This window comes from Halichoerus grypus, chromosome 1 (genome assembly GCF_964656455.1).
Source record: "Halichoerus grypus chromosome 1, mHalGry1.hap1.1, whole genome shotgun sequence".
NCBI lineage: Eukaryota > Metazoa > Chordata > Mammalia > Carnivora > Phocidae > Halichoerus > Halichoerus grypus.
In genome coordinates this window covers 214,935,099-215,206,358 of record NC_135712.1, presented here as the reverse complement: position 1 = coordinate 215,206,358, position 271,260 = coordinate 214,935,099, and the positions used below count along the sequence as shown (strand labels likewise).

General features: G+C 59.7%; 13 protein-coding genes and 2 long non-coding RNA genes across 33 annotated transcripts; 6 read left to right on the top strand and 9 right to left on the bottom strand.

Annotated features, from left to right (window-relative positions):
* Nucleotides 1-1,058: 1,058 nt before the first annotated feature.
* On the bottom strand, nucleotides 1,059-17,805 carry MOB3A (MOB kinase activator 3A). Its single transcript, XM_036069964.2, has 4 exons — nucleotides 17,666-17,805; nucleotides 8,359-8,905; nucleotides 4,827-5,029; nucleotides 1,059-2,191 (listed from the first exon to the last, which is right to left on the bottom strand). Exons 2-4 carry the CDS (start codon nucleotides 8,777-8,779, stop codon nucleotides 2,162-2,164), a joined length of 654 nt encoding a protein of 217 aa, XP_035925857.1. The 5' UTR covers nucleotides 8,780-8,905; nucleotides 17,666-17,805; the 3' UTR covers nucleotides 1,059-2,161.
* Nucleotides 17,806-18,185: 380 nt separating this feature from the next.
* Nucleotides 18,186-20,864, top strand: IZUMO4 (IZUMO family member 4). Of its 3 annotated transcripts, none has more exons than XM_036069950.2 (10): nucleotides 18,186-18,427; nucleotides 18,731-18,811; nucleotides 18,904-18,975; nucleotides 19,256-19,282; nucleotides 19,379-19,454; nucleotides 19,605-19,652; nucleotides 19,737-19,751; nucleotides 20,000-20,017; nucleotides 20,227-20,241; nucleotides 20,558-20,864. In XM_036069950.2, the coding sequence occupies exons 1-10, from the start codon at nucleotides 18,214-18,216 to the stop codon at nucleotides 20,646-20,648; spliced, it is 657 nt and encodes a 218-aa protein (XP_035925843.1). In that variant the 5' UTR covers nucleotides 18,186-18,213; the 3' UTR covers nucleotides 20,649-20,864. The 3 variants fall into 3 exon arrangements, with proteins under 3 accessions (XP_035925843.1, XP_035925840.1, XP_035925845.1); XM_036069947.2 differs by having other exon boundaries at nucleotides 19,895-20,017; XM_036069952.2 differs by having other exon boundaries at nucleotides 19,737-19,800.
* A 1,179-nt stretch (nucleotides 20,865-22,043) lies between these two features.
* Nucleotides 22,044-60,119, bottom strand: AP3D1 (adaptor related protein complex 3 subunit delta 1). Of its 2 annotated transcripts, XM_036069946.2 has the most exons (32): nucleotides 59,770-60,119; nucleotides 45,547-45,642; nucleotides 44,827-44,907; nucleotides 43,750-43,830; nucleotides 41,314-41,421; nucleotides 39,643-39,772; nucleotides 38,670-38,809; nucleotides 38,450-38,523; nucleotides 38,095-38,144; nucleotides 36,951-37,000; nucleotides 36,487-36,535; nucleotides 35,802-35,947; nucleotides 35,573-35,721; nucleotides 35,272-35,502; nucleotides 34,590-34,821; nucleotides 33,499-33,644; nucleotides 33,115-33,256; nucleotides 32,353-32,424; nucleotides 31,612-31,687; nucleotides 30,972-31,174; nucleotides 30,634-30,707; nucleotides 30,368-30,539; nucleotides 29,960-30,019; nucleotides 29,383-29,499; nucleotides 28,319-28,468; nucleotides 27,902-27,949; nucleotides 27,338-27,527; nucleotides 26,986-27,074; nucleotides 26,820-26,905; nucleotides 26,288-26,409; nucleotides 26,116-26,195; nucleotides 22,044-23,097 (listed from the first exon to the last, which is right to left on the bottom strand). In XM_036069946.2, the coding sequence occupies exons 1-32, from the start codon at nucleotides 59,863-59,865 to the stop codon at nucleotides 23,002-23,004; spliced, it is 3,636 nt and encodes a 1,211-aa protein (XP_035925839.1). In that variant the 5' UTR covers nucleotides 59,866-60,119; the 3' UTR covers nucleotides 22,044-23,001. The 2 variants fall into 2 exon arrangements, with proteins under 2 accessions (XP_035925839.1, XP_077914059.1); XM_078057933.1 differs by lacking the exons at nucleotides 41,314-41,421; nucleotides 43,750-43,830; nucleotides 44,827-44,907; nucleotides 45,547-45,642; nucleotides 59,770-60,119 and adding an exon at nucleotides 40,118-41,286.
* Nucleotides 60,120-81,316: 21,197 nt separating this feature from the next.
* LOC118521424 (uncharacterized) lies at nucleotides 81,317-88,405 on the bottom strand. The gene is made up of 2 exons (XR_004910135.2): nucleotides 88,029-88,405; nucleotides 81,317-81,514 (listed from the first exon to the last, which is right to left on the bottom strand). It is a non-coding gene; the product is annotated as an uncharacterized LOC118521424 (long non-coding RNA).
* A 169-nt stretch (nucleotides 88,406-88,574) lies between these two features.
* Nucleotides 88,575-155,357, top strand: DOT1L (DOT1 like histone lysine methyltransferase). 8 transcript variants are annotated; one of them, XM_078057868.1, is made up of 29 exons: nucleotides 88,575-88,906; nucleotides 105,784-105,827; nucleotides 113,545-113,619; nucleotides 116,594-116,657; nucleotides 118,083-118,311; nucleotides 120,216-120,310; nucleotides 120,785-120,847; nucleotides 127,397-127,452; nucleotides 129,789-129,868; nucleotides 133,414-133,482; nucleotides 134,226-134,332; nucleotides 134,761-134,802; nucleotides 135,629-135,739; nucleotides 135,835-136,069; nucleotides 136,557-136,670; nucleotides 137,377-137,468; nucleotides 137,886-137,987; nucleotides 138,961-139,098; nucleotides 139,815-139,940; nucleotides 141,214-141,698; nucleotides 141,889-142,024; nucleotides 142,327-142,473; nucleotides 143,525-143,639; nucleotides 144,596-145,170; nucleotides 145,562-145,683; nucleotides 148,482-148,546; nucleotides 148,900-149,829; nucleotides 150,594-151,167; nucleotides 152,688-155,357. In XM_078057868.1, the coding sequence occupies exons 1-28, from the start codon at nucleotides 88,826-88,828 to the stop codon at nucleotides 151,130-151,132; spliced, it is 5,037 nt and encodes a 1,678-aa protein (XP_077913994.1). In that variant the 5' UTR covers nucleotides 88,575-88,825; the 3' UTR covers nucleotides 151,133-151,167; nucleotides 152,688-155,357. The 8 variants fall into 8 exon arrangements, with proteins under 8 accessions (XP_077913994.1, XP_077913993.1, XP_077914012.1 ...); XM_078057867.1 differs by having other exon boundaries at nucleotides 88,576-88,906; nucleotides 145,481-145,683; XM_078057886.1 differs by lacking the exon at nucleotides 152,688-155,357 and adding an exon at nucleotides 149,928-150,058 and having other exon boundaries at nucleotides 88,577-88,906; nucleotides 145,481-145,683; nucleotides 150,594-150,701.
* On the bottom strand, nucleotides 153,121-158,372 carry PLEKHJ1 (pleckstrin homology domain containing J1). 2 transcript variants are annotated; one of them, XM_036069953.2, is made up of 6 exons: nucleotides 158,128-158,262; nucleotides 157,971-158,038; nucleotides 157,689-157,755; nucleotides 156,777-156,867; nucleotides 156,631-156,694; nucleotides 153,121-153,564 (listed from the first exon to the last, which is right to left on the bottom strand). In XM_036069953.2, the coding sequence occupies exons 1-6, from the start codon at nucleotides 158,219-158,221 to the stop codon at nucleotides 153,259-153,261; spliced, it is 690 nt and encodes a 229-aa protein (XP_035925846.1). In that variant the 5' UTR covers nucleotides 158,222-158,262; the 3' UTR covers nucleotides 153,121-153,258. The 2 variants fall into 2 exon arrangements, with proteins under 2 accessions (XP_035925846.1, XP_035925847.1); XM_036069954.2 differs by lacking the exon at nucleotides 153,121-153,564 and adding an exon at nucleotides 155,972-156,543 and having other exon boundaries at nucleotides 158,128-158,372.
* Nucleotides 158,373-158,423: 51 nt separating this feature from the next.
* On the top strand, nucleotides 158,424-169,134 carry SF3A2 (splicing factor 3a subunit 2). 3 transcript variants are annotated; one of them, XM_078057899.1, is made up of 9 exons: nucleotides 158,424-158,560; nucleotides 163,233-163,397; nucleotides 164,640-164,711; nucleotides 165,682-165,728; nucleotides 166,195-166,304; nucleotides 167,394-167,443; nucleotides 167,522-167,662; nucleotides 168,001-168,069; nucleotides 168,184-169,134. In XM_078057899.1, exons 2-9 carry the CDS (start codon nucleotides 163,272-163,274, stop codon nucleotides 169,003-169,005), a joined length of 1,437 nt encoding a protein of 478 aa, XP_077914025.1. In that variant the 5' UTR covers nucleotides 158,424-158,560; nucleotides 163,233-163,271; the 3' UTR covers nucleotides 169,006-169,134. The 3 variants fall into 3 exon arrangements, with proteins under 3 accessions (XP_077914025.1, XP_077914022.1, XP_077914027.1); XM_078057896.1 differs by lacking the exon at nucleotides 158,424-158,560 and adding an exon at nucleotides 158,728-158,826; XM_078057901.1 differs by lacking the exon at nucleotides 158,424-158,560 and adding an exon at nucleotides 158,818-158,924.
* Nucleotides 165,940-171,978, bottom strand: LOC144379411 (uncharacterized). The gene is made up of 3 exons (XR_013442309.1): nucleotides 171,875-171,978; nucleotides 166,660-166,750; nucleotides 165,940-165,967 (listed from the first exon to the last, which is right to left on the bottom strand). It is a non-coding gene; the product is annotated as an uncharacterized LOC144379411 (long non-coding RNA).
* On the top strand, nucleotides 169,287-172,647 carry AMH (anti-Mullerian hormone). 2 transcript variants are annotated; one of them, XM_036100986.2, is made up of 5 exons: nucleotides 169,287-170,256; nucleotides 170,775-170,917; nucleotides 171,237-171,345; nucleotides 171,427-171,595; nucleotides 171,679-172,647. In XM_036100986.2, exons 1-5 carry the CDS (start codon nucleotides 169,818-169,820, stop codon nucleotides 172,562-172,564), a joined length of 1,746 nt encoding a protein of 581 aa, XP_035956879.2. In that variant the 5' UTR covers nucleotides 169,287-169,817; the 3' UTR covers nucleotides 172,565-172,647. The 2 variants fall into 2 exon arrangements, with proteins under 2 accessions (XP_035956879.2, XP_077914018.1); XM_078057892.1 differs by having other exon boundaries at nucleotides 171,237-171,595.
* A 209-nt stretch (nucleotides 172,648-172,856) lies between these two features.
* JSRP1 (junctional sarcoplasmic reticulum protein 1) lies at nucleotides 172,857-180,130 on the bottom strand. Its single transcript, XM_036100991.2, has 9 exons — nucleotides 179,920-180,130; nucleotides 177,726-177,985; nucleotides 176,549-177,412; nucleotides 175,441-175,603; nucleotides 175,005-175,042; nucleotides 174,725-174,845; nucleotides 174,219-174,374; nucleotides 173,469-173,557; nucleotides 172,857-173,362 (listed from the first exon to the last, which is right to left on the bottom strand). Exons 3-9 carry the CDS (start codon nucleotides 176,762-176,764, stop codon nucleotides 172,943-172,945), a joined length of 1,203 nt encoding a protein of 400 aa, XP_035956884.1. The 5' UTR covers nucleotides 176,765-177,412; nucleotides 177,726-177,985; nucleotides 179,920-180,130; the 3' UTR covers nucleotides 172,857-172,942.
* Nucleotides 180,131-186,136: 6,006 nt separating this feature from the next.
* Nucleotides 186,137-188,890, top strand: OAZ1 (ornithine decarboxylase antizyme 1). The gene is given in 6 exon segments (XM_036100993.2): nucleotides 186,137-186,379; nucleotides 187,419-187,476; nucleotides 187,478-187,564; nucleotides 187,805-187,977; nucleotides 188,125-188,210; nucleotides 188,325-188,890. Coding segments are annotated over 6 exon segments (684 nt in total). The 5' UTR covers nucleotides 186,137-186,233; the 3' UTR covers nucleotides 188,459-188,890.
* Nucleotides 188,891-189,496: 606 nt separating this feature from the next.
* PEAK3 (PEAK family member 3) lies at nucleotides 189,497-194,648 on the bottom strand. Its single transcript, XM_036100988.2, has 4 exons — nucleotides 194,550-194,648; nucleotides 193,995-194,077; nucleotides 193,084-193,622; nucleotides 189,497-191,879 (listed from the first exon to the last, which is right to left on the bottom strand). Exons 2-4 carry the CDS (start codon nucleotides 194,074-194,076, stop codon nucleotides 191,097-191,099), a joined length of 1,404 nt encoding a protein of 467 aa, XP_035956881.1. The 5' UTR covers nucleotide 194,077; nucleotides 194,550-194,648; the 3' UTR covers nucleotides 189,497-191,096.
* Nucleotides 194,649-198,480: 3,832 nt separating this feature from the next.
* Nucleotides 198,481-213,570, bottom strand: LINGO3 (leucine rich repeat and Ig domain containing 3). Its single transcript, XM_078057851.1, has 2 exons — nucleotides 213,474-213,570; nucleotides 198,481-202,760 (listed from the first exon to the last, which is right to left on the bottom strand). The coding sequence occupies exon 2, from the start codon at nucleotides 202,712-202,714 to the stop codon at nucleotides 200,936-200,938; it is 1,779 nt and encodes a 592-aa protein (XP_077913977.1). The 5' UTR covers nucleotides 202,715-202,760; nucleotides 213,474-213,570; the 3' UTR covers nucleotides 198,481-200,935.
* Nucleotides 213,571-227,890: 14,320 nt separating this feature from the next.
* Nucleotides 227,891-233,064, bottom strand: LSM7 (LSM7 homolog, U6 small nuclear RNA and mRNA degradation associated). The gene is made up of 4 exons (XM_036100995.2): nucleotides 233,016-233,064; nucleotides 232,842-232,932; nucleotides 229,468-229,539; nucleotides 227,891-228,166 (listed from the first exon to the last, which is right to left on the bottom strand). Exons 1-4 carry the CDS (start codon nucleotides 233,019-233,021, stop codon nucleotides 228,024-228,026), a joined length of 312 nt encoding a protein of 103 aa, XP_035956888.1. The 5' UTR covers nucleotides 233,022-233,064; the 3' UTR covers nucleotides 227,891-228,023.
* A 40-nt stretch (nucleotides 233,065-233,104) lies between these two features.
* On the top strand, nucleotides 233,105-250,591 carry SPPL2B (signal peptide peptidase like 2B). 5 transcript variants are annotated; one of them, XR_013442288.1, is made up of 16 exons: nucleotides 233,113-233,252; nucleotides 238,508-238,627; nucleotides 240,613-240,795; nucleotides 241,170-241,259; nucleotides 241,950-242,089; nucleotides 242,411-242,553; nucleotides 242,807-242,903; nucleotides 243,680-243,796; nucleotides 244,858-244,939; nucleotides 245,574-245,648; nucleotides 245,730-245,792; nucleotides 245,878-245,977; nucleotides 246,252-246,329; nucleotides 247,657-247,817; nucleotides 248,855-249,869; nucleotides 249,961-250,591. XR_013442288.1 is itself a non-coding variant. In XM_036100985.2 (15 exons), the coding sequence occupies exons 1-14, from the start codon at nucleotides 233,178-233,180 to the stop codon at nucleotides 247,836-247,838; spliced, it is 1,545 nt and encodes a 514-aa protein (XP_035956878.2). In that variant the 5' UTR covers nucleotides 233,111-233,177; the 3' UTR covers nucleotides 247,839-247,884; nucleotides 248,855-248,994. The 5 variants fall into 5 exon arrangements, 4 of the variants coding, with proteins under 4 accessions (XP_077913948.1, XP_077913947.1, XP_035956878.2 ...); XM_036100985.2 differs by lacking the exon at nucleotides 249,961-250,591 and having other exon boundaries at nucleotides 233,111-233,252; nucleotides 247,657-247,884; nucleotides 248,855-248,994; XM_036100984.2 differs by having other exon boundaries at nucleotides 248,855-250,591.
* The last annotated feature ends 20,669 nt before the right edge of the window (nucleotides 250,592-271,260 follow it).

Here is a 271,260-nt window from a genome sequence, read left to right as displayed (position 1 = left end):
GTCACTGCCAACTTAGGGCTTAAAACCACATGGACTGATTCTCAGTTCTGGGCTCAGAAGTCCTAAAACCCCAGAGTGGGCAGGGCTGTTCCCCCCAGGGACCCCTGCTCCAGCCTCTTCCTGGCCTGCGGCGCCCCCTCCATCCTCACCGCCCGCAGCGCGGGGTCTGCCCATCTCCGGGACTCCCACCCTCTGCCTCCCTCTCGTGAGGGCCTCCTGAGGACGCCGGGCCCCCCAGGAACCCAGGGTCACCCCCACCTCGGGGGCCGTGACAAGGTCCCTTCTGCCACGTGAGGGGATACGTCCCAGGTTCCGGGGGGGGGGGCCAGGATGGGGACATCCTTGGGGGACATTACAAATAATAACAGCTCCCAAATTCTTAGTGGGTTCTGGAAACTGTTGTGGTGCATTTGCAAAATCAGCGGGTAAGGAAACAATGGCTTCTTGAGGTCTTTCCAAATAACGTAATTGCTGAGAGGCGGCTCCCCTCGCGTGGAGACGGTGCGCCCTCTAGGGGCAAGCAGCCAGCCCTGGCCCCAGGCCCCCGCCCCACCTGCTCCCATTTTGCCAGAGACCCCAGCCTGGACCCCTGAGAGGACGCAATCCGATCCCACTTCCCACACAGAAGAAAGGGTTCTCAGGGTGCACGAATCAGGTGCCCCCAGCCAGAGCTCGTTGGCAGGAAACCCCTCTCTGGTTTCGCTCTCCTAATCTACTCCGCACAAGGGTCGTTTTCTGGCTCCCTCTCGTGCACAGCAGAAAGGCACGAGTTAAAATCGTGTTTAAGGGCCGGGAAAAACGCTCAGACAGAACAGAAATGGGAGAGGGAGCATGTGCCTGCCTCAGTTTCTCAGTTCTGACCTCCCCACCCAGGCTGTACCCCATGGAATCCTAACCCCACCGATTCTGTGCATCTGTTTAGCCATTTGGGGGCACTTTGGCGAGCCACGAGCCCTCAGCTGGTGGGGACAAGGGCACCCCGGGGACAAGGGCAGGGACATGGCCCAACACCAGGCCCTGAGGCCAGGGAAGTGGAAATGACAAGCGGCAGACGCGGGTACAAAGATGGCACAGTGTATTCTGATGCTTGTGCGGGAAGAGCCGTGGGCAGGGAGGGTGGAGAGGAGTCCCTGCCACCTTCCCTGACCTGGCTGCGCTGTGGGGACAGCCCACAGCCCTGGGGGACACAGTGGTCATGGTGCTTGGCCGAGGTTTTGCACTTAAAGGGAGCTACATTCGATTGGAAGGGGCCTCCTCGAGCTGGACCCCGGGGGTTTCCAGAAGGACCGAGGCCAAGGTCGTGTTAATTGCACTTGCTGGCGTGGGTGATGGTGCTCCTCACTCCTGCGAGCACCCAACACCCAGAGGTACTCCGAGCCGGTGCGGTCCACGCTGGAAGGGTGCCACGGAGAAGGCCACTGAGGACGCTGCGCGCGGGCGGGGCGCAGGCACAGGCAGAACGGGCTCCGGGGGTCACTTCAGCGTGGCCCCAACGGGGCCATGGCCACCCTCCCAAGGTCCACGGGAGACAGCGCTGGGATTTGGGTCTCGTAGCCACGCAGGGCCACGCAAACACAGGGCTTCCACGTAAAGCTGGCAGGCATCTGCAGAAGGCTAAGTCCAGCTCATCATTTGGCGAAATTCAAAAGGTTCCAGCCCGGGAGGGGGTTCCACGGGACAGTCATCCTGTGATATTCATGAGGGAGAGGGCTCACACGGAGAAAACTCCAATCTCCCACGATCCATGAAGGGGCCCGGGAAAGCTGGGGAGCAGGTGTGGGGTCCCCGTCGTGCGAGTCGTGAAGCGGACACGGGGCCCCCGGGCGCTGGCTGCACGCGGCGGCTGGTCTGGGCCGAACCACAGAGCAAATGCTAGTGGTTCACAAAGTGCATGTGCCCAGGTGCTCAACACGCAGAACCACGGAGTTCAAGTTCGCCGCCTGTCGAGGAGACGGGCTCAGGATGGCTGCGTGCAGTCCCACGGCGCTGCCCACCGGGATCGGGGAGGACTCCACCCCGGCGTTCAGTGCAGCCTCCACGGCACCGAGCTCGCCCGCTGGCTGGGCTCTCTATAAAGCACGGGTCCGTGTTCTGGAGCCGTGGCCCTTGAGCGCGGGTGTCCCCTGGGCGCGGCCTCGGTGGCTGCGGGCCCGAGGGGCTCTCAGTGGCACATCCGTGCGGTCATTTCTCTCTGTTAGGAACAAGCAGGATGTCATGTATCGACACAAGAGGGACGGAAACCACACACAGATGGAAAAGCAGGGGGTCCGGTCTCCAGGGGCCCGCGGGCCTCACTTAACGCCAAACCTTACAAACAATGCGACAGTAACAGTGCGCTGTGGGCCCGGGGCGGCACGCCTCCTGGGAAGGGCCAGAGAGGCAGTGTCCCGGCCCGTCGAGGGAGCGTGGCCCCAGCAACGCAGAAACGACTAACTGCCTGCATGCCAATAAAACTTTATTCACAAAACCAGGCGGTCAGCCCGGGGCCACAGTGTACTGATCCGTGCCTTCTACAGTCGACTGGACACTGCAAGGAAACTTCCGGAAAGCAGCCTTGAAGTAAAGGTGAATACTATGATACACTTTAGACCCGGTGATGGCAGCCTCGAGAGTCTGGTGCCAGAAAGAACTCGAAGCACTGGGCGTCTGGGGGGCTCCGTCAGTTACGCGTCTGCCTTCAGCTCAGGTCATGACCCCAGGGCCCCGGGATGGAGTCCCACATCGGGCTCCCTGCTCAGCGGGGAGTCTGCTTCTCCCTCTGGCCCTCCCCTGCTCTGGTGCGCACGTGCGCTCTCTCTCTCAAATAAATAAAATCTTTTTTTTTTTTAATTTTTTAATTTTTATTTATTTTTTATTTATTTTTTTAAGATTTTATTTATTTGAGAGAGAGAGAATGAGAGAGAGAGCACATGAGAGGGGGGAGGGTCGGGAGGGTCAGAGGGAGAAGCAGACTCCCTGCTGAGCAGGGAGCCCGATGCGGGACTCGATCCCGGGACTCCAGGATCATGACCTGAGCCGAAGGCAGTCGCTTAACCAACTGAGCCACCCAGGCGCCCATGACATGTCTTTATTTTCTTTTTTTAAGATTTTACTTATTTATTTGAAAGAGAGAGACACAGCGAGAGAGGGAACACAAGCAGGGGGAGTGGGAGAGGAAGAAGCAGGCTCCCCGCCAAGCAGGGAGCCCGATGTGGGACTCGATCCCAGGACCCTGGGATCATGACCTGAGCTGAAGGCAGACACTTAACGACTGAGCCACCCAGGCGCCCCAAATAAATAAAATCTTAAAAAAAAAAAAGAAAGAACTCTAAGCATTGATGTGGAAGAAATGACAAGGAGATCAAGGCACTAAGTTAAAACAAAAAGAGAAAAGCAAGCAGATCACAAAACTGCAGGTTCCAATTTGCAGTATTTTGTAAGTAATACATGGATGGAGGTGACCGTCCCATAAGAGTACCCATCGTAAGGCGAACAATTCACCAGCATTCACAGCCACAAGGGCGTGTACCCTTCGTCTATCCAGTTCCAGAACATTCCACCGGCTCAGAGTAACCTCCTCCCCATTAGACATGCCTGCAGTAACTTCAGCTCTGGGAAGGTCCACTGATGGGCAGAGCCTGCGAGGACCCAGAGAAACTGGGAAAGGCTGTGTGAAGAGTAATTCAACAACTGTTGAAAACTGGGCAAGAATAGAGTTCAAAGACCTGACTCAGTGGAGAAATCCACAAAAAACAAGAAGAAGAAAAAAAGCCCACATGGGAGTCCTGGGGTCACGCAAAGGAAGCCGTGGGGACCCCCAGAGTGATGATCTCAGTCCCCTAGCAGCCAACCCGCAAGCCCAGGGCCCACTGGCCCTGGAACATTCTAGCATTTCTGTGCTTGGGGAGATCCCCACCCCTGGAATGGCCCTGGGGGGCTCTGAGCACCGGCCTCACCGGGACCTCCTGGGGGGGGGTGTTCTCCACCCTTGTCACCAGTGGTGGTGGCAGCTGGTGGGTACTTGGAGAGCAGCCACCTGCTGCCTCTGACCTCACAGGTCCCGCTAAAAGCCCACAGCAGTTTGGGAGAGCGGTGGGGGAGGGGCCCCAGGGAGCCACTCTCGCTGCCTGAATCGCCCCATCTCTGGGCTGGGGTCGACACGGCTCCCGCTGCAAACCCACAGCCGGAGGGCGGGTTCGAGGGTGCCGTGGGCTGGGGCGGGGGCTGGGGCGTGCCTGCCAATGGGGATGGGGCTTCGTCTGGGGCGATGGAATGTTCTGGAACTAGAAGGCATGGTGATGGTTGTAGCACTTTGTGAATGTATTAAGTGCCACTGAATCATTCAGTTCACAACGGATGATTTTAACTTATGTGGAGTTTACCACAATTAGAAATAAATCATTGCTTGCTCTCCGGCCAGGCAGTGAGGACGCGGGCAGGGGAGACGGGGATGCCCCGGGCCAGCCCCCCAGGCCGCTGCTGTTTACGGCACTGGAGACCCCCCCAGTGTCTCCCACAGGGCAAGGGGGGCAGCCGCAGGAACCTCCCCGGGGAGCCCCCCAGGATTCAGGGCCTCTGCCTCTTGCAGGGGCCGGGGTGTTCACATGGGCAGCCACATCCCCACCGGGCCCGCCAGCAGGAGCAGGGAGCAAAAGGAACCCAAAACCACCCCAGCGGGTGGGTCCCACGTGCCGGGAATCCGAGCGGCACCCCCTCCATCTGCGGCCACGCCCAGGGTCGCAGTGTCACAAACTTGGGCCCAAATCCGAGGAACCCACCTGGGCTCACTCTGTCCGCTCCGGGCTGCCCGGACCCAACGCCCCCCGCTGCCCCGCCGCCCCGCTCACCAGCGGCTCCAGCTCCTTGGTGTCGATGAGGCCGAACTCCTTGACGAAGTAGTAGAAGTGCTTGTAGCAGGTGTTGACGTGAGCCTCGGAGCCCATCTGCGCGATGCGGTCGAAGTGGTGGATGTAGACGTGCACGAACACGCGGAACAGCCGTGACAGGATCTTCTTCACCACCTGCAGGAAGTTCTTGGGGAACGGCGTGCCTACACACAGGGCGAGGGGCTCAGGCAGGCTGGCAAGCACCCCCACCCCGGGCCCCGGCCTGCGGCCCTCGCGGACCGGGGACGCCCTCCCACCGCGGAGCCAGGACCGCAGGGGACACGCCGGTCACACGCCTCCCCATGGGACCCGGGCCCGCGTCAGAGCGGGCAGCGCCCCCTCCCTCCCCTTCCCTCCGCGTCCACGGGCCGGGGATCTGCGAGCCCCACCGCGGGTTCTGGGCCCTGGGCGTGTATTTCTGGTTAGGCTTATTTCTCCTAATAAAATGGGGCAACCCGTAAAAACGTATTTTTGCCGTCTGACATCTTTCACTTGGTGTATTTCTCCCCACCTCGAGCGCGTCTTTGTAACGTCACCTACGTTCGAGCGACGACACAACTTAACTGCGAACGTGCACACGTTGTAACTCCTACTGTGGGTTTAATGCTCCGTTTTTCCTGACTGTGGTGAAATGCCCCTATGGGGGGTCCCCGTGCCGGCCCCCCCGGGCGCAGTCTGCGTGTTAGGCGCCCCCCCGGCCCGAGCACGTGTCTGTCCCACGGCACAGCCAGGCGCAGCGAGCACCAGCAGGTGCCGCGGGCTAACAGCCGGGGGTGCACACGGAGATGCCGCGGGAGGCTGTGTGCCCCAGGCGCTCGCTCACGGCACCTGGACGGCAGCGAGCATCGGGGCGCACGGGCCAGTCCCCGACACGGCGGAGCCCGCGCGGCTGCTCTCCAACCGGGGCAGGCCTGCCGGGTGTGGAGCCGAGGGCAAGCGGGAAAGAAAAGGCTCTCCGTGAGCTGTGCGGGACGGGTCTGCCGGACCCCTCCTCGGTGTCTGGGCCCAGGTGGCCTCTCGGCCCAGAACAGGGGCACTTGTCTTCAGTCGGTGCTAAGCATCTCTGAATGGTGACCAGGGCCCAGTTCCTGGGCCGCTAACCCCGTGGAAGGTTTGCTCGGCATCACTGAGACCTCTGAGTTTTCCCTGTCACTCGACTCTGCAGAGATGAACCCCAACGGTCGTCCATGAACCCACATTTGTGGGAACCTGAGGAGCAGCTACTGTCCTTGCAGACCCCTGAAGGCCACGTGGTGGGAGGTCCCCTCGGGGGGTGGGAATCCCTATGCACTCGGGTCCACGACTGGTGGATAAAACGGTATAAGCTCAGAAAGAGGGTCAAGCCCACGGGAAGCAGAGAAAGGCGGGATGGAATGCCTGGGTCAGCTCCAAGCCTACACGGGGCCCGGGTCCGACGCTGACGCTGCCCCCTCTGTGTCCCCCTCCCAGCCGGGCAGCCACCAAGGGCAAGCCTGGGTGAAGGGGGAGCCCGGCTGGGACAGGCTCAGAAACGGCCGCTGCCCGGGCTTGCAACGATACTCACACAGGGCGCGCCTGGCCCACCGCTTGCTTTTATAAATGAAGTTTAATGGGGGCACAGAGCCACCTGTTTGTTTACAAATTGCTTCTGGGGTCTTTTGGCCTACGGTGCAGATCCGAGTGGTCAAGACACAGACTGGCCTGTGAAGCCGGAGAGGTTCACCATCTGGTCCCCATGAGGACAGGTGTGCCCGCCGGTCTAACATTAAGAGCACAGGCCAGTGGCTGGAGGCCTAAGTGGGTGTACCGGTGTGAGCAGAACCAACACGGGGGCCGGCATGTGACGTGACCCGTCCCCTCTGCCAAGCCACACATCTGACCCTGAGGCGTACCCAGCCACGATTCTCAGAAGCACCACAGACAGGAAGCAGAGAGACACGGCCGCCTGTGGGAAGCACGTCCTTCTGGCCACCTGGCTGGGGTCCTGAAACAGGGCCGGCAGGTATGGCCCAGGCCAGGCCGGCCCCCCGATGTGAGCATGTAGGAGAGGCCAGGGGTGCTGAGAGCCCGAAGAACGGCGGCCTGGCCTCAGAGTCCCGCTGGACGGCCGTGTGGCACCTGCCCAATTCCTTTTCTCTGCCTCTCACCAGCATCCAGTTTGGTAAACTAGGGATTCACCTTCCATGGGCGAGGGGCAGGCGCGGCGTCTCACGTTCTGGGGTGCTGACCCCTGAGGAGCTGGTGGGACTTGAGGGGATTCTAACGAGGCGGGGAGTCACACGACGTGGACTCCGGGCTGCCCCACGGACCCGGCAACCTGATGGAAGGGCCACTGGGAATCCCAAGTTTGGGAAAGGACGAGTCTGGGGTGGCTTCTCCCCAGATGGTCCCTGAAAGCCCTCTGCCAGTGTCAGCCCTTTTCCGGTGCAGGCGGCGAGGGGGCGCCCCAGGGGAGAAGCTGGAGCGGGTGCAGAATGGGCCGGAAACCTGTTTGCCTGACTGGTGTTCCGGGACGCCACGTCAACGCCGATGGTGGCAGTGAAAGCCACTGAGGGGAGTCTCCCAGTGCCACCGTCACAGACTACCACCAGCTCAGCGGCTTAAACAACTCATGCATCTCTCACAGTCTGAGTCCGTGTCACCGGGCCGGGGTCGAGGTGCCGGCAGGACCGTTCCTCTGGAGGCTCCGGGGAGAATCCGTCTCCTTGCTTCCTCTGGAAGCTGCCAGCATTCCTAAGCTCACGGCCCCTTCCTCCTTTCCCTGCTGTCAAACCACCTTCTCCTCTCGCGTGTCCAATCTCCCCCGCCTCCCTCTTATGAGGACCTTGTAATGACATTCAGGGCTCAGCAGGATGATCCAGGGGCATCTCCCATCTCAGGGTCCTTAACTTAAAGCAGAATGTGTCCCCCACACGCAGGCACGTCCCTTGGCCAGGAACAGGAGTGAGGCGCCCACACGTGCGGCCCCGGGGACGGACCCCGAGCCCACGACGCTCAGGGATGGAACCAGACAGAGAAGGCCACACGGGGTGTGAGTCCACGTGGGTGACACGCACAGAACAGGCTCATCCACGGACAGGAAGGGGGCTCATGGGGGCCGGGGCTGGGGGGGTATGGGGAGGGACTACTCTGGGGAAAGGGATTCCCTGCAGGTGATGGAATGTTCTGGAATTAGATAGTAGTGAGTTGCACAACTCAGTGAATGTACTAACAACCAGAGTGAATGGACCCCGAGGACACTGGGCTCAGTGAGAGGAGCCAGACCCCGAAGGACACATCCCGCAGGACCCCACTCCCAGGAGGTCCCCAGAGGAGTCCTGTCCACGCAGACAGAGAGGAGAGGGTGGGAGCCGGGACTGGGGTGGGGGGTGGGGATGACGGCTGATGGGGACCAGGTTGCTTTCGCGGTGGTGGAATGTTCTGGAAGTCTGCGAACGTATTCCTAAACGCCACTAAACCACACACTTTAAATGCCCTGGCGCCCCCCATGGCCCTGCCCGGCCCCCCGACTCACCGACGTGGGTGGGGAAGAGCTCCTCGTTGTTGATCTGCACCTCGATCCAGTCCATGAGCAGGTCCATGTAGCGGGGGGCCGACAGCGCTGTGGGCTTGCGGAACTGGTGCTCGTCCTGCCAGCGATACTCGTACTTGGGGCCGCCCGACATGACCGGGCAGGACTGCTCCGTGCAGCCGTCACCGATGGTGCCGTAGATGAGGTTGACGCGGTTGAAGAAGTCCACCACGTGCACGGCCACCCAGTCACTGAGCTCCTCGCCGGGGGGCAGCTGCACGGCCACCTTCAGGTCCAGCCCCGCGTTCAGCGACGCCTGGGCCTTCTTGTGCAGCTCGAACCGCTGGGTGCCCGGCTCGAACTTGCGCTTGGGGCGGAAGGTCTTGTCCTTGTTGAAAACTTGCTTCAGGAAGGGGTTGGACATCTCGGCGCCCTGCCCGGTCAGCGCGCTCCCTGGCGACGCCTCTGCAGAGGGGCCCGGGCAGGATGTTCGCGTCAGGCAGCAGCCGAGGCGACGGAGATTCGCTGGGCCCCAGGCCCTCGCTGAGACCTGCAACACAGAAAGGGGAGGACCTGTCAGCTGTTTCTGGAGACCCCGCTCTGGAAGCACCAGGGGGCCGGACCGGGAGGCTCCCAGGACTCGCGGTTTTCAGTTTCACCAAGACGGCACCAGTTCCTCCGTGGACAAAATGGTCCATGGCAGGTCCCAACTGCCTCAGAGCAGAAGACACAGAGACAGCTCCCGACAAGCCAGAGCTGGAGGCATCTCTCCCGTGCCCGGAGGCTTTCTCGTACAGCGGGACGGAGTGTGGAAATCCGCACAGAGGCTAAGGGGGCCGCGGCGGGTTCGTGGTGGCCTCCGTGCAGAGAGGCCCACGTCCCTGGGACCTACAAACGGGACCTCATTTGGAGGAAGGTTCTTTGCAGACGTGATTAAGGATCTTGGGCTGTGCTCCTTCTGGATCATCCAGGTGCCCCTAGTGTGATGACAACTGTCCTGGTAAGAGGAGACACAGACACGCGGGAGAAGGCTGCATGAGGGCGGAGGCAGGAGCGCCGTCCCCACGGCCTCTGAAGGAGCCAGCCCTGCCCACGCTCTGGCTGGGGCACTGGCCTCCAGAGCCGAGAAAGGATAATTTCTGTGTTCCCGCATTGCACCCAAATCTCCTCGTTGCATCGGGGCCCACCCTAATCCAGGACGCCCTCGTCTTGCTGCCCGATGACGTGTGCAAAGACCCCATTCCCAAAGGGCGGACATGAATTCTGGGGGGACACCCTCCACCGCATTGCCCGTCTCAGAAGCCTGGACGAGCCCGTCTGGGTCTGGCCTGTCCAACACGGGACCACGGCTCCCGGGAGCGTGGGCAGGGCTGGGACAGCGGCGGCTGGGACAGGGGAGGCCGGGCGCCGAGGGGCCGGCGGGGTGGGGGTCTTGGCAGTTCACCAGGCACAAGGCACTGAAGGGGAAGTCTGCAGACAACGGAGAAGTGGAAGGACCCGCCGGTGGCCCCACTCCCCATCGCACGCCCTGCGCCCAAGTCACCGTCTACGTTACAGCAAATGCCTGCCTGGTTTCTCTCTGCTTAAACTGTGGGGTTCATCCCTCTGATTCGGGACTGGCTGGTTGTCAGGCGGCCCGCCCCTCCAGCCCCAGCACGCTGCTGCAGCAACCCACCAGACCCCGGGCTCCTCGCAGCCTGACTGCAGAGAGTTCTGCAGGTTCCACATCTGGAATGGGACTCCTGGGGGCTCCTGCCTCTCCCGGCTTCTGGAAGCCCCCGACCTCTGCTTCTATGGGACGCCCCTCACCCCCTGGACCCAGGGTGGCCTCCGCAGAGAGTGCCCGGCTCGATGTCAGCACCTCGGCCAACGGCGGAGCCGAGCGAGCGTACACGGGGTCCCCGGGACGAAGCTGTCAGGCTGACAACAGGGGCACCCGGCTGCCAGCAAGCGTGCGGTAAGAGCTTCGTCCCGACTGCCACAGGCGCGGCTCCCGAGAGCCGGTGCCCCTCCACGCGGGAAGCAGCGGCAGTGTGCCCGTGCTCCTTCGCCTACTCGGCCGACACCCTGTGGCCAAAGGCCAGGCTGGCCCCCCATGCCGGCGATGGCGTTCCAGACGCCACACTAAATGTGCCAATGGCTTAAACCGGTGCTGGGGCCGGACGACTGCCCCCGCGGCTGTGCAGACCCACGGGGTGCTTGGGGCTGAGGGACCGCAACACTCGTGCAGGGCCTCGAGAGCTGGTCCTCCTGGGGTCACCGAGGGGTGTGGGGGCCGGATGGGAGGCGGCAGCAGAGATGGAGCGACCCCCCCCCGCCCCGCCATGGCTGCCCAACCTGGCCAGCGTCGGCCTCGCCCTCGGTGTGTCCCCGGGACCCCTGCTCACAGGGCTCAAGATGGCCCGATGTGCCCTGGTCAGGGGAGAGGACGTGGTAGGAAGAATAAAGGCCCCAGAGACCTCCCCATTGTGGTCCCGGGACCTGGGACGTGTCCCCTCACGCGGCAGAGGGGACCTTGTCACGGCCCCGAGGTGGGGGTGACCCTGGGTTTCCAGGGGGCCCGGCGTCCTCACGAGGGGGAGGCAGAGGGTGGGAGTCCCAGAGATGGGCAGACCCTGTGCAGCTGGCAGTGAGGATGGAGGGGGGGCCGCGGGCCAAGAAAAGGCCGGAGCCGGGTCTCCCTGGAGCCCCAGGGGGACCAGCCCTGCCTGTGCCATTTTGACTGTGACCTCCAGAACCGTGAGATGACAGATCCGTTTTGCTTTAGGCCATGAAATTTGTGATCACTTGTTACAGCAGCCCCGGGAACCCTGAGGAGCCAACAGTCCCAGGCTACGCAGGGCATCCTAATGAGCACTGGCTAGAGCAGCTGTGAGCGACATCAGCCAGGCCCTGGGTACACGTGGGCCCGAGGCCTCCCCTTCTCTGCGCTGACCGGCGAAGCCCGACCACCTTCTGGGCCCAGCTGTGCAGCAAGGGTGCTGGGAGGTCCGCTCGAGGCAGCATAAACCATGCAGAACACCGGAGGTGAGCATCAGGGACGGAAGAGCTGGCCAAGGACAATGGGGCCAGAGGGACGGGAGAGACCCCAGCGAGAAGGGGAGGGAACCACCACTCTCCATGAGAACGGCTGTCACCACGAAGGACAATCACCAGGGCCCATGAGGACACGCAGAAATCGGACCCCTCGTGTGTGGCCGGGCGGAGCCTAAGACGGGGCAGCCGCTGGGGAAACAGCCCAGCAGTTAGACGGGGCCGCCTCCCGGGTGCACCCCCAAGACAAGTGACAACAAACATCCACACAGAAACTTACACACTTCGCAGCAGCACAATTCGTGATCATCACCCCAGGGTGGAAACAACCCAAACGTCCATAGCAGGTGACGTGTGAACAAGCTGTGTCCCCCACGCACCGGAGCATCCTGCGGCCGCGAGCAGGAGCCAGGCGCCCACACGCGCAGCCCTGGGGACGGACCCCGAGCCCACGACGCTCAGGGAGGGAGCCAGACACGGAAGGCCACGCGGGGTGTGAGTCCACGTGGGTGACTCCAGGCAAGGCCCACTCTGAAGCAAGAGGGACGTGGGGCCGTGAACACAGGTGCTTTCACCTGCTTCCCCACGGCCGCTCCTGTCACTTCCTGCTGCGCCCGCTCCCGGCCGGGCACTTCCTGGCCACCCTCCGAGGACGCGGCAGCCACACCGAGCAGAAGGGAACACGGGCCCGGACCGGGTCTGCCCCCTGGGCCCTGCTAACATCGGGTGTCCCAGGCGCTGTGGGGGGTGAGCAGCACCCCCAGTCGTGAGGACACTGCCCAGTGCCCCGTGGGGGCAGAGTCAAAGACCCTGCATTAAAGACAGTGACTCGGCGCTACCGGTTAAGGATTAGCTCCGACACCGGACAGGGAGGACCTGGAGCTCGAACCCGGGGCTACGTGGGTGGAGCCACCACCCTTTCTGCCAGGACACACGCCACCATGGCAAAGCAGCTGTCCATGAGCCAGGTGTCCATCGGTCTCACCCCAAAGTCAGGGCCAGCTACCCCCCGGGCCGGGGCCGCTCCCCTATTGCACCCCTGCACACACGGGTGGGGGTGCTTTCCAGGTCCCAGGCCCGGACACAGGCCCAGGCACTCAGGGCCTGGGCGGTGGGAAGGTGGCACCTCGGAGCACAGGGCGCAGCCACACTCGCCCCCCTGCAGCCCAGGGCCCCTCCGCACCGTGGGCGGGTGCGCTGGACAGGCCGGTGGGGACCCCGGGCCCACCTGTGACCGATCACGCCCAAGCAGCCTGCCTACCTGCCCCGGTGGTTAATCCGTGAACTTGGCCACCCTCAGGCCACCCTGGGTGCAGGTCAAGGGGCAGCAACCCCCTGCGGGCCGACGGGAAGAGCAAGTCACCTGTGCCCCTGCCGCCTGACAGCAGGGCTCGCGTACTTCCTCACTCACGGTCTCATTTCAACCTGCAAACACCCCTCTGCTTGAGAAGACGAGGTGGGGGTTGCGTCCTTCGTCCGGCCGGGCTGGGGCCACCGCGGCTCCTGCCGAGCGCCGCCTGATCCCCGGGCTCCTCACGTACCCCGCAGCTAAGCTGCACCCAGGCAGCAATCCCAGGACAGGGGAAAGGCACCCGCCACTGCCCCGCTGTTGGGGCCTCTCGGGGTGGCTCTGGGAGCTTGGCCTGCCACCACGTCACCTGGGGACCCGCGACCCGCACAGAAGCGGGCCGTGTGGGATGGGAGGGGGCCTCAGGGGCACGACAGGGTCCGCGTGCCTCCATGCCAGGGACCAGACGCGCACCAGGCCAGTTCTGGAAGATGGGGGGAGGGCTCACAGGCCTCATGCTCGCTCTCTGTCTCCTCCCAGAATGTGTGAGGATTTTCTGCAAAACTCCCCTGATGGGTAGAATTCCCCTCACATGCAAAGGGCTTTCTATGGGGACACACGCGCCCCATGGCTGAGGGCTGGCCAGCCACCTCAGCGTGCCTTTGCCTTGAGAGGCGCCGAAGGAGGCGACCCCCCATCGCCAGCCCCCAGCCCTGGTTCCTGGCTCTTCCCAGACACATCCGAGGACGGCGCAGGGGAAGGTGGGACGGGCTTCTGGGGGTTCAACGCTAAGGGCTCCGCTGGTGGCCCAGGTTCTTCCCTCAGACGAAAGTGGGCGGTACTTAGAAACTTCTAGACCGATGAAGGTAAGATGACAAAACTCCCCAGCCCCAACACACAGCCTCTTCCCCCTCTCTTTTTCTGAAAACCAAACAAAACACAGTTCCTCCAAGCAGCTGCCTTGCATGACCCTCCCGGGGAGGTGCAGCGCGGCCCCTGCCACTTCCTTCCGGTGCGTCCACATCCTGCCTCAGCCGCGGCCGCGCCCCCGCTCCGGGGACACTGTGCTGGAGCGGGGGGTCTAGACGGACAGGCCCCAACTGCACAGGTCGGCCCCATGTGTTCTAGACCAGCATGCAGACCCTGGCTCCCGGCCGGGCAGCCGAGTGTTTGGCTAGAAGATGCTCGAAGCCCAAGGATCAGTCCTGCCCAAGAAGGCCGCACCCCAGAGCTGTCTTCCACCATCTCAACGTTGATTTTTAAATATCAGCACTGCTCCCTGGGCGGGAAGCCACCTGCCGTCCTGCAGGACTCACAGGAAGGTGGCTCCAGCCCCCCACCACGGGGTGCGGCATTCTGTTGGCACTTGGCCCTCATGTCTTTGCTTCTGGGGTGAAGTTCCCCAATTTGTTTTGTAGGAAGGCAGGAAGTGGTTTGCTGAGACCACACCAGGCCAGGTGCTATCAAGGGGTTCTGCGTACTTCAGCCCTCATGACAACCCTTTTATTTTATAATCAGTTGTGACATAATTCACGTACTGTAAATAGTATACAATTTTAAAGTATACAATTCAGTGGCTTTTAGTAAAATCAGAGTAGAGCAAACATCACTACAATTCTAGAACATTCTCATCACCTCAAAAAAAACCCTGTGCCCATCAGCAGTCACTCCCCATCCGCCCGTTATGGGTTGAATCGTGTCCCCCAAAACATACCACTGGCACCTGTGAATGGGACCCTCTTTGGAAATAGGGTCTTTGCAGATATAAAGATGAGGTCACACTGGATAGGGTGGCCCCAGCCCGATGACAAGCATCCTTGTAAGAACAGGGAAATCTGGACGCGGACACATGGAGAAGTGGGCCATGCGACCACAGCGGCAGAGAGGGGGTGACAGGTCTACAAGCTGAGGGGCGCCTAGGATTACCTGGGACCCCCAGAAGCCGGGAGAGGCAGGAAGGACGTCAGAGTCAGAGCGTACAGCAAATAGGAGGGGGGCCTGGATGCGAGCCCAGGCGTCCTGTGCCTCCCCCCTGTGCCGCACCAGGGCGGAGGGAGCGCTGGGTGCACACGGGCCCGCACAGACTCTACGCCTCCCCCTGTGCCTCCTCCACCACGGGGACAAATATTGAAATATGTTTGACAAAACCACGTCACCTGGGGGACAGCCAGCGAGCTGGCAGGGATGCCGGTGTCAGCTCGGGAGCTGCGCCTCTTCGCGAGGCCCCCCGCCTGTTTCACCGAGCAGAGGCCTGCACGTCAGGAAGGGCAGGGCATGAGAAGCAGAGCCCCTCACTGCCGTCCTAACACGGACTCCCCCACCGGCTGTCCAAACTTCCTTTTAGCATCAGGATACTCAGGACCTGCACTTGACTCTGCGAAGACCCTTGTCTGAAGGGGACACTGCGCGTCCACAGCAGGCCAGGCCCGTCCACTCACGGACTGCACTCTCTCCAGGGTGCTGTGCCCAGTGCCCAGCTCCGCTGGAGGTCTCCCTGGGGCCACTCTGCCCCCGGAGAAGCTGGGCCACGTCTGGGGACCCCTGGGGTGCTCCTGGCATCGAGCACACGGGGCCGGGGAGGCTGCTCATCCCCCACAGTGCCCGGGACGCCCCCGCACAGAGTGACCCCGTCACAGATGTCTTATTTTGGACTCAGGAGACGCAGAAGTGCCTGTCTCCTTCCCAGAATCTGGTTTCTGAAGTTGGATTTGCCTTTTCTGCTTAAGCAATCTGAACCTCAAAATTCTAGGAAATCAGGAACAGGGCTCTCCAGCTGGGGCACATCTAAAACTTCCCCGAGTAAAAGCCCAAGCTCTGAGCCAGCCGCTTGGGGAATTTTTGTTAAAGCTCCATTTTACGAAGCACTGGAGAAGGGAGAACAGCTCCCGGAAATATGATTAATAGCTGACTTTTCACTGAGCTGTCTTGGCTTGGGAGCGTCTGTACATACGAAACAAACGGACTAAAATTGTTTAGAAAAAAAAGTTCAGGAACTGGACTAGCATTTCTGAGAACTCCCTGAGGAAGTAAAATAACCACTTTTGCTTCTGCTGAAAGAGAGAGAGAGAGAGAGAGAAGGGAGGTGTACCTAGAATTCAACTCGCCAGGTTACTCGGGGCGCCTGGTACACAAACACTGTGCTCATCAGCTTTTGAGAGATGTAAGGATGAAAAGGATGTGCTCTCCCTGGAGGGAGGTTCAAATAAAAACTATCGAGCCAGGCAGAGACACGGAGGAACCTCAGCGGCACATCCCTGGGTGAGAGCAGCTGGGCTGAGAAGGCCGCACACCGTGTGGTTCCGGGTCTAGGACGTTCTGGAAACCGCAGAACCGCGGAGGCGGAAGGAGGATCTGCGGTGGCCGGGGTGGGGGAGGGTGATTGGGCAGAGCACGGAGGGTCAGGAGGGCCAGGAACTGCTCTGTGCCACGCTATGATGGTGGATCGCTGTCCGTGACATTCGTCCAAACCCACAGGGTGTGCGGCACCGACAGTGAGCCCTGGTGTCACCTGCGGCCTGTCGTTCATAATGTCCCAGTGTTGGTCCGTCAGCTGTCACAAACATCGGGCTCTGGCGGGGATGCTGGTCATGGGGGAGGCTGTGCATTTACAGAGAGAGGGGGTCTGGGGGAACTCCACCTTCCACTCTGTTTTGCTCTGAACCTCAATTTTAACAAAATTATAACCAACCCTAATTCAATTACAATACACCAAGCATTTGGTTAAATCCTTGAGTAGCTTACCCCGTTTAAGAATTAACTAAAGCCACAGAAAACAATGAATCCTGTGAAATCAGGAACTGGACTGACATTTGTGGAAAGAACGTCACAGAAAACACTAGGAATATAACATGCGCCATGGGCAAGATCTCAAACTTTCCAGTAGCTTTGCTAAAAAGCGAAGAAGTGCAAAGAAACAGGTGAGGTTACTACTAATACTGTACCTATTTTACCCAGGAACCCCAAAATATCATTTCAACACCTAGCGGATACAGAAAACGTTATAGACATTTTGCCTTTTTTTTTTTTTGGAAAAAGAGACACGCTCTGTGTCTGGGACTTGGTGTGTATGTGGTGCCCCCAGCACACCCCAATTTGGACAAGGCCCGTTTTAAAGGGCTCTCGCCGCACGTGGCCTTCGGCTGCGGCACCCGCCAACTCAGCTCTGCTGGGGTGAGCGAGAGGGGCGCCACGGGGGGAGATGGCCCGAGCAGGGTGCTGCAGGAGGTGGGTGCCTGCAGGGGGGAGTGGAGGGGCAAGCAGGACATCCACTTGCTCTGTTCTCACCCGTAACCAGTAGACTGGTTCAGTGCGTTCTGACAACGGACCCCGACAGGTGGCCACAAACACGCGGGGACACAATTAGTCCTTAGCATGTCAACTGGGGACCTCCGGGGAGGCTGCAGTGCACTGCCCTGGTGTTGGCCGGGGGTGCGACCTTTGCTATCACTCCAGGCTGAGCCTGTAAAATGGGCTAAGAGCCCCAAACTTTATGTGTGGTGGAGGCGGGAAGAAGGAAGCGGCTGGATGGGGCCATGTGTCACAGAACCAAGTCCAAAACCAGCAAGCGCATCTGCCCCTTGGGAGAGATCCGGCCTCCCCGCCGCCCGCGGTCGCCCCTCCCGAGCGACCCGGCCTCCCCGCCGCCCGCGTTCGCCCCTCCCGAGCGACCCGGCCTCCCCGCCGCCCGCGGTCGCCCCTCCCGAGCGACCCGGCCTCCCCGCCGCCCGCGTTCGCCCCTCCCGAGGGACCCGGCCTCCCCGCCGCCCGCGTTCGCCCCTCCCGAGCGACCCGGCCTCCCCGCCGCCCGCGGTCGCCCCTCAGAGGGACCCGGCCTCCCCGCCGCCCGCGGTCGCCCCTCCCGAGGGACCCGGCCTCCCCGCCGCCCGCGTTCGCCCCTCCCGAGGGACCCGGCCTCCCCGCCGCCCGCGGTCGCCCCTCCCGAACGACCCGGCCTCCCCGCCGCCCGCGGTCGCCCCTCAGAGGACCCACCTGCGGTCTCACGCCCAACTGGCCGGGCGGCGCTCGCGGCTGTCCGGCTGTCCGGCTGTCCGGCGTCCGGCGTCCACCGCCCGCTCCCCTCCGCAGCCGTGGAGCAACAGAGCGCACCGCCCGCCCCCGCCACCCCGCCCAGACAGATGTACTTCCGCTACCGGCCTGGGCCTCCCCGGAAGCGGAGCCGGGGCGGGGGGGCGAGGTCTAGAACGGGGGGGCGGTCCCTCAGCCGCGCTCTCTGTTGCCTGGTAACCGGAAACGGGCCGGGACACCATTGGCTGGTGCCGGCGGCTCCAGGCCTAGGGCGGAGCTTGCGCAGTGCCGGCAACGCGGAGCCCGTCCTCCAGCCCGGGCCAGCCCAGAAGGAGGAGCTAGCGCGTGCCGTGGGCGCATGCGTGGGGCGCGGCCTGAGGGCGGGGCCGAAGCCTCCCCTGGGAGGGGTGGCTCGTGGGCGGGGCCAGCAGTTGTCCGTTGAGGGGGCGGGGCCTGCGCCGGGGGCGTGGCACGGGAGGCGCCGTTGGTTGGCGGGCGGCGGGCGGCGGGCCATGGCCCTGCTACTGTGCCTGGGCCTGACGGCGGCGCTGGCCCGCGGCTGCCTGCACTGCCACAGCAACTTCTCGGAGAAGTTCTCCTTCTACCGCCATCACGTGAACCTCAAGTCCTGGTGGGTGGGCGACATCCCCGTGTCGGGCTCGCTGCTCACCGACTGGAGCCAGGACACGATGAAGGAGCTGCACCTGGCCATCCCCGCGGAGATCAGTGAGTGCGGGAGAGGAGGGGGGCCCGCCCGACCCCCGCCGCCAGACCCCCCCGGGCCCGCCCGACCCCCACCGCCAGGACCCCGGCCCCGCCGGACGCCCCCGGGCCCCGCCGCCAGGCCCCCCGGGCCTGCCCGACCCCCGCCAGACCCCCCGGGCCCGCCGGACCCCCGCCGCCAGGCCCCCCGGGCCCGCCGGACCCCCGCCGCCAGGCCCCCCAGACCCCCGCCGCCAGGCCCCCCGGGCCCGCCGGACCCCGCCCCCGCCCCGCCCCAGGCGCTCACCTGCCTCCTCCCGCCCCCAGCCCAGGAGAAGCTGGACCAAGTGGCGAATGCCGTGTACCGGAAGATGGATCAGCTGTACCAGGGCAAGATGTATTTCCCCGGTAAGCGGGCGGCAGCCACGCGCGGGGAAACGGAGACTGCCCCCCTCTGCCCACCGCCCGAGCCTGACTTCCCTCCTGCCCACCCCCTTCAGGGTATTTCCCCAATGAGCTGCGAGCCATCTTTCGGGAGCAGGTGCACCTCATCCAGAATGCCATCATCGAAAGTGAGCAAATGAAAGGCCTGGGGGTGGGTGGAGGAGGGCCACAAAGGGGAGAAGGGCCCCTTCCATCCCGTGCGCAGCGGCAAGGCTTCGTGGATAAACCCCACCCCTCCCTGCCCCCTGGCCCTGCCGGACCCTGGAGGCCTGGGTGAATACGCTGCTGCCCTCCCACAGCAGTTTGCTCCCTCCCAGGCTGGAGTGCCACCTGGGTGGGTCTTGGGCAGGGCAGGAAGGGTGGGCCGGAGCAGGGGACAGACAGGTTGGTCCTCTTGTCCCCACACAGGCCGTATTGACTGTCAGCGTCACTGTGGTGAGTGAGCCCCCGTGCAGCGCGTGGGGCCCAGCGGTGGCCGCCGCCCCGGAGGCTGAGGCGGGGGAGCCTGCGGCCGTCCCTCCTGTGTTGCAGGCATCTTCCAGTACGAGACCGTCTCTTGCACCAACTGCACCGACTCGCACGTCGTCTGCTTTGGCTACAACTGCGAGTAGGGCTCAGGCTGGGGTGGGGAGGGGTGGGGGCCCCAAGCCCGAGGCAGCCTGGGACCCTCCTCCGCCCCTCCCTGGCCTTCCAGCACCCGGGGAGGGCAGGGTTCTGGCCCCGGGGCCTCCCCATCTCCACGCCCGTGTGCCCGCAGGTCGTCGGCACAGTGGGAAACAGCCGTACGGGGCCTCCTCCTGTACATGTGAGTTGGGGCAGCTGGGCTCCGGGAGGGCACCCCGACCCCCAGCCCTGCCAGCCCCTGAGTCCAGCCCTGCTGTCGTTCTAGAAATAAGTGGCACAAGTACGTGAGTTTCATCCGAGGCAGTGAGTGTGCTCGCGAGCCCTTGTGGGTGAGTGTGAGCCGGCGCAGCTACAGGAGCGGAGCCTGGCTCGAGTGCCCGCGACCCCGGCCGCTCCTTCCGCGAGCGTCTCTGGGTTCAGCAGGCACAAGGGGGGCAGGACAGTGGTCAGAGCTGGGGAGGGCCCCCGTGACGATCTGCCCCAGTGGAGGGACCTGAGGGCCAAGTGGGACCCTGTCGTGTCTTTCAGACAGGACACGAACACAAGGTAAGCCACCCCCTCACCCCCCGCCTGTCCTCGCCAAGCCCTGACCAGGCCTTCTGAAAGGGAGGTGGGGACGAACAGGGAGGGGTTGGAGGGCAGACACAGCCGGCAGGGATCTGTGCACCTGGGGCAAGCCAGATGTCACCTCCGCAACCACAACCAAGTGACCACTTCGTGAATAAACATCAGCTCCTCCTCCCCTGGATGCACAGAACCACTCCAGCCTTGTGAGTGGCCCAGAGGAGGGAGGCTGGGAGCCCCGGCGGCTCCGTACACAGGGGTTGAGCCTAAGCCAGAGACCAAAGTCCAATGGCCAATTTGCCCAAGCCCCCCCCCCCCCAGTTTTTGCAGCCTGTTGTGGGAGTGTTGGGCGTGACCCCAGTGCTGTCTAGAGGATTCGAACAAGCCAGGGCCTCCAAGCTGAGCTTTGAGGGTCTTGTCTGCAGCCCTGTCACAGGCCCCAGGGCCCCAGCAAAGACTCTGGGGGGGGGGTGAGGTGGAGCAGGGACAGAAGGGCTGAGGGCACCCATGTCTCCCCAACAGTCTGATATCACCAAGCTTCACGTGTCTGGAGCCCCCACACCTGGCCAACCTGACTCTGGAAAACGCTTCCGAGTGCTTGACACAGCACTGACAGCCACCCGGTTTGCCAGACCGGCCCTTGCCCGGAGGTGGAGCCAGGACTCCGCTGGACTGTCCCAGCCTGACCCCACGGAGCAGGCCTGCTGCTGCCTTGAGTCCCTCCACTCTCATCAGAGCCTGGGGCCCCCGGGAGGGGTATGCGGCTTTGCTGGGCAGGGTCACAGAGCTATTAGATGCAATGATTAAATGTCCCTGACATTTCTCATCACAGAGCGGTCCTTCTCAGGGCAACGGGGGCAGGACTGAGGGCCCAGGGACGTCCACGCCCATTTTAGTGCAATCCATCTAAACACATCCGGGCAGACTTGGATGGAAAGGAGTTTGTGGGCGGATGGGTGCTCCTGAGGACTCAAAGTGAGACTGCAGTTTGGTGAAAACCAGGGCCAGCTTGGGTATCTCTCGGGGTTCACACCACGCTGAACTAAACCTGAGCCACAGGAGCACGGGAACTGTCCCCTGGCGTCGTTTCCTTCTGCAAAGCCTCCACGTGGCTTACGAGAGGCTCCAAGTGCTTGATGTGCACGGTAGACAAGCAGGGGCTTGGGCACCAGAGTGCTGCTGGGAGGTGGCCTCGTGCCGGGAAGTGCTGCTGGCAGCGGTCTGTCCAGGTCAGGAAAAGCCTGTGGGGAGTGACATGCTGGCGGGCTGTGGAGAACAGCGGTCTCATGGGCCGAGCGCCCATCCAAGGGGATGGGTGTTGGGGGCACAGGCTGGTAGCCAGGCCAGCGCTGCCCACGCTGCGTCAGCGTCGGGTCCGACACGGTACAGGACACGCTGCTTTTTCCACTGAGAAGACTGAGAACGCCTTGTGGCTGGTGCTTCTGGACGGATGACCATCAAGCAGGGACGCTGGTGGCAGGTGGGTCTGGCCAAGGCTTGGCTCTCACGGGGCCTCGTCTGTGCTCGGGCTCCGCACTCCCCGCCTGCGATTCCAGCTAGGGCTGATCTGGCTTTCTGTCTGCTGACCCAGCCTTACTCATCCCGAATTGTCCCTTGTCCACGTGGGGTCAGTAAAGCCAGGGGAAACATGGCCAATTAGACCGTGAGCAGGGCCTGCCTCGCAGCACCTGTTCCCGCCGCTCACCCACACGCCCCCCACTAGTGGGGTGCCCTGGGGAAGGCAGGGAGGGCACATCCACTGTGCATCGCTGGTGGACCTCTGGAGCCCATGGGTCAGGCGGCTCCTTGGCACACCGCCCAAGCTCGGACGCCTGGACGGCGTATGGGGGTGACATCATCTCCATCATGAGGGGAAGGGCGCATGGGCAGGAGGGTCAGGGACCCCCAGACTCCGGCCAGCCCCCTGGCAGTTCGAGGACTGTCCAGAGTCCCCGTTATACCGCCAGGCGCGCTCACCGGCACGGGCAGCACACCCAACGGGTAAGTGTCTGTTTTACAAGTTTATTGGATCATCTTGACACAAAATCATTACAGCAGCGTGATATGTCTCTCCTTTATCTGGGAATGTCGATAGCAAATCAATTCTTATAGAACACATCATACAATTCTGAGGTTCTAGAATCACCACACAGGATTCTGTGATAGATTACTCTACATGCTAAAGTGACAGTGTTCGTCAAAAGGAAGTTACGTCATTGAGGACCATCACCTCTGAGGCAGCGCATCTCACGGGCGTGGTCCGGGGTTCCCGGGACCCACTCCGTGGGCTACATTCCAGAGGCCAGTGCCACCCCAGGAGTGCGCCTTCCCAGCAGCTGCGGGCATCATGTGGGACAGACCCTGTGGAGCATCCAGCGACAGGAAGGGCCTGGAATCCCAAGCAGTCCCACCGCTCACCAAACAATGCTGACGGACACACATCTCACTGAACAGGAAAAAAACCGTAAACCAACAGGGTCCAGGTCCTGCTCCATCAGGGATCCCAACTGGACCCCCACTGTGGGTGGCAGCCCCCCGTCCGACACATGAACACGCAAGTGGGACGCAGAGAACATGACAGACAGCAGCCCGCACAACCCTCTGGCCACCAGATGTCCTGGCCCACGGCTGGGAGGGGGAAGGGGAACGTCTCTGCAATGAGCTCGTGCCTGCGGGCAGGGCATCTGGGGGACGCGTGGGACTCGGACGGCCTCACGGAAGCAGGACACACCACTCTGCGCCGTCCACGTCCACGGAGCGCCCACAGCCCGAGGGCGGGGATGCCTGCTCCTCAGGTGGCCGGCCTCGCTAGCGGGGGCCCTGCCGGTGGGGACGGCGTCAGGGCTTCTCGCCAAATGGAGTGGCAGAGAGTCAAAGTAAAAACAACGACAGGATACATCAACGCAACGCGTCACCTCGCCACGTCAACAATGGGCGCCCTGTGTTGGCGAGGCCTCAGGCCAGGCTCAGCACTTGGCCAGCGTGGCTTTCAGCTCCTCCAGCAAGTTGCTCAGCAGCGTCGAGTCACTGCATTTCCCATCGACAGATACAGACTTCTCCCCCTGAAAAAGAGAAAACCACCACAGAATTTTGAAATAGTACATGAAAACACTGCCTTGTGACGATATGTTCATTCTTTAACTTCACAGCACCTTCCTCGGTATTCTGAGAACCAAAAGGAGGGAGGGGCCCCGGGTCAGATGGAGTGTCTGCCTGGGATGAGCGAGGAGACCGGCCGAGGCAGACTGAGGACTGAGACCAGAACTGGAGAACCCTTATCCCATGCCGTGTGAGGGCTGGGCAGAGCGGGGTAATCCGGCAAAGCCCCACATCCTCACTGGGGACCTCGGGGGGAGCATCCAGAGCCTCGAAGATCCCAGAGAGGCCAGTGGGGAAAGCAACCTGTAAAGTTATCCAAGAGCTGCTGGGGTGGTTCCCTGACAATAAGGACACACGAATGTCCCCCTCACGTGTGCACGCACCGTGGGACTGCGGCTGGGCCACCCTGACAAGACAGATGTACGCTGGAACGAGACGTCCAGCACCTGCAGCCTGTGCTCACATCTGCACAGACATTAACACGGCCCCAGTTACTCCGCATCCAAAGACCCGGGAAACCCCAGCTCAGCCCAGCAGAAAAGACCGCAAAGGCCAGGCCAGGACGAGGCAGCTGTGGGACCATCCAACACAGGTCTGCAAGCACCTACTAGGAGGATCCCCAGTCAGCAGTCCCAAACGTTGTTGAAACAAACAGGAAAACAGAACATCTCAGCAAAAAAATGCAAGATCTTCCCCCATGGAAATTCTAAGATTTTTTTTTTTTAATTTAATTGACAAGGAGAGACACAGCGAGAGAGGGAACACAAGCAGGGGGAGTGGGAGAGGGAGAAGCAGGCTTCCCGCCAAGCAGGGAGCCCGATGCGGGGCTCGATCCCAGGATCCTGGGATCATGACCTGAGCCAAAGGCAGACGCTTAACGACTGAGCCACCCAGGCGCCCCTCCCCCCGCCCATGGAAATTCTAGATCCAAACACACAACCCTCAACATGAAACACGCACCGGGTAGGTGGCATGATGGCTACGACAGCCCCACCGGGACAGACAGAGGGTGGGGGCGGGCAGGGATGGGAACACACGTCCCAGACGCCTGTTGTTGGGACACCACAGGGACAAGAAGAACCCAGTGCTGAGAAAGGGTTTTTAAAAAAATGACTGATTTGAGAGAGAGAGAGAGGGAGGAAGGGAGAGCGTGCATGCGTGCGAGAATCTTCAAGCAGACTCCCTGTTGAGTGTGGAGCCCCATGCAGGGCTTGATCTCACGACCCTGAGATTGTGACCTGAGCCAAAACCAAGAGTCGGACACTCAACCGACTGAGCCACCGAGAAAGGATTTAAATAATAGCTAAAAACTTCCAAAATTTTGCAAAACATGTGAAAATGCAAACATTCAAGAAGTGAGCAGACTCCCAATGGCTAGACAGCCCCAGAGCAGTCCTGCCCAGACGCTGCGGCTGCCGGCACAGAGAAACCTGCAGGGCGGCAAACGGCGCCCTCCCACCAGGAAGGGTTGAGGGCCGGGGCTCTTAGCAAGAATACTCGGCTGCAAAAGGAAGGGGCATGACTTTAAATTTGTTTTTGGAAAGACTGTATTTTTAAGCCATCTCTACCCCTAACGTGGGGCTCGAACTCATGACCCCGAGATCAAGCGTCAGATGCTCCGATGGAGGCAGCCGAGCGCCCTGGAAGTGGTAGGATTTGAAAGCACCGAGAGAAGGTCCAGGAAAACTAGTCCGGGGAAGGACCCGCGGGGCCCACGGACGGCCGGCGTGTGGAGGGTGACCGCGGGGCCGGGGCGGGGGCGCAAACACTGAGCCCAAGACGCAGGAGAGAGAGGCCGGTGCAGAACTGGAAGGCACAGACGGGGAAGGCGGCAGGAGGAATCCCGGGCATGGGCTAAGTGCCCGCAGCCCCAAGAACATGCGGCTCCCGAGGACAGCACTCCCGCCAGCAAGAGACAGACACACCACGTCAACACCGATCACAAGACAGCAAGAGGGGCTTTTTGTCTGACATCAAAGGACTGGATGGCACAGTAAACCCCGTGAGAGGAAGAGGGACCTTTGAGGGTCAAGACGCCATGACGCTCGTCGACGCACCCACCAGCAGACACGGACTGAGCCCCACGGCACGGGGAATGGGCAGCCTGCACGCCGCTCACTCGGGGGTGCAGGGGCCCAGAGGAGTCGGGACCGCCGCCAGCGGGGCCTGGTGACTGCCACGGGGCGGTCCGCTCTACGGGCAGAGCACTCAACCGTCTCCACGCACCCACAGGACGCCACCCGCCACAAGTGACCACGTCCGCAGCCAGGACACAAACCTCAACGCTTTCAAAAACCTGAAAACAGAAGCAGCGCGTCCTCCAACCAGAGGGAGTAGAAAACCATCCAAACACACCACACTTCTCAATAACCTGTGGCTCACAGAACTGGGGACAGACATCAGGAAATGTGAACTCTACAGAAATATGAAAATGGGACGTATGAAAATTTGTGGGGATCAGCTAACGGGCTGCTTCGAGGGAAATGTGTAAGATTAAACACCACGTGAGAGAAGCAAAGTCTCAGCTCCCACCTCAACCAACATACAAGAGAGCAAAATAAATCCAAAGTGGGCAGAAAGGAGAAAAAGAACAGAACTCCACAAAATTTACTTATTGCTTATAAAAACAGCAAAGTTTCTAAAAAAGTAGTTTTATTTTGAAGTAGGTTGCACACCCAGCGTGGAGCCCAACGTGGGGCTTGAACTCACGACCCCGAGATCGAGACCTGAGCCGAGATCAAGAGTCAGACACTCTACTGATTAAGCCCCCCAGGTGCCCCTAAAAAGGTCATTAAAAAAAAAATTGAGGAAACTGATAAACCTTTTGCCAGGATGACCAAGAAAAATGAGGAAACACACACTGCCCACGTCAGGAACGAGGGAAGGCATGGCCACGGAGCCCATGGACATGAAAGGAGAGAAGCAGCAGACTTCCCACGTGGACCCGGCAGCTCGGCGGAGGCGCACGCGCCCCGGCTCACCTTCTTCATCAGGAGGCAGACGTGGTGGCCCTGGATGGAGCGGCTGTACATGGAGGCGCAGGAGTCGACTCTCTCCACCACTGCAACGGAGGGGGCGCGTGAGGCCGGAGCCGGCTCGCACGGAGCAGGGGCACCACCACACAGGCGCTAAAGGCCACATCCCATCTCTTACCAGAAAAATGGTGGTGAAAACAGATCTTTGCCAGAAGGTTCTGGAAGGACATACTAATGCCATCGACTTTGATCGAGCTCATGCTCAGGTCCCCAGACTCCAACAACTTGGCAAAGGCGTCACTGCGGGAAGGACACAGCACAGGGAGGCTGAGGACAGGCAGGCTCCCCAGCCCCCTCCAGGTGGTACCTTCCTTTGGGTGTCTGCAGCGCCAGGTCTCTGAGGGTCCTAGGAGAGGTCATGGGCTAACCCATACCCCCCCCAAATGCCCACGTTGAATCCTGACCCCTAGACCTCAGAATGTGACTGTTTTTGGAGACAGGACCCTAATCCAATATGACCAGTGTCCTAAAAAGAGCAGATCAGGACACAGACACACACGGAGGGACGGTGGGATAAGGCGGGGTCCACGCCAGCCTCCGGCGCTGGGAGAGAACGAGCGTCTGGCCCGAGCCGGCCTTGTGCACCCGCACCGCCTGTGCTCGCTGCACAGCGGGCAGGACGGGGGGCAGGTGGGCGGGGGGGCGCACACCTATAGCAGGGCGTCGTGACCAAGTACGAGGTGCAGCGGAAGTGCAGCTTGAAGTCCAGCTTCTCATGGGTCGAGCCCTCGTCGTTCTGCGGGAGCAGGTGCACAGAATGAGCGGGGAGCAGGGCACCGTCCCAGGGGCTCCTGACCCCGCCTTGAGCCCTGCTACCTTGGCAATGAAGGACAGGGTCCCCTTGAGCTTCTGGGCCATGACGATACTCTGGATGGTGAACACAAACTGGGCCTCGTTGGAGATGCCTGGGGAGGGGAGAAGGAGCGGGGCCCGAGAGTGGCGTGGGGCAGTGTCCAGCTGCCGTCCCACACCCTGGCGGGTGGCAGGGACACAACCCCACCCGGGGCCTGTCCTCAGTGCTGTCCACCTTGGGTCAGAAAGGAGGGCTCAGCCCCTGAGGGACGCCAGGTGACGGGGGTGGGGGGTCCCGGGACCGGGTGGAGGGGCTACAAGAGCAGGAGCCCCCGGCCTCCCCCAGCCCCGGGCGTCCTGCTGGCGGCCCACACACCTGGGGGCAACTGGAAAGGCACGGGGACGCCGTCGTGGACGGAGGAGCCCTCCGGCCGGGCCAGCTTGGTGTTGAGCGAGTCCAGCACGTTGAGCTCCATGTTCTTGAGGAAGCTGCAGCTCTGATTCTCCAGGACGACAGACACAGTGACCTGGCTGTCCTTCTGCAGGCTGCCCTGGATGTCGTACGTCTGCGGGGCAAGGTCAGGGTCAGCCCACCTGCACGAGGGGTCTGGGGAATGCCAGCACCACTTGCGGTGCAAACGCAGATCATCTCCGAGAAGAAGTGCCCAACTCCCTATACAAGGAACAGCATTCCGTGCGGCCTGTGCTTCCAGCCACTCCGGCCCTTTCTCTGACGGCCACTGGCCGACCCACCGGCCCTTTGCCCCACCCACCAGAAAGTACCCCTAGGCCCCCTCCCCCCAGAAAGCCTCCAATGGGGGAGGCTCTAGGAGCAGGAGCCCTGGGACGCACTCACAGCCTCCACTGTCCCTCCACACACCCAGAGAAAGGACCCCACCTACCCCAGCTGCTGGTGCCCTAAAACACCCACGCCACTCACCATTCTGATGTAGGAATTCTCGGCCAGGAGGCAGTAGCTGGACATGGGCTGGAAACAGAGAAGAACAGTCAGCTTGGGCCAGTGAGAACCCGAAGGTGGCAGCTGCCGACACGACAGGGCCTGTCACGACCCGCCAAGCACTCCAGGCGGAAAACACTGGGACCTCAGAACTGGGGGCGGGGGGGCAGGGTGGGCAAGGAGCCGCCCCGGGTCCCGGACAACACAAGCCTGCACCTTAGGAACTCCTGTCACGTGACAGCGCCGCCTCCCTGATGCCTGGAGCCCCCGGGGCTCACCCGCCCGCGCCGAGGCCCCACTGCCCGCCGGCCCGGGGACGCAGCTCCTAGACTCGGCTGGGCTCTCTCCCCGCGCCGAGGCCTTGGCAGGCCCGCGGGAGGCGAGTGAAGTACCCCTCACCGGGAGAGGCTCCTCATCAAGCGCGCCGTTCTCGACAGGCTCTGCCGCCTCATCGCTGGGAGGCTTCTTCTTCTTGGATTTCTTCTTCTTGTCTTTAGATCTCTCCTCCTTCTCCTTCTTGTGCTTCTTCTTCTTACGTTTAGAAGATTTCTGGAACCAAAAGAGCAGATCAGGGTTAACTCTGACTTCTCCGGCTGGCGGTGCCCAGCAAGGAAGGCACAGGCCGTGGTGGCTCAGGCGGCCGCGGACACACGTGACACTCTCCTGCGTGGCAGAGCGGACGGAGCGGCAAGCCCCAGGCCCGTGGGGAAGAGGCGAGCACCTGGGAACCCACCGCTCAGTGGGACAGTTGCTGCCCATAGGTACAAACCCATGGGGAGACCGGCAAGAACCCAGACACCAGCTCCTCGCGGCACCCAAGACAGATGAGAACACACGGCCACAAAGAAACCTGCCCACCCATGTTCACGGGAGCACGATTCACGACAACCGAAAGGGAGAAACTTTAGTGGGTGAGCGGATACACACAGTGTGTCCCCCACACGTGGGGAGCATCCCTCGGCCGCAGACGGGAGCGAGGTGCCCACACGTGCTGCTCCGGGGACGGACCCCGAGCCCACGACGCTCAGGGAGGGAGCCAGACACGGAAGGCCACACGGGGTGTGGTTCCACATTGGTGACCTGTCTGGAACAGGCTCAACCATGGATGGGAAGGGGGCTCGTGGGGGCCGGGGGCTGGGGGGGAGACAGGGAGTGAGGGCTAATGGGATGGGATTGCCTTTTAAGTTGATGGAATGTTCTGGAAGTAAGTAGAGAGAGAATGGCCGCACAACCCTGTGGGCGTAGTCACTACCACTGGACCGTGATCCCTAAAGAGACGACCTTTACAGCATGCGAGTGACAGCACAGCTGTGTGAAAACTAGAAGCCCAGCAGCACACAACCGGACCCCCACCCCCCCGCGGGATTCGGGAAGCAGGCAACCAGCCTCCTTCCCCCAGTCCTCAGTGCGGCCACGCAGCCAGCTCCCTGACAGCCAGGGCGGGCACCCTCACGCGCCCTCACCTTCTCGGGGTCCCGCTCGCTGTCGTCGTCCTCCTCCTCGTCACCCTGCTCCTCTCTCCTGGGTTCCTCACCCTCTTCCTTAGGGGCAGTGATGACGGCATTCACTTCAGGCTCTTCCTGCAGGGGGCCGGGTGGTGGGGCTCAAGGGGGCGCCAGGGCCTAGGTGTCCTCCACCCCCCCCCCATCCTGACCCGGCCTCTTTGGTCAGCACCAAGGCGTGTGGCCACCACACAGCGCAAGCGGCCGGCAGAGGGGCAGTCAGTCTGGGGGCCCTGAGTGCGGTCAGTGCCCAGGCCACATCCTTAACAGGAAGCAACGGCTCCAGGCTGCGCCCAGCTCAGGAGCCGCAGGCTGTCCTGAGGGCTGTTCTGACAGCCACCGACTGGGCCAGACCACAGGCAGGGGACCGGGCTGGCCCACAGCTGGCTGGTCTGTGCAAGGGCGCCCCAACATCCACACACCCCTGGGGCAGGCAGACCCCAGAGGAGGTGTCCCTGGACGCCTCGGAGAGGCAGATCGATCGAGGCCCCGTGGAGGACCGTGCAGAGCCGGCACAGGCCGCCCCCCAGGCTCTTACCAGGGCTGGGGCTGCAGCAGGCAGCGGCGTGGTGGACAGCCAGAAGTCTAGGTCCTCGCCCTGAAACCACAGGAAGACAGGCCTTTGGCTTAAGTAGCAGGACAGGCTCCAGACGGGCACGGGCGGCCCCCACCCCCAACCAGACAGGCGGCTTCAGCTCTGCAGGACCCAAGTGCGCAGGGAGCGTCTGACCACAACGTCAGGGCTGGGGCCCGGGGTGGCGCTTCTAGCTCTCTCACGGTCAGAACAAGCAGCCTCAGACGTCCCGTGAACACCAGCCCGTGAGAAAGCAGCACGACCCATGGTCCACACTTCTTTAAAACCCCCAGCCCTTCCCCCAGTGTGACCAACGGGTGGACACAGAGGACCGTGAAGTTCAGCGTGGGGGTGTCTGTGGGGCCCCCGTACCTCCTTCTCCTTCCCCTTCTCCTCTCGTTCTTTCTCTCTGTGCTTCTTCTCCTTCTTCTTGGGCTTCTTGATTTTCTTTTCCACGACAGGGACGTCCTCTTTGTCAGCAGACTTGGAATTGTCCACGTTTCTGTGTTTCTGGACAGGCAGCTTCTCGCTGTCAGCCAGGGGCCTGGGGGCAGGCAGGCGGGTCACAGAGTGAGGGGACAGGGACACGGAGGACACGGAGAGCCGTGGGGCAGGCCTGGCCCCGCCCCCAGGCTTACTTGTCCAGGTCGATATCCAGGGCCCTGTAGGGGTCATTGGGATCCTTGTCGTCCTCATCACTAGGAAGAGCGTTCTGAGGAAGAGAGGAGCTCTGTGTCCAGTCCATCCAGCCCCAAGCCAACAAGTCTGTGGAGCCCCTCACCCCCTTCTCAGAAAAGGACAACCAGGCCCACACTCGAAAGGGGACCTCATCTGGGGCAGGAAGCGAGGTCGGGATGTGCCAGGGTCTCCCGCTCACAGCTCAAGACCCCTCTCCGGGGCCTGGGGCACAGTGCGTGCTGGCTCCAAGCCTCCCTGTGCCCCGGGCGTGAGAGCGGGGGCGCCCCAGGGGGCTGACCTCGGGCATCTCCTCGGTGACGATGTCCACCTGCTGCGCCGGGGTGATGTCCTCGTCACTCTCTGTGTGCAGCGAGCCGTGGCGCCGCGGCTTGCCCTTCTTCTCCTTGTCCTTCTTCTTCTTCTTCTTCCTGTCCTTCTCCAGCCTCTGCCGGTGTCTCCGCTCCTCCTCCAGCTTCACGTACTGGTCCGACATGGGCATCCCTGTGGGTGCGCGCACGACCCGGTGCTCAGCCGCTGCCCTGCCATCCCAGCCCCTGCCCCAGCCCTGAGAACCATGTGTGTGCGGGGGGCCCCCCAGGGGCTCAGCACGGAGAGCCCACCGTGGTCTGTGCTAGAGGGCGCCGAGCAGAGGCTTTCTGAATGCCGACAGGCAGGCCCAGAGCAGCTGCGGTAGGTGGGGGAGCTAGGACTAGGGGAAGGGGAAGGAATGACGTGGCACCAGCATTAAGACGCGTGGGCCCTTGGCCTGTGCCCCCCATTCACCCTCCAAGCTAGGACCCACCACAGCCAAGGAGGCAGCAGGGGTGCGGCAGAGAGCGCGCACGGCAGGCTGGAGGCTTTCAAGGCCAGGCCTGACAGCATCTGGGAGCCAGGCCCGGCCCCCCCACCTCGCTTACACTGCCCGTGCAAATACTTGCCTGGCACCTTCAGGGGCACCGAGAGGTCTATCTGCACCACGGGTATGTGCTCCACCCCCGGCATGTCCTGGTACCGCTGGAGAAGCAAGGACCAAGGCGTTACTGGGCAGAGTGCACGACCGAGGGGGATGCCGAGGAGGGGCCGCGTCCCAGCACGAAACATGCAGACGGCCTGGGGTGTGTGGGATCCTGCTGGGGGGCGGGGGGCGTGGCTCCCTACAGACTGGGGGACTGGTCCGTTAGTGTACAAGCACAGGTCAGAAAGCTTCCGCCCACTTTTTCTGTCTCGACTGCCTACTTAGTTTAGAAAAGCAGTGCAGGCTGGAACCTAACGAGCACTTGGCGCCCACCAGGACGGCCGGAGTCAGAAAGCCAGACGTGACAGGAGCTGGTGAGGGTGCGTGCGGCAGGCGGGGGCCGTCTGCGGGCCCTGAGAGGGCCGAGCAGAGTCATGAGGTGACCTGGCAATCCCAAGAGAAGCGAACCAAGAGAGCACCCATGTGCAGCTGTGTCCGCCTGGCGGAGCCTAGTGGGTGGAGGACACGGATGAGGGCAGCGGGCACCACCTGGATCAGAGCTGGAACGTGAAGCTGCCTGTACTCGGTGTTGTGGGCGGGACCCACCTGGCAGCTGGGCCACATGGACCTACTGTGACAACGAAGTGCCGTCCTGCAGATGGGACCTCTAGGGGGTTGTGGGGGAGGACAGCATCTGTGGAGGATGACCTGGAACCAGCCTTACCTTCTGGGGGGACGGCGAACTTTTGATGTAGAACGGGTTGTTGGCCTGTTCCTGCTTCCGCGCTTCTCGACGCTGCAGGGACAGGATTCAGGTCCATGAATGCACGTGCGTCACACACCCACCCTGCTAGGCCGCAGAACTTTACTGCCAGCCCTCAGCCAAGAGAAAGACCACAGCAGGAGCAGGAATGGGGTCACGAACGACCCAAAGAGGTGGGGATGACCATCTCTGTTTCAAGGATGGGAGCTCAGATAGGCTGGATGAGCTGTCTGAGGCCTTTCAGCTCCAAAGAAGAGCTGAGCTGGGAATCAGCTCCCATTGCCTGAAGATTCAGCCTGCACAGGGGTGGGAGGAAGGGCTCCTGGGGGGCACCTCTTATTTCAGAAAGGAAGGAGCCAGACACAGTGGGGTGGGGAGCTGGGGTAACACAGTGTCTGTTCTTCTCCAGGCTTTCTGGATGTTGCACGTTGTAAATCCTGCACCCAGGAGGCAGGAGCAGAAGCCCCCGGAAACCAGGTCAGGCCCCCCTGGCTCTTCCTGAGGAGCTCTGGGCTCCAGAGAAGCCGCTTCTCGTTTCAACGAAACCCAACCCAGACTTCAAAGGGCAGCTGAGTGCTCCCTGGAGGACCACAGGGCTGAGCCCAGACCTGCTAGGACCACGCACAGCACGTGTGGGCTCAGGGTTCAGCGTGCTCGAGCGAGGCCATCTGCCCCGGAGGCCCCGGTGGGCAGGAACCCTGCCTCCGCACAGCCGGTGCTCACCCGGGCTAGCTCCTCCTCATCAGCCTCCGGCAGCTGCTGCTTGGCATGGCGCTGCTCCTCCTCATGGAAGATGCCCTTGGGCTTCTCGTCCTCAGACTCGCTGTCTGAGGGCGGCTCATTGATCCAAGCATCCAGGTCCAGGCTGTAAGACACAGTGAGGTCACAGGGCAGCTCCAGCATGAGTGCTCAGCCCTGGACGCTCACGGCAGCACACGAAGCAGGAACACCCCTGTCCTCTTGCAGGTAAGGACATGAAGGCTAAGCCGCCACTTGAGATCACAGCTACCCACGACAGAGACATCAATCAATGCCCTGCTGCACTTCTGCTCTCACGGTCCCACCTGCCATTCCAGCCCATGTCGTCTGACCCGCTGCGCAGCTCACCCTTCAGGAACCGGAACTTTCTTCTGTGCCTTGGGGGCCACTGGATTCAGCTCCCCAGCAAAGAGGGCGCTCACTTCTTCTGCCACTGGCACGTCCTTGGCCTGAAGCTTCTGGATGTGCTTGACCAGCTGCAAGATGCAGGACGCCTGAGGGGACCACAGGGGAGTCACAGGGAGTCACAGAGGACTAGCCCTGAAGGCCATTAGGCAACGCAGCTCATTGCTCGGACCACGTGGATGCCCAGCCTAAGGAAGGCGAGCATGGAAGCCCCTTGCCTGAACCCTACTGAGAACATCCAAAAGCTCCCAGAAGCCATGGGCTCTGTGGAAGAAGCATCCAGCGAGGAAGAAACCAGCTCACAAATAAGACGTGGGGGTCACGAGCAGAGGGGGCACTGTTGTCCAAGAGAACCGCTTGGACAGGCCTGGGCGGCCCCAATGACCCGCAGCTCCTGCTTCCAGGAGACACACAGGCACCTCTGGATGCTGTCGTCTGCGAGCTCCGACTTAGGGCTCTGCCCAAGCGTGGCTCCCAGAGTGACTCACGGCTAGGGGACCACGGCCACCAGCCGCGCTAATGTCATGCAGATGCTCTCAACCGTGGAGGACCAGGGCCCAGCGAGTGACATTCAATGCTCATGTGCAGTCTGGAAACCTGAGGGCCCTGTGTCACCCACAGGGCACCAGAAGCGGCCTGGCCTCTGATGCCCACAAACTCCCACCCAGCTGCTGTCACACAGGACATGTCAAACCAGCTCTCACCATGGCGGGAACCCCGGTCCTCACCCACCGAGAAACCCGCTGCCAAAAGGATGCTTCCCTCAAAGGCCAATGACACACCCTTACAGCGGCTCCCATTTGTTTGCTGTCTTGTGTCCCCTCCCCTCCCAGGCCCCCCCTGTGGGCCAGCACCCCCTGCCTCCCCCACCACGGGTGGCCCAGATCTGCCCACACCCCCGGCTGGGGCAGAGCCCTGGAAAACAGATTTCTCCAAGTTCCCCTTGGGGAAAGGCAAAGCTGGCTGCTATTGGGAAGACACAAGCACAAGATACAGGCTCTTCCAAAGGTGGGAGCCCCCCGAGAAACACTGACCCGCTCCTGGACCTCCAGGTCCGCGCTCTGCACGAACTGCGGCAGCCGGTCCACCATGAGCTGGGTAACGTCCTGGGCCGCCTCTGGCTCCGCAGCCTGCTCCTTCTGCTGCAGGATGGACGCGTACAGCTTGACCACGTTCTGCACGTACACGGCCTGGATGTGGCCGGGCAGGGTAGTGACCTTGGGCCGCAGCATGGCCTCGAGGGTCTGGTGGGGCTCCTGCAGGTGCCTGCGGACAGCGAGGGCCTGATGAGCACGCCACCCCTGTGGCTCCCAGCCCCAGGACCGCTCTGCTACGGGGGTCACATGGCGCACTCCCCTATCCGGAGGAGGAGGGAGAGGACCCTAAGGAAGAAAGCAGTGACCGAGGGACAATCGCACAGTAGCCGCAGGCAAAAGCATCGAGAAGAGCAAACAAAAGCAAAGCGACAGCACCATTTGGGTGACGGAGCGTCCACAGCTGCAACGGGCAAGGAAAAGAGAAGAGCTGGGGACAGATGCAGCTGTCCTGGGCCACGCTGGGACCGGCTTCTCGCTTGTTCTGGGGGTGGGAAACACGTGTGCTTAAAGGAGCTCTTTCGGCAGAGAGAAACCCCAGGAAGGAGAAACCAGGGCGGCCAGCAGGGGCCCGGGGACACAGGTCTGCCAGCAGCCCTCTCCCCCCCGGGGAGCCACTCACTCGGAGAACTCCCCGCAGATCCAGGCGGCTGCGTAGAGCACCTCGCAGATGCCGTTGCGCTGGGTGCTGCTGGCCACCAGGTGTGCGCTGTCGAGCAGTGCGGACATCTGCGACACGGCGAACTTCCGGATGGCCTTCACGCGGATGGCCACGTCCAGCATCTGGGCAGCGATAAGGTGGCCGTGGCGGGTGCCCTCCAGCCGGGTCAGCTCCACCAGGACACTGATGTACCTGCGGGAGGGAGCCCTTGAGGCGTGCCCCAGGCGCCAGCACCCGCCCCCCCGGGCTGTGGGGCACGGACCACTGGAAGTTCGTGATGTGCTGGTAGTTGCACTGGCTGCAGATGTCGATGATCTTTGTCAGCAGCTCGTCGCGGTAGGTCGTGCCCTCGGCCTTGTCCACGTGGCTCATCAGCTTCTTGACAATCTCCACCAGGTTCTTCTTGGACACCTGGGGCCGGAGAGGAGTTGGTGAGGGCAGGGCAGGGCCAGCGTGGGGCGGGGCGAGCAGGCCTGGGGCGGGGCACACACCATTCCGTACAGGAGGTCGAGGGCCCGCAGGCGGATGGACTCGTCCTTGTCGTCCAGACACTGCAGGACCAGGTCCTTGTGAGCCTGCACGGACTTGGGGTGTGTTCTCAGGATCTTGGACATGGCCAGCAGGCCCAGGTACTTCACTGCGGAGATGGCGAGATGCAGTTAACCTGGACACGCCCTCACAGGCTTTGGGGCCTGCACAGAAAGAGCGAGGCCGGGTCTGCAGCCCGAGCCCGACCACCTAGACGCGGTCAGAATCGGCCGCACGCAGGCCCCCGGGGTCCTAAGCGGCACGCCGGGTGCCGGGTGCCCCAGTCTGCCCCTGACCGACCCAAACGCACAAGCCTCTAAAGCTGGGGTGGTGAACGGCAGGCCACGGGCCACGTCCAACACGAAGCCCCGTTCTGTGAACGCCCCCGGCACAGGCACGGGCCGTGCCCCGCACCGCCACAGCGGCAGATGCTCCTGGGCCCGCAGAGCTGGACAAAGTCACTGTCCGGCCCTGCACAGGCCAGGCCCGGGAGCACTTCCCTGCCCCAGACAGACCCGGCGTCAGATGCGCGCGGGCCGCACGGCAGAGGAGCGCGAGCGCCTGGTTGCTTACGAGGCCGACAGCCCCGGCGCCGCAAAGGCTTCGGGCGCAGGACCTATGGGGTGTGCAGGGCGAGGAGAAACTCACAGTTCTGATCGGAGTCTTCTATCAATATCCTCAACTTCTGAACGCAAAGCTGCGAAGGGGAAGGTGACAGTAGTCACGCCTCCTGAGGCAAGAGTGCAGGCCCAGCCTCAGCCCCTGATCCAGCCCGGAGGCCCAGCGACCAGGGAGGGTGGAGGACGCCGGGCCCCACTTGGCGCAGCACCCATCGCACAAGAGGACAGCTGCCTGCGAGCACCCATAGGGACACGTTTGGGGAACGCCCACCGACGCACACACTGACACCCCGGTGGCTTCCAGGGGCGCTAACATTTGTGTCCTCCCCCCCCAACTGTCAACTGCACAGACCAGGCTGGCCAGGGCCCAGTGCCGGGCGCCATGCATGAGTGACGGCTGCAGATGTGGGGTGGGCGGCATATCCCCCGCCCCCCGCCCCTCCCCAGGCTGCTCCCGACTGCAGCGCAGGGCAGTCTGCACCCAGGACGCACCTGGATGCTAGCGCTGTGGTTAGGCATGCCAGAGGACAGGGAGATGAGAACTGAAACAGAAAACCTCGCCTCAGGAACTCGCCAAGCCTCACCCATGTGCAGAGGCCCACCCACCCACGTCCACCCTGGGTACTGGGACGCCACACCGGGCACTGTTGGCCCAACTGCTCTCCCGGGGAGGCTGGCTCGCGAGATGGCATCTGGCTGCTGGGGCTCTATGGCCAGAAGCACAGACCACAACCCCATGGCAGGCTCCCCCATCCAGGGCAGGTCCGCAGAGCCTGGGCCAACCCCACCTGCCGGCTCTTAGAACCACCTGAGACCCACCAGCCCTGCCGTGTACCAGGCCTGCTGCCTCGCCCTATGCCCTCAAGCCCCCTGCCCATCACCGTGGGCAGCTCTGACCCTACTATATCCTGGGTCCCCCACCGACCACTCCAGACACAGAGACTTGCCCTCCAGGTCCTGCATGTGCTGCCTCTGGCATTAGCCGGCCCCAAAGGCCCACGCTTCCTCTCTGCCAGCGTCACTGAGCCTCAGGGACCACATGGCTCTAATCATGGAGTGTGGACCCTGGGCCAGCTTCCTGCGAACTGCTGAATTTCAGGCTGCCCACAGGGCCTTGAGGAGGGACCACAAAGCTGGCTTCCCAACAGCTTCAGGCAGACAGACAAGCAATGAGGAGGTGAACCCCGTGGGTCACGACTCTGGCTCCAACAAATAACGTGGGTAGGGGGGCTCAACTTGTCAAGCGTGCAGAAACACATCAGCCAGTGCTCTGTGTGGTCCTTGGCTGGAGACTGACCGAAACAGGCGGGACTCCAAGCAGACTTTGAGGAGTGCCTTCTGGTCCCAGCTCACGAAACCTTTTTGTAGTAGGTTCCTATGCTTAGGACCCACAGGGGATGGCATGGTGCCTGAGACCTGCCCTAAAACTCTCAGGGAAGAAGGTCTTGCTGACAGGTGTGCCACGAGCCGTCCCCGCCTCCCAAGGGGATCCAGAGGGGGGTGGCAGGGACACGGGGCGAAGGATCTTGGGGTCTTCCCTGCACTGTGGGGCCCCACCTCGGTGCCCAGGGTGGGAGCAGGGAGGGCTTTCCACGTGCCACAGCCGCCTGCCCTCGCCCAGGTGGCTGGCCCTCACCTGCGATGACTGTGTTCACGCACTCGTAGAGAAGGGACATGGCGGACGTGCTGGAGGGAGAAGAGCAGAGGCGTGAGGAGCAGGACGCCTGAGAAATGCAGGGAGAGCACACGTCTGCCGGCCCCCCGTGCACACGGCTGTCACCCGGGTCGGTGGCATTCCCCAAGGGACACGAGCCTCCCTTCCTAACTGCCGGTGGGGGCCTCTGACACTCCCACACACTGAACCCATTCCCGGAACGTTTCTGCTTCTCCACCATAAGACTCTCCCCAGGGTCCCCGTGCCCAGAGGGAGTGCAGGCCTGCACGTGCCAGACGGCGGGGGTCACGCGAGGGCCAAGGGCTCCAGGGCTCACCTGTGGATCAGGTTGGTGAGAGGCTCAATCAGCTTCTTGCCCAACCTTGGCTCCAAGGGGGTCAGAGCACCAAACTAGGGATGACAGAGGCCAGTGGGTCACTCGGGGCAGGAACAGACTGCACCGACTGCAACCCCCACCCACACGCCCAGGGCGCTCCCAGGACACGCCGGGGCCTTTTCACTCGGTAAGAAAAGGGAAGTTCGGGAGGGATACTTGCCAGTTTGATAATTTTAATGAGGACCCAATTGTTGGTTGAGGAGGTCATCAGCTTGAAGAACAGTGGGGCGAGGGAAAGGTAGTTTTTAGGGTTGCGCCTGGCCAGCTCACAGATGACGTTGACCGCTGCTGACTGCACCCCTTTGAAGTAAAAGGGGGACCTCCTCATCAGTAAGAGTATCATCAAAATGGAGTTGCACCCTTATCCAGGAGGACTGTCCTCCTCAGTAGCCTCGTCACCCCTGCTTTGTGCCTGGCACTGTGCCCATCACCTGAGGACATGGTTCAAACTTCTTAGAGCCAGGCATCGCCTGAGTTTGTGGGGCTGGTCCCCTGAAGGATCAAAGTAACCCCAGTGCAGGACATCCACCGCACCTGCCACCTTGGCTCCTACTTCCCCTACCAGAACTTTCCACACCCTGCCATTCTCCCTGATATAAGGCAGGTTCCCCCGAGACAAGCTGAACTTGCCTCACGCTTAGAGAAGCTGTGTGAGCTCAGCCTAGAGAGTCTTTGATGAGGGAAGGACTGACCGAGAACAGGAGGAAGGTTGGCATGAGCCCTGCGGTGTGGGACCACAGTCAAGGCATCAGAATACTCGTGAATGCCAACAGGCAGACAGACGGCCACAGCCAGGCACTCCCCCGTGCGCGGATGGCGGGTGTCTACTGAGTGAGCGCCTGGAAGAGGGGACGCCCAGCGCCCGGAGCTTGGGGTCTACATCCCACACCAACAAATGGGACCAGCTCCCTGGAGACGGGGTGGATTCCAGGGCCGGAGCGGGGAAAGCAGAAGGTAAACCTGGTATCTCATGGTGCCAAGAAGTAAGGAGATGCCGTCTGTGGTGGGACACCAGGATGGAAATCCCAGGACCTAGCAGCCCTACTCTTCCCTTGCAACACCCTCTACCAGGTCCTCACAGATGCTGGCGGAGCCCTGCGCCCCCCACACCGTCCCACCGTGAATCAACAAACCGGGGTCAGGGTCCTCCAGTTTCTCTTTCAGGCGGGGGAAGGCGGGGCGCAGCGACTCGGGGTATTTCAGGAACACCTTGTACATGATCAGCACAGCCTTCTTCCGGATATACGGCTTGGTGTGCGACATCTGCAGGAGTAGAGGGCCGGTCAGCCTCCCCTCCACACTGCTACTATTCCCCGCACTTGCCCTGCTCCCCTCCCCCACCACCCAGGTCTCCCCATCTCCACTGGCCACGCCTCACCTCCCCACACCCGCCCTGCTCACCTTCCTACACCCACCCGTCTCCCCTCCGTCACCAGGAGGGACACCCTCTCTCCAGCCCATCTGGTTTCTGGCCTTCGAGCCGGGCCTGCGCCACTGCCCCGAGCGCAGGGACCACACAACAGGGTCTTGTGTGGAACTGAAACCAGCTTCCCCATGTCCATGACCCTAGACCTGCCCTCCCGAAGCCGACACCCTTCTCAGACTCACTGGAACCCAATGAAGGACAAACAGAGGGAGGGGACTTGAACTGGAAGAAGAGCCTTCGCCAGTCAACGCTGGTCTCCGACTCCTCTGGCGTCCAAGGCCTGTCCCCAGAGCAGGGCGCCAAGGGGTGTCCAGGGCTCCCCTCCACACTGGACCATCCCGGAGCTCTTGTCCTTCTGGAACTCTACTCTGGCCAGGAAGGCCGCTGGCCCTCAGGTGGGCAGACTTACCACCTGTCCGGGCCCCGGGGAGCCACACCCCGAGAAAGCTCCCAGCCCCCACGACTCACTAGCGTCCTCCCACACTCGCAGCTGCCTTCACCACATCGGCAGCTTTCTGGGCCAGAAGGGCAGTATCTGGGGTCCTGCGGTGGCGGCTCGAAAGCCACCAGGGAGACCACGTGAGCAAAAGAGCAGGGCCACGTGTGGGCAAAGCGACTTACAGTGGGGGGCAGCTGCAGGAAGCAGGGCTGTGGTGTACGGGCCCCCCATCTAGAAGCTGCTAGCACACACGGTCTGAAACCACAAGCCCGGACCTATGCATCCACACAACAAACAGGCTGACCTATATGGAAAGAACTCTCCAGAGAGGAAAGCAGCCACCCTTCTGCTCTGCCCAGATAAAACCGATGGGAAACGGCCTCCCAATCAGTTGCAGATTTGGGTGAACGACTGATGCCTCTGAGGACCAGGGCTTGTAAGAGGACATCCGCATTTTAGAAAAATGCTCTGGACACCTTGGAGGTGAGCAGCGGCTGGGGTTTTTGCCCTTCAAATGGACTGAAGCACAGGAAGTCACTCCATGGCCGGAGAAAGACACATGGCGTCAGGGATGGGGCAGGAAGGAGCAGGCTCACCGAGCTCACTGCCTGCTGGGAACCAGTGAGGTGGGAGCTGGTGGGACGCGCGCTGGATGGCATGGGCGCTTGCCCAGGCGCCACCCGCCTCTGGCCCCAAGCAGGGCTATTGGAAAGGAGGTGAAGAAAGAACGTGAGGGTGACAATGGCCCGAGGCCGGGTCCCACGGGGGGGGGGGGGCACAGCAACTCAGTCTCCCGTCTCATCCGGGGGAACCCCGCCCGTTTCTGCACACCCGAGGGTTTTTGGTGTGACGTTTAACCTCGGTTTTCCAGGCCCCTTGGCAGACCAAGTCACGTCACAGAGCGAAGGCCAAGAGGCTTGGGCACACTCACAAACTCACCAGTGTCATGATGTCGTTGGCCAAGTCTCTGGCAAGATCTGGGGTAACAAAACAGGACAGGCCAGTCAGCGCAACGCCAGTGTCGTACTGGCTGGGGCTGCTCAGGTCCTGCAAAGGAGGGCGAAGAGTGAGCAGGCAGGTGCCGACGGGCAGCACCGGCTCCTGGCTGGGGGTCTGGGCCTGGGCCTGCATGAGGGGCACCAAGCAGCCACCAGTTCCAGGGAGCACGGCCCGCAGTCCGGCCCAGCCCAGTGTCCCAGCACTCGGGGGGCCGCGTGCGTGAGAGCCCCGGGGCTGAGAGGCCAGCGCGGAAGCCAGGAACCTCTGCCGCTCCTGGGGTTCCTCCTCCACGACAGCCAGGACGGCTCCTCTGGGCCCCTCCCGGAGGCAGGCCAGCTCTGGCCCGACTTTCCTCTCTCAGGTGAGCAGGAAAACCGGCCATGAGAGCGGCACATGCCCGGCCCCGACCCCCGGTCACTCAGTGCGGCTCCCACTGAGACGGCCTCACCTCGACACCAGAAAAACGTGCGGACCACACGCTTGCTCTGCAGAGGCTGCCCTTTTTTTTTTTTTAAGATTTTATTTATTTATTTGACAGAAAGAGGCACAGCGAGAGAGGGAACACAAGCAGGGGGAGTGGGAGAGGGAGAAGCAGACTCCCCGTAGAGCAGAGAGCCCGATGCGGGGCTCGATTCCAGGACCCTGGGATCATGACCTGAGCCGAAGGCAGACGCTTAACGACTGAGCCACCCAGGCACCCTGGGGAGACTTTCCTAAGGAACTCCCCAAACTTCATACAGCGTGGTAAAAACATACCAAGGCGCGTTTTAAGAGGTCACCTTCTGGACTGCAATAATAACCCGAAAACACCGACTCCTAAAACCCATTCCGGCCTGAGCTGACACAGTAAAACTGCATCGGACCCACGGTACAGAACCTGGGCCCTAGATGACCACTCCTAATTCACCATGATTTACAAAGGGCCAGTGAAGGGCCACCACAGGGCTTTTCAGAAATGGAGGTCTGTGGAGAGGACACGGGTCACCATTAAACAGGGAGCGCCCCACTCGAGGGGCTCCATGGGGAGTGGGGGACAGGGACGGTGTGCAGAAGTTGTTCCAGAAGTCGTGGGTTTATTTAAAATGACACACACGCAGACTACAGACATTGGGGACAAGAATGGAGGAGAACGTTTTACGACAGAGCAGGCCTATCCTCTGCTCCGTTATGGGGACAGCTCACGCTCAGGCGGTCTCCCCAGCAGAGCAGATCTAGGGGACCTGCCTCTGGCATGTCTCTGTGCAAAGTGGTGACCATCTAGGCCTCAACAGAGGCTGCTACGGAAGGGTGGGTAGGGAGTGTCCTGTGCCCAGCCGGCTGGCAGGAAAACCCAAGCTGGGCCAGAGCCCCTCCACCCCCCTCCTTCGGCTGCCCCCCGTGACACACCCCCACGGGCTGCTCCCAGCTGAGCTTGCCCCTCACAGCCACGGGGCACCCAAGACACCCAGCGCTGCCGCACAACCTGACCCGTGGCTGGCTGCCTCAGAACCACAGGCTCCGTGCTCGGCCCAGCAGCCCGTCCTGTGCCAACATGTACCCTGGCCAGTGCTATGCTGGAGTGCCGCAGGGTATGCCCAGGAGCCCAGCCCAGGTTCCCAGGCCCCCCTGTGGGGGCAAGCACACCTCATGGGGTCTGGCCTATACATCCAACCGTCGCCGAGCCTGATTCGCCCTGACACCCCCCCTTACTACTCCACAAAAGATGCTCAAAGCTCTAGGACCAAGGAAGAAATTTATTACTCAGGAATCTTCAAGACCATCTCCAAACACAAACATTATACATGACTAAGACATGCACTCAATGTGACTCAGAAGAGCTGGTGGGCAGGGGTGCCTGGGGGGCGCAGTCGGCTAAGCATCCAACTCTTGGTTTTGGCTCAGGTCATGATCTCAGGGTCATGAGATCGAGCCCCTAGTCTGGCTCTGCGCTCAGCACGGAGTCTGCTTGTCCCTCTCCCTCTGACCCAGTGGGCAGAAGGGCCCCCATGCGGAAGGGTGTGCACCTCAGCGAGCACTCCCGCCCGAAGGAGAAGGGCATGAGAGGAGGACAGCGGCCGGGAGCCAGCCTTCCAACACCCAGAGGCACCAGTGAGGGAAGACGGAAGTCTGGCAACACTCTGGCCTCACCCGCCGCCCGAGAGCAGACAGACCCGCTACACCACCTCTGGGTGTCTTCGGACAATAGCGCGGCCGTGTTTGGAAGCCACGGGCTTACGATGGGGTCACAACAGCGAGAGCTTGCTGACCTCAGCGCTTTCTAGTCGCCGCTCGCTCGGAGCACCAGAGAGGCTGGCATGGAGAACATGGTGGGGACGGGGGACAGGAGGGCACCCGGTGAGGGCCCATGACAGCCACGGGTGCAGGAGGGCCGCCTACCTTGCGGATCTGGTTCGTTGTCAGCATGATGACGTCGGTCCCCTCGTGAAAGCACTGGGAAGCAGCAAGGTAGCCGATCCGCTGTGAGTCAGACATGAGGGCATCAGACACGAGACAAGGGAGCCCCCGGGCCAGGGAGCGACAGCCTGCGGCCAGCCTCGGGGCCTCCAGAAGTCATTCGAGGAGGAGGAGGAGGAGGAACCGGCCGCAGAGCTCCAAGGATGCAGGCTTTGAAACACAAAGTTCTCGTAAGGTCGGCCACACCATCCGGTCCTCTGCGAGCACGTGCCCTGACCACCTCCTTGGCAGCCCAGAACTGCCTTTGTGACAGGGTATGGAAGCCAGCCCACGCACTAGCTCTCCTTAGCTCTCAGATCTCCCTGCCAGGCTGACGCAGACGCCTCCATCACTCTTGCACGTGATGCTTTCATGCCCAGGCCTAGCACCTCCTGTGTGCTGCTTCAGCGAGAGGGGCCCGCGGGCAGGACGACCGTGTCCATCAGAGGGGAGCCCAAGACTGACCCAGCCAGTGACCCACCGGCGGGTGCTGGGGCCCAGGGACCTGGAGATGGTCTCGCCGCCCTGCTGGCACGCGTTCCCGTCGGAACCTGCCCCAGCCCCGGAGAACTACGCAAGGCCCTCCGGCGGGTCGTGAGTGTTGACAATCACTCTGCAGAATATTCACTAAAGTGGGAGCCACGCTCACGTTATGATACCAAGTGAGGAGGTAGGCCCCAGACCACTCTCAGGCAGGGCCTCCGTGAGGTGCAGGGAAACGCTCAGAAACACTACGAGGCCCTGGGGCTGGGGGCACATGGGGACCTCCAAGTAAGACGGTCAGTGCTTGCTCGTTTTGGGGGAAAGAATTACAAGTTTGTTTTAACTAGTATTACAAAATGTACAACCAACCCTACGAACCCATTTCACAGACATCCCTTAAAGTTGAAAGAGAAACACCATGCAGGTTACAGTTAATAAAGAAGATGACAAATGCCGAGGTGGCGTCTAAGGGGCCAGAGCACGCCCTCCCCCCGTGAGCACGAGGTTCGGGGCAAACCGCAAGCTCATCCGCCTCACCTTGAACGTGAACTTGGAGGCGCTCATCACTTCCACGATGTTGAAGGCGGCCCAGCTGATGTCATAGCCCAACATCTGTAACTGTTGGAAAGACAGGCCCAGCGATTGCCACCCACACGCCAAGGCTTGAACCCCAACATGCAGCACCGTCTGAGCTGGTGGAGGAGCAAACACGGCGCACACGCCCAGTGGGGGGGCCTCGCCGCACACACACCCTGGAGGATCTTGTTCCTTCTGGCGCTAGTCCCCGCGTTTAGAACCCCAGGGACGGGCTCACCACAAAGGCGGAGGGTAAGCGTCTGCAGCTGACATGCCAGCGTCCACGAGCGCTGCTGCAGACTCCCCGCCAGTGAGAGTGAACCGGCTCCCCCTAAAAGCTCCAAGGTGACAGGATGCCCCCCGCAAGCCTTCCCCCTCCCTTCTGACCAGAGACGAGGCCAGATGAGCGGAGTCTGCCCCAGGCCAGGTGGGGTCCGCCGTGCCCTGGGCCACAGGATCATCACGACACGCCCCCCCAACTCTGAGAAATTAGTCCTGCGCGCCAAGGCCAGCACCTGGAGCTCATGTTGTTGATCCCTGTTTGGCAGGTGGGTAGAAATGGGCGGTGAGTGGACAGAGGAGCGATGGAGGGATGGCTAAGCAGCCTGACCGCAGCAGGGGTGTGGGAGGGGGCGGCCCTGTGAAGGGCTGTCGCCTGAGCAAACAGTCCTTGGTACTTACGTAGGTCAGCTTGCAGACTGCATTTGCTTTTACTGCAATGTTGTCCTGCTTTAGCTCTTGCTTGATTTCATCAATGCACTGAGAGATATATTTTGCCTGAAAGGAAAAAAAAAAATGAAAAATTACAAGTGCCTGACTAAAACAGTTAAGAATAATTACTGCAGAAAGAAGCCAAACACCAAAGGCCACACAGTGTGATTCTGTTTACATGAAACATCCAGAGCAGGCCCATCCACAGACACAGGAGGCGGGTTTGTGGGTGTCAGGGGCTGGGGCTTCTTCCTGGGGTGACAGAATGTTCTAAAACGGACCATGGTGCCGGCTGCACGACTCTGTGAATGCACGACTAACTAAAAACCACCAAACGGTACTCTTTAAATAGGTGAGTTGTACGGTATGTGAACATCTAATAAAGCTGTTATTTAAAAAGGCGATTTCAGGGGCGCCTGGGTCGCTATCAGTCGGTTGATAGTCTGATTCTTGATTGCGGCTCAGGTCATGAGATCGAGCCCCATGCTGAGCTCTGCGCTTAGCAGGGAGTCTGCTTGAGATTCTCGATTCTCCCTCTCCCCCACTCCCCCCCCCCCACCGGCTTGCACATATGCTCTCCCTCACACTTTTTCTCTAAAATAAATAAGTCTTTATAAAAAAGCCATTTCAGTGTGGTAAGATGCCCAGGATTCCCTCACAGTTCTCCTGGAGAAGAAAGGAGGGTGAGAGAGCAAGTGCCTCAACATCTATTTATTCGATTTTCCCAACTTGTGTGCATAGCTGTTTCTTTCTTCCTTTTTAAAGATTCTATTTTTAAGTAATCTCTACACCCAACATGACTGAAATCAGGGTCCCCAAGATCAAGAGTTGCATGCTCCTCTCAGCCAGCCAGGTACCCCTAGCTCATGTTTTCTACATGGAAAAGTTCTAAAAGTTAAAAGAATTTCAACACAAAAAGTTAAGACACAGAAATCTTCCTGATTCTCTAGTGTAGCCTTTTAACAATTTGCTCCTGAGACTTGCACAAAGCTGGGAAGCAACCCCCAGGTCCCATCACCTGGTGTCCCTGTCCACCATCCACCTCACGGGCCCCTCTGAGGATGACGCCCAGCTAGGTGCTCAACACCGAGCCCTCCCCATCCCCAGCCGCTCCTGGAAGCCGGTATGGGTGTCTCTGTGGCTCCTGCGGGCTTCTCTCAAGGAGCAGCGTGTCAGGGCTCACGCACGCTGCAGAAAGGGGTCCCAACCCCACCACATGCATACAGACCACCTGGTGTTTATCTAGTTGCTGGAGGACGGACATCTGCATCTTTCCCACTTCTCCACCCTTGTGAGTTGAGCTGCAGTGTTTGTGGCAACATATGTGTTAGGATTCCCTTGGGTTTCCTCTCGAATTCAGCATGTCTACCACTCAGACAGGTTTGACCTGAAGCAGTTCTGACACATGAGGACCAGAGCCACTGATGTGCCTTCTGGGAGCAGCGGGGCCCAAGGCTCCCATCACCCCTGCCCCGGAGAGACACAGCCCCAAAGAGAACCCATGAGGTGAGTGGCCACTGCAGGGCTCACAATGAGTTTGTCTAGCCAATGCCCCAGCCCCACACATGCCCAGCACTTCACGAAGCACAAGGAGCCTCCTGTCTGTCATCTGACCAATACCAACAACCGCTAGAACATCCCCAGCCGTCCACCAGGTGGCAAGATTCGATGGTTGGCCCCTGTGGCGCCATCCCAGGAGTGACCACTTCCCAAGAGACCCGGATGGCAGGCACAGACGGCAGACTCCTGCTCTGAGTGCCCTGTACCCTGACCTCACACGCTCCGGTCACGTCCCCCCAGACCACAGCCCGTTCTGGCCTGAAACGCAGGCTCACGGGGAAAGGAGCTACTCGAGCCGTCTCTCCGCCACAGATGTTTTATGAATATTTGATGATTCAGAGCCATGGAACAAGCGTCACTATAGCTTTCCAACAGGCTTCGAATTACTGAATCCCACTCGGGGAGCTGCAGTCCCGCCTGGCGCACAGACGGCCCCTCCCGCGTCCCTGATCACGACTGTGAACAACAAAAGGGAGAGAACAAAAAGATGGTCACAGGCGTTGGAGAAACCGGCCCTCACACACAGAGGACAGGGCTGGGAGACGGCGCAGCGCCATGGGAGACAGCCCGGCAGCTCCTGAAAGGGCAAACACAGAGTCCCGCTCCTGGGTGTACACCCAAGAACACCAAAAACAGGGATGCAAACAAAACTACCCCCTGAACGTACAGAGCAGCATGGCTTGCGACAGCCCCAGAGAAGAAACTCGAATGTTCTGCTGCTGCTGGATCAATACAATGCGGTCTACCTGCACACAGCCATCTTCCAGACGGTCTAGGGGCCTCCCCACCCAGCTTTCGGGAGCAGCACACAGTCCACGGCTGCTGGTGTCCAAGGGGCTCCCATCAGACCAAGCCTCCCACAAAGACAGCTTGAAAACGGTGGGAGGCACTAGAGAACAAACACAAAGGCACTGGGCCTCACGCTGATCCTGGCTTTCATCTCCAGCACCGGGTCGCTGCGGCCTTCAAGAACCAGAAAGCAGAGACTAGGGTTGACACAGCGGCTGCCAAGCGAGGAAGGAAATCCCAGACAGAGGGGGGTGGGGGGTGCCCACACTCTGCACACAAACTCAGCCCAAAGCCCGGCTGACCCGGAGCCAGGCATGCACGATGCATGGTTCACTCCACACAGCCGGATAAAGCTAGAAGTGAGCACATTTCACCTGCCTCCTGCCCACGACAAGGGAGGCAGAGCTGGAGTTCCAGCCCAGACAAGCTAACTGCCCCCAAACAATACTTCTCACAGAACAGAACAGAATCTAGGGCCTCTACGACAGACCAGTCACAACATTCAGAATATGATCCGAAGGTCTTCAAAATAAGAAACAGGAAAACACTACCTAGACTCAAGAAAAAAAGACAATCATGGTGCACTGGCCCTGAGCTAGCCCCAATGATGGAATTAACACCCAAAGATTTCAACTTCACAACTGTAACTATGATCTCACAGACCAGAAAAAAATATGCCCATAAAGAATAAAAAGAGGGGAAATCTCAGCAGAGAAAGTCAACTGATATAAAACAAGCAAATGGAAAGTCTAGAATCGAAAAACAATTTCTGAAATAAAAGAGTCACTGAATGGGCTGAAGAGCAAACTGGAGATGAGAGAGAAAGTCAGCAAATTTGAAGATGGAACAATAGAAACCAGCCAGTCGGACAGAAAAATTTGAGAAAAGATGAGCTGAGCCTCAGGGTCTGTGGAATACCACCACAAGGTGTAACATATGTGTAACTGGTGTCCCAGAAAGGTAAGGGCGGGACAGAGAATATATTTGAAAAACAAATGGCTACAGCATCCCCAAATTTGGTGATAGACATAAATTTACATGTTCAAGAAGCTCAGCACCCAGGAACAGAAAACGAAAAGAAAACCACACCCAGACAAATCAAAGTCAAACTACCAAAAATTGAAAATTAGGAGAAAATCTTTTTTTTTTTTTTAAGTTAATTTATTTACATAATCTCTACCCCAGTGCGGGGCTCGAACTCATGGCCCCGAGAGCAAGAGTCACATGCTCTTCCGACAGAGCCAGCCAGGCGCCCTGGGAGAAAATCCTGAAAGCAGCCAGAGTAAAAGGACGTGCTACATACAGGGGAGAAAGGATCCACGCTGTCGTCAGAAACCATGGAAGCCACGTGATGGTGGGGAAACTGCTGACCTGAATTCTCTACCAAATACAACATCCCCCGGGAAATAAAGGTGGACACACGGAGCCCGGTGATATCCATCCCTGCACCTCAGAGCACTCACTGGGGAGGACAGATGAGCCTCACAGAAGCGGGGCTGACTTTCAGGAAGGTCCTGCCTGAACATTAGTTTTTAGGTGGAAAAGAGGCGCACGGCTCGTGGCTCCTGCAGACAGGAAAAGGGGACTCATAAGGACAGAGAAGAATCTGTCTCCTGCTCACTCAGGAGGACTTAAATATTACCTTACGCAGAGTCATGGGAAAGTAAAGGAAGGAAAGTGCAACACAGACATGACATTCATCTCTCATCCACACACAACGCTGCTAACAAAAACGCAGAGTACCTATTCTCCTTTTACAACAAGAAAACAAAATTGGTCAGGGCATGAGGACATGATCTAGATCCAGAAAATTATAATAAAAACGTAAATTAGAAAGATTTTAAAGCCTAAGGTATAAGTGACTACATAGCATTGAGATTTATTTATTTTTTAAATTTTATTTATTTATTTGACAGAGAGAGACACAGCGAGAGAGGGAACACAAGCAGGGGGAGTGGGAGAGGGAGAAGCAGGCTTCCCACGGAGCAGGGAGCCCGGTGGGGGCCTCGATCCCAGGACCCTGGGACCATGCCCTGAGCCGAAGGCAGACGCTCAACGACTGAGCCACCCAGGCATCCCGCACTGACATTTATTTATTTATTTGTTTTAAATAGACTCCGTGCCCAGCGTGGAGCCCAACGTGGGGCTTGAACCCACAAGTCCCTGATGAGATCAAGACCTGGGCAGAGATAAAGAATTGGATGTTTAACAGACTGAGCCACCCAGGAGCCCTGACATGAAGGGAAGGGAAGGGAAGGGAAAAGAAAAGGGGGGGGGGGGGGAGCCTGGGTGGCTCAGGCAGTTGGGCATCTGCCTTCGGCTCAGGTCATAATCCCAGGGTCCTGGGTTGGAGCCCCATAGTGGGCTCCTTACTCAGCAGGGAGCCTGCTTTTTCCTTTGCCCCCCACCCCGTGTTCTTTCTTGCTCTCTGATAAATAAAATCTTAAAAAAAGAAAGAAAGCAAAGAAAGTGAGAGGTATAAGCATGACTCAATTTCTCAAATACCTTAGCCTGCTCTGTGCAAATTCACACTTCAGCACAGAGCAAACCAACGACTGGAATGCGTGCCCTTTCCACATCATCTTCTTTATTAGAGAATTTAACTTAAAACAAAGGACACAAACTTCCCTTACACAGGAACTCCTCAGGTCTAATATGAAATAACCATCTCGACCCTGGCCACTTTGCAGAGTTCTCTGAAGCACTTTATTTAAATCTAACAATCAAAAGTCAAACAAAAACCCACAACAGATTCCAAGGCCCTCCCCGGACTAGTGGTGTCAGGATCTCCAGGGTGAGGCCCAGAGTGGGTTTCGCAAAGCCCCGCAGTTGGTTCTGAGGAGCGCAGCTCCATCCAAGGCTGGACCCTGGACTTGTTTTAAGAGCAATTTTAGGTTCAGAGCAAAATGGAGTGGAAGGTGGAGTTCCCCCAGACCCCCTCTCTCTGTAAATGCACAGCCTCCCCCATGAGCAGCATCCCCGCCAGAGCCCGATGTTTGTGACAGCTGACGGACCAACACTGGGACATTACGAATGACAGGCCGCAGGTGACACCAGGGCTGTCGGTGCCGCACACCCTGTGGGTTTGGACGAATGTCACGGACAGCGATCCACCATCATAGCGTGGCACAGAGCAGTTCCTGGCCCTCCTGACCCTCCGTGCTCCGCCCAATCACCCTCCCCCACCCCGGCCACCGCAGATCCTTATACCGACCCCCAGTTCTGCCATTTCCAGAACGTCCTAGACCCGGAACCACACGGTGTGCGGCCTTCTCAGCCCAGCTGCTCTCACCCAGGGATGTGCTCCTGAGGTTCCTCCGTGTCTCTGCCTGGCTCGATGGCTCATGTTCAGGGCTGGATGGACCAGCCCAGCTACCTGCTCACCTGTTGAAGGGCATCTCACTTGCTTCATCCCTTGACATTTTCGAGAGGTTCTCTGGACTGTCCCAAACAGGCCAGTTCTGTCACTGCCCACAGTTGGCTGTGGGCCCCACCGGCTCCCCAGCTCAGGGACTTGGGAGCCCACACCACTCACTTCATGAGCATGTGCCCCAGGAGTCCTGTGACCTCCGGGCCCCGTAGGTGGTTGAGACCACCAGAGCCCAGTGTGCATGCAATGTCCTAGTGAGAAATCTAATTAAATCAGTGTTCCAAGCCTTTCAAATTTCTCAGATCAGAAAAATTTCAAGTCATCACAACTGGGACAGGGTGGGGACAATTTTATCCACCTTCGGACAACAACCTGGTTGCGGTCTGCCATCAGCATCACTTCAATACATTTTAACCCAAAAATGTAGGAACGTCAGTGAGGAAATGAAAAGATGTCCTCCTGACTATATTCAAGCGTAAGCAACAGCGGAGGCTGCTGTCCTCGTTTTCACTTGGCCGTGGCTGGGCTCCTCTACGACCGAGCAAGCCTCGGCGACCCTGGACAAGCACAGACCCAAAGGCCCTACGCCAACACACAAAGCCACCACAGTTCCAGCAACTGAAGAGAGGGAGGCTGGAGCAACACAGCAGGCAGAGAGCCTTACCCCCGCCCTGCCCCTCTCCCCAACTCAGCCCCCAGACCCCGTGCACAGTCAGTCGTGACTCTCCCATCACCCTCCTGGCCCACGTCACCCTCGGCCCAAGGGGTGGCGAGGCCCACCTAGGGGGCGGGAACGCCATTCAAACGCCTTTGGTGCAGGGCCGCCGGGGTGGCTTAGTCCGTTAAGTGTTGACTCGTGGTTTCCACTCAGGTCGTGATCTCAGGGTCACGGGATGGAGCCCTGAGTCGGGCTCTGTGCTCAGTGGGGAGTCTGCTTGAGATTCTCTCTCTCCCTTTGCTCCTTCCCGTGCTCAGGCGCCCCCCCAAAATACATAAATAAAATCTTTTTAAAAATAATAAACAAAAGCCTTTGCTGCAAATACATAAAAACAGAAGTAGAGGGTCGCCTGGGTGGCTCAGTCAGTTGGGCGTCTGCCTTCGGCTCAGGTCATGATCCCAGGGTCCTGGGATTGAGCCCCGCATCAGGCTCCCTGCTCCTCCCTCTGCCTCTGTGGTTCCCCCTGCTTGTGCTTGCTCTCTCTCTCAAGTGGATAATTAAAATCTTAAAAAAAACAAAAACCAAAAAACAGAAATAGACTAAGGGAGTTGGGGACTAGGGGAGGTGGAGCGTCTGTAAATGGGCATGGGTTTCTCTCGGGGGTGATGGAAATGTTCTAACGTGACATTGTGCTGACGGCTGTCCACTTCTGTAAACACTAAAATTCACTGAACCTGGGGGCGCCCGGCTGGCTCAGTCGCAAGAGCATGTGACTCTTGATCTCAGCGTCAGGAGTTCAAGCTCCACATTGGGTATAGAGATAACTTTAAGTAAATGACATTTTTATTTTTATTTTTTTTTAAAGATTTTATCTTGAGAGAGAGAAGAGTGCTTGCGCGCATGAGCAGGGGGCAAGGCAGGGGGAGAGAGAATCTCAAGCAGACTCCATGCTGAGTGAGGAACCCCATGCAGGGCTCTATCTCACAACCGACCCTGAAATCATGACCTGAGCCGAAATCAAGAGTTGGATGCTTAACCCACTGAGCCACCCAGGCGCCCCATAAATGAGATGTTTAAAAACTTTCACTGAACTTCGAGCTAAAGCAGGTGAACACTATGGTATGTAAATCACACCTCAGTAAGACTGTGCAGAGGAAAAACCACTGTGGATCATCCAGAATCCCCACGTTAGTCCACACGGGACCTGGACAGACCTGCTTCCAGTTTTGCAGACGCTCACAGGGCTTCTGCTGTGCCCGCTCCTCTGTGTCCTACAGCAGCAGCCCCTCCTCCCTGCAGCAGGTGCCACCCCCTCCCCCAGACCCGGCTGGACTGATGGAGCTGCCCAGTCAGGTCAAAGGTCCAAGTCCTTCTGCTGAAAGAACATCTGTCCTGTGGACTCCAAGCAGAGGCAGGAGGTGACCCTACACACCAGGGTCCCACCGTAGGGGACAGTGGTGCCAGCACCCACCTGTGAGCCTGGGTGCTGCCTGCCTAACAAGGATAGGATCACAACATGTGGCCCAATTTGTGGCCCACGTAAGCAGCATTGGGGAAGCCAAGACTAGGGAGGGATGGTGAGGCAGGGAGCGCCTGCCATCTCCGTGCCCTCCACAGTCCCTGGGCAAAGCAGGGGAGGGGTCCATGGCTTGGGGGTGGGGGAGGAAGCCCATAGGCAAGCCTCAGACCTCCTAACCTTCAACCTCCCACCCCCACTCCCTAACCAGCAGATCTCCTAGAGCAGAGGGGTGTGTGTGTGCGGGGGGGTGACCGTGCCCCCAGGGGTGCTCCTGGCATCGAGTGCCCAGGGTGGCCCCCACAGTACTGAGGTAAGAGCTGGCTTCCAGCGTACCTAGGTCACCCTGCCCTCCTTTTACCACTGCTCCCAGGTGCTCCAAACTGTAGCGCACACGAGAACCACGTGGAGGCTGGTTCGAATGCAGACACAACCCCAACGCCAGCCTTGGTCCTCCCAGCCACCCCACCCACGGCCTGGCTACACACCATGCCTCCGGCCTAGAGCAGGCCCTTTACAAAGCCCCTACAAATGGGCAGCCACACAAACAGGAAAAGCGACAAATGCCCCTAAGAGGCAATGTCACAAGGAATGCAAACGGCCACACACTGAGGAAAGCACACCTAGCCGTGTTCTCAGTCAGGGAAGTGAGAACTGCCGTCTGTCCTGCCCATTCCAGATGCACTCCGGAGCACTCACCGCCTGCTGCTGGGACCTGCGCGGGGAAAAGCGCTCCGGCAGGTGGGCAGCGCCCCCCAGCAGCTGGACAGCAATCCCACCCCAGAGAGTCGTTCATAAGAGGCCCCAGACTGGAAACCACCCAGATGTCCAGAACAGCCAAACAGGTAAATAAAGTGCTGCACACAGAGCCAGGTCACCCTAACCCGGCAGTGGCGAGCATCAGGAAGGAGCCGGACCCAGAGAATTACGTTTTAGGCAACAGTCTGCCAGACCGTGTAGAGACACAAATTTCAGTGATAAGATTATAAGCAAAGCAAGGAAATTACACTCAGAGAATTTAAGCTAATTATATATATATTTTTTTAAAGATTTATTTACTTATTTGTCAGAAAGAGAGAGAGAGAACAAGCAGGGGGAGTAGCAGGCAGAGGGAGAAGCAGGCAGAGGGAGAGGGAGAAGCAGGCTCCCCGCCGAGCAAGGAACCCGACGCAGGACTCGATCCCAGGACCCTGGGATCATGACCTGAGCCGAAGGCAGACACTTAACCACCTGAGCCACCCAGGCATCCCAAGCTAATTATATTAATTAAACTACATATAACAGGGACGCCTGGGTGGCTCAGTGGGTTAAGGCTCTGCCTTTGGCTCAGGTCCTGGGATCCAGTCCCGCATCGGGCTCCTCGCTCAGCGGGGAGTCTGCTTCTCCCTCTGCCTGCCACTCCCCCTGCTTGTGTGCGTGTGCGCTCCCTCTCTCTGGCAGATAGATAAAACCTTCAAAAAATAAAATAAAATAAAATAAACTACATAACATCCCATGCACCACAACTTCACAATGAATAAGGATTAGGAAAGAAGCAAATCTAGAAAACACTCTGCATGTCTGTCTGGGACCAGTTTTCCTTGGCTCCCATGCCTGGGAGGGACGCCGGCAGGCTCAGCGCTTGGTCTCTTGAGACTGCCCCCCACCTCTGACCCCGGCCCCCAGCCCAGGAATGGCTGTCACCTGTGCTCTGACCGACCAGCTATGAACTGGAGTTCACATGACCCCCTCCTCTCAGGTTCGATTAATGTGCCAAAGCAGCTCAGAGATCTCAGGAGAGCACCTGTTCACCTTTTAGCAGTTGAGTACAGAATAAATGGCATGGCAGACAATATGATCAACAGCCAGATGAGGAAGTACACAGGGAGGCGTCCAGAACAGTCCCAAGTGTAGGGGCTCCTGTCCTTGTGGAGTGGCTTTGCACCCTGCCATCCTCCCAACACACGATCCTTTCGCCAACCAAGACTCTCCCCCAACCCCGCAGTTTAGGGACGTGCCTGACAGATCATTAATTCCATCCCTAGCCCTCTCCCCTCCCCCGAAGATGGGGGTGGGGCTGAGAGTTCCAAGCTTCTAATCATGGTCTCTCTGGTGCCTCGCTCCCATCCAGGAGCCCACCAGGTCATCTCATTAGAATGAAACAGTTCTGTTGCCCAGGAAATGCCAACAGATCTAGGAGCTCAGGGTCAGGAACTGGGGGCAGAGAACAAATACGTAAACAAGGATGTTCCTAATACCTTTGTTGTTTAGGAAATGACAAAGACTTTAGGAGCTCTGTGCCTACAGCGAGGAACAAAGACCAAAATATATATTTCTCACATCACAATATCACAGGGTCCAACAACATGGTGACAATGTAGGAGACACAGGGTGCGTGGATGAAGGGAAGAGCATTAGGGAATTTGGGGAGATTTTTCTTATCAATGTGGGTCAGCGGTTCCCCTGGGCAATGTCTGGGGATGTCTGTGGTTATCACGATGAGATGCTCCTGGCAGCGAGTGGGTGGGGCCAGGGATGCTGCTCAGCTCCCACAGTGCCAGGGACAGACCCCACCCCCAAGATGATCCAGTCCTGAATGTCAGCAATGCCGAGGGGGGAGACCCTGATTTAGGGTAATGACCCGTGTTATTAAAGAAAAAAAAATAACTCAGTTCAAATTTAGTATCGGATTCTCCTCAGAAGTTGTTAAAATAAAAGGAACCTCTCACAAACAGCCACAAAGCGCTGAGTGCCTGACCCAGGCCAGACATGACCTGCGCTTCAGTAACCGTCCCTGGAGCGGACTCTGGTCCTGCGTGCGCCTCCATGGCCTGACAGGCCCCACCACCAACCTCCTGGGTTGAGCCTCAGGAAACTGCGATTTTTGAGATCAGAAACAACAGAGTATCAGCAATTCCATACAGTTCAATCTTAATCCCAGATTACATGTCATTTCAAACTACTACTCTACGCAAACTGAATGAAGTTCTGAAACACCAGTTAAATGGGCTGGAAGTGTTTATACCCAAGCAAATCCAAGCGGACATTATTCAGATACTTGGGGCCCGTGCCTAAGGAAGTGAAGCCACTTAAATGCTGGGAAATAAACTAGGGCACATCCAGACCAGGGAGTGGGACATGTTAAAGATCCGTGGGAGGTCTTCATATGCTGTACCCTGGAAAGCAGTAAGGACCACTACACTAACCGGCCAGGTGCAGAACAGAATCTTTTCTAAGTAAACTCTACGCCCAACATGAGGCCTGAACTCATAACCCCGAGATCAAGAGTCGCAGGCTCCACGGACTGAGCCGGCTGGGAACCCCAGGATGCAGAACAGAATCTTAACAGACACTCAGAATTGCCCACGATTTCTATGCACAGAAAAAACACTCAAAGCATATACCCCAAACTGAGTTACAGGGAGGGAGCTTTTCCCTTTTTCTTTAATAAACACCGAGCAGGGGCACCTGGGTGACTCAGTCAACTGTCTGCCTTCGACTCAGGTCATGATCCCAGAGCGCTGGGATAGAATCCAGCATCGGGCTCCCCACTGAGCGGGGAGTCTGCTTCTCCCTCTCCCTTCACTCCACTCATGCTCTTTCTCACTCTCAAATAAGTAATTAAAATCTTAAAAAAAAAGGAGGGAATGCCTGGGTGGCTCAGTCGGTTGGGCATCTGCCTTCAGCTCCGGTCATGATTCCAGTGTCCTAGGATCGAGCCCCAAGTAGGGCTCTCTGCTCGGAGGAAGCCTGCTTCTCCCTCTCCCTGCTGCTCCCCCTGCTTATACTCTTTGTGTCAAATAAATAAAATCTTAAAAAAAAAAAATCTCTTAAAAGACAAACAAACCACCCAGCATATTTTTAAAACTATGGGTATGACTCTACAGCTTAAAAAGACTGAAAAAACAGCTTTCTCCCAAATATGAAGAGTACCCAGAAGAATAAATTTAGAAGTCATTTGGGTATTTCCCCCTGATCATATCCAAAGTTTAGAAGCAAGGAATTCATAAGTGGATTTCCCCCTACCTGCCAACATTGTTTGTGCTCTATCTTAAGGATACCTTAAGGATTAAAAATAAGCACTCTAGAAACGTATGAATTAGACCAGTTTTTCAAACTTTTTGGACTCATTTTAAGAAATATGTTTCCACAGTAACCCAATATGCATGCATGCACGCAGCTGAAATAAGTTTCAATAACCAGCAGTTACTCTGCATGCGTGAGGGACTGGGATTTTCTAGTTTCTTTTCTAACATAACCCATTAAATTGAATTCACAACCCACTAAGGGGTTGCAGGCTGAGATTTGGAATAGCCAGGCAGACAGCTTCGTGGGGTGGTCTGGTGCTCACAGAAGCCCACATTCCAGCGCCACTGTATCCTCAGAAGCGCACAGTGAGGTGGGGAGGTGGCTGTCACCCCCACCGAATAGGGGAGGCTCTCCCCATCTCACCCAGTCAAATAGGCCCAAGAGCCTGGACGCAGGTCTCCCAACATCACACAACACGAGTAAATTCCTGTGAATCATGCTGCGTTTCCACGTGGCTTTCAAGGCCCAGTTGAGCCTATTTGTAGGATGCCCCACAGAAGTTTTAAGCTAAAATCTACCGTAAGCAGTACACCTTGAGGGCACTAGAGCGCTGCAGAAAACGCACGTCCTTGCTGGGGTGCAGTGGGTAGAAGGGGAGGCCTACTGGAGCCACAGAGTGGGGAGCTGGAAGAGTAGCAAGTCACCCGCTGCGTGTGTAGGGGCGTGGAGACCATCCGGGGTCAGAACGGGGTTCTCAGTAACCAGCCTCCGGATCACCGCGATCTCCTGGCGAGGAGACCACGGCACCAAGACGGCGCGTCCTCTGAGAGTCGCCCGCACAGAACCCTGGCCTTGATGACCTCCCACAGCGGCCTCCCCCACCACCAACACCCCCGTTCAAAGGGCCCCGAGCGTGGAGATGGTGCCCGTGATTCTCGCTGAACCAAGCACGGCCCGGGGAACGGCCCAGGCACAGTGGGCATCCCCGAACGCGAGCTGCCCTGCCTGCAGCGGGCCAGGGCCCCTCCCGGGAACCCCGGAACAGGCTGCTCACCAACGCCGCTGACACAGACGGAACAACCCGGAGATCAGCCCGCGCACCGGGGCACCCGAGGGTGTGAGCCCGCGCACATCCGGATGCCCGGCCCCTCCGGGTAAGCACAATCCAGCCCGGCCGCCGCCTCCAAGTCAGACGCGGAGGTCCAGGCCCGAGACACGCAATGCCACCAACACCGCCGGCCCGAGCTGCTAACTCCAGGCAAAACCCAGGCGCCGCTGGGGAAGGAGGAGGATGGAAATGACCTAAAGTAACCCCATGACTGTCGGGGGCGGTCACGCCCCTCCTGAAGACGTGCGACGGCGCGGCAGGAACTCGGGCCCAGCAGGTGCACCTGGGCTGAGGGTGCCTCCCAACAAACCCCCGGCTTCTCCGCACCTCCCAGCCGGCACTGCCGGGTTCCCGCCGCCATTGTGAGCGGGGCGGGAGAGCCTGGCGCTGGGACCGGCTCCTCAGGGCAGCCGCTCGCTCCCGACCCCTCGAGTGCGTGGGGCTCCAGGAAGCCAGCGGCCGCACGGCCACCAACTGTCCCCATTCCTCTCAATCTAGGTCACGGGCTGGGGGGAGGGGCGGAGAAGGAAGCGCCGCCGCGGTTACGGTTCTACTTCTGGAAAACCTGCCCCGCGCCCTGCCTTCAGGGCTTCTAGCTGAACGCGGCTTCCCCATTCCAGGATCCCGCGGCGGCTTCCGTATCTTGGATCAGGGCTCCCGCTGCCTCCCTCCCGCCCTCGGAGGGGCGGCCCACCTTCCCGGGGACACGGGCCCAGCAGGCAAGGCCCGACTCGGGACGGGGCCCCAGACAGCGGCCTGGACGCGCACTAACGGGGCGGCCCCCGGAGAGGAGCCCAGAGCCCTGGACAGGAGCTGGGCCCTTCCCAGTCTCCCGCGGACACGGGCGGGACGGAGGGAGGCGGCGTCCCACACCCAGCGGGTGCACTGAAGCCTCGGGGGGCCACCCGGCGGCGGAGCCCCCCGGGGACCCGACACACACGGGAGGCGAGCAAGGTCCTGAGGACGGCGGCTCGGGTCCCGCCAGGGGCCGTCTTCGGCCCTCGGGGGTAAACTGAGGCTCGGGGAGAAAGGGGGCGTGGGGCGGCCCGGGTCGCAAGCAGACAGGGCTCGAGTCGGGAGCGGGGCTTCGGGGACGAGCTGGAGGCCGGCGTCGGGGTCCAGGTCGGGACCGGGGCCGAGGTCGGGCAGAGGCGGGCCGGCCCCGCGCGGCGCGCCGGGCTCACCTCGTCCTCTTTGTGGTTGCGGATGCCGCGCACCAGGTCCTGCAGGTTCTTGTCGAACATGCGGTCGATGCTGCCCTTGACCATCTTGAGGGCCATCGCGGCGGACGCCGCCGGACTCGAGCCCCGAGAGGCCCGCGCCGGGGCACCGTGCGGGGGCCCGGGGGCCGCGCTTGCCGCCCGCGGAGCGCTGCGTTGCCGGCTGCCGCGGCGGGGCGTACTCCCAGGCCAGGTCGGCGGCTGTCCGCGGGGCGGCGGCGGCTACGACCTGCTCCGCAGGCCGCGCTCGCACTCCCGCTTCCCTCAGGCTCCGCGCCGCGCCGCGCCGCTTGCAAATGGCGGACAAGATGGCGGCGGGTCAGCTGACGACGGGCGCTCCGGCTCGGCGGCCCGCCCCCGGAAGCCCCGCCTCCCGGGAAAGCCCCGCCCCGCCCCCTCCGGGCCACCACGTTTCCCTGGCGACGCCGGCCGCCCAATGGAAACGCGGACAACGCCCTCGCCGTCCGCTCAGCCGCGCCCCCTCGGCTCAGGGCTCTTCCCTCTCACTGGTCAGGACCTCCATAACTCCACCCACTTCCTCATTTCGGGTTCTAACCACGCCCCCCAGGAGCGCCTTCCCTGCCCCGCCCCTCAACGAAGTGACAGCTGTGGGTGGGGTCTGCTGTGGGCGGGGCTCCCACGTGGAGCTTCTCAGGCAAGTTCCTGGGAAGGAATCCCGCTCCGCCTTTTCTGAATCGCAACGCGGACACTGCTCGAGAATTTCCGCAGCCGGCGCTGCGGTGAGCGGATGCTGGGTCTCCTGCGTGTCTCACACACAAAACCCTGTGATATGGGCAGGACAGGAATTAGCATGCCCACATGGAGAAACGGAGGCCCGGAGCTGGACCTGCAACGTGGTCTTCATTCCACGGACGGTTGTGGGGGCCTGCTGGGCGCCAGGCACGTCGGGGGCGCGGGCTGCAGGCAGGGAGTGGGACGCGTGGCGCCCTCCGCAGGCACCGCCGCGAGAGGGAAGACGCAAGCCGCAAACGGGGGTGAGCTAGAGGCGGTATGCGTATCTGCGCAAGGACTGCCATCCACGATGTAGTTAAGCAGAAAAAAGCAGAACAAAACAGAAATTCCAGCAAATCGTGGAGAGAAAACCAACCCGGTTCAAGTCCGGCAAAAGGCGAACATGCACTTCACAAAAGAAAACACCCCCGTGGCCAAAAGATATAAAGGGGAAGGGCACTGGTCAGCAGGGAGATGCCCATTTAAACGACAGTGAGACGCCTCTCTGCCTCTATGAGGGTGGCTGAAACGAGAAAGTATGACGACACCAAGTGTCGGAATGACGTGGAGCAATTAGAATTCTTTACTCTCCAGGTAGCAATGCACAACTACACGGCTGCACTGGAAGTCTGGCTGGCTGTGTGCTGCGGGGCGGTCTGTTTCTTTGGTTTTTATTTTTTATTTTTTTTTTAAGATTTTATTTATTTATTTGACAGAGAGAGACACAGCGACAGAGGGAACACAAGCAGGGGGAGTGGGAGAGGGAGAAGCAGGCCTCCCGCAGAGCAGGGAGCCCGATGCGGGACTCGATCCCAGGACCCTGGGATCATGACCTCAGCCGAAGGCAGACAGTTAACGACTGAGCCACCCAGGCGCCCCTGTTACTTTGTTTTTTTAAGGTAAACTCTACCCCCAATGTGGGACACGAACTCGTGAGCCCAAGGTCAAAATTCGCATGCTCAGGGGCGCCTGGGTGGCTCAGTCGTTAGGCGTCTGCCTTAGGCTCGGGTCAGGGTTCCAGGGTCCTGGGATCGAGCCCCGCATCGGACTCCCTGCTCAACGGGAAGCCTGCTTCTCCCTCTCCCACTCCCCCTGCTTGTGTTCCCTCTGTCGCTGTCTCTCTCTCTGTCAAATAAATTTTTAAAATCTTAAAAAAAAAAATCGCATGCTCTACCGACTGAGCCAGTCAGACACTCCTGGCTGCATTCTTTCTTTCTCTCTCTCTCTGACAAATAAATAAATAAAACAGTGAGACACAGCCAGAGAGGGAACACAAGCAGGGGGAGTGGGAGAGGGAGAAGCAGGCTTCCCGCCAAGCAGGAGCAGGTGCCCCTAAATACAATCTTTTTTAATAAAGGATTAAGTGACTCATTATAGGTTACACAACTGTACGGAGGAGAGCTGGAGACTGGATGGGTAAGGTCTGGCATGTCCATGCAATAGATCCCTGACCAGCTGATAAAAAGACTGTAGTGGGTAACTGCTGTGGGAATTGTCCTCCCACCCTAAACAGCTGGAGAACTGGACAAAACATATGAAACAATGGGCTTCAGACAGCTTACGATAGGCAGCGCAGGACTACGACCCCTGAGAGAAGGGAAAAAAACAAGAGGAGCTCTACCGTTGCTCCTGGACTCTGCCTGTAGGTGAGATCCAGGCTGTGGTCAGGGGGGGAAACCCCAAACACGACACAATGGTTTCACAAAGTGAGGGGACAAAGATGGGAGATGAGTGAGGTCAAGGTGGCTAGAATTCTCAGGGCAATGTACCAGACAGCAGGGAACTGTCTTGAGAAAAAGCTCATAAATTTTCACAGGGGCCCACATGAGTCTTTGGAGGACTATCACTGCGTGTGCACACGGTGAAGCTTCACCAGGCCAGGCAAAAAACAATGGCTGAGAAACAGGGGGAATAAAAATAAACTTCTAGAGGCGCCTGGGTGGCTCAGTCAGTTGAGCGGCTGCCTTCGGCTCAGGTCATGATCCCAGGGTCCTGGGATCGAGCCCCGCATCGGGCTCCCTGCTCCGCGGGAAGCCTGCGTCTCCCTCTCCCTCTGCCTGTCGCTCCCCCTGCTTGTACTCTCTCTCTCTCTCTGACATATAAATAAAATCTTTAATAAAAAAAAAAGTTAAAAAAAATTTTGAAAAAAATAAAATAAAATAAACTTCTAGTCCAAAAAAGTACAGTGTGAAAAATGCTTACTGCATGGAATTAGCAAGAGTAGACATTGGGGAAGAAATGATTGTGAAATTAAAGATTTTAAAATAAAAACTATCTAAAATGAGGGGAGCCTGGGTGGCTCAGTCGTTAAGCATCTGCCTTCGGCTCAGGTCATGATCCCAGGGTCCTGGGATCGAGCCCCGTCAAATCTTTAAAAAAAAAAAAAAAACCTATCTAAAATGAAACACACAGAGGACAAAAATGCTTTCAAGATGAACAGAACCTCAGTGATCTGCAAGATAATGTCAGGTAATCTAACATACATATAATTGGAGTCCTAGAAAAGAAGGAAAAAAGCACACCCAGGCACATTATAATTAAAGTATCAGAGGAGTGCCCGGCTGGCTTAGGCAGGGGAGTGAGCGACTCTTGATCTCAGGGTCATGGGTTCGAGCCCCATGTGGGGCAGGGAGATTACCTTAAAAAAATAAAAATAGGGCGCCTGGGTGGCTCAGTTGGTTAAGTGACTGCCTTCGGCTCAGGTCATGATCCCGGAGTCCCAGGATTGAGTCCCACATCGGGCTCCATGCTCGGCAAGGAGTCTGCTTCGCCCTCTGACCCTCCCCCCTCTCATGTGCTCTCTCTCTCATTCTCTCTCTCTCAAATAAATAAAATCTTAAAAAAATAAATAAAAATAAAGTATTCGAAACCAGAGATAAAGAAAAAAACGTTTTTTGAACACCAGAGGAAAAAGACACATTATATACATGCGAACAAAAATAAGAATGACTGAAATTTTTAACAAAAACAATTCACCCCAGAAGACAATGGACTAATATCTTTCATGTACCCAAAGAAACAAAACAACCAAAACAAAACCCTAAAATTCTTTACCCAGCAGCAATATCTTTCAAAGCAAAGACAACACATGTTTTCAGACGAATAACAGCCAAGGTAATTGGTGACCAGTAGATTTACATTGAAAGAAAAGTCAAAGGACGTTCTTTGGACTTCTAGAAGGAAAATGACACTGAACAGAAATGGGGATTTACAGAAAGAAATGAAGAGCACACAAAATGGTTTTGTTGTTGTTGTTGTTTTATTGGGGGGGGTACCAAATTATTTTGGGTTTTGTTGTTATTGTTTTTTTTAAAGATTTTATTTGTTTTTTGACAGAGAGAGACACAGTGAGAGAGGGAACACAAGCAGAGGGAGAGGGAGAAGCAGGTTTCCCGCTGAGCAGGGAGCCCGATGCAGGGCTCGATCCCAGGACCCTGGGATCATGACCCGAGCCGAAGGCAGACACTTCACCAACTGAGCCACCCAGGCGTCCCCCCCTTTTTTTTTTTTAAAGAAGTACCAAATTATTTTGAAGGAATGGTACAAATGAAAGAAGTTAAGTCGATGTTTTGGTACAACTTATAGAAACCCCAACATGTATGCACTGCCTGGGTGACCAGGGCAGTCGCCCTGGAGGCTATGGGAAGACAGCCTATGGCTTAGCTCTCACTATCACTGCTTCCCAAGGTGTGTTCATCCAAGAGATACTCTACCATGCCAGATTCGGGAGCCCCCATCTTGTGCGGGTTGGTTACGTGGTCACCCAATTCTTTGATGGATTTCACCTGCTCACTCAGGTAATGAGTCTCAATGAAGTCCCACAAATGGGGTCGTTTTCTATCAGTGACCAGTGTGTGCAGTTCCAGTAGTGACCGATTCATGCTCCTTTCCAAGTTTAATGCACACACCATTGCCTTCAGCCTGTTCTCCCAATCTTCAGTCTGGTTTCTTGATATCCTGAAGGAAGATCCAGCCACCTCATTGGTTCTGCAGCTTCATCAGTTTCTCAGCATGTTCCCTCTCCTCATGAGATTGGTGAAGAAAATATTTGGCAAAGTTCTTCAAAACCACGTCACCACGGTCAAAGTAGTAAGTCATGTAAAGGTAGACATAGGAGGTGTAGAGCTCCAGGTTGGTAGTTGATGGCAGCCTCCGAGTCCTGAGGACACCAAGAGCCCAAGAAATGTTAAAATGTGGTAAATAGAATTTTTTCTTAATTTCTTTAAATGACAATTGACTCTTTTTTAAAATTTTTTAAAAAGATTCATTTATTTATTTTAGGAAGAGTGAGAGAGAGAGAATGCTCATGAGTAGGAGGGGCAGAGGGAGAGGGAGAGAGAGTCTGAAGCAGACCCCACGCTGAGCACAGAGCCCAGTATGGGCTCAATCTTACCACCCTGAGATCACGACCTGAGCCAAAACCAAGAGTCAGACGCCAAACCTACTGCACCACCCAGGTGCCCCGATAATTGACTCTTTTTTTTAAAAAAAATATTTTATTTATTTATTTGAGGGAGAGAGAGCACAAGAAGGGGGAGCAGCAGAGGGAGAGGGAGAAGCAGGCTCCCTGCTGAGCAGGGAGCCAGATGCAGGACTCGATCCCAGGACCCTGGATCATGACCTGAGCTGAAGGCAGACGCTTCACCAACTGAGCCACTCAGGCGCCCCAATAATTGACTCTCTATTTTTTTCTTTTTTCTTTCTTTCTTTATTTTTATTATTTTTATTTTTTAAAGATTTTATTTATTTATTTGTTGGAGAGAGACACAGTGAAAGAGGGAACACAAGCAGGGGGAGTGGGAGAGGGAGAAGCGGGCCTCCTGCTGAGCAGGGAGCCCGATGTGGGGCTCGATCCCAGGACCCTGGGATCATGACCCAAGCTGAAGGCAGATGCCCAACGACTGAGCCACCCAGGTGCCCCAATAATTGAGTCTTTAAATAAAAATAATAATAACAATGTATTGTGAGGTTTATTTTAGAGCATATTTAAAGTAATATAATAGTATATAATGGGAAGCAGAAATATAAATGTACTGTGGTGAGGGGCTTACATAAAGTGTGAAGCAGTATGTTGCAACCCTAGAAAAATCACTTAAAATAAAGAGGAATCATAAATGTAATAAAACAATTATAGGTAAAAATGGAACAATCTTTAAAATAGTCAATCCAAAACAAGGCAATGAAGAGGAAAAGGATTACAAAGAACAAAAGAGACAAATAGCAAATAGCAAGGTGGTAGATTTAAACCCAGCTATAACCCTCCTTCTACTAAATGTAAATGTCTAAACACTAATCAAGAGGCAGAAACTGTTAGCATGGCCCCAACTCTAGGTTGTCCTTTAAATATAAAGGCATAGATTGTATAAAAGTAAAAAGATGTAATCAAAACAATTTTTAAAAGAACAAGATTGAAGGACTACCTGGAGGTTTTTTTAAGTTTTTTTTTTTTTTTTAGTAATCTCTCCACCCAACGCGGGGCTCAAATTCACGACCCCGAGTCGCATGCGCTACCAACTGAGCCAGCCAGGTGCCCCTGAAGGGCTACCTGCCTTTAAGATTTATTATAAACTGGGATGCCTGGGTGGATCAGTTAGTTAAAGCGTCTGCCTTCGGCTTATGTCATGATCTCAGGGTCCTGGAATCCAGTCCTGCATTGGGGTCCCTGCTCAGTGGGGAGTCTGCTTCTCCCTCTGCCTCTGCTGCTCCCCCTGTCTGCACTCTCTCTCTCTCTGACAAATAAATACATAAAATATTTTTAAAAAAGATTTATTATAAACTTATAGTAATTGAAACAATAAGAAGACAAAAGAGAGTCCAAAGAGTAGATTCATGCTTATATTGTCAATTGATTTACAACAAAACTGCCAAATAACTCAATGGGGGAGTGAATAGCCTTTTCAGCAAATGGTGCTGTAACACCTGAATATCAAAATAGAAAAAAAGTTGTCCTTACTTTTTTTTTTTTTTAAAGATTTTTTAAAAGTAGTCTCTACACCCAGCATGGGGCTTGAACTCATGACCCTGAGATTGAGTTTCATGCTCTACTGACTAAGCCAGCCAGCCACCCCGTCCTTACTCTTAATATACATACACAAATATAATTGAGAATAGATCATAGACCTAAATATAAAGGCTAAAAGTTTAAAACTTCTGGAGGAAAACATAGGAGAAAGTTTTTATGACTTTTGTTAGGAACAGATTTTTTTTTTTTTTTGATAGGATACAAAAACCATGAACCATTTTTTTGAAAGCAATAAGACAGACTTTACCAAAATTAAAAAAAAAAATGCTCTTCAAGCAAATGTTTAAAAAATGATAAGGCAAGGGGCGCCTGGGTGGCTCAGTCGTTAAGCGTCTGCCTTCGGCTCAGGTCATGGTCCCAGGGTCCTGGGATCGAGCCCCGCATCGGGCTCCTGCTCAGCGGGAAGCCTGCTTCTCCCTCCCCCACTCCTCCTGCTTGTGTTCCCTCTCTCACTGTGTCTCTCTCTGTCAAATAAATAAAATCTTTAAAAAAAAAAAATGATAAGGCAAGCACCAACTGGAGAAAGTACCCACAATACATATATGTGACAAATAAAAAGAAAATACTAAGAAACAATAGGAAAATAAGCCAACCAATTTCTTAAATAGGTAAGTAGATTTGAACAGCAGATACTTTACCAAAGAAGATTATGGATATCCAATAAGCACATGAAAAGATACTTGCCATAATTAGTCATTAAGGAAATGCTCCCCAATGGGATATCACAATATATCTATTAGAAAGATCAAATTTAAAGGTCTGTTAACACCAAGTATTGGCAAAGATGCACAGCAATTGGAACTTATATGCATGACTGGAGTAAACACAAAATGGCACAACCACTTTGGAAAATGGTTTAGCAGTTTCCTACAAAGTTAAAGGTACATTTACCATGTGTGCCAGCAATCCCACTCTTGGGTATTTACCCAAGAGAAATTAAAACATATTTCCAAACACTGACTTGTATGCAAATGATCACGGCATCTTTATTTGTAATAGCCCAAAAGTGGAAACAATTTAAATATCCGTCAATAGATGGATGGACTAAAAAAACCAAAACACGGTGGCATGTCCATCCAATGGAATACGTCTCAACAATGACATGAACTACTGATGCACACAACAACTTGGATGAATTTCAAAAACATTTTACCACATAAGAGAAGCCAGACCCAAAACACTACACACTGTATGCTTCCATTCTATGGAATTCAAAAAACACTGGAAAACAATATTGACAGAAAACATATCAGTGAAGGCCTGAGGGCAGCGGAGGAGGGTTCACTGTAAAGGAGAGAGAACTTTGGGGTGATGGAAATGTGCTATATTGTGATTGTGATATAGTTATGCAACCATAAACAACTGACAAAACTAGGGGTGCCTGGGTGGCTCAGTCGATTAAGCATTTGACTCTTTTTTTTTTCTTAATTTTTTTTTTAAAGATTTTTATTTATTTGACAGAGAGAGACACAGCGAGAGAGGGAACACAAGCAGGGGGAGTGAGAGAGGGAGAAGCAGGCTTCCCGCTAAGCAGGGAGCCCAACGTGGGGCTCGATCCCAGGACCCTGGGATTATGGCCTGAGCCGAAGGCAGACGCTTAACGACTGAGCCACCCAGGTGCCCCAGCATTTGACTCTTGATTACAGCTTAGGTCATGATCCTAGTGAGATCGAGTCCTGCATCAGGCTCTGCACTCAGCACAAGTCTACTTGGGATTCTCATTCTCTCTCTCTCTGCCCCTTTCCCCACCGCTCTCTCTCTCCCTCTGTAATAAATAAATAAATAAATAAATAAATAAATAAATAAATAAATAAATAAAATCTTTAAAAAAACCTGTCAAAACTTATCAAACTGTAATATAACAGTAAGTGAATTTAATTGTATGTAAAGTATGCTTCAATAAAACTGAGGGGGAAATGCTACAAGTGGGGGGGAAAACGTTACATTGTCAGGAAAAAAATGTAAAAGATGGAAAAAGATACATCATCCCAACACTAATCATAAGAAATCTGGAGTAGCTGTATTTTTATCAGAAAAAAAAGAATTCAAAACAGAGAATATTACCAGAGATAAAGAAGGACATTACAAAATGTTGTAGGGGTGAATTCATCAAGAGGACATAACAATCCTAGGGGGGCCTGGATGGTTCAGCCATTAAGCGTCTGCCTTCGGCTCAGGTCATGATCCCAGGGTCCTGGGATCGAGCCTCGCATTGGGCTCCCTGCTCCACGGGAAGCCTGCTTCTCCCTCTCCCACTCCCCCTGCTTGTGTTCCCTCTTTCGCTGTGTCTCTCCCTGTCAAATAAATAAAAATCTTAAAAAAAAAAAAAAAGAGGACATAACAATCCTAAACATGTATGCCCCTAATAACTATGTTCAAAATACACGAAGCAAAACTTGACTAGAATGAAAAGAAAAAATAGTCAAATCCACAATCATGGCAAGAGATTTCAATATCCCTCTCTCAGTAATTAGTAGAGTAAGTAGAAAATCAGTTAAGATATAGAAGACTCGAACACCACTATCAACCAATAAGAGTAGTATATACATTCTCTTCAAAAGCACATGGAATATTCATCAAGATGATTGGATAATGAGTTGGGTCATGAAATATGTCTCAATATGTACAAAATATTTCATGACTACAATGTGACTGAATTGGAAATTAATAATAGATACCTGGAAAACCCCAAAGTATCCCTCTAAAATCAATAAATATCTTAGGGAAGATATTTTGAGACTATGTAATATCTTGCTTCTCATCCTATTTTTCCTCTGATATTTTAGAATTTATTGCATCTATTGATTTCAGATTTGCTGGGACACTGCATACCTTTTGGCTTTTCTAATTCATGGCCTTCCTCAAAAGCCCTCCTCGTCATGCCCCAATATCCTCTCCCCAGGCGAAAACCACTGTTAGCAGTTGGGGATGTCTCCTTCCAGACCCTTCTCTCTACATTTATGCATGTTGGTATCTACCTGTTCCAACTGGGAGTGAATGGACTTTCATACAGAGCATGCTGATCTGTTGCTTGCCTTCCCTTACCAATATGTCTTGGATGCTGTTGTTAGCAGAAAAATGGCCCATAAAGATGTCCACATCCTAATCTCTGGGACCCGTGGATATGTCACCTCACATGGCTAAAGGGATTTTATTAATAAGAACTCTGAGATGGGGATGACCCTGGACTACCAGTGGGGAGGGAGGGCAGTGCCCTTACAAGGACCACACAAGAGGGAGGCAGAGGGTGGGAGTCCAAGAGATGGGAAGAGCCCGCACTGCTGACTGTGAGGATGGAGGAGGGGTTGTGGGCCAAGGATGCGGCACCTCTGGAAGCTGAATAAGGCAGGAGATGGGTCTCCCTGGGGACCCCAGAAGGAACCAGCCCTGCCCATGCCTGGGTATAGCCAAGTGAACCCCTAGTCGGATTTGTGACCCCCAGAGTGTAGTGAAGAATGGTTTTGACAAGGGCCAATTTTTGGCAAGGGTTATGGTGGGCTGCCTGCAATATCAGGGACAGCCAGCAGAGAGCAGTGCTAGCCAGGCTCAGAGAAGGCACCACTCTTCTCTGAAATGTTCTTGTGTTGGAGCCCTGAGCATGCATCCTGGCCAGAGGTTTGGGCATCCGTGATCAATTCCAGCTCCAGCCCTAAATCAGTTCTCTCATCTATAAATGACCCATCCATCCATGCATCATCCATCCATCAATCATCCATGCATCCATCATCCTTCCCCCATCCATTATCCATCCATTCATCCATCCATCCATCCATCCATCCAATCCATCCTCCCATCTGTCCATCCTTCTTTCTACTCATCCATTCATTCAACAACAACATACTGAGTGTCTACCGTGTACTGACTTTGGCAATGAAAAGAGATGGAGGACAAAGTCATAACCAAGGGAAGTTTTGGGGAAGTGACCAGGCAGGTGTCAGAACAAAGTGAAAGGTTAGAACAAACTTAGCATGGTGGAAGAACAGAGAGAAAGCTGGTGTAATTGGAGGGTAAGTGAGGAGGGGAGTAGAAGGTGAGCGCTCATAGAGTGCCTGTGCTATACCCCACATATGTTCTTCTATTTTGATCCTCAATACAATGGGTGAGGCTTATCTCAATTTGCTCTTGATAGCAGAGGCTTAGAGAAGTGAGGTCAATTAATCAAAACCCCACAGCTACTAAGTTGCCAGATTTGGACCCAGGTGTCACATTTGTCTCCTGCTCCCAGCTACCTTTGGACTCTTTTGTAACTGTGTCACCATTAACAGACTCTTTCTTCTGCACTTGGTTTCACTGCTTTGAAGCTCTTTTGGTCCAATAATGGGGACACCTGTATCAGTCAGCAAGGGTTGTGATAATACTGTGTAACAAACTACACCAAAACTCAGTAGCTTTGACAATAATCATCTATTCTCATCTTTAGGTTCGTTGGGCATCTGTAGAGCTAACCTTATCTTAGCTGGTCTTGGTTCCAAGGTTCATGCTGCCCTACATGTCTTCCTCGCAGGGTGTGCTTAAATGTTTAATAGCATTTTGGGGGTGGGGGGGGTGTTTGTCACCTTTGCCAATATCTGTGGTATAAATACTCCCACTGGGGCTGATCTCAGTTGACCATTATGACATCACTGAGTGCAGAGTTGGAAAGAGGTGCACAGTGCTGGACCATTATACACTTAGTCCATTTGGGCTGCTATAAAAAAAATACCATAGATTGGGGGGGGGCTGACCTATAGACAAGAGACATTTATTTCTCACAGTTTTGGAGGATGGGAAGTCCAAGTTCAAGTGGCTGGCAGATTTGGTGATTTGGTGTCTGGTGAGGACCTGCTTCTTGATTCACAGATAGCTGTCTCTTCTCTGTGTCCACATGTGGTAGAAGGGATTAGAGAGCTGTCTGGGGTCATTTTTTATAAGCACACCAATCCCACTCATGAGGACTCCACCTTCATGACTTAATCACCCCCCAAAGGCCCCACCCCCAAATTTCAACACACTGGGGGTTAGGTTTCAAGATACAAATCTGTAGGGGACAGTACTGATGCAATTCACATAAATAGCCTGAAAATATAACCTATTTATATCTATATAATCTGAGACATGTGCAAAATGTGATCAATAACACCAAGAGAATGGTAAAACAAATGGGAATAGTAAGTTTTGAGTATTGATCACCTTTGTTTTAAATATAACTTATTTAAGTGTATATTCATATAATTTAACTCCTAACACTGGCTGTGTCTGAAACCCAGGTCACCAAATCCTAAATGTTTAACAGTTGGTCTTTATGAGCCGGTGCGAGCTGACTTGAGCACATTGCTGGCTCCATGTGTGATGGTTCAAACCCTCCTGGGGCCAGGCTACACCCAGGGGTCGTGTTCCACCCCGGGCCACTGGTGAGCACCTGCTCTCATCCTATTGGCCAGAGCAAGTCAGGGGCATCTCACCCCATGGGGCAGGGACATACTTCCTACAGTTAGAAAACTTTCAGCCTCACCTGACAGTGTTGACACAGGGAGGGGTTAGGAATATGGAAGAATAAAACAAGGAACCACATCTGCCATTGTGTCTCCCTCCCCACCTTTTAAAATAATAGCAGTAATGGAGATGTGCCTAGGAAAGCTCACCCTCCTCCTGTGGGTGTCTCCTCTGCTCTCACACCATCACGTTGACAACACTCTGACACCAGATGTGACATCAGCTGGGAGCCCTACAATCTAACTCAATTCTGACATTATCTTCCCGGAGACACATCGAGCCCTGCAAGTTCAGGGCTCTCTTCCACATGGATGCCCCTCACTTCAGACACCAATCCCCAGTCCAGCCTGTCAGCTGTGCTGCTCACCGACTGGCTATAAATCAGAGGTTCTCACAACCCCCTTCTTGGGTACAATTAATTTGTTGGAGCAGCTCATAGAACTCAGGAACTCAGTTTGACTTACTGTTTATTGGCTTATTATAAAAGGATATGATAAAGGATACAGACAAACATCCACATGGAAGAGATGCATAGGGAAAGGCAGGTGGGAGAGGCACAGAGCTTCGTGTCCTCCCGGGGCACACCACCCTCCCAGCACCTCCACATGCTCACCGACCTGGAAGTTTCCCAAACCTGGTAACTTTGGGGTTTTATGGAGGTTTCGTCATGTAGCCATGATTGATCATTAACTCAATTTCCAGCCCTTCTCCATCCTCCAGGGAGGATGAGAGCCGGGCTGAGAGTTCCAAGCTTCTGGTTTTTTTTGTTTTTTTTTTTAAGGTTTTATTTTTAAAGCAATCTCCACACCCAATGAGAGGCTCAAACTTACAATCCCAAGATCAAGAGTCACATGGTCCACGGACTGAGCCAGCCAGGGGCTTCTGAAAGTTCCAAGCTTCTAATCATGGTCTCTCTGGTGACCCGCTCCCATCCAGGAGCCCACCAGTTCATCTCATTAGAACAAAAGATACTTCTATCACCCAGGAAATGCCAAGGGATCTAGGAGCTCAGGGTCAGGAACTGGGGACAGAGACCCAATGGTAGAACAAAAGATATTCCTAGTGCTCCTATCACTTAGGAAATTCAAGAGTTTTAGGAGCTCTAGACAGGAACTGGGGGACAGAGGCCTATATATATATTTGTTATTATTTCACAAGACATGATTTACATACCATAAAAGGCACCCCTTTAAATGTACAACTCAGTGGTTTTTAGTATATTCCAAAAGTTATGCAAAACATTGCTACTCTAATTTTAAGACAGTTTCAGCACAAAACAAACAAAAACAGAACACCCCCGTCCGCATCAGCAGTCACTCCCCACCCCCTGCCCAGCTCCCAGCCCCTACGAGCCCACTTCCCGTCCGTGGATGAGCCTGTTCTGGACGTGTCACCCACATGGACTCACACCCCATGTGGCCTTCCGTGTCTGGTTCCCTCCCTGAGTGTCGTGGGCCCGGGGTCCGTCCCGGGGCAGCGCGTGTGGGCGCCTCGCTCCTGTTCTCGGCCGAGTGACATTCCTGTGTGCGAATGCCTCCTCATCTGCTCATGGATATTTCGATTGTTTCCATTTTGGGGCACTTATGAAAAATGCTGCTGTGAACATCCACGTACAAGTTTTTGTGTGGACACATTTTCATTTCTCTTAGGCATATGCATAGGAGTGGAACCGTGAGGTCATATGATAACTTTATGCTTAATCTTTGAGGAATTGCCGGATTGCGTCAAAAAGCAGCTGCTCTGTTTTATGTCCCACCTGCAGTGTATCAGTGTCCCAGTTTCTGCACATCCTCTCCAACACTTGATATTATCTGTCTTTTTTATTCTAGACATCCTAGTAGGTATGAAGCAATAGCTTATTGTGGTTTGGATTTGCATTCCCCTGAAGGCTAATGACATTGAACATCTTCTCATGAGCTCATTGACCATTTGTATATCTTCTTTGGAGAAATGCCTATCAGATCCTTTGCCTATTTTTCAATTGGATTATTTTTAAGTTGTTGAGTTATAAGAGTTCTTTATATATACTAGATACAAGTCCCTTATCAGATACCTGATACGTAGATACTATTTTTTCCCACTCTGTGAGTTGTCTTTTCAGTTTCTTGATGGTGTCCTACTAAGCACAAAAGGTTTTCATCCTGATGATGTGTAATTTATCTAAGTTATGTGCATGCTTGTGCACATTTTTTAGTGGGTATATGCTCTCATTTCTCCTGGCCACACATCCAGGAGTGGAATCTCTGGGCCATGGATTAAGTGTATGTTTAGTTTCAGTAGATGATGGAAAACAGTTTTCCAAAGTATTGTATGAATTTACAATCCCTGAAGCAGTGGCTGAGATTTCCAGGGCTACCTATTCCTGCCAACGCTTGGTTTTGTCAATAATGTTTGTTCACTGAGCACGTATGCGATGTTACACGCCCGGGTGGCAGACCCGGGACCTGGATACCACAGAGGGAGGTGGCAGGGCATGAGTCCTCTGGTCCGCAGTGAGAAATCACCTTTCCTTTCTGCCTGTGAGGGGTGGAGTCCCTGGGGCTAGGCCTGGTTCCTGGGTGAACAATTTGGTACCTCCACCCCCCCAGAGACACCAATTAGGCTGTTTCAGTCCCCTGGTAGCTGAGGAGGAGGTCCCAGCAGTGAGGCCATCATCTTGCATCACCTGTGGTCCTGGTAACCACAGGCACCAGGTTTGCTGGGAGGATGCGGAGGTGAGGAGGCAAGAGAAGTACGAGCCAGGCTTCCAGGGAGGTGGCTAGGGACCCTGGAGGGGCCTGGTCCCAGCCAACGCTCCACCAGGAGCTCAGCCCGACAGCTTGATCCCAGTCCTTGGTTTCCTCAGCTGTGAAGTGGGGTTATGATACTCCCCATTGGCCTAATCTCATGGGAAGAAGGCAGGGCAAAGATGTTAATTATATTGACATCGGTAATCACGATAATGGACATAATTATGAGCATTTACTCTAAGCTTTGTCAGAGGTATCTCACTTAATGCCCATACGTGGTTCATATAAAAATCAGAGGCTGGGCGCCTGGGTGGGTCAGTCGGTTAAACATCTGCTCAGCTCAGGTCATGATCTCAGGGTCCTGGGATCGAGCCCCAAATTGGCCTCCCTACTCAGCGGGGAGCCTGCTTCACCCTCTCCCTCTGCCTCTCCCCCTGTTTGTGCTCTCTCCCTCTCTCTCTCAAATAAATGAATAAAATCTTTAAAAAAAACATCAGAGGCCGATGACCCTCCTCTAAAACACAAACAACTGCTAAGGGACAGAGGCAGGATTTGAACTCACATTTCAACCTAGGTGTCCCACCTTCAATAATCCCACAGAGGGAAGCTCCGATTAGGCCATTAAGTCACCGTCTAAAGCCTCTATTGGCTAGAACTCCCACCCACCCTATTGGCTGCTTCCCCAACCTACTTCGACAATCCCTGTGGAGAACTATGACCACATGACAGCATCGCATGACGATAAATAGGGCTGCTTAGGCTCCAGGAAGTAACTGGGGCCATTTGCCCAAAAGGCTGCTGTATGTTGGACAGGTGTTTGGGTTTCTGGGGAGGAATCCCGCTTAAGATACAGGACTGACCATTAAATTTGAATTTATGGTGAACAGTGAATTTTGTTTAGTTATAAGCATGTCCCATTAAATATTTGGGGCATGCTTACATTACAGAAATTATTTGCTGTTTATCTGAAATTCAAGTCTAATTTGGAATCCCGTATATTTAATTGCTAGATCTGGCAAACCTAATTCCAGAGACTCTCTACCGCAGACAGTTCACAGGGAGGAGAGGGGGAAATGACAGAAGGGAGAAAAAGTTCGTGAGGACTTTTATCCCTGCATGGGGGCTAAATCTCTGGGTTGTCGATCCTGGCCTTACCTGCTCCCACCCATGTTGCAGCCCCACTCCCCCTCAAGATCCTTCCCTTCTTTCCTCCCACGAAGAGGACAGTTGAAATACGTCTCACACCTCTCTTCTCTTTGATTATCACAACATCCACTGGAAGTTTGAACAATGAACAGACTTCCTGACCTCATTATGCTCATGCTAGAGCTGTGTGGCTCAGAGCTACTAAATGGCTCATCTGACATTAGCAACAACTAATCCCAGCTTCTTTCTCTGTGTTTCAGAACTAACCCTTTCCCCACCACCATCCCCTTCACTGCTTAAAGCCCATCTGATAAAGACCTCCAGGGACACAACTGTGGTCCCAGAAAGTTAGGTTTATTAACTTGCCACACCATGAGACCACATAATAGAGGATGTATGGAGTGTCTCGCCAAAAAAGGAAACAGATGATAGGATTTGAGGGAAAAGTAGAGTTTAGGTAATATTTACATGAAGTGGAGTTTGATGGGCTCAAAGCTAAGCAGAGCTATGAGTGAAGAGGTTGATGTTAAGCTGGCTAAGATGTGGATGTAGGGTCTTGTTTCCTTGGAAACTGTCATGTGAAATGTGTCTAGACAGCCTAGAAGCTCCACACCTGGATTGGAAATCCAGATTACTTCTCTGGGTCAAAGTGCCCTAGAGGGTTCAGACCCTCCAGACAAGAGCAAGATGTTGCATTCCCACCAATGAGACTGGAAATAGCAAAGATTCTGACTATGATTTTAGAGAACAACATTGTCCTGCACTATATCTTTTTTTTTTAAAGATTTTATTTATTTATTTATTTGACACACACACACACACAGAAAGAGCACAAACAGGGGGAGCAGCAGGCAGAGGGAGAGGGAGAAGCAGTCTCCCCGCTGAGCAGGGAGCCTGACTGACAGCGTGGAGCTCAATCCCAGGACCTTAGGATCAAGACTCGAGCCGAAGGCAGACGTTTAACTGATTGAGCCACCCAGGTGCCCTACCCCCGCCCCTGCACTATATCTTTAATGTGATTAACAGAAGCCATTTGCACAGACTCACATCATGTATCTCTGTCCCAACACGTGGAACACATAAAAGTCCATGACACCCAGCACCCAGACCTTGATTTCTAATACCATTCTCCAACAAAAGGAACCAGGGTCCAGGGAGAGACGGCTGATTCTAGACTGAGGATGTATACAAGATGGGCCTGGAGCATCTTGTGGTACCAGGAAGTAAGTGTTTAAAAAAAAATCCACCACAAAGATGGGGTTATGTCAACAGGACACAGGAACCAGTTGAAAGAGCTCCCAGTGCCCAAAGCTGAAACAAATTTTGCAGTGAAATAAAGCAATATTTGATTAAACCCCAAATATAACATAAATATCTATGACTCCATACAGATGTAAATAAGTGATTAAAGAAGTAAGTGGGGAGATAGATAGACCTCCCAGGCAGAAAAATTAAAAAAAATCCCATAAACACTCAACCCTCGAGGAGAGGGAGCATAACTTCCAACTTATAAATGTGAACTATACATAACAGCTTCCTGGATGAAAATAGGATGGAAAAGGGGGAAGGAAAAGTAATTTATAGCAGAGACACCTGACATACATACCTCAACCAGGTGATGAAGATCAACAGTGATGTCATATTGAGAGCATGGACCCTTGATATGGGATGACCCTTCACCTCTGTGATCTTCTTCCCTAAAACCCATAACTCCAGTTTAATCATAAGAAGAACATCAGACAAGAACCAATTGAGAAACGTTCTGTAAAATGCCTGATCACTACTCAGAACTGTTAAGGTCATAAAGAATGAGAAAATCTGAGCAACTGTCTCAGCCAAGAAGAGATCAAGAAGAAGTGACCACTAAATATCATGCAGTCCCCTGGATGGGATCCTGGAACATAAAAATAGCATAGAATTGGGAAAGTCCTGGAGACAGGAAGTAGATGGTGGGAGCCAGGGGTGGGTGGGGGGGAGTAGAAGGGGAGTTAAGTGTTTAATGGAGACAGAATTTCTACTTGGGAAGATGAAAAGTTTTGGAGATAGATGATGGTGATGGTTACACAACATGGTGAATGTACTTAATGCCCCCAAAGTGTACACTTAAAAATGGTAAATTTTGTTATGTGTATTTTGCCACAATTAAAAACAACAACAAAACACAACTCCAGGAGCCCTGTGTGCTTGACCAGATGGCTTCTGGAGGCTGCCATGTGGTTAAAAAAAAAACCAGAAGAGCGTTTCTTTTTTGTTTGTCCTTTGTTTTTAATCACCATGCTCAAAACAACTGGTATAATTTGAAGCCAAAGCTTGGACACTTGAGGTTGTCCAGGAGTGACTTTTCATAATTCCTAAGAGATATGTCAGTAAAGGGAGAGCTTTCTTCAATCAAAGATCTGCTTACTACACACCCTCTGGGACTCTCCAAATGTGAAAATATTTAGAGATTCCAGGAAAGCTCTAAGCTCTTGGCCTGCCCTAGAACTCCCCACCAACTGGAGGCCCAGTAAGGACCTGGGGGGAAAAAGGAGTCCTGGGGTGTAGTTAGCAAAAGAAAGCCGAAGTTAGAACACCAGAGACCCAAACCCCCTGGCCGTGAAAGGCAAGCAGTGGTGGGGAGTGGGGGTGGGTATGGGGGGGGGGTGTTTCAGTACCACGGAGAGCTCTGAGCTGCCCAGAAAAATATCAATGTCCAGATCCTGCCAAAGTGTGTGTGTGGAGGGGCGGGGGCGAGGACGCAGCAGCCTGGACCAAGGGGATGAGAGACATGTAATCTCAGACCCCAGGGACTTTATTGTGGTGGGGGGGCGTGGAGTGCCCTCCAATAGATCTACCTACTTTACTTAGTGAGAGACTGGGTTTCTGCTTTTCTAAATCCTATATTCAGGGACGCCTGGGTGGCTCAGTCGGTTAAGCATCTGCCTTCGGGTCAGGTCATGATTCCAGGGTCCTGGGATCGAATCCCACATTGGGCTCCCTGCTCTGCGGGAAGCCTGTTACTCCCTCTGCCTGCAACTTCCCCTGCTTGTGTTCCCTCTCTCTCTCTGACAAATAAAATTTTTATTTTTTATTTCTTTTTTAATTTTTTTAAAGATTTTATTTCTTTATTTGACACAGAGAGAGACACAGCGAGAGAGGGAACACAAGCAGGGGGAGTGGGAGAGGGAGAAGCAGGCTTCCCGCTGAGCAGGGAGCCCGATGCGGGGCTCGATCCCAGGACCCTGGGATCATGACCTGAGCCGAAGGCAGATGCTTAACGACTGAGCCACCCAGGCGCCCCTGACAAATAAAATTTTTAAACAAAAATAAATCCTATATTCAGCTCTGCATTACCTTCCCCCTGCCCCCAGGCACTTGGCATCCTGCATGTCGCAGCACTGCTTAATAGGCTGGGCTCTGGAGTTAGATCAACCCAGCTGGACCACTGACTAGCCGCTTGTGACTCAGGTAATCACTAAACCCATCTAAGCCTGAGTGTTTTTTTTTTTTCACCTGCAAAATGGGATGTTTATAGAGTATGGTAGGTAGATAGATGCTCCTCAAAGACGTCCACCTCCTAATCACTGGAACTTATGGACATGTTAGGTCAGGTGACAAAAGGGAATTAAGGTTGTAGATGGAGTTGAAGTTTGAATGAACTGACCTTAAAATGAGGAGTTTATCCTGGATTATTTGGGTGGACCCAAGGTACTCATAAGACTCCTTAAAAGTGGAAGATGGTCAGGGAGGTAACAGCTTGAGATGCTGCTGGCCCTGAGGATGGAGGAAGGGCCATGAGCCAAGGAATGCAGGCAACTTTTAGAAGCTGCAAAAGGCAAGGGAATGAATCCTCTCCTAGAGCTTCCAGAAGGGAGTGAAGCCCAGTGTATTAGTCAGGGAGCTCCAGAGATACAATGTATGTATGAGAGTACATTTGTCTTGTTTTAATTTGTGGTCCTTGGTTACAGAAGCCATAGGAAACTGATACAGGAAGAATATCCCTCCTGGGGTCCTTGCAGGATGAAGTGAGATTGTGTATCAAGTGCTTGGCTTAGCCCAGGCCTACAGACAGCACTCAATAACTGGAAATGGTTGAGTTGCCAAATAGCCCCATTGCAGGGAACTCGGAAAACCCTGGGCTTCACAGGTGACAGTGGCCTGGATCCCGGAGCAGAAGAAACCTGTGGTTTCTCGGTTCTCTTCTGTTACTGCTGTCACTTCTGAGACTTTAAAGTGGACCCCCAAGTGCTGGAAGCACCACCATGTCCCTGCTGGGGAAGATTTGGTGAATTCACTGAGCTTTCCAGAGCATCTGGCAATCAGACGTTATCCTGTGCTTGTTGGTCTTCACCATGAAAAAAATTCCTATTTGTGGGCCTTGTGGGGGGTGTCATAAAAGCCATCAGCGCAGTCGAAATGGTCACGAGCTCCATTTCCACTAGGAGAAAATACTTGTGTTGTGGAGACGTGGGACTGGGGAGTGGAAGGGTCTGCGATTCTGTGTGGGGTGAAGGACAGAGAGGCAATCCACTGCGTCCTGTGCTTTGAGCTCCTATAACCTTAATCAGGGGGTCAGCAAACCACAGCCCCGGGGGGCCAAAGCCAGCAGGGGAGGTTTGTGTTCCGTGCTTTGCCCCAGCCCCCCCGCAAGCATGGTAGGCGTGCCAAGTCAGCTGATAAAAGAGGCAAGTGTTCTTCTGTCTCCTATCAGGGGCTGGCACTCTTTCTGTAAGGGACCGGGGAGTAAATATGTTGGCTCTGCTATAACAGCTCAACTGTGCAGTGGTGGTGGAAAAGCAGTCGTGGATGATGTGGAAATGAATGCATATGGTTTTGTTCCAATAAAACTTTATTTACTAAAGTAAGAGGTGGTCTGGATTAGACCCTGTCCTAAACCAACCCTCCTTAAAAGAGAAAGTATGGGCCCTTAAAGCCACCCAAAATAGCTTCAAGAGGTCTGGAAGCTTCCATTCTTTTTTTAAGATTTATTTATTTATTTTGGGGGGGGAGGGGCAGAGGCAGAGGGAGAGAGTCTGAAGCAGACTCCCCGCTGAGCGCAGAGCCTGACTCAGGGCTTGACCTCATGACCCTGAGATCATGACCTGAGCCAAAACCAAGAGTCAGATGCCCAACGAACTGAGCCACCCAGGAGCCCTTGGAAACTTCTGTTCTTATGCTCTTACTGACATTAGAACACCATGAGGCTGGTCTACTGGAGGATGAGACCAGAAAGTAGAGGCGAGCCTCCCAGCTGAAGCCCTTTAGACCAACCAGCCTACCACCGACCCACTGTTGGAAAGACTCCAACAATCTACTATTCATCCCTTCCAGCTACAACCACTGTAATGTGTTTCTTGTGAGCCAGAAAGAGCCTACTTATATGCAAGCATGTTTATGTACCTATATACATATATATATTTAAATACAAATATGAGCTTTCTTAGCACGCTAATCTGCACCTTGCTCTTTTTAATACAACATATCGTGTACATCTTTCTCCATGAGGACATCTTTCCACAGTTTCATCTGCTGGATGACCTTTAACTTGGCATACAGATTTGTAATCCTCCTTCCCTGTGACACAGATGCATCCGTCCATCCAGTCTTGCCAAGAATGATCTCATTGACCCTAGGACAAAGCAAATGACACAACAGGAATGCAGAAAGAGGACTCTCAGAGGGTTCCATATTTCTGGGGCAGAAGCCTACCCTTGTCTGCAAAGCAGGTCATTATGATTATATTTGCTATCACTTTTTTAAAAAGTGTGATAAAATACACTTAAAGTTTTTATTTTTATTTATTTTTTAAAAGATTTTATTTATTTATTTGACAGAGAGAGACCCAGCGAGAGAAGGAACACAAGCAGGGGGAGTGGGAGAGGGAGAAGCAGGCTCCCCGCGGAGCAGGGAGCCCGATGCGGGGCTCGATCCCAGGACCTTGGGACCATGACCTGAGCCGAAGGCAGACGCTTAACGACTGAGCCACCCAGGCACCCCCACTTAAAGTTTTTAAATGGTTAAGATGGTAAATGTTATTTTTTCTTGAATCATAGTTAACATACAATATAATGTTAGTTTCAGGTGTACAGGTGATTTGAAAATTATATACATCATGAAATGCTCACCACCGTAAGTGTAGTTACCATGTTAGCCATTCCTAAGTGCACAGCTCAGGGGCATGAAGCACACTCACACCATTCTGCAGCCACCCCCACCCTCCGTCTCTAGAACTTTCCATCTCCCCACACGGAGACTCTGTCCCCATTAGCGCGGACTCCCCACCCCCTGCCCCAGCCCCGGCTCCCACCCTCTCCTCTCTGTCTCTGTGGACGGGACTCCTCTGGGGACCTCCTGGGAGTGGAATCATGTGGGATGTGTCTTACTGGTTTATTTCCAAGCACAAGGTCTTCAAAATCCATCCATATTGTAGCAGGTGTCAGGATTTTTTTTTCCTTTCTAAGGCTGAATAATATCCTATCGTATGGGTGGATCACATTTTGTTTGTCTATTCATCCACCAATGGACACTTGGGTTGTTTCTACCTTTTGGCTATCATAAATAATGCTGCTGTGAACATGGGTGTGCAAAAATCTGTCTCAATTCTTTGAGTGTATAACTAGGAATGAAATGACTGGGTCACACGTAACTCTATGTTTAATTTTTTTTTTTAAAGATTCTATTTATTTGACACAGAGGGACACAGTGAGAGAGGGAACACAAGCGGGGGAGTGGGAGAGGGAGAAGCAGACTCCCTGCTGAGCAGGGAGCCCAATGTGGAGCTCGATCCCAGGACCCTGGGATCATGACCTGAGCCGAAAGCAGATGTTTAACGACTGAGCCACCCAGGCGCCCCTATTCTTTCTTCTTTAATGTGAGGGATAGCACACATGCAAAAGGACACAAGTGCACTAATCTCAAGTGACTGGCTTAATAAATTCTCCCCCCACCCCTTTACCTCCATCTCCACATAATCACCACTCAGACTACAATGTAAAACACATCCAGACCCTTCTTAGTCAATGCCTCAACCCCCAGAGACAACCCGTATCCAACTTCTAACGCCATTCATTCATTTTCCTGGTTTTGCACTTCATATAAATGGAGTTAAGAAGTAGATCCCTTTTGTGGGTGGGTAACGGGCGAAACCATCGAAGAGTACGAGTATGATGAGCACTGAGAAAGGCATAGAATTGTTGAATCACTATATCGTACACCTGAAACTAACACTGCATGCTAACTATACTGGAATTAAAATTAAAAATGAAATAAAAAGAAACAAAAAGCCCCCAAAGAACAAACTGCTCTAAAAGAAAGAAAGAAAGAAAGAAAGAAAGAAAGAAAGAAAGAAAGAAAGAAAGAAAGAAAGAAAGAGAGGGACGCCTGGGTGGCTTAGTCGGTTACGCGTCTGCCTTCGGCTCAGGTCATAATCTCAGGGTCCTGGGATCGAGTCCCACATCGGGCTCCTTCCTCAGCGGGGAGCCTGCTTCTCCCTCTCCCTCTACCTGCCGCTCTGCCTACTTGTGTTCTCTCACTATCTTTGTCAAAGAAAGAAAGGAAGGAAGAGAAAGAGTCTCTTTGGTGTTGCTTCACTGCCCTTCCCTGACGGCTGCGTGAGATCCACCCACACCGGCGCGCATACCGGTTCTTTCCTTTTCGGTGCTGTGTGGCATCCCCTTTTCTGAGTATACCACAATTTCTTCACCTGCTCTCTTCTGGAAGGACATTGAAACCATTTCCAGTTGTTGGCTATTGTAAATAAAGCCCCTGCGAACGTTCCAGGGCATGTCTTTTAGTGGGGACTCAGACACTTATTTCTCTTGGGCGAGCACCGAGGAGGGGGATCACTGAGACCTGGGGTGGGTGTAGTTAGCTTTTGGGGGTCCAGCCAACAGCTTTCCAAAGTGATTGCTCCAATCTGCGCTACCAGCAACGCATGGGAGTTCTAGTGGCTTGCCATCCTCACCAACATTAGATATCGTCAGTCTCTTTAACTGTGGTTACCTGGGGAAGGGAGATGTCCACCATAATTTAAAGGATAATAGTAGCCAGGCGATCAAAGTTAACAGCTCGGTCATAAATCCTGTTGGCAGCAGGTGTGTTGATGTTATCTGATGAGAATGGCATTTTATCTCTGGGTCTTCCTCCCCCAAACCCCATAGTCCCATACTAACCACAAGAAAAACATCACAAAAACAAATTAAGAGACAAAATGCCTGATTGGTCCTCCTCAAAACTTTCAAGGTACCAAACCTGTCACATCCAGAGAACACTGGGACAGAAAAAAGATGTTAGGTAAGGAAATGCAAATAAAGTTTGGACTTTAGTTAGTAATAATGTATCAATGTTGGTTCTTTAGCTGCAACAAATGTATCATACTAATGTAACATGTAAAAAAGGGGGGGCACTGGGTATAGGGTGGCAGGCATAGGAACATTCTGTACCATCTTTGCAACTTTTTGGGTAAATCTTAACTATTAAAATTAAGCACTTTTACAAAGATAATAGTGTATTTCCTTGATTTAAACATGCCTGAGTCTCCTTTCGTCTTTACGATTTTGGTGTCTAGATGCATCTTGATTTAAGAAAGAACGGCTGCTGGCCCCCGAGAAGGGGGTGGCTTGTCAGCAGGTGGTTCACTCCAGACCTGAAGGTGAAAATCCTGGGTGGAAGTCTGAAGGCTCCACAAGCATGTAGAACCATAGGAGAGGATGAACCTGGTCGCTTAGGGACCAGATTCGACTCTGCTGGTGCCCTGGCCTCTTCTGTTGGACACGACCGTTTTGAGACTCCAACAGCCAGTATCTGCATCTGGAGGACTGTGGCAGGCTAGAAGTGCTGGGGAATTCACATCCTCCCAACCCCTCCCACCCCTCCACTGATAACAGGAGTTAGTGCGTAAGTACCCCAGCTCCTTCGTCCCCCCGGGTGGGCTCATGCCAAGGTATGTGTTTGCATATCCCCAGAGTCTCTGTGATGGTGGAGGTCCCACTAAGACAGCTGGTATCAGAGCGCACCTGTCTCTTCCTGTCCCCCCCCCCCCCAGGCAGTTCTCTGCACCTCTCAAATCATCAACCTGCACTCATGTCCTTGTTCTCAGAGTCAACTCAACCCAGGACAGGGACCAGAACAGTGGCCAGAGGAGGTGATTCTGGAAAGAGCTAGCTGCACAAGGTGGGTGGGTGATAGAGGCCATCGTGTGTGGGGGCCAGCCCCACCTCTCCAGCTCTGAGCGCCAGGTGGATGGGCATACACGCTTGCCATTTCATCCCCAAGGCTTGTCTCAGCCCTGCCTGGCTGCCTCACTCTGTGTCACCTCTGAGGGTGTACAAGTGGCTGGGATGGAGTCCCTGCCCTTGCAGGATTCTGGGGGAACCAGATCATCAGAATAATGTTGGAGCAGGGTCTCTGCCCCTTGGCGCTGCTGACGTTGGGGCCGGTTCATTCTCTGTGGGGGGTCTCGATGCTAGCCTCACCCCTGGTCGTTATAAGCACAGATGTCTCCAGACACGGCCCAGTGTCCCCTGGGGGCCGGATTGCTCCGGGTGAGACCAGTGGGCCCCTTCCATTTCAAGGGCCTGCATTTAAAGCTGCGCCCTCTCCCTTTCTTCCCTTACTTTAGTGATCTCCCTGACACCATTCCTGTATAATAAATTACATCTTATCAGCTTATTGTTTGCTGCCCTTCCTGGAACGTAAGTTCTATGAGGACACGGGTTTCCATCCACTGTCCTGGCTACTAGGTTCCCAGCACCTGGAAGAGGGTCTGCTATGTGGTAGCTGCTTATGAAATACTTGTGGAATAAAGGAGTTGAGCAAAGACACGAGTGGATGAATGAAGGGTTAGCAGGAAGGAAGGCAGGTGCAGGGAGATTTCCTTTCTGGCTGCGTGGGGATGGGAGATAAATCCTAAATAGAGTGACCAACCATCCCTGTGTGCCCAGAACAGAGGGGTTCCCTGGGTCTCCAGTGCCGAGACTGGGACAGTCCTGGGCAAACCAGACGGCTGGTCACCCTACAAACTACCATAACAGTACCAACAGCAATGCTGGTGGCAAATAACTTCTATGTAGCAGGCACTGTTCTAGCACTTTCTATGGTAACTGACTTGACCCTCTCAAACATCCTGGGGCAGGGACTGGGGGCATCGGCTGCTCAAATGAGGAAACAGCAGAGGTGGAGACACTCACCCGGCAGGGAAGGGAGGGCTGGGGTCGGAATTCTGTGGGTACAGGGCAGGTGTAAAGCATACTCTGGGGCCACACCTTGTCTGTGGAGTCCAGGAAGGTTCTGGAGGAAGTGAGCAGAGAACAAGACTGATGGCAGAGGGAGGAGTCTCGGGGAAGCACGTTCCAAGCAGGGGAACGGCACGTGCTGAGGGCCTGGGGCCAAGGTCACCCTCCTCCAGGGCTTGTCTTGACATCCCTCAGATGGTGGGGGACAACGGGCAGGGGAGGGGAGGGATGGGAAGCTGCTGTCTGCAGCCACTCTCCGGTTGGCTGCCCGAGCCAGGGTCTGAGAGGTCCCTGGGGGTCTCTCTGCAGGAAGGAGAGAATAGATAGAGGGAGGGGGGAAGGAGGGAGGGGAAGGGATGGAGGAGGAGGCGGGAGGGAGAGAGGGAGGGAGGGTGTTTCCTGAGACACATGCTCTGGCTGCCTCTGCGTCCTATGGGATGGAAGCTGACAATAGCCTGAGAGCCCGAGAGCCCGAGGTGGCTGACTGGCTCTCTTCACTGGGAGGATGAAGGGTGGCTCTGGGCTTTGGGTTCCTCAGGCTGGGGACCCTAACCCTTGTCCCAGGCTGTCCTTAGCTCACAAAGTCCAGTCTAGCTAAGTTATCCATGGGGGGGTTTGTCCCTCTTCGGAGCCTTCCTTCCTTGTCACCTGGGTGACTGTCTGGCCCCCTCACTCCTCTTCCTTTACCACCCCCCCAACCTCCCAATGTGTTCCCTGCATAGCAACCAGGGGAATCTGTTTTTAGAAAGCTTTTTATTGATAGACATACAAAAAGTGCATGATGGATACTTTTTCACAGGTGAATGTCCCTGTGTCACCCCTCTGATTCCTGAGCTAACCACTGTCCTGACTTTTTAAAGATTTATTTATTTATTTGACAGAGAGAGACACAACGAGAGAGGGAACACAAGCAGGGGGAGTGGGAGAGGGAGAAGCAGGTTTCCCGTGGAGCAGGGAGCCCGATGTGGGGCTCGATCCCAGGACCCTGGGACCATGACCTGAGCAGAAGACAGATGCCCAATGACTGAGCCACCCAGGCGCCCCCGCTGTCCTGACTTCTGACGCCCTTGGTTAGTTGGCCTTGGTCTCGAGCTTCCAACAATCCAGACCCCGCGTCTTTCCCTCCCCATCCCCGGGAGGAAGCACCCACGGGGACGTGGACACTGCTGCCAGGACTCCACCTTCCACCTGCGTGACTTGAGCGGGTCACTGCCCGTCAGGCTCCTCACCTGGCAAGAGCAGAAACCACCACCTGCCCTCCCGGGAGCTGTGACACTTAAGGGAGGTGCTGAAGAGGCAGGTGGTTGGCTCCCTCGCTGACACATGCAGGGGCTCAGTGAGCACAGGTGTCTGCATTCGTGAGTGTTCTCCAGGCCAGCAGAATCCACAGGATGTGTGTGTATTAATATACATATGCAGAGACGCACGGGTGTGTGTACTGCATACATATGGGACACACCTGCACGTGTATGACGTGCACCACGCATGTGTACACACGTACAGCACACACGTATGCCCATCCACACACACAGACATATAACATCCACATGCACCTGTGTGTACGTGGACACACCTGTACGTAGACATACTCACACATACACTACGTATATGCGCACACACGTGAGTGTACACGCGTGTATATACACATATATCCACACCCACTTTTATTTTAGGGACCTGGGTCATGTGACCGTGGGGGCCGGCAAGCCAGAGATCCGTCAGGCAGGACCCCACGGAAGAGCTGACGTTGCAGCCAGTGGCCGACAGAGGTCCCTCCTTGGAGGGAAACTTACTTTAAGACCTTCCGCGGACCGGACGGGGCCCACCCCAGCACGCCGGGTAACAACGGCCCTCGCCTCGAGTGAACCGCTTTAGACGCGGTCTCATGTGAACACCAGCCCCCGGACACACCTCAAGTAATGTCTGCGGGCCCCAGTGGACACCCGGCATTACGAACCCTCTCGGCTTCCCCGGCACCGGCCCGACCCCCCCTGCGGCAGGGTAGCCCCTTCGACACTCGGGTGCGCAGGGCCTGGCGCCGAGCAGCTGCTCAGCAAGCGGCGTTCTCGCGGGGCGAGTCGCGTACCCCGAGCGGTAGCGCAGGCCCCCCGGACCGCGGGCGTCCTATTTCACGAGGAATTACGGCTTTACTGGGCGTGGGCAGGGTGGGCCCCCACTCCTCCGGGGGCGGGGCTCGAACCTGTCATCCCAGACCGGCGGGGTCTCCCCGGGTCCCCGCGTCGGGCCGGCGGCGGCGGCCGAGGGCAGCCGAGGACGTGCGTGCGTGCGTGCGTGCGTGTGGGCGAGTCCACGGGGAGGGGCGGCGGGGGGGCCGCGCGCGGCGCGGCGGGCGGGGCAGCGGGCGCGCGCCGAGTCCTCGCGCCGAGCCCCCCCGCGCGCGCGCGGAGAATGGTTCGGCCCGGCCCCCGGCTCATTGTGCTCTCCTCACGCCGGCCCAAGATGGCGGCGGCGCTGGAGGCCCCGGGCCTGTGACCACAAAGAGGAGCCGGGGGCCGGACGGGAGCGCGGCGGCGGCGGCGGCGGCGGCGGCGGCGGCGGCGGCCGAGGCCCAGGCCAGGCCCCCCCCCTTCTCAGCCTCCCGCCCTCCCGCCCGCCCTCCTCCGCCCGCCGCCCCGCCCCCCGCCGGCGGCGCCGCGCCCCTCCCCCAACCGCCCGACTAGCATGGTGCGGCGGACGCGCGCGCCGACATGGGGGAGAAGCTGGAGCTGAGGCTCAAGTCGCCCGTGGGGGCCGAGCCCGCCGTCTACCCGTGGCCGCTGCCGGTCTACGTGAGTGCCGCCCCCGCGCCCCGCAGTCCCCCGCTCCCTCGGCCCCGCGGCGCGCCGCGCCCGCCCGGACGGGGCCGCCGGGGTCCCGAGAAGCCCCCCTCCGGGGTCGCCCTGCCGCTCGCGGCGCTGCCCGCGGCCGTTTGCGGGGCGGCGGGGCGCGGGGCTGCCGTTGCCCGGGCCGGGGGCGGGGGGCGTCTCGGGGCGGTGTGTGTTGACATTCGGTCTTGCCCTGCGTGGGGTCGTCTGGGTCTGGCGCTGTCAGTGTGCTCGGCTTTCGAGTCCCCGCGCTGCTTTCCGTCCCCCCTGAGGTCGAGGGGGTGGGCGGGCTGGCCGGACCCGGGGCCCGGGACCGCTCTGTCCCCCGCTCTCGAGTGACCCTCGGAAAATGACCGGCCGAGCGGAAATTTACCGGGGCGGCCCCGGGGCGCTGCGGAGCCGCGGGGGCGCGGGTGGGCGGCGCGGCGCGGGTGTCCGCGTCCCCGGGGCCGCTCGGACCCGGCAGGGTGCCGTTGGGAGCGGGAGCGCGGCGGGCGCCGTGGGCGGGCGTCTTCGGGGCGCCCTTCGGCGCGGACGCCCGGCGGGGGGACGGGGGCCTCCGGGGGACCCGGCGGGGAAGCCCGCGCGCCCCGCCCCTCACGCGCGCTCCGTGTGTGTCAGTTTTTGGAAACGTCGCGGCCGGGGGCGGGGTCGGGGCGCGGCGACCGCCCGGGAGCGGGTGTTGGCTGCCGGCCCTGGCTTCTCCGCGGTCGGAGGGTTTCGCGGTTTCCAGCCCGCCGCGCGCACCGGAGCTTTCTATTTTTGCTCATCCTGCGGCCGGAGGCGAGGTCGAGCCCGGGCCCTGGCTTTTCCGGCTGGCAAAGCGTGTGTGTATGTACGTGTGTGTCCGGCCGCCGGGGCAGTGGGCAGGGCGGGAAGACCGACGTCCAAGGTGACGAAAGTGGGGAGAACCTTCAAAACTCCAACCGTTCCACCAGCCTCCGCCTCTCCGCCCCTGTGACAGCGCTCCGCATGCACCAGTTGGCTGGCCAGCGCATTCTTTAAAATTGAGTTATTTTTTATCCTTAGCTCGCACGCAGTACGATCACTGTTTTTGGCACGGTGCAGCTCCAGGGGTTTTGACAGGTCCATCCTAATCAGGCCACTGTCAGCCCTCCGGGTGCCCTTCCACCAGCTCAGCTCTTTTCTCTCTGCTCCTAAGTCTTGTCTTTTCCAGAAAGTCAGATAAATGGAATCAACAGCAGGCAGCTTTCTGGCCCAGTAGGGCATTTCTGAGACTCATGCGTGTTGCTGTGGGTATCAGAAGTCCGTCCTTTTCATTGCTCTGTCCTATTCCATCTTTTCATTTCCCTGTTTCACTGCCCGGTGGTGGCCTTGTGGGATGTTTCTAGTTAGGAATAAAGCTGCTATGAGCATGTGGGGGCAATTTTCTACGCAAACTTGACTTCTCACCTTGGGAGGCGTTCAGGGGGAGGACGGTGGGGCCTGTGCCGCTGTGTGTGACACTTGTGCATCTCCCAGATTGGCACTGTCGGGTATTGGAAGACTGAGGGAATGCACTGTGACCCACTGTCCAGGCCCTGGACACCAAGGTGAAAGTTCATCCAGAGACAGCCACAGTGTCCCCCTCACCACCATCTTTTATTTGGAGCAGAGCAAGGCCCACAGTGATTTGTACCTGGTGTAAACAAGGCCTTCCGTGTTGGGCCTGGCTTTCTAGTGGCCGCTGGTTCTGAACTGCAGAGCGTCTTTCCCTCACTGGCCGGGACCTCGCTTGGCAGGGGGATGGGATTGTGCTGCCCGCCTGGCCAGGCGCTCTGCCTGACGTCAGCAGGCCCTTTCCTGGTGTGGTTGTCCCACTGCCAGGCCCGTGGGCAGGCGGGCCCCGTGAAATCCTCTGCTAGTGCAGTGACAATCGACGCTCCTGCTACAGCTTTGTGGTGATGTCTGTTAACTTCCCGTATCCCTGCTGACGAAGTTTGCTTTCTCGTGCGAAGCGAGGGCCAGTACTTTCAGAAGGGTTCATATTTTGTGATGATTCGATGATGACTGTGTTAAGAAAACGGATGACTTCATAAGTTAACTTTTCAGAAGGTCAGACTGTCATTTGACTACGTGTGCGAGATGACTGGGCCCATTTGTTCATGGATCCATTCATTCTGCCAGCACCTACTGGTTGCTTCCGGTGCTCCTGGGGCCGCAGAGGACAGTGGACAGTATTCGCATGCTCAGGAAACGTGTAAGCGTAGGGAGGTGGGAGATCTATAAACCCACAAGTTCAGCAGTTATGTGGCCACATAGATAGCTGCCGGCTGAGGTGGTCCTGGAGGGAGGGGCTGCTGGTTTTGTCCTGGGGGAGGTGTGGGTGGCTTCTTGGAGGTGGGGCCATCTGCAGGAGGAAGTACCAACAGTCACAACCACCCACACTGGGAAGTGTCCAGGGTCAGAAACAGGCTTTTTGGGAAATTAACAAATGGGAGGGAAGGTGGGGGCGGTGGCGGCTGAGTTTTGTTGCTTCCATGACTTAAGAGTTCTCAGATACTCACCTACAGCTCAGGGTGGCTCTTGTCTTAGTGGGAAAACCAGGTCCCAGCTGGAAGGGGGGTAGTAGTATTTTTGGCTGCCTGGCTGCGGGGCAAGAACCTTCGAGGGCGTGGAGTGGTCCAGCTCCTCCATGACTTATTAAGCCTGTGGGCGGGGGAGCAGCCCCATCGTGACTGTCCCCGCCTTCAGCTTCCTCCCGGGGAGCCCACGATCTGATGAATGCCCTCTGAGCAGTCATGCCCTTTATGCAGGAGGATGAGTGGGTGGGCAGAGTGAGCCATCCCTCCCTGTGACTCAGAAAATATTTTCTGATGCTGACCTAGGCTTGTGTGAGCCTTCGGTCTAATCTGCACTCAGGTGGAAGGCAGATTAACCCTTAGACAACCTTGTGTGGGCGGAGTAGCTCCTTCACAGGGGGGAGGGATAATCGGAAAAGCCTGTCTGTCCTATATGGCTGTTAGTTTTCATAGTCGGGTCCCTAGGATCCAAATGCCTGCCGGTACTCTGTTCTGGATGGGTAGGGGACGGAGGGAGCAGGAACTTCGGGTGTTCCCTAGGGAGGCAGGGGCAGAGCTGCAGGGCACCTGCCTGCCCAGTCTCCCTCTGGGAGCTCTGCCTTTTTTTCCCTTAAGCTATTAATTTCGAGATAATCGTATATTCACTTGAAGCCATAAGAAGTAACAGGGGCGCCCAGATGGCTCAGTTGGTTAAGTGTCTAACTTTTGGTTTCAGCTCAGGTCATGATCTCACAGTTGTGAGATTGAGCCCCGAGTTGGACTCTGCACTCAGCCGGGAGTCTGCTTCTCTCCCTTTCCCTCTGCCCCGTGCTGTCTCTCTCTCTCAGATAAGTAAATCTTATAAAAAAGAAAGAAGGAGAGAAAGAAAGAGCAGAGACATCCTGTGTTCTCCTTATCCAGCTCCCCCAGTGGTGACATCTTACAACCAGAGCGCAAGATGAGCATATTGTTGGTATTGGTGCACTCAAGATACAGAGCATTTTGGGGTCCTCTCGTGAATGTGGGACCGGTGCTGCCAGGGTTCTGCATTTGGGAGCAACTGGGTCCTGGGCCCCATGCCTCTCTCGGGAAAGTTCTTACTCTGCCTGACTTCCCCTGCAGAGTGTGCCTGGGTCCCTAGCTGTGGGAATAATGTTCCTGTTTCCTTCCTCTTGCTCAGGGTTGTACTTCCTGAAGCCTCTCTCTGCTTTCTCTGTCCCCTTGAGGTGTCCCTACAGTTCCCACCAGTGGGGGCTCCTGCTAGCCCAGGCCACGGTATTGATTCTGCAGGTATTTGCCGAGGACCTGCCGCTTTTTGGGGGGTGCCGGGTGTCGCTCTGCCACACAGCCCACACGTGGCTCCGGCCTGCCCCTCAGTGCCTCGCCATTCCCTTGCTCCATGCTCTCCCAGCTCCTGCTCTTCCTGAACGCAGTCTTCCTTCTCCCCGACCCGCATCCCGCTTCCAGTTCCGAGCCCGTGGGCCCTCTCCCCTGCGCTGTACCAGCCCTTCTTCCTGTTTGTTGTGTGGCACCTGGGGTGCTGCCAGTGGAGGTTGGGAGGTCAAGGGCTCTGGGCTTTACCATGCAACCGCCCTAAGCCTCAGTTTCCCCTCTCTAGAGAGACTTGGGCTTGAGTTCCCCTCAGCTAGTCATGGGGGTGTGGGAGCTAGCGTGCCGAAAGCATTAGCTTCACTCCACGTGCTGGGGGGTGGGGGTGTGAGTGATGGATACTCACTCTGATAACACTTCTGTCGTTTAAAAACCCAACCCTTCTCTTTAGGAGTTGGGGGACAGGGCTTTCTGGGCTTTGTGGTAGGGCTAGGGATAGAGGAGGACACAGGTGCCGGTGGGGGGTAGTGTGGCCTGTGGGACCACAGGAGCCCCCATGGGGCTCAGGTTTCTGCCCTGGATGGCTGTTTTGCTGTGATCTGTTTAAACGGGTGAACAGGGTTGTTTCCCCTGGTCTGCATGTGGCTCACTGCGGCTGGGCTGCATCCCTGGTCTGGCAGTTCGGGTTGTCTGCCCCAGATGTGCCGGGTACGGGAGGCCAGGCGCAGGGGCCTGGGCACAGGGAGGGTTCAGGAGGACAATCAACAGGAGGGGGCAGTGCTGGGGCTTGTGGGTTTTGTTTACAAGTAACAGCTTTATTGCAAGGTAATTCACACACCACTCCGTCTATCCATCTAGAGTACGTTGCCACAGACCAGTCCATTCACAGGGTTGTACAACTGCCACCTTTAGTCTCAGAACGTTCCATCACCCTAGAAGGAAACTCGTCCCCATTAGCTATCACCTCCCCCCCCAGCCCCCGAGAGCCCCCTTCCCGTCCGCAGATGAGCCTGTTCTGGGCGTGTCACCCACGTGGACTCACACCCCGTGTGGCCTTCTGTGTCTGGTTCCCTCCCTGAGCGTCGTGGGCTCGGGGTCCGCCCCCGGGGCCGCGCGTGTGGGCGACTCTCCTGCTCACGGCTGAGTGATGTTCCTCTCCATGTATGGACCAGGTGGCCACGGCTGCTGCTAGGATGCCACAGCTCCAGACTCCTTCCTCGTGGGGGCTCCTTCCTCTGGACCCCCTGGTCGTTGGATTGCACGGAGCACGGCGTCCGGGGCTGTGTGGGACCGAGTTTGCGCCCGAGTGAGGTCTGACGGGCCCTGCTGCTCCGGCCTTCTGGACAGCTCGTGCGGGAGGCTTCCCATCAGCGCTGCCAGGCCTGCCCGGGTGTGGCTCCTCAGACCACCCTCGGGTGCTCCTTAGCACGCCCTCCCGTTTTCCCTCTCCCCTCCCCCAGCTGTATTTATGGCCGCGGGGGATCCCTGTGGCCCACCCTGCTTCCCACGGCGACCCGGGGGGCTTGCGTGTCGATTCTTTCGTTGGAGCGCCTCTTCGAGATCATTGGCCACGGCCACACCGCAGGCCCGGTGTGCTGCTGGGATGGCGTTGCGCGGGACTCCCTTGCCCTGGAGACTTGGGGGCTGTGGGTCTGGTGGGCCGGGTGCTTTTAGATGTGGCCCAGTCCTCTGAGCAGCCTTGTTTGTCAGGGTTGGCGCTGGGCAGCGTGGCCCCGTGGAGAGGGGTGCGGTGGGGGTGGTGGCAGGAGCCAAGGCCTCCTTCCCGGTGAGTCACTGCTGGCTGTCGTCACAGAGCTGAAACATTCCCTGAGAGCCAGGGTGCGTCACAGGTGAGCGGTTGGCTCGGCCCCCCCTCCCCCGAGAGAAGTTATCTGAGCAGCATAAGCTGCCCTCCTTCTGGCCCCTTTGCAGCGTGACATTGTTTCGGGGGCCACGCAAGTTTAGTCCTTAAAACTAGTGAAGCTCAAAAGCAGTGGCTGGGTGACTTGACTTTTTCTACAGCTTGGGGGAGTGAATTTGCTGCTCTCACAGATCCTATGCTTCATCGTGGGGTAGTGACTGGCTTCTGTCACTCAGCCCAAGCAGGTGCCCCCAGTGTGACCACAGTCACTGTGTGGGTCTTTAAGTAACTGTCCCCTTCTCTCCCTGTGCCGCCTCCTACCATGGACAGCAGGCCCAGAGCCCCTGGGGTACCCATTGCTGCGTAGACACCAGGGCTGTGAGCTGGGAGATTGTCTCCCCTGCGCAGATCTCTCATTGTGTGGGTACGTGGAGTCTGAAGACCCAGCCAGTTGAGAGCGGAGGTCTGGGAGAAGGACCAGCACAAACAGGAGGGCTTTCCAGCGTAGGTGTGTCCCCACAGGGTCCGGTTTACAGACGAGGGAGCCACGCACAGAGATGACAAGACCTGTGCCAAGTCCTGTCCCTTCCGGATGGCAAGCCTTCCTGCAGAAGGGCCCCACGCTTGGTTGAATGCTGTGGGGTGGTTAACCACGTTTGAACGGGAGCGCCCTGGGCCCTCCCTAGCCGCCGTCTTTGCCAGGTCTCTGGCCTCTCGCCCTGCCCCACTCTGCACCCTATCCTGAGGGCTAAGTGTGAACCGCAGACCTGAGCCCTCGTTCACCTCCCAGAGCACCATCAGTAGCTGCCCTCGGCCTTGGGGGAGCTCCCAGACTCTGCCTGCTCTGGGCACCGCACATCGACCTTCCTCCCCTCTAGGCTGACCTCCAGAGTGATTAATACCCTCCCATCCCAGCCTTCTTACCATTGTTTTGTGCTCTTTACTTATTTGTACACATGGCCTGTCTTTCTTGGTTCTTGCTTATTTGAACTGGAAAAGGTGCTATCGCTATAAATACTTGAATTGGTCATGTTAAGAACAAACCATAAATTAACTGCTTTTGCTCCCCCTGCTTAGCTTAACCATGAACTCAGCCCGAAGTGGCGCTGTTTTAAAGTGATTAGGAATTAGTGTTTATTTTGTCAAAGGGCCACGTAGTAATATCTGTGAAAGGGCAGCTTCTGGATGAAATTTAAGGTGATTATTAAGATAGCAGATTGACCACGTTGAGTGTTGAGATGTTTAAACAGATTCAGACTGTAATGTATTACATTTCTCAATGTGGGTGTTATGTTACACATTTTCCTTATTTCTGAGTTGAGGAATACAAAATTTTAGCAGGGGAAAGGTACTGTAAAATTTATGGAATTACTAATATATTCAGAAGCCTTCAAGTATGCTCTTTTTTTTCTTTGTTTTTGTTTTTGTTTTTTTTTTTTTAAAGTAAGCTCTAGGCCCAATGTGGGGCTTGAACTCACGACCCTGAGATCAAGGGTTGCGTGCTTTCCGACTGAGCCAGCCGGGCGCCTCTAAGTGTGTTGTGTTTATCATTACAGTGCTCCTGCCAAGTAAGAAGGCAGCAGGCAATGTCTCCGTCTGGTGGATAGAAGGCCTTCTCTGGGTGGGGTGGGGGTGGGCTGAGAGACTGCGTGTGCCCGGAGCACCTGCAGACCCCGAGAGCGCCTTTCTCGTTTGTCTGCATTTGGAGAACCTTCTGTGTCTCACTTTCCTGTGCGACATTTTTGCACTTGGAAAGGATTTTATTTTTACTTTTACTCTTTTTTTAAGATTTTATTTGTTTATTTGAGAAAGAGAGATAGAGAGCAAAGGAGAGCTCAAGCAGGGGAGGAGAGGGAGAAGCAGACTCCCCACGGAGCAGAGAGCCCGATGCGGGGCTCCATCCCAGGACCCTGAGGTCATGACCTGAGCCAAAGGCAGACATTCAACCGACTGAGCCACCAGGTGCCCCTGGAAAGGATTTTTTTTTTTTAATTTAATTTTTTAATTTATTTATTTTTGAGAGAGAGAGAATGACAGAGAGAGAGAATGAGAGGGGTGAGGGTCAGAGGGACAAGCAGACTCCCCCGGAGCAGGGAACCCGATGCGGGACTCGATCCCGGGACTCCAGGATCATGACCTGAGGTGAAGGCAGTCACTCAACCAACTGAGCCACCCAGACGACCCTGGAAAGGATTTTAGACAGAAGAGCGTGTTGTACAAATAGAACAGAGTTGCTGTAACCCTCACTCAGCTGCCCGTGGCACCAGGATCCAGGCCGGGGCTCAGCGCTGAGGAGACTCAGGACTCCGTCTCCCCGTGTCCCTTTCTGCTCAGGCCCAGCCCAGGGTCCCCTTAGTGTTTAGTTGTTGTGTGTCCTCAGCTCTAACCTGGGGCAGTCCCTCATGTCTATGGAAAGGCCAGCACCTGTCATGACCTGCCCACCCTGCAGGGGCCTTAGTGTGGGGTTGGAAGTGCATTCTTTTTTTTTTTTTTTTTTTAAAGATTTTATTTATTTATTCATGAGAGACAGAGGCAGAGGGAGAAGCAGGCTCGCCGTGGAGCAGAGAGCCTGATGCGGGACTCGATCCCAGGACTCTGGGATCATGACCTGAGCCGAAGGCAGACGCTTAACCGACTGAGCCACCCAGGTGTCCCGGAAGTGCATTCTTGGTAGGAGTCCCACAGGCCGACGCTGTGTCTCCTCGGGCATCACCTCCAAGGCTGCTGAGGCTGTGCATCTTCCTGTGGACGGTGCTCACCTTGAGCCCTGGTTGTGGCGGCAGCGCCAGGTCCCTCTCCCGTCCACGGTCAGGTTGCTGCTTCGTTCCCCTCATCCCCGGGGGGCAGGGTGCCTCGAGGCTGTCTGGGACCCTGAGGGGCCTTGCCTACAGCAGTCGCCGCAGCCCCCGCACCGTGGGGCTTTCTCCTTTCCTCCACCGCACTCCCGCGTTGCCTGCAGTTCCTGTCTGGGAGAGCTGCGGCTGTCCTCCACTTACTCACACGTTTCTAGCCTCTGCGTGGACTGCATTCTCCGGGTGATGGTCCAGTCTCTGAGGAGCTTGTTGCTCAACGTTCTGGAGCCGGCCCCCCGGGAGCGCCTCCGGGCTTTCTCCTGGGCCCTGGGCCTGCCCATGCCCCTTTGGGGACACGTCTTTGCTGCCTGGTGCACAGGATGTCGAGGCTCATCTTGTGTTTTCCCTGCCCCAGCCCTGGAATCAGCCATTCCTCCAAGGAGCCTGGTTCCTTTTCAGAGTCCTGTGGAGGAGAGTACCAGTGCTGGGCACGGTCGTGCAAACCTGGATTTAAAACCGTGAAGGAGCTGTGGCCTGCCCAGCCCTCGCCACCGCTCTGAGGGCCCGTCCCTCCACGTGGGTTCTCAGGGGCGCAGACGCCTCCTGGCTGCACGCGGTTTTCCGCTGGGCGTGGGCAGCTGCCGCGGAGGGTGCCCGGCACCTCGGGTCAGAGCGGGCTGTCTTTCCTGCTCCAGGATTCCTGGGCCAGCCGCAAAAGTGCATTTTGTCAGGAGCCACTGTTTGCGGCCATTTTTGGCGGAAATTCCACCTTCCCAGCTGCCACTTCTGGTTGGATTTCTGCTTTTCCACCTGTGTCCTCCTCCCTGCCTTCGGCCCGGAGGCCTGCTCCTTCTTGGCCAGCTCCTCGTCCCCTCCTTTGGTCCTGGGCCACCCTGTGAATGCTGGCTGTGTACCGCCTGTGCCCTGGGGATCATTATCTTCGTTTGCTTGGGCTGCGCTGATGGGATACCGTGGGGGGCAGCTTGAAACACAGACACTGATTTCTCATGGCCCCGGGGGCTGGCAGTCCGAGGCCATGGTGCCGGCAGGGCTGGTACCTGGGGAGGGTCCACTTCCTGGCCGGCAGCCCCGCCTTCTCGCTGTGTCCTCACGTGACCAAGAGAGAGTGCTCTGTCCCTTCATCCCCTTACATGGGCACTGATCGCACAGGGGTCCCCACCTTCGTAACCTCCCTTAACGCTATCACCTCCCAAAGGCCCTGTCTCCTAATACCATTCCGCGGGGGGTCAGGGCTCTAGCGTGTGCATCTGGGGGACCCAAACATTCTGTTCTTCACAGTGTCCCTGTGTCTCACCATCTGGCCCCTCCAGCAGCTCCGAGAGTACTTCCATGTTGGTGTCTTTGTTCAGCTTCTTCTTTTTTGGAGTGTGTTGGCTGGAGACCCAGCTCACTTGGCTGGGCCTGGCTCCCCGCCTGTGACAGCCCTGGCTGGGGGCAGTGCTCTGTATTTGCGTTCCTTTATGAGGCCTGTGTCCGTCGCGCACACCTCGGCCGTGGCCTGGCCTGTCCTCAGGTATGGTTGGCGGGGCTCGCTTCCACCGCCTTCCTGGAGCCCATAGGGCAGGCACTCCATTGCTGCCACCCTGCTCTGCCCTTGCTGGGGGTGTGTAGGCATCTGGGACTGGCTGTGGACGCGGCTGGCATGATTCTGTGCAGCCTGGGATCTCTGCTGCCGTGCACGAATTTGCTCATCTTCACATGAAAGCCTGTCCCTTCTCGATGCTCAGGCCCTGCAGGTGCCACACTGTGCTGGTCTGCTGTCCTCACTGCTGCTCCCTGCCCCCGGTCCCAGGTGCACGGGCACACAGGCGGAGAGATGAGGCTGAGCACCCCAGCCAGGCCCCTAGGCCCTGTGCTCTCCACCCTGCTGGGCTTTGTAGCTGCGGCCCTCTGGTCTTCCTCCCGGACCGAGTGTTCTGGATGCCTGCTGATTTTGCACTGTGTCCTTCTTCACTCCCACCAGATCTCTGCCGTCAAAGCCCTGCCACTGATAGAGACAGACAGCAGGCCTCCCGCCATGTCCCATCAGCCCACCTTCATTCTCTGCCCTTCTCCGCGCCTTAGAGCTCTGTCTGCACGTCACCATCCCATCCACGGCAATTCCCACGTCAGCTTACTCAGGGCCGTGGCTCTCAGAGTGGGGTCCCGGAGCCGGCAGCCTTCGCATCACCTGGGAACTTGTTAGGAATGCAGATTCCTGGACCCCCAGATTTGCTGAATCTGAGACTTCGTGGGTGGGCCCCATCTGTGCTCAGGAGCCTTCCAGGGGATTCTGACGCTTGGCACAGTGTGAGACCCCTGCTTCAGAGGACAGCTTGGGTTCTGCCCTCCGCCTGTGAATCCTGATGGGAGCCGAGGGCACTCCCTGGATGTTCTTGTTGCAAACGGGAGTCAGGAGAATGGAGCTGGCGGGCGGGTTCCCCGGGCACGCACCCCTCTGTGCACCTCTTGGTCTTCCCTCTGCAGCCCGCCTCTCACCGACACCCCTCCAGTCGTGCAGAGGAGGTCTGAGTGCTCGGGAGCCTGGGCTCATGCCCTTGCGGAGGGCATCTCAAAGACCCTCCTGTGCACACTTCTTGTGCTGAGACTACAGACCTGCCAGGGACAGGCTGGTGGCGGAGCCACACCTTGAGTTCTTGTCCTGGGCGCTTGTTCTCAGGTTTGTCCTCAGGGTACAAGAGGGGGCCGGGCCTGGGCTAGTGAGGCAGCTGGGGCTCCCCGCACGCTCTGTCCCTCTGTGCGTTTGCCGTCCACACACCGTCTGTGCTGGGCAGTGCTGAGGACACAGGGCCAGTGGCCTCACACTGCCACCGGAGTTGGGGAGGCGAGTTTCATGGCAGGGACAGAGTTTCGTGTCACCTCCGGGTGTGACGACTGCCCCCTGGGTGGTGTGCAGCGTAAGACAGGGACAGATTGTACTTGTCATGGACGTTTTCACGTGCTCGCCGTGGTGGAGGGCCTAGTGCAGCCTGGTGCCCGGTGCCTGCTCTCCCAGTTAGCTGCGTTCGCTAAGCAGGGTTCGTATGGAAGAACCTCTCTCAGCTGCTCCGTGTGGACGCTCCAGTGCAACTCATGGTAAGAGAGTGGGCCAGTCCCCACTCTGCAAACAGACGTTCATGCTGTGGCCAGTGCCAGGCTGGGGACACGGGCTGTGTGTGTGCGTGGAGGGGTCCCTGTGAGGACCCCAGGGTTGGGGCACAGGAGGAGGAGGAAAGGGGGGTATCCCTGGGTCACAAGACAAGGGCTGCTCATGAATGCAGGCTTCCTCGGGGCTGTTCTCAGTCTAACCTTTCCGGGTGGCTTCTGGCCTCTTTCTCCTGAAGGCCGCATCCACAAGTCGGAGTTTCTGAATCATTTATGGTGACCAGTGCATCTTAAATTACACACCTCAGGGCCGCCAGTGGCAGCTGGCCAGTCCCTGAAAGGATCATTCTGAGACCTTTGGAGGCCCTGTCATAAACTTTTTTCTTCCTTTTCTCTGCTTTTAAAGCATTGAGAAAGCTGGATTTCATTTTCTCACAAGAAGAGATCAAATTCCAGGCACCTCTGCCTTTCCAGGTCTGTGGGTCTCGTGTGAGGCGAGTCAGCCTGGCAGGCTGTGCGGGTTCCTGGGAGGACGGGGCGAGGGGTGCGAGCCCCGCATCTGCACGGGCCTGCCGCACGGCAGCTGCTCAGGCTCCTGTCGGCAGTGCTTGCCCCTGCCCTGCTGTGCGCGGGGCTAGGCAGCTCGTCCTGTAACTGTGGTGCTGCCCTGACCCAGACCCTTGTGGTCAGGGGCGTTTCTAGAGTCACCTGTGCTCCCGGGCTGGCTCAGCAGCCTTAACACAGAATCTGTATCGGTTAGCTGTGGCTGCATAACAAATTAATCCAGAGTAGCAGCTTAATGCAACACACGTTTATTTTCTCAGGGTTTCCATGGTCAGCAATCCAGGAGCAGACGTAACTGGGTGGTCCTGGCTCGGGGTCTCTCATGAGATTGTGGTCAGCACATAGGCCAGCTGGGGCTGCCTCATCTGAAGGCTGGACCGGGGCGGGAGGAGCTGTTCCTCCCGGCTCCCTCGTGGGGCTGCTGGTGGGAGGGAGGCCTCAGCTCCTCACCACGTGGGCCTCTCCGTGGGGCTGCTCATGACCTGGCAGCTGGCTTCCCTGTGACCCAAAGGAGGAGTGGGGGAGGGACAGAGAGAGAGAGAGAGAGAGAGGGCGCTTTGGTGGAAAGTTCCAGACTAACCACCTTCATCACCTCTGTAGCTGCTTGTCCTGGTGCTGGGTGAGTCTGATGGTCTTTTCTGTAGATCCTGTGACATGGTGCCTTGGCTTTTTCAGGGTCAGTCAGTACAGGAGTCAGGTGAGGTCCTGCCAAAACTCTGAATCTGGGTTCCATTAACTGTGTGGACAGCAGCACAGTAGGGTCATCATGTGAGTGTCTTACAAACTCAGTATTTTCCTACTGGGGTGGGGGGTGCTTTTAATGCTAGGCAGCATTACTTCTGCAGATGTTTTTGTTGTTAACAGCTTTTTTTTTTTTTTAAGATTTTATTTGACAGAGAGACACAGCGAGAGAGGGAACACAAGCAGGGGGATTGGGAGAGGGAGAAGCAGGCTTCCCGCTGAGCAGGGAGCCCAACACGGGGCTCGATCCCAGGACCCTGGGATCATGACCTGAGCCAAAGGCAGACGCTTAACGACTGAGCCACCCAGGCGCCCCTGTTAACAGCTTTTTTGAAGTATAATTCACATACGAAATAACTCACCCATTTAGAGTGTGCAATATTCACAGAGTTGTGCGGTCATCACTACTATCAATTCCAGAAACTTCCATTACCGCAAGGAAACCCCATCCCCATTAGCGGTCACCCCCACTCCCCTCCTCAGCCCCCTGCCCCCACGAGCCCCCTTCCCGTCCGTGGATGAGCCTGCTCCGGATGTGTCACCCACGTGGACTCACACCCCGTGTGGCCTTCTGTGTCTGGTTCCCTCCCTGAGCGTCGTGGGCTCGGGGTCCGTCCCCGGGGCCGCGCATGTGGGCGCCTGGCTCCTGTCCGCGGCCCAGTGTTGTGCCTGTGTGTGGGGGACAGGTTGTGCTTGTCTGTTCATCTGTTGATGGACACTTGGGGTGTTTCCACTTTTTGGCTATTAGGAATGCTGCTACTGTGACCGTGCATGCACAGATTTTCGTGTGGATGTATGTTTCCTTTGGGTGTATACTTAGGGGTAGGATTGCTGGACCGTATGGAAATTCCACTTAAGCATTTGAGGAACGGCCAGACTGCTTTCCCAGAGCAGCTGCGCCATTTTACGTGCCCACCAGGCAGGTGTGAAGGCTCTTACTTCCCCATCCCCATCCCAGCACTCGGTGTCCATAGTTTGGACTCTGGCCATCCTTGTGGTTTTGATTTGTGTCCCTTCATGGCTCAGGAGGTGGAGTATCTTTTCATGTCCTTATTGGTCTTATTGGCCGGCCACTGGAGTATTTTCTTTGTAGCAGTGACCATGTCAATTCATGTTTTAATGGCCTTGTCTTTTTATTTTGAGTTATTCGAGTTACAGGCACGCATTAGGGGTCCTGTGGGTTTGGTTCCAGACCAGACCACTGCAGGAAAGCAAGTGTCTCAGTAAGACGACTCACGTGAATTATTTGGTTTCCCAGTTAACATAAAAGTTATGTTTACGCTGTACCGTAGTCTGTTAAGTGTGCAATAGCGTGATGTCTAAAAACATCAATGTACTTTGCTAAAAATGTTAACTGTCATCTGAGCTTTCAGTGAGACAGAATCACTGATCACAGATCACTGTAGCAAATATAGTAATGAGTTTGAAATATCGTCAGAATGACCAAAATGGGACACACAGACACCAAGGGAGCCAACGCCGTGGGAGACGTGGTGCTGGTAGACGCGCTCATCCCAGGGTGGCCGCAGCCCTCAGCTTGGAAAAGCAGCCTGTCTGCACAGTGCAGCCCGGTGAGGTGTGTCTGTGACAGATGCTGACGCTGTTCCGGAGAGATGACTTGCAGAATTTTTCTCTCACTCTGTGGTCTTTTCAGCTTTCTTGATGCCGTCCTTGGAAGCATCATTATTTCATTCTGATGAAGTGCAGCTTACCTGTCTTCTTCCCCGCCCCTCCGCCCGGGGAGGATTATGTGATCATTCCGGGAAAGGGCGGCTCGCCGCCAGGCAGGGACTCTGATTGCCCGCCCCTCCGCCCTGCAGGCTCCTCACCAAAGCAGTGGGTGCTGCCGTGTCTCCTGCCTCGTGAGAGGCGCTGGGGGCAAGTTGGTGCTCAGCGTCTCCATCTGCACAAGGGACCGCTGGCTGTGCACGTGGAGGGCTTGGCACCCCCTGAGCTCAGTGGTTGTGTCACACGCTCACCTGCGTGTGTCATGCAGTCCCCCGAGCTCCGCGGATGCCACCCACCACTGTCGCTGTCAGATCTCCCACCTCGCTGGTGCCCACATGGTGGGTGTGGACCTAGAGGGCCAAGGGCTGAGCGGACAGGCCCGCTCGGTGATGGGCCTGGAAGCCTCCGGTCGAGCCACGTGGAAGGATGGCACTGCACGCGGGCACAGTGGTGTTTCACAGCGTGGGCTCCTAGGCGAGCGGTCCAGCAGCAGGAATTGTGGCTTCCTCCTTGTTTCCGACACTCTCACAAAGTAACAGGGAAGTGCCCACGAGGAGTTTGTGGGGATTCTGAAGGTAGCAGTCTGGGTTCCTCTGGTTAGAGGAGCTCCGTGTTTGATGGGCCAGGAGGTGTGAAGACGAGGCTGAGATGAGCAGAGAAGCTGTTTCCTTATGGATGTCACCCAGCTCCTCACTCCTGCCCACCCTCCTGGTGCATCGGAGCTCCTGGGTGTGTTCCCGCTTACTTGGGACCCAGAGGGCAGTGCACAGGCTGGCATGTGGCTCACCGACAAAGCTGGGGCTCCCGTGTCAGAGGCCGGGGGTGTCTGCCGGCTCCGTGTTCCTTCCCCAGAACGTGGGGGGCAGGCAGTGCTGGGCCTTGGGACTGCTGTGCCCGTGGCCCGCGAGGAGGCTCTCCTTGCGGCCAGTTCCCATCATTCCTTTAAGGCCTTTTGAGGTTGGGCTAAAGCTGTCTTCATGTGCCCAGCAGAGCTGCCCCAGTTGTCTTCTGACATTTACCAGGAGGTCTTGGGGCCACTAGTTCCCATCAGTGGTCCCCGCCCCAAGTTTCTGAGTCGGCAGTGTGCCGATGCTGCGGGTCAGTCAGGTTCCCCACGGTTGGGACCGCTGGGCTGCCTGCCTTCCATCTTGCCCCCCTGCCCCCGCCATACCCGAAGAACAGGACTGCAAGTGACGTGTGTCATTTGATCCTTCGTCAGTTGGAGGATATTATTAAGTACATGGAAAGGTTGGCTCTTCATTTGCCTTAAAAAAAATAAGGCTTAGCACAAAATGCCACACAAGGTGTGATTCCATTCACGTGAAATGCCCAGAAACAGGCAAGTCCACAGAGACAGAGAGTAGATTAGTGATTGCCAGGGGCGGGGGAGTGACGGCTCATGGGGACGGGGTCTTTCTGGGGTGACGAGAGTGTTCTGGAATTAGTGCATTGCTTGCACAACGCTGGAAGGACTGAGAAGCCACTGAGTTGTGTACATGAAGCAGGTGAGCTCCAATCTGTGAGAATCCCATCGGCGTGGCGCTGTCGCTCCGGAGGCAAGGGTAGGGCCCACGGGTACTTGAGTCATGCTGACCCTTACCCCGGGCCCTTGCCCCCAGGCGTCTGCTGTGGATACGCCCTCTCCGTGGTGCAGCGGCTGCAGCGCTCACGTCAGACAGGGCGCGTCTGGTCCTGGTTTCTGCGAGGTCTGGGCTCACTTGGCTGCCCAGACCCCACTGAGAGGCCTGGAGGGAGCCCTCAGTCTCCTCTTTGAGGAGGGAGTGGCAGTGAGCCCCCATGCTGCGGGCACTGTGGGGCTAGGGGGTGTCTGTGCTCTGGCGGGAGGGCGGCCCCGTGAGTTTTCCCCATGGTTGTGGTACTGGTGTTTCCCCATTTTACAGATGGGAAAACAGAGGCCTGGAGAGGTTCAGTAAGTCAGAGCCAGGCCTGTGGCTTCCAGGCTGCAGCAGCACCTGGTTGGGGGGGGGGGGCGGGTGAGGAGTCAGCAGAGCGGTGGGTGCGGGGGGCCGGGAGAGGAGGGTCGGGGCGAAGACTCCATCCCAGGCCCCTGCCCCACTGCGTGCTGCGGAGGGACAGGTCTTCCCCAAGAGTGGCGTGTCCAGCGTGGGCAGGGGTCCCAGAGCAGCAGCTCTTGCCCCGGGCCGGGTCCCCGCACCCTGCATCACCGGAGGGTGTAAATCCTGTCCCTTTGTCTTTCAGGACAAACACCATGATGCTGCTCATGAAATCATCGAGACCATCCGGTGAGTGCGGCACCTGCCGGGGTGGGCGGGCCCCCGTGCAGGCCACCCCAGCTGTGCTTTCTGGGCTTACAGCCTGCCCTTTGACCCCCTTTGCCCTGTGTGGCTCCTCTTGGTGAGCACCTCAGGAGGACTTGAGAAGCGACAGCTTGGTCAGAGGCGGCCAGGTCGTCCGCGTGTGGCCCTGAGCAAGTCTCCGTGCTTCTCGGAGCCTTGGATCCTCCTGTGGAAGGGGAGGGAGATGCCGAGCAGGCAGGGGGCTCCCCCACCTCTCCTCACCCCCTTGCTTCCTGCTCCTCCCCTTGGGTTTGGTGCTGACTCAGCCTTCCCGCGGGGCTGCTCCGCTCAGTACCCCGCACAGCCTTTCGCCCGCTTGTTCCCTGAATGTGCGGAGAAGAGCGCCGCCCCTCCCCTACCCCAGGCGGGCGACCTTGACAGAACCCACAGAAGGCTTTCTGGGTGCTGGCCTGGGGTCTGGAAGGACCTCCAGAGTGCGGGCCGTGGCCGCTGGGCGCAATTCTGTAACTGCTTCGTGCTCTGTGGTCAGGGACCCTGTTCTTCTCTGAGCATCTGCAGTAAAGCCGGGGGGTCGTGTGTCTGCGTGGCTTTGGCCTTTCTTGCCGTGTTGTTCCTCAGAATTCTCACCTGCGTAGCCACCCCCGGGCCCTGCCGTGATGTCTGCAGGAAGCTGCCGCGGCTGGAGACAGAGCTGGGCTGGTGGTGCCCTGTGCATCAGCCAGGAGGGCAGGGCCAGCTGTGGTGGGCCCCTTTCCCTGCCGCGTGGTAGCTGGGCCACCAGCCCAGGCCACTGCAGCTGCCCGAGCCTGTCGGGTTGGCTCTGGGGGCCAAGCAACGCCTCCTCGCAAGATCGTTTTCAGTTTTAAGTGAAATAATGTGAGCAAATGTTGCAGGGTGGGCCTGAAAGCAATCAGTGGTGTTAACTAGTTGTCTTAGTTTGATTTATGTTATTTTTAAAGAAGGCTGCTGGTTAGGAAGTGGGAGAGTCGAGGTTAACAGGGAGGGCTCTGAGTCAGGTGGCCTGGCGTGCGCCCCAGTGGCCTCTGCGCCTGTTTCTCATCTGTGGAGTAGGGTGCTTCTCCCTGCACAGCTGGGGGTCAGCATCCGTGCTCCAGCTGCTGAGCCAGCCCTTTGTCTGCTGTGGCCTCGTCCTCTCCCCGGGCTGGCCAGAGCTGCCCATCTACAGGCCTGATCCTCATGTCCTGGGTCTCAAAACCACGTTACCTTCTTCCTCTTTGTCCCTGCAGACAAGTTCTGTTCACTGGCAAGATGGTCAGTACCTCGTTTTGTTCTTTCTTTTATTTTACTTTCTATAATGGAGAATTTCCAGCAGATACAGTGGTAGACAGAGGGTGTCATGAACCCATGTACCTGCCACCCAGCCTAACAGTGACCAGCTCATCACCACTCACGTGTCGTCTGTACCTCCATCCACTTTAGTCTTTGCTATATTTGTATTTCTTAAAAAAGCAATTGAGATACAATGGTGGTACAAGAAACCACACGCGGGTAAGGTGCACGCTCCAGCCGATGTGGACGTGTGCACTGGTCTCCATGTGTCCTCTGTGATCTGCTTGCCCTCCACCACTGTCCCCAGGCAGCCCCAACCCGCTTTCTGCCACGACAGGTTACCTCGCCTGTTCTAGAATTTTACCTGCAAGGACTTGTTCAGGATGTCCTTTTCTTTTTCCTGACTTCTTCCAGTCAGCACAAGACTTTGAGATTCTCCCTCCATTTTTCCTCTTTGTTACTGAGGAGTGTTCCGTTGTAGGATAGACTATAGTTTGTTCATCCTACCAGATGATGGCCATGTTTGGGCTGTTTTCGACTTCGGCGATTATAAATAAAGCTGTTACGAATATTCATGTGGGGGTTTTTTGTAGACATGTCTTTTGTTTCTTTTGGGTAAATACCCAGGAGTGGGATTGCTGGGTTTTATGGCAGCTTACTTTAAGAGGAACTACCAAGGTGTTTTCCAGAGGGATCATCCTGTTTTGTACCCCACAAACAGTGCAGGAACATCCCTGTAGCTCTCCAATGCACCAGCATGTGGTGTTGACATGGTTTGGTTTTGCTGGCCTAATTTGAGCTGTGTAGTGGTATCTCACTGTGGTTGTAATTTGCTTTTCCTAATAATTAATGACATTCATCATCTTTTGCCTGTTTTTAAGAATTGATTTTACTATTGAATTTTAACTGTTCTTTACATGGTCTCGTTACCAGTCCTGTATCAGATGTGGATTTTGCAAATGTTTTCTTCCTGTCTGTGGCTTACCTCTTCATATTCTTTTTTTTTTCTTTTTTTTTTTTTTTAGATTTTATTTATTTGGGCGCCTGAGTGGCTCAGTCATTAAGCGTCTGCCTTCAGCTCAGGTCATGATCCTGGGGTCCTGGGATCGAGCCCCACATCGGGCTCCCTGCTCAGCAGGGGTCTGCTTCTCCCTCTGCCTCTGCCCCTCCCCCTGCTTGTGCGTGCTCTCTCTCTCTCTCTCTCTCTGACATATTAATAAATAAAATCTTTTTAAAGAGTTTATTTATTTATTTGACGGAGACAGAGGTAGCGAGAGCAGGAACACAAGCAGGGGGAGAGGGAGAGGGAGAAGCAGACCCCCGCTGAGCAGGGAGCCTGAGGCCGGGCTCGATCCCAGGACCCCAGGATCATGACCTGAGCCGAAGGCAGACTCTTCACCAACTGAGGCGCCCAGGTGTCCCTCCCTTTTCATATTCTTAACAGTGTCTTTGGAAGAGTAGATAGCTTAAATTTTAATAAAAGTCCAATTTGTCCACATTTTTCTTTTATAATTTGTGTGTTTCGCCTCCTAAGAAATATTTGCCTAATCTGAGGCCACAAGGGTTTTCTCCTATGCTTTCTAGAAGTTTTATGGTTTAGGTTTTCTATTTAAGTTTTTTCATCCATTCTGAGTAAGTTTTTATATATGGTACAAGGGATGAGTTGAAATTGATTGTTTTGCATGTGGATGTCCACTAGTTCCAGCACTGTTTGTTAATGAGACTGTCCTTTCTGTCTGGAATTTCCATGGCACCTTCGTCAGAAGTCAGTGGACGGTGTGGGAGTTGGTTTATTTCTAGGCTTGGTTCTGTGCCACTGACCCGAAGAAAACCTTGATTCCTTTATCTGTAGAGTTGTGTTGCGATTGAGCAGAGTAAGTTCTCCACCTTTGTTCTTCTTTAAAATATTGCTTTGGTGGAGCACCCGGGGGGCTCCGTCAGTTCAGCGTCCGACTCTTGGTCTCAGTGCAGGTCTTGATCTCGGGGTTGTGAGTTCAGGCCCCATGTTGGGCTCCATGGTGGGGGTGGAGCCTCCTTAAAAAAAGTAATAAAAAAATATTGCTCTGGTTATTTCACCTCCTTTGCATTTCCATGTAAATTTTAGAATCAGCTTATTGATTTTTGCATAATTTTGTTAGGAATTGCATTGAATCAATAGGTCATTTGGAGAGATTGGCCCTTGAGGCTTCCAATACTGGGTCTTTCAATCCATGAACATGGTATATGTCTGTCTACAGTTCGCTCAGCAGTGCTCTGTTATCTAAGTGTGGGGTCTTGGACACCTTCTGTTAGATTTATTCCCAGATAGTTGAGCTTTTGGCACTACTGTAGATGGGATTCCATGTTAAATTTTATTTTCCAGTTGCCTGCTGCTAATAAATAAGAACACAGTTGATTTTCATATATTAACTATGACTTGTTGCTAAATTTATTGATTCTAGTACTTGGTTTGTAGATTTTTTAGGACTTGCTGTAGAAATGAATATACCTGTGAATAGGGACAGTTTTACTTCTTTGTTTCGGTCTTCATGATTTTATTTCTTTTCCTTCTCCTTACTGAATTGGCTAGGACCTTCAATACAATTTAGCGTAGAAGTGGTAAAAGCTACGGGGTTTTCATAGATTCCCTGTGTGAGTTGAGGGAATTCCCTGCCATCCCTGATGTTGTTTTTCCTAGGTGTGACCGTGGCATTGTAGTTGTATTAAAAGAAGTCTGTAACTTTCACAGATGAATGCTGAGGTATTTATGAATGAAATAATATAGTGTCTGTCGTCTGCTTCTGAATGATAGGGAATGGGTGCAGAAAAAGCGTTTGACAAAAGTGTCTGCTTGTGAGAATAGCTGTCAATGTGGCTAGAGGCACGTGGCCTGCGATTTTGTCATACTGTGGTGACATTAACCTTGCTCACCTGCTCCACCATGTCTCTCTGATGTGTAGTCACTGCTTTTCCCCTTTTAATTAAGACCTTGGGGGAGATCCTTGGAGACCATGCAAATATCCTGTTTCTCCTTGGACTTTCGCCCCCTGATTTTAGCGTCCGGAGGTGGCTCTCACATGTCACGACTGGTTACTGTTGCTTCTGAAGGCGATTTCTCTTTTCTCATTCTCTCCATAGTTATTGACTGGAATTCTTCTATGAGGAAGAGCTGTTCTCTCATACGTATTTATTTCATTCCATGAGCTATAACCCACTACTGCTGTTTCGTCACTCACATTGTTCCTGTGCTGGCCATTTGGGGCTCTCTCAGTGTGCGCCCTGTCCCTTTGGCATGCCCCCTGCCTTCCCGAGCCCGTCCTCACTTTCTAGAACCACAGATGCTCCAGAGTCACCTTGAAGTTCCCCTGTTCCAGACCTGCGAATCAGCCACATCTCTGAGGAGCTCTGGTTTCTTTTATTGGAGAATAGTTTGTGCTATTTTTTGAGATTGAGTTGTCTTCTCCTTGCCGAGTTGTGAGAATTCTTGACATACTCTGGCTGCGAGTGCCCCATGAGCTACTGTATTACGTGCCCCTGATTGTGGTTTAATGGCACCTTCACTAGTGCAAGTCTTGAGTGTATCCCTTCATTTTTGGTGGTTACTCCTCTGGGTCATGTCCAGGCAATCTTTGCCTGCCTGAGTCACAAAGGTATTCTCTTTTGTTTTCTTCAAGAAGCTTTGTGGTTTCAGCTTTTGTGTTCAGGTTTCAGATCAGTTGTGAATGGATGTTTGCGTATGTCGGCTGGGGGTTTATATTTGTGGGGATCAAGAATAATTAAAGAGACTTTGTTTCCCCATCAAGTTGTCTTGGTGCTTTTATCCAAAAGCCATTTAAATGTTAGCCTGAGTCTGTTCTGTGTGCTGGGTCATTGATCTAGCTCTTCGTCCCTCTGCCAGCACCACGTTCTCCCGGTTACTGTAGACTTACAATGGGTCTCAAAGTAAGGCGGTTAAATCTTTTAACAGTGTTCTTTTTAAAGATTATTTAGGCTAGGTTCTCAGTCTTTGTATGTCAGCTTTAGAATCAGCTTGTCTGTTCCTCAGAAAGCCTACTGGGCTTGTTCTAGGAATTACTTCCAGTTAGCAGTTCAGTCCAGGGAGAAGGGCCATTTTAACAACGTTGAGTCTTCTGTTCTGTGAACATAGTTTCCCTTGCTTTCTTTCGTCTTTGATTTTTCTCAGCAGTGTTTTACAGTTTTCAACATAGAGGTCTTGCAAATCTTTCATTAAAATTATCACTAAAGGGCGCCTGGGTGGCTCAGTCAGTTAAGCGTCTGACTCTTGATTTTGACTCAGGTCGTGATCTCAGGGTCATGACGTTGTGCCCTGGGTTGGGCTCCACGCTGGGCATAGAGCCTATTTAAGATTCCCTTGCTCCCTCTCCCTCTGCCCCGCCCCCATGCACAAGTGCTATCTCTTTCAAGTAAGTAAATCTTTTTTTTTTTTAAGTAAGTAAATCTTAAAAAAAAATTATCCCTAGGTATTTGTGTTTTACTGATATTTTAAATGGTATTTAAGAAATTCATTTAAAAATTCTTTGTTGCTGGTATATGCAAACATAGCTCATTTTTGCTCATTGACCTCATGTCTTGTGACCTTGCTCAATTCATGTAAGTTCTAGAAGCTTCTATGTAAATTCTTCAGGGTAGCGTATTAATTTGTGTATTAAATTGTGTGTCTGTGAATGGAGACGTTTTGCTTCTTCTTTTCTAGTCTTTATGCTGTTCACTTATTTTTCTTGCCACGTGGTGCTGGCCAGGGCCTGTCGCGGAGCGTTGAAGGGAAGTGTGGGGGCCGGCATCCTCACCTGTCCCCACCCTTCTGGGAGCGCTCAGTCTTGCGCCAGTGCTCTGGCGGTGTCTGCGGGACCGGCACCTTCCTGTCCGTGGGGTCTCCTGACCTACGCCCTGTGTGCTGCTGAGCAGAGTTTGCTGTACAGAAGTGCTTGTGAGGAGGGAAGGTGGGACCCCTGGGCAGGTTGGTGCTTGGAGGTGGGCACTGCCCAGCTGGCCCCGGTCACTGAGGCTGGGGAGGGGTCTCGTGAGGAGGGGCCGCAGAGTCTGGGGCTGGAGGGCCGCTGTGTGTGTGTGTGTGTGTGTGTTGGGGCTGGCGGGGCACGATGAAGGAAACTGCTAACTGGACTCAGCAGCTGCTTCCTGCTCCGGCGAGGGAGTCTGGCTTGAGGACACAGGGACACAGGGACAGGGCGGCCCTCCCTCCTCCAGGAGACCTCCTGTCCCCACAGAGCAGAGCCGGCCGGGAGCCCGCAGGGAGCCGGCAGGCAGAGCAGAGACAGTGGGCGCATGGGCAGCACTCCCCTCACACCTCTTTCCACCTCTTGCTTCCTCGGGGGTTTTTATCCTGTGTGGGGCTTGGGTTTGGCTTGGGTGTTTTCTGTATCTGTTGAGATGATCCTACTACTTTCTATCCTTTATTCTGTTAATGAGGTGAAGGACAATGATTTCATTCCTGCAATAAACTCCACCTGATTAACATGTATTGCTGACTTTAGTTTACTAGTATTTTTAGAGGATTTTTGTGTCTGTATTCATGGGGGATATTAGTGGATAGATTTCCTGTTTGATACCGACTTTGTGTTTCCAAGGCTTTATCTCCCTCTGGTTTTGGCATCAGGGTAACACTGGCCTCCTAAAACTGAAAGCGATTAGTGTCATTCCTCCTTAAGTGTCTGGATTCCCCAGCGAGGCCAGCTAGACCTGGAGGTCTGTTTGTGGGAAGGTGCTTGATCAGGGAATCGAGGTCTTTCGTAGGGTCGAGGCTGTTGAGATGTTTCCTTTCTTCTAGTGTCGGTTTCGCCTGCTTGTGTTTTTCCAGGAATTAGTTCATTTCATCTAAGGTGTCAGATCTCTTGGCGGGACGTTTTCCGTAATGGCCTGGGTTTTCTCTGGAAGATCTGTAGTGTCGACTCCTCTCCCCTGGCCCTTTGTCAGGGTTGCATCAGGATCCAACGAGGGTTACGCCTTGGGATTGGCTGGTGTGTTTTTCTGTCTCTTTACTCTGTCGGCTCCCCTCCATCTCTCTGTTTCTTGCAGCGTGTTTGTTGAAGCAGCTTCTTGTCTTGGGCTCGGGTAACTCGTGGCGCGGCACTTGCTGCTAACTCCCGGGGCACACAGTGCGTGCCGAGCTCTCTGCCTGGAGTGGGTTGGTTTCCTCGGCTCCGTCCCATGTGGGCCCATTGGCACCCAGGAGCCGACCCTGGCGGGGGCTCCACAGACCATGTGAGTCCCAGCGTCAGCCACAGCCTCACGCGGTTTGTTCTGAAGTAATGCCGCCCTTTTCTCTTGCGCATTTTGAGTTGAATAATGAGGATTTTTTTTAATGTTTGGGAGTTAACAGTGTTTAAGACAGCTGAGAGTAAAAACTAGAGCATGGAGAATAGTTTTCACTGTAGGTTCTGCTTTTGTGTTTCAGATGGGTCTGTGAAGAGATCCCAGACCTCAAGCTTGCTATGGAGAATTACGTTCTGATCGACTACGACACCAAAAGGTGAGCAGAGCTCTGTCCACGCTTGCTGGGGACGCGGCCTCCCGTCAGCTCTTCTTCGACGGCACAAGCTGGTCTGCAATTTCCTTTGAGAGTTGGCTGTCGCCTCCATGAAGTTATTTTGGTAGGAAATGTTTATCAAATATTGGCAGAGGCTGTCAGAGCGAGGACGGAATTGGAAATGCCACACTGCGGAAACGGCGCCTGGTATGTGTGAAGTCGGCCCCAGCTAGCTGCCGAGGGGCTGTGTTCCCTGCGGGCGGCCGTCAGCACCCAGTGCTCCTGCCTGGGGCCAGCGCCTCTGCACGGGCCTCCCGGGGCTCGGGCTCTGGCCAGCCCTGCCTGGGTCTCAGTGGGTTTGGTCCGTCACTGTGCGTCCAGCCCTTTGGCCGCTTCTCGCAGTTTCCTGCAGGCACGTCCTGGATCTCAGAGGAGAGTCCTGTGGGTGGAGAAGGGTGAGGCCGTCTCTGGAATGCCTGCCTGGAGTTTTTTTGTTTCTCTTTGAGAAGGAAGGCTGACATTCCAGGCTCCTGCCGCTTTAGCTCTTGGCAGGCTTAGCAGGGGCGCTGCGGTCTTTACGGTCTTTACGGAAGGATCGTGTCCTCTGTGGGCTTTGCTAGCTCGCTCTCCATAAGGTGCACAGTCCAGGGGCCCCTAACAGGACCCGGCACCCAGGTGGTGTTGACCTGGTCTCACTCTTGTGTTTGGAGGGCCTCTTGGTCTGCTCGTCAGCCCTGATCCCATTCCCCTGGCCTCCTGCCTTGTTCCCCATTTAATAATTGGCTCAGCATTTGAGAAAGAAGAGAACTGTGCTCACTCCTCATGCAGAGCATCCAGGCCCCTGGGCCGTAGGGTGGCCCCATGGACTCGGGTGGTGCACGTGCATCTGGCAGCGTGGGCACACACCGAGGAGTGGGGTAGACCTCTCTTACTCCCAGGGTGAGGGTGCATACGGGTGCTGACCCTTGGACCTTAGTCGTTTGGCCAGTGAAACAATGGGTTGATTGCTCTGTGCCTGGCCGAGAGCAGCCAGCATTTTTCAGGATAGTATTGCTACAAGATGTTTGCAGGGGGGTGTTTGAGGTTCTTCCCCTCCAAACTCAGTTGGCTTAGAAAAGACTGGGAGTGGGCAGCGGGGGGCCAGTCTGGAGGTATCCACCTGAGGGACCGGTGCAGCCGCGGGGTCAGGTTCGTGGTAGGGGATCCTCATTTCTCTCTCGAGCAAGGTGGTGGCAGGGCCAGCCCACAGCGTTTGTGCATCGTCCAGGGACAGGCCTCCTCCGGGGTGGGCTGAGGCCTGGTGGCTCACAGCTGTCCAGGCGGAGGGGAAGCACAAGGAAATAAAATGACAAAGTGGTGCCTTCGTTTTTGCCTGAGGGCTGCACGAGAAACTAGGAGCCAGAGGTCTTGGATCTTTAATTTGGCCAATTAGGAGGGCGAAGGAGTGTCACTCAGACGCTGGGCATTGCCGGGGCCGCGGACTGCCAGGTCCTGGTTCTTGTGACCTTGCCTGGCCCCGTGCTGAGCGGGGGCGGGGGCTAGGGCAGCTGCACCGGTGGCACTGCCCATGTCCGTGGCCCGCTCCTCCGGAAGAGTGGCACAGCCCATTGTTGCGCTTGGGTTCCTGAGGTCACCACATTAGCCCGGGGCGGCTCCGTCACTGTCCTGTGTGAGGACCCATCACGCTTTGGTAGTGACTGCTCTTCCTGCCCGCTCTCCACTTCTCTCGCTTTTCCACCGCGGCTGTCCTACGGGGACCTCGGACTTGCTGTCGGGGGAGCCAGCTTAGTTGAATCCTTTTATTTCTGTTGTAAAGGAAGGGTGCGCGTGAGCTGTTGGGGTAAATCTGGGGCCGAGGATGAGGGGCAGGCTGTCAGTGAAGATGCAGGGGACAGTGGGGCGGGCGGCTTGGGGTGCACACAGCATGGTCATTGCTTCCCGTGTCCCGTGTGGAGGGACCTCTCCCAGGCTCCTGACGTCGGGCTCGGGGAGGAAGCCTCCCTGCTGCGGTGTGTGCACGTAGGTAGACAGGGGCCCCCAGCTGACGTGGTGTCCTCCGTTACCGCGTGGACATCCGAGCACGTCCCCCCGGCACTGCTCATAGCAGGCAGGTCGTCCTCTGCGGGGCGTCCCGGGCACTGTCACAGGCTGAGCAGCATCCTTGGCCCCAACCCTTTGATGCCACCCCTTCGACCCCAGAATGTCCCCAGATGTCCCCAGACAACGCGCAGTGTCCCCTGGAGGCAGAGTCAGTCCTGGGGGGACCTCCTAGGTTGGATTTCGTTGAAAGTCATACCTGGAGTAAGCGTGGTGGGGTCTGGGAGAGTCCTGTCTCGTGAACAACTCCCAGGCAGGCACTCATTCGGTATCTGACGTGTACTGCTTGCGTCTGTGGAAGAGTTGGAATCTGTAGGGCAGGTGTTGGGCGGTGTCCTCTTCTGCCAGGAGAATCAGCGGGCCCTTTCTGCCGCTGGGTGGACCCCATGCCCATCAAGCTGGGGCTGAGATGGAGGCTCTTTCCGGCCCGGGGAAGGAGGTAGGGCCCATGCACACTGCCCTGGGGCAGTGGGTCCGGCTTGGGGAGCAGGTGGGATTTCTGTCCATCTCCTGGGTGGGGAGTCTGGGCCGGCCGGGTCCCAGCCGCAGTGCTTTATGAAGGCTGTGCGGAGCCCTTTCTCTTACCTAACACTTGCTGGGCACACCATTCACCTTGGGTTTGACCCGTGAGCCGTGACCTCCGCAGGCTGCCCTGAGGTACACGATTTGGCCACGTAGCCGAAGACCGCCTCAGCCCCAGACGCTGGGCTCAGCCTTGTTGCCCACCCGTGGTTCTCCTCGGTGCCCTGTGACCTCTGCCTTCTCACCAGGGGAGAGCTGGCTCTGCATGTCCAGGAGCTGTCCCTCCCGAAAGGCCTGCTAGGCCCCTGTGGCTTGTTCTGAGCTCCGCAGCGACCAGCGCCTTCCCTTGCCTTTTCAGCTTCGAAAGCATGCAGAGGCTCTGTGACAAATACAACCGTGCCATCGACAGCATCCACCAGCTGGTAGGTGGCCTCTGCCCTCCCTCACGTGCGTCTGCTTGTCGGGGAGCCGTGCGGGGGTGCTGCCCCCAGCTGCCGTCATGTTTCCTGGGTAGTTTCAATGACACGCCTCACAGACCCCCTCAGACCACACGTGCGGCATGGGGCCGGCCACTGCTGACCCCCAGTGGGAGGTGTCTCGGGAGCTGCTCTTGGGACCGGGCTGGGGGTGGGGTGCGTCCTCAGCCCCTGTCCCCGGCATGCTGAATGCTCATCCCCGGGGTCTCCAGTGCATATGGACCTTCACGTCGGTGCCCCGTCCCCACGGGCTGAGGCAGGCAGGTGCGGTCAGGAGCCTGCCCGGGGCTTCTCCTGTCCCTCAGCCAGCTGTGTTGTGAGTGTTTTCCTGCCATCCCTTTGGGATATTCTGATTATGGAGAGGCCTGGGGCTCTGTCCTCACCTCCCTCTGCCACCATGCTGGGGTCTGGGGAGCCTTCGCCTGGTGAAGAACAGACGACAGCCAGGCCGGGCCAGGCTGCAAAAGCAGTTCCAGAGAGCGGGTCACTCCTGTTTCTAAGGAAGTTTCACTGTCTAGGCAGGGTGGGCTCCTGCCGGGGGTGGGGGTTCTCCGGCAGGAGCCTTGCCGTCAGGGGAGGCTATGGCGGGGTGTCGGGCCATGCAGCCCCGAGGGCCTAGCACGGGCTGGCCTGGGCTCTCTGGGCAGTCATCCCCGTCACTGTTGCTGACGGGAGGGGAGGGGGATGCTGAGTCAGATGAGTATGTTCTGGCCTCCTGTGTGAGGGACCGGGGTTCAGAGAAGTCCTTCTGGGTGTCAGCTGTGTGGGCCCCCCCGACCCACTGCCTCGGCCCAGAGCCCTCCCCTTGGTTTTGTCCTGGGCAGGAGGTGGGGCCTGAGGCTTGGGGCTGACCTGGGCCGCTCGTGGTGGCCAGGCCACGCGGCCTCCAGTGCCCTGCACGGCGGTGGCCTGGGCCCAGGCTGGGAAGGCCCTTGGGAGCTGCCAGGGCCGCAGGAGGCTGAAGGGCAGCCGACATGAGTCAGAAGGGGGTGGACCGTGAGGGGTTAGGGCACTAGGCCTCAGTGGCGCCCCAGGGCTGGGAGCCTGAGGACTCCCTCCTCGGGCCAGCATGAGCTGGACGGGTCCCGGCCTGGTTCTGGCCCCTGAGGCCCCTGACAAGGACCCACGAGGCGCTGGCTCGCTCCGTGGCTCTTGGCCCATTTCTTTTCCCAGACAGGCTTTCGGGTGAAGGTGCAGCTCCCCACTCAGTGGGGAGTGTGCTTGAGGCCAGGATTGCAGGGTGGCCTCTGCTGTCTGGGGAGGCGGCGTGGCCGGCCGCCCGCGAGCACGCACACCGTTGTCTGGCGTGGGCAGGCGCCGGGGCGCACCACTGCCCGTGTGACGTGTGCGGGGCTTCCTCTGCCGTCCTAGTGGAAGGGGACCACGCAGCCCATGAAGCTGAACACGCGGCCGTCCAACGGGCTCCTGCGGCACATCCTACAGCAGGTCTACAACCACTCGGTGACGGACCCCGAGAAGCTCAACAACTACGAGCCCTTCTCCCCCGAGGTGTACGGGGAGACCTCCTTCGACCTGGTCGCACAGATGATCGACGAGATCAAGATGACCGAGGACGACCTGTTTGTGGACCTGGGCAGTGGTGAGTGTGGGCAGGCCGTGCTGTGAGCACCGCCAGCCTCCCTGGCCCCCAGAGATGGAGGAGGCGGCTCGGTCAGCACCCCAGGTCACCTGCGGCCCCTTGCGGTGGGGGCCGCCCCTCTCCACCGCAAGCTGGTGCCCTGCACAGAGGAGAGGCCGGGTCGTCGTGCTCCCAAGGGCCCTTCCCTGTCTCTCACCCCTGCTTGCCTTGCGGGACCTGTTCTTGGCTCAGAGGGGACCCCAGTGACCACTGCAGACCAGCCCCCCACGTTGCTGGGTGTCTTCGCCCCTTCCCCACACCCGCCGGCTCTCACTAGCCGCCCCCCTCCTTTATGTATGGCTGGTCCTCTGGCACCAGAGTGAAGGCTCCTGAGGGCAGGGCCTGTCCTCAGTGCGGCCTAGCAGGTGTCCACGTGATGAACTATAGACTGTACGGAATAAGCAAACGCCTCGGATTGGCTGATTCCAGATGGGGCGTGTTGAGGTGACAGGGCTGATGATGTGGCTGCCAGCCTGCCGTAGGAACCCCGCGCACAGCCCTCCTCTGGGGCGGCTCTGCCACCTGGATGTGACCTTGTTTTGACAGCCTTGTGCTGCAGACAGCGTCCTGTCTCAAACCGGCATGGCCTCGTGCTTGGAAAAGGGCCCAGAACACCGGGCGAGGACAACTTTTTGATGTCGTCATGAATTTGAGCTTTTTTAAGCACAGAATTCGTATTTTAATAAGAATGTGTATACTTTAGGGGTGCCTGGGTGGCTTAGTCAGTTGAGAATCCAACTCTTGGTTTTGGCTCAGGTCATGATCTCAGGGTCATGAGATCGAGCCCCGTGTCGGGCTTCGCACTCAGTGGGGAGTCTGCTTGAGATTCTCTCTCTCTCTCTCCCTCTGCCCCTCCCCCTGTTCGTGCGTGTGCATGTGCGCTCACTCTCTCAAAAAAAAAAAAAAAAGCTTCGAAAGTCAGTTATCTAAAAGGCCACAAAATTTATCTGCGTGTACTGGAAGGTTTAGGAGTTTTGGAAAGCACCTGCCTGACTCCTCATGCCCAGCTCTTAACCTCCCTCCCCCCGTCCCTTGGCCACGACCCTTGTGTCCTCTCGCCGTGGGCCTTGCCATTTACCCTGTGTTTCTAAGTAGTGGGCTTATTTTCTTTTTTCTTTCTTTAAGATTTTTTATTTTAAGTAATTTCTACCCCCAATGTGGGGCTTGAAGTCACGACCCTGAGATTGAGAGTCACACGCTCCACCTACCAAGCCAGCCGGGCACCCTGGTGTGCTTATTTTTATTATTTGAATATATTCTATTCAAAGTGCAAACTCAGAGGGCTCCCGGCACATAATCTGAGAGGCACGACCGACCCATGTGGGAGGGGAGAGCACACGAGGTCTGAGCGCCAGGGCGCCGCACGCTGCCCCTAGTGACCTGCCCAGCTGGGCGTGTTGGTGCCTTCGGCCTGCTTGTCGGCCGCACGGGGAGGCCAGCACACGACCGTGGTTTGGAGACCCCGCTCCTGGTATGCATCAGAGCCCCGTTGATGCCGTGTTGACGGGTGTTCTTGGGGATTTCGGATTTGGCCGGCCATGCCGTGCTGTGGGGGTCACACGGGAGCCTTGCAGAGGTAGACAGAGGGCAGGTTCCCCTCGCGAGAGCCCTGGAGTGCCCTGGAGTGTTGTCAGTATGAGGCCGCGTAGGCCAGATGGCCGTCCCCCTAGTGGGGGCTCAGCTCCCGGCCTGGGTCACTGGCATATCCTAGTGACCTTGGAGAGTGCTCGCACCTTCTTGGGGAGCCGGAGGCCTCTGCCTGTTGACCCCCATGGCCGGCACCTGCCTGTCCTGGGCCTCGACTCTGGGTCGGTGCCGCCTCTGTCCCCGGGGCTGCATCTGACGGTACCTCTGTCTCTCTGAAGGAGTGGGCCAGGTCGTGCTGCAGGTCGCCGCGGCCACCAACTGCAAACATCACTATGGCGTAGAGAAAGCGGACATCCCAGCCAAGTACGCGGAGGTGAGTGACTCTGGGGCAGGACACAGGTGTGTGTGTTTGCATCTCTTTTCTTTCAAACCTTTGTTTGCCGTGACCCACGGGGTGTAAGGCGGGGAGGACAGATCAAGGTGGGCGTTCGGAGGGGCTGCTCGGTCTCTGCTTGCGCATCGGGGCCCCGCTGTGTGTGCTGCCCACAGGGACTACAGCCTGGTCTCCCCCAGACGCCCAGGGGCACCACTGCTGTGCCCGTGTCTGCCTGATGGGGTCAGTGGGCTTTGGGGAGTAGGTGCGTCTCCAGAAATGCCCGTAGAGCGTGTGGCCTGCGCATCTGGGGGACTCTGAGGTCCTGCCGTCTGTCCTCCCCTGCAGCCCCCGGAATCCAAGGGGTTGTGCTGCGGGCTGGTGGATGGGCAGTCCCAGCTTGTCCCGGGGTGGGGTGGGTGGGGGAAGGGGCCGCGGGGAGCCGCTGACGGGCTGTGGATCATTCCCTTGCAGACCATGGACCGAGAGTTCAGGAAGTGGATGAAATGGTATGGAAAAAAGCATGCAGAATACACAGTGAGTGCCATCGCTCCATGCCCCTGCGGCTAACGATCCAGCTCCCATCTCTGTGTCTCCTCCTCCCCTGACCCGCCGTTCCTCTTCCCTCCTGGGACGCCCTCCCTGCCTGTCCTCGCCCGGCGTGGAGCGCAGTGCGCATGGCCGAGCTGGGCGTGCGGCGCTGTGTGGGGGGAGGCCCGCTCGGCACAGCAGTACCCTCCTCCCTCTCCCGCCTCCTCTGCCCTCTCTGGGCCTCCTCGGGGGCTGACCCTGCCCCGTGCCCTCTGAGAACAGAGGTGGGACGTGGCGGCGCCCCTCTGCCCCAGCCCTCAGACGCTTGAACGCAGTCCCGTGCGGCGTGTCTGCAGGCACCTGGCGGGTCTCAGGGAGCCCTCCTTCGGTGTCGTGGCAGCGGCGCGGGGCTGGGCCGCGGGGTGTGGATGGCAAGGCCTCTTCCCTTGTCCGCTGGCCATCCCAGTGGCATCTTCTCCTTGCCTTCCTGGCTGCGTGTGACCCAGATGCTGAGTCCCTCCTCCTGGCAAGGCTCAGGTTTGGGGCGGCACGTGCCCCCAGCTCTCCTGGCTGCCGCTGCGCCTCGGCCTCCATTGCTCGGCCCAGCCTTGCGGTGCCCACGCTCCTTGGCCGGCCGGGGTTCTAGACCCCTGGCCTCCACTCCTGTCCGGAGCATCTGCGTCTCACGCATCGAAACGTGTCTGGGCCCAAGACTCATCCCTTACTCTCTCTCTTGCTCTGGACACACTGTGGCCATGCAGCCCACACTCACTCGGCCGCTGTGGGGACACCGCAGACAGAGTGTGTCCAAACCCGATCTTGACCTCCTCCTTCTCTTCCCATCTCAGGCCATTACCTACACATACCCAGAGCTCGAGGCCCAAATCACCAAAGTTCCACTTGGTTCCACGGCCCGCCCTGTTGCTCCTCCCTCCTGGAGACTTCTTACAAGTGTTCACGTCTCGCCCTCTCCATTGTCACCAGCCCAGAGCAAGCCATACCATGGGGCGTTGACTGTTGAGCTGGAACCAGCATTCCTTGTTGCGTTAGGGACCTAGAATAAGTCATGCGATCACGGGCTGGGGGTCAGTTGGGGTGTGGGGAGAAGGGGAAAGAGGAGGTTTTCCTTTCCTTAGGACAGCCTGATGGCCTCTCCTTCCGTGGGTCATGCCTGCACTGTAGTGTCTGAAAGTCATTGCCAAACCCAGGGTCACCCACACTTGCTCCCTGGCGTCTTCTGGGAGTTTTATAGCGGTGTTTTACCTGTAGGGCCGTGAGGCTGTAAGGACAGCACCTGGGTCCTTTCCTTTGCACTTGGAGGCCCAGCCATTTCAGCCCCGTGGTTGCAGGCTCTGCCCTTGCTCCTCTGTCTGTCTGTCTGTCTGTCTGCTCCTGCACCAGCCCACACCGTCTGCGTTACCATGGCTCTGTAGCAAGTCCTCGCTCGGGCAGCGTCCGCCCGTCCTCTGGCCTGGCTCTTCTCCTTCCACGCTGTGTCTGCCTTGCTGGGGCTTTCACCTCCCCAGATAAACTGTGGAGTCAGCGTAGAGTCAGTTTGTGGGCGTCCACCTCAGAGCTCGCGGTGGGCTGGGGTCGGGATGCCATCGACTCCGCGCAGCAGCTCAGGAAGAACGGCCGTCTGGACGGTATCGCGGCTTCCTGCCTCCGACGCGGCCTGCCTCTCCCGCACTGACTCTGCCTCGTGTACGTTTTGTACATCTTGTAGGTCTTGAAGTCTGTTTGTCTGTCTGTCTTGGTGCCTGTGTAAATGATACTGTATTTTTAATTTTAAATTCCATTTGTCCGTTGCTGGTTTTACAGGAAAGTAATTGACTTTTGTCTGTTGCGTATCAACGTACTATTTTTACCTTAGAATGTTCCTGTATTGGCTTACCGGCTCCAGGTTGTTTGTTTTCCTGAATTCTTTCAAATTTTCTGCATAGATGATCGTGTCACCTGTGAACAGAGGTGGTTTTATGTCTTCCTTCCCAAGCTGTGTATGTTTTATTTTTCTTGTTTTCCTGCACGAGCCAGCGTAACAGTAGGTATGTACGGTCCGCTGCCGAAAAGCAGTGGTGGAAGGGGCGCGTGGCCTTGTTCCTTGTTTCCTTCCCACTGGGAAAGCTTTGACTTTCTCACCGTGGAGGTGATGGGAGCCGTAGGTATTTTGTGGTGTTCCTTAGCAAGTGGACACAGTTCCCCTCCGTTCTTATTTTGGGAATCTTCATCTTGAATGGGTTAGAGTTTGTTAAATGCCTTCCCTGCATGTGTTGACACGCTCCTGGGATCTCTCTTTGGCCTCTTGACGTGGCAAGCACGGGTGTCCAGCCAGCCTTCCATGCCTGGGTGAGTCCCGCCCGGTCGTGGTGCGCGGTGGTTTTCACACGGTGTTGGATTTCCGCTCCGCGCCGGGTTGTCGAGAGTGTTTGCGTCCGCGTCCGCGTCCACGATCCCGGCCTGTACCTCTCCTTCCTCCTTCCTTTGGGTGTGCGGTGATGCCGGCCCCGTGGGGAGAGGAGCTGCACCCTCTGCTTCTGTTCTGTGTTTCTGGAGCCAGGACGTGCACAGGCAGAGTGGGACCTGGCTTCTCTTCCCTGTCTCCTGGTGCAGTTTCTTCTGAAATTCTCTGCCGGGGCCCCTGTCTGAGGCTCCCTGGGGTCTGCCGGTCGGGCTGAGTGTGCGGGGAGTCCAGTGGGTTTCCATTTCCAGGAACTTGTTCCCGCGCGGTCCCCACATCTGCTCTTAGGCTGACTGCATTCCTAAATGGACTTCCTAAAACACAGGTTTTCGTGTTTTAAACCACTTCTTGTTTCTGGTGAGAAAGCCCCAGCCCGGAGTGTAGGAGTGGTGTCGCCGCATTTCTCAGAAACGGCCCCTGTGCTCCAGGCACGGCTTCCAGGACTCCGTTTGTAGCCTGGTTTTAGCTTCTGGCAGCTCCTCTCGGCTGCGGCGATGGACAGGGGTGAGGCTGGGGGCGCTGCTCGCCCACTTCTCCTTCCACCGTCCTCCTTCCTTCTCTTGTCTCCAGCCGGGGTCGTGGTCGGCATGCGGGAGGGCTCCCCACGTGGAAACCGTCTCATTCCTTGGGTCTCGTGTGGGGCAGAGTGCTCACTGGCCCCGCCTCAGCCCCTGCGAGGTGGCTGCGAATAGAATTTGGCTCAAAGGACACTTGGGCACGACCTTGGCGGGGGGTGTGTGGAAGGAGCGGGCCGCAGGACGGCAGCCGGCCGTGCCTCTGCTGTCCTGTTGTCTGTTTCCAGAGGGCTCCGCGGGCTGTGGTGAGCATGTGCTGACGGATGAGCACCCACGTTTGGCGGGAACTTGTGTCCTGGATCTCGTGAGGCCTTCCCAGCAGCTTTCTGTGGCTTTGACCAGGCGTCCTCGTTGGCGGACGGAGTCCTGCTTCTGTTACTTAAGAACCTAAGAGGAAACAGAGCCAACAGGAGTCTAAAAATAGCCCATGTGCTTTTCCAAGCCCCAGAGCCTGCTTGTGCAGGCCAAGGACCCCGTGTGGCCGCCGCCTCCCTGTCCTGCAGCTCAGCGGTGCCTGGGCGCCAAGCCCTGCCTACCCACCCCCGTGCCTCCTCCTGTCAGAGCCCTGTTCCCTCCTTCCACTCGGCTTCTGCTGGCCGGGCTGTCTCAGCTCAGGGTGTCCCCTCCGCCTGGGAGACGCTCTGTCCAGCGCCCCGCCCAGGCTGGCGTCCAGGCCCCCAGAGCCCCCACAACACAGTAGCCGTGCTGTTCACGATGCGCCCCGTAGGGTGGGCCTGGCATGCAGCGGGTCTCGAACGTCAAGAGCCTGTTACCTTGGGTGGCTGTGGCCTCGTGGAGGAACCACGTGGGGGCGGTGCCAGGGTGTCTGTGGACCTGCGCCGAGGCACTTCTTGCACTCGGGGGCAGGGGCCTCTCTCTCCAGGACATGTCAGGGCCTCCCCCTGGGCACCTGCCACCCCTCCAGCTTTGCCCACGTCAGGATGGCGCCTCTGTGGTCCTTGGGGTGGCTGGGCCACATCAGCCGGGGCCCCAGGCATCTCAGAAGCACTGGCCCACCTCCCCTCTGGTCTTGGGCTGGGTTGGGTCACCGGCAGGCGGCTGCTGCCAAGGGACAGGGCCTGGGGGTTCGGCCGAGCTGGACTGTGTCTGTGGACTTGGGGCTGCTCCTGGGCAGGTTCGCCGAATGCCAGGGTGTGTCCGTGGGTGGCGCTCGCGCACCTGACTTTGGGTGGGGCCAACCTCGGTCTCTTCGTTCTCGGACGCTGTGCTCTTTTCCCCTGACTGGAGAGCGTGTGTGTTCCGTGCAGGGGTGGGTGCAGCCTCCAGGACCACGTATGTGGCGAGCTGGGGCGGCCTGGGGGGGGGCTGCACCTGGGCCCGTGCGCAGACCAGTGGTCTCTGTGGCACGCGTGGTCTTGGGCACTGAGACCCTCTGCACCTGTATGTGCCCGGGGCCTTCTCCGCGTCGTCCCGTTTCTCTGATTTCTCTGTACTTGGAGGTCTCCGTGACCCTGGGGCCGCTCACGGGGTCCCTGGGCGGGGCACAGGAAGGCCACGCACCCTTCTGGCCACTGTTAACTCGGGTGCCCCGGCCCCAGCAGCACAGCCAGGGCCTTGGCTCAGAGGGTCGCAGCTTGCCCACGCAGAGCTGCTGCCGCGGGGCCTGGACGGGGAGCCGCCAGCAGGCGGGCCACATGGAGAAGTGCCTGACAGCATCCGTGTCCCGGGCCCAGGCGCGGGGATGTGCCGGGAGGACCCCCGGGCTCAGCAGACGGTCGACCCCACGGCCGTGGTTTATACAGAGAGGACAGGAAGCCAGATGAGCTCAGGGCAGAGGTGTGGGGGGTGGGGGCGGGGACACCAGGCAAGAGCTTCCAGAGTCCTCTCCCCGGGTGTCCCACAGGACGCGCTTAGCTCCCCCCAAACGAGACGGGACCGCGTGTGTGAGGTGTGGTCTCCAGGGGGCCGGCAGAGACCCAGCGCCCGGTTCTCTGCGGGGGTCGGTCTCGCGGGCCCCTCTGCCCAGCTTGGGCCAGGACCCCAGACTCCGGGAGGGGAGCAGGCGCTCAGCCCGAACCTCGTGTCTGCACAGACGGTTCAGGGACCCGAGCCCCCCGGCAGCGAGGGTGGTGGGAGCCCGGAGTCCGGTTCCAGACGCCGCCGAGGGCCAGCCTTGCGAGCCGCCCTCTGGGGAGGGAAGTCTCAGGCCCGCCGTGCGAGCTCTCTCTTGCGGCACCAGTAAGACTGTGGACTCGAGTCACTCCTGAGGCCTGGCAGGGCTGTCCTCGGGAGTGTGGCAGATTCAGAAAGCTCCACAGGTTGGAGAGGATTCAGAGATAGGACAGCTGGGATGTGGGCAGCCCCCCACAGTGCCTGAGAGTGTTCAGGTGGCCCTCCCCCTCTCCCCACCACCCGCGCCCTGCGTGGTCGTCACGTCACGTACACTTGATACCCTGGGTGGTCTCTGTGCGTGCGCCGGAGGGCGTAGGACCGGTTCCTGGCCTGGCACACGGCCTCCGCACTGGGTCAGCAGTGCTTACTGGACCATCTCTGCTCAGGGTCTTCTGTCCCTTTCTGAGCGACAGCAGGCCGAGTGCCCCAGTGGGCTCCTGCCGTCTTCCTGAGGAGAGTGGGGGTTCTTGTCACCTCGTGGCATCTGTAGGGTCGCAGGTGAGGACAGTCACCCCCTCCTTACCCCCCACCCCCACGAGCCCCCTTCCCGTCCGTGGATGAGCCTGTTCCGGACGTGTCACTCACGTGGACTCACACCCCGCGTGGCCTTCCGTGTCTGGTTCCCTCCCTGACGGTCGTGGGCTCGGGGTCCGTCCCCGGGGCTGCACGTGTGGGCGCCTGGCTCCTGTTCTTGGCAGGGGGACGCTCCCGTGCGCGGTGGATGCGTTGATAGGCATTTTGGATTGTCTCCGTTGTTGGCTCTTCTGAGTCCTGCTGCCGAGACCTCGCGTGTGCAGGTTTTGTGGGGATGTATGCTCTCGCTTCTCCTCGGCCTCCACTGAGGCCTGGTGTGATGGCGTTTTTGAAGAACGGTAGACTTGTTGGTTTGCTGAGTGCCACAGCTCGGACAGCTCGGTCACGAAGAACCGGGTGCGCAGAGAGCAGGCATTGAGGGTGTGGATGGGGCTGTCAGGTGAGCGGGCGCGGGAGGCCGGGCTCAGCCGCCGCACCTGCACTCCTGTGGTACAGAAAGCAAGCCCGGCCTTTGCCGCGCGCCGGGCCGGCACTCTGTGCCGCGGGTGCCTCCCGAGGGCACGACCACTGTTCTCCGCTGTAGCCGTGGCCAGCCGGCCCACGTTCTGTCCAGAACCGCCAGCAGGCTGGGAACCACGCGTGGACGCGCCCCGGGCTCGCCCCCGGCTGGCTCAATGTGGCTCTGCAGCGCGTCCTCTGCGGGGGCTGGACCCTCCGGAGCCACCACTGCCTCGGTCTTATGTCGTCCCCTCTTCCGTGACAGCGTTCATTTCATCTCCTCTCCGCGGGCGGGCGGGCAGGGCGCGAAGCTGGGTGAGGCCTCCTGAGTCAGTCTCCCTCCTGTTTTTCTTTCAGCTGGAAAGAGGCGACTTTCTCTCAGAAGAGTGGAGAGAGCGGATTGCCAACACAAGGTAGGGTCTGGCCGGGCGTGCGCCCCTGGGGCGGGTGCTGGCCGTGGGCGAGCTGTGGTGCGCCTGGGAGAGGTGGCTGGCGAACTCCTTCTCTCCCCGTCCTTCGCCTGTAGCTGAGCAGGTGGTCCGGGAGTCAGACCCAGGGCCCCAGGGCAGTCCCCCGGCTGCCCGTCAGGAAGGGCCCTTTCCGGCTGTCTCGGCCCTGCGCTCAGCGTGCAGGTCCTCGCTGTGTCCGCACCTCCCCCAGCCGGGTGTGGGGGCAGGGCTGTTTCTCTGCACCTGCCATGGGGTGGCGTCTTGTCCCACGCATCTGGGGTGCTGCAGTTTTGCCCACACCTTCCTCTGGACCCGCTGTGGGCCGGAGCTGGTCTGCAGCCCTTCCCCTGACCTCAGGCAGGGGTGTGCCAGTCAGCTGGAGGCTGCTGGAAGCCTGGGGACCCAAGAGGCGTTGCACAGCCCAGAGCCATCTTCCTGGGGAGAAGTCATTCTTGCCGACGGTGGCCCACTGTTTCAGGGGACCTTGCCGTCTGGCTTCTCTCTGTCTTTCCTTCAGGCGCATGCTGCCTGTGGCCCCGTAGTCCCCACTGACTCCTGGGGGCAGGTGGGAACTGGGCACTGCTCTTTCCAGAGCCTCTCCCTTTGTGGCTGTCCCACGAGGAGTCCTCATCTGAGTTGGGTCCACTCTGCTCTCCCCTGCTGGCCAGGTCTTCCCCCTTGCCCTGAGAGACTCCTGCTGACCCCATGGGCATCCCCGTCCGTGGGGGTCTGGGGCTCTCCAGTGCCGGCCAGCAGCATCTGGGCCAAGGTGTCTCATCTTGTGGTCACCCTGGCGATGTGAGAGCTCACGGGGAGGGCACCGTCCCCTGAGCCTCGTCTGCCCCTTGTCCTGCAGGCAGAGTGGGAACAGGCCTTGGTGATGGGAGAGCATCCCCTTGACAACCCCTCGGGTGTTCTGCTTCCCGGCAGGGGCGTCCCCTCCCCTCCCAGCCCCCCCCTTTTTTTTTTTTAAGATTTTATTTATTTGACAGAGAGACACAGGAAGAGAGGGAACACAAGCAGGGGGAGTGGGAGAGGGAGACGCAGGCTTCCCACGGAGCAGGGTGCCCGATGCGGGGCTCGATCCCAGGACCCTGGGACCATGACCTGAGCCGAGGGCAGACGCTGAACGACTGAGCCACCCAGGTGCCCCTTCCAGCCCCTTTCTTATTAGGGACTCCATTTCTGCTTCGGACTCCTCGTGCATGAGATGGGAGGGGCGGCTGCCTTCGGAGCATCAGAGCCGTCCCCAGGGCCTTTGCTGGCTCATGTCCTGCCTTCCCAGGCTCTGTTCCCGAGTAGGGACTGGGACAGGCCAGCCTTGCTCTCTGTGGGAGCTCTTTCCGCCCGGCTGTCTCGTCAGGGCTCCGTCCCTTGGCTCCCAAGGACGCCTGCGCCTCTCAGCCTAAAGCCTCCCGTCCTCAGCTTTGTGGTGCGGTGGGGCAGGGAGAGTGCACTGGGCTTGATCGGTGTCTTTAATGATTCTTCCCTGCTGCTCTGCCCACCGGGCGTCTGGTGTCTATTCTCGCTCTGGTCAGGTCACCCGTGACTGTTCTGTTTCCTGGTTGCTATGATGGCTTCCAGAGTCTCGATTTTAGACTGTCGAGACTCAAAACAAGCAGCGAGGGGATGGCCATCAGCCCAGTCTGTCTTTTGTCCCTTTCAAGAGAGGACATAAACACTCTGTCCGCAGTTCTGCCCCCTGGCCCAGGTCTTACCTGGAGGCACTTATGTGGGAGAGAAGGGCCGCACAGCTGGGTCGGGAGCTGTCTCACCTGTGGGACTTGAGATGACCCAGCTGACGGCTGCGTGGAGAGTGTAGCCATTCAGAGAGGGCCTCGAGTGGGCATGAGCTGGGCCCGGGCGGGCAGGCAGGGCTGCGTCTCCGCGCGCCCAGAGTGGGGCAGCAGCCTCCCCGGCCGCCCCGGTTGGCGTGTTTGGACCCAGGCTCCTGGGTTGTCCGGTGCCAGAGCGCGTGGGAGGAAGGAGAAGGACTCTGCCTCTGGTCCTGCAGGTCCTCAGGCGGCTCCCTTTCAAATGCAGCCTGATGGGGTCCTCACACCTCTGTCCCCAGGTGACCTTTGTGCCGTCCACATTCCCACCCCAGGGACGTCCTGGGGGCAGGCGGGGACCACCCACCCACCAGTGCAGCCGGCTTGTCCCTTGGGCCCCGTGGGCCCCGGGTCCCGTCCCCGGGCTGGGGGAGCTGATGGAGGAGGCGGTAGGCGTGGTGTGCACTGGAACTCTACACGTGCGGAAATGGAACCTTCATTTTACTCAACTGGAATATTATTTTGCAGTGTTATATTTGTGAATAATTTTGCCTTTGGTCCTGAGGTGGATCACCAGCTGAAGGAGCGGTTTGCGAACATGAAGGAAGGTAACGTACCCCCTCTTCACCCTGCCCTGTCACGGTCAGCATGTGCTCCTGGCGCCCGAGACCCACTCGGGTCTGTCTGTGGCTCCCGCACTGACCGCAGGGCCTGGGGCCCTTGTAAGTGCTGACAGCCCTCCACGTGCGGGCCGGGCGGAAGGCCTCAGGCCCGGGGGTCTGCTGACGGCGGTTCTGCCCCCTGCTTGCAGGCCGGGTGCCTCCCGGATCAGTATGCGCGGCGGGGCCGACTGGGCCTCCCGCAGGCAGGAGCTGCCAGTGGGCCCGAGGGACCTGGGGTGGGTGGCCACATTAACAGGCGGGCTGCAGGCCATCCAGTCACACTCAGATTCCCTGGAGACAGCCAATAACGTCTCAGTACAAGCTCATACTGAGGGATCACTCACTGTACCTGAAATTCAGACTCGACCGGCGTCCTTATTCCATCTGGTGACCCTAACCTGGGGGCAGTGAGGCCACTGGGGTCGTCCAGATGGGCCTCCTTGGCTTTTTCTGGGATTTTCCTGTGTTTGGGCCCCTCTCAGCCCGGCCAGAGCTGCCCCTGCCGCCCTCGTCTACCTTCCTGTCCCTGGTGGGGGGAGGGAAGGCCCCTTTGTGTCGTGAGTCTCAGACTTGCAGCGGAGCTGCTGGGCACAGCTGTGGGGGACGTCTTGGAAGGAGCTCGAAAGCCGTGCTCTCGTTCCCCAGCTGGGCTGTTGCCCTGGGAGTCGGTTGGCATTTAGGTAGGATTGTGTTTTCCTTGTGCTTGTGGAGGCTTCTAGATTTGGAATTGTGTGGGTGGTTTTGTAGAGTGAGGTCCTATACTGTATCTGGCCTGAACCTTCTAGGGAAAGGTTTGTTTTCTGAATCTTGGCAAGCTGAGACTAGGGGCCGGCGCACTGGCATGCAGCCTCTCAGCCGACCTTGCGACCTGGCCCAGCAAGCTGCTCCTTCCCGGGAGCACTCTGCTGTCCCTGGCTGCTCCTGTGGCCTGTGGTGCACCGGAGGGTGGCCGTCCTGAGTGGTGGCCTCAAGAATCCCTCTGCGCCAGAGGTGTGTGTGCCGTGGGGCCCCGTGTCTTGCTCCCACAGCCGCCCTGCCGGCTGGACGAGGGAACGTGCACCCTCGGGCCCCAGCTTAGCCGCCGGTAGGGGAATCAGGCTGTGGCCAGGCGCCAGGCAGCGCAGCTTAGTGTCTCCTCTCGCTTTGCTGTGCCTGAAGCCCTCGTGCACTTGGAACGTCAGGCAGAGAAGACCATCCAGTCTAGAACCTTCTAAGTAGGTGGGAGTGAACTAGTTTGACTTGCACGCCTTTCAGGCCTTTGTAACTGCCGCGCATGTGCTCTGACTCAGCACAGGAGAGCCCAGCGAGCTCCTGGGGGGCAGAGAAACATCAGCCCCTTCTCGCAGGTGCCGGTCACTCTGCGCGCCGTCTGGGGCGCACGGGCCGGGCCGCAGTGGGTCCTCCCGTCTCTCCCATGATGAGGGCCATGTTGCCTGGTTGTTTGCTCCCCTCGGTCTGCACCCTCATGCCTCTTGCTTGTGTGTCCTCACTGAGCCGAGAGTCAAGGTTCTGGCTGTTTCATTTCTCATTTTGTCCACGTGGAGAAAGTCTCGGGACAGCGGAGGGCCCTCTGTCCGGCTGAGCTCGGTGTCACACTGAATCCGAAGTCCTTGGTCATAGCCCACTGTGTTTCAGGATCGAGATGGACCCACTGCTTGTGGGTCAAGTCCTCCAGCCAAGGGCTCAGACCCCAGTCTGTGGACTTCCCTCCTCCCAAACGCCCGGGGTGAAGGGTGGCCAGGCTCTGGGTCTGCTGCTGCCATCCTCATTAGAGCTCTGCCTTGGGTGCCCGTCCTTCTCGGGTCCTCCTGGCTGCTCCTGTGGCCTGTGGTGCACCGGAGGGTGGCCGTCCTGAGTGGTGGCTGGCCATGAACGTGGCTGGCCTCCCTGGTCCTCAGGGTGACATGCTCTGTTGGAGGAGCGGACCACAGGCTGTGACCTTACTGTGGGCATCGGCCCGCCTGGGCCCTGTGCTCAGGGGCCTGGGCAGGAAGCCTCGGGCAGTGCCCTCATCCTCGACCAGTCACTGCAGCTCCTAACACAAGTGCTAAAGCTGCTGGGTTTTCTAGGCTCTGCGATGGCCTGGAGGCGGCCTTGGTGCTCCTAATCCAGGAGAGCCCAGCACAGCCGCGGGTGGTTACAGCTGCCTTGGGCGCTGACAGCTGCGTGGTCTGCGTGCTGGTCTGTGTGCAGGGGAGCGTGCGCACGCGGCCCGGGTCGCTCCTGACCATTGTGTAGGAGTGAACGGTGGCTGTCCCAGGGCACCGAGCCACGCGCCAGCCCCAGGACAGAACGGAGGGCCCCTCCACCTGTCGCTCTCCTGCTGCCTGCCCAAGGGCCCACCTTCTGGCCGGCTCGTCCCGGACCAGGGGCCAGGTGGGCTTTTGCTGGAGCAGGGTTCCTCCGTGTTTGTTGACGACACCTGCTGGGCGTCCGGGCTCACCGTCTCGTGGGGTGTCACTGCTCTGGTCCCTCCTTCATGGTGTCCTGTGGGCGGGCTTTGGGGACCTGATAGGGCAGGACTGCCCGACGAGCCCTGCAGTCCCCAGCCGCCTGACCTGTTGTCCCGTAGTGATGCGCCCTCAGGGACCCCTTGCAGCTCCCGTTGCCCTTGCTGTGTGGGCCATGTAGGGTGGTGCATTCCTAGCTGGAGCACGTGGGGGACCCCAGGGTGTATCCCACTCAGCACCACGCTTTTCAGAGGCCCTCCGGTTTCCAGGTGCCCCACGGGACTCTGTTCAGCCTCTGGCTGCTGAGACCTTTGATGGGACCCCATGGGCCCTAACCCTGGCTGCCACCTGACCTTGCACCTGGCCTGGCCCAGCACTGGGCCCATCGCCTGCTCCTGCAGGGGATGGTTCTTAGGACGTGGGCTGGGTGGCTGGGTGCTCCTCGGGATGGGGGTGCCCTGGCCGGCAGGTGTGTTTCTTTTCCATTTGGTTCTTTCTTCCTCCTACCGAGAAGTATGGCTTCTGAGAGCGTGCACCTACCCATCTGCAGTGTTTCCTGCGGCGCGTGCTGGGAGCTCCCTCATGAGCCTCCCACTGTGCGTCTTTTCCTCCTTAGAACTCGGCACACGGAACCTCTGCTGTCAGCGTGGCCGGCCCGCCTGGCAGTCCGGTGGTGGGACTTCAGGGTTTGCCTTGGCCACTCACACTCGCTTGTGACTGTGGGACTCGTCCGCACAAGTACCGAGATGGCGGAGGGGGCGCATGTCCTCGCCGATGGTGTCCGTCCGGTGCTGGCGTGACCCCCAGCTGGGAGCTCTGCGGGGCAGCACTGTGGGGCCCAGAGCACGTTTGTCCACGAGGGCCGCTCGTGGGACAGACTTCCGTGGGGAAAGCGTCTCCTGGTTTTGCTCTGACTTGTGGGAAGCAGCCGTGCTGCTGTCCCCGTGGCAGCTCCTTCCTCCGCCAGACGCCGTTTTCCTTCCGTTTGTGTATGTGTAGCTGTCCCCCCACGAAGGGCAGTAACTGGTGTTTGTGTTTCAGGTGGCAGAATCGTGTCCTCGAAACCCTTTGCGCCTCTGAACTTCAGAATAAACAGCAGAAACTTGAGTGGTAAGAAACTCTTGCTGCTGAATTACTGACATATGTGATTTTAAGCATCTGACGTGTGTCAACGTGGGGCCTGTCCCCCTGGTGCTACTCACGTCAGGGCAGGTCGTTCTCTGTGGGGGTGTCCTGGGCGCTGTGGGGGTTTCAGCAGCACGCCCGGCCCCACCCCCTCGGTGCCAGGAGCACCCCCAGTCCTGACCACCACAGACGTCCCCACACGTGGCCCTGTGTCCCCTGCGGGCAGGGTGGCCCGGTGTGGAACTCAGAGGGACAGGTTTGCCGAGCGCTTCGCGTCCCTGTTTTGATTGGCCTGAGCAGGCGGCGGTTGCCTGCGCAGGGAGGGCTGGTGGCAGGGAGCCCGCGGCAGGAGCTCAGCCGGGCCCCTGGGCCGGGCTGCATGGGCCTCGGGGGCTCGTGACTTCTCGGGTGCTGCTGGGAGGTCCTGTCGCCACATTGTTTTTAAGTCGTCCTCCAAGTGCTTTCCGATGCCCCCCGCCCCAGGCTTGTCGCTGTTTTCCTCGGACAAGCCCCTCGGCGTAGCCATGCTCGCCTCTGCGACCCAGCTTCCCCGGCCCAGGGCGTGCTGGCGGGCGGCTGGGGCGGTGAGGGACTGCAGCTCCGCCCCTTCCTGCCTGCCTGGGTCTGTCGTGGAGGGCGGGAGCCCGCGAGGCGCGAGGCAGCCCAGAGGGCGCTGCCTGCTCAGCCCCTGGGTGCAGGGGGGCCTGAGCGTGGCCTCTCACTCGCAGACATCGGCACCATCATGCGCGTCGTGGAGCTCTCGCCCCTGAAGGGCTCGGTGTCCTGGACGGGGAAGCCGGTCTCCTACTACCTGCACACCATCGACCGCACCATAGTGAGTGCCCCGCGTGGGGGGCCGTCCAGCCGGCCTCAGCACGGATGGGGGCGGGTCAGGAGGCTGGGGGCCCCGGTCTGTCCTGCCCTCTTTGTCCTCAGCCCTCGTGTGGGGCAGACCTTGTCTCGAGGACGCGTGGAGCGGCGGCTCTGCCCTGCTGTCAGAGGCTCCCAGGAGCCCGGGTTCTCGGCCAGGCCCGCCGCGAGGCTGCTGGCTCCATGTGGGATGGCGCCGCAGGGTCTGCACGGGCCCGCACGGCGGGGTCCCCGGGCAGGAGCGCGTCCCCTGCCAGCCGTCCGTCCGGGAGCCACCGCCGCGCTCTGCGCGTGCCTGGTGTCCGCGTGCCCGGGCTACTGCTTTCACCCCGACGGGGCTTGGGGCGGACTTCTACTGAGACTCTGCCTTGTGTTTTCTCTTTGCATTTTCAGCTTGAAAACTATTTTTCTAGTCTGAAAAATCCAAAACTCAGGGTAAGTGTGTGTTTTCCTTTGCCTTCATGACGTGTGTGCGCTGCGGGTGGAGGGTGCGGCGCGCCAGTGCAGATGGGGAATGGGGCTGGCCTGAGTGACGGGGGCCTGGGGCCCACACGCTCACCTGCCTCGTCTTCAGCAGCCTCGGTGGCCACAACTCTTGGGCACGTTTTTGGGGAATGGGTTGAATGAGTCTCTGAAATGGGATTTGGTGATCTGGTGAGCCGTGCCGAGGTCCGGGATGGCGAACAGCCCTCACGCTGTCCTGACCCGAGGCCTGAGGCGCAGAGGGGCTGGGACGCTCCGAGTTGCTGTGCGCGGGGAGCCGGGAGTTGGGCTCCCACGTCCCTCCCGCTGCCCACTCCGGCACTCCGTCCCGCACTCTCACAGCCACCTCAGACAAGTATCCAAGCAAGAGAGGCCCCCCCAGAGATGGCTGGCTCCAGCCACCCGGGGTCCCGTGTCCTTCCTACCGTGTGTAGGGGCCCTCGGGTCGTAACGTGCTGACCAGCGCCCTCACCCCCTGGAGCCGGCCGGCGCCGTCCTTCCTCTTACCACGGTGTCCGAGGAGGACGGCGCTCTAGCGCACGCAGCCCCTCGGCGTGGGCAGGCATGCCGCCAGCAGGGGGGAGATGACCATCAGGCGGCTTCTCCTGCCCCAGCCCCAGGGTCCTGCGCCGCCCGTGGTTGGAGGGCGGCCTGCTTTCCGACAGAGGACGGGGGTGTGCGTGCGTGCACGCGCTCTCGGGCTCCTCTGCGCTCCACGGCCTGGCCTGTGCCGGACAGTAGGCCCGGGCTGCGGACACCGCTGGCGCTTGCTTTCCAGGAGGAGCAGGAGGCGGCCCGGCGCCGGCAGCAGCGAGACAACAAGAGCACCACGGCCACTCCCACCAAGCTGCCCGAGGGCAAGGCCGCCGTGCCCGTGGACACCCCGCTGGTGAGCGCTCGCCCCGCGTCCCCGCGGAGGGAGGCTCACGGGGCTGGATGGGCCCGCCGGTGCTCCCCTGACGTCCCCCACCCTCCGTCTGCTAGGATTCCGGGGCCGAGGAAGAAAAAGCTGGGGCGACCACCATCAAAAAGCCGTCACCCTCCAAAGCCCGGAAGAAAAAGCTGAACAAGAAGGGGCGGAAGATGGCCGGCCGGAAGCGCGGGCGTCCCAAGAAGATGAGCACCGCGAACCCGGAGCGTAAGCCCAAGAAGAGCCAAACTGCACTGGACCTCCTGCACGCCCAGGCCGCGTCGCAGACGGCAGCGCCCTCGCCGCAGGGTGAGCCAGCCGCGTGCGGGCCCCGTGGGCGTGCAGTCTGCCGGTCCCAGCGCACCCCTTGCCGCTCTTCCTTGGTACGGCGGGTGGGGTCCCTCTCCTGTCCCCGGCGGCAGTGAGGGGGGCGGAGACCGCCGGGACAGCACCGCGTGCTGAGTGGCTGAGTGCTCATGTTCCAGACCCTGCTGGGGGCACACTGGGGCGTCCTCACACCTGTCTGCACTTGGCTGGGCTCCCCGAGAGCGAGCCCCAGATGGCCTTCCCATCATCCTGCCACCCTGGGATCTGATGGGGGACCTCACAGAGGGGACACGGCTCCCGGGCATTTCTTAGATCATGTGGGGATTCGAGTTTACTTCTCGGAGTGCCGAGACGCGGTGTCTGGTGGCGTGTTCAGTCTCTGTGTTAACAAGCTGGCCGGTTCCCTGAAGCAGGAAGCTTCCAGGGCACCGGCCTGCCGCTGACATGTGGCCGCTCTGTCCCCCCGCAGATGCGTACAAGTCACCTCATAGTCCGTTTTATCAGCTACCTCCCAGTGTGCAGCGGCACCCCCCCGACCAGCTGCTGCTGGCACCCACCCCGCCCGCACTGCAGAAGCTGCTAGGTGAGCCGCGCCGGGACCTCGCAGGCCTGCAGGGGGTGGGGGGCTCTGCTCCCCCCCGGGCTTCTCCCGCAAGCCCCAGTGCTGCCACCGTCAGCTGGGCCCACGTGCTCGTCTGCGGGCGGGCTTCTGCCCCAGGGCACACGGGGCCAGGACTGGGGTGCTGCCGGCCTGGAGGGGGTGGGGCCGGGGAGGCTGCACCGTCTCCCCAGCACCTGGGACGCCCCCAGAGAACCACCCGGCCCGTGTCCGCTGCGCGGGGTTGGGAGGGCCGTGTCGCGGGTGAGCGTGGCCCCCGGTGTTGCTGAGCTGAGTGCGTACGTCCTCACGCTGCTGGGGTAGATTGAGCGGCTGCTTATCTCTAAAAATTGGGTGAAAGAAACCCCTTTTCACATCTTGGGAGCTGCCGGTTTTCTCAATTCAACGTCGGTAACGTGCTTCCCAAGAAAATGGGCGGATTTACTAACGGGAACCCACGTGGTGTTGGAGGGAAGAAGACGTGGGGTGGTGGTGGCAGGTGCTGTGAGGGGCACCCAGGGTGGGGACCGAAGGCCCCGGCATGTCGGCAGGCTGTGAGACGGACACTGCAGCAGCCTCTGGGGGTGGCAGCTGCCCCCCGCTGACTCATTTCTGAAGGCCTCCCCTCCTCCTTCCTGCTGGCCTCAGTGGGGTCACGTCTGCACTAAACTGGGTATTTGATCTCTTGCAGAATCCTTTAAGATTCAGTACTTGCAGTTCTTGGCATACACCAAGACCGCCCAGTACAAGGCCAGCCTGCAGCAGCTGCTGGACCAGGAGAAGGTGAGCCCTGCCCCGTGCCCCCCACCTCTTGTCCCCCAAAAGGTGCCTTGGCTCTAGGAAAAGCAGCAGTCTCTTCTCAGGCCCGCACACTGTCCCTGCTGGTTCCAGAAAGGCCACGGGGTCTCACTGCTCACCACGGGGTCTCATTGCTCACCAGGGGATCACGTTCTTTTTTTTTTTTTTTTAAAGATTTTATTTATTTATCTGACGGAGAAAGACACAGCGAGAGCGGGAACGCAAGCAGGGGGAGTGGGAGAGGGAGAAGCAGCGGGGTCACGTTCTTAACCAGCAAGAACGGCTGAGGGGTGTTGGCCTTCTGGGCCAGGGCGTGTCCAGCTGAGCAGCCCCCTCAGGCCCTTTGTGGGGAGGGACGTGGTGGGGACAGGGCCTTGCCGTCACCACGCGCCGTCCCCCCAGGAGAAGAACGCCCGGTTGCTAGGTGCTGCGCAGCAGCTGTTCGGCCACTGCCAGGCCCAGAAGGAGGAGATCAGGAGGCTCTTCCAGCAGAAACTGGACGAGGTAGGGGTGCCGGAGACACAGCTGCCGCCCTGGGCGCCCCGGCCCAGCAAACAGCCCCGAGTGCGGGATCCGGGTGGGTGGGGGGGACGAGGTAGGGGTGCCGGAGACACACCTGCCGCCCTGGGCGCCCCGGCCCGGCAAACAGCCCCGAGTGCGGGACCCGGGTGGGTGGGGGGGACGAGGTAGGGGTGCCGGAGACACAGCTGCCACCCTGGGCTCACCGGCCCGGCAAACAGCCCCGAGGGCGGGATCGGGTGGGTGGGGGGGACGAGGTAGGGGTGCCGGAGACACACCTGCCGCCCTGGGTGCCCCGGCCCGGCAAACAGCCCTGAGGGTGGGATCCGGGTGGGTGGGGGGGACGAGGTAGGGGTGCCGGAGATACACCTGCCGCCCTGGGCGCACCGGCCCGGCAAACAGCCCCGAGTGCGGGATCCGGGTGGGTGGGGGGGACGAGGTAGGGGTGCCGGAGATACACCTGCCGCCCTGGGCGCACCGGCCCAGCAAACAGCCCCGAGTGTGGGATTCGGGTGGGTGGGGGGGACGAGGTAGGGGTGCCGGAGACACACCTGCTGCCCTGGGCGCCCCGGCCCGGCAAACAGCCCCGAGTGCGGGATCGGGTGGGTGGGGGCGGGAGCAGGGTGCAGGCCCCCGTGCTGAGAGCTGGAAGGACCTTCTCCTTTCCGGTGCTTTGACGTTTCACGTCTTCTGACAGAGGGATGTAGAATGTGTGTAGTTGGAGGGCTGCTGGCTTGGGTTCGTGCCCTGGGGGCCAGCCCCTTGTTCCTTCTCTGGGTCACTGTAGGTCCTCTCTCTGACTGCCATCGGCCGCCACCCTAGCCCTCCCCTTACTGCCCCCAAATGGCCCCCAGCCCCAGTCCCTGGCGGCTCGGGCCCGCTGAGGCCTCCCCCTGCCCTTTGCCTGCCATTCCGCGCTCCTGCGTGAAAGCCCACCTCTGCTGTCGTGTGTCCCCAGCTGGGCGTGAAGGCGCTGACCTACAACGACCTGATTCAGGCGCAGAAGGAGATTTCGGCTCACAACCAGCAGCTGAGGGAACAGACGGAGCAGCTGCAGAAAGACAACAGGGAGCTGAGAAGCCAGAGCCTGCAGCTGGTGGGCCCCTGGGAGAGGGCGGGCCTCCTCGGTGGCTGGGCCTGCAGGCTGTGGTTCTGGTGTGGGCCCTGGACAGAGGACAAGAGGGTGCTCGCCAGAGCCCAGGCATCCTTGTCGAGCACGCGCTTCCCGGGACCCCCTAGTCTGCAGCGGGACGTGGCCGTGCATTCTTTCCCTGGGCTGTCAGAGCACATTGGAACCAGCGGGGCCCATGACCCTCCAAAGGCTCTGACGCCTTCACTAAACGGGGCTTTCCAGGCGGCCCAGGCTTCGATACCCTTCTGCCACCCCCACAGCCCCCGTGCCGGTCTCCTTAACCAGCCCTTGGGCCAGGGTGCAGATCTCTTGGGCCTCACCCCCCTGGGGACCAGGGCACACTTGCCGGGCATGCAGGAGCGTCACTTGTAACGGGGCCTCCGTGTCCCATCCTGCGGGCACCCTCGCTTTGCTTCCTGTGGGTGTTCTTACAGGGGAACCCCGGTTTCCTCCCTGGGCTGCCTCCTCAGCCTGGCCTTCTCTCAGCAGTTTCCGTTTTCCGGGCAGACAGGCGCTCGGAGGCACCTGCCCAGACATCGGCTGTGTCTCCCCACAGAGCCCAGGGTCTGCCCTCCGCTGAGCGGACAGCTGCCCAGCCCACCCTCCCCACAGCTGTGCGTGCTCCGGGGCGGGGGTCTGCCCGGCTGGGGCTCACAACCGTGACCTCCCTGTCCCCACAGCTCAAGGCTCGGTGTGAGGAGCTGAAGCTGGACTGGTCCACGCTGTCGCTGGAGAACTTGCTGAAGGAGAAGCAGGCCCTGAGAACCCAGATCTCCGAGAAGCAGAGGCACTGCCTGGAGCTGCAGGTGGGGGCTGGGGCCGTGGGGGGCTCTCCGGGCTTCCGTGGCGGCGCCATTAGCCGTCCCCCCCGGAGCTGTCCTGCTGCCAAGGACAGGGGGTTCGTTGTGGTGTTGCAGTAACAGCCTGGATATCCCGGGCATCCCTGTCTCTGGCCCTCAAAGGGGAGCGAGGGGCTTAGCATCTGAGTGGCCCCACTTGCTCCCAGAGCGTCTCGGGCTCCATTCAAAACCTAGGATTTCCCCAGTGCCCCTTACCGAGCCATTTGTGAAGCTGCCCGTGAGGAGCCTGGTGCTTGCGCGGGAAACTGTAAGAGCTTGCACCTTTTGCCAAAGTCAGCTGGAAAACAGGGCTGGGAGGAAGGAGAAACGGACAGGTCTGTCTCCTCTCGAGGCTTCCCGGAGCTGGCTGACCAGGTGTGTAGCCTTCCGGGGACGGCAGGACCACGGCAGGGTGTGCGGCCATCGTGGGCGTCTGGAAGCTCCGTTTGCAAGGCTGTGGCCTCCTGTTGGCGTCTCCCCAGCCTGGCTTCACCGTGAAGCCCTCCTGGTCACCAGGCCCTCAGGGTTTTTTGGGTGTTTTCTTGTTACAAAACGACACCACCACAAATTGTTCTGTACCGAAGACTCACATTAAGGATATTTGTTAAAGACCTACTCCCCAAAGTGGGTCTGTGAGTGGTTTCCGGTCTCGGGATCCGGGGCCACGCTGCTTTCTGAAGGGTCGTGGCCCAGGTGAGCCTCTCACAAAGGAGAGGCTTGCTGCCCTCGATAGCAGAGCCAGGCCTCGCTTCTGCGCTCACGTCTGTGAGAAGCCGTTTGGGTGCTGATTCCTCCGTGGAATAAAGGCCCGTTCGTTCCCGCAAAGCACAAGCAAAGCAGACAAGCCAGAGAAAGTGCCTCGCGCCCTGGGCGCCAGTGCCAGGGTTTCTCGGGGTGGTTAATACGTGGTCTCCTTCGGCGCAGACGGGGTCCCCGCACCCCGTTCCCTTCCCCCGAGCGCACATTGGCAGAACGGCTCTTGAGACCAGCTATTCCGTCCGTCGGCGCCAGTGCTTCCCGCCCCGTGCTGGGCGGTTGGGTGCTCTGGCTTCCCCGTCATACACAAAGCTGGTCTCTGTCCTTGTAGCCGCTCCGAGTGTGCGTCCGCCGCGCTTTCCCGGGACGGTCCCTTGGCTGGGTTGCTGCGTGCGGTGGGGCCGGCCTGCCCTCGGGCGCTTGGCAGAGGTGTGAGCGGGCCTCTGCGCCGAGCAGCAGGCCTGACCCTCCCCTTGCCTGACAGATCAGCATCGTGGAACTGGAGAAGAGCCAGCGGCAGCAGGAGCTCCTGCAGCTCAAGTCTTGCGTGCCACCGGATGATGCCCTGTCGGCGCATCTGCGCGGGAAAGGCGCCCTGGGCCGGGAGCTGGAGGCCGACCCCAGCCGGCTGCATCTTGACCTGGACTGCTCCAAGTTCTCCCTGCCCCACCTGAGCAGCGCAAGCCCAGAACTCTCCATGAATGGCCACGCGGCTAGCTACGAGGTGTGCGGCGCGCTGAGCCGGCCCTCGTCCAAGCAGAACACTCCCCAGTACCTGGCCTCCCCCCTGGACCAGGAAGTCGTACCCTGCACCCCCAGCCACAGCAGCCGGCCGAGGCTCGAGAAGATGTCGGGCCTGGCCTTGCCCGACTACACCCGGCTCTCCCCGGCCAAGCTGGTGCTGAGGCGGCACCTGAGCCAGGACCACGTGGCCAGTGGTAAGACGGCGGCCAGCGAGCTGCACCCGCGGTGAGTCTGCACTTGGAGCTCACTAGCCCTGCCCTGGCACCCGCGGGCCACCTTGGGGTCTTCTGAGGGAGCGCTCGGTGGTTTGGAAGAGATTCGGGATGTTTGCTAGGCTTGGGCCACCAGCTCTAGATGCAGACCCGTGGCTGTAGCCGCTCCCCAGAGAAGGAACCAGGGATGTGTCTTGTTCCAGAGCTGAGCACGCCAAGGAGAACGGCCTTCCGTACCAGAGCCCTGGCATTGCAAACGGCATCAAGCTGAGCCCTCAGGACCCTCGACCCTCATCCCCCATGGCCTTACAGATGACAGGGGAGAGGGGCGGCGAGAAGGTGCGAGCAGGGCCCAGGCTGTGGGGGGTGCGCAGCGGGTGTCCTGAGCCAGGCCTGGGGTGTGTGCTGCGGCAGAGCCCCTGAGGGGCCATTGCCGTAGGAACGGGAAGGAGAGAGCCCGTGGGCAAGTGATGGGCGTGGGGGTCCTGGAACTTCAGGAGGCGGAGCGTGGCGGAGATGGGTGGGTGTCCCAGGACGAGGGACCGCCTCCTGTGCTGGGAGGGTTCCCCTGGCCTTCGGGTGGTGCCGGGAGCCTGGCGTTGCCGGTCAGCAGGAGCGAGGCCGGTCTGGTGTGTGTGCAGGGCGTGAAGGAGCGCAGCTATGCCAGCACGGGGGAGGCCATCACCAGCCTGCCCGTCAGCATCCCGCTCAGCACCGTGCAGCCGAGCAAGCTGCCCGTCAGCATCCCTCTGGCCAGCGTGGTGCTGCCCAGCCGCGCCGAGAAAGTGGTGAGTGGACGCCGGCCGGGGAGGGTGCCGGCCACCTGGTGTGACTGGCCCAGGCCCTCGGGCTCCAGCAGTGTGCGTGCCTGCAGCGCGTGGGTAGGCAGAGCGGGGCGTCGTCTTGTTTTTTCCCCGCAGGACCTAGTCCCTTTTTGTTAGTTTGCATGCTGGTAAGTGTGGGGTGTACCGCAGCGCCCCAAGACACACACAACCCCGAAGTGCAGGGTTCGTTACAGTACTGTTTTCCCATTTTGATCTCAGGCCTGTTTTTGTGGAAGGAGGTGCGTGCGGGTGGGGAGGGAGTCGAAGTCGGATTCGGTAGAAGCACGAAGCCCGTCTCCCTTCGTCCCGTGAACATGGCGCGTCTCGCGTGACGCGGGCTCGGCTTTGCTCTAGTTGAGAGACGATTCACATCCAGTCCCCCGGCTACAGTGCACGGTCTAGTGTAGTGGCGTTTAGTACAATCAGAGTTGTGCAGCCGCATCTGCGAGTCCACAGATACGTTCACCCGCGTGCACGCACACCCCGTGGGGCCTCCTGTGTCTGGTTCCCTCCCTGAGCGTCGTGGGCTCGGGGTCCGTCCCCGGCTGAGTGACACGTGCGCGGACAGACCACGTCGTGTTTGTCTGTTCATCCGAGGGTGGACATTTGTTGTTGCCACTTTTGGCCGTTAGGAATCACGCTGCTGCGAGTGCGCGTGAGCAGGTTTTGTGGGGGTGGGTATCTTCACCCCATTCCATGCAGGAGTGGAATCACTGTTTGGATCATAGCTGCAGCCCCTTACAGCCGTCCCTGCTCCCTTCGTCCCCAGCCTGACGTTTGCTGTAGCCAGAACAGTCCTTTGGGACCCGAGGCAGACATCTGCCCCTCACCTTGTCAGAACCTTCTGAGGGCCACCCACAGTGCTCAGACCCTGAGCAGGTCATTTCCCCTTCTGTGCGCCGGCTCTCACATGCCTGCCGTTCTCCCTGCCCCAGGCCCTTTGCACATCCTGTGGCTTATGTCCGGGACTCCCTCCAGTCCTGGCTCAGCTGACAGCGTGTACTTTTTTCCACAGAGGAGCACCCCCAGCCCTGTGCCGCAGACCCGAGAGTCCTCGTCCACACTTGAAAAGCAGATGGGCGCTAATGCCCACGGCGCTGCCAGCAAAGGCCTCACCCCTGCTCCTGCAGGTCAGAGTGCTCCTCTTCCTCCTGGGTCCCTGCCCCTGACCCTTCCCCCAGGGCCCAGCCCTCCCCAGCCTCTGCTACTGCTGCTGGAAGGAGGAAGAGACCCCAGGTCTGCCAGGCCAGGCTCTGAGCTGGCTCCCCTCCTCCCGGCCGCAGGGTCTGAGCTGCATCCGGGCCATCGGCCTGCAGCACAACAAGCCCTGGGGGTTAGGGGCTCTAGGGGCCTTGGCACGTCTCAGGAGCCTTTGGCCGTTTCCTCCCGACGTTCAGCCCGGGCACTGTGCCCCACCCAGTTGGTGGCGTCCTTGTGGAGCTGCCCAGTTTCTAGCTGGGTTCTGACTCTCCGTCAGAGACTTCTGATGGTTGCTGGCAGAGGCCCCCGCAGACTTTCCGTACAGGGCCAGGCGGCACACGGCTCCTCGCTGGCATCGGGTCTCTGTCCCAGCTGTTCAGCCCCGTGGCGTGGGGGTGCCGGTGACGGTGTGTGGGCGGGCGGCGTGTGCTGGTGAAAGTCCTTACACCAGCCGTTGGCTAGACTGCCAGGCCCGGGGGCTAGTCGTTAGTGTGCCGACCCCCGTGTTGACCCAGGGAGGGCAGGTCCTGCGTCTGGTGTCTGGCACACCATTTCCTCTGGGGCGGGGAGGGCTTGATGGCAGGCGTGTGAGGAGGCCACAGACCGTAGTGAGCCTCCGTAGGGGGAGGGGCTTGGCCAGGTCCACCTGGGGTTGTCGGGTTCTAGCGCCAGCCGTCATCTTACACCCAGAAGCGGGACGGAGCCACGTGTCTGCCTGGCCGCCCGGGAGCCCCCGGGGCTGGCATAGCCGTGCCCGGTCGCTGGTGCCTGTGCCCGGTACTCGACGGAAGCACATGGAGGGCGGGTTCCCGGGTGTGGAGCTTCCTCACCATCTGCGCCCCAGGCAGTGGCGTCCTTCCCTGAGAAACCCCGTCCTTCCTGGCAGGCTTCTACGCGGGCTCAGTGGCTGTTAGCGGGGCCCTGGCAGGCAGCCCGGCCCCCCTCGCTCCTGGAGCCGAGCCCGGCGCCTTCGATGAGGTCTCGGGCTCAGGGAGCCTGTTCGCCAGCATGGGGCCCTGCTCCACCCCGCAGCACCCGCCCCTGCTGCCGCAGTCCCGCGGCTCCGGCGCAGCCTCGCCTGCTCATCCGCTCTGCGCCAGCCCCCGGCTCAGCAGTGCCGCCCAGGGCCCGCTCCCCGAGGCCAACAAAGGGGACCTTCCTTCCGAGGCCGGCTTTTCAGATCCCGAGGGCGAAGCCAAGAGGAGGATCGTCTTTACCATCTCGGCTGGTGGCAGTGCCAAACAGTCGCCTCCCGGCAAACCCAGCCCTCTGCCCACGGGCGCCCGCGGGGACAGTGGCCAGGGCCATGGGCCGGACAGCCGCAAGCGGGGCAGGAGGAAGCGGGCGGCGGCTGGGACCCCCAGCTTGAGCTCCGCCGTGTCGCCCAAGCGTCGGGCCCTGCCGTCCGTTGCCGGCCTTTTCACGCAGTCTTCAGGATCCCCGCTGAACCTCAACTCTATGGTAAGGCCAGGGCCGGCTGGGGAGCAGGGCCGCAGTGGGGAGGGCATGCTGGCTCCCCTGGCCCACGCAGGTGCCTGCACATGGCATCTCGCGTTCCCAGCCTGGCCAAGATGGCAGGGCGCCAGGAGCACAGGCAGGAGGCGGCGCCACGGGCCACCTCCCTCTGAGGGCAGCGGGCCGGCTTTGCCGTTCCCCAGCGGTCTGAGATCCAGTGTGGGTCTGGGTGGGAGGGACCCAAGCGAAGCCCTGGGGTGTCGGTGCTCGGGGAGCCTGTTGACAGGCTTGTGCTGTGTCTGTGCTGGTCCCTCAGGTCAGCAACATTAACCAGCCTTTGGAAATCACGGCCATCTCGTCCCCCGAGAGCCTGAAGAGCTCCCCTGTCCCTTACCAGGACAACGACCAGCCGCCCGTTCTCAAGAAGGAGAAGCCGTTGAGCCAGACCAACGGGGCCCACTACTCCCCACTGACCTCAGACGAGGAGCAGGGCTCCGAGGACGAGCCAGGCAGCGCCAGGCGAGTGGGGCCAGGCGGGGTGGGCCAGGGGCATCCACGGACGGGGCTTCTGGGAGGAGAGGTGCTTGTGATGAGGTCGCCCTCCCAGGGCAGGGCCTGGGCGAAGGAGAGGCAGTGTCCAGCTACTCTTAGTTGATGGGTGCAGGGGCCCTGAGCGTGGCCGCTTCCCCCTTGGGCCCCCTCAGCTGCTGTCCGCAGTCCCACAGAGCGGCCGTGCTCGAGTGGGCAGTTTCCCAAGACTGTTAACCTTGACTTGGTGAGAAGCTCCTCGGGAAGGGCCTGGGCGGTCTTTCCCCTCGAGACGTCACATCCAGGGCAGGGCCAGCCCTCTGGGCCTAGAGCCCCCGGGACGTGGCGTTGCTGTGTCTGGTCTCGCTCCTGGTGCATATGTCACCTGGTTAGAGCAGACGAAGGGCACGCAGGCGGCCACAGCAGGCAAGGGCCCGAGAGAGCAGAGTTCCCAGTTCTTGTCGACACTGCACATCTGGCGTGTTTGGTCACGAGCAGTATTCTTTCCTGATACGTAACAGCTTTATTAGATCTAATTCATGTAGCGCATCGCCTGTCTGGAGAGTGCAATCTAGTGGGTTTTGGTATATTTATAGAGTTGTGCAAACATCACCAGTGTCAATTTTATCACCCCAGAAAAAAGCCTGTATCCCTTAACACAGACTCCGCAGCCCCGGCTCCCACCCTCTCCTCTCTGTCTCTGTGGACGGGACTCCTCTGGGGACCTCCTGGGACTGGGGTCCTGTGGGATGTGTCCTTTGGGTCTGGCTCCTCTCGCTGAGCCCAGTGTCCTCGGGGTCCCTCCGCGTCATGGCAGGTGTCAGGGTCCCTTCCTTCCTGAGGCTGGAGCGTGTTCCCGCGTGGGGACGGACCGCACACATTATGTTCATTCATTACATGCTGATGGACACTTGGTGTGTCTGGTGTTGAGCTAATGGGGATAATGCTGCTGTGAACTTTCATATACCTCCTTTTGCTTGAAGATGTTTTCAACTGTGGCGCCTGGGGGGCTCAGTCGGTTAAGTGTCCGACTCCATTTCGGCTCAGGTCGTGATTTCAGGGTCGTAAGGTGGAGTCCCGCATCGGGCTCCACGCCCAGCATGGAGTCTGCTGGAGGATTCTCTCTCTCCGCCGTCTGTCCCTCCCCCTGCTCATGCGGCCACGTGCACGCGCCTGTGCACGCGCTCTCTCTCTCTTGCTCGCTGTCTCTCAAATAAATGAATAAATCTTTAAAAAAAGAAAAATATTTTCAATCTACCCAGGAGTGGAACTGGTGGGTCAGACGGTAACTCTGTGTTTAGTGTTTTGAGGAATCCCCGGATGGTCTTCCACAGCGCCCCCACCACCTCGTGCCCCCGCCTCGCTCCCCCCACCTTGCTCACCTCCACCTTGTGTGTCCCCCCACCTCGTGCCCCCGCCTCGCTCCCCCCACCTTGCTCACCTCCACCTCGTGTGCCCCCACCACCTCGTGCCCCCGCCTCGCTCCCCCCACCTTGAGTGCCCCCCCACCTCACACCCCCCACCTCGCTCCCCCCACCTTGCGCACCTCCACCTCGTGTGTCCCCCCACCTCACACCCCCCACCTCGCTCCCCCCCACCTTGCGCACCTCCACCTCGTGTGTCCCCCCCTCGTGCCCCCACCTTGACCCCCCCACCTCGCGTGCCCCACCTCACGTGCCCCCACCTCGCGTGTCCCCCCGCCTGGCGCCCCCCCACCTCACTCCCCCCACCTCGCGCACCTCCACCTCTCGTGTCCCCCCACCTCGTGCCCCCACACCTCGACCCTCCCACCTTGTGCCCCCCACCTCGCATGTCCCCCCGCCCCCCGTCGGCGTGAGGGAGCCAGGTTTTCCCCATTCTTGCAGGCACCTGCTATGGTCTGGTTTTGTTTTTTATCGTGATAGCCGTTCCCGTGGGCGTGAGGTGGGGTCTCGCTGTAGCTGTGGGCTCCGCCGCTCTGACCAGTGGTGTGGAGCGTCTTCTCGTGCGCTGACGGCTGTTGGAGTGTCTGGGGAGAGATGTGTGCTCGGGTCCTTTGTTGTTGTCGAGCTCTAAGAGTCCTTCGTAGGTTCTAGGCAGGGGTCCTTTATCTGATATCTGACCTGTGAACATTCTCTTCCATCCTCTGATTTTTCTTTTCATGTTCTTGCAGGTGTCTTTGAAAGACAAAAGTGTTAAATTTGGGTCCAGTTCTGTTTTTGTTCTCTTTCGTTGCCTGCGCTTTTGGTGTCTCGTCTAGGTTTGTTCATCCTGTTCCTCTTCTGCTTACGTAAATTACGTTTTTGAAAGTTCTGCGCTTGAGTGCTTTTCTTTTGTGTTGGGAACGTCCAACTTCGCAGTTTCCAAGTTCTCTTGGGCGGTTTCCTTACGCTCCTGGAGGTCGCGGTGTTCTCCAGGCCGTGCCGTGGAAGTGCGGACAGTGGGGGGGGTGTGGTCTGCGGCCTGGCAGTGCCGCGGGTACCGACTCGCCGCCGTGTGCCGCGCGCTGCGGGTCACGTAGGTCACCCGCCGTCGCCGACACGGTGCCTGTAGCTACTGCAGGTGTCTGGGGTTTGACGAAGAGCCTGGGAGGCGAGGTGGAACAGGCGGCCCCGTCTGGGCCTCGGGGCGTCTCTGTGTTGGGACGTGACCCCCCTTTCCCGAGCCCTCGGCCCTGTCCCCTGCCGCTGGGCCGGGCTCCAGAGAGGTCTGCAGGCGGGCAGCTGTGTGTCGGCCTGCTTCCCCGCCTCCCCGGGCAGTCCACGTGCACATGGATTTCAAACATCTGTCATGTATTTTTTTCTTGATAGAATCGAGAGAAAAATTGCAACAATCTCCTTAGAAAGCAAATCTCCTCCAAAAACCTTGGAAAGCGGTGAGTAGCTGTGCACCCTGCCCTGTAACTCCCAGGCCCCAGGGTGTGGCCTTGACACTCAGGACCAGCCGTGCCAGGCTTCTAGAATTGTCTCTGGGTGATGTTGAATGCCACCCGTGTCCCCATGACGGCCGGTCTCGGTACCGTCGGGCGGCAGTCCCGTCCCCTCCTGGTCGAACCGGGCCAGCATCTGACACACTCTGCGTGCCTGACCCACCCCCCACCCCCCGCAGACGCTCCATTCTCCAGCTCCCGTCCCGTCCCACCCTCGCTCTACCGTAGCACGCTTCCCTTGGGCGGAACGGGGTGACTCTGAGCCCCCGGGCCTCACCGGCTCTGCTTCTCCTCATCAGGTGGTGGCCTGGCCGGGAGGAAGCCGACCCCTGCCAGCGAGCCCGCCAACAGCAGCAAGTGGAAATCCACCTTCTCGCCCATTTCCGACCTCGGCCTGGCCAAGTGTGCCGACAGCCCGCTGCAGGCCGGCTCCGCCCTGAGCCAGAACTCCCTGTTCGCTTTCCGGCCCCCCCTAGACGAGCCCGGCTTGGCTGATGCCAAGCTGGCTGCCCACCCCAGGAAAAGCTTTTCCGGTGCCCTGTCGGGGGCCGGTGGGCTGAGCCCCAGCAGCAACCCTCCCAATGGCTTCACCTTCAGCGGGGGCCTGGCCGCCGACCTCAGTTTACACAGCTTCAGCGATGGTGCTTCTCTCTCCCACAAGGTCCCCGAGGCAGCCAGCCTGGGCGCCCCCCTGAGCTTCCCTGCCCCGCGGGGCAAGGAGGGCAGTGCCGCAGAGCCCGGCGCCTTTGTGAACAAGAGGCAGCTGGAAGGACTGGGTGGCCCCAAGGGCAGGGAGGCCGGCGAGCTGGGCCTGCCGGCGTGCGGGCCCCCGGACAAGCCCTCGCTGGTGCACAGCAAGCCGGGCAAGGGCCGGGACCGCGAGCCCGACTTGAAGAATGGCCACAACCTCTTCATTTCTGCCGCCACTGTGCCTCCCGGGGGCCTCCTCAGCGGCCCGGGCCTCGCCACGGCGGCGTCCTCGGCAGTCAGCGCGGCCCCCTCCGCCCAGACACACCGCCCCTTCCTGGGCACCTTTGCCCCCGGCCCGCAGTTCGCCCTGGGTCCCATGTCCCTGCAGGCCAACCTGGGCTCGTCCGTGCTCCAGTCCTTGTTCAGCTCCGTGCCGGCCGCCGCCGGCCTGGTGCACGTCTCGTCCGCTGCAACCAGACTGACCAACTCGCACGCCATGGGCAGCTTTTCCTCCGGGGTGGCAGGCGGCGCAGTTGGAGGTAGGCAGATGCGCGTCTCTCCCGCCTGAGTGTCGGGTCCTGCGGGCCGCACGCCGTCGCCCTCCCGGACCGCTGGGCTAACGACGACTGCTTTACAGGTTCCCTTGCAGGGCCCCCTAAGGGGCGAGAGGCTGTGCCCACCTGTCCCTTGGGGTCCACTTTGCACCTGCCACCTCGTTCCTTTCCGTGAGATGCAGATGTGCCCGTGGTGTGGGCAGAGCGCTCACGCGTGAGTCGGCCTGCGTCAGGCCCTCTGGTTGTGACGGCGTCCCTTGTACCTTCAGGAGGGCTGGCGCCATGACTAGGGCTCTGTCTCCTCCCCGTGGAGGTCCTCTGTCCGACCCGACACAGCCCATGGGTTCTGGGCAGCCTCGGGGGCTGGTGCTGGGCAAGAGCGAGGGCCACAGCGCCTGCTGTGTGGTGGCACCGTGTAGGGGTGGAGAGGAGCCACGTGGCCGGGCTGGGCCGGGCCCGCCTTGGGGTCCCAGGAGTCTGCAGCCAGCTCCTTGCTGGACACAGGCAGGCGAGGCCCTGTCTCGTGGCTGGGAGCCCGGGTGGGCGTGCCCGCAGGGGGGTGCGGCCCGGCGCTGCCCTGCAGGTAAGTCGCACCTGGCCGCCCATGCCCTGCTGCTTGCTGCTTCGCCCCCGCCCCTGCGCCGCACGCGGACCTGTGGCCGCTGTCTGCTTCCCTGTTGTTGTGTCTCTCTGCGCTTGACTGGAGAGTGCCCACCTGTTGAAGCTGAGTTTTTCTCTCCTGTTTGCAGGTGTCTTTAACCACGCGGTGCCTTCCGCCTCCGCTCATCCGTTTGGAGCCAGTTTCGGCAGCGGGGCTGCGTGTCGCAGCGCCACGCTGAGCTTAACCCCGCTGCAGGCGGTGGCCGGCGCCCCCGCGTCTTCCTTTCAGGCCCCGCCCCCGCCCCCACCGGGGCAGCCCCCCCTCTCCGCACCCCCTCCCCCTAACGCCGCCTTGCCTCCTGCCCCCGCGCTGCTCCCGGCTAACTCTGAGCCCGTGCTTCTGCAGAACCTCGCGTCCCTCCCGGCTAACCAGGCTTTCTTACCCACCTCCTCTGCCGCCTCTCTGCAGCCTGCTAACGCCTCTCTGTCCATCAAGCTCGCCTCCCTCCCGCACAAGGCCCCCCGCCCCTCCTTCACGGTGCACCACCAGCCCCTGCCCGGGCTGGCCCTGGCCCAGGCCACGCCCATGATCCCGCAGGCCAGCTCCACGGGGCCGTCTGCCGTGTGGGTTTCCCTTGGCATGCCGCCTCCGTATGCCGCGCGCCTTGCGGGGGTTAAGCCAAGATAAAGACCTTGCTTAGCTAGCAGTTCGTATTCTGTAAGGTAAGGCTAGAGCCCAACCAGGGGGCCCATACGAGACCCTGAACTATCTGTCCTTCCTTCCACAGAGAGTGGACGGGCCCGCAGGGCTCCGAGGAGGGGCCCAGGGGACCCAGGCTATTCTGCCTCGGGTGGAGACGGTTGGTCCTGAGAGGTGCAAGGGAAGATAGAGCACAGCGAGGCGAGGGAAACCGGGCGGCCAGGCAGGGCTGGCCGTGTGTTCTGGCCTCCGGGGCGGCTGAGCAGCCACCGCGGAGCTCCAGGGGGTGGCCCGCTCTCGCTGCCCGGCCCAGCCCTTTACGGCAAGCCCCCATGGGCCCCTGCCCAGCGGAGGTGGCCGGGAGGAGGTGGCTGAGGCCGGCAGTCCGGCCCGGCCCGTCTAGCTGGATGGAGCCCACCGTTGTCACCCTCAGGCTGTGTGTCTGCAAGCGGCCAGGGACCGGGGCTCCCGGGGCAGCTCAGGGCTCAGCCTTGCCATCTGTTTGCTCTAGGGCCTCCCACAGTCTGTCTCCCTGAACGCACCCTTAGGGCTTTAAGAAAAGGCAACGCGTAGAGGGTCGTCCAAACTTGGTGCTCCTGAGCTAGAGGCCCCTGCCTGCAGGCCCGGGGCAGCGTGGCGCCGGCCACAGAGGAACGGCTGCCTGGCCGGGGGGGGGGGGGGGGGGGCGTGCTTTGCCGTGGTGCCCACAGCACAGCTCCTGCCGCTCCCGGGAACGCGGCCCGTGCCTCGGGCGGTCAGCGTGGAGCCGTGCAGGGCAGTGTAGGAAGGGCCCGTCTTCGGAAGCGGGTGAGGAAGGTCGTCGTGAGGCCCCCGCGGGCTGCGTGTCGGCGTTAGGGAGCTGGGCCCTGGTGCAGCCGGCCCGGCCACTGCTGGTGCAGCTTGGCGTCCCCGGGGGCGAGGGCTCGAGGAAAGGAAGCCGGCTGCTAACAGGGCGCTGGGGCCGGCCCATCCTCCACTGTCTGCCGCGTGCTTAAGTGGACACAGGCATGGGGCCGCCGCAGTCTGACGGCCTCCCAGTCAGGGTGCAGGTCTGGGGACGGGCTGTGCCACGGTCCTGCTGGAAAAGCCCAGAAGGTAGAGCAGGTTGCGTGCGTGTGCGCGGGGGCCTCACGCCATCAGAGAAGGCGTTGTGCGGCCGGGACCAGCTTTGAAGAGGTCCGAGGTGTGCGTGCGGAAGCATCTGGGCATCAGGCTCCTGGTCCTGGCCCACAGGGGACCAGCGCCTCCTGTTCCTCTGCCCCGTGGCCGTCACGGGCGGTCTCCCTGGGCTGGCCTGCGAGCAGCGCCTGGCATGCGGCCGGGGGGAGGGGAGGACGGGGACCTGCTGCCTCCGAGCGGACCAGGGGCCCAGCGCCGGGGGTCCCTGCCAGGAGAGGCGGGACCTGCAGCAGCCCTGTTCTGTCTGTCCGACCGTCCGTCCGTCTGTAGGAGGCTTTGGTTCCCTGGCCTGGGGGAATGTTTGGGCCCCCCCGAGAGAGACGCTGAATCTCTGCTGCCTTTTCTCCCGCGCGCGTCTCCGCAGGTAATTAGGATTTCTACCTCAACCGTGAGACCTATGCAAGGACGGGCTGGGCCGGCGGCCGGCCACGGGACGGCGAGGACGGACTGAGGACGGGGGACGAGGCTCTACTGTGAATCCGCGCTGGGCAGACCTGCAGGAGGCGCTGGGGCCTGGCTCCAGCTCGTACTGTCGATAGTTTTAGATAAAGTATTTATCGTTTTTTAAAAAGTATAAACAATTCTGACTTATTTTACTCCACCGAAGTCGTAAAGGCAACCTATTGAGAAGTGTAAATACTATATATGAGAGGATCTATATACAGACGTCCACCCGAAGGACTGGCCTGCCCGCGGACGCGCTGACCGCCGGTCCCGGTGCTATCTCGACGCAGGCCCCGCCGCTGCCTCGTCCTCTTGGTGCTGACTGGAGGTTGACCAACGCCAAAACCAGGCCGTGAGGCGCCTGCCCTATTTATTCTCGCCGCTCTTCCTATACCAAAGGCATGGCTGTCTCCAGGTGGAGGGTGGCTCGCGCTGTCGTGACATTCCTCGGAAGAGGCCCTCTCCCCGAGGGGGCGCCCGCCCCCGCCCCATCACTGTGAACGGCTCCTACCGGACTGTTGGCCCCTTGGCCTGGGATCAGCGCCTTTGGCATAGGAACGGTCGGCGGGCGTGGGGCGGTCAGACCCTCCCCGATCCTGCGCGGACCCGTTCTGAGTGGTGCTTGAGGAAGGTCTGGTACCCGATTCCCGACGGCGTGGCGGGCTGGTGCAAGTGCATTTACTGTCGTACGTCCCTGCTCGTCCGGGGCTCCCGCCGCGGTCCACCAAAGCGCGTAGTAAGCTCGCGGCACGTGGGCCGGTGACGTGGGGCAGGTTAGTCACGGGTGCTTGGTGTGTCTGTACAGAGGAGAGTCACGCTGAGGAGTGACAGTATTTTATAGAGATGCGATGAAAATTTATAAATTTCATAGACTTGACTTCATTTATTTTTAGATTGTATAATGCATAGTAAACTAAAGAAAAAAGTGAGGGGAGAACCTTTCTATTTATTCAAGTGCACACAGTGGCGTGGGCCCAGGGCCGGCCCTCGGCCCCGGACTGCGTGACCGCGGCTCCCGGGGTGGAGTGGACAGGCCCCGCGCCCCGCCCAAGCCCCTCTGGCCAGTCCGTGCGGTTGCTGCGGCCATGCCGCCCCCACCCCGGAGCAGCTCTGATGGTGCTTGGCAGTGAACGCACTGGGGGGGGGGGGGCGGGGGCAGGGCAAAGCTGGGAGAGCTGTTCAGAGGCGTCTAGAGGTTGCCAGTAGGGCTCTCCAGCCCCTCCAGGGTAGCAGTCGGCCAGTGTTGTGTATGTACGCGGTTTTCAGAGGGTGCGTCCAGAAGCCCCCAGCCCCCCGAAAGGGCCAACATCAGCCCAGGTCCTGGCAGAGGGATCTGGACCCCGAGATGGGTGCTCTAGGAAGGGCTGAGTCGGTGAGGTCAGAGCCCTGTCCTCAGGTGCTTGCATCCCCCAAGGAACACAGGGAACTTGCCTCTTTCCAAAGGTGGGCTGTGTTTAGCCCATTGCTCAAGTAGAGGCCCTGAGCTCCTGCCTGCCCGGGAGGCTCGGCCTGGCCCCCACTCTTTTGGTGGGCAGGCAGAGGCCTGAGGCGTGCAGGCCAAAGACGGCCACCGCAGGACCGTTTCTGCCTGCAGCCGCCGCCTGGAGGCCGACCGATCTGTGCAGGCCGGGTGTGGCCGTTGGCTGTTCTGGAAGTCGGCTGGACCCCTGGTTTCCACAGGCAGGGGCCTGCCAGAGCCCTGCTTTCCTGCTTGCCCTGGGGGTGACTCCCCTGGCCCAGAGCAATAGTTGAGGCAGAAGATGGTGCTCGCGATGGGTTCTTGAAATTGGCCCATCCTTCTGTAACTGGCTGCCCTGGCTCCCTCCCTCTGGGTTGGCGCCCCCGGTACATGAAGGTGCTGCGCCTCACCCCCGTGAACCCCAAGCCCTGGCCCCCAGGACAGGGCAGTGTTTGCTTGGCCACACACACACACACCCGTGTCAGGGGCACAGGGCTCCCTAAAAAGCTACAGGGTGGGTGGACAGCGGAGAGGTCATGCCTGAGTCCCCAGCGTAGAACAGAGCGACCCTGCTCGCACATACTGCATCACTTCAGGGGGCCCGCACGGTCACTGACGTGGGGCTCCCCGCGGACGTGCCACACGAGCGCGGGCGTGTTTGGGATCACCCCGCGGTGGCTGGGCTGTCCCGAGCAGGAGGGGAGGCAGCAAGCCCGTGCACAGAGCCCCGGGGCTACCGCCGACCGCAGGCAACTTCAGGGAAGTCTGGTGGGCCGCAGGGGGCTCTGCTCAGGAAAACCTAACCGTGAACACGGCCCTCCCGGGCAGCTCGCCGTCTCTTGCAGCTACGGACTGTGATTTACCCAAGGCTCATGTGCCCCTCTTTACCCGCCCCGCCCGCCCTCATTCCCACGGTCCAGCCACACTGGTTTGTTTCCCACGTCTCTCGACCTTGGTTTGTAACTCAGACGGGGCTTTGCTTTGTGTTTCTGGTAGACTGTGTTTCAGTTGGGGGTGCTGGCATGGCCTGTCCCTCCTGGGCTGCTGGCTTGACCCTCTTCTCCTAAGAGAACCCCAGTGCACTCTGCATTTCCACCTCTAGGCGCTGTAATAAAATACTTTTCACTTGAACCTCATCTGGCGGCAGCATTTCTTTCTGACGATGACGCAAGGGAGAGGTGTGAGGGCCAGGGGTCACACTCACCATTCCCCAAGTGGGGAGGACGGGGCTCCCGGCAGAAGCCTGGTGGGCTCCTTAAGGCAGCCCCGTGACCACGGCCGACAGCAAGCACCCTCCTCAGGGAGGCCCAGTCCCTCCCGTGCTTACAGCTGATTAGGCCAGGCCCACCCAGGATGCCTCCCTTTTTTATTAAAAGGGATTGACTTAGGATTGTAACACTGGCAAAAACCCTTTCCGAGGTCCTGCCTGTCCTCAAGGGAAGGCCTAGGAACTGGGATCACAGGTCACCTTCAGGTTCAATCACACCACCCTTCCGTTGTCCCTTGGGGCCTGTTAGCACTACCGGCCCCATGGGCCAAGCAAAGTCCCAGCCTCCCTGCCTCTCCCTGGTCTGGTTCTAGGTCTCTGTCCCCCTACTGGGGCAACCTGGCCCTTGCTCCTGGGCACTTAAACCTCCAAGCTGGGGAGGACTGCCGTCCCACAGAGGCCTCACTGCCCTGCCTCGGGAGCCAGCTCCAACCACCTGGGGCCAGCAGCCCCTTCCTGCACTCACGGCAGCACCATCCCACGTGGAAAAGAGGTCCCTTTATTTGAATACAACAAGCACGCTGGCCTGAGAGTGAAGACTTCCAGCTCCACCCAGAGGCGTCCGGCCAGGGCCTGCCCCATCAGCAGGAGTAGAATTCACAGTGGCTCCAGCAGGCGTGGCCCCCACGCCCTTCACAGCATCGTCTAGCTTTGTACATTCAGCCTGCAGAGGCCAGGAGAGCTACACCAGCCTCAGGAGCCTCCAGACCCCAGACGGATGTGCCCGAGGGGCTGGACACAACTTCTAGGAGTGGACGTTTGTCCCCCGGTAGCAGCACGGGGCACCAATAGGTGCAGACCAGTCCAGGGGCCGGGGGGGGGGGGGGTCAGTGGGTTGTTTCTCCAAACTGCCCCTGCCCACCCCCACTGATCTTGGGTTTTTGAAGTCTTTAAGCCAAACATCTGCTGCAGCAAATCCAGGCTTGACCAGGAAACCCAGGGCCTGAAGAGGATGGGGCGGGGGGGGGGGGGGTTGTTCCAGACTCAGGCCTTCAAGCCACCCAGCTGGAACCTGGCCTCCTCAGATATGCCGAACTGCTCCAGGGGGTCCTGTGTGGGTGAACGGGCAGCATGAGCCCAGGCCCCAGGGGCCCACGCCCCTGCCCCACCCCCGGCTCCCCTGGACCCTCTGTGTACCTTGCCAGTCATCTTCTGGATCTCATTCCTGTAGAATATGAGGCTTCTCCGCATGAACTCGTAGCTGGGGGAGAAATTGGCGTATGCTCACAGAGCCCTGCTGTGCCCCCACCCCAGACCCCCCCCCAGGCAGGCCCACACCCCACCTGGCTCGCCGCAGAGCCCCCATCCACTCCTGACACTGCTCCTCACTGCAGCACTCGAAGTGGTACTTCCTCTCTGGGTCCTCCATGAAGCCTGCAATGGAAGCAGCCCCTGTCTGTTCCCGCTCACTGCCCTCCCCCCCCCCCAGCCCGCCACAGGCCTCAGCTTCCTCTTGCCTCCGTCCTAAAGTGTCCCCTCCTCCAGTCCCAGCCCAGACTCATCGCTTCCCACCAGTTGTGCTGTGGACTGAATTGTGTCCTCAGAACAGAATGTTCAAGTCCTAATCCCTAGAACCTAATAATACGACCCTATTTGGAGTCAGGACGGTTACAAGTGCAATTACTTAACAGATCAACCTGAAAAGAGTTGGGTACCAAACCTAATCCCATCAGTGTCCTTGTAAAAAGGGGAAATTTGAACACAAACACGCAGAGGATGACCCACACTCACATGGAGACTGCGGGATTGATTCTACAAAGGCAAGGGGCACCTCGGGCTGCTGGCGACCCCCGGGAGCCAGGATCGCCTGGGAAAGTTTCCCTGGCAAGGAACCACCCCTGCAGACACCCTGTTGTCGGACTTCTGCCCTCCTGGACTCGGGGAGCACACATTTCTCTCGTTTGAGCGCCACACCAGAAAACCAGCACAAACTCCGCCTTCCTCCGCTGACTCGACGCTCTCAGGACGACCCGGAGGATCCTCCCCAGCGCCAGAACCCGGCCGGGCACCCGAACAGTGCAGTGCTCCCCAACAAGACAAAGTCCTAGGGCACCTGCGGCTGCAGCTAGCAGCGCTTACGCCCCGGGGGAAGAGCCCGGCCCGCCCTCCGGCCGCCCGGGGCAGTGGACTTTGCCTCCGCGCAGACAGACGCGGCGGCGGGGCCCGGGAGGGGCAGGCCCGGGGCGGGCACTCACTGATGGAGAAGCCGCTGGGCTCCTCCTGGGTGACTCTGCAGCGCTCCAGCAGCAAGGCTCCGACGGGCTGCGGGCAGAGAGGCGACGGGGCCGCTGAGGGCGGGCCTCCGCGGGACCCCGGCCCCCGCCTCGGCCCCGCGCCCCCAGCCCGCCCCCGCCCCCGGCCGGGCCCCCGCCCCCAGCCCGGCCCCGCCCCCTCCGGGCTCCGGACACCCGCCCGGCCCCCGACCCGGCCCTGCCCCCCGCCGGGCCCCGGCCCCCGACCCCGGCCCGTCGGCCTACCTCGGCCTCGTCCGTCCGGAAGTAGAAGAGGAAGTTGACCACCAACTTTACCAGCCGCCGCTTCAGCACTGCGGGCACAGGGCGGGCTCATGCGGGCTCGGCGGCCGCCCACCCCCGCCCGTCCGGCCCGCCCGCCCCGGCGCCCCAGCCCGCTCACCGCTCCCCTTCTTGGGGCCCCGCATGCCCAGCTCGGCCGCCAGCTCGGCCGGCTGCCGAGACAGCGCCTGCAGCTCCTTCTCGTTGTAGCGCATGGCGCTGCCAGGACCCAAAACGCGGAGCGCGGACCGCGCCCTCCCGGCCGCCGTCCCCACTCGCGCCAAAAAAGTCCCACAGCGCCGTCCCGGAAGCGCTACCGCAGCCACTGCGCTTGCGCGCCCCCGAGTCACTCATCCTGTGGATCGCCGGCGCGCGGCGCTGGCGTCCGGGAGCCTCGGCGCTTAGCGAAGCCCGCGTGGGGCGCACGCGATAGTAGACGACACAGACGGTCGTTATAGATAATCATGCAATAAGCTGGATCCGGGGTGAGAACAGAGGAAGGTACCCTCACGATCGGTGGCGCCCTTTACCGACGAGCGGAAGCCGGGCCTCCGGTGAGAACTGACCCCGCGCGAGTTAGGCGTTGAGAGCCTGGTGCGCACGCGCACTTCGAGTACCGGCCCTTATTCTCAGCCCCGCCCCCTTTCCTCGCGCCTCCGGCGCTGCTGTCCACCTCGCTGGGCAGAGCGGGCATGCGCACATAGGAGGCCGTTTCCCCACCCCCCCCCCGCTGTCCCCGGAAGTGCTTCCCTAGCACGCGACGCGCGTGCGCATAACGTATTCGTGGCCGCGGCGGGCGTGGAGTGAGGAGGAGCGCGGGGTGAGGAGAGGCGCGGGCCGAGGACCGCGGCCCCGGGGCCCTGGCTTACCCGGACCGCAGCGGACGTGGGCCACGGGCGTCTGTGGCGGGGGCGCGGGGTGAGGGCCGGGCGGCTTTTGGGTTCGCGGCGCCCACGGGCCCCAGCTCCCGGGCCGCGCTCCGGGCGGGCCAGACGAGTCCCGCCTCCTCGGGAGTCTGGCGGGCGGCCAGCGGGGCCGGGTCGGGGTGGCGGGGCGCGGGGGCCGCGGTGCCCGCCGCTGTGGGGTCCCCGAGGAGGGGTGGGTGAGGCCCGGCGCCTCCCCTGTGTCCTTAGGGCTGGCCCTGGCTGGTCCCCGGTGGGGTCGCACCGGTGTTAGCGACCCCGCCAGAGTTCACTCGCCTGCTGCTCTTCTCTCCCGCGAAACCGACGTCTCCGTTTCTCCTGGTGGCCTGGTCTTATCGGCCCGGTAGTGATCTTGCCCTCGAAGCTCTCACCGCCTCACCCTCCTTCCCGTATTTCCCCCTGGCCTTAAACAAACGGCTTCCGCGTGCTCTCCCCCTCCACCCGCTCCGGCCGCAGACCTGCCCCGGTCGCGCCGCAGCCGAGCAGTTGTCCAGAACTTTCTGTGCTGCTCTCCGGAGTGGGCGGCTGTTCGGTCCGGCCGTGTGTTCCTTTTCCCCGGTCCTGTCGGGATGCATCGCGGGGTGGCTTTTGAGGACCTCGGCCGACTGACCGAGTGTGAGTCCTTGGTCGTCTGTGACCCCGAATGACCAGAAGTTAGGGTGAAAAATCCATCTTGAAGCTGGGAAAGGGTTGCTCGCCCCTTGTTTCCAGTGCTCTTCTGAAAAATCGGATTCCCTCCTGGTTTCCCCACCTTTTGTTCCTGGTCTTTTTCTTTCTTTGCTAGAAACTAAAGTTTTTTCTGGGCGTGGTAAACTGTCCTGATTGTTTTTATTGAGAGGCGTTTTACGTGTTTCTGTGAGAACGAGGAGATTCTCTCAGCCCTGGGTTATTTCCCTCCTTTGGGGAGCACTCTTGTACTTCTGTGATGATACTTTCCACGCTTCTTGCTGTTCTTGCTCCAGAATTTCATTTAGGTTTTCTTCTTTTGTTTTTCCACTTTTTCTTCTCCTTTATAAAAGATTGATTTAAGTTGGACCTCCAAGCGCTCACGTTCAGCTTTTTATTTGGATCGCCCTATCTTTACTTTCCAAAGGTTTTTTCTTGTTCTGGTTGTGACTCGCCTTGATGACGTTTGGTGTGCTGTTGTGCTTTGGTGGTGTAGTAACCCCCCCCGTAATTAAGGACGACACTGACATCGTGGGGGGGGGTTATGTGGAATTCTGCGTGTGTGTGTGAGTTCCCCGCTTCTCACCTAGTGAACCTCACTGCCCAGCGAGCCTGGGGAGACGCTGGTGTTTTCTTTGGGGTGTGGGGGACCCCAGCTGTCAGTGTCAGAACCGTCTCTGGCACTCATGCTGTGCCCCTGGGCTGGGCTGTGGGCCTCCAGCTGGACCTTCTGGGCAAGGTGGGGGGGAAGGGCAGGTTTTGATGGCATTCCCTCTTTTCAGCCTGGCCTTCATTCCACTGCCCGACTCTCCGACTCTCTCCCGTTGTCCCTGCCCCTGTAAGTGGGGTGGCCCTTCGTTCCGGTTCTTCTGAGAATAAAACTACAACCTACCCAAGCAGCCAGTCAAGGGCCCCTGGGCCCATGATCTCCTGTTGGGGATGAGCTCTGCTGGGGGGACAGGGATGCTGTGTGCAGTGGGCTACCAGTAACTGGCAGCTTGGGTCTCCAGGGCTTACTGGTTTCCCTCTACCTTGGTGACCAGCTCAGCGTTTGAGTTTGGTCTCCCTGAGCCCATCACTCTCTCCGTGGGCCCTTTTTGCGACACCTCTGGTGCCTGTTCCCCAGCCGGCCACCAGCATTCGAAGGCCTTCTCCTGTTTAAGAAGGAACTGGGCTCCTCACCAAACTGGTGGGAACTCTTGGCCCTGTTAACATTGTTGCCTTCTGAGTTACTCTTGTAGTTCTACCTCCCTTGGGGTCAGTGGGGTGTTCTGGGATGTCACCTGTACGACAGGTGACAGGAAGTGAGGGTATGTCTCTGTCCTGGACCCTGGAGCTATCAGCGCCTGCTTCACAGGGGAGCACACAGGTCGCCCCGAGCCCTGGCCGAACTGGGGAGCATGCGCTGCCTTTGTTTTCTTCTTGAGAACAGCCGCCCTGATCTGAGTGAGGTGGCTTCCCACCGTGGTTTCGCTAGTGACGCTGAGCAGGATCTCATCCACCTGCTGGTTGGCTGCTGACTTGCTCAGAGCACACTCCTACCCCCAGAAGCACCCAGTTTTCGTTGTTCAGGTGAACGCCGTCCTGTAACGGCCTTGAGAAGTGAGTGTTGTCTCTCCGCGGAGGCCTGTAAGTCACTCAGGACCTGTGGGACAGAGATCTCCCATCCCCCATCCCTGCTGCGCATCTGTGCTGCTGGGGGAGGCAAGAGGGCTGGTGGCGTCCCTCCCCCTCCCCATGGGAGTTTCTGTCCCTTCACCCAGAAGCCTTGAGTCTCCGGCAGGGAAAGTCAGGTGCTTCACCAGCAGGTGCAGGCAGTGCTTGGCCTCCGCCGAGGAGCCTGTGGCCAGGTCTGGCAGCGGGCACCACGGAGCTCTGGGCAGACTGCGGCTGCAGGCCCCCGGGGGTGTTGGGGCGCAGTGTTCCCTGGTCTCACGGAAGATGGCACAGGTGACGCACTGGTGTTTCTGGCCGGGGCGGCTCTGGTAGCGTGGTCTGCTTTCTTCAGGGTGAAAGATTCTTTTTCACAGAGTGCTTGCCACAGTGGGCGGCGCTTGTCTCTCACGCTTTGTCTCACAACACTTAAAAGTTGGCAGCCCCAGGTGGACTCGTGTAATAAAAGTCCGACCCCTTGACGGGTATAAGTTCCTGATTCAGCAGCCATCCGGAAGGCCGCTTTGCTGGTTCCCAGGTGCGAGGGCTTCATGTGCTCGTCAAGAACAAGAACCAAGCCAGGGACAGGTCTGGATTCGTACGGAGTTAGGGGTGACTCTGAGTCCCACTGCAGGTCCACGGCAGAGCTGGCCTGCCCCTGACGTGTTCCTTCCCGCTGTAGCCAAGCACCAGAGTCAGTGGTTGAAATGATACAAGTCTATTACCGTGCAGTTCTTGACGTCAGAAGAATAAAAGGGGGGCTCCTGGAGGGCTCAGTTGGCTAACTGTTCGATTCTTGATTTCGGGTCAGGTTGTGTTCTCAGGGTTGTGAGATCGAGCCCCGCATCAGGCTCTGCACTCAGTGCAGAGTCTGCTTGAGATTCTTTACCCCGCCCCTCTCTGCTCCTCCATCCCTTCTCTCTTTTTCTTTAAAATAAGTACATAAATCATTAAGTATTTTTCTAAGTATAAAATGGAGGGTTGTGTTCCCCTCGGGACCCCAGGGAGACCTGGCTCATGCCTTTTCCTGGCCCGTGGCCCCTCCTCCATCCTCACCGCCAGCAGCGCAGGGTCCGCCCATCTCTGGGACTCCCACCCTCTGCCTCCCTCTCGTGAGGACCTTGTGAGGATGCCGGGCCCCCTGGAAACCCAGGGTCACCCCCACCTCAGGGCCTTGACTTGCCTGCCTCTGCAAGGTCCTTTTTGCCATTTATGGTTCCATGTTCTTGGGTTTCAGGGATTAGAATGGGGACATCTTTGTGGGGTCATATTCACTCTTGGACCCTGTTCCTGTGAGCTCACCTCTACAGATAAAAGATACTGTGGGTGTAAGCCAGGGGCCCAGGGCTGACATCGACCAAGTCAAGAGGAAAGCGTTCGGAGGCCAGAGGGAGGTACCTGGAGGTTGGGTCTGAGCTGAGTGAAAGAACAAGGGAATGGAACCAGGCTGTTTAGGCCCAGGAGAGACTGCTTTGGCCAAAAAGAGGTCTTGAATCTCTCTTGTGCATTAGGCAGAAGACGTAGGTAGGTAGGTGGATGGATAGAGATCTTCCTTGCTTTCAGCAAATTTACAGCTGAGCCACAGAAGTAGAATTTAGCTTGGGAGAAGTGAGTGGAGATGAGCAGAAAGAATTTAGAGGAGTGCACACCGTGCGCTTGGGCAGTCGAGGAAGGCTTCCTGAAGGAGGTGAGACTTGGTGAGAGAACTTGGCTGCCTCCTCCCTGTTGCCATTTTGGGTCTCTGAGCTTTTACACTTCTCCGTCGGCATTGGCTTCCTTTCCAGTCCTCCCCCACAGGCATTCATAGACACCACACTTGTCCTTGTTCATCCTTATTCCTGGTTTGTGTGTCCTTGGGCCACCGTGGGCCCTCAGTCTCCTAGAAGATATGCACGGAAGAGGGCGCTGAAAAAGAGGGTCTTCAGCTGACCCATCCGCCAGGCTGCACCCTGCATTCTCACAGCCTCCCCCTTTGGCCCTGCAGGTCTCTCTACCAGTGTGGTAAAGCCCCAACGCCCTCACCATGGACTTCCAGCATCGCCCCGGGGGAAAGACCGGGAGTGGAGGCGTAGCCTCCTCCTCGGAGAGCAACCGAGACCGCAGGGAGCGCCTCCGGCAGCTGGCCCTGGAGACCATCGACATCAACAAGGTTGGCTGAACCGTGGGCAGGCGGGCGGGCAGCTCCCTCCGTCTCGTGGCCCCTCCCTCTCCCTTCTGTCAGTGGAGCCAAGTTCAGTATACCCTGCACCTGGTGCCCTTGGCCCTGCTGCCCAGCTCTGTCGGCCTTGGGGTCCTGGTCTGTAATCAAGGGAACTTGACCTAGAGCAGCTCCTGCTGTTCAGAGGGACCTTTTGTTGCACGAAGTTTTTTGGTTTTGTTTGATTTACCAGAGACATGGAGCATTGTCAGTGGCGAGGGCCACAGTAGCATCACGTGAGTTGATATTTTAGCTATAAGTAGCAAAGGGCGACATTTTATTTGGGTGTACACAGCTGTGGGCAGACCAGAGTCTACCCCTTGGCACTTCGGAAATTTAGGGCACTGTTGGCAATTGGGCAGTGTCCCCAGCTCCCACCCACTCAATGCCAGGAGCATCCCAGTTGTGAGGACCACAGATGTGCCCAGACATCACCCAGTGTCGCCTGGGGGCAGAGTCACCCTGGGCGTGACCCCCAGCGGTCAGCGTATGGTTCCACTTAGACTTTGAACTCTGACGTGTCGAGCCCTCACCTCTGAGGTCTGTTCTACTAACATTCTCCGGAGGAAACCAGACAGGACCGTCGTTGCCAAAGATGCCACGGCCGCTGGGCAGTGGAGTTAGGGTTTGAACCCCAGCTGTCTGCCCCATGCCTGCGGTCAGAAGCACTTACTCTGCAGCCTTAGTTCATGGAAAGTCACCGGTCTGGCCTGGGAGCCCCCGCACACACAGACAAGGGTCTCCGTGGGCCTTTGTTTTAACCCATTTGCTTCTGTTCTTCCCACACCTGGCTTGTGCGGTGGTGCTTGGAATGCCGGCGTGGTTGGCGACAGATCTCTGTCCCGGCCCAGAAGGTGGGCACCCAGCAGCGCTGTTTTGGCTCTGCTGCGGTCTAGGCCCAGAACTGCCCCAGACGTGGGGCCAGGCACCAGCATTGTAGGCCCCCAGCGCTGCCAGGTGGCCTGCGTCCACGGGATCCCAGGGGGCCCCACAGTGCTGCCTCAGAAGGCCCTGTGGGGCCCCAGGCTGCTGCTAGTCCTCTGTCCTCAGAACACCTGCCAAGGAGGAAAGCAGCCGCCCTCTCTGCCAGTTGAGGGAGGGCTGTGCGTTGTGGACAAAGGGAAGGCTTTGGCTCTTCACAGGGGGCGGGGACCACAGGGCGAGATTGCTAATGGAGTGTGTCTCCCTGCGCAGGACCCGTATTTCATGAAGAACCATCTGGGCTCGTACGAGTGCAAGCTGTGTCTGACCCTGCACAACAATGAGGTGCGTTACCCCTGCCTTCTCCATTCCGGGCAGGGTCCTGCTGCTCCGCCAATCCCACCCCTGTCCCATCGTGCTCTCCCCGTTAATTCTGGGACGTCGTTCAGAGCGTGGCCGGGGGCGGCGGGGCTCAGGTCTGCTCACTCACCAGCCTGCGCCCCCAGCGCCCGCTGCCGCCCTGGGTGTGCAGGGCTCCCTGCAGTCCGCTTGCTTTGACCACCGTCCGTGCCGATTCCGTGTGAATGCGTGCCTGCAGGCATGGGGTGGGCACAGTCCCGGACGGTCTAGGTCCAGGGTTTGAGATCTCGTTGATGTGGCCCTAGCTCATCTCTTTCAGCGAACTTAAGATCGTCCCAATGATGGTTTCAAAAGTGCTCACCTGGCCCTGATTCAGGAACAAATAGATTTTGTTTGTCTTTTTCACACTGTTTAACGTTCTGGTGGTTTTCAGTTTGCGTGTAAGTAGTGCTGAATTGGCCAGTCTCGTATGTCAGGGTCTGCCCCCTTAGCACTGCTGACATCAGAGCCGGGCCATTCTTGGGGGGTGCTGAGCGTGACGACCACAGACATCCCCGGATGCGGCCCAGTGTCCCTGTGCTGGTCCAGAAATACGTAGAGTCTGTCCTGCTGTCTGGGGACAGGTCTCCTGGGCCGTAGTCAGAACAGACACACAGGGTCACAGGGCACGTTCACTTGTGGGTCCGCCAACTGGTGCCAAGTGGTCTCCACCATCCAGCCAGGTCCACTAAGCCCCCCTACCCCCACGGCAGGCAGCGAGACTGCCGTGTCCCACACGCTGTGACCACTGACATTTGTAGACTTACTTTCTTAGGCTCTGTGTGCGTTTCATTCCGCTTTGTGTGAACCCCATAGAATTTGTTCATTCCGCAGTGGCCTGGTGGACAGAGGCCGGCTTCTTCTCTCGGGCCGCCCCCACCCACCTTGAGTTGTCCGTGTGCTTTTCCCACTGCAGGGGAGCTACCTGGCACATACCCAAGGGAAGAAGCATCAGACCAACTTGTGAGTACCTCAGGCCCCTTCCAGTGCCCAGGGTCCGGCCTCCGAGGTAAACGAGGCGTCACTTGCATCCCTGTGTGAGATGGTCTCAAGCCAGCCCAGCCATGCCTCAGGGCCGGTGGAGGGGGGATGCCGGGGAGGTGGAAGGTGCTTTTTCCGCAGTGGTTAAGCTAACTGATCTTGCTTGAGCGTCAGGCTTCCGGGACACGAGAGGAACGAGGTGAGGGTTCACATAAGACTCCCTAGTAAGGGACAGTGGGAAAGGGGACAAGAAGAGAGGGGTGCCCCAAGTCTGTCTCATCCCCATTTCATGCAAACCCCGCGACCCCCAGCCAACCCCCCTATACCCCTGGCCTCTCAAACAAACTCCGAGGTCAGTGTGGGGGTTGGACAGCTCCCAGCACCTGGGCCTGTGGCCTTGGCGGCCTGTGTGGCAGGGGCCACAGCTCCATATCCATCCCACCTGCAGGGCCCGGCGAGCCGCCAAGGAGGCCAAGGAGGCCCCCGCCCAGCCGGCGCCAGAAAAGGTCAAGGTGGAGGTGAAGAAGTTTGTGAAGATTGGCCGCCCAGGCTACAAAGGTAATTCTGTCTGGGAGTGTGGTCTGGCCTGCCCCTGGTGCTGGGCATGAATGAGCCCTTCGCCACGGCCCCCATCCCTTGTCCTTGAGCCCCATGGAGACTGCTGTTCTCTTCGAAGCAGGGGCCCTCCCTCGCCCACGCCTCTCCCACTGGTCCATCACTAGTGCCCTGGGCCCCACTTTTCCTGTGAACTTTCCCAAACCACCGCATCACAGTGTCAGGGCCTCCCTTGGGCCCCTTGCGCCTTATCGTGGTGTTTGGGGAGCCTTGTGAGGATGAGGGGCCATGAGTCCCTTTCCTTTGACCCTGGGGTGGGGGAGGAGAAGGGGAAGGGTCCGTGTAAGAAACCACTTACTCAGTGGAACCCTTGGGGAGAGAGGAGGATTCCTGGATCACCTGCCAGAAAGTTGGTTAAGTGGCTCAACGGAATGTAGAGAACTGTGGTCCTGGGAGTTAAAAAGAAAGAAAGAAGAAGCTATTAGGCAGATATCCTAAATAAAGGTAGGAAAAGCATGTGGGGGATTGGCATTCCAGGCAGGACACAGCAGTGTAAAGGCCCTGGGGCACGTCTCCATCATAAGCTAGGGTTGAGATGATAGGATCCTTGTGGGGAGGCTGTCAAAGGCCTTTTGGCCATAGTAGGGCATCTGTTGTCTGTCCTGAGTAAAGCGGGGGGACGCTTGAGGGCGTAAGGGGGGCCGAGTGTGGCGTGCCTCGGAGCTGCATGGAGAGCGGCCTGGAAGTGGGGGCATGGCTGCTGGAGGCTTGGCTGCAGACCTCTCGTGCGAAGGGCACCCTCCCAGCAGCCGGGGTGCAGACCTCGCTGGCCTTAGGTGCCCAGCGTGCCCAGTCTGGAGCTCCTGCCCGGTGCTGTCCCGGGCCTCCGGGGAGGGCCATGGCACCCACTGTCCTGCCTGCACCCCTCCCTGTGACCTCAGGCAGGGACTCTGCTGGCCCTGGGCGGCAGCCACCCGAGTATGAGTCCCCCAGTGTCCTTCCCTCCTGTTCGGGGGCGGCATGAGGCCACACCCCTGCCTTAGCTTCAGGGACGACAAGCTGGCCTGGACTTGAGACCCTTGTGTGTTGCAGTGACCAAGCAGAGGGACACGGAGATGGGCCAGCAGAGCCTCCTCTTCCAGGTAAGTTGAAGCCTGGAGCCCGGTCGTGAGGGGAGGGTCCCCTGAAAGGCGGTGCTGCCACCTGCCGTGTCCCCACAGATTGACTACCCTGAGGTCGCCGAGGGCATCATGCCCCGCCACCGCTTCATGTCCGCCTACGAGCAGAGGATCGAGCCCCCCGACCGGCGCTGGCAGTATCTGCTCATGGCCGCCGAGCCCTACGAGACCATCGCCTTCAAGGTAGCACGCGTGGGGTCCCCACATCCACCGCACTGTGGGGAGCGGCCAGTTCCTGGCCTCCAGCCCGCTCCACAGGTGCCCCCTCGGCGGGTCCTTGCCTCTGGAAGGCTGGGTGTCCTGCGGCCGGGTGCCCCTCGCAGTAAGAGGTCCTCCTTGCCAGGCTGCTCGGGGCTCCCGTAACCTCGTCCGGGGCCACACAGATGGGAGCGCAAACCCACCTCCCCCCGGGGTGGCAGGCTTGCTGAGTAGTGGGGCTAGTCTGTCACCCGGAAACTGAATCCTGTCCCCTGCCTGGGACACTGGCACCTCACACTCCACTGAGCTCCCGCCCCCCGCAGGTGCCCAGCAGGGAGATCGATAAGGCCGAAGGCAAGTTCTGGACTCACTGGAATCGGGAAACCAAGCAGGTAAGCGAGTCTAGGGTCCAGGCAGTTCTGGGGCCTTTGATGGCTGCCCTGGCCAGCCTGCCCCTTCACCCAGGGCCTCAAAGGCCCCACTTAGCCTTTTCTGTTTCTTTCCAGTTTTTCCTGCAGTTTCACTTCAAGATGGAGAAGCCACCAGCCCCGCCGAGCCTCCCTGCTGGGCCTCCTGGGGTGAAGAGACCCCCACCCCCCCTGATGAATGGTCTGCCGCCCCGGCCGCCTCTGCCAGAGTCTTTGCCCCCGCCACCACCGGGAGGCCTGCCTCTGCCACCCATGCCGCCCAGTGGGCCTGCACCCTCAGGGCCTCCGGGCCCTCCCCAGCTGCCTCCCCCAGCTCCCGGTGTCCACCCCCCGGCACCAGGGGTCCACCCCCCAACATCTGGGGTCCACCCCCCAGCACCAGGAGTCCACCCCCCAGCTCCCGGGGTTCACCCCCCGGCACCGGTGGTCCACCCACCAACATCTGGGGTCCACCCACCAACTCCGGGCGTCCACCCTCCAGCCCCAGGGGTCCACCCACCTGCTCCCGGTGTCCATCCTCCCCCATCTGCTGGAGTTCACCCCCAGGCTCCAGGGGTACATCCACCAGCTCCTGCAGTTCACCCCCAGGCCCCGGGGGTGCACCCTCCAGCTCCTGCAGTTCATCCCCAGGCCCCTGGGGTCCACCCACCAGCTCCTGGGGTCCACCCACCAGCCCCAGGGATCCACCCCCAGCCTCCTGGGGTCCACCCTCCACCTCCTGGGGTCCACCCATCGGCTCCTGGGGTCCATCCTCCAGCTCCTGGGGTCCACCCCCAGCCTCCTGGAGTTCACCCCTCAAATCCTGGGGTACATCCCCCAACTCCCATGCCCCCGATGCTGAGGCCCCCACTGCCCTCCGAAGGCCCTGGGAACATTCCTCCCCCTCCCCCAGCCAACTGAAAGGCAGCCCCTTCTCCAGGCAAGTCTGGTGTGTTGTGTTTTCCTTCAGAGCTGAGTTTGGTGCTTTTGTACGGGGCTGTGACGTGTCCCCGCTGCTCATTAAACGCCTCCCCCGAGGCCTGGCTTGCACTGCTGTGTCGGTGGCTGGGGGGCGATGGGGCAGAGGAGGGGGGGTGCCCACTCACTGTTGGTGAACACCCGCCGTGCTCCCCCACCACACGCAGGGGCAGCTCAGGGTTGGGCCGTCGGTGTCCCTGCACCCTACAGGATGCTGGTGGGTGAGGGCACTGGGTCTGGGAGCTCCTTCGTGAGGAGGGCAGAGCTGCCGTTGTTCACTGTCGTCGGGGACAGTGTGACCGAGCACTCGGGGAGCCCCAGCTGAGCGGGGGGACCACCCGCTGCCTGGGCCTGCCCACCCAGCGGTCGGAGCACCAAGACTTGGGGTCCCCATCCGGCCTGGTGCCGGGTCCTCTGGGGCATCCGCCCTCTGCCCTGGTCCAGGCCTGCCCCTCCCCCCGTCCGTCCCAGAGCTGTTGAGCGTCTGGGCTGACACTCCCCGCTCCCCGTCCCACTCCCGCCCCCAGGGGGGACAGCCTCGTCAAGGACAGTTGCTTGACAAGTTGGTCACAGGCTGCACCTTGTATCGTGGGTAAGAAGATAGGCAGTGAGGTGGGAACAGAAGAGGCTTTGAGAGCAGCGCCCGGCGCTGGTCCCCAAGGTCACATCCCAGGAGGGGAGAGGGGCTGCTCTGCACAAACAGCCGGCGCTCGCCCACAGAAGCCAGAGCCACCCAGCCCCTCCTGGCAGCCGGGATGCGGGCTCTGCTGCTCCGGCCACTGGCCCTGCTGCTGTGGGTGCTGGGGCCCCTGCTGGGAGCCGGGGCCCCCGGAGGAGAGGGCTCCAGCACCCCAGCCTCGCCCAGAGAGCCGGCCACAGGCGCGGGGGGGCTCATCTTCCACCAGGACTGGGACTGGCCGCCAGGCAGCCCACAAGACCCCCTGTGCCTGGTGACCCTGGACCAGAAGGGCAATAGGGGCAGCACCCCGCTTCGGGTGGCAGGGGCCCTGAGACGCTACGAGCACGCCTTCCTCGAGGCTGTGCGGCGGGCGCGCTGGGGTCCCCGCGACCTGGCCACCTTCGGGGTCTGTGCCGCCAGCGCCGGGCAGCCCGCCCTGCTCCCTCTGCGGCAGCTGCAGGCGTGGCTGGGGGAGCCCGCGGGGCGGCGGCTGGCCGTGCTGCACCTGGAGGAAGGTAGGTGGGGGGCCGCGGCGGCCCGGGTGACCCACTGCGCGCGCTACTGCTGGGCTGGGGATCTGGCTCCGGTCTCCTGAGAAGGGAGATGGCCACACTCTCAAGAGAGGGCGCTGCCAGAGCCCCTGCTCCAGGCTCCTCCCCAGACGCCTCGGGTGCCCTTAGGTTCGTGTGCGGCTCTCAGTCCCCAAAGCTTGGCTCCCAAACCCGTCCATGCCTGCACTTCCCGGAGCCCAAGGGAGTGGGGCCGGTCCAGCCAAGGCGTCCCTGCTGTGAGAGCTGGCCTGTCCCTGGGAGCCACTGGCCTCAGAGAGACCCCAAGGACTCAGGGGTGACCAGTGGCAGCCGGTCATCCCTCCGGGCTACCCACGTTGGGGTGTCAGACCTCTCCCACCAGGTCCCCAAGGCTCCCAGTTGGGTTGGGGGCTCTCCCTGCAGGAATGAAAGATGGGCTTCGGGGAGGGGCTTGGGCTTTAGTGGCTCAGGTGTCGTCCCCTACTTGTCTGTCCCGGCCACAGTGACCTGGGAGCCGACACTCTCACTGAAGTTCCAGGCGCCCCCACCTGGAGGAGCCGGTCCTCTAGAGCTGGCGCTGCTGGTGCTGTACCCCGGGCCTGGCCCCGAGGTCGCTGTCACCGGGACTGGGCTGCCAGGCACCCAGGTACCAGGGCACTGAATGGGGCGGTTCCCAGGCCTCCTGGAGCCCTCCCCCAGCAGGGGCGGGGGGGGGCGGGGGGCGGGCAGAGGGAGAAGCAGACTCCCCGCTGAGCAGAGAGCCCTATGTGGGGCTCGATCCCAGGACCCCAGGATCATGACCTGAGCGAAAGGCAGACGGCCAACCAACTGAGCCTCCCAGGCGCCCGGGTAATGGGGTTTTTAAACTGTGCTGAACAAGGTTCCGAGTGTCCTGGCTGGGCAGCGGGCAGAGCAGGGCTGGCATCCTCACCCCACCCAGCTCGGCTGAGCCCCCATCTCCACAGAACCTTTGCTGGTCCCGGGACACGCGCTACCTGGTGCTGGCCGTGGACCACCCAGCGGGGGACTGGCAGAGCCCCGGGGTCACCCTGACCCTGCAGCCCCAAGGAGACGGTAGGCTCTCAAAGGCAGGGACCTGGCAAGGGCGGGCTGCCCTCGGCCCCCAAACACTGAGCCGCCCCCGGGTCACGCCAGGCCATGCAGGTGCAGCCCTGAGCACCACCCAGCTGCAGGAGCTGCTGTTCGGCCCCAACCCCCGCTGCTTCACGCGCATGACCCCGGCCCTGCTCCTGCTGCCACTGCCCGGGCCCACACCAGTGCCCGCACACGGCCTCCTGGAGCAAGTGCCCTTCCCGCCACCCAGGTGTGCGCAGGCCCAGGTGGGGGAGGGGGAGGAGGAGGGGAGGAACCTTGTACCCGCTCCTACCTCCCAACTCCGCCTTGCAGGCTCCCCCAGGAGCAGCAGGCCAAGGAGCCACCGCCCAGCGCAGACCCCTTCCTGGAGACGCTCACGCGCCTAGTGCGCGCCCTGCGGGGCCCCCACGCCCAGGCCTCGCCAACGCGCCTGGCCCTGGACCCGGGCGCGCTGGCCGGCTTCCCGCAGGGCCTCGTCAACCTGTCGGACCCCGCGACGCAGGAGCACCTGCTCGACGGCGAGGAGCCGCTGCTGCTGCTGCTGCTGCCACCCGCCTCGGCCACGGCCGGGGACCCCGCGCCGCTGCAGGGCCCCGAGTCCGCGCCCTGGGCCGCGGGCCTAGCGCATCGTGTGGCCGCCGAGCTGCGGGCCGCGGCCGCCGAGCTCCGCGGGCTCCCGGGGCTGCCCCCCGCCGCCACGCCGCTGCTGGAGCGCCTGCTCGCGCTCTGCCCCGGGGCCCCCGGGGGTTCGGGGGACCCCGGCGGCCCGGGTGACCCACTGCGCGCGCTACTGCTGCTCAAGGCGCTGCAGGGTCTGCGCGCCGAGTGGCGGGGGCGCGAGCGCAGCGGGCCCCCACGGGCACAGCGCAGCGCGGGCGCCGGGGCGGCGGACGGGCCGTGCGCGCTGCGCGAGCTGAGCGTAGACCTGCGCGCCGAGCGCTCGGTGCTCATCCCCGAGACGTACCAGGCCAACAACTGCCAGGGCGCGTGCGGCTGGCCGCAGTCCGACCGCAACCCGCGCTACGGCAGCCACGTGGTGCTACTGCTCAAGATGCAGGCCCGCGGCGCCGCCCTGGCGCGCCCGCCCTGCTGCGTGCCCACGGCCTACGCTGGCAAGCTCCTCATCAGCCTGTCGGAGGAGCGCATCCGCGCGCACCACGTGCCCAACATGGTGGCCACCGAGTGCGGCTGCCGGTGACCCCCGCGCCGGCCGCCAGTGGCGTCCCCGCCCATATTTATTCAGACCCCAATCCTCGCCCCAATAAAGACCAGCAAACACTAGCTGATGTGTATGTGCGTTTGGGGACAGGCGGGGGCCTCGTCCTGGCCAGCTCTCCCCAGGCGCGGAGGGCAGCGCCATGCCCGACGGCGCCCACGGCCTCGACTCCTGCCCACACCCCGCATCCCAGCCTAGACCTACCATCTCCGCCATTCAGGCCCGGGCAGCTGCCGGCGTGGAGGCTCAAAGGAGCAGGCGACCCTGGGGCGGCAGCACTCAATTTATTTCGCTGAACCGCGGGGCCACCGACGGGGTTGGGGGGGGTCCCAGGACTGTGTCCCGGGACCCGGGCCTGGCTCAGTCCCGCCCTTTGCCCGCGCGGTGCTTCTGGCGTCCGGGAGGCCGGTCCGTGTCGGGGCGCCGCGGGGAGTCCCAGGCCTGACTCTTTTTGTGTCCCGGGTCTCGGGAGTCCTGCATCCCATGCCGACGGCCCCCTTCGCGCACCTCCCAGCGCCGGGGTAGGGCTGCTCGGCGCTCCCTGGCGGCCGGTGGCTTCTCCTGCTCCCGAGGCCTCACCTCCTTCCGCGGCTTCTCCTTCCGCGGCCTTTCCTTTCGAGGCCTCTCCCCCTTGCGTGGAGGCTCCTTGGGCGCGCGCTTTTCCCCGGCAGCCTTCTCTGCACCCTCCCGGCTTGCTGGAACCTCGGCCTTCTCCTCCTTCTCCACCTGGGGCGCCCGAGGTCCCGATGGGGGCGCCCAGGCCTTGGGCTTCGGGTGCAACTGCAAGGCCGGCGGTGTGAGGTGGTGGGGCCCGCGCACACCTGCCCTGCGTGGGGCTCAGGCCCGTCCCCCCAAGGGCCTGTGGTCCCCTAATGGAAGCACTTACCGGGGCTGATGCTCGCTCCGGCGCAGAGCTTGGAGGTGCCCACGGCTCAGGGACAGCTGCAGGGGCCTCTGCCTCCCCAGCCACAGCGTCTTGGAGGGGAGGGGAGTCAGCCCAGGCCGAGGAGCGCAGACCAAACCCGCCATCCCAGCCCTCCCCCCAGAGCTCCCTCTCCCCTCCCTCCCGGCCTCCAGAAGGGAAGGCTCCTGGCCTCCGCAGCTAAGGCGCCCCCTTCCGTCCAAATCTCCCTCATTCCAGTTGCAAAAGGGCTGGCCATGTTTCTCCACGGGCTGCAGGAGCTCCCTGGCGCATACTACCCAGAGGGGGCTCACGGGGCCAGTCCTGGGGGGCAGAGCCCATGGGGGGTGAGGACCTGCTCAGGGAGGAGAGAGGTGCGCCAAGATCTGATCTGGGAGAGGGAGGGCCCCGGAGAAGGTCCACGGTGGGGGAAGGGGGAGGAGGCGCTTTCCACCAAAGCCCGCACAGAGGGAGGGCCCAGGCCCAGTCCTGGGGGCGCACAAGGCCGGTGGCTGCACAGGGGTGCACGGTGGGGCAGTGAGGGGACTAAGGAGTCCTCACAGAGTCCACACCAGGGAGAAGGGGACCAGCGGGGGGGGGGGGCAGGTATATGAGACCCGCCCCTGGAGGGGAGGCACACAGATCCAATCCTTGGGGGCACAGGAGCTCCCCTGGGAGGGCGGGCGGGCGCCCAGGTGCAGCCACTCCCGGGGGGCGGGGGGGGCTCAGACTCACCGCGGCACAGCTGGAAGGCCGAGCCCAGCAGCGCCACAAATGAGGCGAGCACCAGGCACTTGTTGAGTGACAGGTCTCCCCAGGGCCGCTCCTCGCTCGGCGCCGGGGCCGGGGGTGGTGAGGCCTGCACCTTCTTGCGCACGGGGCTCCGGGGCGCTGCGGGGAGCAAGGGCTGGGCTGGGTGCGGCCCCCAGGGGCTCAGCCCTGCCTGGCTACGGCTCCGGGCCAGGGAGCTAAGCCTGCGAGCTTCAGAGCTTCGCTGGGATGTGGAGAATACTCTAGAAGGCGATGAGCTGAAGCCTAGGAGCACCTTCCGCTGTGTTACCGTGAACCAGCGGAGGCTTCCAGCCCTGTCACTTACCGCTGGAGGCGCAGGGACAGAACCCCGCCAGCAGCCTCACTGCACCCTGTCCCCGCCCCCAGATCCAAGGACCCAGCCCAGGCCCTGCCCCCCTTGCTGGGCCATACCCACTCCCCCACCTCACCCCTGCCTTCTGCAAACCTACCTGCTCCTGCTTTCAGCCTCTCTTTCCCGGGTCCTGGGGCCACTTTGGCCACGGGCTCCTTTTCTGTCTTCTTGGGCCTGGCATCCACACTGCTTGTGGGGCTGCCCTCAGCTTGAGAAACCTATGAGAAGTCGTGAGTGGCCCGGGGTGTTTCCTTCCCCTCTTTCCTCCAAGGGAACCCAGACCCTTCCCATGGGGTGTAGAAAGCCACCCCCTTGGCCAGCGTGTCCCTGACTCCAGGGGCATCCCAGGCAGAAACCCCAGGGCCCCGGCTACTCACATGGGGCCAGCCGCTAGAGTCGGCCAGCCTGGGCATCGCTGTTGGAGGAGAAGAGGGAGAGTCAAGGTCGTGAGACACCCCCCCACACCCCTAAGGCCCATCCCACCCTCTGCTGGGCTCTGCTGCCGGGGCGGGGGATCGCTCCCATTTTACAGATTAGAAAGCAAACAGGCTCAGGGGCAGTCCTGCCCCAAGGCACGCAGCACTTTGCTGGCAAGCTAGGATTTGAGTCCTGACCTGCGTGGCCCAGGACCCGTGTCCCTGGGGCTCCTTATAGATCCCCCAAGGCACTAATGGACACAGAGGGTGGAAACGGGGAGCACAGTTTGAGCCAGTTCAACGTGGGAGTCTTAGTCCTGGTCTCTGCCGGTTAGCCGCCTGGCTCAACAGGAGGACGGGGGTGGGGGCTCCGTCCGGCCCGCACCCCTGTGGGTACCTTGAGCCCTGTCCTCCTGGGGCTGGTCAGGGCAGGGGTCAGCCAGTGTGGAGAGGTCCTCGCCTGCTTGGCAGCTGCCCAGGCCTCCATCCAGCTCCTGCAAGGCCCTGGTTGTCATGGAGACGTCTGAGCACCTCGGATCCGGGGCTGGGCAGGGGGAGGCCTGGAGAGGGGACATCTTGGTCAGAGGCGTCTTGCATTTGCTGAGCCCCTGCTGTGGGCCCGGGCCTGACCTGGGGGCGCCCCTTATACATGAATGAAGTGGCCCCCCACCTCTCAGCTCAGCCTTTGGTGGTCCTTCTGCCTGGAACCTCCTTTGCGTGGCAGAGTCACCCTCGGGCGGGCGTGGCCCAGCTGCTCCCCCCAGCTGCCCCCCCCCGCCCTGGGGCCCAGAGAGGGCTGGGACCCACCCAAGGTCCCACGCAGATGAGCTAAGACAGCCCAGACCAGAACCCTTGGCCCCAGGGTCGGCTCAGGTTCTCTGAGACCAGGCACTATTTTTATCCAGTGCTGGAGGCCAGTGGAACAGGCAGAACTGCCTCCCGGCCCCTCCCAGGCTTTTGCCCCCCGCGGGGTCTCTGAACTGTCCTCGCGGGCCGGCCCTTGCGGGCCGGCCGTTTCTGGCACCCCAGCCCCCAGCCCCTCAGTCCAGAAGCTCAGGCTCGGCCTCACTCCGGCCACCACAGGCAGGAGCGCGGGGGCCCTGGGGCTTCCCGATCCCAGCGCTGGGGCCCCTGCCTCCTCCCACGGCCTCTACTCCCATAGGGCAGATAGGGAAACTGAGTCTCCAGGGAGCGCCATCCACCAGAGGTCGTGGGCAGCTTGTGGTCAAACCCAGCTCTGCTGGCTTCCCACAGCCATGTTTTGGGGTCCCCATGCCCCTGGCTGCCGGTGTTGGCTTGTTCTGACATCTCTGGTCGGAAGAGTGACCCCTCCCCGGGGCTGGAGCAGGGCACTGCGCGAGGGGCCCAAATGGGCAGTGGGCAGGTGCCCTTAGGTATGTAGGGGGGCAGCCACAAGAGTCGGGGGCCCCCGTGGACCTCAGAGATGCCCTCCCCAGACCCAAGGGACCCCCACCTCTGCCCAGGCCTCCCCCTGCCCCACTTACTCCACAGCCGCCACAGTGAGCCCGCTGGACAGATGGAGCCCGGGGAGGGTGGCCCCAAGACAGACAGCAACAGGTGCCTGGAGGCAGCAGTGTGGGCCAATCCGCTGAGCAGGCCGCAGCGGGAAGGGGAGGAGGGCCGCGGGGGGGCTGCGGCTGGGGTGGCCCCCACCCTTGCAGCAGGACCGAGCCTTGGCCAGAGGGTGACCCCACCCCCATTTCAGCACAGAGCCACTGCCCCGCTGGCCACGGCGGCCTGGGGATGTCGCTTCCTGTCTCTGAGCCTCAGAGAAGCAGGTCCTGGAGGTGAGGGCCCCCACAAAGGGTCGACTCGCTTCCTCTCTCGAATTCGGTCAGCAGGCCTATGAAGCCTGAAGGTGGCCGGGCTCCGCCGAGGTGAAACCAACTGCCAACTGCCTCCCTGCACCCAGAGCAGCAGGGGGGTGGCCTGCGGGACCAGGGGCGTGAGGGAGGGCTCCCCGGGCCGGCCGGCACGAGGCACCAGCCGAGAGGCCTTTTTTCCTCGTCTAGAATCCGCATTCCGTAACCGTAACCACGGGCGCAGCTGTGCTTCCAGGACCACAGTCAGCTCCAGAATATTCTGTCACCACAGAAGCAACCCCCTCCCCAGCCCCCGGCCCCCACGAGCCCCCTTCCCATCCGTGGATGAGCCTGTTCCGGACGTGTCACCCATGTGGACTCACACCCCGCGTGGCCTTCCGTGTCTGGTTCCCCCCTGAGCGTCGTGGGCTCAGGGTCTGTCCCCGGGGCCACGCGTGAGGGCGCCTCGCTCCTGCTTGTGGCCGCGGGACACTCCCGTGCATGGGGGACACGCTGTGTTTATCTGTTCCTTGGCATCCGACAGGGCTGCGATTGGAGGGGAGAGGAAGTAATTTGGTCAACTACAGTGTCAGATCCTGTCTTTATAAAATATAAAATGTGGGTATTTTGTTCATCATGGGTTTTTATGCGCTAATTTTTTTATTGTGGTAAATACATAGAACATGAAATATATGACTTTAATCTCTTCTAAGCACACAGCTCAGCGGCATGAAGCACACTCACCCCGTCCTGCGACCGCCCCCACCCTCCGTCTCCAGAACGTTCCATCTCCCCACACAGAGACTCTGTCCCCACGAAGCACGGACTCCCCACCCCCTGCCCCAGCCCCGGCTCCCACCCTCTCCTCTCTGTCTGTGTGGGCGGGACTCCTCTGGGGACCTCCTGGGAGTGGAGTCCTGCGGGATGTGTCCTTCGGGGTCTGGCTCCTCTCACTGAGCCCGGTGTCCTCGGGGTCCCTCCACGTCGTGGGAGGGGTCAGGGTCCCTTCCTTCCTGAGGCTGGAGCGTGTTCCCGCGTGGGGACGGACCGCGCCGTGTGTATCCTTCATCCATCGATGGACACTGGGGTGTTTCTACCTTCTGGCTGCTGTGAATCATGCTGTTGTGAACACAGGTGTGCAAATACCTGTTTGAATCCCTCCTTTCAATTCTTTTTTTCTTAACACCAGCTTTATGAGATATACTTTATATACCAGGCTAGTCAGCCATAAGAAAAAGTGGTTTTTATTATTAAAATGTGTGAAGATAACCCAAGGTTACGTAACAGTGACTTCCAGGGGCGTCTGGGTGGCTCAGTGTCCCGACTCTTGGTTCTGGCTCAGGTCATGATCTCAGGGTTGTGGGATCGAGCCCGGCGCCGGGCTCTGCACTCAGCGGGGAGTCTGCCTGAGAGTTTCTCTCCCTCTGCCCCTCCCCCTGCTCACATGTGCGTCTGCGATCTCTCTCTCTCTAAAATAAATACATCTTAAAAAAAAAAACCCAAACCCCAAAACAGTGAATTCCATTTAGTATGGTTGAACCAACAGTACCTGCCCTGTGAGCTTATGTGGGATCTTAAAATACCAGTTCGCCTGGCAATGACCAAAATATCCATGGGTAGTGACCAAAATGGCTCGATCTCACGACCCTGAGATCTGAGTCGACCTGAGTCGAAATCAGGAGTCGAACACTGGACCGACTGAGCCCCCCAGGCGCCCGCAAAGTGACCAGAAACAACTTAACCCCCTCCAGCAGGAGCCGTGTGTAACCAACACCCTCTGTGGGCCTCCAAAACCCAGCACTCCCTTTCCGATGTTTACAAGCCACTCGGCCTGTGACATTCACTTGCAGCCGCCTGAACGGACTGAGACAGGGCGCTGCAGATGCAATTAGTTAAGATGAGGGCGTACGGGGACAAGGTGGACCCCAGGCCAACAGGACGGCATCCTTGTAAGAAGAGGGACATTTGGAAAGAGGCGTGCACAGGGAGAAAGAAGATGATGGAGCTACGCGCCACGCGGGGAGGACACAGGCGGCCGCCCAGGAGCACCGGGTGGGCGGGGGCGTGGGCAGGAGCTGCAGGAGGCAGGAAGGACCCCCCCAGCCTCCCCGGGGTGGGGGCGAGCGCGCCCTGCTCATGCCTGGATTCCAGAGTCCGCCTCCAGAAGGTGTTTTCAGCCCCCCGCATTGTGGTTATTAGTTACAGAAGCTCCAAGACACTCATACACCCCAAACCTTCATTCTCCCCATGTGGTTGCACAGAGAAACGGGGGTCCCTTGCTCTGGGGGGCTCCGGGCTCTCCTCTCGATATTCAGAGGCACATCCTGAGTCCTGTACCCAGGTGTTTGCAGCCGGAAAGCCTGGGCCACTTTGGGACCCCTACAGGGAGTGGGTTTGGGCAGTGAGTGACCATCAGTACAAACCCTGAGCGGATCAGGTCTCCCCAGGAGCCACCCATGAAACCTGACAAGCCTGCCCCCCACAGTGGAGGCTAGCGGCCTGCTGCACCCCAAAACCCTGCTCACAGTCTTCCTTGGTGCACAGGAAACCCAGAATCCTAGACAGCGTAGACGGCTCAGAGAAGACCACTGTTAACACGCCCAGCACGCTCCCATCCCACACCACACACTGTTTGATACCCGTGTGTTCTCGCCTCGGGTGCAGGGCTAACTTTTGTTTTAATAGTATTTACAGATTCTTTTTTCTCTTGTTTAAATAGACTCCACACCCAATGAGGGGCTCAAACTCACAACCCCGAGATCAAGAGTCACATGCTTTACCCACCAAGCCAGCCAGGCGCCCTTCCATATTCATTTTTTAAAAACTAGCCTCACGGGGGACACCTGGGTGGCTCAGTCGGTTAAGCATCTGCCTTCGGCTCCTATCATGATCCCGGGGTCTCGGGATCGAGCCCCGCATTGGGGTCCCTGCTCAGTGGGGAGTCTTCTTCTCCCTCTGCCCCTCCCCCTGCTTGTGCTCTCTCTCTCTCTCTCTCTCTCTCTCTCAATAAAATCTTTAAAAAAAATTGAGCCTGTTCTGGACGTGTCACTCACGTGGACTCACACCCCGCGTGGCCTTCCGTGTCTGGTTCCCTCCCTGAGCGTCGTGGGCTCGGGGTCCGTCCCCGGGGCCGTGGTGTGGGCGCCTGGCTCCTGCTCCCGCTCCGTGGCCACAGGACGCTCCCGTGCGTGGATGGACCATGTTGTGTGTACCTATATGTCCACTGGTGGACATTGGCTTGTCTCCACCTTAGGCCGTTGTGAATCGTGCTGCTCGGAACATGCGTGTACTAAGTATTTGGAGTCCCTGCTTTCAGTCCCTCTGGGAAGACGTGTAGGATTGGAATTGCTGGTCATAGGGTCATTCTATGTTTAGCTTTCCCGGAACCACCAAACTGTAACATACTCTCAAGGGAAAAGAAAATGTAGTTTGCAAAACAAGATGTTCAGATGTTCACTAACGATGCTAGGTTTTTGGTTTTTTTTTTTAAGATCTATTTATTTATCTGAGAGAGAGAGAGAGAGTGCGGGTGAGCGGAAGCTGGGGTGCAGAGGGGCAGAGGGAGGGAGAGAATCTCTAGGAGACTCCCCACTGAGCGCAGAGGCTGCCACGGGGCTGGATCTCAAGACCCTGAGATCATGACCTGAGCTGAAACCAAGAGTCAGAGGCTTAGTGGACTGAGCCACCCACGCGCCCCATGATGCTAGTTTTTATTTTTATTTATTTTTTAAACATATTTTTAAAGATTTATTTATTTATTTATTTGACAGAGAGAGAGAGAGAGGGAACATAAGCAGGGAGAGTGGGAGAGGGAGAAGCAGGCTTCCCGCGGAGCAGGGAGCCCATTGCGGGGCTCGATCCCAGGACCCTGGGACCATGACCTGAGCCGAAGGCAGACGCCTAACGACTGAGCCACCCAGGTACCCTGAATTGTACACTTCAAATGAGACTATTGCAGGGGCTCCTGGATGGCGCATCAGTTAAGTGACCAACTCTTGATTTCGGCTCAGGCCCTGATCTCAGGGTCATGGGATCGAGCCCCATGTGGGGCTCTGTGCTGGGCTGGAGCCTGTTTAAGATTCTCTCTCCCTCTGCCCCTCCCCCCTCTAAAAAATAAATTAAATTAAAAAAAGAAAAATAAAATAAATGAGATTATTGCATAGTATATGAATTCTATCTGATCAAACCTGTTACAAAATGTTAGGAGTTCCAGAAAAAGATAAAGCTATATAGAATAAATATATTATCTACAGTATTAATTATCACTGAAATATAACACAGAATAAGGTATATAGATAAATACTACAAAATTAGATACAGCAAAATATGTGTTTGTAAATATATAAATATATCAAAATGTATATAATGTGGAGTATTTTATATCCACACATAGAGTGTAAACACAGATATTAAAAATATACACAAAAGGAAAGGTCTGGTAAGAAATATGCCCGTATATATTTAGTGTCCTCAGTGAACATCTATTGCTCTTGGCTTTATTTATTTATTTATTTTTTTAAGTAATTTCTACGCCCAACGTGGGGCTGAAACTCACAATCCCGAGATGGAGAGTCGTGCACTCCATAGACTGAGCCTGCTGGGCGCCCCGTGGGTCTCGTATTTAGCAACAGAAATTCTGTAGAAATGAAGGTAAAACTAGGTGAACACAGAGGAGGGGGCCACGTGGGGCAGGAAATAGAAGAGCCACGCCTTCGTGTTCTGACCTCTGCCTGTGGACCGTTTTCTTTCTATCAGGAAACCTCTGCGGAAACATTTGCCTCACTGGGTGTATCCAGGAGCCCGAACATGGAAAGTACAAAGGAGATAAGAAGAACGGTTCGCGCCTTTGAGATAAGCCCTGCTCACGTCTGTGTCATCCATCCCCTCGGGGGCTTCCAACGCGCGTGTTTGCGACGTTGTCCCGATGCCACCAGCGTGGCCTGTGGTCCCGTGCTCTCACGGCCACAGATGCGTGTGTGTGGATCCGTGGCCAGATGGCTGCTGGGCTGGCTGACACCTCTCAGTTCTTGCCTGTTTTCCTGCGGCTTGGTCCACGGTCCAAAGGCCTGCCTTTCTGTTCCTGGGAGCTGAGATCGGAGAAAGGGCCAGGCTGGGCATGATAACAGGAGCTTCGAGCTTCTTCCAGTTTTTACTCTTTAGTGTTTTATTATGAAAATTTCCAAACGGTTGAGGAACTTCTCCAGCGGACAGACACCCACACACCTCCCGCCTCCATCCTACCAGTAACGTTTGCCGTGCTCGCTTTGTCTGGCTCCAGCCGCGTGTCCACGGCCCCGTCTCTCGTCTTACTTTCTGCGTTTTATTTTAAAGTCGGATGTAGATATTGAAACACTTCAGCGTGGACTAGAGATCCGTGTGTTTGGCTGAAATTCACACGCCACCAGCTGTCACTGACCCAGACGCCCAAGGTTCACCTCACTCCACGTGGGAGCTCTCCGGGGCCGCTGTGATGGATGGCCACCAATTTAGTGGCTTAAAACCACAGGGATTGATTCTCTGACTGTTTGGGCTCGGAAGTCCTAAAACCCTGGCGCGGGCAGGGCTGGTCCTCCCTGGGGCCCCTGGGGAGACCCGGCTCTGGCCTTTTCCTGGCCAGCGGCCCCCCCTCCATCCTCACCACCAGCAGCACGGGGTCTGCCCATCTCTGGGACTCCCACCCTCTGCCTCCCCCTCGTGAGGGCCTCGTGAGGATGCCGGGCCCCCGGGAACCCAGGGTCACACCCTCCTCAGGGGCTATGACTTGCTCCCACCTCAAAGTCCCTTTTACCATGTGAGGTGATACACCCACATGTTCTGGAACTAGGACATGGACGTTTTGGGTGGCTGTTTTCAGCCAACTATACTCTACAATTCCTTTTTAAAAATCAGAGTGAGACCCCCAGCTTCCCTGGCACCCCCAGATACCTAATCGCCATACTGATTTCACCCGGACATGAGGCGTGGGCTCTCTCCCTCCTCGACGTGCTCACGCCACACCCTCTGCTGTCCCGTACCTGCAGCTCAGCTCTCACCACCTCCAAGAAGCCCTCCCTGGCACCCCTCTTTCCTACCCTGCAGTCTAGGGGTCCCTCACCTCTCACAGGCCCATCCCGCCAGTCTGGTTTCTCTCTTGGTCCCCAGCAAGCCCAGCCAGGGCAGGCTGCCTTGAGCACCTGACCCGGAGCCTTCCTCCCCACGAGGTCCTCTGAGAGTGGAGGTGTCCTTCCTCACAGACTCGGCATTTACAGGTGCGCCCAGAGTAGACAGAGAAAGGAGAACATGACATTTGCGGGACACGGGGCGGTGTCTCGGGACATCTGTGGTTGTCACGACGGGGGGAGGGAGCTCCTGGCACTGAGTGGTGGGGGGAACCAGAGATGTGCTCACCCCCCCACAGTGCCCAGGACGGCCCCCAGACATGGCCAGCCTGACCGTGCGTGGTGGGAATTCATTGCCGTGGGAGTACCTGAACCCTGGTGTTCCCAATCCTGGTGGTGGCAGGCGCCTGGGTCCCCGCCCCGCCCCCACAGCCACTAAAGCCGATGAAAATGTTCCTTGTGCCAGCCGCCCCCACCTCCCTGACAGCAGGCAGAGGGAGCCATCCCCAGACCCAGAGCCCAGCCTCCTCAAGAGGATGAGGGACACTGCTCCCACACCCCTGCCCCGCGCTGGGAGCCCCCGGATGCCCTGCCCCCTCCCCGCAGCGACTCTCCCTGACTCAGATGCCCTGCCCCACCTGACCCCACACACACCCCCTTTCTCTCCCACTTCTGCTTCTCTGCAAGTTGCTGCGACTTGTTTTTTACCAGGAGGCTACATTTTTGCCCCTTTCCACCCACGATGATTCCAGATTAAAGAGTGCTTTGGCCAGCAACAGCGCAAAGCCTGTCGATGAAGAAGGACCCTTCCCTTCCCACCCGAGTCTTGGGTCTCTCGAGGCTGGTTCCCTGTAGGCTGAAGAGGGCTACACCTCATTCTCCAGACTGTGCCCCCGGCAGGTAAGGACTTCTGGTGGACATCTCACCAGACCAGGTTCTTCCTGGGCAGTGGGCCAGGGCAGTCTCGAACACACCGGTGCTGAGGGTCAGCTGTGATCTCTGTCACTTCCTGGCCTCAGCATGGGGGGTAGACACCATTTGACCAAGTGACTAGTGGCAGGTCTGGATTCTGGACTCTTGGCCCAGAATCACTCATCTGCGCAAAACGCTGGAGAGCCAACAAGAGGCAAAAACCCAAAAACCAAAAAAAAACAAAAAAACAAAAAAAACCCCGCCCAACCAGATTTCAAAACTCAGAGTCTCTTCCAGTCTCAAAAAGACAGGGCCTACATTATAACAAAGACCCCGATCCTACAAATAGTGAGGACATGGCATCAGCAGCCCAGGGTGGGTGGGCTGGAAGGGGCCTCCGCGATGAAAGCCTGCCCCTCTGCACGACGACTGAAAACAATTGGAAAGTTAAGGATCCACTTGCTTTTAATTTTCACCACAGGCTGCAATTCTAAACAAAGTCACGGATTAAATATTCTTTCCCAGGAAAATTCCTTGGTTGGTCCAACACATGCAGTTCTTAAGAGTTTTGGTTGAGTTTTCATAATGTGTGTATGGAAGCTATAAATAAGACATTTTTACTTGGAATGATAATAAACACTGCATTTCCCCCTGGAAGGGAATTAAGAGACACACAGGGATTCAGCGGACGTGCGGAGAGTAAGCTCCTGTGGGTTTTGCAATCATTCAAGGTCTCTTTGGGGAAAGTTTGCGTCTCCAACCCAAAGGGACACAGTAGATTGAAATAAACATGAGATGAAACGAGAGGCGTGGATTGTGAAGACAAAAAAACATCCAGGAGTTGCTTCAATTCTACCTAACTCTCCCCAGCCTCTATTTGTGCCTAAAAAGTAAAAACCATGAAAGGAAGTACGACCTGCACGATTCCGGTCCACCGGGAAACGCTCCCAACCTTCTGGAGCGGGACTCCCGCCTGGACGGTCCGCGTTCACCGGGGAGGGGTCTGCGTTCACCCGGGGAGGGGTCCGCGTTCACCGGGGAGGGGTCTGCGTTCACCGGGGAGGGATCTGCGTTGACCCGGGGAGGGGTCCGCGTTCACCGGGGAGGGGTCTGCGTTCACCCGCGGAGGGGTCCGCGTTCACCGGGGAGGCGTCTGCGTTGACCCGGGGAGGGGTCCGCGTTCACCGGGGAGGGGTCTGCGTTCACCCGGGGAGGGGTCCGCGTTCACCCGGGGAGGGGTCCGCGTTCACCGGGGAGGGATCCGCGTTGACCCGGGGAGGGGTCCGCGTTCACCGGGGAGGGATCCGCGTTGACCCGGGGAGGGGTCCGCGTTCACCGGGGAGGGATCCGCGTTGACCCGGGGAGGGGTCCGCGTTCACCGGGGAGGGATCCGCGTTGACCCGGGGAGGGGTCCGCGTTCACCGGGGAGGGATCTGCGTTGACCCGGGGAGGGGTCTGAATTCACCGGGGAGGGGTCTCTGCTGACCCGGGAGGGGTCTGAATTCACCGGGGAGGGGTCTCTGTTGACCCGGGAGGGGTCTGCGTTCACCTGGGAGGGATCTGCGTTGACCCGGGGAGGGGTCCGCGTTCACCTGGGGAGGGGTCTGCGTTCCCCCCGGGAAGGCTCTGAGTTTCTCTGGGAGCAGGAGGGTTGTTGGCTAAGCCCGGACGCGACACGCACGATTTTATTAAATCCGAGTATCTTCAGCACAGAAGGTTCTCTCTTTAACTGCGGCTGTTCTGAAACGCAAGACCGAACCCCGAAAACCACCGCCGGACCGACCCTTCCGAGGTTATCACTGAAAAGAATTCCGCCCCGTGGGGGGGGGCTCTGGGACCCCTGCCCGCGAATACGGGGGCCTCTGTCGCCCCGAACCTCCCGGGAGAGGGGGCCCCGCTGAGGGCAGGGACCCTAGCGAGGGCGACAACGGCCACGGCGAAGACGGCACCACCGCCAGCCCCTCGAAAGACCCGCAGAGCCTGGCGCCCCCGCCCCCAGGCCCGGCTGATGGGGGCGGGGCGCGCGCGCCGCGTTCGCGACGCCACGGCGCCCCGCCTCCCGCGTGCCCGCAGAGAGACGACAGCGGTGGAGGGGGCGGGACCTTCGGATGCACCGCCCCCACCACTGACCGTCCGCCAATCAAACGCCGAGAGGGGCGGGCGCGCCTGGAATTCTCGGGGGCCCCGCGGCCCCGCCCCCTCGCGCGGCCGCGTTCCAGGCGGCGTGGGGGCGTGGCCCGGGCGCGGCGCCTATAAAGGCGGGCGGCGGCGGCGGCGCCATTTTGCGAACGGCGAGCAGCGGCGGCGGCGCGGAGAAGCGCAGCGGAGGTTTTCTGGTTTCGGACCCCAGCGGCCGGATGGTGAAATCCTCCCTGCAGCGGATCCTCAACAGCCACTGCTTCGCCAGAGAGAAGGAGGGGGATAAACCCAGCACCACCGTCCACGCCACCCGCACCATGCCGCTCCTCAGCCTGCACAGCCGCGGAGGCCGCAGCAGCGAGAGGTGAGCGCCCCGCCCCCGCCCGAAGCTTCCAGAAGCGCCGCCGCGCAGGCCCGTGGGGAGCCGGCCGCGGGGCGCCACGGAGGTCGCGGGAGCGCGAGGTCCGCCTCTTTGTCGAGGCCACAATCGCGCCGGGGGCGGGGCGGGCGGCCACCCCTTCCGGCGGCGCTTCGTGGACCGCGGGGGTGGGGGAGCAGCGCCACCGACTGGGGGTCCCCGCGACGCGGCGGCCCCGGCATCGGCCGCCGGGACCCCCGAGGACGCGCGGAGCTCAGGGCGCCACGTAGACGCGGCCGGGGCCGCCTCCGTCGGGGGGCCGGCCGGCCGCCCCCTCCGCTGCACGGCCAGACGGGGGCGGTCGTGTCCGCCTCCCGGGGCCGGGGCTCCCCGACGACGCGCGCCTGCGGCAGGTGGCAGGGTCTCCGACGGCGCCCCCCGGGCTGGCTGTGGAGAGCGGGGCGCCCCGCGGACGCGGTCCCGACCGGACGCCGACGGGCCGCGGATGGGGGGGGGACCCAGATGCGGGCCGTGCAAAATGGAGGCGACTTGGGGCCCTGTTTACAGCGCGCAGCAAATGGCTGCTGGCGCCGCGGAGCGCGCCGATTGTGAAAACCCCCCTCGGGGCCGCGTCTGCCGCGATGACGCAACCCCGGGGCCCGCGGGGAGGGTGCGGGGGGCGCCGCCCGGGGCGCTGCTCGGGCCGGGCCCGCCGGGAGGCTGCCGGCGGCCGGGTGTTGCGCGCGGCCTGCGGGAGGGAGAAGGGGAAGTCCGCACGGCCGGGGTGGAAAACGGGAAGTCGGGCGGAGGGGCGGAGGGCGCGGTTGCGCCAGGCCCGGTGCCTGGTGTGAGACGGCTCGGCGGGGCCGGGACGAGCCCGGGGCCCTGGAGCCCCGAGTGCTGGCGCGCTGCCCCGACGGGCGGAAGTGGCCGCGGCTCGCGGTGTAAACACGAGCCTGGCTGCGGGCGGCGAGCGGGCGGGCCCTGGCGTCCGGCTGGGCCTGGGGGCGGCGCGCGGGCGGGCTGAGCGCCCCTTCTGCTCCAGTTCCAGGGTCGCTCCTCACTGCTGTAGTAACCTGGGTCCAGGGCCTCGGTGGTGCTCCTGATGTCCCTCACCCACCCCTGAAGATCCCAGGTGGGCGAGGGAATAGTCAGAGGGATCACAATCTTTCAGCTAATTTATTTTACTCCGTAAGTACCCCTCCTGCCGGCCCGTGGGGGGCGGGGGGCACACCTGTGTGCACCTGCTTCTCACCTCCGCTTGGTTTGACGCTCCGGGAACCAGCCCAGGTGCCCCTGGGGTCCGGGCCCAGCACCCCCCGGCGGGGGGCGGGGGTCATCTTGGTGCCCCTGGGTTTTGCCAAGTGCTGGCTGCGGTGAGGAGGCCAGGGCGCGGGCGTCGGAGGTGCGGACGGGCGCTCTCCCCTGCAGGATAATCGGCTGAATGTAACAGAGGAACTAACGTCTAACAGCAAGACGAGGATCCTGAACGTCCAGACCAGGCTCACGGGTTCCAAACACATTAACTGGAGAGCGGTGCTGAGCGGCTGCGGCCTGTACATCGAGATCCCCGGCGGCGCCCTGCCCGAGGGCAGCAAGGACAGGTGAGGGGCCCGGCCGTCCGCGGGGCGGGGCCAGCAGTCCTCAGGAGAACCTGCCCCCCGTCCCGGGGGCGTGGGTCTGTGGCCGTGTCCCCGGGTGCTGCTCGGCCCTGAATGGGGGTGCTCCCGGGACTGACGGCGGCCCTTCAGCTTCGCAGTGCTGCTGGAGTTCGCGGAGGAGCAGCTGCACGCCGCCCACGTCTTCATTTGCTTCCACAAGAACCGCGACGACAGAGGTAGGGACTCCGGGCGCGCTCCCTGGGTGGTGGAGCCGCGGGGCGCCCGGGGCCCTGCTCACCTGCCCGCACTGCCGAGCCCCGGCAGCGGCCCTGACTCCGTTTCCCCCGCAGCCGCCTTGCTCCGGACCTTCAGCTTTTTGGGCTTTGAGATTGTGAGACCGGGGCATCCCCTTGTCCCCAAGAGACCCGACGCTTGCTTCATGGCCTACACGTTTGAGAGAGAGTCTGCGGGTGAGGAGGAGTAGTGGCGGGGCCACCTGCGTCCCTCGCGCTTGGCCGCCGCGGGAGCCCTGGATCACAGTCCCTGTGCGTGTGTTGCGCTTAGTGCGGGTGGCGGGACCGACTGCTGCTCGGGGTGCAGACGTCAGGCCTGCTCCTCTGCTGGGTTTGTCCGCATGTTGTAATTGTGCAAATAAACGCTCACTCCAAATTAGCGGTATATTTCTTGAAGTTTAATATTGTGTTTGTGATACTGAAGTATTTGCTTTAATTCTAAATAAAAGTTTATATTTTACTTTTTTATTGCTGGTTTAAGATGATTCCGATTGTCCCTGTATTTGGAGGAGGAGTTTCTCATTTGAAGGCTCTTGGAAATCTTAGGTCTCTTATCTTGGATAGGTGTTAATCTGCCCTTCTAGTGCTCTGAAAAATCTGAATAAAAGTGATGACACCTCCAAGACCTGTGTTGGCTCAGTGGTGTTCCCCCGGCCACTGTCCCCCACCCGCCACCCCGGGACTAGAGGGCTTGGGGCAGGGGGTATGCACCTGCCCTGAGTTGTGTGACCCCCTCCTGCGGGAGGGGACCGCCTCTCCTCTGGCCACGGCTCCGTTCCTGTGGGGTCTGATGCGAGGCCAGGCCCCGGCGCTCCGGGCGCCTCCGTACCTCACGTTTTCCCCGTCCTTCACAGCAGCCCTAGGAGGCTCTGGGTGGCAGGCTGCCCCACCCCTGCCCTGGCCCGGCGCCCTTATCTGGGGTGGCCACGGCAGCCCGCTGGCTGAGTTCCTGCTTGCCCTGAACGGTCTCACCTCTGCCTCCTGCTGATGCGTGGGGTGTGGCCAGGGCAACCCGGGACTTGAGGTGCTGAGGTGTGGGGGTGCGTCTGAACTTGGGCCCCCACCTTAGCAGCTGTGTGGACCCCGTGGACACCAGTAGCCCCTGCGGAGGGCCTTGCAGGGCTATGCTGGGACAGGAGCGCTCTGGCGGCGGGGGTCACAGCACGGATGCGGGGCGGGCGGGCGGCCCGAAGGTCGGCAGGGAGCGGGGGGTTGGGGGGGGTGGGGGGTGGTTATGGTTCGGGAGGACTGCCGCGCCACCTGCTGGCCACATCTGGGAGCATGGCCCCAGAGATGCACATCCAGGCCTCGGCTGAGAGAGAGGCTGGAAAAGGGAGCATCTTTTACGGAGCAGGAAAGGTACTTGCAGGGATTGGAATATATCTGGGGCTGGGGTAGGATGTTCAGTTACCTGAGGATGGAGCTGGCCTTCAAAGTTCTGAAGGGACAGTTGGACAACACTCCAGTCTGGGGGGAGTGCAAGGGTGGGCAAAGGGCTTTGGAGTTGGGGTATTGAAGGATGAATAGGAGTCTGAAGCAGACGAGTAGAGAGGGGAGAGTGATCCAGGGCAAGAAATAACCTGGGCAACTTCTGGAGGTCAGAAAGCTCCACGGGTAGGCAATGCGGCAGGAGGGGTTGGAGAGAGCTTGCGGTGGCTTTGGAGGAGCCCCACTGTATTCTGAGGGTACTGAGGAGCCATGGGAGAGGTTTGAGCAGGAGAGGAACCTGGTCATACCTGGGGGAGCCATGGTGGGGGAGGGGAAGTGAGGGGGCATGACTGGAGGCCCCAGAGGTCAGGGCAGCAGGGCCCCTCAGGGCTTGTGTGTCCCATTTCTCAGAGGCGTAAACTGAAACTCTGTTCTCTCCCTTAGGTTCCCTGATGAGTCTTCCTTGCCAGTTGATCCCATCATCCTATGAGATTAAACACCCACTGTGTATTCAGCCTGGCTTCTGCCCGCAGGGAACTCAGCCTGGTGGATGAAGTGGTCAGGTGGCAGGCCGTGAGATAAATACTTGCAGGTGGTGATCAGTGCTCCGGGGGGAGGCACGGGGAGGAGCAACAGTGGGCCCAGGAGGGGCAACTTTATTTGCTTAGAGGAGGTGAGATTCGGACAGTCTGGCAAGGGAACAGCCCATGCAGAAGCGTGGCGGCTGGACAGAATTGAATTTCACAGAGGAAGAGCACGGAGGCCATGCTGGGTGGAGAGAGTCGGGGAGGTGGAGGGCACGGGGACACCATGGGGACGCCCGGGCAGGTGAGCTCAGACTCTGGGGTGGGCTGTGCTGGGTGGGCTGGGTGTCTCAGGTTCTAGGAGCTTCCCCTCCCCCTGGAGACCCCAAGCAGGTCTAGATGAGGACATTCACACAATCGCTGGCCATCCTCAGCACAAGGGGGTGCTCCAGGGCCAGAGATGGAGGACAGTGTCCCCTTCTCAGCGAGACTGTGACCCTCACACTCCAGCACTAGAAGGGCAGAGCCTCTCTTCTCCTGGGAGGTGGGGGGAGGGGTCCCACACTCACACAGACCTTGGCCGACAGGGAGTGCCCACACCTGGAAGAGGGCTGGGCCGTCCTGGCCTCAGAAAGCCTCAGGAGACACTGGCCACTAGCCCCCAGCCCCCGGCCTTCCTGGGAAGGACTTGGGCCTAAGTCCCCGGAGTAGAAGGGGGGTGCATTGGAGAGGAGGTGTCCACAGTCCCGCACTCTCCCCTGGCCTCCTGCCCTTTCTGGAAGAGGGTGTCCCCTCCATCATGGAGGCCATCTCCGCGGGCCTTCTGGCCCCAGGTCTGGGGAGCGTGCCTACCTCTCGGCGAGGCCCTTGGGAGGCGTCAGTCCCACAGCAGTGCCAGGGCGTGGCCCAGGGAGGCCTCCGTGGCCTCAGCCAGGTACTCACAGCACAGCCAGTCCTCCAGGCCCGGCAGCCCCCCGGCCGCGGCCCGCTCGGCCAGGTGCAGGACGAGCAGCGCGCGGCCCACCTGCAGCCAGGGCCCTAGCGGGGCTCCTCGGCGGTGCAGCTCGGGCCCAGGCCCCCAGAGCAGCGTCTGCAGCGCAACCCGCGTCTGGGCCGCCGAGGGCCGCGAGCGGGGCAGCTGCCGCGCCAGAGTATCCAGGCCTGCGGCCAGGGGCGTGGCCGGGGGCGCAGCAGGGCCGAGTAGGGCGCGGAGCAGGCGGCCCAGCTGCTGCGCGTGGGCGCCGGGCGGTCCCGGGGGCCGTGGGTGGACGCGGCCGAAGTCGGCCAGCAGCAGGCGTGGGGGCCCGGCCGCCGCACAGCCCCGAGGCGCCACCAGCAGCAGGTTCTCGGGCCGGAGCTCCGCCAGGGCCGCGCCGCGCGCCTCCAGGTGCTCCAGGGCTGAGCTCAGCTGCAGCAGCAGCAGGGCCGCGACCCACGGGAACTCCGCGGGCCGCGGCCGCCTGCCCACCTCTGACAGCCACTGGGTCACCGTGCACTCGGGCACCTCGGCCGTCAGCGCCACGGGGCCGCTCCAGGGCACACCGGGCAGCGCGCCCGCGGGCACCAGGCCACACAGCCCCTGCAGGTTGAAGTGCGGGGCCAGCGAGGCCTGCAGCTCCAGGCCCCACGGATGGGGCTCCTCAGCTCCCGGCTTGGGCACCTGAGGGGCAAAGGGGGGCCGTCAGGGGCCTGGCCGCGGAAGCCTTCCCGCCCGCCCCCACGGCGGTTTGGGAGGGGGGCGCGGGCCAACCCGCCTCCAGAAGCAGGAGTTACATGTTAACTGGGATGTGTGTCGCCAGCATGATTTTAGGGAAAGCTCCGCTAAGGACCCTGGTGTTTAGGGGTCAAACTGCAGCCTGCCAGAGGCACGAGGAAGGGGGCAGCACAGGTCCCAAGGCTGGGACTGAGACCACGGTATAATTCAACGTTTCCGGTAGCCACATTCTAAACATGGTAAGAAACGTGAACATAAATCCCATACGCTGTTTTATTTGACCCAACATATCCAAAATGTTATCACGCAACAGTCGTGAACGTCAAAGCTACTAAAGAGGTGTTTTGCATTATGGTTAATTTTTGATCCTGAGTCTTGGAGATCTGGTGCATAGCGGACACTCAGTGGGGACCAGCCCCGGTTCAGGGGCTCAGAAGTCCCACTAGCCGGCGGCCGCAGTACCGGACCGCAAAGCTCTTTCGAGGTCAGGGGAGCACCAGCTCTGGGAATTACATTAGAATCACCTGGGGGGGGGGGCGTGTTTTAAAAACTACACCAGGGACTCCGCGCAGGAGCCAGGATCCAACTGCCCGCCACACACGCACCCAGCAACACCGTTCTCCCTCCGTGCTCCAGGGGCTGAAAGGGACGGCCTCCCCAGCACGGGTGGCCTAATTGCTGAGGGTCCTCCAAAACGGTGATGCGTCTGACGCGGGGTGGCTTAACAGGGATTTTTTTTTTTTCCTGAGTGGCGCATAAAAACGGAAGGATCTTATGACAAATGTGGTGATAGTTGCGTGAAGATTCGGTGGGTAAGGGCGTCTTGGGGTCCTTAGGATGGAACGGCTTAGGGCGCCCAGAAACGCTCCAGACATTTTGACAGTGACTGATTATTATCATTAACGTGGCTGGCGAACTCAGCGGCTTTCGCGGGAGACTGGGTTAAAATGCAGACTCCTGGGCCCCCGGGAGGCCCAGGCGATTCACGTGCCCGTGGCCCACACCTGAGAAACGGGGTTCCCAGGGCTGACTGTGTTAGTGCGTGTTAGTTGCAGAGTAAGTGGGGAGCCCAAGCTGTACGCGTTCTGGCTTAGGCCCAAGATGGGACACTGGGGAAAGTTCCAAGGAGGGGGGCGGTGGCTGGGCTCACCTTGGCAGCAAGCATGTGCCATGCCTCGCCGCTCACCCGCACCAGGCGGTAGTAGAGGGCATCTCCGCTCTCCACGCACGGCGAACTGTCCAGGAGGCGGAAGTCGTGGCCGGGCTGGCAGGGGCCCGGGCGGCCCCCCAGCAGCCGGGCCTGGAGCCGGGCATGCACGGTACGGAGCCCCTCCAGCTGCCGGGCCTCCAGCATGGTGCGCATGGCCTCGGGGTGGTGCAGGTCGGGCCAGGCGAGGCCCAGCGGGCTGTTGAGCAAGTGGAAGTGCGGCTCCGCCGGGCGACAGGAGGCCCAAGGCCGGTCGTTGCCTGCCTGGCTCTCGTCCACACTGTGGGACCCCAGAAAGGGCCTCCGAGGCTGCCCCGCGGGAGCAGGGCTGGAGCTGCAGGCCCTGTGGGTGGGCAGAGACTGGGTCCTGGCCAGGGTCTTCTTGGGCAGGGGTGGGGGCAGGGGCTGTGAGTCAGTCGGGGGGCGCCCGGATGTCCGGGGGCGGCAGGCCTTGGAGGGCAGCAGTTGGCCGCGGACCTCACCTAAGCAGGGGAGCAGGGAAGGGGGTGAGGACGTGCAGAGTTCAGGCCCCTCGGCCACCACTGCCCCATCTGCAGAATGAGAAGAATGGCCCCGTGGGGTATGGGTGCCATCCCCAGTTTATGGAGGAGGGACGCATCGGTGGCAGAGAGGTGTCCAGCCCACGCCAGGTGACCCCATGTCCCTGCGTGGCTCTGGCCAAATGACCCCACCCCCATGTTCGCAAGCTGATGATCCCAGCTTTTTTCCTTTCTCAGCAGAGTTTTATGGAGGGCCATGACCTGGTCGCTGTAAGCGAGCTAAGCTGCCCTCAGGCAGAGGGAGCCTCAGCCCTTCAGCTCGGCCACCCGCCCCTGCCGCCCCGGGGGGCTCACCGAGGTTGCTGTAGGTGGGCTGAGTTGGCCAGGTGGGGGCGTCAGGCCCAGAGGTCTCACTGGGTGGTTCAGGGCTGCTCATGCTGCAGGGGGGAGGTCAGAGTTGGGGGCACGCGGGGGTGGGCACGCGGGGGGCGCCGATGGTGTGCGTGGGGGTGCGGGGAGCTAGGCAAGAGTGGGGCAGTCTCGGTCTTCTTGCCCGGCTTGACCTGCTGGTGGCCCTGGGATGGTGTGTCGCCCTCTCTGGGCTCCTCTCCTCGTGGGTGAGGCAGGAACATCACTCCTCAACTTTCCAGGACAATGGGAAGGACGCTGTGCTTTTGTGACATGGACTGAATAGAATGTTCAGCTGTGAGGGTGGGCCGGGGTGGGGGGTCAGCTGAGGGCCGACGATAGCACCCAGGGACCCGCGCAGGGTGGGGGGGCCTCCTTCCCAGAGCTCGGCAGCCTGAGCCCTGGCCCCACCCAGACCCCCCTTCACTCCGACCTCCGCGAGGTGCTGCTTCTGCCCGCCCCCCGCCCCCCGCCCCGCCACACCCCTCCGGGAGCCCCTACCTGCAGGACTGGAGTGACCGGGGGCGGGGGTGGGGCAGCCGTGGGGTGAAGCTCCGGGGCGCTGCTGCCCCTGGCCCGCCAGGCTGACCTGTGGCCCGTGGCCACCCGGAAGCGCCGTGCAACTGTCAGACCGCAGGGAGGGGGTGCTCTGCGCATCACTTCCCCAGGCTGCGCTCCCTGCCTGCCCGCAGAGATGGGAAGGGCATACCAGGCAGAGGGAGGGGCCTGGGCCAAGAGGGGGGCAGGGGCGATGGTCCTGGAGCTCGCACGAGGGGGCGGCGAGGGCAGGGGGCCCCAGCCACTGGGCAGAGAGAAATGGCCCCAGGGCGGCTCTTTCTTCTGTGGCTTTCGCGTCCCCTTCTATGGGATCAGCTGAGAAGCCCCCGGCGCCCCCTGCCCGCTGCCCGCCCAGCCGGGGACCCTGGGCGGGGCCTCAGGAGCAAGCGCCTGCCTGAGCTCTGGGACGGTTGGTCTACGATTGCCACACGTGGAAAAGCAAGAGAGGTGAAAATCCAGGGGACCAGACACTGAAACTGTAGTGTGTTTGGGCTGGAGGCTTGCCCGGCCGGGCCGTGGGTGTGAAGGCGCCCCAGCTCGGAATGCAGCTTCTCCCCCACGTGAAGGGAAAACCACGGCATCCCCACGCGGGCAAGGTTGCAACGGCCTTTTCGCATTGTGGCTGGAGCGTATTTGGGGCTGGATTTCTCTCCCTGCCCCCTGCCGTTTCCCTCCGGGACAGTGAGCCCAGAGAGGGTAGGGAATCGTTGTGGGGTCATACGGCCGGTCGGGGCACAGTGATAGGTCCCCGGGGTCGTTGCTGGGTGCCCCATCCTACCCAAGGCCCTGGGTGTGGGGAAGCGGTTAAGCCACTTGGTGAACATCTTCCACACGGGTCCCCTGCCACATTTGGGGAAAAATTGACCGGCTGAGCTCGAGGCATTTCCAGCGTGAGGTTCTGTAACTTGACCCTATATTTTCCCTTTTCCCCCACACTCAGCTTCCTAAACCGATAGAATTGACGCTCTCCGTCTGTCGTCAGTGGGGCGCCCTGTGAACCTCACGACGGAAGGGAGGGTGGGGGGAGGCTGTGGGCTCCAAGATGAGCCCGAGGGACGGATTCCACAAATCAGGGGCCGTCCCTGGTGGGACCAGACATGCCTCCTCGCTGCCCACACCCTTCTGAGCACCAGCCTTGCTCTGCCCATCATGAGACCGTGGGGCCCCCCATCGAGCTCCTGGCTCCGACCCACAATTGGGGGGACAGCTTGCCAGGCACCCACCTCAGGCACAGAATGTAAGATGCGGCCAAAAAAACCCCACTCCGTAATCGAGATAAAGAACATTTCCATGTGAGACTTAAGAAACCTAGTTGGCTTCCCAGGGCGGTGGGCCACCCAGCTATTTCAGCAAATGGTGTTTTATTAGAAACAGGGCCAGGCAGGGTCTTGCCGGGGCAGATCCTATTTTTATTTAAGAGATGGATTATTGTTCATTGTGGATCTGGGACATGAATTCATTTTGTTTGTGGGATGTTGATTTTGATGACTGAGTTCTGGGCTTCCCCTTCAATTTTGTGCCTGAGGGGAGGGCCTCACTCGCCCCAGCCTGGGCCCCGCCCTGCCGTGGCAGCGACGTGGCCAAGCGGGGTGGGGGGTTGGGGGTGAGCAGACAGGCCAGGCTGGGACCTGGGGTGACATCTCCAGGGACTTTTGCACCTGGGATGGGTCAGGGTGGCCGGGGGGGGGGGGGTTGCACAGGGATCCCCTGGCTGCCTCAGGCTGGCCTCTCCTCGGAGTGCTCCCAAAGGCCTTTGCCCAGCACCCCGCCGAGCCCCGTTGGACAGGCCTCTGCTGGGGCTCAGGAATGAGGACCACTTGCCTTGGCTCACCACCATCCACATGGGAGTCGCCCCGGGCCTGCCCCTCCCGGCCACTCCACCTTGGGGTCAGCCTCTGCGCGTCCTTCTGGGCCGGGGTGCTCACGGATTCCACACGACACTGGCCTTCCTGAGAAAAGTGCCCCCGTCTTTGTGGTGGGCAGAGTTATGGCCCCCAAAGGTGTCCATGTCCAGGACCTATGAACCTGTTATGTGGGGGAAACTGAGGCTGCTAATGAGATGAGGTGAGGGTGACCCTGGGTTCTGGGGGGCCCGGTGTCCTCATGAGGTCCTCACGAGGGGGAGGCAGAGGGTGGGAGTCCCAGAGATCGGCAGACCCCGCGCTGCTGGCGGTGAGGATGGAGGGGGGGCCGCGGGCCAGGAAGAGGCTGGAGCCGGGTCTCCCGGGGGCCCCGGGGGGGACCAGCCCTGCTGACCCATTTTAGACTTTTGAGCTCCAGAACTGTCAACTAATAAATCTCAGTTTCGTTATGGGGCGTCACTGTGCACGGCTCGGGGTCTCCCGGAGGGGGCGGGCACTGCCTGGAAGGGCCTGGAAGAGAGAGTCTGTGCCAGGAAGATGGGGCTCAGAGACGCAAGGACTGTGGGTGCCACTGGAGGAAGCTGCACACCATTCCAGCTCCATCTGGGGGGGGAAGTCAAGGCAGGGATATTCAGCGCCCCCCTCCCGGGCCCAGGCGTGCTGTCCTGTGTTTCGGGGGGACCCCACAGACACCCTGAGAGCGGCCCCTCCTTGGTTTGGGTCCCTGTTCAGCTGGGCCTTGGAAGGAGGGCCCCTCAGCCTCACCCCAAGACCGAGACGGGACTCAGGAAATCCTGGGTTTCGCTCCCGGTTGGAACCAGGGAGCCGGGCAGCCCCTGCCGAGGGGCGGGTTTCTCCTCCCTTTGCTGTGGGAGGACCAGGGGAAGGGAGGCTCCCCGGGCCGGCACCCTCGCCCGAGGCCGGCATCCTCGCCTGGCAGCTTCTTTGAAATCAGGCACGGAGGGGTCACCCCACAGCCGGACGCGTCCCCGTCCCGCTGCTGTCTCCTGCAGGGCGGGAAAGGACACTTTTCAGACGGGGACCCCGAGGCCCGCAGAGAGGCGCTGAGCGGCACGGGAGATGCCACCCTTGGCCACCTCACCCGGGGGCCGGGGTCTGCTGACCGCTCTGACTCCACCTACCTCCTTCCAGGAAGGGCGGACAAAGTGCTTTGTTTAAAAGCTGAGAGAGAGAGTCCGTGCCCCTGAGTAAGGGAGGGCCAGAGGGAGACTCCGGGAGGGAGAGAATCCCAAGCTGACTCTGAGAATCCCAAGCCGACTCTGCGCCGAGCAGGGAGCCCGACGTGGGGCTCAATCCCACGACCCTGCGATCACAACCTGAGCCGCAACCAAGAGTTGGAGGCTCAGCCCACTGAGCCACCCAGGTGCCCCTAAAAGCTGCCTGCTCTTAGGGGGCCCCTGGCCAGCTCAGTCAGAAGAGCATGTGACTCTTGATCTTGGGGTTGTGAGTTCAAGCCCCACGTTGGGGGTAGAGATGATTCAAATAACAAATAAACAAACAAATAAATCTTTTTTTTTTAAGCGGCCTGCTTTTTTTCCGAGCCCCCAGAAGCAGAGAGACTGCTGGTACCCCCTCAGAAGAGAGGAGAACCCCCAGCCTGGAGGGAGGAAGCACAGCGGGGAGCACCCCTTCTTCCCCCAGCTGGGGACTCTGGGCAAATGCCCTCCACCCCCTGACTTCCCCTTGGCCCATCTGTAAAGTGAGATCCTAAAAGAACCCAGCTCTCAGGGCTCTTACCTGCCCCAAAGGAGTTAATACCGGCAGCTGGGGAACAGCACCGGGAACAGCATGGGTGCTCCCAAAGCAAGACCTGTAATGTCATCACCGCAAGTCCTTCTGTCTCCACAAGCGCCCCGTGACACAGGGCCAGCTTCGGGGCTGGAACCAGACGGCTCCCCCCGGGGACCGCAGCAGCCACTCCTTCCTGCCCCCACTCCTCCCATGAGAATTAAAAAAACAAAAAAACCAACAACCCTTAAGTCCGTTATTAAATCAGCTTCATTTTTATTGGATTCCAACCAAATACAGCAGGAGGGGGCTGGGGGGGCTGGAGGGGGTCTTGGTTCATGTTGGGATGGGGGGTGAGCAGAGGGGGCGGGAGATCCCAATACGCTGCCGTTCTGCGAGTCCTGACGCTGCTGAGAACACACCCCTCCCATCGTTGATGATGCTAAAGGCACTTGGATTCATTTTGAGGGGCCTTTGGGGTTGTTATGGCAACCAAGGTCAGGAGGATGTGAAGGGAGAAAACTAGTCGGTTCTGCCCAACTCGGGTGGAGTTTGGGGTCGCAGGACACCCCTTCGGCTGTCGCTACGCCTCACCACGAGTGGGGTTGAAGCAGGTGGGAGCAGGACCGGGGCCTCCCGACGTTTCCAGCCACACAGCCGAGGGAGAAGGGCTGGCATCCCCTTCAGAGTTCTGTCTGAATCCTGTGCTCAAAACCCCCAGGGTTGGCCCAGCCTTCTCTCCGGCTCATCTCAGAAAGGTCTTGAAGGATCCGGGATCCAGGTCAACCATCAAGCCCGTCCGTGGACCTGGCCTCATATATACGTGCAGCAGTGGATTTGACCTCAGACCTACGCTACAGATGAGGACCCCAGTGGTCCAGGTGGTTCTCAGTCACCAGCTACGACTGCACACCTGGGCGGGAACAGACCTGGTTTTCAGCCTTCCTACGAGGTCCTTAAGAATACTGTCGTAACTGCCTGGTGGGTGGCCAAGCTCCTCTCTGGTCTAGGGGTCCCACCACGTTTCCTGTGCCCCTTCCTCCAACGACGCCCTGTCATCTGGCTCAGGTGGAGGGTGGGGGCAATAAACCGCCTGGGAGAGGCAGGGTCATGGATGGACGCTGTGTGGTGTCTGAAGATTTCTGTAAAACGTCAGCTCCTGTTGCTTACCCCCAGTGATGGGGAACTCACTATCTGAAGAGTCACAGAGCAGTGACCTTGGGGAAGTTCTTCCTTTTTTAAAAAAATTTTTTTATTGTTATGTTAATCACCACAATCATTAGTTTTTGATGGGGAAGTTCTTCCTTAACCTGAGCTTCCGTCTGCCTGTGCTCCCTTACTCCCCAGCCCTAGCTCTGCCCCAAAGCGGCAGAGACCGAGGTGTGCCTACCACCTTCTCCCAAGAGCGCAGGTCCAGATCCCCCTGCAGCCTGCACCCTGTCCTGGCCTTGTTCTCCATTGTTGCCCCTGTAATGCACTGAACGGGGACCCCGAGAACCTGCCACACTCTCAGGCCTCATTCTCCACATGTGCAGCGGGTCCCAGGGGCGTGGGCAGAGGAAGCAAACGGTAGCTATTGGTGGTGGCAGAGGAAGCGGGGGAGATGGCTTCTCCTAGTGGGCAGCCCGCCCTGCTGGGCCAGTGAGTCCTGGTGTGGGGGAGAGTGTGGGGGCAGGGGCATGGGCTAGCATGCCGTGTGCTGGGCAGTTCCTGCTCTGCAAGACCTTAGTGCAGCCCCAGAGGTTCCCCCAGAGATGGCCAGCTGAGCAGGAGCTGGGTGGGAGCTGAGTGTGTCTCAGGCATGATCTGTGCACGTCCCCAGTGTGAGCTGTTTGTCCCAGGCGTGAGTTGGGCTCTCAGGAGAGCCCGGGGTCCCCACAGCGGGCTCTGCAGCCTGGGGCACACGTTTAGCGTCAGCTGGGTCTAAGCTGTGTGTGTCTCGAGTGTGAACTGCGTGTTTGGGTGTGAGCTGAGCACGTCCTGGCTGGGAGCTGTGTGTGTCCCAGGTGTGAGCCCAGTGTGTTCCCAGTGTAAGCTGGGGATGTCCCAAGTGTGAGCTGCGTGTCTCAAGTGTGGTATGTGTGTGTCCCAGGTGTGAGCTGGGTGTGTCCTGAGTGTGAGTAGGGTATGTCCCAGGTGTGCGTTGTGCTCTCACGAGAGCCCTGTGTGCCCGAGGTGGGCTCTGCAGCCTGGGGCACCTGTTTACGGTCAGCTGGGTAGAGGTGTGTGTGCGTTCTGTTTTGGAGCTGTGTGTCCAAGAGTGTGTCCTGGGTTGAACACCTGTGTGCTTGATGAGAGGTGTGGGGCGTCCAGGTGTGCCTCCCCTGGGGGCTGGGCAGCCCCTCCCCCCACGTCCTGGACGTAGGCGATCGTCCCTTAAGGTGTGAGAGGTGTTGGGGGACCCTGGGGCAGCTGCTGTGTGTGCCACCCCCCGTGCCCCGCCCTGGGGTGTGAACCACCCACAGTGAGGGCTCTGGGGTCTCCGAGCTCCCCCACCCCCAGCTCAGGGACCACAGCAGGGGCAGGAAGACAGGGTGAAACCTTTAGAAAATGCTTGAGAAACTATGCAAAAGATGAGTCCTGATGAAAAAACAGTCCTGTGGTCGTGTCTCTACAAAAAAAGGGGGCAGTTGTGCCGGGAGCCGGCCGCGGGGCCGCGTCCGGGAAATGCATAGGTGGCCATCGGGCGGGCGGGCGGCGGGCGGCGGGCCCGCGCCGTCAGATCATCTTCATGGTGAACTTGCGGGCGCCGCCCTGCCCCGCGGCCGCGGCCGGCCCGTCCACCTTGCGGAAGGAGTACTCCACCGAGAAATTGTTCTTGTGCTGCCCGCGGCCGCGGCTCCACACGAAGAGCAGCAGGAAGCAGAAGAGGACGACGCCCAGGAAGGTGATGCAGCCCATGGCCGTGGACACCAGCACGGTGGTGAGGTCCAGCGGGAAGCGCGCGGCCGCCTGCGTCTCGTTGCGGCCCTCGCTCGGGGTCCGGTTGGCGGCCGGCTCGGGCCGCACGGTCAGCGTGGCGAAGTACGTGTCGTTGCCGCCCGCGTTGCTGGCCACGCACGTGTAGGTGCCGCTGTCCTGCGGGCGCGCGCCCCGGATCTCCAGCGTGCCCCCGGGCAGCACGCGCGCGCGCCCCGCGCTGGCGGCGGTCAGGGCGCGGTGCCGGGGCGTCACCCAGGCCACGGTGGGCGCCGGCTCGCCCTCGGCGCGGCACTGGAAGCGCACGTCGTCGCCCGCCGCGGCCGTGACGCGCTGCAGCCGCCGCTCGCGGATCTTGGGCTTGCGGCACACGAAGTACTCGAAGAGCACCGAGTCGGGCAGGTTGCGCAGCGCGTCGCCGCGGACCTCGGCCGGGGTGGCGCAGGCCGGCAGCCGCCCGTCGAAGTTGAGGGTCTTCCGGCGCTGCACGATCCAGAGCAGGCGACAGTCGCAGGCCAGCGGGTTCCCGTCCACGCGCAGCGTCTCCAGCGTGTTGACCGAGTGGAAGGTGCTCTCCTCCAGCGTGGAGAGCAGGTTGTCGGAGAGGTTGAGCAGGCGGATCTGCCGCAGCCCCAGGAAGGCCTGCGGCTCCACCACGGCGAGCAGGGCGCCGGCCAGGTGCAGCTCGCGCAGGCGGACCAGGTCGCGGAAGGAGCCGCGCGGCACCGTGCTGATGGGGTTGTGGGACAGGTTGAGGCAGGTGAGGTGGGCCTGGTGGCGGAGCGCGGCTGCCGGCACGGCGGTGATGTTGGTGTGCGTGACGGACAGCGAGGTCAGGTTGAGACCCTGCAGGCTGCCGGCGGCCACCTCCTCCAGCAGCGGCCAGTCGTCGATCTCCAGGTGCAGCAGGCCCGGCAGCCTCCGGAAATTCTGGTCCTCCAGGGCGGCGATGGCCAGGTGCCGCAGCCGCAGGGCGCCCAGGCCCCGCAGGTGGCCCAGAGACTCCCCCGACAGCGCCGTGAGGTTGCAGCGCTCGAGGGTCAGCTCCTCGAGGGCCAGCAGCCCCGCGAAGGCCCGGCGCGAGATGAACACCAGGTGGTTGTCGCCCACCTCCAGCTGGCGGAGGCTGCGCAGGTCCTGGAAGGTGTAGTCCAGGAGGATGACCAGCTTGTTCTCGCTCAGGTCCAGCAGCGTGAGGTTGTCCAGGCGCGTGAAGACGCCGGGCGGGATGAGCTTGAGCAGGTTCCCGCGCAGGCGCAGGACGCGCAGGCGCGGCAGGTTGGCGAAGGCGCCCGGCTCCACGTGCGCGATCACGTTGTCGCTCAGGTCCAGCTCCTCCAGCTGCGGCAGCGCGGCCAGGTCGCCCGGGTTCAGGCAGCGGATGCGGTTGCGGCTGAGCTCCAGCAGGCGCGTCTCGGCCGGGATGCCGTCGGGCACGGCGGTGAGCCGGCGGCGGGGACAGGCCACGGCGCGCGTCTGCGCTGAGCACTCGCAGCGGGCCGGGCAGCCGGCGGCCGGGAGCGGGGCCGCGGGCAGGAGCAGGAGCTGCAGGCTCAGGACGCTCAGCCAGCGGGTCATGGTGCGGAGCCTGGGCCTAGGGCCGCGCCACCATCCCCGTGGGCACCTGCGGGCGGGGGAGGCGTTAGCACGCGGGGCGTCTGTCCCCGGCGGGCCCCGCGCCCCAGAGAACTGAACACGCGCCTGCACAAAACGTTCGCGGCAGCAGCGCCCCTAAGGGCCGGAAAGCGGCCACTGCTCACGCGGGCATCCGCCGCTGAGCGGACACACACAGCGTGTCCCCCACGCACGGGAGCGTCCCTCGGCCGCGGGCGGGAGCGAGGCGTCCACACGTGCGGCCCCGGGACGGACCCCGAGCCCACGACGCTCAGGGAGGGAGCCAGACACGGAAGGCCACGCGGGGTGTGAGGCCACGTGGGTGACACGTCCAGAGCAGGCGCATCCACGGACGGGAAGGGGGCTCGCGGGGGCCCGGGGCCTGGGGGGGGGATTGACTGCTGATGGGGACGGGGTTGCTTTTGAGGTGACCGAATGTTCTGGAACTAGATAGTGCTGATGGTTACTAAAAGCCGCCAAAATGTAAACTTTAAAAGGGCAAATTTTGTGTTATGTGAATTTTATGTCAATAAAAAAATTGCAAGAGAAAGCATTTATTGAACTGGAGAAGAACTTTACAAATATAGTGTACAACTTTGGGGTACAACGCCCCCCCAAAAACATTTAGAGAGGGCCTACTGTATACCAGGCTCTGAATACCCTGAAGAGCAAGGCAGATGTAGATCCTGCCCTCCTGGGGTTCGTTCATATCCTCCCGGTGGGGATACCAGTGTTCTAAATATTCTTGCTGGCCACCCCCAGAGGCCTTCCCGGGTCCCCCACCCATCTTGTCCTCCCTCTGTTCCCTGTTTATGTGTCTACACCGGTCCAACCACCACATGAAATTATGACATAGCTTAAAACCCTGTTCACTGTCTGTCTCCTCCCAGTGGATTGGAACCACTCCAAGGTCTTTTGTCTTCATCACTTCGACTTCCTCAGAGCCTAGAAGTGTGCGTGAAACCTGGCACCTGCTTGGGGAACATCAGAGCTCAATCCACACCGACAGCAAGTCCCCAGACGCACCCGAGAGGCTCTGGAAGGAAGGATGGGTGGTCAGGGTGGAAGGGGGCGCCGCTGCAGATTGGCAAAGGGGACGTTTGAGCTGAGACCCTGCAGTGGGCTGGCTTGCGTCCCCCAAAAAGCCATGTTCGAGTCTTAGCCCCTGGTACCTGTGAATGGGACCTCGTTTGGAAACAAGGTCCTGCAGATGTGACCAGTTAAGATGCGGTTCTATCGGAGTAGGGTGGCCCTACATCCAGGGACTGGTGTCCTTAATAATAAGAGGGACATGGACACGCACATCGATGCACAGAGGGCAAAGCCATGTGAAGACAGAGGCAGGGACTGACCTCATGTGTCTATAAGCCAGGAACGCCAAGGATTGTGCGGAGCCACCAAAAGCTGGAAGAGATAGAGAGGATCCTCCCTGGAGGTTTCGGAGGGGACGTGGCCCTGTAACACCCCGATTTCAGACTTCCGGCCTCCAGAACCGGGAGAGGATAGGTTTCTGTTGTTTTAAGCCACTCAGTTTGTGGTGTTTTGTCATGATGGCCACAGGCAGCTAATGTAGACCCAGAGGATGATCGGGAAAGTGCCTGCCGTGTCTGGGGAAGGGGGTTCCAGGCTGGGGCAACAGCCAGTGCAAAGGCCCTGAGGCAGGAGTGAGTGCAGGTGGTGGGGGTGGGAGGCCAGGTGGCATGTGGCATGGAGCCTACTGGCCCCGCCACCCCGTATTCCTCCCTCCACTCTGCTTGGCTGCAGCCCAGACTCTGGGGGTCGAGGTGGGGTGTGGGTGGGGAGGGTCCAACCAGATGGCAGCTGGATGGGGGCTGCCCGCTAGCTGGTCAGCTGTTCTCAGCCTCTTAGCAGCTGCAGCCCCCCAAGTATCCCCCCATGAACACACACAGAGCCCTGAGTACCCAGGGTAGCTCATGCTGGAGATGTATCCTGTGTAACTGGGGGGGTGGGGGGTGGAGTCTGCACTTTGCAGGTGCCATCCAGGTAAGACGAGGTCACCCTGGGGTCAGGTGGCCCTCATCCAATGACTGGTGTTCTGATACAAAGGGGAGACGTGGACGCAGACGCACAGAGCAGAGGCCACGAGACAGTGGGTCTGAGGGTGCAGCTGTGAGCCACGGGACACTGAGGATCGCCAGGAACCACCAGGAGCTGGAAGACGCAAGGAAGGATCCCCCCTAGAGACCTGAGAGGGAGCACGGCACTGTGGACACCTGAGTTTGCTAAAGTGTCATTGGAAACGGCAAAAAAAAAAAAAAAACCCCTAGAACTAAGCTATCTGTCCATCGGCAGAGGATTGGTTAAATTATGGTCCGTGTCTGCTGTGGAATCGAGATTCCCATGCATCAACAGAAGAAGACAGCTGAGATCTAGTTATATGGAGGAAAAACGGAACTAACCTAAGTGTTCATCAACAGGGGATCAAATAATCCGTGGTTATCGTGGAAATCTGGGAGATATGAACGTACCAGCCAAGGGAAGACAGCTGAGACGCAGTTAGACGGGGGTTAGAAACATCCGGGTAGCCCACTGCTACAGAGAGCACAATCCTATTTATGGCAAAATAAAATGAAACGAAACACAAACTGAATTCTAGATGCCCCCCCAAATGCCTGGGAATTCCCGTAGCACACGGAGCAGCCCCAGGAGTGGTGGGAAGGGAGTTGCTCACAGCACGTGGAAACCAAGGATCAGCGGGCCTCCAGCTGGGGAACAGGAGGGAGGCTGTGCGAGGGAGTGGGAGCCGGCTGGCTGTGCCAGCTGTCCTTAATTCGGACCTGGGCATCGCAGGGACACAGCCCTTCCCCAAGGCAAACTTCCTGCTGAGGCTGTTTTTCTAGGTCATTCTGTCCATGTTGTTGCCCTGCGTGGGGAGACTGGGTCCCAGGGGAGGACAAGAGAACCGGAACGGACGGTCCCCTGTTCAGCTGCCCATCTCACACGTTTGGCAATGTCCTACCTTAAACTTGCCCCTGACTCTGAGGTTACTCCCAGGTCCCTGGCCCAGCCTGTGCTGTTCCCCGTGGTCCAGGGGTGACTGTCCTCGCCCCATGAACTGGCGACAGGGCCTCTACAGCCTGATTCAGGGGGAGTTGGGGCCTCTCTGGCTTTGCCCCAAGGAGGGAATGGGTGGTACCATTCAGCCCCAAACACGGACTCCTTGCCTGGTCTGTTCTTTCTGCAGCAGAGAATTGCACCTCCCTCTAGAATATAATTAGGCCCCCAAGCCTCAGCACGATCTGCCCCATCCTCTCCTGCCCTCTCCTCCTCCCTCTCCCCTTCATCCACTCTGCTCCAGCCACCTGGAGCCTCCTGGCTGTTCCTCCCACACGCCAGGCCCGGTCCTGCCCCAGGGCCTTTGCACATGATGTTCCCTTTGCCTGGAACACCTTCCCTGCATGGCTCTCTCCTTGACTTTATTTGGGTTTCGTCCCCGGTGTCACATCCCTGTGACTCTCTACTACAGTCCCCATCCTAGTCTTCTCTCGCTCTCTCTTTTTTAAAGTAAGCTCTATACCCAACGTGGGGCTCGAACTCATGACCCCAAGATCAAGACTCACACGCTCCAGTTACTGAGCCAGCCGGGCGCCCCCATCCTAGTCTCTCTAAATGCTATCGAAACCCTTGCTTATCGCCGGTCTCCCCGGCGGTTGGGCCGTGAACGCCACCAGCACCATCACCCACATGGCAGGCCCTGGGGCCGGGGCTCCACCTGGACCCCCTGACCACCGCACGGGGGGCACCCTGCCATCGCCCTCCCTTCCCAGATGGGGACACCGAGTCGCACAGCACCTTGGCGGTGGGGGGGGCCCTCTCGGGGGGGGGGCTGGCAGCACACCCGGCCATAATCCGAAACACTGCTCTGCTTCTGCTGGACTTTTTAAAAGAAATTATTTAATTGAGTATAGTTGACAAGTGATGGTCCGTTCGTTTCAGGGGTATTTTGGAACGGTTCTTATTGAGTATAACACTGGACCTACTTCCATCACCTCAGAGATACGGTAATGCGGCTTCCCCTCATTCTCCGCTTCGGTCCACTAGTCAATCAACAAACACCTGCCACGTGCAGCATGTTCTCCGGGTTCTGGGGACACTGGGCACGTGAGACAGAGAGCTCTCCTTCCTGGAGCCGACGAATAAGAAAGAAGCTCGATGAATACTCCCGCCTCCAGTCGGACAAAACTCCAGGGAAGGGACGGTGTGTGTGTCGAGGGGATTGCAAGATCCAATTTACCAAGAGAGGGATGTTCCATCAGAGGCCCCACAGAGGGGCGAGGGGGCTGAGCAGGTGGCGCAGGAAGGGCGGGGGGGCACGGCGCCTGCAGACACCTCGGGGTGAGGCCCTGCGGTTCAGGCAAGACGCGAACATGGACTTTGTACATTTCTTAGGCTGTTTTTCCGTTGGAGAGAATTCTTACAAAATAGCTGCCACAGAACACGGATGAGGACAAAACCAGGAAGGAAGGACTCGGGCAACCAGAGGTGGGCCCGGCGGGGGCCCAGCTGCCCGCCGCAGAGGGGCTGGGGACGCTGAGTTGTTCAGCGCCTCGTGACCTCTGGGGAGCGCCGCATCCGCGTCCCTCGCCTGTCCCAGGGAACCCGAACCACGGTGACCACCCCCCCTCCGATGGGAGCGCAGCTGGCCTACGGCACCCCGCGGGGCCGCTCCAGCTGTCGCCCAGCGTGCCCACCGACCTTCCCTCAGGCACGGCCCTGTCATCTCCACGGGGGCCAGGGGTGCGGTGAGCAAGGGAGGGACCCTCGTGGGCCTGCGTCCTGACTCTGGGCCCCGCGGTGGGGTTCCCATAGGGGTGGAGGTCTGGATTCCCGTCCTGCTTCTGCAGGGTTCTTAGGGCCCTGCGCCCATTTCTCGGCAGGTGGGCCGGGCAGATGCGGGCAGAGGGCACAGTGCGGGCAAAGGCCCTGTGGTGGGGCCGTGAAAGGGAAAACAGGGCACTGTTCTTCCCCTTTCTCTACCCCTTCCCTTCTCCCTGGGGCCGTGGCCTTGGGGGAGGCGGCGCCCACCTCCAGACCCTCCCTCCCTGCGGGGGGCCCGGCACCCGCCTGGGGCCTCTCCTCCCCAGCCGTGTCCCTGACTAAATCAGTCTGCTGATGACTCTCGGTTTTCCGTCTTGGGCAGCACGTCTCCCCTGAGCTCCAGTCGGGGGGATCCGGCCGCATCCCTGACCTGTCGGGGCAGGGGGTGCTGCAGTGCCCTGGCAACGGGGAGCCGTCCCCGCTCCACCCCTCCTCCTGCACACGCAGGCATCATGGCAATTCCCCACCCCCAGCCAATCCATCGCAGGTGTTGTCAGCCCCACCTCCAAGCAGATCTCTGCATCTCCTGCCGCCGCCCGCCCCCCGCATGCCGGCTCACACCTGAGCACTCAGCAGACCTTCTTCCTTCTTGTGGCCTCAGTGTTCCCACCTGCAGAATGGCCCTGGGGGGTTGGGGGGTCAGATGAGACCCACACCACGGCCACGGAGGTGGGGTCGTTCTCTGGGGGGCTGTCCCATCCACTGCGCGGGGTTGAGCCGCATCCCTGGCCCCCACCCACTCGATGCCAGGAGCACGGCCAGTCGCGACCACCACAAGTGTCCCCAGATGGGAGGCGGGGTCGCCCGGGTGAGAGCCCCGTCTATGACACACAGCAGGCAGTTGACGCCCCCCGAGGAAATCGGCTGATGACCAGCCTGTGCTACACACGGGGAAGCAGAGGCCCAGAGAGGGGAAGTGACCTGCCCAGGGCCACACAGCCGGTGACGGCAGATGCGAGGCTCAAGCCCAGGATGCCACACCCTGTTCTCCACGGCTCTTCCAGGGTCAGGAGACCCCCATCCTCCCCAGAACCATGACGTCTGCCCGCTCCGCGGGCCCAGGAGCCCGCCATGTGCCAGATGGACAAGACGGCACCGGGGGCTGGGAGCCACAACCTCTTCCTCCCACCGAAGGGCAAATCCCATGGGGGCAGACTGGCCCGGCCCCAGCGTCCGGGTGGGCGGATGACCTGTTTCGAGGACAGAGCCTCACTGCTATGACAAGGCTGTCGTCAGTCACCGCAGTCCCGGGCTGGGGCGTGGAGACGCTTCGCTACCCACTCACACTCCGGGCGTCCCTTTCTCCTCCCGAGACCTACCGCATGCCAGGTCCTGACTGGTGCCCGGCCCCCACGGGCGCATTTTTCCCATTTCAAGTTTTTAGTTCAGTGTCTTTTAGTGCATTCACAGTGTTGTGCAACCATCGCCTCTATCCGATTCCAGAACATTCCGTCAGCCCAAAGGAAACCCTGTCCCCATCAGTGATCACCCCCTGGCCCCCACGAGCCTCCGGCCCCCACGAGCCCCCTTCCCGTCCGTGGATGAGCCTGTTCTGGACGTGTCACCCACGTGGACTCACACCCCGCGTGGCCTTCTGTGTCTGGTTCCCTCCCTGAGCGTCGTGTTGGGTGAGCAAGCAGACAAGAATCATGAAAGTGAACACACGACATAGAGGGTTTGGGAAAAGTGGGGGTCTGTTACAGTCTGATGCTTTGTCCAGCATGGCCTGGGGAGGCCTCTCTGAGCCAAGACCCGAACGGGAGGGGGGGTCAGCCAGGCGACGGTCCGGGAAACGGTGTTCTGGGTGGAGGGACCTGCAGGAGCCGAGTGGCTGGCATGGGGACAAGCCTGGAGCTGGAGGTGCAGACCGGAGGGGCTGGTGGCCCCGCGTGTGACCGCGTCTGGGGGCTGGGAGCTGGAGTTGGCCAGGGCAGGAGCACACAGGGCTTGGACCCCACCGAGGGGCCGGGAGCCGAGGCTGAGAGCGGTGGGCGGTCAGGAGGGCCTCTGAGCAAGACTGCAAGGCCTGTGTGTTAGTCTGAAGGTGCATGTGTTCTGTGTGGTCGGACCCCGTCGCCCCCCAGCCCCTGAGTCTGGACTGTCCTGCTGGCCCAACGATGTCGGGAGAGCGGGCACTGCATTCTTCCTCTCACCACCCACAGCGTGCATGGAGCTGGGTGCTCTGGAGCCCAGTACTGCCCCGTGAATATAGCAAAGGACCTGGAGCAGGACAATGGCCAGGTCCCATCAGCACCTGCCCCGACTGCCTTGGGCGGAGACTCCATGCCCCGAGCCTCGGTGTTCCCTTCTGCAAAAGGGGCTCCCCCGCGTCCCTCTTGCAACCTGCAACCACCTCCCCAGGCTGATGGGAGGGGGAGGGGCAGACAGGGAGTCAGCCGAGAACGTGCTTTGTAGAGAAGGCTCCTTCCTGAAGAGTCTGCCCTGGGTGCTGGCTGGGGTCAGGAGCCTTGGGTCCTCCGCCCTGTTCTGCGCTTGGCCAGGGCTTCACCTCATTCATTCATTCATTCATTCAACGAGCACTTCATGGGCACCTGCTGAGTACGAGGTGCTGTTCTAGTTCTTGAGGGCAACAGCTTTGAACAAAACAGACAAAATCCCTGCCTTTCTGTCTACGGGTGATAAACAGAAGAAAGAGGTAAAAGAGAGGCCACATGCAGACAGTGCTACGGAAGATCAACAGAGAGGCTGGGGTGTGCGGACTCCGGGATGGCGGGTGCCCCGAAGATGCCTGGACCTGAGCCTGTCATCTATGTGGCCATGAGGATGCAGCATGCCACTGAAATTAAGCTCAAGACGGGGAGACTGTCCTGGATGCCCCGGGGGGCCCGGCGTCCTCACGAGGGGGAGGCAAAGGGTGGAAGTCCCAGAGATGGGCAGACCCCATGCTGCTGGCGGTGAGGATGAGGGGGGCCACGGGCCGGGTCTCCCTGAGGCCCCCGGGGGGACCAGCCCTGCCTGCACCTGGGTTTTAGGGACTTTCTAGCCCAAACTGTCAGAGAACCAATGAGTGGTTTTAAACCCTCATATGGTGGCGGTTTGTGAGAGCACCCCCGGGAGACTCACGCAGTCTCGAAGAGGTGGGCTGAGGCCCCTGCGGAGCTGTGTGCCTATTCCAGGGGCCAGGAAGAGCGAGGGGCCGAGCTCCCCATGGAGTCAGCCGCCAGCACCAGCGTAAGTGTGGGGACCCACCTGGGGAGGGGCCCCGAAATCTGTCCATCATGGCAGAGACCTGGGGAATGGACACCCCTCCTCCCTCCACCCCAAACTGTCCAGGGCTAATTTGCCATAAAGCTCTCAACCCAAGGCGGAGGCAGAGTGTGGCTGGGGTACCCGGGCCCCTCCCCTTGAGCAGAGGCAGCCTGGCCAGGCCCCCAGGGCCTTCCACCCACCTGCTCTATTCTGAGCGAGCTTTCTCCCAGGCCAGGCCGCAGGAGACACATGCTCCTGCCCCTCCCAGGCCAGGGGATGCTGGAGGCTCCCTTGGGCAAGACCCAGCCAGGCCCCCGTGGAGGCAGCAGCTGAACCGATGGGGGGCGCAGGGGAGGTGAGAGATGGTGGAAGCTCGGCACTGGACCCCCTTGCTCCCCACCACAACAGGGGCAGGAGGGAGCTGGGAGCTTGGTATGGCAGAGCCTAGAAACATCCCCCATTTAAGCTTCTAGACGGACTTGGAAGGGGGGCCCAGCTGCAGCAGCACCCGGCCCTCCGAGGCCTGCTTTTGGGGACACACTGCCGACCCGCCCCCCCCCCCCCGCCCCCCCGCATTTGGTGCATCCTTTGTCCTAGATCCAGGCCCTCCTGGAGCTTTCATCCATGACAATTCATTAAGCCCTAATTAGCCTCCGTCTGCTGTTAGTCCCTTAACCCTTCGGGGGGCTGGGGGCCTCCTGACCCACTTTCCTTGCCGGCCTACACACGGGCGCTGCCAGTTGCCCTCTACAGAGAGGCTTCTAGATCTAGAACCACTCTTTGAATGCCCACCATATACTGTGGCTGCTCACCCGCTAGCCCAACCCTGCGGGTGGGAATAACGAAGCCCATTTGGAGAAAAAGAGACTGAGGGTCAGAGTGGTCCAGCTCACCTAGCATCAGTAAGCTTAAGAGTTAACATATGAACGTGGGTCTGATGCCAACTCCTTTCCATTAAATTCCAGAGCGCTACTGGAGGGCAGAGGGTGCCCTTCTAAGGCCCAGGATTGACATGTGGTGGTGGGTGGCTCACTGGGTCCCACCTGGGACAAGCTTTGCTTGGAGAGTCCCCTGAGAGGCTGTCTACCTGGTGACTAGGTGGTGACTCAGGGGTGCCCAGGAATGACAGCACGGGGGAAGAGCAATCAAGCTGCTGCCTCACATCGGCTTTCTGGGCCCACTCAGCGAGGCACCTTCGGATCCTGGGCTTCATCTGGGGGCGGCTAGGAGCAGCCACCCCCATTCTACAGGAGAGCACACCGAGGCTGAGCAGGCACAGGGCAGGGCTGCGCGAGGGCAGTGGGGGCACCGAGCACCACGCCAGGGCCCAGTGCGCAGCCGTGTGCGCTCACATCGGCCTCAGCCCCAGAGGCCGGCGAGGGGCTCCCCTATGCCGAGTCACCAGCTGGGATGCGGAATGGAAGGAAAGCCAGGATGACAGCGCTGGATTTAGCCCTTCCGAACCCCTGTCCCGCGGCTGGGCAGTTCCTTGCTGTCACCCCATGTCGTCCAGGTGGAGTGCAGGAGCGGCGTCTGTGGGGGAAGCCCATGGGGTCGGCCCGTGGTCTCTTCCAGTCCAGATCCTGACTCAGCTGAGACTCCTGACAGAGACAAACCCCTCCTTCCTTACCACCTCATCCACGCTGAGACGCTGTGTCCTCCACCTTCTGTCACTCACACGCCACACCCTTCCCAGCCTCCACACTTCCTCCAGGGAGCCCTCCTGGATTGCTCCAGGTCCCACAGACCTGCTGGCCCAGAGGTCCCCCCATCAAGTCCCAAATGCTCCCTCTGCCTGCTGCCATGTCACACCAGACACCCCCTCCCACCCCCCGCCAGCAGCAAGAGGTTCTCAACCATCTCTGTACACACACAGAATCACCAGGGTCTGCTTGTTAATAATGCAATAATGGGGCCCAAACCTCAGAGCTGGGGGGCTGGGGTACCTGTCTTTAGTGCCCAGAGCACACGTTAAACCAGTTAGTTATTAAGGTGCTCTCCAAAGTAAGGACCAGGTCTTTTCTTGGGCCCAGACCAAGGCACAAGGTGCTGTCCCCCCCCAACTTGTTGAATGGGGCTCAGTGGCCTCACTGGCCAGCCCCAGAGGCCCGGGGGGCACCCAGGCCCAGCCTCAGGGGATGGAGAAGCTTCCCACCGCATCTTTGGTGATGCTCGGACACAGGCCCACAGCGCAGAGGGCTCAGCCCTATGCCCTCAAATACCTCCCCACCAGGCTGAGCTGTCCCCAGCCCCAGGGATGGAGCCCGTCCTGAGGTGGACCCCAAACTCCCCCTTCTCCTGCTGGGCATGTCGGCACCTCCCGGCTGGACCAGACCCCGCTGCGGGGATGAAGCCTTTTTCCTCATCGTCCCCCCCGCAAGCCAGTGCTCCCTTCTTCCCCCATGGAAGGGGGCGCATCCTTCCAGGCGTCCCCACTGCCCCACAGAGACGCCCACCCGGCTCCCCGCTCCTCAGTGCCCCAGTGGAGGGGAGGGGGCACCCCAGCGTGGGGAGTGGCCCCCAAAGTTTCCAGGGGGAGCGCCGGGGGCCTGGCGGGGAGCCACGCGCCCAGGAGGGGAGCGCGGGGCAAGCGCCCCCGGGGCGAGGATGGGGGCGCGGGTGGGGGCTGCGGGGCGCGGGTGGAGCGGGGTCGCCGGCCCGCGCGGCCACTCACCTGGGCGGCTCCGCCGCGGACACGGCGCGGGCTGCGGCGCGGGGGCCGCCCGGAGCCGACACGAGCCGCCGCCGCCTCCCGGGCCGCCGTGCGCGCCCCCGCCGCGCGTGCCCGGCCGCCCTCCCCGGCTCTCGGGGCGGGGGCGCGCAGGGCTGCGCTGGGCCGTGCGCGCCGCCTGCTCGCGGGGTGCGCGGCGCCCGGGCCGCAGGTGTGTGGGGCGCGCGGGGCCACGTGCGCGCAGGTGCCGGGACGCGCACCAGGGCGGCGGGCAGGGACGGGAGCAGGTCGGGAGCGCGGGCCGTCTGTGCGCACCCCGCCCGCGTCGGCGCGGGTCTGAGGACCCCCGGGGCCAGGGCCTTGGTGGGGCTGCCGAGGCTGCGGTGCGGGAAAGGCCGGGCGCCCTGGCTGGGCCGCTCCGGGTCCGGCCCCCTCCTCGCTGCCTTCTCCTCAGGCCAGGCCTCCAGCACCTGGCTCTTGGACGCCTGCCCCAGCCCCTTCCACTCCGGCCAGCTCCCCACTTGGGCCCCAGAGGAAACTGAACCTCTGTGCTCCGGAACCGACCATAGCTCCTCATTGCCCTCGGGATCTTGTCTAAAGTCAGCGCGTGTTTCTGGCTCTGCCGCATCCCCCTTCCTCCCACCCTCCCCCTCACTTCCACAGGGAGGGCCCCTGCTCTTCCTCAAGCACACGTGCTGCCGGCTGCCGTCGGCCTCAGCGCCTCTGCATTTGCTATTCCCTCTGCCTGGGATGCCTTTCCCTTCATCCTTCTTTGGCCAGTTTGTAATCACTTGTGTTTGCTTGAGTAACGGCTTTTCCACCTTTGCGCCCTCAGCTGGTGGCAGCATGCCCCGTGCTCAGTGAATGTTTGGGGGAAGAATGAGCCTTTTACTTTTACATACTGTGACTGGTTTGGGGACTTGTGGGTGTCCCTCTGCTTGGGAAGCTCAAGTTCGAAGGGGGCCCTCCTCATCTGAGAATCACAGAATGTCCCCGTGCAGGGTCCCTACTTCCAAGCCCCAGGCTGGGATACGGTGGTTCCTGCATGGAAGCTAGACAGGGCAGAAATGGGACTAGGAGTGGGGTGTTCTAACCTCCAGGACAGGGCCTGCCCCGCACTGGCCAGGGGTGAGTACGGCCCCATTAAGGGGGCGCACACCGTGGAGTCTAGCAGGGCAGGTGGACGTTACTACAATTGGGGGCCACGGGGGCAGAGGACGAGGGTGGGGGTGCCCTCTCCCCCATCGTGCTAACAACACCAGTGCTCAGCTCATTTTAAACCTGGGCCCTTGGCTGCTTGCTGCACTCACGGCCCCATTCCCATTTCACAGATGAGCAAACTGAGGCTGGGAGATGACATTGTCCCCAGGGAGGGCATGCGGAGGGCCCAGCTGCCTCGGCCCTGCTGTGTAACCCTGTACTCTCCCTCTGCCCATCTTCCCTGCCCGCTGCATCTTCCTGGCTGCTTCGATGGCAGCTTGGCGTCCACTCAGCCACCTGTGACAGGAGCAGGCTCTGTCCCCAGACTGTCGTGTTGGCTGGAGGCCCAGAAGCTGCATCTCGGGAGGCCGCAGGCCAGGCCCCCCACAGGCCGGGGCTGGGGGCGGCTCCCTTCCTGGCCGCAGGGAGGTCCACAAGGAGGATGTGGGCAGCCCTCCCTCATGGCTCCCCTCCCCCGTGACCAGCCTAGAACACTGCACAGAGAAGTTGTCACAACGGACCTGCTGTGTGACCTCGGGGTGCTCACTTCCCTTCTCTGAGCTTCTGTGTCTCCCTTTTGAAACCAGCCTCTCCTGAAACCTGCTCCTCAGGGCCCTCGGAGGAAAGCATTACTGAGCACCTTTTATGTACCAGGCCACGCGCTGGAGGGAGGAGACTCTCAGGGAAATGAGGGGGTTCACCACGGCTGGTGGGGGAAACAGATTCATGAAATAATCATGAAGCGGGGTGGAGAACTCAGCAGAGACACCCAGTGCCCACCTGGGCGGGGGCAGGGACGCTTCCCCGAGGGGGGGCGCTGGAGGCGAGTCCCGCAGGCGAAGAGGCAGCCTGGAGCCATGGCCAGGGTTCGAATCCAGGTGCTGCACCGCTTCCTGGCTGTGGGGCTGCGGGACACTCCCTGCAGCCTCGGTTTACGCACCTGCAACGTGGGGGTCAGATCTCTGCCCATCTTCTAGGCCCGCACAGACTCCCAATGATGGAGGGGACACCAGGGGACTGGCCGCTCTGCCCAGCTTGTGGTCGTGGCTCCGAAGGCCGGCTGAAGGGCAGGGGGAGGCCTCGCACCCATCAGCTCGGGACCTGTGCGGGGCTGCTCCCTCTGCCCGCAACGCCCTTCCCCAGCCTTCCCGCTGCTTGCCTCCCTCCTGACTCCCGCCTCCACCCCTTCCCTCCTCCTGGTTGTCTCCCCAGTTAAGAGACTCTGTAATTTACTGATTTATCCTCTTTATCATGTGCTCTTCCTTCTTTATTGCTCTGGCTCGGGGACACACACAGTAGGCGTCCAGTAGATCCTGGGTGAATGACTGAGTGACCCAGTGATGCTGAGGGTGGTGGTGTTTACTCCCAGAGGTGGGGTTTCTGAGTGGGGGAAGCGGTACCCCGATGTTCCTCTCGGCATCTGCCCCTCCCCAAAACCACTGCTTGTCTTCTTTCTGTCCTTGGCCAGCATCTTCCACTCCCTGTCCCACGGGAACACCTGCGGAGAGCAGGGCCTCGCCTGTCCCACGTGCCGCCGTGTCCCCGGGGCACAGAGTGGGTGCTCAGCAAACGGCTGGAGTGTGCACCTTGGCTGGCGCTGCTCCCTTGCGTCCAGCAGGGTGAGGGAGGTGGGCCCAGCATCCCCAGCAGGATGCTGCGGGGGGGGGGGGTGTGAGGGGATCGTGGAAAGGGGGTGCAGCTGGGTTGGGTCGAGCCTCCCTGGGTGGTGGGGCGGTAGGACCTGGTTGCCAAGGTTACGACCACCTGTGCTGGGGCTGTTGCCATGGAGATGGACCACCCAGGAGGAGAGCACAGCTCCAGATGGGGAAGCCACGGGAGGGGGTGGGGCGCAGGGAGGTGGCCACCTGCCCAGGGGGCTCCGGAGCCCTGGTGCGCCCCTCTGGGTGGGGGTATGCCTGGGTCACAGCTCTGCCATCTTGTGCCCTTGCGCCTGGGAAAGCCAGCAGGAGCCCTTAGGTGGCAGTAATCATTTCTAAAATTAAAAGCCCTTCTCCTCTTGCCCTCTCTCTCCAGCGTGCCATGCAGTCGTGGCCAGTGGAGGGGGGCTGTGGGGGCAGGTGGCCTGGTAGCCGCAGGTGTGGCCCCAAACGGCTTCCCCTCTAGAGTCATCGGTTCCTGGGGGGCAAATGTGCAGTGATTGAGGCCTTGGGCTCCAGATCCCTATCCCTGGGGTCCCTGCTGTGTGACTTTAAGCTAGTGACCTAACCTCTCTGGGCCCCAGGAGCCTTGTCTGCCCGTGGGGATAATAACAGCGAGTCCCTCTAGATTGTCCGACGACGGAATGGGCAGGTCATATCTGCACGACAGCCTGATCCACACTAAACAACAGTGAACGGTCATCGACCCCGATTTACTGAGTCCACATTTCCTCACCCTGTGCGCGGTGCACTTGGGATACCGAGTCCTCCACACATAGCTCCGTCGTCCGACTGGGGAGACAGAGGGGCCGAAAACCCAGGCTGCAAGGCAGGTGTCACGGGAGGGGCGTCCAGAGTTTAGCCAAGCTGCTCCGTGAGGCATTGCTGCCTCCGTGTCCACCTCGTTTGGCCACGTGGCCTGTGGGGGCCTGGAACCGGCTCTGGCCCCTCAGAGGAGCACGCCCTGGACAATAGCGTCTGGGGCGCGGCAAGCGTAAGCGGGTGCTGTGACGCCCATGACAGCCCTGGGATCAGCCCTCTCCCCGCCTGGGGGGCCTCCCCTTAGCTATGCCCCCCAAGGAGCTGACCAACCCTCCACCAAACACTCCACCCAGGGACCCTACTAAGGCCGGTGCCCGGTCCTGCTGCTCTCTCTGCCCGCACCCTGCCCGGCTCACCCCGGGGCCCTCCAGGCATGCCCCGTGCCTCCCACAGGTCCTGTGAGTAACAAACTTCTCTGTCTCAATTCCTCTGGGGTCCTGGGGCTCTATTTAAGAATTGTTGATTTAACAAAGTCACAACAAGGGGACAGTTTGACTGCAACAAAAGGTGAGCATGAAGAGGCACTCAGGGGTGCCCGGCTGGCTCGGTCGGTCGGTAGAGCGTGCAACTCTTAATCTCGGGGTTGTGAGTTTGAGCCCCATGTTGGGCGTGGCAATTACTTAAATCAATAAAATCTTAAAAAAAAAAAAAAGAGGCATTCAGACTTTTTCTGAAGGGAAGTTGGGAGCCATAAAGGGTTCTAGGCAGGGAGCGTGAGGTTTGACTTTGTGTGGCCATGTGGGAGGAGTCTATGTACAAAAGCCAAGAGCTTTAAGAAATGTCCCCTGAACATGTGACACCCCCCACAGAGCAAGTTCTTTCAGAGTGGAATTCACCACCCCCCATTAAAAAACACACTCTGCTCTGATACACAGAGAAATTAATAGCCCCCTGCAGATCCCAAGAGAACTGCTTGTTTATGATAACTTTTTCTTATGGAAATTTAATTTTTTTTCTTGTTTAAGTAGGTTCTACACCCAGTGTGGGGCTCGAACTCACGACCCTGAGATCAAATGTCGCACGTTCCATGGACTGAGCTGGCCCAGAAATTTTTAAACACAAGCAGAAGCTGAGGGCATCATACAGCGAACTCCTATGGACCCATCACCCGTGGGCCCTCGGGCTTCATGAGGACCTCTCAGCTCTCCCAGACAGACGTCGCTGCAGATCCCTGACATGTGCAATTCTGTCCACGTCTAAAATATAAGGACTTAAAAAAACAACAAACCAAATCCAACAATTCCATTATCATCCTTTAGAAAATTAACAGTCATTCCTGAATAGTCTCCAATGTCCAGCCAGTGCCCAATTGCCCTGATTGTCTTGTAAAACACTTGCACTTTGTTCAAGTTGGGGTCCAAATTCAGTCCATTTGTTGCCGTCGGTCGATGCATCTCTTGTAAGAAACAGGGTCTCCCCGCGTCTGACCCTCTCTGTTTCTGTCTCCCCTCCAGCAACGTATTTGTTGAGGAGACCAGTCCCTTCAGATTCTGCTGACCATTTGTCCAGGTCTCGCTCTTACCCCGGAGTACTTGGCATCTTACCCGGATCACAGCGTTCACTGACACAGATGTGGTCCCCGCCTCGCAGAGCCTCCAGGCGACTGGGACCAACTGTGTAGGTGCCAACGGCGGCTGAGGATCAAGGGGGCTGTTTTGGAAGGACAGTCAGAGAGTCTCCCATGGAGCAACAGCCTGAAGGAAGTGGGGGATGAGGTTTGTGAGCATGTGGGAGGAAACATGCTCAGGAGCTCGAACGGCACGTGCAAAGGTCCTGAGGCAGGAGCGAGAACAATGCACTGGAGCAGGGAGGCCACGGTGGCTAAAGTGCAGTGGAGTGAACACGGCCGAGGGGAGATGGGGAGTGTTCCCTACTCCTCTGTTTTCTGGGCGCTGGGGTTGGTGTTATTGGTTCCTGAAATGCTTCAGGATAGATTCTGAACGGAGGTTTGTCAGCACTTGCTGATGGATGGGATGTTCAGGGAGGGGGGCATCAAGGGTGACCCCGAGGTGTGCGGCCTGAGCAAGTGGGGGGGATTGTGGGGATAGATCCTGGGGCCAGGACGGCTGGGCAGGTGGCAGGGGAGAAAGAAAGTGGAGCCCCAGCTTGGGGTGCGTGAATTTGGGAGGCCACGTGGACCCCGAGCAGGTGCGGCCCTGGTGTTGGGGGGAAGGCAGGGGACTCAGCTTCTCAGCAACAGGGTGGGGGCCTCCCAGCACGCCAGGAATGCTTTCTGCGTCCAGCTCTACCTGCCCAGGTGAGTCCTGGTCCCTGCCCGCCGGGGTGGGCAGCGGCCGGTGCGAGGCGGGCGGGCACCGGCGGGTGGCGGAAGGGGCCCCAGAGGGCTGAGCCGGTCTTGGCGGCGGGGGGCAGGCAGAGGCTCCGGCTCCATGGCATCCCTTTCCTGAGAGCCGGCGCCGACCCCCAGAGGCCTGCAGGCCCGCGGTCGGGAAAGTCGGAGGCCTGGTCCGGAAACACTCCGGAAGGAGCGCGGGAGCCGGCGGACAAGCCCAAGCAGGCAGACTGGGAAGGCCGGAGACCCTGACCACATGAGGAAGAAAAGATGCAGAAACCCCTGCCCCGGGAGGAGTTCCTCCTCCCCTTCGTTAATGATTAACGACCGGCCGCGAGCCCCGAGCCCGGCGCCGCTCTCCCCCGAGCCCACGGGCTGCGCGTGTCCACATCCTCTTGCCTTAATAAGCTTTCCTGCCCGCACGGCTCATCCTCCGTGCGGCGTCCCCCCTCGAATCCTTCCTCGCAACGAGACTCCAAGCCTCTGGTGACATCCTGGGTCGGGTCGGGCATGGTCGGTCGAGGGCTCAGGGCCGGGACCACCCAGCCCTGCCCCAGACAGCATGTGCCTGGTGCGCAGGCCGACGTCACCGCGTGTGGGGACACCCCGTCATCGGTGGGTCGCCCCCGGCGCCTCCCTTGTGCTGGAGAGCCGCTGGCTCAGCGCTCCTCCTCTGCTCGCTCGCTCTCTCCTCCACCCGGGGAACCGGCCAGTCCGGGAGCATTTACGAGAGACCCATTTCCAGCCCCGAGGAAGAGGGGGACGCTCGCTCCTTCCCGCCGGAAAGCACTCAGGGGACCGGGAGTTTTGAGCTGAGTCTGTGAGGGTCACCGCAGAGCTCCCTAGCGAGGGACCCCGCCCAACGAGATCTTCCCCTGTGGGTTTGCCTCCATCACCTCCTAACTGAATTCGGCCCAAACATTTCAGGGGTCCAGGGGTAAACGGGAGATGGGGGTTAATTCCATGTGGCCTGGCTGCACGATAGAAGCTTGTCAGACAAGAACCACTGACCAATCCTGGGGACCCCCCACCCCCGTCCCGGTGGCCACTGTCTGTCCCTGACTGGTGGGAGGCATCCTAGTGCGATCTTGGAGTCATGAGGACGTCCACCCCGGGAATCATCCGACATCGTTCTTGTGGGGTCTGCAGGAAGGCCGGCGCTCCCGGGCGCCAGGATGAGGTGCGTGCCCGGGGACGCAGGGCCGGCCAGGGTGGCACGCGGCATGCCAGTCCCCGCCGCGAAGGCTCGGTGGGGAACCTCCCGGCACAGAGTCGGCCCTCCCGAGGGTAAAAGGGACCCTTGCTGATCTGGAAGCCTCTCTGCTGTGCGGAGCTAGCCTTTCCCTGAAGACCGTGGGAGGCTCCACGTCCATCCCCGAAGACTCGCCCCTGGGTCGTACCCGGAAACACTGCGACCAGCTCCTATTGGGCAGCTTAAAATGGAAGCTGCGTATCCACTTTTGTAACCCTGCTTGGCCCAGTGTAAGCTGGAGGGCGGGGAGGTCCGGCCAGAAGAGCGTGGTCTTCCCTATAAGCCCACACTGCATACGGAGAGCCCTATGTCCTGGCCTTCACGGCCCCCTGGGGCGATCCCACAGATGCAAGTCTCCAGAGAGGGATTGCTGTCTCGCCCCCTCGGGAACAACCTAAGACCGAGGGGACGCCCCACGCGTCCAGCCCCAGCTGGAGCCACGAGTCCCCTGCCCCACCAACTCCCTGTCCCCGTCAGCGGAGCAGAGTCAGAAGGAGCCCCCTGCCTGCTTCCCGATGTGGCAACGTGGCAGCGTGGCGGGGGGCCTCCAGGAGGGACAGAGTACACCCCCTCTTCCGAGCCAGAACAATGCCCCGAGCGTCTGGGTTGTTTCTCTGAGGACCCGGACACATTCACGGAGGACTTCACGGGCCTGACCCAGACGTCCGATCTCACCCGCGGGGGCCCCAGGTCGTCGCTCTCACTCTCTGCTGGAACCCGGGGGGCTTCTGCATCTGGGCGGGAGCGCAGACCTGTGCAGGCGCCCTCCACGCCGTCCCACCCCACGTGCACCCGCTGGGGTCGGCGGCGGGACCTCAGACGGACCCCAGGGGGGGCTGTCAGCCTGGGCAGCAGAGCCTGGCCCTCGGGGAGGACACGAAGGGGTGAGTCATCAAGCCAGCGACACAGGTGGGAAACCCTGCCCTCCTCCCTGACTTCCCACTCTGGACCCCGAACTCCTGACCTGCTGCATCATCAGGGGGAGGCAGAGCCAGAATCGAAATAGCTCGCCCAACCTCTGTCTTGTTGGTGGAGAAATCACCTCGCGGCTCCCGAACTTTGGGTCGGTGCCGGAACGTCCAGGCCTGGTCTTGGGAAGAGATTTTCTGTTCACCCTGGGAGCCCCTCTTAGCCCCCCGGGGGCTCAGGGCCTCCTCCCAGCCAGCCGAGGAGCCGAGGAACTCCGGCTTGGGCTCTTTCCCCGCAGGGACAGGATGCGGTTAATCCCCACGTGGGCAACGAGGGGACCCCAGGACGGGCTAACTTTGTAACGCCGGCCGAAACTGCTTTAAAGGACAAGAGTAACTACCCTGGCAAATGCCAGCACCCCATTAAGCCTGAGCCCCGGCGAGGCCTCCACCCATAACAGACACGTTCCTAAAGCACAGCCTCCTGGTGCCGAGCCGATCTCCCTGCAGGACCCCATCCTGCCCGTTCTGGAAGCGGGCGGGGAGTACTGGGTGGCCCAGGACCCCCGGGCAGCCAGTGGGGCTACCATCCCCTCCACCCCATCGTGCCTCATCCCTGCGCTGTCAGTCCAGACGCCTGACCCAGTCCTCCATCTCCGACGCGTTCTTCTGCGCGGCCGCACACCCAGAATCTCCGTACGGCTGCCGGTGGCTCAGGCGCTCCGCGTGGCAGCGTGACTCAGCAGTGACCCCGCACGGTCCTGCCACAGGGCTCCAGTCCCCACTGCCTGGCGATGCTCTTGCCAGAGAACTCGGGGAGCCCCCCCGCCCCGGCAGCCTGTGGATGACCTGCTCCTCTGTCGCCCCTCCCAGGAAGAACCAGGGCAGTGAGCTGCCCCGACACAGGCCCAGATTCCCATACAAGGTCCCGCCTGGGCCACGTCCTGACCCCGGGAAGATGGGCACTTTCTGTGGAGCGCAAGGAAGCCACATCAGGCCCAGGCCCGCCGCGGACAGAACGCAGCTCAGGAGGTTTCTAGGGCGGGAGGCTTTTGCAGGGTCTGGATTCCGGGGTCCGGGTCACTAGCCAAAGCCCCATAGGAGGTTTTAAGAGGCCCAGACACCGACCTGCTTGAACAGAAGGGCAAACAATGGAGAGCCTGCCCGCCACAGCCCTGCGCTGGGAACGCCTGACCTTGAAAAGCCCTTCGCCTTATTCGGGGCCGAAGGGCAAGGGGTGGCTCAAGGGTACTTACTCGAGGACTGGGGTGGCGTGTGGCCGGCCGATGGAAGCGGGTTTATAGAAGGACCTCTGCTAGCGGCGGGCGCCCCGCACCAGGCCCTCCGCGCCCGAGGCTGGGCTCCATCCCCGGACCCGGGCCCTGGGACTAGGGAGGTGCCAGAGAGCGGACATGTCCTGGACTCGAAGCAGGGGCCTCCTTGTCCTCCGCGCCTGCGCTGCCATCTGCAAGGAAAAGGGACTTTACGGCCAAGAGCTCCCCCTGCCCCACCCCCCGGAGGCCACGATCTCCTGCGAGCGGAGCCCACAGAAGTAGGGGACACATCATTGTCCCCGCGCTGTGCACGGAGGAGGTGGAGGGAGGCCTCCAGGTCCCTGGGGCGGCTGCTAAACCCAGCCCCGACGCCTCCCCCTGGGGGCGCCGTGTTCTCCCGGCTCCCAGGCCTTTCACGCTGCACCCTCTCCCTGGCCCCTTCCTGGCCACACTCCCCGTTCTGATGTCTGCACCCCGTATCCTCAGGTTCCTGACAAAACGCATCTCCCCTCGCCTCAGCCAGGTAAACCTCCAGCTGGTGGTGGACGGCAACCCCGAAGGACACCCCGAAACACGGCCCACACCCACGACGTCTGCTGCTCCCCACTGTCCCTCCAGGGCTCCGAAAACCTGGATGGTGGGGACCTCTGGACCCCCATGCAGGCCAGTGTCCCACCTCGGTGGGAGGTCGTCACGGAAGACGGACCGTCGCCCGGTCCTTGAGGGGAGCGTCAGAGGAGGTGGCCAGGTAGGTTCTAAGAGGACGCCCAGAGGCCAGCCAAGGGGGGACCAGAGGCCGGTCCTGACAGCACCCCACAGGAAGCCGGGTCAAACCAGACAGGCCCAAGACCGAGGAGGCCCTGACCCAGTAAGGGAGAAAAGATGCAAAACCTGCCCCCAAAATCCCCTCCCCGAGTCACAAATATCCCCGCCTCGTTCGCGGTTTGGTCCTAGACAGACCCACACCCCCACTGTCCCTGGAGACCCCCACTCTCATGGCTGCGGAGCACGCTCGCTTTCCTAAACTCCCAGTGGCTCGGCTCAAACACTGTGTTTGTCCTTGAATATTTCTCTCGAGGAGACCAGGAGCCTCCGGCGACACCTTTTGGACGGGCCAGGTCGAGGCCTCAGGACCCAGGGTCTCCCCAGTGCACCGGGCCACAGTTCCTAGGCTAATGGGGGAGGCAGTGGGGGGACTGTTCCTGCAGGCGGTGTGGCTCTGGGGGGGCTTGGTGCTGGGAGCAGCCGGTCCGGGGGGCCCACCCCGAGCTCAAACCACAACCCCGAGGATGTGAGGACCGGCCCCCTCCGCCTGCAAACTCACCCCACGTGCAAAAGGCCCTTACATCCGGGTCCTCGACTGAGCCCTCTCCGGGTTCACGGGCCAGGAGACCTGGACACCAGCCGCACTGGACGCCCGGGGGGCTCCGGGCTCCGCAGCAGACGGCCCCATGCTACTCGGCAGCATCCGGGTCCTTTTGCTGGTGCTTGGGGGTCGAAGGGAGGTCTCCCCTGGCTGTTGGCAGCAGAAAGGCACCTGCAGCATGAGAATGAGGGGACCAGCTCCCTCCGCACTCCTGCGGCCAGGGCGGGTGGGGCAGTGGTTACCCTCTTTCCCTGTGCGCCCCCCCGGCCCCCGACATGCGTGTCACCCGTCCCGCTTGGGCCTCCGTGACAGGCCTCGGCGGCGTTAGAGCACAGAACGGGTCGGGGAGAGGGTGCTGGAGGCAGCCCACCACGGGGGCCTCAGCGTCCTCCTCGGGAAGCGGGGTCATGACAGCGTTTGGGGGAGGCCCGCGCCAACCAGGAGGCGTGCGTTGGCCCATCCGCTGCCAGAGCTGTTGCACCAGGCAGCTGGGGCGGGGCTGACCGTGAGCAACGTCAGGATCCTGTCCACCTTCGGAAGCCTCCAGAATCTGCCGTGGGGCGGTGTCCTGGGGACCTCCAGCTGCTCTGGGCTCCCGCCGGGGCCTGGCCCTCCCTCCGCGTGGGCTGGGGCCGCCGACACCGTCTCCCAGAGCGGGGCCTCGGCCGACAACACCCGAGCCTCTCGGCCAGCACCCGGAAGCCGTGGGCCGTGGTGACCGTGTGCACGTGGAGCAGGGCCAGCCCCTGGTCCGGCGGCCGCAGCGCCCGCCCCGTGTGCCGAGGCCGGTGCAGGCTGCGGCCCGGGAGCTCAAAGGGCGGGATCCGGGCAGGGGTGAGGGGAAGACCTCCCCGGGGCATGACGCCAGCTGGCCGGCTGGCTGGCTGGGCGGGCAGGCAGCTGGGGATTTACACCCGGGCCAGGAGGGCGGGAGGATGGGATCCAGTGTCACCTGCCAGGCTGTCTTGCCCTCATTCCGTCCCCCCGCCACTCTGCCTCTGCTGTCTCCTCACGTCTCCCCCTGCGTCTCCCCGTTCCTGGCCTTCTCTTCCCCAGGCTCCTTGTGAAATATTAAAATTTCAATATAATATTAAATATTCAATCTCTCCTTGTGAGACGTTAAAACATTAACAAGAGGCTAATACCCCCCTCAAGCACCATCTTCGCTTCCAGGTCAGCACGATCCTTCCAGACCTTTCTCTATACATTTAAAAGCACAGAGACACGAGGCCTTCTTAACCACTATCGTCTTGAGTAAATGGGGTCAGAGCACAGGAATCGGTGTGCGCAGCTCTGGTCACCGTCAGCGAGTCTCGGAGGCCTGTCACCGCGTCACCAACACCCCCAAGCTCAGTGGCATCCGACTGCTTTTCCTCATGACTGTGGTTGGCTGCAAGTTCTTCTGCTGCCGTCACCTGGGCTGACTCGGGGGGCCTCCCACCCCTGCAGGGGCGCCTGGGCCGGGAGTGTGAGACCCTCACAGGGCCGCGGTGGGCGGTGCTGGCCGTCGGCCTGCGGTCAGGTCAGCAGGCCCAGCTTCCTTCCATTGTGGTGCACGTCGCGGGGGGGGAGGTGGACGCTGCAAGGCTCCTTCCACCATATCCCGATCCTCAAAGCAAGTGCCGGGGTTCTGAGGGGTGCAGACTCCCCCTCTTGCTGGGGAGAATGTGTGGCTCCATTTCATCAACCCCCGCGTGGAGAGATCCTCTTTGCACAAAGTCGCTTCTCACTTGGTCGGAGGAAACTGAGTTTATGTTGCAGATCCCCTGGTAATGGGCAGCTAGGTTTTTTCCAGTCTTTTACAAACCAGGTCAAACGGACTCTCTAGGGCAGATGCGGTTAAGTGGGATAGGCCCATTTTATCCCCCTTTCTGGGGAGTTCTGCCTGAGCCCCCAGGGCCGAGGTCTCCCTCTTTTGAGGGCCCCAGAGCATTCTGTTCTCATTTTCAGACGTGAACACGAAGCTTTGTGCTCTTTACCAACTCCCCACACGGCTGTGACCCAGCGCCTGGCCTCAGAGTCACTATGTGATGTTTTTCCTTGAACTTGAGAAGGAGTGGGACCTCGGAGAGGTGGGGACACGTCCTCTAAGCCACGCAGCCACGGAGGGAGGAGACTTGAGCCCCACACTTCGTGGCTGCAGGGGGCAGCTTTTGCCCTCACCCGCTTGCTGAGGGGATGGGGAGGACGGGAGCAGTCCAGAGCTCAGGGGTGCACAACGGTGGGGCAGGGGGCTACCAGGGCCAAGCCTCACTTGGTCTGCAAGAGAAGCTAGGGACTGGAAGCCAGGCTGCCCTATTTTGGCCCCTGGCTGCCCCCGGGACTCTAATGAGGTCTCATTGGCCTCTAAGATCTTGCTGCACGCCCCCCCACCTTGGGGTCAAGCCTTCTGGGCCAACTCAGTAGTGACCCCAAGGTCTCGGCATCAGGCTTTGTGCCTTGGCCTCAGACCGGGCAGGCTCAGTGTGTGAGCGAGCAGACGCCCCAGTGCCCGGGGGCTCGGCCGCTCCCCCACATGGCCTCCCTGGCCAAGTCCAGACCCCCGACTGTCAAATGGGCACCAGGGACTGGGTGCTGATTCTAGGTCACAGCCTTCCCCGAGGGCTGCCGCCTGCAGCTAGCCCCGTGGCTGTCCCCTCCTCCCCACCCGCCCAGCTGCTGAGGATTTGGCTCCGGGATGAGGCCTCTGATAAGGGAGCTGGTGGAGGCAGGGCCGGGCGGCAGGGAAAGCAGGACAGGGGGATGAGGAGTGTGCATAGGGCTTGGCCACGTGGCTGATAATGAATTCCCAGCCCCAGCAGCGAACGCTGCCCACAGCCACAAACCCAGATCCCCATGATGAGCTGGAAGCCGGCTGGCTTCAGTTTCTTTGCGTGGCAATGCCCGGCAGATAGCACACGCACCCACCTGGCCCCCATTCTGAGCCCTGGTCCCGCCTGCTGCCGGCCTCTGGCATGTCCCCCACTGGCAGTGAAGGGGTTAGGGGCCACAGATCCTCTCCGCCCTCCCGGGTGACAAATCAGGCAGATAAGCCTGCTCCCGTGGGGAGTCCCGTGGGGGTCGTGGGGGTCCTAACAAGTACGTGGAGTTTAGAGAACAAAGGTCAGGGAAAACCTTTTCTGACCAGTTTGAGGACAGGACACGGACGGGCACCCTGAGGATGGTCTGCAGACAGCCAGGGAGGGCGGGGGCTGCAGGACCCTCAGGGGGCCGCTGGGGTGGGACTGAGGGGAGGAGAGAAGCCGCAGGGCCCAGCCCAGATGAAGATCTGGCTGCTTTGTTCTTGTGTGGACCCAGGAGGTCCTGGTTTTAGGGGAGCCTGCTGGCTAGCGTCACGGGCACTGAAAGGACAAAGCAGAAGCAGGAACGGGCCGCTGGGGCCTTCCTGCTGACGCGTGTGGCCCGTCTACCCTCCCAGAATCACAGGCTGGCCTGGGGGGGGTCCACACCTGCCACGGGGCTCCAGCCTCACCCTCCCTGTGCCCTGGCGCAGACAGCCCGGGCCCCAGGCATCTCTGAGCACCCCCAGGTCCCAGCACACGCCGTGGCTGGCCCTTGACAAACTCTGGCGGGCCAAACCCAATCCCTGGGAGCAGGTTCTGCCAGAAAACCAAGGCTAAAAGCAGGATTCTGGGGCTCCAGGACACTTGAGGTTTGCAGTTTTATTAAGAAAACAAAACAACCTATATAAAAAGGAGAGTTCCGTTCCTGCGGTGGCACGTGATGCGGGGGAGGGCAGCTCCGAGTCCTCCGGCGGCCAAGGCCCGAGCCTCCGCGCCGCTAGGCATCCTGCTGCTGGATGAAGGGGTTGGGGATGGCCTCCATGCCGTCCTGCGGGCAGATGAGCACCACGGAGGTGCCCCTGCACACCACCAGGCCCAGCTGACGCGTGTCCTCCGTGAGCTTGTACTGGTCGTCGGGGTCTGCGGAGCAAGAGGGAGGGGCGGGAGTGAGACGGCCCCCAGGTGGCTCCCAGACCCGAGGGGACACGGCGTGCCGACGTGGTGGGGAGGGCGTGTGGCTCTAAGGACCCAAATCAAAGGGCACTGCTGGCTTGGGTGACAGGCCAAGGGCCTCGCCCTACTCCCAAAGCCCAGACATGGGGCCCTTGTCTCTGAGGCGACCCACGGACCACGGGGGCCAGGAGGAGCTCTGGCGACAGCGGTCCACGCGTGCCCTTCTTCTACAAGGAAAGCACGGCGTGGGGGATGCTGGGGCCTGACGCTAACTGGGGACCCTGGCACCTGAGCCAGCAGAGCTCCTGAGACCACGTTAGGATGAGCAGCTGGAAGAAAAATCAGTCTGGGACTCCCAGCTCCTGCAAAAATCTCAAAGCCCCGTGGGGCAGGTCCACTGGCGGTTAAGGGTGGGATGAGAGGCCCCCATGGAAGTGACGGAGGCTGAAAACCTTGACCACTTTTGCAGTATGCTGGGGGGAGGCCAGGCGGTCCCGCGCGCCAGAGACCAGGTCTGGGGCACGAGATCGTGCAGAGTAACCCTGTCCTGGGCCTGACCCCTCCCGGAACCCACGAGGGGGCTGTTCTGGGGCTGAGACAAGATGGCACAGACCCTACCACAGGTGAGGCTGCCCTGGGAGGAGCAGGCTCCCGGGGCCACGTGGCCTGGCGTGCACTGAAACGCCCGGCTTGATTCCACTTCTGGGGTTTCCCCTATGGGCCCATGTGGTGGGGCTGTCCTTGCACAAAGGAAGAAATCATCTGGCCAAGGGGGCCGGGCTGGGATCCCAGCATGGGTGGCCAAGCAGGGCGTCTGGGCGGACCCAGACAGGAGAGAAGAAACTGAGGGCAAAGCAAGAGGCCTGGCGGCACTGGCCATTCAGCCGTGACCATGCTTCCCCCACCAAGAGACCTCTTTGGTGGCCCTGTGAATTTGTCACCAGAGTAACACAGAGAGTCCCCGAAAGCCAGGACCCTGCCTCCCTCCCAGGTCTGGGTGTCCCCTGAATGCCTCAGGCAGACTGAGCTGCAGATCGTGTCGGCAGATGGGCAGGCGCCGGCCCGACCATTGTACGTTGCTGCGCAGGCTCTGGGGACTTGGGGTGACAGGGTTAGCAGCAGAGGGTCCACACGGGGACAGCAGGAGACGAGGGAGACCAGCTATCTGGTTCACAAGCACCGTGTCCATCACACAGGGGCAGCTCGGTGGGTCTGAGGCAGGAAAAAAGGCCCAGCAAGGAGCTCCCGAGCCCCACGGCCGTGCTCACCTCTCATGTACTCCACGGTGCCGTCAAGCACGAGATTGAGCAGGGGGTCGAACCCTTTCAGGATGCCGCTGGCTTGGAGGGACCACCGAGGAGAGAAACGGAAAGGCGTTAGATAAGCGGCTGTTCTGGGGACAGGTGCACAGAGACGGGCTCAGCCCCAGAAGGTGCAGATGTGGGGAGCAGCCTCTGCAGGGACGGGAGAGAAGGGGCACCGGGGGGAAGTGAGGGAGGGGCTCCAGGAGGGGAGCCATGAGGACGACCCCAAACCACCCCTACCACAACGTGGTCGCAAACATCCTGCAAAGGGCCAGCTGGTGCACGTTTCAACTGTGCGGGCCCCGTGGTCTCCACAGCAACTACTCCGCGCTGCCTTCCTGGGGCGAGGCAGCCGGAGGACACGGAGACACTCAGGTGAGGCTGCGCCACGATAAAACTTTACTTACGGGTACAGAAACGTGCAATAATCGTCTCATTTTTTCAAATATTTAGAATTGTTAAAAACCGTGCCCAGCTCACGAGCCATGGCATACGCCCACATGGAAAGGAGCGGAGCACCGACCGGCGCCGCCGTGTGATGCGCCCTGAAAGCAGCCCCCCAGCTGCTCAGGCCTCCCCGTCCCAGGCACAGCTGGCGGAAGCAGGCGTCCCCCCGACTCACTGCAGCTGTAGGGTCTGCACCGAGAACGGGGCTGGACGTGACCGGCAGCCCCACTGGTGTAGGGTGCGGTCTGCAAACTATGGCCCGTGGGCCAAAACCAGCAGAGGCACTTCTCTGAGTGGCTTGGCCGGCTCACAGCCGCCGTCACTTGCTGACGCGCGGTCTGTGGCTGTTTTCCTGCTCCAGGGGCAGACGTGACAGCTGCAACAGAGACGGTTTGGCCGACAAAGCTGAAAACACCCCGTCTGGCCCTTTGGGAAAACGTCTGCCAGCCTGACTTGCTGGGTTGGAGCCCCTGGCTCTGTGGCTTCCTCTCTCCCTGTTTGCATCCGTCCCCCGCCCCACAAAACAAAGGTCACGAGGACACCCGATGGGGTTGCGAGCAGTGGGCACCTGTGGGTCTGTCCTCCCCAGTGGGGCGCGCGCCAATGTCCCCCACCCCAGTGACCACCTGTGGGAGGGGACCTGTGAATATGATGGGACGTCATTCCTGTAAGTGGGTTATAGGACGAGGAAGACGAAGGAATCTGCAGATGTGATTAAGGTCCCAGAACCAGCGCACTTTCAGCTCCCCTAAAGAGAGACTATGCTCGGTGGGCCTGACCTGATCAGATAAGCTGTTAAGGGAATAGGAATTTTGTAAAAGAAGAAACTGGAAGCATGGGAAGGATTTTCCTGCTGGCCCCGAGGGAGCAAACTGCCATGCTGGGGACAGGCTGGCAGGCAGCCTCTAAGAGCGGCGAGTCCCTGGACACCTGCAGCAGGACACGGGGACCCCAGTCCTACAGCCACAGGGAACTGAACTCTGCCAACAACCAGCAGGGCGGGAGGAAGGCCCTGGGCCTGAGACAACAGCCTCCTAGACACTCCTTTACTGCAACCTGTGAGACCTGGAGCCCCAGACACCCAGACTCCTTCCTTACAGACGCCACAAGACAGTAAATTCGTGTTGTTCAAGCTGCTAAAGTGGCGGCAACTTGCTCTGCGGCATAGAAAGCCCACACGAGCACCCTGAGGAGCAAGAGCTGCGTCTCGTTCTCGTGTCCGAGAGCCGGCGCAGTGCAGACAGGGCAGACATTCGTTCAGGTTTGAATTCACTGCTGCCAGCTACCTACACTTGCGGGCACCACACTCTTAACCACACCGGCGCCACCCAATCACCCGCAGCTCAGAATCGCTGTCTCAGGAAACACACTGAAGACCAAAGAGGCAGCTGAAGAAATGAAATGTTGCTCGAGGGCTTGCTGGTGTCGGGAACCATGCTAAGCAAGCCTCCACCCCTGTAGCCCTCATGGCCCGGTGAGGTAGGCGGAGTGAGGAAATGAAGACACGGAGCCCTACGGAAGGTAAGCTGCCCGAAGTCCCACAGGCAGTGTGCCGAAGAGCTGGGGCTCTGACCCCAGAGCCTAGGCTGAGGGCAGCCGCCATGCCCAGGCCACGCTGCCTAGAAGCATGAGCAACACCGGGCCTCGTTCCTGCCCTCTCCTCACCACGTTTCAGGGGAGGATGCAGGGTTCAGTGTCCTGTTTACCTGCGTAAAACGGGGAACCATGACAGACGGTCCTAGGAGCTTACACCAAAGGGGCGTGGCCCACGGTGGCGGGTCGGGGAAGGCTTCCCAGAGCAAGAACCTTGAGCTGAGCGCAGGAAAATGACTCTGGAGCTAACCTTAGACCCCAGACGGAGTCCCCTGTGCCAAGCCCATGCTACCACACCAACACTGAAGACCTAGCCTAACTGCAGCTGCGGCTCTCCCAGAAACGCAATCTCAACCAATCCATGTGGAATTTCCGGGCAGGCCCTAGAGGGCTGATCTTCCCGATACACCTCCACCATCCCCCACGGAGGGTGACCATGCCGGGAACAATCCACTCTGCCTGTTCCTGCAGCCTCCTGCCTATAAAAACCTCCCATTCCGTGCGGCTCCGGGAGCTCCCTTCCGTCCACACGGGATGCTGCCTGACTCGGGATTAGCTGCAAAAGCCAACAAGGTCTATAAAACTCACGCCGTTTTCTACTTCAACACCGGTGACGAGTCAGAGCTGGTACGAGCACTGAGCAGGTCCCTCACAGCCCTGTGGTAGCTGAGGGCTCCACGCGCTCCTCAGAGACACACAAGGCTGTCCTTTCCCCTCCGACGGCGCGGAGCCCGGAGGGGCTGAACCGCGCACGAGGAGAGCCCGTCTGTGTTTAACAGGTGCGTCTGGTCCACACTTAAGAGATGACTGTAGCGGCAGTGGTCTCAACCGCGGAGAGGCCCGGCGGGTTGTCAGGACTCAGGGATGCTCCTGGCATCTAGGGGCATGCAGGTTGCTGCTCAGCAGCCCAAGCGCCCCGGACAGCCCTGGCAACCGAGAACTATCTGGCCCCCAAGTCACGAGTGCGGAGCCCAAGGAGCCCGGGTGTAGGGGCATCAGTGCCCAGCTGGGACAGCTGTCCGGGACGGACTCGGAGAGAGGAGCGCGCAGCAGGCAAGTCGGGAATCCCAGCCCCGGCTGCACCAAGTGGCTCGGGGTTGCTCGGACCCCTTCCCGTGCCTCGGTTTCCCCGCGTGCGGAACGCGAGGCACAGCTCCGAACCCCTCGGCGGAGTTAGGGGGCTGGCTCGAGTTCCCCGAGCAAAGCGCTCAAGGCGGCGCCCAGGCATCCGCCACCATCCTCTCCTCCGCCGTCGCTCACCCTAAACCGTTTACGGGGTGCGGGCAGCGGGGTCTCACCTTCGCGGCCTCCCTGAAACTTCACCCGAATCGTCTTGTCGATGTACTTAGACAAGTCCAAGATGCTCTCTTTTTTCTTCTTCTCTTTGTCCTGCAGGGGAAGCAGAGCGCGTGAGGCGTAGAGCGCGCCCGGGTCCCACGCCGCCCGCCCTGCCGGCCCCGCCGCGCGCTCACCGCCATCTTGCCGCACCGCGCCGCTCTGCGCAGGCGCCGCCGCGCGCCCTTTGACCCTTCCCCCGCGCGCAGGCGCAGAGCTCACACGGCGCAGGCGCGCCCGGGCGCGCCGGGGCGTTGCTGGGAAACATCTGGCGACGCCTGCGGCTCGGACCGGCCGATATGGCGGCGGCGGCGGCGGCGGCGGCGGCGGCGCTGGCGCGGGTCGCGGCGGCCTTCCTCCTCCTCGCGGCCCAGGTGAGGCTGCGTCGGCCCCGCCGGCCCCGCCGGCTGCGGCACCCGGCCCCTCTGCCCCGGGCCCAGCGCAAGCCCCGCCCGACCTGGCCTGGGGGCCAGCCTCGGGTTTGCGCGCCCCCCGCGCGGGTGGCCCGCGGGCCGGGAGCCGGGCCGTGACCTTGCGGGCCTGTCCCCGGCCGCTCTGTCTTCCCCGCCTTGTAGCCCTCCCCAGCTGCACGTCACTCAGTTGCGTCTGGGTCTGGAGTTTGGGAGTCCCCCTACCTCCCCAGGCCCTGCTCCGTTTCGAGGTGTCCAGCCGCCGCCGGGGCTGCCCCTGCCTGGCTGCGTGGTCCTGGCCAGGCGGCTGCCCGTTTGCGAGCCTCAGTTTCCCCTTTCGCGCGATGTTAGCGCCCACCTGCGTGGTTGCGGTAAGCCGTCCAGCACGGCACCCAGTGCCTGGCAGTCTCGGGAGCGGCCAGGAGCCCATCCCTGGAAGTGGGGCCGAATCGCCGCCCCATATTCTGTCCGGTGACCTTGGGCAAGGGAGGTCCCCCCTTTGGGTGGCAGTTGCTCATCTGTAAAAGGAAGAGAAGAGTACAGTGAGGACTCAGCGAGGTGATGCACGTGGGGTGGTTTATGTGCAGCGTGCTCCTTCTTGGGCACTTAAAGTTAAGGGTCTCCGGGGCTAGTGGGGGGTCTGCCACCAGCCGGCTGATGGACCTACATTATCATGAGCGCGTTTTTTATTTGCAGGCCCTCCCTGCCTCTCCCCTGTGTCATGCAGCTCTGGGAACGGTGTCCCTAACGTTAAGCCCTGCGAACGCAGCCATCCACCTTGACCTGCCCACCCCAGCCCCCCACCTCTCTACTGTAGCCTCCGGTGGCTGGTGCTCTCCCACATCCCCAGTCTGTTCCCGACACAGCAGGAGTGATGTGTTCGAAAGTGTGTCAGGTCTTGTTGCGTCCAGATGAGAGCCTTCCCGTGGCATCCAGTGCGTGTGGGAGGTCTCTGTGGTTTGGCTGCTTGGGAAGCTTCCCCTCCTTTTCTAGTCTGCCGAAGGCACTCTGCTCTCTGGTCTTCCCCGTGTCCCTGGAATGCCCCTGGTCATCTTTCTGGTCTCAACTTAGTTGTTTTTCCGTCCCCCCACCCCCAGAGAAGTTCCCTGGGCTGCCCCTTCCCCAGCTCTTGGCCGGGCCTCCATACCTCCCCCAACCCTACTCCCTCATTTTCCTCAGCAGTCTAAGCAAGTCAAGGGCAGGGACATTTTGAATGAGAGCAAAATGAGAAGTGGACACAGGGTAACGGGAGCACCATGGAGGGAGTGACCCAGTTTGCCTGGGAAGGCTTTGTGGAAGCAGGGGCACCTCAGGGGTGTTCTGAAGGATGAACAGGAGTTTGCCAGGTCTTGAAGGCAGAGGGAGGGTGTTGCGGGTGATGAGCAGCTTGAACAGGGGTGAAGGTGTGAGAGCTGATGACTTATCTTGAGCAGGTGAGGAGTCCACTCTGGCTAGTAATGCAGGGTGGTATAATGCTTACACCCTGAGAAAGATGACACCCCAAAGGAGGCCCTCAGGTGCACTTGAAGGGAGCTGGGGTTGCCCCTTCAGCTGAAGGACACAGGGAGGGGTAGCAGGAGTGGCTCCCAGGAAGAGGGTAAAGGGCAGGCCAATCTGTGGCCTCCCTGGGCTGGGCTGGGCAGATCAAAGGCAGGTGGTGGAAGGCTCGTGGTGCTCCTGGGCAGGCTGAGGGTTTTGAACTTTGTCCTGTGTGCAAGCAGAGGACGGTGTCGGAGCATGTGATGAGAGCACTTTAGCTGGTTCTTCCCAGAACAGAGCCCAGGCCCGTGTGTCTGTCTGCCCTGAGATAGGACAGACGGCATTGTGGTGGGTGGGTGTGCTTCTTTGTGGAAGTTTGGGTCCCAGTGCCTGAGAATAAGACTAGCTTTCCACTGGCTGGGACGCTGCTTGTGGGCAGCCCTGAATTCATTTGCTACCATTTTGTGACCCTGGGAGAGGGATTCCCCATATATATGGGTCTCCCCAGTGGCTACAAGATGTGCACATAAAGACAGTGGTGGAGGCTGTCACTCAGCAGATCTGAAGTCACGTTAGTGCCCTCCCACCCCTTTCCTCCCTTCTCCACTCCTTCACCTGTCCCCTTGCCCCTCCTCCACCCTCCCCCTCCTCCACCTGTCCCCTCTGCCCCTCTAACACCTGCCGCCTCCCAACTCCTCCACCTGTCCCTGCCCGTCCTCTGCCTCAACATCTCTTTCCAAACTTCCTGGGTTCTTATTTTCTCCACCCTCTTCTAGAACTTACCAAGTCTTAGAAGGACGACTGCTTCCAGCCTGGACTCATTAGGCTTTCTTAAACCGCCTGATGTGGAATGCCTGCATGGTCTCCCCGAAGCATGGTTTCCCTAGAAGTGCCTGAACCCGCTTGGCGATTGTGATGTGTCAGAAGGTGGCCTGTCTGGTAGTCCCAGTGATTTCTGGTTCTCCAGATTGGGATGGGCCATGCTAGACTGAATAGCACTGGGTCCTTTTGAAGAACTTCTGATCCCTTTAACTCCGTGGGGGAGGAAACCATACTCTGGCATTTGACATAAGCACAGGCTGATTTCCTAATGGGGAGCCGGTCGTGCAGACTGTGGGGAGAGGGGTCCATGAGGTGGGCTTCTGTGCTCACAAATGACCTTTTTAAAGAGAAGCAGCTTCTGTGCATTCCCATTTTACACAAACGACACTTTTCCCCACAACCTGGATCCCACAGAACAGGGGTCAGCAGTGTCCTGAAAAGGGCCAGACAGTGAGTATTTCTGGCTTTGTGGGCCACGTGGTCTCTGTCACAACCACGCAGCTCTGCAGGAGTCCTGAGAGCAGCCAGAGGCCCTGCATACAGGAATGGGGCAGCTGTGTTCCAATAAAACTTTATTTAGAAGCACAGGAGGTGGGCTGCACGAGGCCTCTGGGTTGAGCGATCCTCTGTTCCCCACAATGGCCCATGGTAAGGAGGCGCCAGGGGTTCTGAGCATGGGGTGACCCTTTGGAAGGGGTGTACAGCCAGGTAGAGCACTTAGGGCCAGGTTGAGGGGTGCCCTTGGGGGGCAGTCTGGTGGGGACAACGGAAGAGAGGACTCCTAATGCTGCCTCTGGTGGAGGGAGTGAGGTGACACGTGAGGTGCCTGGAGGTTGGCCAGGGCAGGTGGCGGAAGGGCGCGGCCTTTGTGAGGTGCTCCAAGACCCCTGGTTGGCCTCGGGCGGCGTCCGGCCCTGCCCTCGCAGACCTGGGTTCTGGGAGCTCAGTGCATAAGCATGGCTTCCCGCGCACCCCCAGCAGTGCACGAGGCGTTCAATGCCTCCCTCGAGGCAACAGGCCACGGCGTCAGATCAGAGGTGCCCGCTGGAAGAGCGGTGGTCGGGGACCCTGGAGAGGACGAGGGTGCGCACCCCGCGCCCCTGTCGGCCTGCCAGCCGCAGGGTTGGGATGCCCTGGGGTTTCCATGCTGCCGCCACAGCAGCGTGACCAGGGTGGGGTGAGAAGCTCCTGGAGTGGCCGGGGCCTTGCTCAGCTTCCACCGACGGTCTGGCTGAACGGAAGCCGGTCACTGCCCCAGGCCTGGTGTCGGGGGCCGCGATCCATCAGGACCCTCGGCCCAGTCAGCTGCACGCTCCGCCCCCACGGCGAGGCGTGCGTCTTACGGTGCTGGCTGGACCCTATCAGGCATCTGTGTCAGGCAAGCAGCTCTAGCTGTTTGGCTCCTTGGCAGATTCTTGGGGTTCCAAGGAGGGAGTTTTCCATCTTAGTCTTGGGTGTTTGCAGCCTAAGGAGAGCACAAGCTACGTGGGCCCCAGGAGCCCGAGGTGTGCAGAGCAGGCTTCTGGGCCAGGTGTGCAGGGCCCCCTGGGGGAGTGGTGGCTGGACTGATCCCCTCGGCTCCTAGCACCGGGCTTCTCTCCTGAGACCCCCCTCCCTCAGCAGGCCCCCGGGAGCTACTCAGACTTGGGGTGAGCCTGCCTAGGGGCAGAGCCACCAAGACCTGGGCCCCAAATGCTGTGTGACCCGCTGTTGACGAAATCCGAGGACGAAGGCTGTGCTTGTGGGGGGCCCTTTGCCCCAGCCCGAGCCCAGGGTAGGGGAGGAGGTGGGAGAGGGCCCCCTGCACTCCAGTCCGCCAGCCAGCCAGGCAGCAGCTCTAGGGAGGGGTGCAGTGGTTCAGGCAGGAGATGTGGGTGAGCAGGGAGTGGGGACACCTTTGTGTGAAACAGTGGTTTTTCACAGAGATTAAGCTGGTGTTCAACAGAAAAGATGAGGGTCAGCCCCTCTGTCCCAGGCCCCCAGCTGTCCCACTGCCCTTAAGGTTGTCCAGTGTTTCGAGAACTGTGGGTCCTGCCCCTGTGCCTCGCTTTGAAGTCAGACAAAGCTTGCTGGGTCCTCCTGACCCTCTGGGTGTGGCCCTTCCCGAGCAGCCAGCTGCCCTGTGGGGGACCGTGACGCTCTAGCTGCCCCTTCCTCCTTCCGGGAAGCCGGGGCTGGGTGGGGAGACAGGCTTCGCTGGCTCGGGGTCGTGGGGAGAGAGCTGTCCGTGCCCTGTTGGTGTCTGCATGACTCTTTCTCTGTTGCGAAGTCTCACAGTTCCCAGCCCCAGAGCCGCCCGCCCTGCAGACCGCCTACTTCCTGCCACGCCTCCGAACCGGCGGTCGGTCCCCACTGGGATCCCACTGGTCTGTGCCTGGCAGGGGCCAGTCATGTGACCAAGGCTCTGCGGTTCCCCTGGAAAGTGAGGTGTGGCACACGGAGCCGGCTGGCCTCAGCAGTTAGTGGCCAATAGGTAGTCTTTCCAGGAGCCTGCGGGTCAGGGGCAAGGAAGTTTCCAGGCCTGGCAGGCCTTGCCCTGTGTTCCTGGCCTCGAGCCAGCACCCAGGCCTGGGGGTGGATCTGCGGGCTCACCGTGTCCTCCTCGTGACAGAGCCACAGGGTTTTCATTGTCCCTGTGCCGTCCATCCTGCGAGGGCCCTGTGAGGTGGTGCGGTCCCTGCCGTGGGAGCCCCGGGGAGGGGACCTGACGGCGCAGTCAGCACCTGGCTCTCCCTGGGGAAGACGTTCCTGCCCTGGCTGCCCTGCCTTGTTTTCTCCACCATAAATGTCTGTGCTCGTGTCCCATCTGTCCTGTAGGAGGGAGGAAACCAGCCCAAACCCTGGGCGGGGGGTGTCCTTGTTTGGCTCAGACCCAGCTGCTTCTGCCGAGCTCTCTGACCACTGCCTTGTTGCTGCAGGTGGCCTGTGAGTACGGCATGGTGCACGTGGTCTCCGAGGCAGGGGGCCCCAAAGGCAAAGACTACTGCATTCTCTACAACCCACAGTGGGCCCACCTGCCACATGACCTCGGCAAAGCGGTGAGTGCCCACTGGGGCCCTTCCTCATGAGGGTCTTCCCACTGGCGTCTTTCCTTGTGGGCCTGGCAGGCCTGGAGGTGCTCTGGGGTGCCCCCTCTGGGCTTGGGGTCGGGTCTGTCCTGCTGACTGCCACCCCTCTGCTCCCCAGCCTAGTCCCTGGAGGGGCTGCTAGACGTCTCATCTTGCAGGGAGCCTGCTGGAGGACAGAGGAAGGGCCTCAGCTGTGAAACCAATGTGGGGGTCACCCTGGGGCTGCTGGGATCTCAGATGGCCTCTCTGGGCCTTGGTTTCCTTGGTCAGAAACAAAAGATGTCCAGGTGTTGTTGAGGAATGGCCCCCACCAGGGGCACTGGCCAAGCCCCCACATGCTGGACTGGGGCTGGCTGGCAGAGGGGTCCCGAGGAGTGAGGACTGGCCGCACGTGGCATGGTGGGTGGGTGATTCTCACCCTCAGGCCACCGCTCCCGCCTGCCGTGGAGGCAGGGAGGGTCTCCCAACGGGCCTCCTCTGAGCACTCACCCGCCTCTGTCCCTCCTGTTTGCCTTGCACTTGGGTGTGTGTATGTGTACGCTCGTACATGTGTGCGCGCGCAGGGGCGTGTGAACGTGCGCACGTGCAGGGGCGTGTGAATGTGTGCATGCAGGGGCGTGTGAACGTGCGCACGTGCAGGGGCGTGTGAATGTGTGTGCGTGCAGGGGCGCGTGAACGTGTGCGTGCGCAGGGGCGTGTGAATGTGCGCGTGCAGGGGCGTGTGAATGTGCGCGTGCAGGGGCGCATGAACGTGTGCGCGTGCAGGGGCGTGTGAATGTGCGCGTGCAGGGGCGTGTGAATGTGCGCGTGCAGGGGCGTGTGAATGTGCGCGTGCAGGGGCGTGTAAATGTGTGTGCGTGCAGGGGCGTGTGAACGTGTGCGCGTGCAGGGGCGTGTGAATGTGCGCGTGCAGGGGCGTGTAAATGTGTGCGTGCGCAGGGGCGTGTGAAAGTGCGCACGTGCAGGGGCGTGTGAACGTGTGCGCGTGCAGGGGCGTGTGAACGTGTGCGCGTGCAGGGGCGTGTAAATGTGTGCGCGTGCAGGGGCGTGTGAACGTGTGCGCATGCAGGGGCGTGTAAATGTGTGCGCGTGCAGGGGCGTGTGAACGTGTGCGCGTGCAGGGGCGTGTGAACGTGTGTGCATGGAGGGGTGTGAATGTGTACGCGCACGGAGGGGTGTGAACGTGTGCGCGCGCAGGTGCGTGTGAATGTGTGCACGTGTAGGGGTGTGTGAACCTGTGTGCGTGCAGGAGTGTGTGAACGTGTGCGCGTGCAGTGGCGTGTGAATGTGAGGGGTGTGTGAATGTGTGCGCACGCAGGGGCGTGTGAATGTGGGGAGGGGGCGTGTGAATGTGTGCGCATGGAGGGGTGTGAATGTGTGCGCGCACAGGGGCGTGTGAATGTGTGTGTGGAGGGGCATGTGAATGTGTGGAGGGGCCGTGTGAATGTGTGTGCATGCAGGGGCGTGTGAATGTGTGTGCGCAGGTGCGTGTGAATGCGGAGGGGCGTGTGAATGTGTGCGAATGCAGAGGTGTGAATGTGCGTGTGCAAGGACGTGTGAATGTGTGGAGGTGCGTGTGAATGTGTGCGCGTGCAGGGGCGTGTGAATATGTGTGTGGAGGGTTGTGTGTGTGCCCGTGGAGTGGTGTGAATGTGCGCGCATGCAGGGGTGTGTGAATGTGCGCACGTGCAGGGGCGTGTGAATGTGCGCGTGGAGGGGCGTGTGAATGTGCGCGCGCAGGGGCGTGTGAATGTGCGCGCGCGCAGGGGCGTGTGAATGTGCGCGCACGGAGGGGCGTGTGAATGTGCGCGCGCGCAGGGGCGTGTGAATGTGCGCGTGGAGGGGCGTGTGAATGTGCGCGCGCAGGGGCGTGTGAATGTGCGCGCGCGTGCGTGTGCCCTCCGCCCCTCCGTTGACTTTCCTGGATCAGCTGGTGTAAGCGCCTCCCTCCCCAGTCTCTCCTGCAGCTGCGGGACTGGACGGCCTCCGTGCTCTGCTCTGCACCCGACCTCCCCGCCAAAGGCTTCAGCAACCAGATCCCGCTGGTGGCGCGGGGAAACTGCACCTTCTATGAGAAAGTGCGGCTGGCGCAGGGCGGCGGGGCCCGCGGGCTGCTCATCGTCAGCAAGGAGATGCTGGTACGGCCCCAGGAGTTGGCTGACCGTGGCTGTGGACGCATCCTCTTGGAGGGGCCGCGTCCCAGAGCAGCCCTGGGGGTTCTGTAGGGTTGTCCTCCTATAAGGCCTCGGGGCAGAGCTCTGTGGGTGCCTCCTGAGGGGCAGGTGGCATCCCAGGGTAGATTGGCACCTAAGCGACCTGACCCCAAGGCTTAAAAGTGAAGAGAGAGCTTTTCCTCCCCCAGCGGAGAGAGACAGACAGACACACACCACACACACAAACCCCATCTCCGCTCCCCCCCCAAAAGGGCTGGCTCTGCGGGCCTGTCTCTCACCCCGGGTGGGCCTTGGTAAGCCGTCCCATCGTTCCCGCACCCCCTCCTCTTGGCCCCCAGGTCCCCCCAGGAGGCAACAAGACCCAGTATGACGAGATTGGGATTCCCGTGGCCCTGCTCAGCCACAAAGACATGCTGGACATCTTCAAGGTAGGGCCTCCTGCTCCCTCCAGTCTGCACCTGGTCCAGGGCCGTAAGTACCTGGTGGGCGGGGACCCAGGAGCGAGGCCGCCCACTGGGGGCTGGTGGGTGGGTGGTTCTTGCCACACTCGTCACCAGCTCCCCGGGAAGGCCTGGTGGTGCCGCTGAGCAGCGGGAACGGAGACCTGGCCCCAGAGGTCAGGGCGCCCAGGGCCTCTCCGCTGCGCGGCTGCTGGGCATGGCCCCCAGGCCGGCCGACCCTGCCCACGTCTGGCCCTGTCTGACCAGAGGCCCGTGTTCACCCACGGTTTGGGGAGTCGGTTCGGGAGCCGGCGAGCTTCCAGACACAAGCAGACATTCAGTCTTCGTGGAAGCGTCTGCACGTTTCCATCCTGACTGCAGCTTCCACAGCTCTCCCCAGCCAGCCAGACGCTTCCCAGGCGACGTGCCCTGTTCTGTGCGTGCACACGCGTGTCCAGGTTTAGGGCTTGTGTCCACACGTGCACAGGCCCCTCAGCTGACCTCGTGGGAAGCTTGTTCTGCCAGAGTTGATTTCTTTGGGGTGGGAGTGGTGGGTGAAGCATGGGCTCCGGGGGTCCCCACAAGACAGGCTCTCCCTGGGCCTCGGCTCTCTGGGGTGGGCTTGGGGACAGGGGACGGCGGCCCCAACCTTGAGCTCTGGTGCGTTTTCTGAGGCAGAGTTTTGGCCAAGCAGTGAGGGCAGCACTATATGCCCCCAACGAGCCCATGCTGGACTACAACATGGTCATCATCTTCATCATGGCCGTCGGCACCGTCGCCCTTGGGGGCTACTGGGCCGGGAGCCGGGACGTGAAGAAGTGAGTGCCCAGGGAAGCCTGTGACGTGGTCCGTGCTGGACGGGGTCCATGGGTGGTCCCAGCGCTGGATGAGGGGATCCCGTCGCTCTCCATCAAAGTGGCTGTGGCTCTCGGGGCTGGGGGCCCACCTTGTGGCCCCTCACCGCACGGTCTCGTGAGGTCCCTGGGGTCAGCCTGGTGCTCTTGTGGACAACATGGCAAGGACACACAGTGGGCGTGGAGAGGGTGCCCCTTGGCCCTGCCTGTCCCCCCCCGTCCCGGGGCCCCTGGGCGCTGTGCCGGCCGGCAGGGCGTTCCCCAGCCCCGTCTGTGCCTCCATAGAAGGTACATGAAACACAAGCGGGATGATGGGCCCGAGAAGCAGGAGGACGAGGCCGTGGACGTGAGCCCCGTCATGATCTGTGTCTTTGTGGTCATGTGCTGCTCCATGCTGGTGCTGCTCTACTACTTCTATGACCAGCTCGGTGCGTCCCCAGGGCGCCCGGGGAAGCCGAGGCCCGGGCCCCAGTCCCCCTGGAGAAGCTGCTTGGTTGTGGGGTGAACGGAGGCCGCCATCCCCAGCCCAGAGGAGGGGGCCTTGGGCCGGGAGCCGTCCCTCCCATCCACCGGGTGCTGGCCACCCTGCCCAGGCGCACAGCCCCACGGAGCCCTTCCTGGGGGTGGGGGGCGGGGGGCCCCAGGCGGCCCCTGCCCCTCAATGCCTGCCCCTCCCCGTAGTCTATGTGATCATCGGGATTTTCTGCCTGTCCTCCTCCACGGGCCTCTACAGCTGTCTGTCACCATTGGTCCAGAGGCTGCCATTTGGCAGATGCAGGTAGGCCCCCGTGGACGGCCCCTGCCCCGCCCGGCACCCACGCTCTGCTCGCCTCAACTCCGTTGGCCTCCCGTCTCCTGGTTCCTGAAGCTCCAAGCTCTGCTTGGACGGTGCCGAGGACGCCCTCCCTGTCCCGTGGCCCCAGTCTGGCATGGCGTGGGCAGGCATCCCACGCTCGCTCAGTGCTGGCGGGGGCTCCCGGCCTCAGGAGCAGGGCAGAGCGGGGACGTGGGTGGTGGTTCTCTGGCCTCCCTGTCCCCGCATCCCGTTCCAGCTCAGGCCCAGTGGGGACAGCGTGGGTGCCTGTCGGTCCCAGGCAGGGGTGGCAGGGCAGGGCCATGTGGGCACAGGTGCTGCTGGTCCAGGCCCGGGCGGGGGCGGGGGGCTCACCTGCCAGGGGCCTGGTCTGGTTCTGAACAGGCCGGTGGCCCACCGCTGAAAGGTTTAGACGAAGACGGATGGGTGCTCAGAAAGCTCAGCTCGTGGGGTGAGGCCTTTTCAGGCTGCTGTCCAGGGTCAGAGGTCAGGGGCCTGCAGCAGGCGGGGCGGTGGGCTCCTGTGGGCAGGGCTCTGGCTGAGGTGTGCCCACGCCTGAGTGCCCACCCCGGCTCTGCTCTGCTCTGCCCTGGGGGACCTCCCTTCTGGAAACGCCGTAAGGAGTGAAGACGGATGTTAATAGGGAACGTGGAGTGGAGGAGGGGGCGAGGCAGGGGGTGGGGCAGGGGGTGAGGTGGCGGCGAGGAGCCGGCCGCCGCTGACGGCCACCCCGCCCCCAGGGTCCCTGACAACAGCCTGCCCTACTTCCGCAAGCGCCCTCAGGTCAGCATGCTGCTCCTCGCACTGCTCTGCCTGGCCGTCAGCGTGGTGTGGGGAATCTTCCGGAACGAGGACCAGTGAGTGCCACCCCCTCTGCGCGCTGTCCTCAGACGCTCCCTGGGCCTCGCCCCCCCGACGCTGCGAGTGTGGGCTTTGTGGCGGCCAGGTGCTGCCGCCCGCATCCGGTGTCACCGCGTTTGTCCGGCTGCCACGTGAGCGGCGGCGATCGGGATCCGGATACGAGCCGCCCGCCCTCCTGGCCCCGGGTGCCCCGAGTGCGGGCCCTCCAGGCGCCTCGGCGGGGCCCGGTGCCCCGGTGCAGGGAGGCCTGGAGGCTGCAGGCCCCCCCCGCCGTCGCCCAGCCCCTCTGACACCATCTGGCGCTCCCTCTGAGCCTCTTGTGAGGCAGGCAGCCGCTCTTGGCCGCGCTGCCGCTTGGAGCTCCGACAGATTTAATTGGCAGAAGGAAAACGTGAAAATATTTTGAGTCCTTTGTACACAAAGAGAACGTGAGCTCTCACAGTTAGACTCAAGCCAGAAGACTTGCTCCGTTCTGTAAAATTAGAACAGGCCCTGTTCCCCCCGCGTCCGGCGCCCACTGGCCGCCTGCGAACCTTCTCTTTGTTCTTCGTGGCCGCCCCGCCCAGGAGAGGCTTTCGTCCTGGTTCCACGAGGGTGACCTGGGTGTGGGCAGGGGCGAGGCTGCACGCGGCGCACGTGGCCCTGCGGTGGCGGCTCCCTGGTGGTGCCGGGGTCACACGTTTACCTCTGCGTCCCCTCTGCCTGTCTGTCCCTGAGCCCCCGTCTCCCGGGCCGAGAGGTGGGGTGTGGAACCTGGCTGGGCAACAGTTTGACTTTTCTAAATCGTGTAAAAAATAGTTTTGAAGAGAGATTTGAGTCCGGTAGCTGCACGACGCCCCCGTGCCCGCCCCATGATGTGTGTGGGGTCGGCGGTCGCTGCCCCACCTGTGCCCAGCGCAGTGAAGGGCCCTGCCCGCCCTCCTCGGGGCCCGCGCCCGGGGCGTCACAGCGTGACGGGGTCGGGCTGGGCAGGGACAGCTTGGGAAACTCGGCAGCGGAGGAAGGAGCGACCGGCGGAGCCCCTGCCCCAGCGGGTGACCGCCGCTCTGCCTTCCAGGTGGGCCTGGATCCTTCAGGACGCGCTGGGCGTCGCCTTCTGCCTGTACATGTTGAAAACCATCCGCCTCCCCACTTTTAAGGTGAGAGCCCCAGGACGTGGGGCCGTGGGCTGCGGCATCCTGAGGGCCTCCTCCGTGTCCGCCGCGTGCCTCGAGCGGCTCAGGCCTGCCCTCACCCGCCTGTGCTCGGGCGTCCCTGCCCTCCGTGGGCAGCGTGGTCTTTGTGCCTCGGTCTCTCCTGCCACCTCCCCAGTGACAGGGCTTAAGGGGCCTCTGAGACCCGCCTCCCAGCATGGCAGCCACGCCAGTGACCCCCGGGCCGTGAGGAGGCCCGGAACCCTGCTCGGGGGCGGGGGGGGGTTGCTCACATGAGCAGGCAGGTGTGGTCGGCGGCCCCCAGCCGAGGCCCCAGGCCGTCGTCCCCAAGGAGGAGCATGCGGGGAGCCGGGACGGGCTCGGCACCCCACATCCACAGCGACCGGTCACACAGCGTGTCGCCCGAGCCCCACGCCTCCCGGCTTTTCCGTTCCCCAGAAACCTCGCGAGCCTGACCTCGTGGTGCTGGGGACGGGACTGGGTTTGCGCAGATGTCCCCTTGCGGCTTTGTCCCAGCGGCACATCTGAGCCTTGTGAGGGGGCGTGAGGGGTGGGACGCGTGCCGGGGTCTGTGCGCCTGCCAGCACCTCGCGCGGCCATCAGGACCTCGCCTCCCTAGGCCTGCACGCTGCTGCTGCTGGTGCTGTTCGTCTACGACGTCTTCTTTGTGTTCATCACGCCCTTCCTGACCAAGGTGGGTGCCCCCGCCCGTGCCCCGCTGCCGCACCCCCCGCCCCGCGCTCCCTCCTCTCTGACGCGGCCCCCCCTTTGTTAGAGCGGGAACAGCATCATGGTGGAGGTGGCGACTGGGCCCTCGGACTCGGCCACCCACGAGAAGGTACGTAGCGGGCCCGCGGCCGGGGCGCTGCCGGGGGAGGGGGGGCTCAGGCGGTCCTGGAGCCTGCCGCCCCCTCGCCCCCCAGCTCCCCATGGTCCTGAAGGTGCCCAGACTGAACGCCTCGCCGCTGGCCCTGTGTGACCGGCCCTTCTCCCTGCTGGGCTTCGGAGACATCCTGGTGCCAGGTACTGGGGCGCGCCACGCCGGGGTGGGTTCCCGGGGAGTGTCAGGCCAGGGCGGCCGGCAGGTGCAGGCGGGGGCGGGCGGCCCCCCAGGCTCCCGTGTTGCTCGTGGCGGCACGGACGTGGCACGGATGTGGCTCGTGGCTGCACTTGTGGTGGGCCCTCCTCCGCACTGTGGAGTCTGCGCCTGGCCGCTGGCTTGGTGGGCCGGCCGTCTGCAGGAGCGGGGGTGGCGCAGGCTCTCACCACGCCCGGCCCACGCCCCTTCTCCCCGCAGGCCTGCTCGTGGCATACTGCCACAGGTTCGACATCCAGGTGCAGTCGTCCAGGGTCTACTTCGTGGCCTGCACCGTGGGTAAGCGCCCTCGAGCCCGGACCCGGAAGCGGGCTCACCTCGCGCCCTTCCTCTTGCGTCCCCACGACTCTCGAGGTCGCGTGTCCTTCCTCGTATTCTTTTTCTTTCCTCTTCTGTCCTCGTCTCCCGCTTGTTTCTCCGGTTACCAAAGCCGTTCACGCAGAAGTGACCTTTTCTGTGGAGCCCCAATTGCTTTTAACGTTTTGCAAACCGGTTGGATTGCCCGCCTCTGGTCAGCCCTCCAGCAGGAGCCGCGAGCTCACCCGATGCCGCCTGTCGGTGTGCACGCGTGCTCCCCCCACCAGGCCGGAGGCGCTCTGACCCCCTCGTCGTGCATGGGGGGGGCAGCCAGGCCTGGCAGAGGGGAGGCCCCAGGGCGACCCAGGCTGACCTTCCGGGTGCACTTCGGGGTCAGCACCGTCTGCCCCTTCCCGCCCTGGCTCCTGCAGGTGCGGGCAGCCCCCTCGTCCCCCTCGCCATCCCTGGACCTCCCCTTGGGCTTTGCGTCCTCGCGATGGTCCTTAAAGTGCCGCTGCGGGGGTTCTGTGTGCGACCCCGTGTGTCAGGTGGTTTCTGTAGTTCCTTGTCGTTGAAACTGCACACCTTTCATCGGCAGCAGACGCCTTTATTCCTCCGTAGTTGGCTTCTGTTGAGCCACTTCTTTAGGACGCGGGCTAAGTGTCAACAGCGCTCTCCCCCCGGAGCGCCAGGTGAGGACCAGACAGGAGCCGCGGGCGGAAGTAGGTGCTAGAGACCAGCCGTGAAGGTTTGTTTTCTCGTAGCTCCTTCCTGAGGTCCCTGAGGTCGCGGTCAGGACGGAGAGCCGCTGTGTTGTGGGGGAGCCCGCACGCCGTGTTCGTGCTGGACAGAGAGCTGGCCCCCTCAGCCCTCACCGCCTCCCCAGCTGTTTCACGAGAGCGGAAATGCCCTTCTGTACCCCCACGGGCCACTCACCGAAGTTTGGATTTCCTGATTCTGTGCATACGTTGCTTGCGTGCAGCATTCTCTTTCTACCTGAAGGCCTAGAGAACGGGACAGTCAGGCGCGGTCACAGGCCTTTGTCTAGCGGCCTCTCTGGGTCCGGAGCCTGGGCCTCGCCGCTGCCCCACTGTCGCCCCCGCCGGCCTCCTGCCCGTCCCAGCGCGGCCGGGTGGGAGCGTGCGTCCGGAGGAAGCCGGCCGGTCCGTGCGCGTGCAGCCCTCCCCGTGTGCCCCCGTCTGGCGCTCCGCCTCCCTGGTCCCGGGTGCCCCTCGGTCCCGCTCCGGCGTGCCCATGGCGGGGGTGCGGGGCCGTCAGCCGGGGTGACGCGTGGCCCGTCTCCCCGCAGCCTACGGCATCGGCCTCCTGGTGACGTTCATGGCGCTGGCCCTTATGCAGCGCGGCCAGCCCGCTCTCCTCTACCTGGTGCCCTGCACGCTGATGACAAGCTGCGCCCTGGCGCTCTGGCGCAGGGAGCTGGGCATGTTCTGGACGGGCAGCGGCTTTGCGGTGAATACCAGTTTGCTATGACTGTCTGCGAGCAGTAATAACCCAATAAGCCCTAACTAGAATTACAGTTGAGTAAAACCTCCCGGTTTCACGACTAAACCCCATAGCCTGTGTCCTGTGGTCAGTGTTTCCCCGTCCCCACGAGGTTTGCTTTGCTGTCGTGTCCCTGTGGCTCTGTCCCTCCGGGTGTGGCTTGAGCACGGTGCCAGTCCCAAGGGGCGGTAACACCCCATCGGATTGGACCTTGGCTTCCGGCTGTTCCCACCATCAGGGACGCAGCGCCAAGCTCGGGGCCCCGGAGCTCCTCTCCAGGGTGGGCTCACGGCGCTCATCTTGGTGCTGCCGGGTTTTGCACCAGAAGAGGAGGGGGCTGGAGGCCCCTCTTACCGTAGCATCGTGCGTTCGATGTGAAAGCACGAGGTCTCGTGTGTCCGCGCCCCAGGCTGTGCTGACCTCCTCCCACTGCCTGTCAGTGAATCACGGGGAGCAGCCCCTCCGTGGCGGGAGCTCCGAAGGGCCCTAGGCATCTCCCGAGCGGGACCCGCGGCCCCCAGGGCGGAGCCTGTTGGGCGTGTTTTGGAAGTTGAAACACGCATCCTCTCCATCCCGGCCTAGAGACGCTGAATGGAGTGGGGCTCCAGGGCACCCCATTAATTAACCAGACGATGTAACCCGGTGATGGGGCCTTTCGCCCTCCCCCGGACCCTCGGGGAAGCACCCCGGCTTCACTGCCCACCATCCTCAAAGGGTCTCAGTCCCAGTGAGCGCCGGCTTTGCCACAGAGCAGGGAGCTTCGTTCTGGAAGGTTCAGGAGGTGGGGAGCGAGCCAGACACGTCAGAGCCAGGGTTTCTGCCTCGGGTGGCCATCCCGTGGCCCGCCTGCTGGTGGTCATAGGTGGTCCCGAGGGAAGGTGGCTCCTGGGCCTGGAGCTGGACCCTCCGGGGACGCTTACTCCTCCGCCCTCCCGCCCCAGGCTGCCCCCCAGGCTGCCCCCCAGGCTTTCCCGCCCCACGCCTGACTGCGGCCTCTCTTACAGAAGGACCTACCTCAGTCTCCTTGGGCGCCATCTGCAGCCGAGGACCCGCAGCCTCGGAAGGACTCCGACACCGGCCTCCCCCAGCCGCCTCCAGACGAAGGGCTGGCCAAGTGCCCCCCGCCCACGGAGCAGCCCCCGGAAGTGTCTGCGCCCGAGGAGACGGGGGCCGGAGCACCCCCCCAGGAGCCCGCGAGCCCCGCAGGCCCCGCCCCCGAGCCCACGAGCCTGGTAGGCGCCTCGGCCTAGGAGGTGGCGCAGACTCTCGGGCCCTCGCTGCTGCCCCGCCACGCCGAGAGACCCCGAGACTGGACCTGCCCGGCCCCCCCAACTTGGTGCTCCGGTCTGGCCGATGCCCCCGCTCTTCCTCCTCTAGCCGAGCCCAGCTGCAGCCCGGACCCCCTCCAGCCCCGCTCCCAGCTCGCGTGGCTGCCGCGAGCCCCTGCCCCGCTCCGGCCCACAACGTCACCATCCGCGTCACGCGAGCGCCCAGCTCCATGGTCCTGCCTGTCAACTCGGTGTTTCGTTGGCAAGGGCAGGAAGCGCCACCTCCGACCGCCCACGGCTACAGATCGCCCACATCTGGTGCTTACCACGCTGCCGCTTCCCTCAGGTTGTCGCCCGCGCCGCGCTGGGCCGGACGCCGGTCGGCAGAGCCCCGTCGTGCAGCCCGGCTGGAGTGCGTGCCGCCGGCTGGCCGGGGCCAGACCCGCCTCGGGGTCGGCGGGGGCCGCGCAGGAGCCTCTTCCGTCCGCCCGGGCCGCCCGCATCTGTGGTCCAGCTTCGCCGCCTGCTAATAAACGGCCACGACTTGTTGAACTCGGGTGGTGTCGCCTCTTGGGTCTGAGTCTCTGGGACGGCCCTCGTCGGGGCAGCTGGGCACCCCGTCCACGGGGCTGCGTCTTTCCCGTCAGCTCCGTTCTTTTGGCTTAGAGGGACTGGGGGGTGTCCCCCCCGCCTCATGACATCTGCACGCTCCCAACCCCACCCCAGCCCGGCCTCTAGGAACACCGGCCAGGCGAGCGCACTTTTTATTTAAACCACCCGGGAGCTTCTAGAATGTGGAGAATATTCTGGAACTGGCATTTTGTCTTCTACCTCACTGACAGGGTCCTGCGAACGTCACGACGGGAATGCCACAGCAGGACTGGCCGCGGGGCGGCGGCCCCCACACCGTGGCACGCGCCGGTCCACGCAGCCTCCAGACTCAAGCCCAGAAGGCTGTTTCCACTGACGTGACGCAAAGGCACAGACCCCCGGCCGCGCGGCCCAGCTCTGTCCCCCGTCTGTCCGCTGCTCAGTGGCAGACAGCAGGCAGGGGGTCAACCGTGATCCATTCCAAGATACCAGCGCCAGACAGGCTCACTCACAGCCTTTGTTAGCCTTGCTGCTCTAAGGAGAAATGATGTTTATTCCAAAAAAAAAAAAAAAGACGTCTTCCACCTGTTTGTGTGTCTCTTAAAACAGCAGGTGACCCGGGAGGGAGACCAGCCGGCCCCAGGGAGCCGCCCGACGGGGAGGCCAGAGCGGGGTGCAGGGTCTGAGCGGACCGTCCCCACGTCGACCCGCACGTCCCTCGAAGCCATCGTGTACGTTGGCGTAGGAGCCAGAATCTCTCCGTTTTCTGTTTGACAAGCGTCGGGGCGTTCGAAGGCGGGTGTTCGTTCCTGGGGTTTCCGTGTGCAGTCTCCGCTCGCTCCTGTTTGAGTCTTACAATTAAACACAGCTTTTGGGAGCTGCCGCTTGGCCCTCGTCTCCTCCGTGCTGTGGCCCCGGCCGGCAGGGTCGGCTGCGCCGAGGTGTGGGAGCGAGTCCACGGCGGCCGGGCGGGGCCGGGTCCCCATGCGCGGCGTGTGAGAGTCGAAGGAAGCCTGGCAGCCTGTCGCGGGCCCGTGGACTTGGTGTGAAGAGCTAGCTGGCCGGCGGCTGGGGTCGCCCCAGCACTCAGCGCGGCCACGGCCAGGACGCTGCTGGACACGGAGATGTGGAGTCCCACGTGGTTTTCCAGGTCATGGAATAGCCTCCCCTGGATAGTTTTCACCTAGTCAGAAAGGTGCAGCCCTTAGTGAGCGCCTGAGAAGGTCGCCCCCCCAGCCCTGCCACCCGCGGTGGTGGCCACCAAGCTGTCCTCTGCGGGAGAGAAGGCGTGTCTCCAGGGCCGCTCCATTAGGCCGCATGGGGCCGACGGAGACGCAGAGACGCATCGACTCCTCCAAGACCATCCCGAGACCGGGTGCTCAGCACTGCGCACCGAGGGTCCCCAGCCAGGCCGCAGAGCCCGGGGGCTCTGGTGGCACACGCCTTGGCCCACCGGCCCTGCTCGCCCCGGACTGGTGCTGGGCCACGCCTTCGTGAGGGTGGCGAATGCACGGGTGCCCAGGAGGGGGGCCCCATGCGCTTGTTTTCGCGGGGAGGGGTAGCACAAGTTGGCGCTGGGGAGACCGAGTTCCTGCTCTGTGTGGTGGGGCACAGCTCTGTGTGGACGTGGGACTGCAGAGTTGGAACTGTGTGGGGCTGCTGTGAGGACAGCGGTTTTGTTTGCCTGAGTCGCAGAGCTTACGTAGTTTTCATTAACTATTCATCCCATCCGTCTTCATTGAGCACCTGCTGTGCGCCCCCGACTCCACCTGGGGGTACGTGTGTGAGGCCCAGACCCACTCTGCCCCAGGCGGCTGAGCCTGGGGAGCTGGGGAGGAAGGACAGGACACGGGTCCACACCTGCCTCTGTCTTCGGGGGCAGGCAGGTGTCAGGGAGGGTACGTGGGGGAGCAGGTGGGGCTTCCAGTGGGGAGATGAGCGTGGCTGGGGGGAGGGCAGGGGTCGCTGGCCACATGGGGAAGGCATGGCCCATGTCACCAGTGGGTTGGGAGGCAAGAGTCCTAGAAGGAGCCCAGCGGTGGCTGCTCTGTGGGGAGAGGAGGGCCCCCCCACACACAGTGCCCCCGCTCAGGGACGGGTGCGGCAGTGGGAAGAGCCCACTGGCTCTGGAGTCCTGGCTGCATGCTGGGGCTGAGTGACCTTGGTCGCGTCACTACCCTCCCTCTGGGGCTGAGCACGAGAGCTGCTTCTGCAGGGCCTGGCTCGGGAGATGGGCCACACGGCAGGCAGCTGGGGCCCGGAGGGACTGCTCCCTCTCCAGCACCATGCTTGGCTCCCCGTGGCTTCTAGTGCTCCCACAAGAGGACGTCCCCACCTAGGCCTGAAGATGTTGCCACCGCTGGTCGTAAGACAGCTGGTCTCTGAAGCCAGTTCAGAAAATACCCCCGAAGTGTCTTGAGCGAAGATGACGGTTCCAGTGAAGGGTGTGTTCTGGGCCAGCGTGGAGGGGTAGCGGGGGTGGGGGTGGGAGGCTGGGCCGCCGCGGGGCTGTGGCAGGCGCATCAAAACCGAGGCCAAGCCACCGCCCCAGCCTGACCGTGGGAAACCCCAAACCCCAACAGAAGGGCGTCCGCAGACCCCACTGGCCTCCCCGACGGCCCACGCGTCAAGGTCGAGGGGCCTGAGAAACCCTCCCAGCGGAGGGGCCGCGAGCACAGCGAGTGCGTGAGGGACCCGGGGATCCGAATAAAGTGTGGCTGTTGGCTGATGTGTCGGTATTGGTTCCTGCGCTGTGACGACGTACGGCTCGGGCGTAAGGAAGGAACTGGGCGCGAAGGACCGTCTTCACACCTTGTCTGTAAGTCGAAAGCTGTTCCACAAGTTTGTTTTTTAAACTGTCGTCATTCACACACACCCCCATCCCCAAGCTGTCTCCCCAGGGTCGTGCCCCCCGCCCGGGCTCACCTGCCCCGCGGGGGCTCACCTGCCCGGGCCTTGCCCTCCACCTGGACCAGGTGCGGAGGCCGCCGCGGCCCCGCCCCCGGCCCCGCCCCGGCCCCGCCCCCCGCTCGCTGGTGCGGCGGCTCCGGCGGCGGCGGCGGCGGCGGCGGCGGCGGCGGCGGAGCGCGGTGAGTCGGGGTTTCGGGGAAAGGGCCGGGGCGGCCCCTCTCCGCGCCGCAGCTCCCGGGTAGCCGGCTGGACGGGCGGAGCGGACGCCCCGGGGTGCGCGGATGGGGCCGGGCCCGTCGCGTTCCCGGTCCCCCGCAGGCGCTCCCATCCCTGAGCGCGGTTTCCCGCCCTGTCCCCGCTAAGCCGGACGGAGCCGGGCCGGTGCGGCAGGCCCCGGGGGTCAGGGCCGCTCTGCGTCCCCTGCCTGGCCCTCAGCATCTGCGTGCCCAGGGGGCACCCGTCTCAAGGGTGCTGGGGGCCACCTTGGGAGGGGTGCCGTCAGAAGGCCTGACACTGGGGGAGGATGTGTGGCAGGAAAGCCAGCCTGGCACCCATGGCGGGCTGTCATCGGGGCTCTGCAGTCCTGCTTTGCCCAAGAACCGGCCGAGGATGGCTGGGCAGGGCCCTCCTCCTCCATCCCCCATCTCAGGGGCCAACCCACGCGCCTTGGACCCCACAGGGGAAGGCGTGGTCTCTGGCGGTGGTCGGCGCTTTGGGGACCCTGTGTTCACATCAAACACAAGCCCTCCAGCCCCATTTAGGGTCCACTTACTGGGATTTGGAGGGAAAGCCTCTGGGCAGCTGGCAGGTGAGTGGACTCGTGTTCCGTGCATCTGCACCCAGGACACGGCCATGAGGGTGTGGGCCCCGTGGACCCAGAGCCTACACAGCCTGCCTGCCTGTGGCCCTCACCACGTGTGAGGTGGCGTCTAGTCGTGTGTGTGGTTGTGGGGCGGCTGTGTGTGTCGCTAAGTGTGGGACCGCGTGTGTGAGATTGTATGATTTTGCACGTGGTTGTCCGGGGTCGTGTGTACGGGAGCGTGTGTGTGAACTCACTAGTGTCGTCTGGAACATGGGGTTCGCCGTCACTCACGCGGCCCTGATGGCTAGACAACGGCAGTCCCCCCAGAGACGCTGCAGCACGCAGCCCTCTTGTCCCACCAAACCAGGAGTCGAGACTTGGGCGCCGAGCCGACTGCGGTGCGTAGTCGAAGCCGTGAGCCCTGCCGCCCGTTCCGGCTTTGAGCCCCATGCTTGACGAGCGTGTGTGTTGTGCAAAGTTCTCTCGTCTGCAGAATCGTGAGTGTTCGGGGTGTGCGGTGTAGAGTGCGAGGGTCTTTGGACGGTGTGTGGGGCGGCCTTTGGCTCAGGCTGGGGACTCCTCTTGGGAACAACCTGCGTCGGTGGCCTGAAGAGAGAAAATCCTAGTACTCCCGCGATCACTGCTGTCTGTGGACTGCTTGACGCGGTGGCCGAGCCGACGCCCTGGGGGGGAGTGGACTGGCCGTGGCCGGGTGAGTCCTGCGCATCCCGGAGAAGGACCACAGGGGCAGGGGAAGCGGATGCGCCCGTCTGGGCTTTGCCCTCCTCTGTGCGGGACCAGGAAGGAGAGGCAGGCAGGGTGCGCGTGGACGCGGCTGGGTGGTTCTGAGCGAGGCGCGGGGCTGCTGCACCGGGAGCTGAGCGCGGAGAGCCCTTGGTGCCCCATCTCCGCAGCTCGCCGGCCTCGCCTGGACAGCAGCGGCCCATTTCGTGATAGAGAAGCCACCAGCCAAGTGGGGGAAACGTGGAAGTGTAAGCACGAACGGTGTGTGAGGAGGAGGGCAGGCGGAGACACAGACGCGGAGGGAGGGAGACAGACACACAGACGGGGTCTCGCCAAGCCTCGGTTTCTTCAACTGTAAGATGGGGTACTCGTGCGCCCCCTCCCCCGGGGTCCCTGGGAGGGCTGAATTACCTAATTGGAGGCTTTGAGCCCCACCCAGTGTCAGGCAGGACCTGTCTGCACGTGGCGGCCCCTCTTGCCATAAGCACACCTCGTCTGCGAAGCGGGGACGGGGACACGGCTGTCCCCAGCTATGCATTTTAACACATTCTGGGGCATTGGCTCACGCCTGCATACGATGCTGCTGTTTTTCCTACTTTACCTCTTTTCATTAAAAACGATTTTGGAGTCATTTTAATTGCACAGATGGCACGGAGGGTCCCCACACACCCCGCACCCACAGAACTAACGCTCTCGGCGACCTTGTCCCTGTTCCCCGAGTGCCCCAAGCTCCAGTCTGAGACCCCGGATGCCATCTTAGGACCTGTATTAATTTTAAATTACACAAGTCCTAAGTGGTTGGAGGTTTCTTTTTTTAATCTCCGAGTCTTTATCCGCTTTCCCGGGTACCACCCGAGTTTATCAGCCCCCCGCCCGGCACCCTGCGGGGTCCCCGACCCCCAGCTCCTCTGTGCGTGTTACTAAGGGGAGTACACGATATCATCACTGCAAACAGTTTTCTCACAAACACCTCTTCCCATGAAAACCTAACAAAAAGTCCACAGACAAAAAGGGAAAAAAAGAGCCCGAGCTTATTAAATTTCCTGTAGGCTTGCTGAGTGATTTATTTCATGAAGTGGGGGCGGCAGGCGGGGGAGTTTCCTGGCGAAGCCCGAGCCCCAGGAGCGGGGGAGAAACAGGAGAGGTTGCAGGGCGGACAAGGGATGCCTGTTCCACGGGCCGAGTGGGATGCACGGGCCGGAGAGCCTGCGGCGTCTCAGAGGGCTGGGGGGTCTAAGGTGAGGAGCCCTTTGGGGTTTACTGAAGTGGACAGTTGACCCTGCTCAGAAACAGTGGACCCCAGCGCTCTCCTTCCCCTTGGGGAAGCTGGACCAGTGCTTCAACCGGCTGGTGCAAGCGGCTGCTGGAAGATTCGCGGCGGGCCCTTGGCTGCTGCAGAAAGGATGAGGGGCCGAGGGGCATGAAGAGAAGGAGGCCAGACCGGCCGCCAACGGCAAACCGTGGAGCCTGGGGGGAGAACGGAACGCCAGACAGGCCCGGCGCCTCACAGTGCTGATCGGATGCTGCGTAGCACGTTATTCCAGAAGTTAGCAGATTAAAGCATTTCTTAGGGGCTCCTGGCTGGTAGAACGTGTGACTCCCGATCTCAGAGTCGTGAGTTCGAGCTCCACGTTGGGGGCAGGGTTTACTTAAAAAACAGATAGACACACACATCTATTGTACCACGGTTTCTGTGGGTAATTCATCCAGGTGGTCCCGGCTCGGGGTCTCCCGAGAAGTTGCAGTGCGGATGTCAGCCCGGGTGGCCTCATGTAAAGCGCCCCCCACCCCTGCCCACCGGGGCCGGAGGGGCCGCTTCTAGGCCTCTGCACGGCGCCGTGTGAGCATCCTCACGGCAAGTGGCCTCAGAGAGCCTGGCGGCAGCCACATACCTCTCATGGCTGCCCTCCGAAGCCTCGGTCCATCGCTCTGGTACACTCCCCGTTAGGAGCGACCTGTGGGGGCCAGCTCACGCCCAGAGGGAGGTGAATAGGCTCCACCACTGAACGGAGCGGCAAGTAACTGGGGACACGTGTAGAGCTGCCACGTCCTGTGGCCCGGGGCCAGTTCCCCACTTCTTCCATCAAGGCACAGCCGGTCCCATCGGAAGGGGTAATAAATCAGTTGTTTAGTGCAGTGCCTGCCATGTGGAAAATGCTGTTTACTTATTTGTGGCATTTTTCCCAGCCGATTTTCACTCTCGCGAGGAGCTACATCCCAGCCGTTGCTGTGAAGCCAGAGTGTGGAGTGAAAGGACTGTTGTCTTGGGCAGGATTGAGTTAAAGAATGCAGAGAACGTGCCAGTTGTTCTTTCCCTGGCTTCCACTTCTCCCAAAGGGACCCATGGACATCCAGGCTCAGCACCTTGGTGGAAACCATCCTGCGGTCTATGCCCATGGGTGCAGCTTGCGCAATCCAGGAAAAAACAGATGGAGTGGGGACGTGGAAGCAGGAGTGGAGGCATTTGCCATGAGGATCTAAATAAGCACTGCAGGCAGCAGGCACAGCAGATGCAAAGGCCCTGGGGCAGGATTGGGCCTTGCATGTTTGAGGAGCAATGAGGAGGCCCTGTGGCTGGAGCAAGGGAGGAAGGAGGAGCAGCTGAGGACAGAGAGCAGAGAATGGGTGGGATCAGGTCTTGCAGGCATTTTGCCCTCAGTGAAAGCCATGGGCAGGACTGAGCAGAGGTGGGTCATGGCCAGAGTCAGCTTTTAGCTGCTGAGGATGGAAGCAGCCAGCTCTGCAACAAGACCTCGGTGGTGCTCTGTTTAACGCAGGGCAGGCATGGCAGAAGTGGGCCAATTCTAGATATATTCTGGGGGTGGGGTGGCACCACTTCCAGGCAGACTGATGACAGCTGCAGAAAGGGGTCACATGGACCCCAGGGGTTTTGGTCCGAGTGATCACAAGAGGTGCTGCCTGAGGTGGGGAAGGCTGTGAGAGGAGCAGGTATGGAGGGGCTGAGAAAGCTATAGGGTTCAGTCTGATGTGCGTCAGATCTGAGCAGCTTGCCAGCCATTGGGTTGTGGTCACAAATCACTACAAATGTGGTGGCTTGAAACAGCTCACATTTAACACCTTCCAGTTTCTGTGGGTCTGGAGTCCAGGCATGGCTTAGCTGGGGCCCCATGCTCAGGGTCACACGAGGCCGCGATCAGAGTGCTGGCTGGGCTGTGTTCTCAACTGAAGCCCAGACTGGGGAACTACTTCCAAACTCATTCAGGTCATCGGCAGATGAGGGAGGGTCTGGTTTGGTGGCCTGTCAGCTGGTGGCCACCCTCAGCTCCTACAGGCCACATGGGCTTCTCCTATATGGCCAGTGAGGGGGTTGTTAGCTCCAGAGTCTTACATCATGTGATAGAGTCATGACAGGGACATCCCATCACCTGTGTGGCATTCCAGTGGGTAGAAGCAAGTCACACACACTCAGGGGGATGAGACTGCCCAGGGCTGTGAACACCAGGAGGCGAGGGCCCATGGGGTCACCGTGGGTCACCCAGAAGGAGGTCCCAGTAACCAGCCGGACCTGAGTCTGCAATTCAGAAGATGAGTGTGGCCGGGAGCTGGAAGATGTCAGGGATGTTATTAAAACCACAAGAATGGATGGCATCGCGGAGGGGAGGGCACATACCTGCAGGTAGGCCATGAAAATACTCGTTAAATCTTCTTTAAATGGTCTATTTAAAATTAAAAAAAAAAAATTAAAATGTAGTCACTGCCACAAACAAATAGAAAACAAAATGAGGTGAGAGACAATAAATAAATACATGCCAGGGAAGAAAACCAAACCCAGACTGAGGTGAGGCCAGAGGACACTCAGTGACTGCAGGAAATAAAGTAGTGGTGCAATATCTTGGAAATATCTCGTGAATGCAGAGGAATTCCCAACTAGCAAAATATCAACGTTTTAACAAAGACAGCCCACGACAGGGCTGGGAATCAAGTGAGGGGAGATGGTCGGGCATGTGTAAGGCCGGGTCCTGTCTTTGCGTGCAATGTCGGTATCTGGTTGTTTGTGGATTTTTTTTTAAAAAATATTATGTAAAAATAATATTTATCTTGACTGAGGATATTTATTTTGACTGAGGTTTTAGGTGCCCCCCTTAACCTTTGCCCCTGAGGCCAGTGTCCCCATTGCTTCACCCTAGGCCCCGGGCTGGGTATCCCCCCTAAAGGCCGTGCACCCACGGCTCACACCCTCCTTTTGGAAACAGTCACTGGCAAGGGTTAGAGTGGCATTAAGGACACGTTGGCCCTAAGCCGAGACTCTCCGTGGCATCATTGGGAGGCTGGAACGGTTGTTCCTGCCTTGTTCCCAGTATGGCTCAGCTCACATCTTCTTGCTCAGCACTCCCTTGGGAAGCCCCGAATGGCTCCAGACCCTTCCTGGCAGATGAAGACAGAGGGGGAGTAGGGTGACCAAGTGTCCTGATTTCAGCTTATAACTACAACACTCCCAGGTGACCTGAGATGACTGGTCACCCCAAATGGGAGTGACTTGCTCAGTGTCACCCCATCACTGCTGAGCTGGGAGGGCTGTCAGGCTTTTCGCCTCTGGCCTGGGCCAGAGAATGCTGGGACAGTGGTGTATGTATTCCAAGCTGGAGGCCGGTCAAGCCCCAGGCTCAAGCTGGAGACGTTGGCGTTCACAACTCCCAACTCAGTTCTGCATGCTCTGGGCTTTTGTCCTATGTTCTAGAGACCCTTGCTCTTGTTTCCCTCTATCTTGGTGCACACTGCAGATCTTAGAGCCAGTGTCGGTTCTCCTTGAAGCTTCTACTGATCGTTCCTGTAGCTGGGGACAGCAAGTCTCTTGCCTGTTCATTTCTCTTATTTTATAACTGCACACTCATTCTTTAGATTTGTCTGGGGTGTTCTCATGTATCTCTTGAGCGCAGGTGGTAACTTATACTCCTACGTTTCTTTCAAAAAAATAAGCTCTGCCTCATCCTGTCAAGGCGTTTCTCTTAGCTCAAGGTCACCGTGCGAGCCAGCAATCGCCGTCTTGTGTTCTCTCTTATTTTCTCTTAATCGGCTATCTTCCCTCTTTGCACTGAGCTTTTGTCGTCCATTCTCTCCCACCCCTGATCTTTGCAAAAAACAAAAAATTAAACAAATTCTAGAAGATATTTTGTAGTCTGAGATTCAGGGCATGAAGGATCTTCTGGAACCTTCCATCCCTTTACTCTCCCTCTCTCTTAAGTAAACTGCCCACTTGTCTGAGACAGCTTGTCTCCATTATATCTGAGTGAAAAGGGAAAGATACATCTAAACAGGCAGATTTGTTTTTGGCTGACACTTTTTTTTTTTAAGATTTTATTTATTTGACAGAGAGACAGCAAGAGAGGGAACACAAGCAGGGGGAGTGGGAGAGGGAGAAGCAGGCTTTCTGCTGAGCAGGGAGCCCGATGTGGGGCTCGATCCCAGGACCCTAGGACCATGACCTGAGCCAAAGGCAGACACTTAACGACTGAGCCACCCAGACACCCCGGCTGACATTTTTTTTTTTTAAAGTCCTAAACGAACTTTGTATCTTGGTTGGAAGTTTACTTCAATTTAGAAATATGGGTGTTTGGGGAAAGTTGGGTTTTAAAGTGACTTGACCTAATGACTGGAGACTGATAATTAGCCCGTGACCAATGTGGCCTTCGGCTTTTGTTTCTCAACATTAAATGGAAGATAAAGCAATCCAGAGAGGTTTCTACATGGAGATCTTCAGCCAGCTTTTCCCAAAGCTAATATAAGCACACTGACAATTTACTTGTTGGTAAAATCGTCAGCTTTTCACTCAAGCAACGAATGTCCTGTCTGTGTCGGCTGTTTGCAAAGACTTTACAGGGACATGAGGACAAGGCAAAGGTGCAGAAGGTGCATGTCTGTCCTCGAGGAGTTGACAGGAGTCTAGAAGTTTCTCTAAACCGGTCCATTTAGTACTTCATAATCACTTCCCAGTCAGGGAGCCCTGTTGCCTCTGTGGCTTTACTCTTTTATCCTCCAGGAGTTATTGTGCCAGCATCGAGCACCCCTCTTTCTGGAATATTCACACTCACAAGGAAGGCACAAACTCCTGCTCCATCCACTCTTTGCTGATTTCTCTTGACAATTTTTTTTTTATTGCAGTAAAGTACATACAACATAAAATTCACCATCGTAGCCATTTTAAGTACACAGCTCAGTGGTGTTAAGCACATTCACATTGTGCAGCCACCCCCACCCTCCGTCTCCAGAACTTTCCATCTGCCCACATGGAGACTCTGTCCCCATGAAGCACGGACTCCCCACCCCCTGCCCCAGCCCTGGCTCCCACCCTCTCCATTCTGTGTGGATGGGACTCCTCTGGGGACCTCCTGGGAGTGGGGTCTGTGGGATGTGTCCTTCTGGGTCTGGCTCCTCTGAGCCTGGCGTCCTCGGGGTCCCTCCATGTTGTGGCAGGTGCCAGGATTCCTTTGGGAGAATAAACATGGAATGGCTGGAAGTGGGAGCAAGGGGTAGTGAGTGATGAGTTGGGGAGGAGAGTCAGGGCCACGACTTTGAACTTGGTGCTGAGGGTGGTAAGGAGCTATTGAAAGGCAGGGGAGTAGCGCCATCATATTTGTATAGAGCAGCGTCTCTTCCCCTGAGCACTACAGACATTCAGGGGAGGTCACTCTCTGTGCGGGCATCTTGGGCACTGTGGGGGGTGGTGGTGAGGTGAGCGGCATCTCTCACTCCCACCCCCTCAATGTCAAGAGCACCCTCAGTTGTAATAACCACAAATATCTCCAAACATCTGCCCAGTGTCCCCTGGAGGCAGAATCACCCCAGTGAGATCCCCTGGTCTAGGCAGATCTCTCTAGTTGCATGAAAGATGGGCAGTTTGGGGCAGGCCTGGAGTTAGCAGAACACCACTAGCCCAGGGAAGGGGTGAAGGTACAGGAGCAGGAATGGGTGAGTGGGAACCCTCGAGAGGAGGAAGGAGGTGGAGTGGCCAGATCTGGAGGTGACCAGCAAGGAGGGGAAGGAAGATGAAGTGATGGAAGATGGGGTGGGGTGGGGTGCTGTTCTAGAGCAGCTTTGAGAGTGGTGGTTCCCAGAACTCAGGGGAGGGAGGAGTGAGCAGCTTTGCTGGGATAAGACACATCCCACATGGGACATGCTGAGGTGTAGGCAAAGATATCCGGGTGTCTATTCCCACCTGAAGCTCCAGAAGAGACATGAACTGGAAACTTCTATGTGGGGGTTGCTTGTGGATAAATGATCATTGGTCCTGTGGACTCTCCAAGTGGCAGCACCAGAGAAAGGAGCCATGGAAAATGGGGTGGGAGAGGGCCTACAGATAGTGATGAGAAGGGGCTTTTGCATGGACTCTGGCATGGGTACAACAAATGGTTCCACATGCTTTGCTTTGTGGCTACTGACATGGTCCCATTAAGATGTGACCAGCAAAGGAGCCAGTTAGTGAGAACACAAAGACCTCCCAGGAGGCCCCTCTATTACTCCTGCTGCCTCCAGGGATCCCCTAATCAGATTGGAAGAGGAGCTTAGAATGGAGTTTCCTCTCCTGACCACCAGTTTGTTGAGGCCACGTGTCCATGAGTCTGCAAAGGCCTTCGGGGAATGGGCATCCTGATGTGTGGGGAGGTGAAAACAGCTGGAACTCCAGTAACCCTGACATCGTGTTGACTCTTGTGTTTTTGTTGTTTTGTTTTACTGTACCTCAGCTGAAGAGGTAGATGAAGAGCATTTTCTTTAGTGTCCTTGTAGAAGTTACTGCTCCCTGTTTTGGTTTGTCCATGAGCCATAAATCTTGATCTTATAAGGATGACAACGCCATCCTGCAGCAGTTCAAGCAAAGATTGGCTCCCTTGCCAGGGCAATCCAGAAGGCCTGGCCTCTGGCAGACCTGGGTCACTCTGTCTTGTCCCTTGAAATTATTCCCTGGCTGTACCCCTCATGTCCACCTGGTCTCTTCCTTCAGGGCATTGATCTCATCCTCCTTCCTGTTGGCAGTCAAGATGGTGGCCAATGGCCCCAAGCCTACCTATGGCAGTTTAGGAGCCCCATTGTAAAGAAGGATGCTTCTTCCGTACCTTTATTAGTTGAACTGTATGAAATTGATCACGTCCTGTTGTTTTTGGTGTAGAAAAAGGGCAATTTCAAAAAGCTGAAACTCGGGGAAGAAACTTGGTTGGCTTGCTTCAATCATGTACAACCCCTTGGGCCAATTGCTGACAGGACTGAGGGGGTGGGCACCATGACTGACAGGCCCGGGTTCAGTGTGGCCCCGGCACTGATGGGGGTGGGCATGAGAGCCATGACTGGCAGGTCTGGTGGCCAGGTGGGTGGGGCAACATGATTGGGGTAAACCTTCTCCAAAGAAGGGGATTTGGGAAAACAAAAATGATATTGCTGTCCCGCATGCCATTAGAACCGAGAACTAAAGGGATAAAGGTGATCACTGGCCACAACTAGGCCTGAAGAGGTTAACTACCTTCCTGGGGGTCACAAAACTAGCTGGGCTAAAGCTGGAGTGTGCATATTGGTCTTCTGATGACCAGCATTCCTTCCATCTGACTAGAGAATACTCTGGGGGAGGGGCAGGTCCTGATTTCAGGGTGTTTTCCTACAAAGATGCCCACTGTCCTCAATCAACACTCAACCCCCTCCTGGGTCAGCACTGCCCACAAAAAGCCTGTATTAGCTTCCTGCTGCCACTAACCATGCGGGTATCCCAGTGCTAAACCCAGGTGTGGGCAGGGCTCAATCCCTGGAGCCCCAGGGAGACCCGTCCCCTGCCTTTTCTAGAGGCCCCGCATCCCTGGCCCACAGCCTCCCCTCCATCCTCACCACCAGCAGCGCAGGGTCTGCCCATCTCTGGGACTCTGACCCTCAGCCTCTCTCTCATGAGGATGCCAGCCCCTCCCCCCACCGGAAACCCAGGGCCATCCCCACTTCAGGGGCCTTGACAGGGTCCCACCTGCAAGGTCCCTTTAATGAGCGAAGTGACATATCTAAGGTCCATGGGACTAGGACATGGACATCTTTGGGGCCATTATTCCACCTGCCACAGGGTCCAAGCAAAATGCCATTTCTGTGGAAATGCCCAGAGACACTGTCAGATTGTTTGGACCAAACAGTCACTGCCTTTTCTGAGCCTTCCTTGGTTCAAAGGCAGATTTTGTAGCCTGATTTTTATCTGCCCTCCACCATGACTGCCAACTGCTGGATGAGGTTTCTCTGCCCTTGGAGGAGGCCGCGTGGGGGTCGTGCCGGGGCGCGAATGCACTGGTGCGAGTCCAGCCCAGGGTTCATCAGGACTCAGAGGTGCAGCCAGCAGGCGGCTCAGCCTCTCCTGGGTTTCCTTGTTTGTTCAGAGGCTGGCTCCTGGCTCTCCACATTCTGGATGTTTCTGCATGGAAACAGTTCAAATGTGCCTCACTGTTCCCCATGGTTCTTGGCTTCCTCCTCACCTCCTCCACTTTGTGATGTATGTGCCTCCTCTCTCTCTCTCCTGATCCCTCCTGCCCTCCCGTTCTTCGTTCCTTCCTCCCCTCCCTCCTTCCATTTCTTATTTTTTCCTTCCTTCCTTTCTTGTGGTAAAATACACACTGCATAAATTCACCATCTTTGGGCGCCTGGGTGGCTCAGTCCTTAAGCGTCTGCCTTCGGCTCAGGTCATGATCCCGGGGTCCTGGGATCGAGCCCCACATCGGGCTCCCTGCTCCGCGGGAAGCCTGCTTCTCCCTCTCCCACTCCCCCTGCTGTGTTCCCTCTCTCGCTGTCTGTGAAAAAATAAAATCGTTTAAAAAAATAAAAATAAAAAATAAAATTCACCATCTTAACCATTTCTAAGCGCACAGTTCAGTGGCGTGAAGCACACTCACCCTGTCCTGTGACCACCCCCATCCTCCGTCTCCAGAACGTTCCATCTCCCCACACGGAGACTCTGTCCCCGTGAAGCACGGACTCCCCACCCCCTGCCCCAGCCCCGGCTCCCACCCTCTCCTCTCTGTGTGGACGGGACTCCTCTGGGGACCTCCTGGGAGTGGGGTCCTGCGGGATGTGTCCTTCTGGGTCTGGCCCCTCTCGCTGAGCCCAGTGTCCTCGGGGTCCCTCCACGTCATGGCAGGTGTCAGGGTCCCTTCCTAAGGCTGGATCGTGTTCCCGCATGTGGACGGACCGCGCTGTGTATCCTTCATCCACAGATGGACACTGGGGGTGTTTCTGCCTCTTGGCCGTCGTGGATGCTGCTGCCGTGAACACAGGTGCGCAAGACCCTCACAGGCTTCCAGTTCCTTTGGGTGTATACCTAGGATGGAATTGCTGGTTCCTATGGTCACTCTATGTGATAATCCTATGTAATTCACGTGGTGATTGTATTTCATTGTTTGAGGAGCCACCAAACCATTTTCCCTGGCAACCACCCCATTTTCCATTCCCACAAGCCTTCTGATTTCACATCCTCATTGACTCTTGTTATTGTCTGTTTTTTGATAATAGCCATCCTAATGGGTGTGAAATCTAATTCTTCCTTTGTGAGGAGTGTAAGGCCAACTATAAATTCAAAGGTTAAGACTGCCCCCACATCTGATGTTGTGTGCAAGTGCAGGGGTGTTCTGGAGTGAACTGTGTGCCCTCAAATTTCATGTTGAAGTCCAAACCCCCAATACCTCAGAATAATTATCTGGAAATAGAGGCTTTACAGAGGTGATCAAATTAAAATGAGGTCATGAGGGTGGGCCCTAGTCCTATATGACCAGTGTCCTTATAAAAAGGGACCCGTGGACAGACATGCACACAGGGAGAACATCCTGTGAAGACAGAGGCAGAGTTGAGGTGACACTTCTACAGGCCAAGGGTCACCGTGATTGCTGTGACCAGCAGAATCTAGGCGAGCCTGGGGCAAGTTCCCCTACATGACCCCAGAAGGAACCAGCCCTGCTGCCCCCTTGATTTTGGACTTCTGACCTCCAGAGCTGGGACAGAATCAATCTCTGCTGTTTGAGCCACTCAGTTTGTGGCGCCCTGTTATGGCACCCCCGGGAGACTCACACAGGGAGATCCCCCACACCACTCTTGGGTGTGACAATTCCCTAGAATGACTCAGAACTCACTAAAAGCTGTTACAGTCACGGTTATGGTTCACAGGGACTAACGTGTCAGATTAAGATCAGCCAGAGAGCGGACCGCACGGCAGGGAGCAGCTATCTTAGTCCGCTCAGGCGGCTCTAGCTGGACACCACTGACCCAGTGGCTGATGAACACCACGTATTTATTTCTCAGGGTTCTGGAGGCTGGAAGTCCAAGCTCGAGGCGCCGGCAGCTTCCATGCCTGGTGAGAACCTGCTTCCTGCCTCACAGATGGCCATATTCTGTGTCCTCACATGGAGCAGGGGCCAGGGAACTCTCTGAGGCCTCTCTCATAAGGGCACTCATCCCATTCATGGGGGCTGCACCCTAGGACCGAATCCCCTCCCAGAGCCCCCACCTCCTAATGCCATCACCTTGGGGAGTAGGGTTCAGCATATGGATTTGGGGGCACACAGACATTAGTCTACCGCACCAGAACACCAAGCATGGCACTTCCATCGTCCTCCCCCTGTGCAGTAGGGGGTTTTGTTCTCGGGGCATGTGTGATGACACACGTGAGTATCACCAATCCGGGTGGCCCCACTAACTTCCAGTTTTGGGGTCCAGAGTTTTTACTGGGGCTCCACTGATTGGCATGACTGATTTGATTCATTGATTGTCCACAAGGCTGATCTCAACCTCCCAAGAGATCACCTCCCAGAAACTGAGGGCAAAGTCTGGCCTTTCTTTTTGAGCAATCCTACATTTTGCCTACACATCTTTTTAACGAGATCTCTTTATCCCCTTGAATTCCCACTCCGTTCTCTTCTGGCCAGATTGGCCTTCTCAGATGCTTCTTTAGGAAAAATTAAGAAAAGAGAAAGCAGGCACACTGGCCCCGTGAGTACTCCGTGGGCCATCAGTACATAAAAGGGGTTTTGCTTGAGACAGTAAAACCCAAAATGTGGCCTTCTCTTCCAAGGACACCAGGACTCCTGCAGCTGACCCTGGTGTGGATGCTGTGTGTGGGCTGAGGCCTGCAATCCATGTTTTCCAGGCAGGATCAGTCGGACGCTGGTGACCACAGCATTTTAGTCGGCGTCTGTCCAGCTGTGTGGCTCGATGTAACACTGACGGTGCCCGCTAAGGACAGCTTTGGCTGCATCCAGTATTTTGACATGAAGCATATTCACTGTTGTTCAGTTCTAAATATTTTATTTAGGGGCACCTGGGTGGCTCAGTCAGTTAAGTGTCCGACTCTTGATCTCAGCTAAATATTTTATTTAATTAGCTATAATTTCTTCTTGGAGTCATTAATTTGCTAGAAGTAATTTTAGATTTTCAATCACAATTTCATTAGTTCCAGTTATCTAATTTAACTGCACTGCTGTGAGACATGTGGATTGAGTGTAGAATTTTTGGGTTTTGTTGATATTTGCTTTATGGTTAAGTGTGTGGTTAATTTTTATAAGTATTTCATGTGTGCCTATAAAGTAAATTTATCCCCTAAAATAGGGAATATAGGTCCATTAAGTTAACCTGTCTAGTGTTGAGTTTGGTACTGGGTACTAAGAGTTTAGAATTTTTCTCTCTTCTATTTTGTGTCTTCCGCCATTTACAAGAGACCACTTAAAACACCTAACTGGCGTAAGAAAAAAATCTAAGCTCAAAAATTCTTTTAAGTTTAGTACATTTGTATTTTTTCTTTCTCTGCTTTCCTTCCTTTCTCCTGCATTTTATATCTTTCTCACTCTACTTTTTGGAAGCTATCAATTTCAGTTCTATTATTGAAGTTGCTCTTAAAATTTTATCATGCATGCTTCATTTAATGAAGGCTGAAATTAATCACTAATCTCTCCTTTTTCCTCCGAGCCTTAGTCTTTCAACTGTACTCATCCCTCCATCTTGTTGCTGGTTCAGCCTTGGTATCTGTGCACCCCAAGTTGGTCATTATTACTAATATTTTATAGACACAGTGCTTTTCAGATGTTTCTCCATGTTTGCCAATCTCTGGGCTCACAGTGCTTCTTGCGTTTCACCTCTTCCTTCCAAATCCGATTTTATTCTTCCTCAGTACACCCTTTAGTAGTGTTTTCAGTGCAGGTCTGTTAGTGCTGAATTTCTGTCTTCCTGCAAATGTCTGCATTTCAGTCTCTTCCTTGACCAGGTGGGCTTAGACAGATGATTGTTGATGGACACCTATTTCCACCTAGCACTTTGAAGGTATTATTCCTTCACCTCTGGTTTCTGTTCTGATGAGGTATCTGCTGGTGCTCTTAACCAGCATTCCTTTGTGGGTGGCCTGTCTTTACTTTCTAGTTACTTCTATAATCTTTGTTTTTATTCTGTAGATTTACTCTGAGGATTTATCTGTCATGCTTGGCATTTTGCCTTTTAAGTCTGAGGATTCAGGTCTTTCATGAGTTCTGGAAAGTTCCCAGCTAAGTTCTAAGATTGACTCCCATTTGTCTAGTCTCTCCTTCTCAAACTCCAGTGAGATATGCACCCTGCTATCCCTGTGCACATCTCAGACAGCCCCTCCTCGTGATTTCTGTGGTAGGCAGAATTCTAAGAGGTTCCTAAGGTTTCTGCCCCCGGCACATGTGCCCTGTGTAACCCCTTCCCCTGAGTGAGAAGAACCGCTGAATATGATGCCATGGTCGCTTCCTTGATTAGGTCACATTAGATGATCAAGGTGTCAGGATGTGGCTCCCATTATTGCCTTGTATTCTGCACAACTCCATCTTAGCACAATGCAGTGAGTTTCCTCCACTGGGCTTGACAAAGTGGCTGCTGAGTTAGGGGCCTGTGAGCTAAGATCAGCCCCTGGCCAACAGACAGCAAGGAAGTGGGGGCCTCAGCCCCCCAACTGCAAGGAAACAAAATTCTGGCAACAACAGGGAGCTCAGAAGTGGATCCTTCCCCAGCTGAGCCTCTGGATGAGAATGCAGCCCAGCTAACACCTAGTTCACAGCCTAGTGAGAACCTGAGCAGAGGACCCAGCTGAGACAGGCCAGAATCCTGACCACAGAAACAGCAAGAGAATGACTGTGTGTTGTTCTAAGCTGCTCCATCTGTGGTGATGTGCTGACCAGCAGCAGCTGACGGACACACTTCCTCTGCGCTGGCCCTTACTTTCCCTCCTCCTGTCCTTGCTGTGTGGAAACCTGTTCCTTCCATGGGCACTTACTGAACTCCTGCTTATCCTTCAGAACTCAGATAACACATCCCACCCCCAGGAAGCCCTTCCTGACCCCCCGTCTAGATCAAAGCTCCTTTTTACAGACTCAAAGCCCCATGGACACGTCTTTATTTTCAAGGCTTAATTGTAGCTGTAATTTTAATTTATTTGGGTCTCTGCCACTAAGATTTAAGCTCTCTGAGCTCAGAGAATCTCATCTACCTCATTCAGGGCTGGGTACTCAGCACAGAGCATCCAGGCCTGGCCCGTCATAAATATCAGATGGGTAGAAAGCCGAATGAATAGTGCTTCTATATTCGATGCTAAATAGCATTGGGCCCCTTCTGTGCCCTAATGACAGTGATGACAAGACAATTCGGAGAACACAGGAATCCTTAGAAAACCCACAGGCTTGGGGGGGGGGTAGCAGGGGCAACTGGGGCTGAATGAATATAGTGTGTGTGTGTTTGGTCGGGGGAGTGTAATGAGCTCATACACTAAACTTCAGTTTCCAGCCCTAATCACAGAGGTGAATCTTGGTGTCTTTGTCCCTAAAACATTTCATCAAGTGATTCTTAGAGATTCCCGGCTCCTCAGAAAGCAATTCAGCTCAAGTGTAAGAATAAAGGGATAAGTGTTACACAGCCTCGCTCCCCGCCACCCCCGCGCATCTCCCCTTTCTCTCCAGCTCCAGATGGTGCCGGTGAGGCATGGAGTGGCCATTCCCAACAGGGGCACACTCCCTTGAGGAGGGAGTATTTTGGCTGGGCCCCAGCATAGGATTCCAGACTTGACAACGAACATACAGCACAGTCCCATTTCAAATAAACAGCAAATACTTTTTTTTAGTATAAAGATGCCCCAAATGTTGCACAAGACACATGAAGAACCATATTAGTGAGGTTCTCTAGAGAAACAGAGCCAACAAGAAGGACAGCGGTACTTTAAGGCTCACACGACCGGAGGGGCTGGCAAGGCGGAAGTCCCCAAGCAGACTGGACACCCAGGACGGAGCTGATGCTGCAGCTCCAGTCCCCAAGGCCGTCTGGAGGCAGACATCTTCTCCTCGGAACGCCTTCAACTGATGGCACGTGGCCCACCCACAACGGGGAGGGTCATCTGCTCTACTCAACCTCTACTAGTTTGAAAGTTAATTACATCCGGGGGCGCCTGGGTGGCTCAGTCGGCCAAGCGTCTGCCTCGGCCTCAGGTCATGACCTCAGGGTCCTGGGATCAAGCCCCGCACCCGGGCTCCCTGCTCCGCGGGGAACCTGCTTCTCCCTCTCCTCCCCCGCTTGTGCTCTCCCTTGCTCTCTCTCTCAAAAACACAGAATCAAAAAAGAAGTTAATTACATCTAAAAGTCAGCTTCAGGGCAACATCTAGAATGATGTTTGCCCAGAAAACCGGGCACCCTAACCTGGCCAACTACACACGAAAGACTAACCATTACGCCACCAAGTATGCTTTACTTTGAAATTCGCGCGTACCCGGGCGCTTCTCCCTGACACCCCGGCCCGCCATTCGTGCCCACAGGCCCCCGAAGCAGCTCTGCGACCCCCGGGAGCCGTCGGCCGCCTCCGCGCACCGACTCGGGGGGCTCCCCCGGGCTCCCTCTCGGCGACGTCGTGGCGCCCACGGCCGGAGCCCGGCCCGCGCACAGGGTGCGGGTGCAGGAGATCCGCGGACGGGGGGTGGGGGAGGGGTCGGGGCCGGTTCGCGGCCGGCCTGCTTTCCCAGGACCGGGCGTCCCTGGAGGAAGGTGGGCTGGTGGGCCGCACTCTGCGCACCTGACAAGCGGAAGCCGGAGGCCGGCGCGGTGAGGCCGCAGCTGCTCTTCACGCCCCGCAGCCTTCCCAGGAGACCGAAGGATAGTAGGAACTGTGCCTCATGGACACAGCCTCGGGTCCGGTGCGGCAGGCTCGCGAGAAGGCCTCGAGCGGTCTCTGCGAGCGTCTCGCGGCACCGCAATCAAAGCCCAACCAGATGGCACCGCCGGTCTCGGGTCTCTCGCGAGACTGAGATCAAGGCCTGGCGTAGTGTGGCCCCGGCAGGCTCTCTCGCGGGACCACGATCAAGGCCCAGGCTAGTTGGATTCCCGGTCTCGGGTCTCTCGCGAGACTACGATCAAGGGGCGGCCTCGAGGGGCCTTGGCGGGGTCTCTCGCGGGACCGCGATCAAGGCCCGGCCTCGTGGGACTCCCGGTCTCGGGTCTCGCGAGACTGCGATCAAGGCCCGGCCTAGTGAGACCCCAGCTCAGGTCTCTCGCGAGACTGAGATCAAGGCCTGGCGTAGTGTGGCCTCGGCAGGCTCTCCGCGGGACCACGATCAAGGCCCGGCCTCGTGGGACCCCCCCCCCCCCCGCCCAGTCTCGGGTCTCTCGCGAGATTACGATCAAGGGGCGGCCTCGAGGGGCCTCGGCGGGGTCTTTCGCGGGACAGTGATCAAGGCCCGGCCTTGTGGGACCCACGGTCTCGGGTCTCTCGCGAGGCTGCCACGAAGGGTCGCGCTGGACGCGTGGACGCGAGGAGCACACGGCTGCTCCCGGCCCTCTAGGAGCTGAGGCCCTAGCGAGGATCGGTGCCCGGCGCACTGGCAGTGGAGGAGGGCAGCGGCCTGTGCCTCCGGCGGGGATGCTGGCGGCCGCGGGTGGTCACGTAGAGTCCAGGGCCACGCAGGACACCGTGGGCACCCGAGCTGGCGCCGGGCCGGGCTCCGTCTTGTTCGCTCTGTGTCCGCGTTTTCTGTGCGGTCAGGCCGAACGGCGGCCCGAGACGTCCCCAGTCCTGGTCCGGGACCTGGGACGTGTCCCCTCACGCGGCAGAAGGGACCTTGTCACGGCTCCCGAGGAGGGGGTGACCCTGGGT

Coding starts and splice junctions, on each gene's coding strand:
- JSRP1 (XM_036100991.2), bottom strand. CDS start 176,764: ATGGGGGTGGGGTCACCCTCTGGCCAAGGCTCGGTCCTGCTGCAAGGG. Junction 175,604..176,548: donor CTCACTGTGGCGGCTGTGGA/GTAAGTGGGGCA, acceptor TCCCCTCTCCAG/GCCTCCCCCTGCCCAGCCCC. Junction 174,375..174,724: donor GAGGCTGAAAGCAGGAGCAG/GTAGGTTTGCAG, acceptor TGCTCCCCGCAG/CGCCCCGGAGCCCCGTGCGC.
- AP3D1 (XM_036069946.2), bottom strand. CDS start 59,865: ATGGCCCTCAAGATGGTCAAGGGCAGCATCGACCGCATGTTCGACAAG. Junction 30,540..30,633: donor CTGGATATCGACCTGGACAA/GTAAGCCTGGGG, acceptor GCCTGCCCCCAG/GCCCCTGGCTGACAGCGAGA. Junction 26,906..26,985: donor CCCTGTCCTTCATTGCCAAG/GTAGCAGGGCTC, acceptor CTGCTCCCGCAG/AACGACGAGGGCTCGACCCA.
- SPPL2B (XM_078057821.1), top strand. CDS start 233,178: ATGGCGGCGGCGGCGGCGGCGGCGGCGGCGGCGCTGGCGCGGGTCGCG. Junction 233,253..238,507: donor TCCTCCTCCTCGCGGCCCAG/GTGAGGCTGCGT, acceptor TTGTTGCTGCAG/GTGGCCTGTGAGTACGGCAT. Junction 243,797..244,857: donor ATCTTCCGGAACGAGGACCA/GTGAGTGCCACC, acceptor TCTGCCTTCCAG/GTGGGCCTGGATCCTTCAGG.
- AMH (XM_078057892.1), top strand. CDS start 169,818: ATGCGGGCTCTGCTGCTCCGGCCACTGGCCCTGCTGCTGTGGGTGCTG. Junction 170,257..170,774: donor CGTGCTGCACCTGGAGGAAG/GTAGGTGGGGGG, acceptor TCCCGGCCACAG/TGACCTGGGAGCCGACACTC. Junction 170,918..171,236: donor CTGGGCTGCCAGGCACCCAG/GTACCAGGGCAC, acceptor CCATCTCCACAG/AACCTTTGCTGGTCCCGGGA.
- PLEKHJ1 (XM_036069953.2), bottom strand. CDS start 158,221: ATGCGCTACAACGAGAAGGAGCTGCAGGCGCTGTCTCGGCAGCCGGCC. Junction 156,695..156,776: donor GGGGCTCTGCGGCGAGCCAG/GTGGGGTGTGGG, acceptor TTTCTCCCCCAG/CTACGAGTTCATGCGGAGAA. Junction 153,565..156,630: donor TCCAGAAGATGACTGGCAAG/GTACACAGAGGG, acceptor TCCTCTGTACAG/ACACACCAAGCACCCGTGAC.
- MOB3A (XM_036069964.2), bottom strand. CDS start 8,779: ATGTCCAACCCCTTCCTGAAGCAAGTTTTCAACAAGGACAAGACCTTC. Junction 5,030..8,358: donor GCTCTTCCCCACCCACGTCG/GTGAGTCGGGGG, acceptor CCCTGTGTGTAG/GCACGCCGTTCCCCAAGAAC. Junction 2,192..4,826: donor CCAAGGAGCTGGAGCCGCTG/GTGAGCGGGGCG, acceptor TGTTCCTAACAG/AGAGAAATGACCGCACGGAT.
- PEAK3 (XM_036100988.2), bottom strand. CDS start 194,076: ATGAGCAGCCCTGAACCACCCAGTGAGACCTCTGGGCCTGACGCCCCC. Junction 193,623..193,994: donor GCCCACCTACAGCAACCTCG/GTGAGCCCCCCG, acceptor TCCCCTGCTTAG/GTGAGGTCCGCGGCCAACTG. Junction 191,880..193,083: donor GGCACATGCTTGCTGCCAAG/GTGAGCCCAGCC, acceptor TTTGCCCCTCAG/GTGCCCAAGCCGGGAGCTGA.
- LSM7 (XM_036100995.2), bottom strand. Junction 229,540..232,841: donor GTTTCAGGGAGGCCGCGAAG/GTGAGACCCCGC, acceptor GGTCCCTCCAAG/CCAGCGGCATCCTGAAAGGG. Junction 228,167..229,467: donor CACCGTGGAGTACATGAGAG/GTGAGCACGGCC, acceptor CTTGCTCCGCAG/ACCCCGACGACCAGTACAAG.
- SF3A2 (XM_078057899.1), top strand. CDS start 163,272: ATGGACTTCCAGCATCGCCCCGGGGGAAAGACCGGGAGTGGAGGCGTA. Junction 163,398..164,639: donor AGACCATCGACATCAACAAG/GTTGGCTGAACC, acceptor CTCCCTGCGCAG/GACCCGTATTTCATGAAGAA. Junction 165,729..166,194: donor AAGAAGCATCAGACCAACTT/GTGAGTACCTCA, acceptor TCCCACCTGCAG/GGCCCGGCGAGCCGCCAAGG.
- DOT1L (XM_078057867.1), top strand. CDS start 88,826: ATGGGGGAGAAGCTGGAGCTGAGGCTCAAGTCGCCCGTGGGGGCCGAG. Junction 136,671..137,376: donor CGCACTGCAGAAGCTGCTAG/GTGAGCCGCGCC, acceptor GATCTCTTGCAG/AATCCTTTAAGATTCAGTAC. Junction 143,640..144,595: donor CCTCACCCCTGCTCCTGCAG/GTCAGAGTGCTC, acceptor CCTTCCTGGCAG/GCTTCTACGCGGGCTCAGTG.
- IZUMO4 (XM_036069952.2), top strand. CDS start 18,214: ATGGCCCTGCTACTGTGCCTGGGCCTGACGGCGGCGCTGGCCCGCGGC. Junction 18,428..18,730: donor GGCCATCCCCGCGGAGATCA/GTGAGTGCGGGA, acceptor TCCCGCCCCCAG/CCCAGGAGAAGCTGGACCAA. Junction 19,283..19,378: donor TGACTGTCAGCGTCACTGTG/GTGAGTGAGCCC, acceptor CCTGTGTTGCAG/GCATCTTCCAGTACGAGACC.
- LINGO3 (XM_078057851.1), bottom strand. CDS start 202,714: ATGACCCGCTGGCTGAGCGTCCTGAGCCTGCAGCTCCTGCTCCTGCCC.